General features: G+C 51.4%; 15 protein-coding genes, 2 long non-coding RNA genes and 1 other non-coding gene across 42 annotated transcripts in view; 10 read left to right on the top strand and 8 right to left on the bottom strand.

Moving 5' to 3' along the window:
• LOC132005762 (cytochrome P450 2B11) overlaps positions 1–238 on the bottom strand; it is a 13559-nt gene extending 13321 nt beyond the window's left edge. The window contains exon 1 of the mRNA XM_059383295.1: positions 28–238. Coding sequence (XP_059239278.1) covers positions 28–198 — 171 coding nt within the window. The 5' untranslated portion in view covers positions 199–238. The remainder of the gene's footprint in view (positions 1–27) is intronic.
• LOC132005764 (uncharacterized) overlaps positions 1–21336 on the top strand; it is a 28211-nt gene extending 6875 nt beyond the window's left edge. The window contains exons 3-4 of one of the 2 annotated variants that reach the window (XR_009400907.1): positions 1658–1844; positions 21090–21336. This is a non-coding gene — a long non-coding RNA (uncharacterized LOC132005764). Of the gene's footprint in view, positions 1–1657; positions 1845–2469; positions 2705–21089 lie in introns of those variants that run through there. The other variant, XR_009400906.1, reaches the window with a different exon arrangement.
• Positions 21337–36066: 14730 nt separating this feature from the next.
• LOC132005393 (cytochrome P450 2S1) lies at positions 36067–46408 on the top strand. 2 transcript variants are annotated; one of them, XM_059382470.1, is made up of 9 exons: positions 36074–36594; positions 37764–37929; positions 39839–39988; positions 40316–40476; positions 40580–40759; positions 41624–41765; positions 43050–43237; positions 44859–45000; positions 45093–46408. In XM_059382470.1, exons 1-9 carry the CDS (start codon positions 36424–36426, stop codon positions 45272–45274), a joined length of 1482 nt encoding a protein of 493 aa, XP_059238453.1. In that variant the 5' UTR covers positions 36074–36423; the 3' UTR covers positions 45275–46408. The 2 variants fall into 2 exon arrangements, with proteins under 2 accessions (XP_059238454.1, XP_059238453.1); XM_059382471.1 differs by lacking the exon at positions 39839–39988 and having other exon boundaries at positions 36067–36594.
• On the bottom strand, positions 41783–46331 carry LOC132005394 (uncharacterized). Its single transcript, XR_009400783.1, has 3 exons — positions 46250–46331; positions 42724–42850; positions 41783–41856 (listed from the first exon to the last, which is right to left on the bottom strand). It is a non-coding gene; the product is annotated as an uncharacterized LOC132005394 (long non-coding RNA).
• Positions 46409–50610: 4202 nt separating the features above from the next.
• Positions 50611–56869, bottom strand: LOC132005741 (glyceraldehyde-3-phosphate dehydrogenase-like). The gene is made up of 2 exons (XM_059383254.1): positions 56790–56869; positions 50611–51688 (listed from the first exon to the last, which is right to left on the bottom strand). Exons 1-2 carry the CDS (start codon positions 56852–56854, stop codon positions 50641–50643), a joined length of 1113 nt encoding a protein of 370 aa, XP_059239237.1. The 5' UTR covers positions 56855–56869; the 3' UTR covers positions 50611–50640.
• On the top strand, positions 55755–83500 carry AXL (AXL receptor tyrosine kinase). Of its 3 annotated transcripts, XM_059383251.1 has the most exons (20): positions 55756–56294; positions 57506–57728; positions 58067–58167; positions 58691–58867; positions 63675–63755; positions 63903–64018; positions 67490–67700; positions 68000–68139; positions 68802–68952; positions 69161–69187; positions 70382–70514; positions 70833–70924; positions 73818–73913; positions 74054–74131; positions 75547–75639; positions 76027–76148; positions 76780–76889; positions 80276–80435; positions 80879–81015; positions 81631–83500. In XM_059383251.1, the coding sequence occupies exons 1-20, from the start codon at positions 56231–56233 to the stop codon at positions 81980–81982; spliced, it is 2664 nt and encodes an 887-aa protein (XP_059239234.1). In that variant the 5' UTR covers positions 55756–56230; the 3' UTR covers positions 81983–83500. The 3 variants fall into 3 exon arrangements, with proteins under 3 accessions (XP_059239235.1, XP_059239236.1, XP_059239234.1); XM_059383252.1 differs by lacking the exon at positions 69161–69187 and having other exon boundaries at positions 55755–56294; XM_059383253.1 differs by lacking the exons at positions 57506–57728; positions 58067–58167; positions 58691–58867 and having other exon boundaries at positions 55755–56294.
• Positions 83501–84208: 708 nt separating this feature from the next.
• HNRNPUL1 (heterogeneous nuclear ribonucleoprotein U like 1) lies at positions 84209–121392 on the top strand. Of its 5 annotated transcripts, none has more exons than XM_059383259.1 (15): positions 84209–84272; positions 90135–90257; positions 92029–92185; positions 93937–94010; positions 95433–95572; positions 97398–97497; positions 99201–99313; positions 104258–104524; positions 105679–105801; positions 105907–106035; positions 115682–115850; positions 116443–116727; positions 117836–118125; positions 119656–119847; positions 120421–121392. In XM_059383259.1, the coding sequence occupies exons 2-15, from the start codon at positions 90140–90142 to the stop codon at positions 120535–120537; spliced, it is 2274 nt and encodes a 757-aa protein (XP_059239242.1). In that variant the 5' UTR covers positions 84209–84272; positions 90135–90139; the 3' UTR covers positions 120538–121392. The 5 variants fall into 5 exon arrangements, with proteins under 5 accessions (XP_059239242.1, XP_059239240.1, XP_059239238.1 ...); XM_059383257.1 differs by lacking the exon at positions 84209–84272 and adding an exon at positions 85769–86194 and having other exon boundaries at positions 92032–92185; XM_059383255.1 differs by lacking the exon at positions 84209–84272 and adding an exon at positions 85769–86194.
• On the top strand, positions 114850–114956 carry LOC132006283 (U6 spliceosomal RNA). The gene has a single exon (XR_009401049.1). It is a non-coding gene; the product is annotated as a U6 spliceosomal RNA (small nuclear RNA).
• Positions 121393–123969: 2577 nt separating the features above from the next.
• CCDC97 (coiled-coil domain containing 97) lies at positions 123970–134525 on the top strand. The gene is made up of 5 exons (XM_059381842.1): positions 123970–124148; positions 127932–128387; positions 129835–130113; positions 130568–130697; positions 132340–134525. Exons 1-5 carry the CDS (start codon positions 124103–124105, stop codon positions 132458–132460), a joined length of 1032 nt encoding a protein of 343 aa, XP_059237825.1. The 5' UTR covers positions 123970–124102; the 3' UTR covers positions 132461–134525.
• A 3936-nt stretch (positions 134526–138461) lies between these two features.
• Positions 138462–152746, bottom strand: TGFB1 (transforming growth factor beta 1). 2 transcript variants are annotated; one of them, XM_059381840.1, is made up of 7 exons: positions 152383–152746; positions 149205–149365; positions 147858–147975; positions 146061–146138; positions 145771–145921; positions 140009–140162; positions 138462–139557 (listed from the first exon to the last, which is right to left on the bottom strand). In XM_059381840.1, the coding sequence occupies exons 1-7, from the start codon at positions 152735–152737 to the stop codon at positions 139399–139401; spliced, it is 1176 nt and encodes a 391-aa protein (XP_059237823.1). In that variant the 5' UTR covers positions 152738–152746; the 3' UTR covers positions 138462–139398. The 2 variants fall into 2 exon arrangements, with proteins under 2 accessions (XP_059237823.1, XP_059237824.1); XM_059381841.1 differs by having other exon boundaries at positions 145771–145918.
• A 1501-nt stretch (positions 152747–154247) lies between these two features.
• On the bottom strand, positions 154248–160640 carry B9D2 (B9 domain containing 2). Its single transcript, XM_059381843.1, has 4 exons — positions 160468–160640; positions 159891–159982; positions 157201–157326; positions 154248–154846 (listed from the first exon to the last, which is right to left on the bottom strand). The coding sequence occupies exons 2-4, from the start codon at positions 159976–159978 to the stop codon at positions 154533–154535; spliced, it is 528 nt and encodes a 175-aa protein (XP_059237826.1). The 5' UTR covers positions 159979–159982; positions 160468–160640; the 3' UTR covers positions 154248–154532.
• A 7142-nt stretch (positions 160641–167782) lies between these two features.
• TMEM91 (transmembrane protein 91) lies at positions 167783–172423 on the top strand. Of its 2 annotated transcripts, none has more exons than XM_059382543.1 (4): positions 167783–168125; positions 169052–169290; positions 171471–171620; positions 172297–172423. In XM_059382543.1, the coding sequence occupies exons 1-4, from the start codon at positions 168113–168115 to the stop codon at positions 172345–172347; spliced, it is 453 nt and encodes a 150-aa protein (XP_059238526.1). In that variant the 5' UTR covers positions 167783–168112; the 3' UTR covers positions 172348–172423. The 2 variants fall into 2 exon arrangements, with proteins under 2 accessions (XP_059238526.1, XP_059238525.1); XM_059382542.1 differs by having other exon boundaries at positions 167786–168125; positions 172109–172423.
• Positions 172424–174135: 1712 nt separating this feature from the next.
• EXOSC5 (exosome component 5) lies at positions 174136–182644 on the bottom strand. Its single transcript, XM_059382541.1, has 6 exons — positions 182388–182644; positions 178143–178256; positions 177555–177676; positions 176213–176353; positions 175018–175107; positions 174136–174318 (listed from the first exon to the last, which is right to left on the bottom strand). Exons 1-6 carry the CDS (start codon positions 182521–182523, stop codon positions 174226–174228), a joined length of 696 nt encoding a protein of 231 aa, XP_059238524.1. The 5' UTR covers positions 182524–182644; the 3' UTR covers positions 174136–174225.
• Positions 182645–182997: 353 nt separating this feature from the next.
• BCKDHA (branched chain keto acid dehydrogenase E1 subunit alpha) lies at positions 182998–201959 on the top strand. 4 transcript variants are annotated; one of them, XM_059382535.1, is made up of 9 exons: positions 182999–183142; positions 191270–191452; positions 191556–191642; positions 195264–195372; positions 198226–198387; positions 199926–200132; positions 200347–200488; positions 200719–200890; positions 201445–201959. In XM_059382535.1, the coding sequence occupies exons 1-9, from the start codon at positions 183032–183034 to the stop codon at positions 201613–201615; spliced, it is 1344 nt and encodes a 447-aa protein (XP_059238518.1). In that variant the 5' UTR covers positions 182999–183031; the 3' UTR covers positions 201616–201959. The 4 variants fall into 4 exon arrangements, with proteins under 4 accessions (XP_059238519.1, XP_059238518.1, XP_059238520.1 ...); XM_059382536.1 differs by lacking the exon at positions 198226–198387 and having other exon boundaries at positions 182998–183142; XM_059382537.1 differs by lacking the exon at positions 191270–191452.
• A 389-nt stretch (positions 201960–202348) lies between these two features.
• On the bottom strand, positions 202349–204286 carry B3GNT8 (UDP-GlcNAc:betaGal beta-1,3-N-acetylglucosaminyltransferase 8). Its single transcript, XM_059382539.1, has 2 exons — positions 204162–204286; positions 202349–203779 (listed from the first exon to the last, which is right to left on the bottom strand). Exon 2 carries the CDS (start codon positions 203745–203747, stop codon positions 202554–202556), a length of 1194 nt encoding a protein of 397 aa, XP_059238522.1. The 5' UTR covers positions 203748–203779; positions 204162–204286; the 3' UTR covers positions 202349–202553.
• A 2561-nt stretch (positions 204287–206847) lies between these two features.
• Positions 206848–212689, bottom strand: DMAC2 (distal membrane arm assembly component 2). Of its 8 annotated transcripts, none has more exons than XM_059381675.1 (7): positions 212602–212688; positions 211221–211417; positions 209664–209744; positions 208662–208798; positions 208410–208572; positions 207879–207967; positions 206848–207583 (listed from the first exon to the last, which is right to left on the bottom strand). In XM_059381675.1, exons 1-7 carry the CDS (start codon positions 212617–212619, stop codon positions 207399–207401), a joined length of 870 nt encoding a protein of 289 aa, XP_059237658.1. In that variant the 5' UTR covers positions 212620–212688; the 3' UTR covers positions 206848–207398. The 8 variants fall into 8 exon arrangements, 7 of the variants coding, with proteins under 7 accessions (XP_059237658.1, XP_059237661.1, XP_059237660.1 ...); XM_059381678.1 differs by lacking the exon at positions 212602–212688 and adding an exon at positions 212178–212247; XR_009400697.1 differs by having other exon boundaries at positions 207496–207583; positions 207722–207967; positions 212602–212687.
• Positions 212690–214410: 1721 nt separating this feature from the next.
• On the top strand, positions 214411–216353 carry ERICH4 (glutamate rich 4). The gene is made up of 2 exons (XM_059381737.1): positions 214411–214671; positions 215696–216353. The coding sequence occupies exons 1-2, from the start codon at positions 214498–214500 to the stop codon at positions 215936–215938; spliced, it is 417 nt and encodes a 138-aa protein (XP_059237720.1). The 5' UTR covers positions 214411–214497; the 3' UTR covers positions 215939–216353.
• Positions 216354–256754: 40401 nt separating this feature from the next.
• Positions 256755–272756, top strand: LOC132006032 (carcinoembryonic antigen-related cell adhesion molecule 1-like). 5 transcript variants are annotated; one of them, XM_059383645.1, is made up of 10 exons: positions 256757–256947; positions 257779–258138; positions 261676–261954; positions 262348–262602; positions 263831–264106; positions 268161–268287; positions 269009–269061; positions 269787–269815; positions 270875–270967; positions 272415–272756. In XM_059383645.1, exons 1-10 carry the CDS (start codon positions 256887–256889, stop codon positions 272679–272681), a joined length of 1800 nt encoding a protein of 599 aa, XP_059239628.1. In that variant the 5' UTR covers positions 256757–256886; the 3' UTR covers positions 272682–272756. The 5 variants fall into 5 exon arrangements, with proteins under 5 accessions (XP_059239630.1, XP_059239632.1, XP_059239628.1 ...); XM_059383647.1 differs by having other exon boundaries at positions 256755–256947; positions 270875–272503; XM_059383648.1 differs by lacking the exon at positions 261676–261954 and having other exon boundaries at positions 256759–256947.
• Positions 272757–275155: the final 2399 nt, after the last annotated feature.

The following is a 275155-nucleotide window of genomic DNA, read 5'->3' as shown; positions in this document are numbered from 1 at the left end:
TTGGACCCCATCCAATCTCCATCTCACCCTGAGGAAGGATTTGAGTAAGCCATTCCTGTCCATCTGAAGAACATTCCCCAAGAAGGGCAGAGGACGGGGACCCGGCGGGAGGCGGCCATAGGCCTTCGGGTGGCCCCTGGTCAGCAGAACCAAGAGTCCAGTGAGGAGAGCAAGGAGGAGAAGGACGCTGAGCTCCATGACTGGGTCCAGCTGCCTTCCTCCCGACTGCCGCCCAGAGCGCAGCCTTTTATCTCGAGCCTGCCTCCCCACCACGTTATGTAACTTCATCCCCTCCCCGCCTCTCCTCTCATCACGGCCAAGAACTTGAAAGAAAGAGCGGTACTAACAGACCCATATTTCCTGCTTGGGCAACCCCATGGGTCTGCGGAGATGATGTGGTTGCGATTCCAAAGTTCTCAAGAGTGTGTGTGTGGCCGGCATGTTGTATTTGTCTCACAGGCACGGTGGGCGTGCCCTGTCCCCCTGTGTGCATGCGCCAGCATCACTCCCCCATGCCTCCTTGCACCTGTGGGCATGTGTGATTTTGTATATGAAGCGCTGTTTGCATTGAGGGGAACGTGCTGATGTGTTTCCATGTATGAATCTGCCTGGGGTCGTGGTCATATCTCTGTGTGTGAGTGGGCTTATGTGTATTTATGTGGCTTCATACGTGAGCATGTGTTTACCTTTGGGTGGCGATGGCAGTGTGTGTCCCTGTGTGTGAGTCCGTGTGTACCCACGTGTTTGTGCGTCCCCCCCGTCCCTGTCTCTGGGGGCCTTCCAGGGTTCCGTGTTCACCTGCCACCCTCCATCCTTCACCTTCCCTCGGTGACTGTCACAGATGGGAGCAATGGGGCAACAGGATGGGGGGGGGGGCACAGAACTGGGGAGACTCAGAGGTACAGAGAGACAGAGACTGAGGCCCTGCAGGTGCAAGGTGCAAGGTTCAGAGTCCCCTGCCATCCACCGGCTCTCTAATGGCTCTGAGCAGAGCCAGGCTCTTCTCTTTGGAACCCCGGCTCTGCCTTCACATGGCAGGATGTTTCTCTGACCCTCTCTTTGTGACTGTCTCTCTCTTGCTCTCTCTCTCTCTCTGTCTTGGTGTCTCTGTTTCTACCTTTAGACCCTGAGCTCCAGGAGCACAGAGACTGGTCCATTTTGGTTGACGTTCCCTGAGCTCCTGTCAGTCTCCATCATCATTTTGGATGTCTGGCAGGCTTGGTCCCATATTTGCTCAGTGTGTGAATGAACGTAACCACATCCACTGGTTGTGCCCTAGGCCTGGCTTTCCACTTGTCTCTGTCTCTCTTTTTCAAGAGGAAATGGGGCCGGGGGGACACGTGGGTGGCTCAGTCGGTTAAGCGTCTGACTCTTGATTTCACCTCGGGTCATAATCTCAGGATCTGAGATAGTGCTGTGCTAAGCAGGGGATCTGCATGAGATCTTTCTTTCCCTCTGCCCCTCCCCACTGTGCATGTGCTCTCTCTCAACCTAAAATAAATGAGTAAATCTTCAAAAGGGAATGGGGGGAGATGAGGCAGCAACTGTCTTGCGATGTTGAACCCTTTGCAGGACCCAGGACCCTGACCCTAGCAGTTGACTCATACCCCTCTGACCTAGGAGAAAAGGACTGATAGTCCTGATATCTTGAATTCAGGGGTGGAACCTGAACTTTTCTGACCTGGGAGAGGTGCCACCATGGACTTTCCTGACCCAAGTCCTGCCTCCTGCTGTACCCTGTGGCCTGGTCCTGAGCCTGGGCCTCATTCCAGCTCCAGAGAATACAGACAGGGACCCATGAAGTGCTTTACACCGAGTAACTCACTCACTCCTCACCCTTTGAGGTAAGTACGGCTGTCATCCTTACTTTATAGATGGAGAGAGCAAGGCACAGAGAGGTTTAGAGTGTTACCCAAAGTCACACAGCAGGTTGGAGCTGCATTGCTCAGTATGGTACCCATTTGCCATAGGCAACTATAAAGCACTCAAAATATGCCCAGGAGAAAATGTGAAAAATAATTTTAAGTAGAAACTGGTAGTTCAGTTCTTGGAGAACTTCTAAGTAATTGGGAACAACTTGGGTACGTGAATCCACTTTTTCAGTTACAAATCTCATGAAATCTAAACGCAGATCAAGTATTTCCAAAGAGAAGTCAGAGTCTCAACAAAGACGTCCATAAATGGAAAGTATACATCAGATTACAAAGACTTATAAGGAGAAGAAGGTATGCCAAGAGGCAGAGGCAAGACAGGGAGAAACCAAGAAATAGAGGAGGACGATAACATGGGGTTAGAGGCAGAGAAAGGGAGGGGACAAAAGAGACAGCGAGAGAGCAGAAGAGCGGGAGAGAGGCAGAGATGCAAAGACACAAGGAGAGGGTCTGCAGGGGACGCAAGCAGACCTGGGTAGGTGAAAAGAGCTGGTTTTCATATGTGAAAGTATGCTTACTTTTTTTTCATTTTTAATAGTTTTCCCCAGGTATAATTGACATCCAGTAAGCTACATGTAAAGTACAATTTGGTCTTGAAACATGGCGCACCTGTGAAACCATCATCACAAACGAGATGATGAACTAACAATCACCTGAAAGTTTTCTCACGATCTTTTGCTTTTGTAACGCCTCCCTTCCCATTTTTAATCCCTTCCCCTAGCAACCACTGGTTTGTTGTCACTAGAGATTAGCTTGCACTTCCTCAATTTTATGTGAAGTCATGGGGTATGCACTATTTTTTTTTTTTTTTTTTTTTGCCTGTCTTCTTTCTACTCTGTATCATTATTTTGAAGTTTGGGGTTAGCTGAATAGTGGCCTCCCAAATATGTCCTTGTCCTAATCCCCCTAACCTGTGAATGCTACCTGAATGGTAGAAGGCATTTTGGAGATGGGATTAAAATAAGGACCGGGTTGGGATGCCTGGGTGGCTCAGTTGGTTAAGCAGCTGCCTTCAGCTCAGGTCATGATCCCAGCGTCCTGGGATCCAGTCCCACATTGAGCTCCTTGCTCTGCAGGGAGCCTGCTTCTCCCTCTGACTCTGCCTGCCACTCTATCTGCTTCTGCTCACGCTCGCTCTACCTCTCTCTCTGACAAATAAATAAATAAAAATAAAATCTTTAAAAAAAAAAATAAGGACCGGGTCATATGGGGAGTAGGCCCATGACATCATCCCTTAGCCAGTTACACGGAGGACAAGTACATGAGCTCCCTAGTCATCATCACTCATCATTCACCATCAGGGAAATGCCAGTCAAAACCACAATGACATTATCACCTCACACCTGTTAGGATGGGTGTTATGACAAAGACAAGAAACCGGGGCTCCTGCCCATCTCAGTCGGTGGAGCATGTGACTCTTGATCTCAGGGTTGTGAATCTGAGTCTCACGTTGGGTATAGAAATTACTTAAAAAAAAAAAAAAAAAAGACAAGAAACAACAAGTGCCAGTGAGGATGTGGGGAAAAGGGAATCCTTGTGTACCATTGGTGAGGACGTAAGTTGGTGCAGCCAGCATGGAGAACAGTATGGATGTGCCTCCAATAATTAAAAATAGAACTACCTGGAACAGGAGTTTGCTCTGTCCACCCCACACATTGACCTGGTATTGTAGTACTTCCAGGAATGGTGTGCCTCCTCAGGGGCAATAGTAACGGGGCAAAAAGCAAAAGGAAAAAAAAAGTACTACCATAGGATCCAACTTCTGGGTACTTATTTGAAGAAAATGAAAATATAGGGCTCCCAGGTGGCTCAGTGGGTTGAGCCACTGCCTTCGGCTCAAGTCATGATCTCGGAGTCCTGGGATCGAGTCCCACATCGGGCTCTCTGCTCAGCGGGGAGCCTGCTTCCCCCTCTCTCTCTCTGCCTGCCTCTCTGCCTACTTGTGATCTCTCTCTGTCAAATAAATAAATAAAATCTTTAAAAAAAAAAGAAAATGAAAATATTAACTCCAGATGATATCTAAACACACACACACACACACACACACACACACACACACACACACCATTTATTGCAGCATTATCTACAATAGCCGAAGCATGGACACAATGAGTACTCTGTGGTCGTACATATTTATAGGTGTCCAATAAATGTTACTCAGGTCAAACTGGCTGATAGAGTGCTGTTCACCGCTACTATATCCTGGCTGAGTTTCCACCCACTTGTTCTATATGTTATTAAAAAAGGGGTAACCAACTCTCTGAGAGTAACTGGAATTTATCTATGCCCCCTTGCAGTTTGTTTGTTTTTGCTTAATGTATTTTGAAGCTCAGTTATGAAGTGCATATACCTTTGTGCTTCTGAGTCACCCACATGCACAGGAGCGAGGCAAGATCAATGCTTTATCTGGGTCTGAAAGTCAAAACTGCCAGGGCCAGCTCCGCACGGTATCCCTCTAATCCAGGAGGAGGGGACTGACAATCCTGATACCTTGAATTCAGGGGTGGAGCCTGTACTTTCTTAACCTTGGAGAGGTGCCACCATGAACTTTCCTGACCGGAGGTCCTAGCTCCTGCTGTGCTGTGTGATCTAGCACTGGGCCTGAGATCTCATTTCAGCCCCAGGAGTCATGGATAGGGAGGCGTGAAGTGCTTCACACAGACTAACTCACTGAATCCTCACCACCCTCTCGGGTAGGTTTTGCTGTTATCCCCATTTTATGGATGGGGAGAGTGAAACCCAAGAGGTTAAGACCATGCCCAAGGTAACACAGCACTCTAGAAGTAGCATCAGGTGTCAAATCCCATCTCATTCCAGAACATGCTATCCAACCACTTCCCTCTACTGCCTTTCTGAGAAAGATGCAGAGACACAGAGACACAGAGAGAAATAGCAGACGTGAGAGCCGGAAGACGCATCATCCTCTCCAGGTCTAGGACTCTCATGGACACACTCTAGGAAGCGCTCAGATGATAGAATAAAGCACTAATTTTTAAAGTCAAGCAGACTTAGTCTCAAACCTCAGCTTCCCCCTTACTTGCCATGCCAAAGACACCTAGGCTTAGAGAGAAGTCCCATGCCCAGTCACTAAGCTGGGAAGTGACAGAGCTGGGATTCAGAGACCACAGTCCCCCCACCCTCTCACCACCTGCTGCTCCTCAGGTCAACTAGACCAGGCAGCTTTGGGCCATCAGTGCCAAAGGTACACTTCTGGGGGCTCTCCTGGGTGGGCAGCTGTAAACATCTGGACCAGCCCCTCCCTCAGGGCTCCATGATGTTCCTGCTGCTCCACTCTGCCCTCTGGGATCAGGCCTAGGACTCCCTCCTTTCCCTTCCAGCCCTAGAGGTTCCCAGGCCTAGGGGTGGTGGGGCTGCTGTGTGGCTCCTGGGAAGATACCTTCCCTCTCGTTATCATAAGCAAGTTGTTCGGAAGGCAGATGCTACAGGCCAGGCCCGGTTATGGAAGGCGGATACAACTGTGGATTTTTACCAGTCCTGTGAGAAACATCAAAAAAAAAAAAAAAAACAAAAAACCCACACTTCAAAAGTTTTTCCATTTGCTAAAAACAAAAACTTTTTAAAAAGTAAGCCTAATCCTCCAAGTTCTAGAGAAAACAAATGGCACATTTAATCCAAAATAACAAATAGCTTTCAAATGATCACCTCTATTACAGCTAGCTGAGAAGCTATGAACACACTGGCTAATATTTTTATTTAAATGAGTTTTTAAGTGTTTATAAGGCAAACACCTGCTAAGAAATATATCAAGTAGAGCAAGAACATAAAAGGGAAGGAAAATCCTCCTCCTTGATCCTGTCCTATTCCCTAAATTCCAAGTCCTACAACCTACCAATAAGCACAGTTAATGGCTTCTTGTGTATCCTTCTAGAATTTTCCTAAGCAAATGCAAGCATAAATACAAAAATACATGTGTTTTTGTTTTGTTTAAAGATTTTATTTATTTATTTGACAGACAGAGATCACAAGTAGGAAGAGAGGCAGGCGGGGTTGGGGGGGAACAGGCTCCCATCTGAGCAGAAAGCCTGATGTAGGACTCGATCCCAGGACCCTGAGACCATGACCTGAGCTGAAGGCAGAAGCTCAACCCAGTGAGCCACCCAGGTGCCCTGAAAATACGTGTTTTACAAATATTCATTCAACCACTCATCTTGGACATTGTACCATGGCAGTGCGTAGAGTTCTGACCCATTCTTAACCACTGAAGGCCTTCTACTGTGAATGAACCATAATGTATCCATTCATTTCCCTGGTTATGGGTATGTGATTGTTTCCCATTTCCACCTGGTCCAGTGTACCTCCTTCTGCTTGGGACTTGGGTCACAACTGGGAGTATTACTGAAGGAGCAAAGGCTAGGATATCTGGGTCATACCCCTCAGCTGAAGAAGCCACTGCCTCCTTATACGGACCACTATTGAAAGAAAAAGGTCTCAGACCCAAGTATGATCTAAAGCAGTAGCCGCGAATCCATAGTATCCCATCTGACTTTGTAGCATATTTGAAACGCAACTGAGTCTGTCTGCGGTCTTTGGAAGCCACGGCACTTCAACTGTGATCACTCTTGGAAGACACCGGAAGTGCCACTGGTGGGCTCCTCCTTGGAAGGAGGCATGGCTTCATTTCTCAGACAGAGCTCTCCACCTGCCCTCACAGCTAGACAGGAGAATGTGGCCTCCTGGCTTAGGGGAAACGAAGGTATATGTTCAAGAAGGAAATCGGGAAGGATTTCGCCGAGGGGCGCCCAGGTTGCTCAGTTGGTTAAGCGCCGGACTTTGGGTTTTGGCTCAGGTTGTGATCTCAGGGTCGTGGGATGGAACCCCACCTTGGGCTCCTCACTCCTCATTCAGTGGGAAGCCTGCTTAAGATCCATGCTCTCCCTCCCTCTGCTCTTCTCCCCACAACTCTCTCTCTCAAATAAATAAATCTTTAAAAAAACAGAAGGTCGTATTTTTTATTTATTCATTGACAGAGAGAGAGATCACAAGTAGGCAGAGAGGCAGGCAGAGATGGGGGAAGCAGGCTCCCCGCTGAGCAGACAGCTTGATGCGGGGCTCGATTCCAGGACCCTAAGATCATGACCTGAGCCAAAGGCAGAGGCTTTAACCCACTGAGCCACCCAGGCGCCCCCAGAAGGTTGTATTTTTAAGCAATCTCTACACCCAACATGGGGCTCAAACTCATAACCCCATGGTCATGTTCCACTGACTGAGCGGGGCCAGCTGTCCCCTGGCTTAATTATTAATGATATCTCCTTGGCTCTCAAAACAATCCTGGTGCAGACAATAAATTATATGGCCTCGGATTTAAATGTACTTTGATTTTACAGCCCAGTTATCTGGGGGAAACGTTGCATTTAGGGGCTAGAAGAGTAAATAGTTAACATCATACATAGGTTGAACCATGGGCTTCTTCGAACAACCAAAATAGGGGGCTTTTATTAACCACTTACTCTGGGCCAGGCAGTGTTAATATTTTACAGTTATTAACTCAATCCTTCCACAGCTTCAAGAGGTGAACACTGCTATCTCCATTTTGCAGTTGAGGGAACTGAGGCATAGAGATTACTCTCTGGCAAGTGGGGAAGCCAGGACTTGAAATGCCCTGCTATTCTCTGTCCATCCCGGCTGATCAATAATCAGTGTTGCGGTTGGACTGGCCCTGGTGGGTTTAATTAGGATTGCAAGATGCCTTTCAGCAGTAACCATGAGGAAACTTTGGAAAAAATAAATAAATAAATAAAGGTATTGCTTACAGGACCTGGGAATTACACAGCACACCTGAGGCCATACAGCGAGGTTGCAAGAAGAGGGAATCCATAGGCCTAGGGTTCTGCTTTTATTGGGGATTCTAAGAGTGGTGGCCTAGGGTTTTGTGGGTTCAGTCTTTATTGGATGAATTTAGAGCAGAAAATTAAAGCATAGGAAGAGAAAAAAACCAAGTTGCCCAAATGACCAATTATCACAATCAACCAAGATCTCTAAAACCAGGGTGCCTGAGTAGGGGAAGGTGGCCTAACTCTAGGCATGCAGCTGGCACTGTGCTTATTTGAGAGAGACATTGAAGTGGCTGACTCAGAAATGAAATCTTTTGTCAAGCAGTTGCATTATGAAAAGGAAAAGAGGGCACCTGAGTGGCTCAGTCAATTGGGTGTCTGCCTTCCGCTCAGGTCATGATCCCGGGTTCCTGGAATTAAGTCCCGCATTAGGCTCCCTGCTCAGTGGAGAGGCCTGCTTCTCTCTCTCCTTCGGCCCCTCCCCCACTGATGCTCACTCAGTCTCTCTCTCTCTCTCTTTCTCTCTCCCGTAAATAAATAAATAATTTTAAAAATAAAATAAAAGTCTCTGGAGGCTAAGAAGCCAAGCCAAGGGCTCATCATAACTTGTCTGCAATACCTATCCATTTGGGTGAATTTCTCTCTTCTTGAGATCCCCCAAATATCCTGAAGCTCCTGGGCTGACCAAGAAGTGATCTTCCTTAGGTTCTGGGAACCCTGTAAGCAAAGTACCCGCCTATTTTTCCAAGGGGCTTTGTTGGCTCCTTAGTTCCTTAAGACTGTTTGGTCCTGGGGCGCCTGGGTGGCTCAGGGCGTTAAAGCCTCTGCCTTCAGCTTGGGTCATGATACCAGGGCTCTGGGATCGAGCCCCGAATTGGGCTCTCTGCTCAGCTGGGAGCCTGCTTCTCTTCCTCTCTCTGCTTGCCTCTCTGCCTGCTTGTGATCTCTGTCAAATAAATAAATAAAACCTTAAAAAAAAAAAAAAAAAAAAAAAAGACTGTCTGGTCCTATCTGAGCCTATGCATTTGTGTCTCAAATAGACATTCCAGCAAAGCTTTGGTAATATAACCAATGTTTCCAACTGTGTCCTGTTACAAGAAGAGATTCTTAACTTAGGTAAATTCTTAACTTAGGTAAATAACTATATTGCCATAAAAATAAAATACTCGGGGCACCTGGGTGGATCAGCGGGTTAAGCCTCTGCCTTTGGCTCAGGTCATGATCCCAGGGTCCTGGGATTGAGCCTCGCATCAGGCTTCCTCCTCTCTCTCTGCCTGCCTCTCTGCCTACTTGTGATCTCTCTCTCTGTCAAATAAATAAATAAAATATTTAAAAAATAAAAATAAAATAAAATGCTCACGGAGGGTTTCCAAATTCTGGAGCAAACAGGTAGGCAGAAAAAATAACTATCTCATCTTTGTTCCCAAAAGTATACTTTACCAAATCGCTGAGGTCATAGTTAGCTTAAGAGGAAAAGGGTCCTTAAATCTGGAAAACAAAAGAATAAAGAACCAGCAATTTTTCAAAATGTCATAAAATATTGTAATCATCCTCATCACTCCATCCAGTCCTATAGAGTTAATTCTTTTCTTTTAAAGATCTTATTTATTTATTTGACAGACAGAGATCACAAGTAGGCAGAAAGGCAGGCAGAGAGAGAGGAGGAAGCAGGCTTCCCGCTGAGCAGAGAGCCCGATGTGGGGCTCAGTCCCAGAACCTTGAGATCATGACCTGAGCCAAAGGCAGAGGCTTTAACCCACTGAGCCACCCAGGCACCCGTAATTCTTTTTTTTAAGATTTTATTTATTTATCTGACAGCGAGAGAGGAAACACAAGCAGGGGGAGTGGGAGAGGGAGAAGCAGGGTTTCCACTGAGCAGGGAGCCCAATGTGGGGCTCCATCCCAGGATGCTGGGATTATGACCTAAACTGAAGACAGTTGCCCAACGACAGAGCCACCCAGGCGTCCCTAAACCAACAAACTTAAACTAGCTTTTATTCACTGAAGAATATCCCAGAGTGCATGAACTTGAAAAACATTTAGGTTATTTCTATATTTCTGAGTTTTAGGAATATTTAACTCATAAGTGCTTATCTTTAAGCCAATTAAACAGCACTCTTTTACAAATTAATATTGGCAGGGCACCTGGTTGTCTCAGTTGATTAAGCATTCAACTCTTGATTTCTGCTCAGGTCATGATCCCAGGGTCGTGAGATTAAGCCCTATATCAGATTCTGCACTGGGCATGGAGCCTGCTTCAGAGTCTCACTTTCCCATTCCTTCTGTTCCTCCCCACCCCTCTTTCTTTCACTCCCTCTCCAAAATAATAATAATAATAATAATAATATTGGCAATACCATCAGAGGTAGAGAAAAAACCTTATACACAACATACATCCATACAGATATGTGCAGATAGACACAGAGATTACAGCTTTCATTACAAAATTTCAGCCACAAATCAGGTACAATAGAAAACTCACTAGTTTGTTAATTATAGTTGAATCCACATTGTGTCCAGCAAACAAGAAATTAAGGCTATCCACTTCAATAGGCTAAAGCTTTTTACTAGTATTTGTGTGGAAGACTTTTAAGATTTGCATTTGTTTTTGACAAGCAATCTTAAGGAAGCTGTGGACTAGATTTTGGTCAAGAGTTTTTTTTTTAAGATTTGTTTTTAATTGGGGCGCCTGGATGGCTCAGTGGGTTAAAGTCTCTGCTTTTGGCTCACATCATGATCATGATCCCAGGGTCCTGTGATCGAGCCCCCAATCTGGCTCTCTGCACAGTGGGGAGTCTGCTTCCCCCACCACCACCCCCTGCTGCCTCTCTGCCTACTTGTGATCTCTCTCTGTCAAATAAATAAACAAAATCTTTAAAAAGTAAAATTTGTTTTTAATTAATTTGGGAGAGAGCTCTCGTGCATGAGTAGGGGGTGGGGAGGGGCAGGGGGAGAGGGAGAAGCAGACTCCCCACCGAGCAGGGAGTCTGATCCCAGGACCCTGAGATTATGACCAGAGCCAAAGGCAGATGCTTAACCGACTGAGCCACCCGGGTGTCCCAGTGTAAGAGAGTTTTTACAGCAGTGTGTATTTTAAAAGTCCTCTTTTCCTCTTTTTTTCTTTCCTTCTGCCTCAGGCCCCATTGTGGGCAGAATTTTAGGCACCTCCTAGCATGCTTACATTTCAAAGACTCAGTAAGATGTCAGATCTTCAAGGGAACAAGAGAAAGAATGCACATTTCCTCCTAGGAAATTAGGGCCTTTGGGATGGCTTTGGCGGCCCCCCCCCAAAAAAATGTAGTAGTGCAGCCCTGTAATTAGGGGGAGCCCTCTGTAAAAATAATTCTCTGGACTCAGTGTCAAGTGGTGCCCCTTCAGGGCTAGAAATGAAGAAGTCTCTGGGGTCACTACAGTCATGGGAATGACAGACCCCTAGACCAGGCCCTTTGTTACACCCAGGAGATGGGCCTTGCCTTAATGTTTTCCATTCACTGTGAGCCTTAGCAGTGGTCACTTCCATGGCAGGATAGGCATGGTGCCAGGCAGTGAACTGGGCATGGAGCCTGCTGGGCATGGAGAGGGAGGACCCCAGCACCAATATCAGTGGTTCTGGGAGCCTTTGCCTGCCCTTTCCCCTTTCCTTCTCACTAGAGGCATCTGTAACCTGTCAGCTTTTCCAAGTGGCAGAAATGCCATTTCTTAGTTCTGCCCCATTCAGAGGAAAGCCAAGGGAACTCAGCATGTGTGGAATATCAGAGAAAATGAGCACGTGGCCTGGATGGATCTTTAAAAAAGTTATGGCTTTTTTTTTTTAATGTTATGTTAGTCACTATACAGTACATTATTGTTTGCAATGTAGTGTTCCATGATTAATTGTTTGTGTATAACACCCAGTGCTCCATTGCAATCCGTGCCCTCCTTAATCCCCATCACCAGGCTCACCCAACCGCCCACCCCACCCCCTCGCTTCTGAAACCCTCAATTTGTTTCCCGGAGTCCATAAACTCTCATGGGTCATCTCCCATTCTGATTTCTCCTCCTTCATTTTCCCTTCCCCTAATGTTTTCTATGCTATTCCTTATGTTCCACAAGTAAATGAAGCCATATGATAATTGACTTTCTCTACTTGATTTACTTCATTCAGCACCAGCCCCTCAAGTCCCATCTATGTTGATGCAAAAGCTGGGTATTCATCCTTTCTGATGGCTACGTAATATTCCATTGTGTATATGGACCACATCTTCATTATCCATTCATCTGTTGAAGGGCATCTTGGCTCTTTCCACAATTTAACTATTGTAGACATTGCTGTTATGAAATTGGGGTGCATGTGCCCCTTCTTTCACATCTGTATCTTGTATAAATTCTTATGTGCATTAATTTTGAAGGAGGTACAGTTAACGTTTCAGTTTTACTGATGTCAAAAACTAATGCTCAGGGGCACCTGGGAGGCTCAGTCAGTTAGGCGTCTGCCTTCAGCTCAGGTCTTGATCTCTGGGTCCTGGGATCAAACCCCACATCAGGCTCCCTGCTCAGTAGGGAGTCTGTTTCTCCCTCTGCCCCTCACCCTGCTCCTTCTCTCCTTCATATAAATAAAATCCTTTTTAAAAAAGATTTACTGGGGTGCCTGGGTGGCTCAACGGGTTAAGCCTCTGCCTTTGGCTCAGGTCATGATCTCAGGGTCCTGGGATTGAGCCCCGCATCAGGCTCTCTGCTCGACAGGGATCCTGCTCCCCACCCCCCCTCTGCCTGCCTCTCTGCCTACTTGTGATCTTTCTCTCTGTGTCAAATAAATAAATAAAATCTTTTTTAAAAAGAGTTATTTATTCATTTGAGAGAGAGAGAGAGATAGCACAAGCGGGGGAGGAGAAGAGGGAAGGGTAGAGGGAGAAGCAGACTCCCTGCTGAGCAGGGAGCATTATTGCTTTCCTTTTTCGGGCTGAATCATACTCCCTTGTATGGCTAGACCACACTTTGTTTAATATCCATCCCCGCCATAAGTTTTATTAATTCATTCACTCAACAAATTTACTTGGTACCTACTATGTACCTAGGACAAGAGCTACAAATAAAACTGACAAATTTCCTGCCTTCAAGTGTTTCCAGTCTGGAGTGTTTGGAAACAGATGACAAATAAACAAGCAAAGTATATGGTACATCAGATGGGTGGTAAGTGCTATGGTCAAAAATGAAGTAGGGGTCAAAGGAAGGAGGGGATCAAAGGAAATGCTGGGCAGAAGGGAGGTCTCCTTGAGAAGGGGAGTATTTGCACAAAGACCTGGATGAGGGAGGCTTCTTTCCTCACCTACCTCTCCCCGCTCTTGCTTACTCAAATCCAGCTGCAGGGGCCCCTTTGCTGTTTGAGAACACACCATGCCCAGCTGCCTCAGGGCCTTTGCACTGGCTAGCTCTTCTGCTTGGAATGCTCTCTCTCAGTAGATCCAGCTTAAAGAATAAATAAAAATAAAATAAATCCCAAAGTTGCCATGTACCAGCTGTGTGACTTTCAGAAAGTGACTTTTCTTCACTGACCCTCTCCGATTCTATGAGGGAATCATTACCATATCAATCTCCTGGTGTTACCATGAGAATTCATGGTGTTATTATATACCTTACACCTATGAGCCCTCAAACTGTTAGCTTAATTATCTTAATATTTTCCCGTTGATAGGAGCCACTATCTGGGTTTTTTTTTTTTTTAAGATATTTTATTTATTTATTTGACAGACAGAAAGATCACAAGTAGGCAGAGAGGCAGGGAGAGGGAGAGGGGGAAGCAGGCTCCCTGCTGAGCAGAGAGCCCTACGTGGGGGCTTTCCCAGGATCCCAAGACCCTGGGATCATGACCTGAACCGAAAGTAGAGGCTTAACCCACTGAACCACCCAGGCACCCCAAGAGCCACTATCTGTTCACCAAGCCTTACATTAAATGCTTCCCCTATATCACATTGAGTCTTCATGATATGACTGTGATATGATTCCTCCTTATAAAGGAAACTGAAGGGCAGACTGGTGAGGTCAGGTGGGTTACAGGTAATGGAATGGGAATTCTAACTTAGTCTGATTCACGGGATCTCAAGTCTCAATCATTGTCTCAAGAACACTGGATTTCTAAAAGCTCCCGTCTTCTAGAAAGACCACCACTATCTCATGGCTGGGGAACTAATCTGCAACAGGAATGGAGAAAGTTCTCACCCTCTTTGTAGCCTCTCCAGATTTTCGCAGTGACTTGGACAGGTAGCAGAATCTCCACAAGAAAAACAAGGAACCTGTGCCCAGAGGGAGATCCAGCCCCAGAAACAGGTGTCCAGAAAGAAAGGCACCAGACCCTTCGTCAAGCATTTTACATTATTGTCTTTGAATAATCCTAACAACTTGGAAGTTGATACTACGATTGCCCGCCTTTTATAAATGAATAAAGGCTCAGAGATAGTCAATGCTTAGATCTCAGCTATGAAGTGGCAGAGCAGAATTCAAACTCAAGACTAATAATCATCATTTCCCACCCCCCCACACACACCTCAGGCTATCTCTGGAGCTGGGAGACAGCACTACCAAAGCAGTACTTTTTGTTTTGTTACCACAAAACAAAAAGTACTAGCTAACAACATTAGCCAAGCAGTGTTCTAAATGCTTAATTTAAATTTAAATTAAATTGTTTAACACCTCCTCCTAACCCCAGTTATTGATTACCCAAAGGCAGGCGATTAATAATAATCTCCACCCCTCCCACACACTTACTTTTCTTTTCTTTCTTTGAAAAAAGAAATTTTCATTGTGGAAGATTTCGAGCATATACAAAGGTAGATATAAAATATACCCATCAACTCATTTCAGCAATGATCAACTCATGGCCAATCTCATTCTTGCCACAGCCCCTTCTCCTACACACCCCCAAAACCCGGATTATTTTAAAACAAATTCCAGACATTGTATCAACTCACCTATAAATATTTTTAGTTACGTAGCCTTAGAAGTATCCCCATTTTACTGTTAGGGAAACTGAGGCATCAAAAGGTAACATGACCTGGCCAAGGTCTCTTTGGTGATGGGATGCAGAGGTTGGATCAAACCCCATGGATCTCAGTGAGGAGACCTCACTTTTAATTATGGTGATGCCTCTGGAGTGTGCTATCAGTCAGACAACAATAAAACTCTGTCATTTCTTTTCAAAGTTGTCAAATTGCTTCTCAAATTGCCAAAATTAGAATACAAACAGTAGAGGGAGCCTTGGTGGCTCAGTCAGTTAAGCCTCTGCCTTCAACTCAGGTCATGGTCTGAGGGTCCTGGGATTGAGCCCCGCATCGGGTTCCCTTCTCACTGGGGAGTCTGCTTCTCCTTCTGCCCCACCCCTCATTTGTGCTCTCTTGTTCTCTCACTCTCTCTCAAATAAATAAATAAAATCTTTAAAAAAAAAAAAAAAAAAGAATACAAAGAATGGAGATGAAGGGGTGCCTGGGTGGCTCAGCGGGTTGGGCCTCTGCCTTGGGCTCGGGTCATGATCTCAGGGTCCTGGGATCGAGCCCCACATTGTGCTCTCTGCTCGGCGGGGAGCCTACTTCCTCCTCTCTCTCTGCCTGCCTCTCTGCCTACTTGTGATCTCTGTCTGTCAAATAAATAAATAAAATCTATAAAAACAAAAAGAATAGAGATGAAAGTATTGTATCAATGTTAATTCTACTCAAGTTGGTAACTGTGGCAGCTGTTAGAGAACATCTCTGTTTCTGGGAAACACAACACAGAAGGATTTAGGGGTAAACAGCCATGTTGTGTGTAACTGACCCTAAATGATCCAGAAAAAGTATAAGATGGATGAGAGAGAGACAGGACAAATTATACTGGAAATGGGATAAGATGTTAACCCAAGGTGAGTCTGGGTAAAGAGTATGATGGGTGTTATTTGTACCATACATATTCTTGAAACTTTTCTGAGTGTTTGAAATTACTTCTCAAAAGGTTTAGAATTTTTTTAAAAAAGATTTTATTTATTTATTTGACAGACAGAGATCACAAGTAGGCAGAGAGGCAGGCAGAGAGAGAGGGGGAAGCAGGCTCCCCGCTGAGCAGAGAGCCCGATGCGGGGCTCAATCCCAGGACCCTGGGATCATGACCTGAGCTGAGGGCAGAGGCTTAACCCACTGAGCCACCCAGGCACCCCAGAAGGTTTAGAATTTAGAAAGGAATGCATACTATACATAGTATATGATTCGATAGGTGTGAAGTTTTCAAACAGGCAGAAGTACTCTAGATAACAGAGGTCTGTAAAGAGGTTCCATTTGGTGGGTATCGGTTAGAAACAGGGTGAAACACATTCAGGGTACCCCCCAAATTCTATTATGAATGTGTCTCATTACGCTGTGTGCTTAATTAAAAGCTTTGCATTTGGGGCTCCTGGGTGGCTCAGTCAATTAAGTGGCTGACTCTTGATTTTGGCTCAGGTCATGTTTTTGGGGTCCTGGGATCAAGCCCCACATAGACAGCTGAGGGGCACTGGGATGGCTCAGTCTGTTAAGTGTCTGCCTTTGGCTCAGGCATGATCTCAGGGTCCTGGATTGAGCCCCACGGTGGGATCAGTGCTCAGTGTAGGGTCTGCTTGGGATTCTCTCTCTCTCCCTCTCTCTCTGCCCCTCCCCCACCCCTATTCTCTCTCTCAAATAAATAAATAAATAAAATCTTTAAAAAAATAATTGAGGGGCACCTGGTGGCTCAGTGGGATAAGCCTCTGCCTTTGGCTCAGGTCATGATCTCAGGGTCCTGGGATCGAGCCCCGCTTCAGGCTCTCTGCTCACAGGGAACCTGCTTCCCCCTTTCTCTCTGCCTGCCTCTCTGCCTACTTGTGATCTCTGTCTGTCAAATAAATAAATAAAATCTTTTTTTTAAAAAATTGAGACCCTGAGAAGGGTCTCAGAAGGATTTTGTTGACCTGGAACTCTGAAAGTTAGATGTAGAATTGTGTATTCAGAAACTCCTTACACTTGGCTTAGAAACCACAGTTGCTCCCCAATATCAGAGTGCCTTAGATCTACCAGACAAGGCAGGGGGATGCTTCATTCTTCCCGTCTTAACTTCAAACGGCAACACTTGCAATCATCTATGACTTAAAGGACAAGATTTTCTCAATAAGAAAACAGTAGTCACTCAAGAAGGGGAGTCATTGTGACATTTCCAGTTGCAGGGTGACCTTAGGAGAATACTGTTTCCTGTCAACACTGTAGCTGGCTTTGTCCTGCGGTTACACCAGCCTGCCGCAGAGCCGGGCATATTTTTGCTTTTTTATTAGGAGCTGAATTTTTACTTTCTCTACTGCAAATTCAAATAAAATACTCCGTACTTTGCAGGGATACGTGAAGATTTAGCAAGACATTGCCTCTCTGAGCCTCAATTTCCTTCTTGGTAGGATGGGATGGAGTCATGAGTGTAGTTCCCGTGGGATTTTGTGAGAATTAAACGGGATCCTCTTATTATTGTTACTATCTCTCCCTCCGTGTCTTGCCTTCTACCTCTCCAGCCATTTCTGTCCCCACTTCACCGCCCCCCATGCCTCCACCTTCCCGCCTCAGCCCTACACCTGGAGCCTTCCTTTGTGGGCTTCAGCGCCATCTGGTGGTCCGGAGGGTCTGATCCTTGGGGCAAGTGCAAGAAGCGGTGCGGTTAAACTCGAGGGCGCTGGGCTGCAGAGGGTTATAGGGCCCTGGAACGTTCGTTACCTATTACTGCTGGAAGAAACCACGGTCTGTTTGTGGGACAGAGGGTGTCCCCTGTGCACACTGTGCTGAGTCTCCGTGGGTCGGAGCTCGGTGAACGCGTGGGTGTGTCCCTGTAAGGTAGTATGTGAAAGGCCCTTGAAAAGCCTGAGACCTACCTGAAGGTTTCTGAGTCTGAAAGACAGGTGTATGCAAGTCTCTCAAAGGGGGAGTATTAACGCTGGGTCTGGGCCCCCGCTTCATACCTGTGTTGTTGGGATGCTGTGTGGACCCAGTACTTCCCTGAAAGCAAAAAGAAATGCAAAACATCTTAAGTGGCTTTTATTAATGATATCGTAATAATATTATAATATATAATAATAATAGATACAAATACAGACTATGGGTATGAATATATAATATTAGCATAGGTATATACAGACGGTATTGATATGGATAGATGGTATAGACATATATAGTATAAAGGTGACATAGAATGTACATAAAAGAATAAATTATGTAGATGGAGATGACATAGAGGTAGACAATTTAAATAGAGATGGTGTAAATACAGTACAGACATATGATACTGATGCATAAATGGATACAGGGATACTGAGAACATAAAGCTGGTAACTGCATTAATCCCATTAAGAACCAAAATCTTCAGCTTCAGAGAAAGGGGGTCCTGAAAAAGCCAGAGACACACTTGATTCTTCTATTGCTTTATCAACTTTCAAATAATGAGTTGGTTCCTTGGCACCCTTCAAAAGTGACCTGTGAGGTTCTTTTGAGGATGAGGATGCTAATTCTCTGATACGCTTGATCAGAGTGAGAGTTGTATGGTCATATCTGGAATCTAGGGAGGAAATACAAACAAGTGCTTAGAAAGGTAAGCAAAGGAAAGACAAGGCAGTTATTAACTCTGGGAAAAAAAACAGCCGGTAGGATAAGGAAAATGCAGCTGGAGGTCACAACACAGCCCATCCGTGAACTCTGTTACAGTCATGATAATGTAAACACTGAATATTGATTTAACTAGAGATGGAGATAAATTCAACTGAGGGACTGTGGGGAGGGGAAGGAGTGCTTGCAAAGGCACCCCGGGATTTGATCCCGGAAGGAATTCTGTAGAAGACTGAAGTCCCTGCACCTGCTTTGTCCCAGTGTGGAGGGCTGGTGATATCCGCTCTCGATGCCCACGACCTCATCCCCAAATGTTCTTCCTTACATGGTAAAAGAGACTTTGCAGGTGTGATTAAATTAAGGATCTTGAGATGGGGAGATTATTCTGGATCATCCTGGTGACCCAGTGTAATCAGAAGTGTCCTCACATGAGGGTAGCAGGAAGGTCAGAGTCAGAGGGAAGGGATATAGCCAGGAGCCAAGAAAGGAGAGCAGCCTCCAGATGCTAGGAGAGGCTGGAACAGATTCTCCCTGGAGCCTCCAGAAGGAACCAGCCCTGCTCCTACCTTGGCATTGGCCCTCTAAGACTCATTTTGAAAGACCCCTGCCCTGGAAAGTCCCCTCCCCTAGAAGATAGATAGGATAACTAACCGCTTGTTTGCTTTTCTGTGAACCGCTGGCTTTTAGGCATAGATTAGGTTATTAATTGCGTGATTAATTGCTCTCTTGCCCTTCTGTAACTGCTTGGCTTATAGAAATAATAGGGACGCCATGATGGCATTCCTACCTTCCCCCTTCTTGTTCCCCCTTCCCGCCTCTCTCCTCCCGCCCGCGGGCCCTCAGAACCAATCAGCTTGTTCCCCCTTCCCGCCTCTCTCTTCGCGCGTGCGGGTCCTTAGAGCCAATCAGCAAACTCCACATATGCCTTTTTCAAAAGTTCTAACTGTCAACCAATCAGTTGCGCCCCACCCAAAACTTGTTTGTACCTGTCTATAAAAACCCAGCACCACCCCAGCCGGGTGTGCTCAGCTAGCAGGAGCTGCTGACCACCCGCAGGCGCCTGCGTAACAATAAAGAACCTCTTGCTGATTGCATCCAGTGGCAGTGTTGGATTCTTGGGTAAGGGGATCCGCGGGTCTTTCAATTTCAGAGGTCTGACTTCCAGAACTGTAAGAGAATAACTATTTTAAGACAAGTTCATTGTCATTTGTTACAGCAGCAATAAGAAACTAATACACCCAAGTATCAAATTCTTCTGAAAGGGGATGAAAGAGGAGATCTGAAGGATCCTCAGCCTCAAGCTCCTCCCTTCCATAACCCTACTGTGGGCTTTTGTGGCCACAAAGAGATGGGGAGGCCCTCTGGCTTAAACAGTCTAGTCCCCACATCTGACCGAATATGCCTCACCTCCTGGCCTTTGCCCAGGCTCTCCCCATTCCCTCGTGCCTGGACTGAGGATTCAGTGAAGATCTAGGATTCAGATTCATTCTGAGACCTCGATCAGCAGTTAGTTTGTCCTTGGGGGTCAGGACTCTGCTGACTTTTACCCTCTTGGAATGCCCACTGATGATAAGATTATCCAGCCCCTGCTCATTTAGTCCCTGGAAGAGAAGCCAAGCTATTGCAGTATCTGCTTTGGGCTTCCCCAAAGTCCCCTCAGTCATGCCTTTGCCTCTCAGAGGAATTTCCCAAGAGATTAAGAACTTGTTCAGCCATTGCCATTAAGCATTTATCTTTCAAGCATTTATCTTCAAAAAGAAACTGTGCCAAAGTCCTCGGTATCAGAATGTCAACAGGGTGAGGCTCCCACCCATTCCTCCAGCTCCCACCCCCCAACTCCGGGTATCTTTTAGTGCTTGAGTAGAGAACATTGTGCAAGCCGCCTTCTGACTCTCCTTTGTCCCAGGCTCTCCTTTGCAAAACTAAGGTGATGGGTGAGAGCGTCTCTAATTGGGTTCTAAGATTAAAGTTCCACAGTTGTGAGAACCTTGAGTTCCCCAGGCAGTATGGCATAGGCTTTGGGTTCAGACCATAGCTCCAGCCTTAAGCCTGCCAGTTACTGGTTGGGTGTTCTTGGGAAAGTGACTGCACACTCCTGAGTATCAGTTTCATCTGTAAAATGGGGATTAAAGAAGGCAATGCCTCTTGAGTGCACAACAGGGTACCTGGCACCACACCCTCTTTGTACACTATTGCTATCCTTTGTAATGTTTATTTATAATTAGGTCTGTGCTGGCGCTGCCCAGCAACCTGGGGCTCCATCAGCATACGCAGTCCTGGACACTCTGGGTTGTGATATAGTAAGTGTGGCCAACTCTTTATCAACCCAGGACACACAACAGAGAGAGTGCACAACAGAAAACACTGACTGCTCTTCAAGGTGGAGACCGGTCCTTAATCTGGGCTCCATACACACTTGAGGGTCCCTGAAGCTGTTCCAACCAACAGGCAGACGCAGGGACAAATGAAAGGAAATTAATGCCCAGATCCTCATCTTCCCAATGGACAATGCCCTAAACACATCAGCCTGAGGAAGTCCCTGGTTGTGTAGGACTTAGCCATTTCCTATTTCCATCCTTCATCCACTTTCTTAAAATACAAAAGAAAAAAAGAAGAAAAAAAAAAACCTAACTTTCTTCCCATCCTCGGTTCATGCTCTTGGGGCAGAAAATCCTCTGGTGACCAAAGAAAGAGGTTTAGAATTTACACTGGTGTTGAGAAAGGGAGGAACTCTAATGACTAGATAATGAATCCTTGTGCAAATCTTTGCTTTTCAGGTTTTTACTTCCAACATTTTGCATCCAACAAAATTGGGGGAGGACTGGACAAACTGTCAGCTGAGAAATCATGAAATGACGTTTTGGAGATGGATCAGAACTGATTTCTGGGGGCGCCTGGGTGGCTCAGTGGGTTAAGCAGCTGCCTTCGGCTCAGGTCATGATCTCAGGGTCCTGGGATCGAGTCCCGCATCAGGCTCTCTGCTCAGCGGGGAGCCTGCTTCCTCCTCTCTCTCTGCCTGCCTCTCTGCCTGCTTGTCATCTCTCTTTGTCAAATAAATAAATAAAATCTTTAAAAAAAAAAAAAGAATTGATTTCTGGCATACAGCCTAAAGGTTCAAAGAATTAAGGGCACTGCTTTACTGATACGTGTTGGATTCCCATTTAATGATGTGAACATATTTTCTCCACGCTTGCCTAAAACGGGAGAGAAAGGAGTATATCCATGAGATATACCCATTAATGATCTTCTGTTTGTTTTTCTTCTGTTTTAAAAAAGGGGGGGCATCAGGGTGGCTCAGTGAATTAAGCCTCTGCCTTCAGCTCAGGCCATGATCCCAGGGGTCCTGGGATCGAACCCCGCATCAGGCTCTTCGCTTGGTGGGGAGTCTACTTCCTCCTCTCTCTCTACCTGCCTCTCCACCTACTTGAGATCTCTGTCAACTAAATAAATAAAGTCTTTAAAAAGAGAGAGAGAGAGAGAAAGGAAGAATTTTTTTAAAACAAAAACAAACATAAGAAAGAATACCAGGGCAATCTTAAGGCAAAAGTTTTTCGAAAATAAACTAAGTGGACAAATTCCTGATAAAATAATAATAATAAGGGGTGCCTGGGAGGCACAGTCATAAGAAGCCAACTCTTGATTTCAGCTCAGGTCACGATCTCAGTGTCGGGCTCTTCACTCAGCATGGACTCTGCTTAAGACTCTGGCTCTGTCTGCCCCTCGGCCCCCAAAATAAATAAATAAATCTTTAAATAATAATAATGATACTAGAACTTGCCAAAACTGACATAAGAAAAAATAATAAACATGAATCTATAATTAGACATTTCCCCCTCTAATGTCTCTGAAAGCCTCACTAGTCAATTTTACCAGTTAAGGAAGAAATAATGCCAATCTTATACAAAGACTTCCAGGAAGGGCACCTGGGTGGCTCAATGTGTTAAAGCCTCTGCCTTCAGCTCAGGTCATGATCTCAGGGTCCTGGGATCGAGCCCCGCATCGGGCTCTCTGCTCAGCAGGGAGTCTGCTTCTTCCTCTCTCTGCCTGCCTCTCTGCCTACTTGTGGTCTCTGTCTGTCAAACAAATAAAATAAAATCTTAAAAAAAAAAAAAAATAAAGACTTCCAGGAAATAGAAAAAGAGTAGCTTGGGTGCCTGGGTGGCTCAGTTGGTTAAGCATCTGACTCTTGAGCTCAGCTCAGGTCTTGATTTCAGAGCCATGAGTTCAAGCCCCATGCTGGACTCTACACTGGGCATGGAGCCTGCTTTTAAAAATAAAATAAAATAAAATAAAAAGAGTAGCTTCCGTGCAGTCAGCAGAAACTTGACACCAAAACCTGCCTAAGACAATATAAGACAAGTAATTTACAAGTCAATCTCGCTAATGAACTTAGATATAAAAGTCACAATTAAAATATGAGCAAATAGAATCTAGCAAAATATAAAAGGACAATATATCACAGTTCAATTGCCTTTGTCCCAGAAAGGATGGTTTCGCATTAGATAATCATTTAATGTAATTAACAGGGAAAAGGTTATATGATGATGTCAATGGATCCAAAAAGTATTTGACAAAAAAAAAAAAAAAAATGCAACACCTATTCATGATTTTATTTAAAAAACAAAAAACAAAAACAAAAAAACCTCCTAGCAAACTAAGAATAAATGCCTTAATCTGGTAAAGTTTCTTGTAGCAAACTGCATAACTAATGTTATATAATATAAGTAACATTACAACTGTCCCCTTTGAGATTGGCAGCAAGACAAGGGTACCTCCTCTCACCACTTTTCTTCCACACTGTGCTAAGGCACCTATTCTGTGCAGTAAAACAAATAGAAAAATGAATGGCCTAAGAGTTGGCAAGGAAGAAACAAATGAGCCATTACTTACAGATGATGTATTTTGTACATATAAATTCAAAAATTGATAAGTGAACATAGATTGTTAGATACAAAATCAATATACTTGTTTCTAAATGAAAGCAACAATTAGCAGATGGTTTTTTTTTTTTTTTTAAGATGTATCTATTTGTTTTAGAGCAGGGAGATGTATAGGCATGGTGAGGAGGAGCAGAGGGAGAGAGAGAATCCTGAAGCAAGCTTCTCCCTGAGCAGGGAGCCTGACATAGGGCTCAATCCCAGAACCCTGAGATCATGACCTGAGCTGAAATCAAAAGTTGGCTACTCAGCTGACTGAGCCAGCCAGGTGCCCCAGAGATGGCAATTTAAAATAACATTTAACAGGTGCCTGGCTGGCTCAGTTGGTGGAGCACATGACTCACGATCTCAAGGTTGTAAGTTCGACCCCTATGCTGGGTGTACAGATTATTTAAAATTAAAAGAAAAAAACTTAAAAAAAAAAAGAAAAAAAGAAAAGTCAAGACACTTCTAAATAGGAAGAAGTTGGGAAGATCTATTCTATTTTATTTTAAAATTTAATATGAAGCTATAGTAATTAGGATGGTGGGGCATTGCCACAAGCAGGAACAGAGACCAATGGATGGAAGAGAGTGGGCAGCCCAAAATAGGGACCCACATTTGGATGATGCCAGAGATGGCTTTATGGAGCAATGGGAAAGGTATGGTCTTTTCATTCAGACTGAGACAATAAAGCAATGCAGAAAAAGAAAATTCAATACCTACCTTGCATCACACCAAATATCAACTCTAAGTAGACTGTAGATCTAAATATGAAAGACAAAGCAATAAAGGTTTTAGAAGATAATATTGGAGTAATCAAGGAACAGAGAGCGTTCCAAAATAGGACACAGAAAAGCACTAACAATAATGGAAAAATTGATAACTGAGATAACATTCAAAGATAGTTCACCATGAAAAGAGCAAAAAGACAAGCCATAAGGTAAAGAAGACATTCGCAATAACCAACAAAGAGCTCAGATCCAGAAAGTATAAAGAATTCCTGGGACGCCTGGGTGGCTCAGTTGGTTAAGCGTCTGCCTTCAGCTCAGGTCATGATCCCAGGGTTCTGGAATCGAGTCCCATCAGGCTCACTGCTCAGTGGGGAGCCGGCTTCTCCCTCTGCCTCTGCCCCTCGCCCTGCTTGTGCTCCTTCTCTCTCTCTCTCTCTCTGACAAATAAATAAATAAAATCTTTAAAAAAAAAAATAGAAAGAATTCCTAGAAATCAGTCATAAAGAGACAGACAACCCAAAAGAAAACTGGACAAAATTTACAACAGACATTTACAAAAGAGGAAGTTTAAGTGGTAAATGAACATATCAAAAGATAGTCAACCTCATTAGCCAAAAGGGAAGCCAAATTAAAAACACAATGGAGGGCACCTGGGTGGCTCAGGCAATTAAGGGTCTGCCTTCTGCTCAGATCCTGATCTCCAGGTCTTGGGGTTGAGCCTTGGGGTTGAGCTCCCTGCTCAACAGGGTGTCTGCTTCTCCCTCTCCCTCTGCTCCTCCCCCCGCTCCTTCTCTCTCTTGCTCACGCTCTCAAACAAATAAAAATCTAAACATATATAATATATATATTTATTTATATATATTTTTTAAAAATACAAGTTCAAAGAGAAAAAAGAACATAAAATTAAAGAAAAAAGTGCTTATGTCTTTTTGTAAATGGTTAATAGTAGACCTCATTTCTCAAAGACTTCACTAGCTATATTTTTAAAAAGTGGCACACCTTTTATTTTAAAATATCCATATTTACAATACACCAATGGTAACAATTTAAACTGATGGAGAAAAGTTTTCCATCCACTTGGAAGTGTGAAGATACAAAATTCTAAAAAGAATTCTATGTACTACATAAGCAAAACAGTGAGAAGACTATTGCTTTTCAGGTATCTGAAAAGGAACTCAGGTAAAATTGTGGCATCAAATTCAGGGATTCACAGAGCAGGATCCCCAAAGCTATAGTTTTGAACCAGATTCAACTCTGGTTATAAAATTTACAGTATTGGGACGCCTGGGTGGCTCAGTTGGTTAAGCAGCTGCCTTTGGCTCAGGTCATGATCCCAGAGTCCTGAGATCGAGTCCCACATCGGGCTCCTTGCTCGGCGGGGAGCCTGCTTCTCCCTCTGCCTCTGCCTGCCATTCTGTCTGCCTGTGCTCGCTCTCTCCCCTCTCTCTCTCTGATAAATAAATAAAATCTTTAAAAAAAAAATAAAATTAAAAAAAATAAAATTTACAGTATTGTTTAAAACGTCCTTGAAAATAGTAAATGAAGGTAGAAGCATCTCCAGTGATCTCCAAGGCTGCCACAAAATCCTTAAAAAGATAAATTTGAATGCAAAATAAATATTAGCCACACATCGTTTTTGAAAAATATTATAAAATGTAAATTCTGTTGGGGCGTTGGTTGAGAAGTTTCTCTATCGGTGGCAGCAGGTGGCTGTCCTCTCCCCTAGGCCCTCATCCTTGTTCCTTGAATCCTCCCCTTCCTCCTCTGACCCACCTCCAAAAGCTAGGATCCCTGCGGGCTAGAACCCCCAGTCTCTCTCTCTCCCCTGGTGAGTCTAGCCATTCCTAGACTTCAAATGCCACCTCTGTCCACTAAATGTGGGGCATCCCGACTGCACCAGTGGTGTAGGCAACGAAAGGATTCACCCCAGGCAGAGCAAAGGAGACAGAAGTTTATTGGATACACTGCAAGGAAGCAGCGGGCAGGACAGAAAAAGAGAGACTGTCTGTGTGCCACGTGGCAGTGGTGAGGGGCTATAGTTACAGGGTCCAATGGAGAGTATGGGAAATATGTAGAATTTTTCCCTTTTTTGGTAATCTTAGGAACTGTGCCTGGTTTTAAGTAGCCTGTTGGTCAGTGAGGATTTATAGCTTAATGAGCCTGTTTTCATTAGCTCGGTGGTCACTGTGGGCCCTTTTGCCCTGCTCAAGTGTTCATTGCTCAAGCCTGTTGCCTAAAAGCAGGCTCTACACTAAGGACCCCCAATCCTATGCCTGTTGACCAGAACTGGCATCATCTGGCTCCTGCCTGTTCCCTTCCCACTCCAGCCACAAAGGCCTTGTTGGGCCTCCAGGCTACCTCTCAGGTCTCACGACAGGCTGTTTCCCCATCTGGAATGTTCACTCCCTCTTTCTGTCCAAGCCCTGCCCTCCCTGGAGGCAAGAAACCAACTGTCCCCAACACTCTGTGCTGGAACCACCCTCAACAACCCTGAGCTCCTCTAATCCCCCAGCGCTACCCTCTGAGCCTCCCAATAGGCTGTTCCCTCTGCAGGGAACCCTCCTGCCCATGATCTCCCTCTGCTCATTCTTTGGATTCATTTATGCCCTAATTCCAGGAAGCCCTTCTTGACACTCCCACTTCCCAGGCTAACAGGCACTTACTCTGGGTTCCCGCAGTCCCCTGTGCTCCCCAGTCCCAGTCCTGACCACGCTGGGCAGTAAATGGTAACTGATCTGTCCTCCCACTGCACTGTGGGCCCCATGAAGGCAGGGCTGTGTCTGTCTCCACTGTGATCCCAGCATCACCCCGCCAGACCTGGACACAGGAGCTGGCTGGCATCAAGTCTGGATGTAATGAGCTGAGCCCGGGGTTCTCCGGGTCCTCCAGCAGCTGGCACAGGGGCAGAGGGGCCTTCCTTATCCTCACCTACTCATCACCTCCACTAATTCTGGAAGCTAGAGCAAGTTGAAATAAAACAGGGATTTACGTGCAGATGGAATTTACTGCAGATTTGGAGACAAGGATGCACGGAGGGGAATGTGACTTCCCCAAACACCAGGAGCCAGTAACCTAATGACCCTGGGCTCCACCTTTTGTCAGCTCTCCAAGGGTGGGTCTCACTTTGTGGGGAGGTAGAAAGCAATGAACCAGTCCTGGGTGGTTCCTTCAGGTGAACTGAGACAATCAGTGACGTTAGGAACTCGGGCAGGAAGAGGGAGCCAGGAATTGAAGGGAGAAAAGGACTCCTTTCTCAGTAGTCTTGGAAATTTTTATGAGCCCATAATCTTCTACTACGTGTATAATTGACTACCTATGAAAAATTAGAGGATATAAAGGCACTGCATCCTGGCTGGTTGTCCTGCGGTTTGGCGCGACGCCCGGCTCGCAACAAACACCCAGAGCACGATAGCGGCGGACTGTAGCACCCCGCTAACTGGCTGCCAGGATTGGCCATTAATCAGGGATGCTCTTCATCCTCTCAGGGAGGCACTAACATCTCGTCCCCATCCTACTGGGAACTAGAACGGAGGGAGGTCAAGTCGCCCGCCCAAGGTCATACAGCTTCAGGCCAGCGCGGGAATCCGAACCCAGGTATATCCTGGCCACACAGGGCAAGTCAAGAGGAGGAGCCGGGCAGGGAGCGGTCAGTCCCCGTCAGCTCCTCCGCACCCGCCTCACCTCCAACCCAAAGCAGTGACCCGTGGGGCAGAGGGCGCCCCCTGGTGGAGTGGCTGTGCGGCGACCCATCAGGATACGGAAAGGCCCCCTGGGCTCACTCACTCATTTCTTCATCTCCACCCAGAGCCACAGGTGTCTCTAACCGGCAGACTGGGAGTAGGGATGGAGAGAAACAGTCCTCTCAAAGCCAGGGAGGGGCCAGGGATGGACGGGTAGGAGTGGAGAAACAACCCTCATTTCCTCATCTGAGGTCGGGAATATTTTAGCACCTCCCTCAAAGCAGCCTAGTGAAGATAACAGGATTCGTGCCTTTTGTTGAAGGTGCTCCAAGAGGATTCCTTAACGCAGCGAGGGGTTGGGAGGAGTGAGGAGTCGGGACTTACTATTGACGGAGACTTTAAAGCCTGCCAGTTCAAAGGTGAGCAGAAAACCCAGCCACTACCCTCAGGGGCTTACGAAAAGGTGGGGTGTTGTATTCCGGCTTCAGTGCAGAGTAGCACGCTTATGGCATTGGACGGGTACTACGTCCTTGGGAGGTAGGTGCAGTTATGAGCCCATTAACCAGTGGGGAAAACTGAGAGGTTGACTAACTTGGCGGAAACCACACAGAGACATGGCAGGGGCAGGTCAGAGTTGAATTCAGCTGACTCCGGTTCCAAGAGGTTCCCTCCAAAACTCCCTGTCCTCCTACACCATTCCCCCTCCCCAAACATTTCCTGTTCCTTTTTTTTTTTTTTTTTTTTTAAGTAAGCTCTATGCCCTAGGTAGGACTTGAACTCAGGACCAGATCAAAAGTCACATGCTCTACTGACTGAGCCTGCCAGGAATCCGAAACCTCTAAACTCACTCCCTGGCCACTGGGCTCCAACCAATCAATTCTTAAGACGCTTGTCCTCTGCCCTTCTTCAAACTCTTCCTCCCACAAGGCAGTCCTTGCCCGATGAGAATTCCAAAGCCAGCTGCTGAAACTGGGATGTTTTCATCCCACTTAATGTGTCTTCCCAGTCAGGTGTCACGTCAGGCAGGGCGCCCAGGGATGAAGACACCCCCCACACACACACTTCAAAAAGTGAAGATAAAAGGCCAGTAAAGACACCCAAATATGGTGTGTGGATACACAGATATGTAGTAAAAGACAAAAGCTGAAAAAGTATTTCAGGCATCGTGATATTATTAACAGTAAGAAAGCAGTGCCCTGGGACGCCTGAGTGGCTCAGTGGGTTAAGCCGCTGCCTTTGGCTCAGGTCATGATCTCAGGGTCCTGGGATCGAGTCCCGCATCGGGCTCTCTGCTCAGCAGGGAGTCTGCTTCCCTCTCTCTCTCTCTGCCTGCCTCTCTGTCTACTTGTGATTTCTCTCTGTCAAATAAATAAATAAAATCTTAAAAAAAAAAAAAAGAAAGAAAGCAGTGCCCTGGGGGAGGGTGGGAGGGAGGAATATGACACCTGGGAGGGGACACAAGAGCCCCCCTAACTTGGGAATATTTTATTTCTCTAAATGAATAAATGGTTAAAATGTCACAATATAATAAAAGTGTGTGTGCATATGTGGCTAAGCATTGTTGCACTCAGCTGACAATTCCTCTAAACCTCTCCTGTCCCTGGATTTGAAATAATTATTTTTAGGAGGTGCCTGAGTGGCTCAGTCAGTTAAGCAGCTGCCTTCAGTTCAGGTCATGATCCCAGGATCCTGGAATCGAACCCCACATAGGGTCCTTACTCCGTGGGGAAACTGCTTCTCCCCTGCCTGGCATTCCCCCTGCTTGTGCTCACTCTGTCTTTGTCTCTCTCTCTCCCTCACTCTCTCTGTGTCAAATAAATAAATTTCTTTTTAAAAAAGAGCATTTACTTGAAGTCATTATTTTTATTTTTTAAAAAGATCTCATTTATTCATTTATCAGGGGGAGGGGTGGGGAGCACAAGCAAGCAGGGGGAGCAGCAGGCAGAGGGAGCAGAGAGCCCGAGGCTGGACTCCATCCCAGGACCCTGGTATTGATGAAGTCCCAGAACCTAAGTCAGGTTCGGTGGGGTGAGGAGTTTCGGAGCCGACGACTAAAGAAAGAATTCTTAAGACGTCGTTGATGCAAAATGGTGGTTTATTAAAGCACGGGGACAGGACCCGTGGGCAGGAAGAGCTGCTGCCCCGGGTTGTGAGGGTCGGCATGTTATATACCCCGCGGTTGGGGGGAGGTGGTGAAGGGATGGGAGGTTTCAACAGAGTTCTCACGTGTTAGGGAGGGCCTACAAGGTGCCGGGGGGAGTCCTTGCCCTTATGGCTTGATCAATGTCGTCTTTAGTTTGGTCAGGCATTAACATCAAGATAATTGGGAGATTCTTGGTGGTGTATTATGATCCTGCTGTCATTTACATTCCCTTCTACCTCAGTCTCCTCCAGTTTATGGTGGGAGGGAGACATTAGAGTTTCAGGAACCGAAAGTTATTTGCCTCTGGAAATTTGTGCTATTGATAAGGTAACCTCCCTGTTTAGGTCTCTAGGACATCTTGTAGAGCAAGGGAGATTCCTGTTCTGCAGGATTGCGATCCCTGCAAGTTAACTATTTATCATTTTATGGCGATCAGGGGTGCCTGAGGAATGCTACACATATGGAGGGGAGTGGGTGAAGAGGGGGTGCAAGGCACCAGCTTTTGCTTTGTCCTCAGCCAGCCTCCTGCTCCCTCATCAGTATCACAACCCAAGCTGAAGGCAGACACCCAACCGACTGAGCCACCCAGGCATCCCTTGAAATAATTACTTTTAAAACAGGAGGAAGGCTGGCAGATATGGAGCCCACTGTTAAACAGATACAGATATGGAGGGGAGGGGACAGGGGCCATGACGAAGACCACCAATTTTATTTTGCTTATCTTTTGGCTCCTTCCTGACATGAATTTGTGGGAGCAGTGCCTTATTTTTTTTTTTAACCACCAACACCACCCCATCTTCCCAGAGGCCCTTTGGCTCCCCATGGGCTATGGCACATAAAAGATATGTGAAAACAGAGGGTGGGGTGCTGTGGAGGATGGATGGGATCTGGGGATGAGATGAAGGGATAGCAGTAGCAGACTTGTGAAACAGAAAACCACGGGGGGGGGGGGGGGGGGGGGGGGGGGGGGGAGCCCACCTGGCTGGCTCACATAGGCATAGAGCTTACTAAAACAGACAAACGAAAAGTCTGCAAATGGTGTCACTTAGACCAAGTTCCCAAACCAGGACTTCTACTTAATCTAACTGCAGTTTCAACCTCCCCCAAAAATGTAGACTTAACCGGTCAGTCAGGAATTTTTCAATGAGTGCCATGAGTCTGCCACTTGGACCCTCTCCAGTCCCCAAAGAAAGATGAGGCAATCTGCAAGATTTTTAAGACCCTTGCTTTTCCCAAACAATGTAATGATGCTAATAACTCTCTTGCCCCGCCCTCCTATACAAAGCTTCCATTTTATATTTCCTCAGAGCGCCCCGTATTTGCTAGATGGGATGCTGCCCGATTGGTAAATATTTTTAAAAGGCCAATTGAAGCTTTAAAATTTACTCAGCTGAATTTTTGTTCCTTAACAGATTAATGATATTGCTGCTTTGCTTCCTGTGACATAGTCAATTCCCTGATGTTACTCACAACCAAGGATGCTCTTAGAATCTCGGGAAGCACGAGGGCTGGGGAGCTGGGAAGGAAGCAAGACTCTTCTTTAACTTCTCCTTTCTCTGGCAGTTAGTTCTGTGTGCTGGGTGGGACCCCTTGAGGGAAGGAAGGGCTGGGAGGAGAGAATGTCAAGGGGACGGCACATGGCCAAGTAGGAGGTAGTTCAAGGTTTATCCCCACACAAGTCAAGTTCTAGAACCATAAGGCTTGGGGGTCCCAAGCAAAATAGCCACCCACCCCTGCCAAAGCAGTTTCCAGAACCCACCCACCACTCCACCTGCTGGAAACTCTGGGGATGGCAGCCTGTAGAGTAATCTAAGAAAATGCATGGTAGGAGCTAAATTTAAAGAGGGTCAAGGGCGCCTGCGGGGCTCAGTTGGTTAAGCCACTAGGACTTTCGGCTCAGGTCATGATCCCGGAGGACCAGGATGGAGTCCCGCATCAGGCTCCCAGCTCCTTGGGGAGTCTGCTTCTCCCTACTTTCTCCCCTCTCACACTCTCTCTCTCACTCAAATAAATAAAATTTTTTAAAAAGAAAAAAAAAGAGAGAGATTGAGAGTCAAGCTGCAGCCTCACCAAACCCAGATCAGAGGGTGTCTGATGAGAAGCAGCTGGTAGGGGAGACGGATCAGTTGTCAGCCAGCCAGGGTGAAGAGAGCCCGGAATCCACCAGAAATTATTGTTTCTGTAAAATGTATATTGGGAACCAGACTTCTTTGGTCTTTCGACTCAAGAATTTGGAAACCTTGATGGCCTTTTAATGAATTTGAGAGACTAACAAATTGTATTCATTCATTCAACAAAATATGTATTGCACCTACTGGGGGCCAGACACTGGGAATATACCCGTGAACCAGACAGAAGTCTCTCCCCCTCATAGAACATTCTGATGGGGGAAGGTAGAATAAAATAATATATAACATGGCTTCAGGTAGTGAAACCGGCTATGAAGAAAATTTTTATGTACTTAACAAACACACTCAAAGCTTCCTATATACCAGGCACTATGGTAAGTGCTTTAAAAACGTGTAATATTTATTAAATGCCTTATTTAATGAATTAAAGCAGGGTCTGGGATTGGGAGAGAGAGCTAATTCCATTTGTGTGGTCTGGGAAAGTGTGTTCTGGAGAGAACTGGTCTTCAGCTGGGAAAAGAATATGAGCCAACCTCAATCTATAGGCCAAACATTTCAGGCGGAGAGCTAGTGCAAAGGCCCAGAGGCTGGTTTTGCTGTTCCAGAAACTGAAAAAAGCCAGTGTGAGTAGAGTTTCATGAGCAGAGAACAGAGTGGGCCATGATGATGTCAAAATCAGCTGCCAGGGAACAGATTCTGAAGGACGTTGGAGGCCACCATTTGAGGCTTGAATTTTATTAGCAAGGTAGTGGTTAAAAGTCCTGTCTTGGAGGGGCGCCTGGGTGGCTCAGTGGGTTAAGCCTCTGCCTTCGGCTCAGGTCATGGTCTCAGGGTCCTGGGATCAAGCCCCTGGGATCGATCGCATCGGGCTCTCTGCTCAGCAGGGGGCCTGCTTCCTCCTCTCTCTCTCTGCCTGCCTCTCTGCCTACTTGTGATCTCTGTCTGTCAAATAAATAAATAAAATAAAATAAAAAAATAAAGGATCTAGTGTAAAAAGCGAATAAAGAGAAACCTCATTGAAATGGAGTTGGGAGGTAGGACAGGGAGAACTTGCAAGCCTTACCATTCAAAGTCAACTACAAGCCCAAAAGGAAGAGAAGAACCTGGCCATGGATACTACTTTCTTATATTGGGAGGGAAAAAGGAAGGCTTGCCCACACCCCCCCTGCCCCGCACCTCATTAGCACAGCCAGTGAGAGACAGTCACAACCAGCCAGTGAGAAGCCGTTCTACTTCCAACTCCCAGTTTGCTCCAATGGACTTTTTCTTTAAACACCCTTCCCAAAGCTCTCACCCCACCTCTATAAACAAGTGTATCTCAGCTGGGTTCCCTGGGTGTGCCTATCTATGCTTTTGCGGTAGCCTGTTTTCCCTGTACTGCAGTTAATCGCAGTTTCCAAAGAAATCCATATTTTCCTAGTAAAATAATTGGCAGTTTTATTTTTAAGGTTAACATTTGTAATCAAAGTCATCTTATAACATTAGACTCCTAGAACCTTTGCAGCCTTCTAATTTCTCTCCTAGGCCAGAGTTGTGTCCCTCAAAACATGGCTACAACGTTTCCTACCATCTCCTCTAGTCTTGATTCTAGGCTCCAGCATCCAAAGGGTGTGCCCCGAAACCCAGGAAGAGGAGGTGGGGAGGCTGGTCTACATTTTGTTGCCACAAAGTAGGTGCCAGTTCTTAGTTCCTCCTTTGCCTTGTTCTGGAGAGTTCCGGGAAGTCCCAAAAACAACCAGATGAAGGCTGGTTTGGGGACCTCCCGGTCCCAAAAAACTTTCATCTGGTCCCAACCAACCAACCAATGGGGCTCTAGTCCTGGGACAGCCAACAGGCATCTCAAACTTAATGAAACCAAGTGAGAATTCCTGATTCCCTGACCTCCCACAAAACCTGCTCCATCAGCTTCCCACCTCTGGTTCCCACAGGTTCCCTAATCGCCTTTATGGCCTCTGGAAAAGGCATCACCATCTTTCTTCTTGCCCAGGGCAACAAATCTCGGAGTAGGGGTTTAAAAAAAAAAAATTGTTTCACTAAAAAACATCCTTCTGGGTTACCAGATTCTGGTCTTGTTTCCTGTCTTATGCAATAGTCTCTTCTCTCTCCTGTAATAGTCTCTCCATACCTGACACCAGAACTGCTCGGATTTGACGTTGACCTTGATTCCTTCCTTTGCTGTCACACCCAATTTGTAGCAAATCCGGCAGGCGCTACTTCGTAGACATCCCAAATTTATCCATTTCTTCCTGTCTCCCCACTGCCACCCACCCAGCTCCCAGCCACGGGCATCACTAGCCTGGACCTTGCTTACACTAGGTTCTTGGCTTTTTCTTCATCACTTGCTCTCCAGTTCACATGCTGTCCAGTCATCCACAATTCATTCACCAGAGGGTAGAAAAAAGATGTCTTTAAATGCAGAGAGAAGGGACGCCCGGGTGGCTCAGTCGGAACTTCGGCTCAGTTCATGATCCCAGCGTCCTGGGATCGAGTCCCACTTTGGGCTCCTTGCTTAGTGGGGAGCCTGCTTCCTCCTCTGCCTGCTGCCCCCTCCCCCACACTCGTGCACATTCACTCTTGCTTGCTCGCTCTCTCTCTCTGACAAATAAATAAATAAAATCTTGAAAAAATAATAAATGCAAAGAGAAACCTAATCTGGGAGGGGGCAGGCAGTGATCAGTGCCAGAGACAAGGAGGGGAGGTTTGACTGAGAAGGGGCATGGAGCGGTTTCTGGAAAGATGGTATGCAGTTGTTGAAATGCATCTTTTTTTTTTTTTTTTAGATTTTATTTATTTATTTGATAGGGAGAGACACAGCAAGAGAGGGAACACAAGCAGGGGGAGTGGGAGAGGGAGAAGCAGGCTTCCCGCAGAGCACGGAGCCCGATGTGGGGCTCGATCCCAGGACCCTGGGATCATGACCTGAGCTGAAGGCAGATGCTTAATGACTGAGCCACCCAGGCGCTCCTGCATCTTAAATGTGCCCAAGATGTGTGCATTTCACCGTGTGTAATGGGTGGGGGAAATGCCCTGTAAGTAAATACTGAACTCCAGCAACTGATGGATGTTGTTGTGTTTAGAAGTGAAATGTCCTGGTTTCTGCAAATGTCTAAGATGCATCCAAAATAATAATAAGACGGATGGATGGATGTGGCATGATGAAAGGTATGCAACATAGCAAGGATAGTAACATGGTATTGGTGGCATCTGGGGGGGGGGGGTTAAAATACAGGTGTCTACTGTATGTTTGAAAGTTTTCATGATAAAATGTTTAAGGAAAGTACAAAGGAAACTGAGTAACTATTCTGCTGAAAACTCCCGCACCTGCTTCCTTTTGCAAGAAATAGATGCTGATTGCTTTCCAGGTCACTGCATACCTCCCCGCTGACTTCATCTCTATTCAATCTTCTGATGCATCAAATACTTATTGAGCACCTACTGTGTGCCAGGCACTGCTCTAGACAATGGGGTTACAGCTTTGAAAGGAAAAGCATGGACCTGACATTGTAACTGTCTTCCTCAAGGAGCTCATTGCCCTGGCAAACCTTTCAACAACTTGAAATTATCTTAATTTATGACTTCATTTGCATGTCAGTATGAGCTCTGGGAAGGCAGGGCCCCTTCTCTCTTACTCAGACCTGTGTCTCCAGGTCTAGACAGTCTTGTTTATAGTCGGACTTCAATAACAATTAGTTGAGAGAATATTAGCTAACATATAGCTAATATTAGCTAACATAACATCGTTATCTGTGCACCTGGCCCCGTTTGAAGTTTTTTGCCCATGAACCCATTAATCCTGAAAACAATCCCCTTTTTACAAGAGTTAACGGGCACCCAGAAGCTAGGCCGTGAACTCAAGCAGTCTGGCTTCAGACATCATGTTCCCAACCACTATAGGAAACTGCTAAGTGAAGGAATGATTCAATTAATCATTTCCCGTGGCCAGAGTTCAAATCCCAGCTCTGCCGCTTGTTAGCTGCGTGGCCTGGAACCAACCGATTTATCTTCCCGAACTTCAGATTTAACCTCGTGGTGAAGACGAAGGATGCTGGAGGAAACGGGCTCCAAGACGCGCACACGCACTTGGGAAATCACACCCGGACAACCTGGAGCAGGGAGGTGGGAGCTGGGGAGGGCGGCGTGGGGTCACCGTTCCAGGCACCGGGTGTGGCCTCCTGGAGGCAAAGTCGCTGGCTTCCAGTTTCCTCCAGTGTGCCCACGCCCTACCTGGGGCGCCGGGAGCTGTCTCCGCCCCCCCCCCCCCAACCTGGCTGACCTGGTAGACAGCCTCGCAAGAGCCGGTACCCACAGCCGGCAGCCGGCAGCCGCGGTGGTCTGGAAGAAAGAAATCCGGCGACGGGGGAGAGAATCCCTCCTGTCTTTATCAGGCGAGGCTCAGTGCCCCGCCCCTCTCCGCCAGATTTCGCCCCGAAGGAGCCGCCTGGCTCCCGCCCCCGACCCGCCGGCCGCTTGGAGCGTCTGGGAACCGGCCGGAGGAGCCGACCTGCCGCGATGGAGACGCCCGGCACCTGGGCGCTGCTGCTGGTGCTGCTGCTGCTGGTGCTGCTTACGCTGGCGCTGCCCCGAACCCGAGGCCACCTGCCCCCCGGGCCCACGCCACTGCCGCTGCTGGGGAACCTCCTGCAGCTCCGGCCCGGGGCGCTGTACCCGGGGCTCTTGCGGGTGAGCGTCCGCGGGGACGCCCGGGCTGGGGCAGGGGAGCCAGGGCCAGGAGAGGGGGGTGCGCAAGGAGAGACAGCGGAGCACCAAGGGCAGAGAGGCCCTGGGGTGTCCTAGAGGAGGCAGGCCAAGGGTGAAAGGGCAGAGGGGCTGGGGGGTTCTGGGGTGGGGCAGGAGCAGGGTTCCAGAGCTGAGAAGGTCTAGTGCGGAGGTGGCGGGGGTGCTGGGGAGAAAGGACCTTGGTGTGCTGAACCCCGGCTAGAAGAGGCAGAGACGTCTGCCCGCGGAATCCTGGAGAGGATGAGAGCAGGGGAAGAGGAGGCAGGATCCAGTGGCAGGAGTCCCGGCGAGGGAGTGGCGGGGGCCACAGAATCCTGGGAAGGTGATAGAAGCAGGGAATTCAAGCCAGAGGCAGGAGCCCTTTTGCGACTGGGATGCTGGCAGGTTTATCCCTGGGGAAGAGGCAGCTGGGGAGGGGCAGAGAAGAAAGGGGGGAGGGGTCGCTGGCAGGAGTGGGGAGGCTTGGCTGGAGGGTTCCAGATCTGTGTCTGCTGAGAATCCCGGTTGTGGAGCGCTGAGCTAGGAGGGAGGTGGAAGTCCCTGTGGCGGCAGGGAAGGAGGACAGGAAGGAAGACTGAGGACGTTCTAACCTTTGGGGCAAGGAGGAGGAAGAGGCCAGAGGTTCTCTGTCAAAAGGAGTCTGAGGGACTTCAGAACACGGGAAGGGGGACGGGAGTCTTGGGGAAAAATGGGGCACGTGCCCTACTGGGCACCTCAGCCAGAACTTGAGGGTTTAGCTAAATGATAGAAGAGTGGCTAGTTTGGGGGTGGGGCAGGAGCCAAGGAATGGGGAGAAGCCAGAGTCTCAACTGCCCAATTTTGCTGCTGTGTTTCTGAGTCAGGGGAGAGGGGTGGTTCTGGGTTGTCCCAGGGTCCACACTTGGGGCTCTGTAGGAGGCAAGGGGTTGGGAACTCTATGGGGAGGGGAACTGGGAGCCTGGTACAAAAAGAGAACTGAAATAGCCCCCAAGGGGGCTATTTCTGTCTGGGGCAGGGGAAGGGGTTCCTCTTAGGAGCCTCACCCAGTGACAGGGCCATGATGGGGACACCTCCACCGAAAGAGGCCACAGCTTGCCCCATGGCGCCCAACCCTTTTCCCTCCCTGCCCCCAGCTGAGTAAGAAGTATGGACCCGTGTTCACCGTGTACCTGGGACCCTGGCGGCGTGTGGTGGTCCTGGTGGGGCACAAGGCCGTGCAGGAAGCCCTGGAAGGTCAGACTGAGGCGTTCAGTGGGCGGGGCATGTTGGCGACCCTGGACGGGACCTTTGACGGCCACGGTGAGTCATGAGCAGAGCTGGGGACTGTGGGTTCCCTCAATCAGAGGCTCAGAGCCTGCCACCATTTACCGTGTGACTTTTGAGCATAGCTTGGTGTTTCTGAGCCCATTTTCCTCATCCATCTCCCATCAAATGGGGTGCTAATAGTGCTTATTACATAGGTCATCCTGAGGATTGAATGTGGCCTGGGTGAGATGTTGCAGGGTTCTTACTGCTCCAGGTGAAGCCCCCAGGACTGGGAGGGACCAGGAGAGTGTTCTAGGCACTGGGACCACTTAATGTGTAGAAACTAGTTTCTGCTAAGCCTGAAAGTAGAAGGCTGGTGTTGGGGATGCTGTCAGGACACCGCCGTGACCCTGAGCTTGTTGGCCAGTACGGAGAAGGACCTGTCGCCAGGCTAGGATGGGGAAGGCAGAGGGGTCAGGGCCAGGCTATGGGAAGCCCTGAACTGCGGGGACCAGACTGCGGGGACCAGAGGAGTTGTCTGACCGAGCCTGTTTGGTGGGAGATGTCCAGGAAGTCTTGAAAGACTGGTTGCCTGGGTGCCAACTCCTAGGATGAACAGGAAGGGTGTTCCAGGCAGAAGAGTAAAAAAAAAAAAAAAAAAAAAAAAAAAAAAAAAAAAAAAAAAAAAAACATGGAGGGGAGAGAAGAAGCATTCATTCATTCAGTTGACAAATTTTTATCATGCCTGGCCCCGTAGTTATTACTGTGGACACAGAGGTGACCAAGACAGATGTGGTGTCCTGTCATCCTACATGTAGAAGAGGTGGGCATGTCACGGGACTGGAGGGAGGGAATAGAATTCTAAAATAAGAGGTATAGCTCTAAGATCAGGACACAGGAGAACTGTACTGGCCCAGGTCGGGGGAGGAGAGAGAGACTGGAAGAAATCAAGGAAGGCTTCTTGGAGGAGATGACAACTGCAGTGAGATATGAGGATGAATGCAGTTAGTTCAGTGAGGATGGAGAGGTGAGTGATCCAGGCAGAGGGAACAGAGGGGGCAGAGGCCCTTGAGGGGGGATCCTGACACCACTGAGGAAGTGAGAGAAAACCAATGCAATTGTAGCAGGATGAGAAACAAAGCTGGAGAAGTGGGTCACACAGGGCCTGAGTCACACCAGAGTGCTCAGCTTTGGGATTTTCTGGAGGCTATAGATGGAAGCAGGGAAGATATAAGTCAGAGCTAGAAGGATACTTGGGTAACTGTGCAGGAGCCCAGGCTGGGGACTGTGCTGTTCTGGGGCTGGGGAAGTGGGGAAGGGCTCTGGCTAGGAGCAGGGCAGGGTTGGCGGAGTACGCAGAACAGTGGACTGAGACAGGAACAGGAGAGGTGCTGAGGCCAGTTTGGGAGACAGTGGGAGGGTGGGCTGGGGACACCCTGCAGGAGACTTCCAGGAGGCCCCTAGGGGCTGGCATTATACATATGAGACCCTGAGCTCAGAGAAGCAACGTTTTGTCCAGAGCAGACCCTTAGCTAAAGGAGGAAATTGTCAGTTCCATTCCCCTCTCTCCTGGTTCAGCTTCCAAATGACATGGGGAAGGGAACCCAATAGCGCTCGTAAATGTTGGGAAGGAGAGAGGGAGGGAGAGAGGAGGGCGGGAAGGAAGAAAAGAAAGAAGGGAGAGAGGGAGCGAGGGAGGAAGAAGTCTTCACTCCTCCTGGTTCCTCACGAACCCAGGGAGCCTGGATAATCCCAGTGACCAGCTTCTCAGGAGAATGTCCCTCTGCCCCAAGGTTAGACATTTATGGAGCACCTACTGAGTCCTTAACCCTGGGCTAGGCTGGAATGGACTCAGGACAGGGCCTGCAGCATCCGCCTCCAGACACCTCAGTGGGAGGGAGGGAGCAGTCCTGGGGAATGGGAAGAAGGGCCGGTCCCTCCTTGAGTCTAGCCTTCTGCACAGGGGTGTTCTTTTCTAATGGGGAGCGGTGGCGGCAGCTGCGGAGATGTACCATGCTGGCCCTGCGGGACCTGGGCATGGGGAAGAGAGAAGGCGAGGAGCTGATTCAGGCGGAGGCCCAGTGTCTGGTGGAGGCATTCCAGGGCATGGAAGGTCAGCAGGGTGGGGTGAGCCTGGGGGCCCCTGCAACATGCCTGAGTGGTGGTCGGGGGAGGTCCAGGGCTGGGCTGAGGGCTCTGTTCACTGCCACCTCTGACTCCTCCTCCACCTTCCGGCTCTGTCTCTCTTTCCATGTCTCTCTTTCCATGTCTCTTTCCATGTCTGTTTCTCTGTCTCTCCCTTCTCTCTATCCGTCTGTCTCTTTCCTGTCTGTTTCTCTATCTTTCTTTCCCCATCTGTCTCTCTCGATGCCTGTCTCCTTCTGGTAGAGGCTGGCCTCCTCTCCAGCACAACCCTCCCCAACTACCCTCTCCCCCACAGGACGGCCATTTGACCCCTCCCTACTGCTGGCTCAGGCCACTTCCAACATCATCTGCTCCCTCACCTTCGGCCTCCGCTTCCCCTACGAGGACGAGGACTTCCAGGCCCTGGTCCGGGCAGCTGGTGGCACCGTGCTGGGGGTCAGCTCCCGGTGGGGCCAGGTAAGTGGGTGGGACCCCTCTCCAGCCACCTTTTCCCCCGGAGCACCCCTCCATGCTGGTGCAAGGCCAGGCCCCGTGGGAACAGCTGCCCTTCCCCCTGCAGACCTATGAGATGTTCTCCCGGCTCCTGAAGCGCCTGCCGGGCCCCCACACACAGCTCCTGGGCCACCTGAGCGTCCTGGCCACCTTCGCCGTCCAGCAGGTGCAGCGACACAAGGAGAGCCTGGACAGCTCAGCCCCACCATGCGATGTGGTGGATGCATTCCTGCTAAAGATGGCAAAGGTAGGGGAAGGTCAGGGTCAGGGGCACCTCCTGAACGGGGCTGGTGGCCTGGCCAGCCCCTACTAAGGTATAGCTGGAAATCTATCTGCTGTATAGATGGTCTCCAGAACTTTCTCATCTTCTCAAACTGAAACTCTGACTTGTTAAACAACAGCTCCCTGGGCCTGCTCCCCAGCCCCTAGCAACCACCTTTCCATCTCTGAATTTTCTTATGCTTGGGACCCCACAGAAATGGAATCCCACAGTATTTACCCCTTTTGCAACTGGCTTATTTCACTTGGTGTGTTATCCTGGAGGGCCATCTGTGTCATAGCCCGTGACGGCATCTCCTTCCTTTTTAAGGCTGAATCCTTATTCCCCTGCATGGATAGACCACATTTGGCTTATCTATTCATCAGTGGACTCTTGGGGTGCCTACCCCGTCTGGCTGTTGCGAATAGCACTGCTGGGAACGTGGGTGTACGATACCCCTAAGAGACCTTGCTTCTCGCTTGTTGGGGTATGCGCCCAGAAAGGGAATTGCTAAATCATATAGTAATTCTATTTTAATTTTTTTAAGGGACCTGATACCATTCCCCATAGCAGCTGCGCCCTATGACTGCCCCACTGATGGTGAGAGGGTCCCCGCTTCTCCACATCCTAACCACATGTCATTCTGTTTGTTTTTTTAGAGCAGCCACACTCTTTCATTTTCAAACACAGCACAACCAAAAAGAACTAATATCAAGAGTCCACTTCCCCACTTGCCTAAACATTTATACAAACCCCCCTGACAAAGCTTGAACTTGCTGGCGTGGCTCTGCTGGGCCTCTCTTATTGCCCACAGCCTGAGTTCTCTGAGCCTCTCTGCCTGGTTTCTCCCAGGAGCAGCATGACCCAAGCACAGAACTGACTGACAAGAACTTGCTGATGACAGTCATTTATCTGCTGTTCGCCGGGACGGTCACGGTCAGCACCACGGTCCGCTATACCCTCTTGCTTCTGCTGAAGTACCCTCGGGTCCAAGGTAGGAGGCTTCTGCGCCAGCCAGCCCTGGGGCCGGAAGTGAGGGCTCCAGAGGAAGAACATTCAGGAAAACGGACAGCCTGAGCCGGCACCTAGAAGTGAAAATGAGCCTGGCATCAGGGGTGCCTGAAGGGCGAGAAGCTGGGGAGGCTGCCAGAGGCAGTGAGAGGTGCAGTGAAGTGAGAAATGGGGCAGGAGACCTCTCAGGGCCTTGTCGCCTTGGTGGTACCTTGTATGCCTAATCCTGAGCAATAGGGAGCCATGGAAGGATGCTGAGCAGGGGAGGGCAGGGTCAAATTAGCATTTTAGAAAAATCCTTGGGGCTGAAAGAGGTAAGGTGTGCAAGAGGATGCCAGGAGGACAGGACAGGGACCTGAGCAGGAGAGGACAGTCCTAGGCCAAGCTGTTGGGAGGGAAGAGGGGCCGGGTGGGCAAGTAGAACATGACCTAGGAGGCCCAGGGGACTGGGGGATGGGAGGACCATGGGACTACCCTGAGATGAAGACAGAAGGAATGAGGAACTATTTCAGGAGAGACACTGAGGCAAGTATGGGACAAGCGTGAGGAGCCTGGGGCCACCTGCCAGGAGACATCCAGGAGGCCACAAGACACCTAATTCAGGACTGGAGATAAAAAGCAAACTGGGGTCCTTGCTCTTGGGGTCCTGAGTTCAAGCAGCATGTTGGGTGTAAAGAGTTTTCTTAAAGGTGGGAGGCACCTGGCTGGCTCCGTGGGTAGAGCAGGTGACTCCTGATCTCAGGGTTGTGACTTTGAGCCCCACATTGGGTGTAGAGATTACTTTAAAAAAAAAAAAATGCTGGGGTCATCAGGGCCCAGGCAGGACATGAAGCTGGGATAGTATGGGAGGTACCTGGCCCAGACGTGAGCTCCAGGGAAACCCAGGATTTGGGGGTCAGGCAGCTGCAGTAAAGGCTGTCAAGCCAGTGGGGTGGGCTGACCTGGAAGATGGGGCTTCGGGTCTGGTGGCCTCCAGGGAATGGAGTCTGCTCTGACTTCAGCTCTCTGGGCCTCAGTTTCCTCATCTGGGCGATTGGGACGCATAATGGTACCCCCCTCACAGGATTGCTGTGGGAGTTAAGGAGAGACCCTGTGCTCAGCACACACAGGATGTTAGGGACCTAGTTTCAATGAAGCCTGCGGGCCTCCTCCTCCCTACTGGCCAGCCTCCCCCCACCCGCTGCCACTGTAAGATGGGGATTCCCAGGGTAGAGTCACAGGGCCCAACCCCACCTCTGACCTCCTGTCCCCCTCTTCCTGAGTGCAGAGCGTGTGCGGGAGGAGCTGATCCGGGAGCTGGGGGCCAGCCACGCACCAGGCCTCCGGGACCGAGCCCGCCTCCCCTATACCGATGCCGTTTTGCACGAGGCGCAGCGGCTGCTGGCTCTGGTGCCCATGGGAGTGCCCCGCGCCCTCACAAGGACAACCTGCTTCCGAGGGTACACCCTGCCCCAGGTGGGCCTGCCCCTCGGCCACGCCCCATGTCTGTCTCTGCTGCTGCCTCTCTGTGACTGTGTGTCTGATTATTCTGATTATTGGTCTCCATGTCTCCTCAATGACCATGTTCCTCTTCTCTGCAACTCTGTCCCTCTGTCTTTCTGAGTGCCTTTCTCCCGCTTTTGACTGTCTCTGGGCCTCAGTTTCCCCCATCCCCATCAGCGGATAGCCTACTTCTACCTCCTTCCAAGGTGGCTGGGACAGTCACATGCCAGGGGTGACAGGTGACAGACAGGGAAGCAATTTGAGAACTGAGGGCGGAAGGAGTCTCACAATGAAATGAGCCTCTCCCCTCCTTGCCTCTCGCCTCCCCACCCTCCCTCTACCTGAGCAGCTTCTGCCATCCCTTAGAGAGCAACTCATCACCAGCACCACTAGGGGGCGATGTCCGCTAGGAAACCCCAGGAGCCTTCCCGCTCCCTCCTTGAGTGTGTAGCAGTTAGGATCCTGTCCTGGTGTTTTCTCACTGGGACCTGGAGCAAATCACTTCAGCCCATGAATCTGCCCCTACCCCTCTTCTAAATCAGGAACAGTAATAGTATTAACTTGAGATCTCAAGGAACCTGCGGGATAATGCTTGCAAAACACCAGCTCCACTCTTGGTGCCAGGACCTAGGGGTTCCCCCAGGTGCTCCGTTCCTGGCAGCGGCAGCCACAGCTAACCCAGTGACTATGGCCACTCTTAATCATGATTACGGAACCTCAGGCATCAATGACTGAGCATTTGCTCTCCGCCAGGGATTATTCTAAATGCTTCATGGACTTAGTACCTTGTTGAATCTTTGGAGCAACCCTACACCATTATCATGCCCATTTTACAGATGAGGAAACACCTTGAAGGCTGAGAAGACTTGCCAGGGTCACCCAGCCTACAGTTGTAGTGGCAGAATTTACACCCAGGGCGTCTGCTCTAGCCATAGCTGTCTGCCTTGTTTTAACAGCCGTAGTAGCACGACCCTGTCTTCTCCTGGAGCCCCCCTCCCCTTCCCGGCTCAGCCCCACTAGCCATAGTCCCTGGCAAATGAGGTCCCTCTCCCTCACATCTCCTCCATTGCACAACCCTGGGATCCTAGTCACTCGGGGACCTGCGCTGGGGAGCCCTCACGGACAGCCGTCACCTACCCGCCCTTGGCTTTACCTCTGGAAGAGTCCAGTGGGAAAGAGCTGGACCCAGGCCAGGTGGCTTAGGACAGCCACAGATGAATCACAACACAATTTTAAAACACAGTATAAAAAGAACTAGCTCTCCCATGTCTAGATGCTATGCTGGGCAAGTTGCGTAAGTTCGGGGGACCTCGGTTTTCCGGCCTTTCAAATGGAAATCATGTTAGAAATTACTTTGTAGACTTGTTAAAAAGATTTAGTGAGTTTAAGTGTATGTTTGAGTGTGCGTGTGAGAGAGAGAGCACAAGGTGCACGTAGCTGTTGTGTAAGAGAGAGAGTATATATGAGATACTTAAGAACGTGCCTGGCCGGTAATAAGCCCTTGAAATATTCTCCCCTTGTGCTTTGGGCACTAGAGAATCCTCAAACCTGGGTGGGGAAGGTTATTTGTAATTTGATGATTGCTTCCCCGCAGGGCACTGAGGTCTTCCCCCTTCTTGGCTCTGTCCTGCATGATCCTGAAGTCTTTGAACAGCCAGAGGAATTCAACCCAGACCGATTCCTCGATGCAGATGGACGGTTCCAGAAGCAGGAGGCATTCTTGCCCTTCTCCTTGGGTACGTGCTGGGCTGGTCCCTGCTCCCCTGTCGGTTCCCCATGCCTGGGTGTGAGGAGGGCTGACACAATCCCATCTCCCCGTTCCCTCCAGGTAAGCGTGTCTGCCTCGGGGAGGGCCTGGCACGGGCGGAGCTCTTCCTCCTTTTCACCACCCTCCTGCAGGCCTTCTCCCTGGACAGCCCATGCCCACCGGGGGCCCTGAGCCTCCAGCCAGCTGTCAGCGGCCTTTTCAACATCCCCCCAGCCTTCCAGCTGCAAGTCCGGCCCCACTAACCTCCCAGCACTGTATGGACCAGATGAGGAGGGAGAGAGCTGTGGGAAGTGGGGGCCTCCTCATGCTGGTGGGCGTGAACATGGTTGTGTCTCCAGAGCCACAAGTCTACACCCCAGGCAGACACACACATACACCTATAGGTGTTCTAGAGTCTGCCACGTGGGTACTCAGCCTACAAATCCTCAGGACTCCGCTTGCTCGCTCGGCCCAGGTGGCTAATGAGACACGCAGCCACAAGGGCCACGAGGGCCACAGGGCAACTCTGCCACACAGGCTTTCTATAGACATAGATTTAGTTCGTCTGGAATCATGATCACCGTCCCAGGTAACACACCCTCTCGTCCAAACACAGCCCCCCCTGGGTTCACAGCCCAGGTGCAGGGTTCAGCCCCTCCCCTCACAAGGCACCGAAACAGCCATGGTGTTCAGGGCCCACAAGCCCTCTTCACCCCGCCTCCTGGCAATTCTGGGAGCCTGGTACAGAGGTGAACATCTCCCTTCCTGGATCATGTCCGTGCACAGAGAGACCGTCCCTGTCTTCAGCTCCAACGTGCCCTCTCTCGTGCACGCATGCCATGATCCAGGCACGTGACCATCGCCATCCACATGCCCCCAACCACTGAACCACACAGCCAGCACACATATGACACCAGACACACCATTACCGGGAAGGGGGGAGGGCACAGCCCCAGCTTCTTCCAGGCCTTCAGCTCTCAAAGACACCCCTTTCCAAGCACCTTGATCCTCAAATCCTCCCAAATATAACTACACACTCAGCGTGCATTTGCGCACATAGCCCTGGGAAACAAGTAAACTTGGACACATGCACACACACACACACACACAAGACCCTCCAATCAGAGAAACACCTCCCCCTCCCGCTTATGTAACTTTGTTAAAGGCGTCCCCAACCTGACCCCCACACACACACACAGTACCCTGGCCCACCTCCCGTCCCCAAGTCCCAGTTAGACCTGGTGGAAGTGACTAGATGACCAAGGAGGGGCCAGATTCCAGCTCCCTGTGTTGGGCCAGAGGCCAGCTCTGACGTCCTTGTGACTTGAAGGTCCCCATTTTGCAATAAAAGTTCATTTCTGGCCCCTGGTCTGGCCCATGGCAGGGTCTGGTGTGCCTGTGACAGTGTCTGTCATTGTAAGGGGTGGGGATGGGGGGGTCCGCCCCTCCCTCGAGGCTGGGCGGGAGCTAAAAAACAGGGCCCCCGCCCGCCCTGGCTGTTGACATCAGTTACCAGATGTGGAGGTGGGGGGAGGGGGGTCTGTCTTGGGCCTTACTTCCCGTGAGGCTGATCTGGAGAAGGGGGTGTAGGCAGGGAGAAGGCAGCTGGTAGGTAGTCGGCAGAGCTGGGGGTTTGGGGTGTGCTGAGGGGGCGGGGGTTTGCAGCTAGGGAAAGCCTGCAGGTGATGCTCCTGATCCAGGCCCTGGGAACTCCCCCAGTCTGAAAGAAGCTGGAGCACGATTCCTAACCCAGCTCTGCCTCTTCCATAGGCTCTTTTCCTCCTGCCTTCCCTCCACAAGGCAAGCAGACACACTTTTTTATTTGTTAATTACCGAGTAAGGAAGTTTTCAAGTGCACAAAAGTAGAGAGCGAAGTCCCATGCCATCCCCTGTCCTCATTCAATAGCCATCAACATTCTGCTAGTTTTATTTCTAACACTCTCTTAGAACTGTTCTGTTTTTGTTTTATTGTTTTTTTAAGATTTTATTTATTAATTTATCTGACAGAGAGAGAGACAGCCAGAGAGGGAACACAAGCAGGGGGAGTGGGAGAGGGAGAAGTAGGCTTTCCACTGAGCGGAGAGCCTGATGCGGGGTTTGATCCCAGAACCCTGGGATTATGACCTGACCCCAAGGCAGATGCTTAACAAGTGAGCCACCCAGGTGCCCCATTATTTTATTTTTTTTAAGATTTTTTTTTTTAGCTTTTATTTTTAAGTTAACTTTACACCTAACATGGGGATCAAACTCAAAACCCCAAGATCAAGGGCCACAGGCTCCACAGACTGAGCCAGCCAGGTACCCCTGTTATTAATGTTATTCATTTATTTATTTAAAAGATTTTTATTTATTTATTTATTTGACAGAGCGAGAGAGAGAGAGAGAGAGAGACAGTGAGAGAGGGAATACAAGCAGGGGGAGTGGGAGAGAGAGAGGAGCAGCCAGCCCGATGTGGGACTCAATCCCAGGACCCTGGCATCATGACCTGAGCTGAAGGTAGACACTTAAGGACTGAGCCACCCAGGTGCCCCCCACCGTTATTATTTTAAAGCAAATCCCAGGGGCACCTCAGTGGTTGAGTCCGTTAAGGGTCGACTCTCAGCTTTGGGTCAGGTTATGATCTCAGGGACTTGAGATAGAGCCCCCCACATCGGACTCCAAGGTCAGCCGGGAGTCTGCTTGTCCCACTCCCTCTTTCTCTCCCCCCACTCAGGGGCTCTCTAAAAATAAATAATTTTTTTTTAAAACACCAAATTCCAGAAAAATCATTGAATATGCCTTTCTAATAGTGAAGGACATTTCCCCCAGGCCCCAACATCTTCTGACAGTTTTCCAGCAAGCTTGAGGGAATGAAACAGGGATACCGCGTGGTGCAGCCCCTGGGCTCTCCCACGGGCAGTCTGACCCGCCACTGAGCACGCTGCCATCCCCCTGTCCATCCAGCACTGTCTAGGTGTTTTAAAGTGAACGGCAGACGTTGGTTCATCTTCCCTGGGTATTTCAGCAAAGCATTTGTCATTAGCTGCAAGTTTCCTTGTTTATTTATTTTTAAAGATTTTATTTATTTATTTGACACAGAGAGACAGAGATCACAAGTAGGCAGGGGCGGGGGGGATGCAGGCTCCCCACTGAGCAGAGAGCCCGATGTGGGGCTCGATCCCAGGACCCTGAGATCATGACCTGAGCCAAAGGCAGAGGCTTAACCACTTATCCACTGAGCCACCCAGGTGCCCGAGTTTCCTTGTTTAAAGTTTTTCATGCGGGGCCCCTGGCTGGCTCAGTCAGTGGAGGGTAAGACTCTTGATCTTGGGGTTGTGAGTTGGAGCCCCATGCTGGCCGTAGAGATTGCTATTAATCAATCAATTAATTTATTTATTGAAATTCACACGGAGGGAAGTCTGGAACGAGAAATACCATCAGACTCCCTCAGGGAGGGATGGACCGTGTGCTGCATTGGTATGAAAGCTGGCATTGAGTCAGGATCGTTTCAGTAGCAAGGAAAAGAAAAACCTAAACTCAGGAGGGCTTCATAGGAATTTTGGAACCCGAAAAGGAAAATGTAGAATGAGTGTGGTCTTCAGTTCTGTGTGTGTGCACTAAGATGCATGTAACTATCGTTTTAACCATACCTAAGTGTGTAAGCCATGGCGTTAAACACACGAATCTGTGTGACCATCACCATTTTCCTCAAAGATGGTTATTATCCCCCCAAAAAGACTCTTCACTTATTAAGCAGTAATTCCCCCTCTCAATTTTTTAAAAATTTTTATTTTTATTTTTTTTAAGATTTTATTTATTTAGGGGCGCCTGGGTGGCTCAGTGGATTAAGCCGCTGCCTTCGGCTCAGGTCATGATCTCAGTGTCCTGGGATCGAGCCCCGCATCGGGCTCTCTGCTCAGCAGGGAGCCTGCTTCCCTCTCTGTCTCTGCCTGCCTCTCTGCCTACTTGTGATCTCTCTCTCTGTCAAATAAAATAAATAAAATCTTTAAAAAAAAAAAGATTTTATTTATTTATTCATCCGAGAGAGAGAGAAGAAGCAGAAGCAGAGGGGGAAGCAGACTCCCCACTAAGCAGGGAGCCCGGTGAGGAGCTCGATCCCAGGACCTAGGATCATGACCTGAGCCGAAGGCAGACTCTCAGCAGACTGAGCCACACAGACGCCCCTCAATTTTTTTAAAAAAGATTTTATTTATTTATTTGACAGAGAGAGAGAGAGATCACAAGTAGGCAGAGTGGGGGGAGTAAGCTCCCTGCTGAGCAGTCCGATATGGGGCTCCATCCTAGGACCCTGAGATCATGACCCGAGTCAAAGGCAGAGGCTTAATCTGTTGAGCCACCCAGGCCCCCCCCCTCAGATTTTTTTTAAAAGGTTTATTTAGGGACGCCTGGGTGGCTCAGTTGGTTGGACGACTGCCTTCGGCTCAGGTCATGATCCCGGAGTCCCGGGATCGAGTCCCACATCAGGCTCCCAGCTCCATGGGGAGTCTGCTTCGCTCTCTGACCTTCTCCTCGCTCATGCTCTCTCTCACTGTCTCTCTCTCAAATAAATAAATAAAATCTTAATAAATAAATAAATAAATAAAATAAAAGGTTTATTTATTTGAGGGGCTCCTGGGCAGCTCAGTGGGCTAAACGGCTGCCTTCGGCTCAGGTCATGATCCCAGTGTCCTAGAATCAAGCCCCACATCAGGCTCCTTGCTCAGCAGAGAGCCTGCTTCTCCCTTTTCCTCTGCCTGCTGCCCCTGCTGATTCTCTCTTTCTCTGTCAAATAAATAAATAAAATACTTTTTAAAAGATTTTATTTATTTGACAGAGAGAGAAAGATCATAGGTAGGCAGAGAGGCCGGCAGAGAGAAAGAGGAGAGCAGTTTCTCTGCCAAGCAGAGAGCCCGATGAGGGGCTTGATCCTAGGACCCTGAGATCATGACCTGAGCTGAAGGCAGAGGCTTGACCCACTGAACCACTCAGGCGCCCCATTAAATAAAATATTTTAAAAAATATTTTTAAAGATTTTATTTATTTATTTGATAGACAGAGATGACAAGCAGGCAGAGAGGCAGGCAGAGAGAGAGGGGGGAGCAGGTTCTCTGCCAAGCAGAGAGCCCAATGCGGGGCTCGATCCCAGAACCCTGAGATCATGACCTGAGCCAAAGGCAGAGGCTTTAACCCACTGAGCCACCCAGGTACCCCAAATAAAATATTTTTTAAGAAAGATTTATTTATTTGAGAGAGAGCACAAGAGCATGGGATGGGTGGGGCAGGGGGAGAGGGAGAGAACTCTCTGGCAGTCCCATCACCATGTTCCCCGGTGGATCCTGAGACCATGACCCGAGCCTAGATCAAAAGTGGGACGTTTAAGGGACTGAGCCACCCAGGCGCCACTCCCCCTTTCAATTTTTTTTTTTTTTTTTTTTTTTTTTTTTTGCTGGGTACAGTATACTTTATTGATGGTACATGACAAGGTAGGGCTCCCCAAGCCCCTTCCCTTCTTCAGGGGGTTTGTGATAGAAACAGTGGAGGTTGAGAGATTCTCAGTGTTTTAGGGGATAAGTTGCGGTAGGGATTCCCCAGCAGCTGAGGGCCTCTTTCTTCCTTTTGTTCTGGCTGGGGCTGGTGGTTCAGGGGGCTCTTATTCCTTGGAGGCCATGTGGACCATAAGGTCCACCACCCGGTTGCTGTAGCCAAATTCATTGTCATACCAGGAAATGAGCTTGACAAAGTGGTCATTGAGAGCAATGCCTGCCCCAGCATCGAAGGTAGAGGAGTGGGTGTCACTGTTGAAGTCACAGGAGACAACCTGGTCCTCAGTATACCCCAGGATGCCTTTAAGGGGGCCCTCTGATGCCTGCTTCACCACCTTCTTGATGTCATCATATTTGGCAGCTTTCTCCAGGTGGCAGGTCAGATCCAAAACAGATACGTTGGGGGTGGGGACACGGAAGGCCATGCCAGTGAGCTTCCCATTCAGCTCAGGGATGACCTTGCCTACTGCCTTGGCCGCACCAGTGGAAGCAGGGATGATGTTCTGGGCAGCCCCTCGGCCGTCACGCCACAGCTTCCCAGAGGGGCCGTCCACAGTCTTCTGGGTGGCAGTGATGGCATGGACGGTGGTCATGAGTCCCTCCACAATGCCGAAGTTGTCATGGATGACCTTGGCCAGAGGAGCCAAGCAGTTGGTGGTACAGGAGGCATTGCTGACAATCTTGAGGGAGTTGTCATACTTCTCATGGTTCACAGCCATCACGAACATGGGGGCATCAGCAGAAGGAGCAGAGATGATGACCCTCTTGGCCCCGCCCTTCAAGTGAGCCCCAGCCTTCTCCATGGTGGTGAAGACCCCAGTGGACTCCACAACATACTCAGCACCAGCATCGCCCCATTTGATGTTGGCAGGATCTCGCTCCTGGAAGATGGAGATGGACTTCCCATTGATGACAAGCTTCCCGTTCTTAGCCTTGACTGTGCCGTGGAATTTACCATGGGTAGAATCATACTGGAACATGTAGACCATGTAGTTGAGATCAATGAAAGGGTCATTGATGGCGACAATATCCACTTTACCAGAGTTAAAAGCAGCCCTGGTGACCAGGCGCCCAATACAGCCAAATCCATTCACTCTGACCTTCACCATCGTGTCTCGGGCACGCGGCTGGCACTGCACCTGAAGATGCGGCTGTCTGTCGAACGGGGAAGAGCAGAGAGCCCCCCTTTCAATTTTTTAAAAGGCCCAATGAACACGTGTTTCACCCCACTCACTATTACCGAATCTGTGGTCTCCATATTCACGTTTCCCTAACAATCTTAAAAGTATACTTGGTAGTTGGGTTTGTTCTAACAAGGAGCCCAAAATTCACCACAGGATGCTTTCCCGTGAACTTCTCGGGTCTCTGAAATCTGTAGCCATTCCTCAACTTGTGTACACCACTTGTTTCTTAAGAAACTAGGTCACTTTGCCCTGTACAAATTTTCACATCCTGGCTTTGGCTGACACCATCTCTGTGGTGCCATTCAAGATGTCTTTCCATTCCAGGAATACCCCGTAAAGTGAGAATTAGGGACACCTGGGTGGCTCTGCCATTTAATCGTGTGCCTTCAGCTCAGGTCATGATCCTGGGGACCTGGAATCGAGTTCCACATGGGGCTCCTTGCTCAGCCGGAAGCCTGCTTCTCCCTCTGCCTGCAGCTCCCCCTGCTTTGCTCTCTCTTTCTCTCTCTCTGATAAATAAATAAATAAATAAATAAAATCTTTAGAAAAGAAATAATAAAGTGGGAATTAGATCAGATTCGGACTCAGAGTGGCAAGAGGTACACACTGGGAGTGCTAGGTCTCTTCCTGGGCCATCATGTGGCAGTAAACTATGGCCAGGTCCTGATCTCTCTGTTGGAAAGTTTCCCGTCAACCTTTCACTTATTGGTCTTAGCGGGGTCTTCTGAAACCAAATCCAACCAGGTCTCTCCCCTGCTCAAAGACTCCCTGCCCCGCAGCAGGAACTCTCCCACACTTTTGGTGGGAAGATAAATTGGTATAGCAATAATGGAAAAAAGTGTGGAAGTTTCTCAAAAAAATTAAAAATAGAACTACCTTTTGACCCAGAAATCCTCTTTCTGGGTATGTATCCAAAGGAAACAAAATCAGTGTATCAAAGAGAGATCTGCACTCCCGTATTCACGGCAGCATTCTTCCCAGTAGCCAAAACAGAAACAACCCCTGTGGCTATCAACAGATAAATGGATAAGGAGAATGTGATACACACACACACACACACACACACACACACACACGTGTAAATGACAAAGTATTATTCTGCCATGAAAAAGAAGATCCCACCATTTCCAACAGCTTGGATGGACCTTGACAGCAACACGCTAAGTAAAGTAAGTCAGACAAGACAAATACTGTATGATCTCACTTAGGTTTGGAATCTAAAAAAAACCAAACTCGTGGAAACAGAGATGTAATATACAGCATAGAGCCTAAAGTTAACACTACTGTGGGGGCCCCTGGCTGGCTCAGTCGGTAGGGCATGTGACTCTTGATCATGGGGTCCTGAGTTTGAGCTTTAAGTCGGGGAGTAGAGTTTACTTAAAAAAAAAAAAAAAATACCATATTGCATATTTGAAATTTGCTAAGAGAGTTGGTCTTAGAAGTTCTCATCATGGGGCACCTGGCTGGCTCACTTGGAAGAACGTGCATCTCTTGATCTTGGGGTTATAATTTCGAGCCCCATGCTGGGTGCAGAGATTGCTTAAAAATATAAGTCTTTTTTTAAAAAGAACTTCTCGGGCCCCTAGATGGCTCAGTGGGTTAAAGCCTCTGTCTTCAGCTCAAGTCATGATCCCTGGGTCCTGGGGTCAGCCCCATATCACATCACATCTCACATCAGGCCCTCTGCTCAGCAGGGAGCCTGCTTCCTCCTCTCCCTCTTCCTGCTTCTCTACCTACATGTCAAATAAATAAATCTTTAAAAATAAATAAATAAATAAAATCTGTCAAATAAATAAAATCTTTTAAAAAATTAAAAATAAAAATAAAAAAGAACTTCTCACCACAAAATAAGAAAACTTCTGTATCTGTGTGGTGGCAGACGTTAACTGGGCTCATTGTGGTAATCATTTGGAAATAGATACAAATATCGTATCGCTATGCTGTGCACCCGAAACTAATGTTCTGTGTCTTCCTTGCTGGGCCAACGCCCTCCCTAACCTTACCCATTTCAGACACCCATCTCCTTGAAGTCCTTCACATGCCTGCCTCTGGACCTTCCTACTAGAGATTCCTTCTGCCTAGAATGCCCTTTCCCCCATGATTCACTTGCTAATTTGCTTCAGATCTTTTTTTTTTTTTTTTTTTTTTTTTAATTTATTCGGCAGAGAGAGAGAGGGAGGGCACAAGTAGGCAGAGAGGCAGGCAGAGGGAGAGGGAGAAGCAGGGGCTCCATCCCAGGACCTTGGGATCATGACCTGAGCAGATCGCAGACGCTTAATGACTGAACCACCCAGGCAGCCCTGATTTACTTCGAATCTTAATCACAGCCTCAGAGGGGTCTTCCCTGACCACCCCATTTATAATGGCAATCTCACCCTTTTGCTGTTCCCTCTCCTGCTTTGTTTCCCTGCACTGTGCATATTACGCCCTCATAAATGTTTTACCTGGTCTTGATGATCTCTCCCCCTTCCCTTTGGAATATGAGCTCCATGAGGCAGACGCTCACCTTGCCCACTGGGGAATCCCCAGCCCCCCTCACGGAAACATTTCTGTCCACCTGTCCCTCTCATTGTTCTAAATGCACTTGGAAGTCGATTGCAAGCACGTAGCAGGTGCTCAGCTAATTGTTCCTGAGTGGGCAAACACAGATTCCACTTGGCAAGGCACACAGCCACAAGGCTGCCGGAGGATGTGAGATGGGAGAGAAGCCTGGGGACAGGAAAGGGAGGCACAAGGGTACAGGGACAGCAGAGGGCCTGAGGGTAGCCGTTTGAGATTTTTATCTTGGAAGGTTTGGGGCAAAGGAGGGGAAAGGTCCCATCTGAGGTTGAGAAACATTTGTCTTGCTGGTGACAGGTTAGAGGGAGGGAGCGCCATGGTGGCTGGGAGACCAGGGAGGAGGACAGGCTGGGACAGTGTGAGGTCAGAGGGAGGAGAGATGGCTGTGAAGCTGGGTCCTCCACAGGGACTTAGTAACTAACTGCTGGAAGGGGGATGTCCAAGAGGACCTTGAGGACAGCTGAGGCTATCCCTGAAATGGGACAGCCATGAGACAGCTCAGGGAAGACCTTGAGAGCCAGGCTGAGGGGCTGGGAGCTCAGCCCCAGCACATGGGGAGTCATGGTTAAGCAGGAGAGGGACAAATGTGAGTTTCAGAAACATCCCTGTGGCCGAGTGGAGGCGTTGAGGCCAGGCCAGTAGCGTTGAGGGGAAGGATGGGGCTGGACAACAGGGGTAGGGAGGAGCATACCAGTAAACAAACAGAATGGCCCAGAGCACAGAAGCCCACGCTTGCAGAGATCCCCCACCACCACATGTAAACCAACACAGGGCACCAAATCTATCTGCAAGGACTAGGCCGCACAGTCCCACCAGAGGGAGACAGCCATGTGAGACACACAGATGAGGGACAGACAGACCAGGCGCAAAAACTCAAGGGTTCCTCGTCAGCTGTGTTACCCTGTTCGAAGAACTGCATGTTCCCTGACCTAAGACATCCTCCCTCTGGCCTACTGAATGGGTTCTATTCATATTCCCATCTTAGAGATGGGCAAACTGAGGCTCAGGGAGGCCAGTCACTTGCAAGATCACGCTGTTGGAGGTAGAGCTAGGCTTCCAACCCAGGTCTTGGGACACCCCTGTGAGTGTCCAAACCTTGGTGTCCTGTTTCTTTGCCCACGTGGGTCGTTTTTGTTATGAGGACCCACGTCTGCAGGCGTCTATCCGCCCCCCACCTCCGGGATGCCCACCCAGTTGGGTCCTCCCCTTTCTGGTTTCTGACTTTCTGCAGGAATGGCGCTCCTGATCCGGCTTGTCGAGTGGGTCCGTGGGCCAGAAGCGTGCCTCTGCATGCCTCCTGTGGTCCCAGCCTCTGTGCGTGGATGACATCTGAGTGTGTGTGTGTCCTCGTCAGAGGAGCTGGGAGTGTGAGGGGGAGTGCCTGGCTGGGGCTGGGCTGGGGGGTGGAGGCAGGGGAGGGGGCTGTCGCAAGGGCTGAGAGGGGAGTGGAGTTCTGGAGGAATGTTTACCAGACACGGAGAGAGCCCAGAGGGACAGCGCCCAGAGCTGGGAGAGAGAGCCGCACAGCCTCCCTGCCTCGCTGGCCCCAGGATTTGGGGTGCAGTCCTTAGAGCGCCTTCCCCCTCCTCAGCCTCCCTCCGGGGCCCCTTTAAGACAGGGCTGGTCCTCTCCTCCCAGAGTTAACCCCTCCAAGCCCAGGTGGCCCCCTGGGCTCCCGCTGGTGGGCGGAGGCAGAGGGGGAGCCAGGGGCGGGGAAAGCGTTGCCCGAAGTCTGAAGTCTGGGAGAGAGAGTAGGAGGCTGGGGAGCAAGGAAGGCGGCGGCCGCTGAGGAGAGCCGGTGCGGGGGCCCAGCCGTGGCAGGCGGGCAGTGCCAAGTCCAGGGAGCCTGGAGCTGGGGGGGAGGGCTGGGGACAGCCCGGCCCTGCCCCCTCCCCCGCAGGGTGCCCAGCAACTTCTGAGGAAAGTTTGGCATCGTTTGCGTGGTGCCCCGAGGATGGGCAGGGTCCTGCTGGCCTGGTGCTTGGCGCTGTGCTTCTGGGGATGCGTGGCCCCCAAGGGTGAGTGATGGGGCCCTGCTGGGGGTGGGGGTGGGGGGACGACCCGGGGCTGGGCTGAAGCAGGAAGGAGTGGAATGAGGGGTGGATGGCAGGTGTTGAGGGGAGTCTGGGCTGGCCCAAGGATTGTCTTTGGGACAACAGAGGGGGAGACAAGGAGACACCGAGTTAAATGAGTTAAATGGGGAGAGAGGAGAGAGGCCGGGGAGAGAAAGGGGCTCAGAGAGGAACAGGACTAGAAACAGAAACTGGGAGGGTCAGAGATGGAAAGAAGTGAACACAGAGCGAGACAGAGAGACGGAGAACCTGGGGGCTGGAGTGGGGCTGGACTTGACTCGCGGGGGGTGGGGGGCGCTTAGGGAGAGGGGCTGAGCTGGGGGCTGCCCCGGAAGGAATCTTCCAGAAAGGAGCACGAAGTTAGGCAGTGGGATGAGGAGGACTTCAGAGCTCTAGGGGGGAACGCTTGTCACTGTCACCCTTCCACACACTTGTCCTTACCCCATCACTGTCTGTCTGCTCCATTTCTGGGATGGGGGTCTCCGGCTCTGGCTGTAGATCGCCATCTCTGTGGAGCTTCATTTCTCTGTCCCAGTCTCTGGTTTCTGTCTTCCTACTTTCTAGGTGTCTCTATAATGTCTCTGTCTCTTTGTCTGTTTGCCTCTGTGTCTCTCCCCCAACTTTGTCCTCCTCTCAGGGGTGTCTCTCCCTCACTTATCATCCTCTGTGTCTCTCTGGTCTCTGTCCCTCAGCTGTCTCTGAGTCCTCAAGCTTGACTCTGTCTGGCTTCTCTCTGTCTCTCCTTCCCTGTTTCTCTTCTCTCTCTCTCCTCTCCCTCCCTCCTTTTTTCCTTCCGCACCGCACCATCTACCAGCACCCATCTACCACCAGCAGTCCACCACCAGCCGATCTGTCAAGTCTCTAGAGACCCTAAGGAAGGGCAACAGGGGCGGGAACAGGGCCCGGCCCTGCTGGGCAGTCGGGAGCGTGGGAGGCTGCCAGATCCCCGGCCTACTTCCCAACAGACCAAGGATGAGGCCCCTAGGAAGGACGGAGGCTGGACCCCAGTCCCCTGGGAAGGCTCCCATCCTCCCCCAAAGCCTCCACCCTCCACCCCCCCCCCTGAGGTCACTTTACAACTATGTGGGCCTAAGGGCCTGGCAGGCTGGGAGGAAATCAGGGGTTCCTAAGCTAACTCTTTCCCCATCTCCCCACAGGAGCACAGGCTGAGACAGACCCTTTTGTGGGGAGTCCAAGGAACGTCACAGGTGCCCGGGGACTCATGGGGACCCTTCGGTGCGAACTCCAGGTTCAGGGGGAGCCCCCTGAAGTGACCTGGCTTCGGGATGGACAGGTGCTAGAGCTGGCAGACAGTACCCAGACCCAGGTGCCCCTGGGTGAAGATGGGCAGGATGACTGGAAAGTGGTCAGCCAACTCAGGTGCCCAGCCTCCCCCTGACCAGCCGCATCCCTCCTGATCCCTGTCCCCACCCCACTCCTCAGCCCCCAACCTCCATCACATGATGGGTAAAAAATTATGGGCAGGAGCCCCACCTGGGCTGGAACCCCAGTGTGGCCACTCGCTAGCTGTGTGGCTTGGAGAATGTGATGTAACCCCGGGTTTCACTTTCCTCTTCTGTAAAACGAGTTAATAATAGTACTCACTCCTTAGCTCTGACGAGTTTCTAGTCCTGACCCCCTTCCTGCAGTTCTGATGACCCCTACCCAGAGTCCAGCACTGACCCCGAACCTTTCTGTCTTTCCTCTTGTTCTGTTAGAATCTCCTCCCTGCAGCTCTCAGACGCGGGGTGGTACCAGTGTGCGGTGGTCCTGGGAGGAAAAACCTTCGTGTCCCAGCCTGGCTACGTTGGGCTGGAGGGTGAGCCCTGGGCACAGAGGTCGTGGGCGGACAGGAAATCTGAGTGGTCAGAGGGTGCTGGAAAATTTAGGGGATATGCAGCCTGGGTGTGTCAAAGATATTTAGGGGGTCGGGAAGCTGGGGAGTCTGGGAATTACTGGGGGCAGGCCTGGGGGGGATTTTATGTCCTGGGGGAGAAGATATCTTGGCTTGGTTGTGACATGTCCTAGGGGCAGACATGGTTGGGGTAGGACATTCTGGGGATCGGGTAAGGAGTCAGAGGTACAATTTAAGCCTCTCCCCCGCCCCTCAGGGTCTCACTTTTCTCACTGAGACTCAGATGTCCCAGGGGTCAGATGCTGGTGGGGAAGTACCCAGGGGTACTGGGATCTTGTGTTCTGGGGGTAAAGGCCTGACAGGTTGGACATCTGAAGGACGTTCGGATGTCCTGAGGAATCAGATACAGAGGTCAAAGAATTTGCAGTGAGTCAGACACCTGGGGAGCTCAGAGGGACCTTGGCAACTACCATGCCCCCCACCCCAGGCCTGCCTTACTTCCTGGAGGAGCCTGAGGACAGGACTGTGGCCGCCAACACCCCCTTCAATCTGAGCTGCCGGGCACAGGGGCCCCCAGAGCCTGTGGACCTTCTCTGGCTCCAGGATGCGGTCCCCCTGACTCTGGCCATGAGCCATGGCCCCCAGCAAACGCTTAGAGTTCCAGGTAAGTCTGGGGAGTAGCCAGCTCTGCCTAGAGGGCCAGACAGGATGGGAGCAGGGAGCAAAGGAGTCTTTTGTGCTCCTGTGTGAGTGCCTGACCCTCTGTCCTTCATTGTCTCTTTCTGTCTCTGTCTCTGTTTTCTCTCTTTGTCTGAGTCTCACTGTCTCAGCATCTCTATCCATATCTACCCCTCGTCTCTCTCCCTCTGCTTTCTCTGTCCCTTTTTGTCTCTCTGTCCTCTGTTTCTCTGTCTCTTTCTGCTTCTCTGTGTGTGTCTGTCTCCCTGTCCCTCTGTCTCTCTTTATTCCCCCCAGCTTGTCTGAATAGAATTCTTTGTCCCGGGTTTCCTCTGAGCTGTCCCATGGCCCAAATGTGTGTGTGGGCCTGATGTCCCTTTGTCAGCCCCTGACCCCAAGCCTGGCACCGGAAGCACCAGGCTGTTTTCTCCTCCACCTCCTCCACCTGCCCACCTCTGTATCAGAAGAGCTGAAAGCGGAGAAAGAGGAGAAAGTGGGAGAAGGAAGGACAGTTCCAGGGAGAGAGAGAGATCAAGAGACATGGGAAGGGACAGACCACAGAGGTAGCTTAAGATGCAGAGTGACAGGACAGGGAGGTCTGAGTGACAGCAGAAAATCTCCTAGCTTCAGAGTGACCATCCATTTCCGCACCACAGAGATGGGGCAGGACCTAGCTTGGGATCACAGCGCGGTCAGAGGTAGTGTGAGGGTCCCTGCACTTAGCCGTTTCTCCCTCACCGAGGAAGGAGAGTTGGAGGAACACAGCCGGGTGAGGATCAGTCTGAGGGAGGCAGCTGGACCCTGGAGCTTCCGGCACCCCAACCTGCTGCCTCTGTCTGCTGGGATGGGGCGGGGTGGGGGGCTCCTGCCTGAGGGTCTCTTGGGCTAGAGGGAGGTGTCCACATTCTCAACATTCCGGGGACTCTGAGTGTGCAAGGAAGAGGTGGTGAGCATGCCAGCCCCCAGAGGGGTGACTCAGGCCCGTGGCTCTGGGGTCTGAGTCAGCCTGGCAGGACCCTGGAGATAGGAAAGGAGAGGGGGATGGGCCACCCATGCCATCCCAGGAAGGAGAAATGGGGCAGCCCCCCCACCCACAGACATGAGAGGGCCCGTGTGTGTATCAGTGTGTGGTAAAGCTGTAGGGGGAGGGTGTCTGTGGGTGTGTGTCTCAGTGTGTGTGTGAGGTCCTGTCTGTATGTATCCGTGTCCCTCTAGATCTGTGTCTCAGTGTGTATGAGGCCGTGTTGTGTGTGTGTGTGTGTATGTGTCTAAGAATACCTGTGTCAGCCTGGCCTCTGTCCTCCTTTGCACTTGCGTGTTCACAGCTGTGACTCGCTGTGTGAAGGTGGCGTGTGTATGTGTGTGTTTTGGGGGAGAGATGGCAGAATGAGGGGAGGGAGTGTTTTGTGGCTATTTTGCATCTAGCTCCCTGTAGAAAAGTGACATTGTCACGTCACAGGTGTGCATCTGTGGGTGTGAGTGTGTCGTGGTGTGGACACCTGTTTCCTTGTGGAGACAGAATGTTGTCAGTGGACAGTTTAGTCTTCCTTGGTGTGTTTTCACTCACTGTGGCTGTCCACGCATTTGTCTGTGTCCACACATGTCTCTGGGGTTCCCTTGCATAGGTCCTGAGGGGGGTGTGTTGGTTTGTGACTCTGACATGGACCCCGATCTGTGTGTGTGTGGGTGGGTTGGTGGGTGAGAGAGAGAGAGAGAGAGAGAGATCTACAGCAGGCGGTAACAACTCCCTTCTTCTTCTGTCCGGTCTCCCTATGTATCAGCCCCAGCCCTGATTGTCTCTTGGTAGATAAACTTGCCAGCCTGTGTGTGTATGTATGTCTGTGTCACCTCTAGGCACATGGCAACTATGTGTCTGCCTCACTGTTTATGCAAGTGAGTTTCTGTATAGTCTGCCTCTCGGTAAATGTGTCCAAAGCGACCTGAGTGTCCAGCTGTGTTTGAAGGACTGGCTTTGTTTGCTTGCAAGCAAGTCAGCATTAACCTTATTCATGTCCTGGTGCGTATCTGTTGGACCACTCCAACCTCAAGGTCTGTGTGTGATTCCCTGTGTGTATTTCCACAGGCAGGTGTGTGTGTTTGTCAGTTTTGGGGGGGGGGCAGGATATTGCTTTGCTAGGTGTTGACTGTGTGTTTATGTTTGTGATATATGTGTTTGTGTATGTGCGCCAACGTCAGACCCTGTGTAGATACGTGCAAGTCACTGGCTGGATACTGGTGTCGCTGCGTGTTTGCAACCCCATCAGCTCCTAATGCAGCTTAGCCAGTGCCCGGTTTTCTGTTTCTGTGCCAGTAACGGCCCCTGTGTGTTAAGTGTGATTCATTGTGTGAGTGTGAGGGTGGGGGGAGGTGCCGTGTCAAGGAATTTTGTCCGTTTATGTGTGTCTGTCCCTCGATCTGACTCAGGGCGTGCCCTCTCTCCTTCCATCTCTCTGATTCCCTCGGAAAAAGCGCGGGCGTGGGAGGAGGAGGAGCGGGAGGGGAGAGGGAGAGGGACTGTGCATCTGGGAAGCACATCTGGAGTGGGCCGGCTCCAGTGGCGGAGGGAGAGCCCGCTGGAGGGGAAGGGTCCCAGGGCCCTCCATTCCTGCTCTCCTCGTCCTCAAGGTGCCCTCTGAAGCCGAGGAAGGGGGGATCCTGCGCCGCGCGCCCCCCAGCCGCCACCGGAAGTGCCGGAGCGGGAGGGGGCACCCCGGTGACTCACGCGGGGGCAGGAATGCTGCGGTCGGAACAGGACCCGGCTCCAGAACTCCCTCGCGCCCCGAGGCTCTTTGGACCGGCAGCACCAGCCCCTGCGCGGTGACCCTGGCGGGCCCCCACGTGCCAGGTGGCTGGACCGGACCCAGGCTCCCCGCCCCCTCCGGCAGCCGACCGGGGGCTGTCCTGCCCCTCCCCCGCCGGCGGGGGCTGCGGCCGGGCTGGGCACCTGACCTTGGCTGCGGGCTGCTGCCTGGACAGCAGCGCTGGGGAGCTTCCCTGCCCACCCCCTTCCGGCCTCGGCCGACTTTCCCTCATTCCGCTCCCTCTGCCGACTGAGAAAAGGAAACTTTGTGTCTGCGGGTTGATGGTGGTGGTGGTGGGAACCGGAGAGAGCGCGCGCGCTCACACACACATACACTTTCACACGCAGACCGAGCAGGAGGCACACACAAGCCTGCAACATCCATAGGCAAACGCAGTCTACCCGCAGACACCCAGAAACACAAGGTACATATTGGAGCGCCTGGCTGACTCAGTCCGCTAAGCATCTGCCTTCCTCTCAGGTCATGATCCCAGGGTCCGGGGATCAACCCCCACCTGGGGCTCCCTGCTCCACGGGAAACCTGCTTTTCCCTCTCCCCCTGCTCATTCTCTCTCTCAAATACATAAATAAAATCTTTAAAAAAGAGAGACATATTGGGGCGCCTGGGTGGCTCAGTGGGTTAAGCCTCTGCCTTCTGCTCAGGTCATGATCTCAGGGTCCTGGGATCAAGCCCCACATGGGGCTCTCTGCTCGGCAGGGAGCCTGCTTCCTCCTCTGTCTATGTCTGCCTCTCTGCCTACTTGTGATCTCTCTCTCTCTGTCAAATAAATAAAATATATTAAAAAAAGAGAGAGAGAGACATATTAAGTCACTTACCCATAGAATTACACAGGCTCATATTTCTACATACATACCCAGAAACACTCAGGTACACAAAGGCATACACGTAAAGTCATTCACTTGTTCAACAAGCATTTATGTAACACCTACTGTGTGCAGGGCTATTGTGGACCTGTATGAACCTTGGCATACAGCAGGGGACTGAATAGACAGAAACCCCCGCCCTCCTATAGCAGGGTTGACAGACAGTGAGCAAGACATACAGGTAATGGGCAAAGTATGTTGTGATGAGAAGAGCCAAAGAAGAAAAGTAAAGCTGGGGAGAGGCTAGATATGGCCATGGGGTCCTGGCTCTGAACAGGGCGGCCAGGGACAGAGTGACAGAAAAGGTGGGGTCTGAGTCCCAAATGTGATTGAGTGTGGGCGAGAGCCCTGTGCACTTCTGTGGGAAGATAGAACAGAGATGCAAAGTTCCCGAGATGGGAATGTGTCTGATATCTGAGTTCCCAGTGAAGTGGGGGAGGGGGACGGGAGTTGGTAGGAGCTGAGCTTAGAGCATATAAATGAGCGAACACCTCTGGCTTTACATACAGCCATCAGGGCCTTTTTCTTAAGTGTGTGTCTGCTAGGGATATATGCCTCCATGTGTGTCTGTTTGGCTCAGTGTGATCGTGTCTGTGTTTGTGCAAGTATGTGATTGTGTGAATGCGTATGTCTGTGTGCGTGTTGGTGTGTGTGTCTAGGTATGAGTATGGGTACTTTTGTATGTGTGTGTGTAACTATGTGTTGGTGTATGTGCCTGGTGTGTCTGTGTGTAACTATCTCTGTGTACACATATGAGTATGTGTGTTTCGGTGTGTGTGTTTTTGAGTGTTGTTTGTGTGAGCATATATGTGTGTCTCTGTGTATGAATGTGTGTGTGTGTGTATGTGTGTCTCTGTGTGTGTGCCCGTGTGTGACTGCGTGTATATGTGTCTACAAAGTGGGGTACTAAGACTGAGGCCACCAGCCTGTCCTTCTGTCTGGGGACAGAGGCCTGTGCTCCCAGATCAACCCCCACCTCCCTTCCAGCAGGAGCCCATGTGGGCTGCACTGACTGTCGGGCAGGGCATGGTAGGTGGTGGCTCAGCATGGCCTGGGAAACCATCCTTCCCCTCTCTGACACTGGGCCTCTCCTTTTATGACTCCCCAGGTTTGAACAAGACATCTTCTTTCTCCTGTGAAGCCCATAACGCCAAGGGGGTCACCACGTCCCGCACGGCCACCATCACAGGTGAAGGAAAGGGAGCTGGGGATTTGGGTGTCAGAGGATGTGTGGTCTGGCCCAAAGGTCAGAGCTGGGGTAGAGGGAAGGGGGGTCTAGAGGGGAGCTTCGGGCAAAGACCCCCCAGGGTCAGCCCTGCCCCTCATGTCTCCACAGTGCTCCCCCAGCGGCCCCGTGACCTCCACCTGGTTTCCCGCCAGCCCACAGAGCTGGAGGTGGCTTGGACCCCAGGCCTGAGCGGCATCTACCCCCTCACGCACTGCACCCTACAGGTGAGACCTTAGACTTGGCTCAGCCCTCCTCCTTCCACCACACATAAGCCCCCTGCCCCTCCCTGGGAAACCAGCTCTTCCCAGCCATGCATGTGCTGAGAGGCAGTAGAGCCTCCAGTTGAGTCAACACTAGATGTCTTGGCTTCAGATCCTCCCTCCACCACCAGCAGCTGCAGGAGATGGGACCTTGTGACTTAACCTCACTGGACTTCAGTCTTATCTGTAAAATGGGCAGATAGGCTTGTTGTAAGAATTCAATGAGTGAATACAAGGACCAAACTTAAAATAGTATCTGGAACATAGGTAATGCCTAATAAACTATTAGCTGTTTTAACTTTTTTTTTTTTAGTATTAGTAATACTGACTCTGGCCAGAGTGGGAATCCTAAGACAGCATGGGTCAGAACCTTCTCTGTCACCAGCAGGTGACCACAGCCCTGTGCTTCTCCCATCCCAGCCCTGATCACTCTGGGTTGCCGCTGTCTGAGGGGTGAGTCTCTCTCCCCACTGGACCGGGATCTTTGGGAGGACCAGTCCTGGCCTGTCTCAGTCACCACTAGGTCCTCACGATTGCCCAGTGCAGGTTCCAACTAGAGTAGGACACATTTGCTAGAAGAGTCCCTGACCTGAAGTGTTCTAGACCCAGCCTTCAGCACCAGAGTTGTTCTTAGTCTGCGCTAAGAAAAACAAACGCAGATCTCTGAATACAAGACCCAATTCTGGCCTGAAGTTCTTTGAGATCTGGAAGTTGGAGTGAGGGCAGGACAGTGTCTGCCCCGACAGATGATAATAATTAGTAATGCCCAGTGTTTATGGAGTGTCATCTCTATGGTGGGCCTTATGTTATGACTTTATGTGTTTATGTGTGTTTGTGGGGGCAGGGTCTGTGGAGACACCCACTTTCCAGATGTAGAAGCTAAGGTTCAGAGTAGTTAAGCAACCTGTCAAGGATCACAGCCAGGAAGTGGCCGAGGTGGGATTTGAACCCTCACCTCCCCAAACCCAAACAGCCCCCTTCACCCTCTTGGAGACCATTCAGAGCCAACACTTGATCAAATAAGAGCTGTCTTTCTTGTAATTACGTGCCCTAACCCTAGAAAGTAATCTGCTAATCTTCCCATTTTCAAGGGAAGGAACTGAGGCCTGGAGAGGGGAAGTGATCTGCCCTCCCCATGGGCTTTAAAGGATAAAACTGATTCAATCTTCAAGCGTGGGCCCACTTGGGAGATCTCAAATGCTAGGTCAGGCATCAGCTGTACCCCCCAACCCACATGCGTCCAGTGTCAAAGAAAAGCAGAAGTGTGTCCTCTTCCTTCTCCAGGGCTCACTTCCTGCTGTGCCTGGCCTAGGGCAGGAGGGTTCGAATGGGAGGGCTGCAGGGAAAAGAGAAGTGGGAGTGGGCACCAGGAGGCTGACTGTCTGGACCTATGTCCCTGTGTCCCCTTTGTCCCAGCAGAGGTTCCCCTTCTCATCTGTCACTGCAGGTCAGAGAGCGGGCATGGGACAGCTTCCATCCCCCACCCCCATCATATTACCCACCCTCCCAGACCTCATGGTGGGATCCTTCCCCACAGCCGTCTGTGGGACTCTGGGCAAGTTGCTGAACCTCTCTGGGCCTCTGTTTCCTCATCTGTAAAATGGGAATGAAAAAAGAAACTGACCTCAGAGGGTGGTGGCAAAAAGACCAGGAGTTCAACCAGGATTGCGCCTGCTGGGGTGCTTGATACAGAGTCTACACTGGGGAAACGTTAACCATCGATAGGATGCACAAACCGACTTCTGTGCTGTGTGTCATCGAGCCTCATACCTTGCCAGGTAGGGACTCTTACATGCCCATTTTCCAGAGATAGGAACGGAGACTCAGAGAAATAAAGACACCCATTCTAGGTCACACAGCAAATGATACCCAAGCCAGGACTTGGATATCCAAGATTCTTTGGGTCCACACCAGTAAGCGGTAAACTTCCCTCTGAGAACACTCAGTGTGACAGTGTGGTTGGGTCTCCTGGTTGCTCCCCCGGTGTTGAGGGGAGGTGGCAGCATCCTTGTGGTGTGTGGCTGTAGAGGTTGTGGTTATGTGTGGCAGGGCTGTACAAATGTCTATACCTGCTGTGGTCCCTGCCATGCTGATCGTGTTATTGCTGGGGATCAGGCGAGTGTCCCAGCTGGGGACGCTATGTAGGGCATGCAAAGTTTGCTACTTGTAGCCGGGCAACTTCTGTCTTGCGCATGCACACACACACACACAATAATAGCAATAGACACTCACCGTGCACGGCCTTCTCTAAATGCTTGCAAGCATCAGCTCACTCAACCCTGCAAGTTAGGGAGACATTGTTGTTATCCCATTTTACAAATGAGGAAACTAAGGCACAGTGCTAGGGGCTAGTAGAGGCGGGATCTGAACCCCAGATCCAGCGTCTCTGCTCAGCACCAAGTTCTGCTGCCTCTCTGAACAGAGGAGAAGTATTGTTACTATCACCAATGTTCTTATTTCTTTTTAAAGATTTTTATTTATTTGAGAGTGAGAGAGCTAGAGAGAGCACAGCAGGGGGAGAGGGTAGAGGGAGAGGGAGAAGCAGGCTTCCCGCTGAGTGCGGAACCCTATGTGGGGCTTGATCCCAGGACCCCGGGATCATGACCTGAGCTGAGGGCAGACACAACGGCCTGAGCCACCCAGGCGCCCCAAGGCAAAAGTTTTGAAGACAGGTTGGGGTTTAGTTCCCAGCTTCATCAGTGACAATCTGGTAATCTTGGGCAAAGTGATTCTATCTCTCTGAGACTCACTGTCCTCATCTGTAAGTGGGGATGCCCATGGTACCCAAACACAGAGCTGAGGGTCAGATGAGCTCAGATGTGTAAAGGGCTTTGCTTTTTTATTCAGATATGCATAACGTGCATAATCTTCAGTGTGCACCTAGATTGTTAAACACAAATGTTCATCCATGTCACCACCCTCCAGATCACCACCCACCAGCTCCCCACCCACAAGGATCCCTGAGCCCCCAGCGATGCCCACTCTTCTGATTTCTCTTGTAGGATGTTGCTTTTGTCTGTGGTTGAATGTCATTGTCATTTTATTGATGCTGATCACCTGCCCTGCTCCGCACAGCTTGTCCTACCTTCAGCCTTTAGGTAGCCCTGGAAGGCATTTGTTCTCTAAGTGCCCATGTTCCAGATGAGGAAACTGAGGCTCGGAGAGGGCAAGTCTTGCCAGAGGTGGCTTTTACAAGTGATGACGGAGCCACATCATGCATCTAGGAGGTCTTCTCGCTTTGCAGCTGCATGTGCCCCTGTTACACCAGCACAGAGCACTCTCTCGCGCGCGCGCACTCTCTCTCTCTCTCTCTCACACACACACTCACCCTTGCAAAGTTGTGCCATCACCCCAGGACCACCCCTACCAACTTGTGTGAGCCCCGTCTTGAGATCTCCTGGCCGTCCCATCCTCAAGCCCCTTCCCTCTCCCCAGGCCGTGCTGTCAGATGATGGGGTGGGCGTCTGGCTGGGAGAGCCAGACCCTCCAGAGGAGCCTGTCACCTTGCAAGCGTCTGTTCCCCCTCACCGCCTTCGACTGGGCAGCCTCCGTCCTCACACTCCTTACCACATCCGGGTCGCCTGTACCAGTAGCCAGGGCCCCTCACCCTGGACCCACTGGCTTCCTGTGGAGACACCGGAGGGAGGTAAGAAGGGGCTGGTGTGACGCAGACGTCACTCACCGCGGCTCACATCTATGCCACCCCAGGCATCTCCTGTCACCCATTAACCCCAAGTGGCCTCAGTCCCTCCCACCCAGCCCCGGACTCCCCAGCATGGCCCACTGGCATCTCTCCCAGACCTCTCCCCTGTGCTTCCGCTCATGGCAGGCCTGCACGAGGTGCCCACGTGCGTTCCCTTTGCACTCTGCCCCTGCTTCCTGGGAACAGGGGAGGGGGTCAGGAAGAGGTGGGGGTGCCAGCTTCCCCTCTTCCCTGTCCTCCAGTGCCCCTGGGCCCCCCCGAGAATGTCAGCGCCATGAGGAATGGGAGCCAAGCCCTGGTGCACTGGCAGGAGCCAAGGGCGCCCCTGCAGGGCACCCTATTGGGGTACCGGTTGGCCTACCGAGGCCAGGACACCCCCGAGGTGGGTGCTGCTGGCAGGGCTGGGGCGGAGTGGCTGGGAGGAGGGAGATGGGGAGGAAATGTCAGGGTGGACAGGACAGTGGTGTGGGTCGGGGTAGTACAAGATCATACGGCACCTAGGAGAACACGTTCTGGGGAGGTTTAAGGGGTCTGGGGAAGGGGTAGGGAATGGCTATTTAAAAGCACTGTACAAAGCGTTTCAATAGACTTCCAGATGTCCTGTGACGCTTTTATAGCAGATAATCCTAGAACACCTTGAAGAAGGGGTGATGTTTCCTATTGGGCACGGAGGTGATGTTGGAGCAACAGCACCCTGGGTTGGACAGATGGGGTGGGAGATTGGGTGGGAGATCAGGAGGGCATAGAGGAACGTGGGTGGAAAGATGGGGATGGGGGTTCAGTCCCCCCTTGCTAGCACTTGACAAGGGGCAGTTAATGAGGCAAAGGGCCGATGCTCGTGGAGCTGATGGTGGAGTGGGCGTGGGGATGGAGAATGGAGGTAGGGGTGGTGGCGAGGAATGAAGGGTGGGAGGAGGTAGGGAGGAGGGGTTGGGGGCAGGAGGGGGCTTTTGGAAAGATGGAGATTTGAGGCTGAGGGTGAAGTTTTAAGAGTTAAGGGCAGATAGGGGGCACTCTACCCTGACACTCCATCCGACATCCTAGGTGCTCATGGACATAGGGCTAAAAAGAGAGGTGATCCTGGAGCTGCGGGGGGACGGGACTGTCCCCAACCTGACAGTGTGTGTGGCAGCCTACACTGCCGCTGGGGATGGACCCTGGAGCCTCCCTGTGCCCCTGGAGCCCTGGCGTCCAGGTAAGTCCCAGTCCTGCTCAGCCCCCTTCAACCCATTCTCAAGGACCCTGTCTTGCCCTGATGCCCCTGACTTTCTCCCTGTACCTTTCAGTGTTACTTACCCCAATCTAGGCTCTTTTCCCACCCGAAGCTTAATGAGAGTCTCGTCCATGTCACACCAGCCTTACCCTCTCTGAGCATGTCCTGCCTCTGTCCTTTCTCCTCACAGGACAAGGACAACCAGTCCACCAGCTGGGTAAGGCTTCCCACCCTCTCTCCTCCCTCCTTTCTCTCAACACCCCCTGAGGATCCCATCGCCATAAACATACCTGTTGCCATTGCTTTCATGTTTCCCAAACTCATCACTCTAATCTTCTACTTCTGGGGTTTGTGTGGTCCTTGATGGAGTCGCCTGGAATGGCCCTGCACATTATAGGTACTCAGTGAATTGTGGTTGGATGGATGGGCAGACAGATGAGTTATCCCCCCTCAAATCCATCCCTCTCAATATTTCTCCAGCAATTCTCGAACATTCCTCCTACAGCCATTGTACCCTCCTAGCCCTGTTCCAGATCATCTCTTGTAACCCAAACTACTAGCCTTAAGTATTCCTTACGTGCCTTCCTACATTTCTTTCCATACCCTTCTCACACTAATCCCAGCTTCCTTTCCCAGTCATCCTATTACAGTCCTTGGTTCCTCACCCATGCCTCCCAAACACAGGACATATCCACACTTCTCATTCACAAACTGCACATTTTTCACACCTTCACCACATATCCCACATACATCCATATATCCTGGAAAACTTTGGGTCCACGCTATCCCACACTCTTCAGGTCCCCGTGCACACCCATTGACACTCCTCACCCCTCGCCAGTCCTAATCCATTCCCGCTCTGCACACACCCACCACACCAAACTCCTGGAACACTCAGCACGTACCCATTCCCACGTTTTTACACACTATGTCAGCTCATCCCATGCCCACGCTCCTTTCACACCAGAGTTAAATCCTTACAAATCACTGCTCACTACTTGTATCCAAAACTCCTTTACTACTCCTCGTTCACATACCCCAAACTCCTCCAATACTCCTCTGACATTCTGTGCACCGTCCTTTGCATACTTACTTCTCTCCCATCCTTTGCTTTATGGAAACCCCTCCATCGTCAGCGCGCACTCCTCAAGACCATTCCTTGGCCATTTGTCCATAAGCCTCCTTCTCCTTGCACACGCCCCACACACCCATCCTACACTCCATGCATTCTCTCCCCCCGCTCCCCTGCTTTCCAGACCCAAGTCCATCTCCTCGGAGAAGTGAATGCCTCTACCTACCCCATGCCTCATTAGATATTTCCACATCTGTTTCCCTCCAATGTCACATCTTTGGGGTCCAGGGAGTGGGATCCAGGGCTTCCCCCATGACCTGTGTGCCATACCCCTGACAGTGAGTGAGCCCCCCGCCCCTGCCTTCTCATGGCCCTGGTGGTACGTACTGCTGGGAGCCGTTGTGGCCGCTGGTTGTGTCCTCATCTTGGCTCTGTTCCTCGTCCACCGCCGGAGGAAGGAGACCCGCTATGGGTAAGTTGGAACTACGTGAGTAGGGAGGCTTGTGTGGACTGGGATGGAGAGGCTGGGGCCAGGGAGACCATGAGGAAGCTTGTGTGGGACAAGAGATTACCGATTAAGATTCCGATTAAGAATCGGAATGAGATCCAGGGTCCGGGTGATGAATGGAAGGCGGGGGGGTGGGGGGTAGAAGTCTCAGACATGCTTAGCAAATGCTGGCGGGGTGGGGGGTGGCTTGGGCTTAGGGTGGTGTTCACTTTCACTGTTCTCAGAAGGAGGGGTTTGCACTTGGTTCTGCCCTGTCCTCACCTCCTGCCCATTCTCCCCAAGAGAGGTGTTTGAACCAACAGTTGAAAGGGGTGAGCTGGTGGTCAGATACCGTGTTCGCAAGTCCTACAGTCGCCGGACCACTGAAGCCACCTGTAAGTGAACCCCCACACCTCCCCGCCCTGGTTGGGGGCTGACGAGCATAGAGACTGGGGCCCGCTGGGCTTCTGTTGATGCCCGAACCAAAAGTTCCTGAAGACCTTGGAATGATAGGACATTAGAACCACAGACTCTGACAACAACAGAACTGTGAAATCACACAGACCCTTAGAATAATAGGGTCTTAGACAAAAAAAATCATAGGAAGACCAAACCTTAGAGCTACAGGATCCTAGAACAATGTGATGATGATGGCGATGAAGAGGACGAGGATGGTAGGATGATGGTGAAGCCAGGGGTGACAGCCAACCCCAGCAGTCCCTATGTGACAGGTGCTACACATGTCATTTAATTGAATCCTCACGACAACCCAGTGAGGCAGGTACGTCTTCCCTCCCCACCACCCCCACTGCACGGATGAGGAAGCAGTGGCACAAGAGTGTTTAAGTGACCTCCTCAAGGCCACGCAGCTTGCACGTTGGATAGCTGGGCTTTGAAATGAGATCATTTTGCTCTGAAAGTCCATCCCCCTGAGCTTCCTCTAGGAATTAAAGAATGTTAGAGAGGTAGAATCAAGCTTGGCTGAAATAATTCCAGGATCAATACCATAGACCCTTAAGATCTTGAAAACCAGAGGGTCTTAGAACTCTAGACTCTCCATGAGACTGTGGAATTAAGGAGGGTCCCAGCCATGAAGGGACCTCAGAGGCCACATCGTCAAATTCCTTCCTCTTTCCAGCTGGGGCAACTTAAATCCAGGAAGGAAAGGGACAGAGCGATGTCTTTCCCCAGCACACTGTGAGAAGGCTGGCGGGGCCCCAGGGAGATATTGGAAGAGGCTGGGAAAGACATTAAATTCAAGAGGAGCAAGGATAGGAAGCAAGGAGGTCATGGTGCTCTAGTAGGGTAACGTGCAGCAGCGATTCTCAGAGTGTGATCCTGGTCCCTGGGGGTCCCTGAGACCACTGCAGGGGATCCATGAGGTCAAAACTATTTTCGTAATAATCCCGAGATGTTATTTGCCCTTTAGCACCCTCGTTCTCTCACACGTGTTCTGTGGAATTTTCCAGAAGCTCTCTAATACATGATGATGTCATCACTCTTTCTGTTGACAAACATCTGCTTCTTTATTCTTGTGTTTGAAAACTCCATCCATTTTAATTTTTTAAAAGATTTTATTTATTTATTTGACATACACAGAGAGATCACAAGTAGGCAGAGAGGCAGGTGATGGGGGGGCAGGCTCCCCGCCAAGCAGAAAGCCCCATGCGGGGCTCGATCCCAGGACCCAGGACCATGACCTGAGCTGAAGGCAGAGGCTTAACCCACTGAGCCACCCAGGTGCTCCCATTCATTTTAATTTTAAAAATACAATAAGTGTTGATCTGTGTCAGCCCCCTGAATGAAAGCTCTTTGCCATCCACAGTAATTTGAAGACTGTGAAGGGGTCCTGAGGCCAATAAGTTTGAGAACGGTTGCTATAGAGCTACGAAAATAAATCACAACTATGTGTGAGAGCTACATTATGGCTGTATCATAGACACCGTGTTGAGTGAAAGAAACCAGAGACAAAAAAGAACACAGTATATGATTCCACATTGATAATATCCCCAAACAGAGAAGGCCAGTATATGGTAAGAGAAATCAGGAAGGTGGCTGCTCTTGAGAGGGCGGGTCATGGTCTGTTCTTGACCTGGGTGCTAGTTACACTGTTGTGTTTGCTTTGTAGAAATCCGCTGAGCTGGGGGACCTGGGTGTCTCGGTCAGTTGAGCACCCAACTCTTGGTTTCAGCTCAGGTCATGACCTCGTGGGTCCTGAGATTGAGCCCCGGGTGGGGATCCCCGCTCAGCGGGAAGTCTGCTTGAAGATTTTCTCCCCGTGCCCCTCCCCACCCCGCTGGCGGGCGTGTTCTCTGTAGAATAAGTAGATCTTTTTTTTTTTTTTTTTTTTTTTTTGACACAGTGAGAGAAAGAGACAGTGAGAGAGGGAACATAAGCAGCAGGATGGGAGAGAGAGAAGCAGGCTTCCTGCTCAGCAGGGAGCCCAATGGGGGCTTGATCCCAGGATCCTGAAATCATGACCTGAGCCAAAGGCAAATGCCTAATGACTGAGCCACCCAGGCGCCCCTAAAGAAATCTGTTGGTTAAGCAGCCAACTCTTGATTTCAGCTCAAGTCGTGATCTCAGAATTGTGAGGTTGAGCCCCATGTCCGGCTCCTCACTCAGCAGGGAGTCTGCTTGGGATTCTCTCTCTGCCTCTCTTTGGGCTCCTCCTCCCCATCTCACACCTGGGAGCGTGTGCTTTCTCTCTCTCTCTCTCAGAAAGAAATCACTGAGCTGCTCCCTTGTGATTTATGCAGATTGTAACTCAATAAAAAGTTAAGAAATATTTTTAGCAACTGCTGTGGCATACCACTGACCTATCAGGGTGCCCAGTGGTACAAGATTATGTGACAGGCTCTAACCCTTTTGCTGCTGGTTTGGGAAAAGATTTGGGGGGTCTAGGGGAGGAGCTAGGGCAGGAGGTGTGCTCAGGGCAGTAGCTGTTTGTTTGTTTGTTTTTTAAGATTTTATTTATTTATTTGATAGAAATCACCAAGTAGGTGAAACCAAGTAGGCAGAGAGGCAGACAGAGAGAGAGAGGAGGAAGCAGGCTCTCTGCTGAGCAGAGAGCCCAATGCGGGGCTCGATCCCAAGACCCTGGATCACGACCCGAGCTGAAGGCAGAGGCTTTAACCCAGTGAGCCACCCAGGCGTCCCCAGTAGCTGTTTTTGAATGAATGCTGAAGTATTTCAGTATTTTAACAATGGTACATCCCTCTTGACATCCAAATGTCTCCTGAGTGTCAGCCCTGCTCCATGGCTCTGTCCACCCTTGCCCCCATACAGTGAACAGCCTGGGCATCAGTGAAGAGCTGAAAGAGAAGCTTCGGGACGTGATGGTAGACCGACATAAGGTAGCCCTGGGCAAGACGCTGGGAGAAGGTGAGCCCCCGGCCCCCCCTCACCCCCAGCACACACACACATTCCCCTGAACCACGAAGTCCTTCACTTCCCCACCCATACCCTGTCACAGTCCCCCCAAGCACCCACTGATGTCAGTGTCTCCCTCTTGTCCCCCACAGGAGAATTTGGAGCCGTGATGGAGGGCCAGCTCAACCAGGATGACTCCATCCTCAAGGTGGCTGTGAAAACAATGAAGAGTGAGTCTGAGCTTGCATGTCTACATGGATGGGACCCCTGACCCCTCACCCGAAGGCTTTTCCCTATGGCCCTAATGAGGCCAAAGAGCAGAAGAGTGAGTCGAAAACCAGCCTTGCCACAGAATCTCAGGGTTTCCAGATAGGAAGTGGAGTCCGTACTAGGTGCTTTAATGGATGGGATTTAGTATGGGGAGACTTATTACAAAGGCACTGGAATGATGGGGAGCAGTGAGGCTGGAGATTAGTGACAGTCATACTTCCATCCTAAGACCTAAGGCCAGAGTGAAGAAGTGGTGTCACCATAGCCACCGCCAGGGATGCCTGGTGGGATTTGGGATTGCAGATTTAGAGGCTGCCTTGTGCAAGCTTGAAATACACAGCCACCATCAAGGCAATGCTGGAAGCGGTAAGGGACAGAGTGAAATACCCTGACTTCTCCCTCTCCACCTACCCACCTGCCAGTCTTCCCATTGGCAAACTCCAACAGGAAAACAGGAAACAGTATGAACAGTACAAAGAGGAGCCTGGGAAATGTAGTTTTGGTGGGGGCCAGCCCCCTTGGTGGGGGAAGGTCTGGAATGTAGCTTCATCATTTATCAGCTGTGTGATCTCAGGCAAGTGACTTTCCCTCTTTGAGCTGCGTTTCTTCATTTGGGAAAAAAGATCATAATATCCTTGCCTCCTAGGGTGAGCCAAAGCACTTAATGCTGGGGTGGTAAGTGGTCTGTGCAAGGAATGTGGACTACGACTATATTATTTACAGGGTCAGAGAGGGTGGGAGCCACTCCAGGGTCACACAGCCCAGGAGTCCAGGGCCAAGTCTTTTCCATACGGGGAGGGCCAGGCTGCTGCTGATGGTGAAGGAGGGGAATCCTTTCTCAATCAGTGGAGCTAAAAGCTTGGGTTATGGAGCCATCAGTGTCTTCCCATTCATTCATTATTGAACACTTTTTATGTACCAGGTTACGTTCTCCACCTAGGTTTGAGTCCCAGCTGTGTGACCTTGGGTGAGTGGCTTTGCCTCTCTGAGCCAGTGTCCTGAGTTGTAAAAAGGGAGTAATGGGATGAATCCCCAGGGAAGCAGCCTAGCATGGTGTGTGCACCTGGATCTCAGAGCCGGCCCACCTGGCCTTCACTTCTGCCTCTTCCACTTGCAAGCTCTGTGTGCCCTTAGGCAGATTTCCTTAACCATTCCGTGCCTTAGTTTCCCCATTGTTAAAACAGAGAGAATAATGGTCTCTCCTCAGAGGGTTAAATAAGTTCACATATATACATACACACACACACACACACACACACACACACATATAGCTGAGTGCAGCACCAGGCACAGATGACAATGATGATGAAGGAGAGGAGGAAGGAGTCCTCCCTCCCCTCTCCTCTTCCTTATCCACCTTCCTCTCTCCCCCAAGTTGCTATCTGTACGAGGTCGGAGCTGGAGGATTTCCTGAGTGAAGCCGTCTGCATGAAGGAATTTGACCACCCCAACGTCATGAGGCTCATTGGTGAGGGAGGGGCAGGTTTGAGGGTGCCCAGGACTCCATGGAGGCCATCCAGGAGGAAGACCCCTCCCTCCGGCACTGGGAAGATCAAACCTCCAGGCTCCCTGCTCCTCCTACCCTCAAGCTCCCTCCTCCTTCTTTCCCTCAGCTTGGAATGTGACCTCTGACCTTTCCCAGAAATAGCTGAGGTCCCCAGGAGGGCTCTGGAAACTTCCCTGGGAACTGTGCTGGAAATGGCTTCTCTTAAGCTTGGTCCTTGCCACCCACCACCCACCCCACCCCCAACAGTTTGGAACTTAGATTTGAAGGGGAGGGAGAGAGAGAACTGAGGGAGGGGATGGCTTCCCCTCCTGGCCAACTGGAGTGACAGGGCTGCCTGGGGGTCCTCAGGCGTCTGTTTCCAGGGTTATGAACGAGAGGGCTTCCCAGCACCCGTGGTCATCTTACCTTTCATGAAACATGGAGACCTGCACAGTTTCCTTCTCTATTCCCGGCTTGGGGACCAGCCAGTGGTGAGGGATATTTACTTGTCTGGTTCCCAGATATCCACTGAGCACCTGTCAGGTACCCAGCACCACTCAGACACTGGGAACACCACAGTGCCCAAGAGCTTGCTCTCGTGGAGCTGTCTGCCAGTGAGAGCACCAGGCAATAAAGAAGTTAACCAATAAATAAGCAAGAGAAATTTAACTGCTAGGAAATGAAGAAAGTCAAGTGAACAACAGAGAGGCCAGGCAGGTAGTTTGGGTGGACTGAGAAGGTCTTACAGAGGAGGTGACCTTGAAGGAAGAGCCAACTGGCGGCGGGAGGTGGGGAAATCTGGGGGGAAGCAGTCCTGGCAGAGGACATAGCACAGAGGAAAAGGCTTAGAGGCAGGAACAGGCATAGTTCGTCTAAAAACCAGAAAGGAGGCCCCTGGCTGGAAAAGTGGTCGCACGTCCAGGTCAAGGGCAATAGGAGATCAACTTGAATGGGAGGGCAGGAGGCGATTATATAGAGCCTTGTTGGAAAGAGGTTGGATTTAATTCTTAGAACCATGGGAAACCACTGCAAGGCACACACAGGAAGGGAAAGAAGGAGGGAGGGAGGAGGGATGGATCTCAGGGACTCCGCTGACCTCCACTCCTTCCTACGTTGCCCCAGTTCCTGCCCACTCAGATGCTGGTGAAGTTCATGGCAGACATCGCCAGTGGCATGGAGTATCTGAGTACCAAGAGATTCATACACCGAGACCTGGCTGCCAGGAACTGCATGTGAGTGCTAAGCCTTCCATAGCTACTCTCACCCCCACCCCACCGTCCCCTCCTCAGGGGAGCTGCATCCCTCCTTCTAGGAGGGAAGAAGGGTCTAGACACACATACCCCTCAGGCAGGCCAGAACTCAGTACTGCAAGGGGATTGGAGAAGACTTCGTGGAGGAGGGGAGCCTGGAACTGAGATTCTGGAGGGGTATTTGAATGTGGAGAGAGTAGAGGCAAGAGGGTGGGCTCAGTGAGTGGCATGACGTGAGCAAAGGGGCAGAGATGACCAATGACAGTGGGGACATTGAAGCCTCATCTCTGTATCCCTCCATGCTGACTATCTTGCCTGGGGCTGCCCTTAGCAAGGGGCCATATTGAATAAGGGGACCAGACACCCTCCTTTCCCCCACCAACAGACATCCCAGAAAATAGGCCAGAATTAAACTAAGGTCAGGATGGAACATGTATATACAAACACAGGCTTCGACTATTAGTTTCATTACAATATTGGACTCAGAAACCGGAGCTGGAGAATTGGAATCTTCTTCAAGATGGGTAAACGTTTGCAACTCTCGGGAACATGAACATCTCTTTCTTTCCCCCCAAATTCTTTCTGTGGAGAAAGTCCAATCTCACAGAAAAGTTGGAAGACTTGTCCAGTGGATGCCCGTACACTATCCTGGGGGCAATTATGCCATATTTCTCCTCTCTTCTCTGCCGTTCTCTCTTTCCTCAACCGCTTCAAAGCAAGTTGCCTAAATCTTCAATAGGTTATCTCCTAAGAATGAGCATTTACATGTAAATTATAGTTCTGTTGTCACACCTGAGAATAGTAACCATAATTCTGCAACATAACTTCATATCCATCCAATCCATATTCAGATTCTTCAGTTGTCCTCCAGAATGTCTTTTAGGGTTGTTTTTTGTTTGTTTGTTTGTTTTATTTTGCTTTGTTTTTTGTTTTTCTTGCCCCCAATCAGGATCTATTCAAGGTCCCCCACACACACATTTAGTTAAATCTGGAATAGCCTCCCCCCCCACCATATTTTTTTAAATATTTTATTTATTCATGGAGAGAAAGAGTGTGAGTTCATGCCAAGGGGAGGGACAGAGGGGGAAGCAAGAGGGATAAGCAGACTCTGTACTGAGTGTAGAGATTTACAAAGGGCTCAAGGCAGGGCTTGATCTCACCACCCTGAGATCATGACCTGAGCCAAACCAAGAGTCTGATGCTTAGTGGACTGCGGCACCCAGGTGCCTCCCTCCCCTGCCTTTTATATTGTTACAGCATATTCTTTTCTTTTTTTTTTTTTTTTCAAAGATTTTATTTATTCATTTGACAGACAGAGATCACAAGTAGGCAGAGAGAGAGGAGGAAGCAGGCTCCTTCTGAGCAGAGAGCCCGATGCTGGGCTCGATCCCAGGACTCTGGGATCATGACCCGAGCCGAAGGCAGAGGCTTCAACCCGCTGAGCCACCCAGGTGCCCCTGTTACAGCATATTCTTTTGGAAGAGACCAGGCCCGTTGTCTTACAGGATATGACATATATGTGTCTGTTTCTTTGTGTTGGCATTTGCCTTGTTCCTCTGTTCCCTGTATTTCATGTTAATTGGAAAACGTATGTAAAGTCTTCAATAGACTCAGTCAAAAGGGAACTTCCTTTCCTTCTGCAACTTGGGCTGATCCTGAGCAAGCCCCCTTTGAAATAATGACACTGAAAATGGAAGCAGACAACCCATTGTTATGCACCTGTTTTTTTGTTGTTGTTAAAATATCAAGGGGTGCCTGGCTGGGTCAGTCAGTGGAATGTGTGACTCTTGGTCTCCAGGTTGTGGTTTTGAGCCCCATGTTGAGAGTAGAGATTACTTTTAAAAAAATCTTAAGGGGTGCTTGGCTAGCTCAGGGAGTAGGGCATGCAGCTCTTGATCTCAGGTCGTGCGTTCAAGCTGCACATTGAGCATGGAACCTACTTTAAAAATAAATAAATAGGGGCGCCTGGGTGGCTCAGTGGGTGAAAGCCTCTGCCTTCAGCTCAGGTCATGATCCCAGGGTCCTGGGATCGAGTCCCGCATTGGGCTCTCCGCTCAGCAGGAAGCCTGCTTCTCTCTCTCCCTCTGCCTGCCTCTCTGCCTACTCGTGAACTCTGTCAAATAAATAAATAAAATCTTTTAAATATATATATAAATATATATATAAATAAAAATATAAAATAAAAATATATAGATGTATAAATATATAATATAAATATATTTATATATAAATATAAATATATTATATATATATATATATATATATATTTTTTTTTTTTTTTAAAGAAAGTTCCTGGGGGCACATGGGTGGCTCAGTCATTAAGCATCCAACTCAGCTCAAGTTATGATCTCAGGGTCTCGAGATGGAGTCCCATGTTGGGCTCTGTGCCGGGCATGGAGCTTGTTTAAGATTCTCTCTCCGCCGGGCGCCTGGGTGGCTCCGTGGGTAAACCTCTGCCTTCAGCTTAGGTCATGATCTCAGGGTCCTGGGATCGAGCCCCATGTCAGGTTGTCTGCTCAGTAGGGAGCCTGCTTCTCCTCTCTCTCTCTCTCTCTGCCTGCCTCTGCCTACTTGTGATTTCTGTCTGTCAAAAAGAAATAAACTCTTTAAAAAAAAAATTCTCTCTCCCACTGCCCCTCCCCCACCTCCTAAAAAATAAACGAAAAGAAAGTTCTTTGCGGAAAAAAAGAAAGGAAGATTGTGGCTTCCCTTGGAGAGGTAGGAAGGACTGATAATGTAATGTGTTTCCTTCTTTCTTATACTTGAAAAAAAAATGTTTATTTTATATACACTGAAACACCCACATCCTACGTGTGCAGCTCAATGAATGTTTACTTGTCATGTAAACAACCAGCACTGGATGAAGATAAAAAAAACAACAACATTTCTAGGCCCTGGCGGTCTCCCTAATGGACTTCCCAGTCACTGCCCCAAGGGAAAACCCTTATTCTGGACTTGAGTCACCTGTTCTTAAATGTCACATAAATGTCACATAAATGTCACTCGTGCAGTTTGTACTCGTTTGTGTCTGGTTTCTTTCACTCAGCATGATGTTTTTGTGGTTAGCCCATGTCTCTGTACGTATTGGTTAGTTCCTTCTTTTTCTTTGCTCTGTGGTATTCCTTGTCTAGATGATGTCCCATGATGTTCTGTTTCTTCATCTGGGTGCTGGTTACATGGGTGCGCTTACGAAACTTCATATGGACCGAACAAGATGGGACACATTTCCCTTCAGTCTGGGTTGACGGATCCTCAACCCCAAGGAGGGACAGCCAGAGTGGCAGATGGAGACGTGTCTGAGAGTGAGGGCAGGCTTTCCAGTGGAGGGGGCAGTACAGTCACCCCGTTCCTCTTCCCAATCTGGACAGGCTGAATGAGAACATGTCTGTGTGTGTGGCGGACTTCGGGCTGTCCAAGAAGATCTACAATGGGGACTACTACCGCCAGGGACGCATTGCCAAGATGCCCGTCAAGTGGATCGCCATCGAGAGCCTGGCTGACCGTGTCTACACCAGCAAGAGCGATGTGGTAGGTGTGGAGATTCCCCACAGGAGTGGGGAGTCAGTGGTTTGTTCATTTCACAGCACAGGGGCCTGGTGGTAAGGGTTAGGCATGTCTGGGGTTGTGCTGGGTGTCTCTGAATGGTGGTGTGGACATGCTGGGGACATGTACAGGTTCAGGAGGTGGCAGGTTCATATAGGAGATGTGTGGACAGTGTAGGCTGGGAGAGGTGGCGATAAGTATGTGTATGTGTGTAGACGTGTGCATGGATGGGCACGTCTGTATGTGCACAAAAGTGACCTCTGTGAGCCTGTCCCTGCGCCGGTGTTGCAGTGAAGAGGAATGTGTACCCGCTAAGATAGCGATGGACACGTGCGCACAAAAATGTGGGTGTACCCATGAACCCATGTATTTGGGGGTGTCTATGTGCAGGACAGACCCTCTAATTCTCTCCCCTCTGCCCCCCACAGTGGTCCTTTGGGGTGACGATGTGGGAGATTGCCACGCGGGGCCAGACCCCATATCCCGGAGTGGAGAACAGCGAGATTTACGACTACCTGTGCCAGGGAAACAGGCTGAAGCAGCCTGTGGGCTGTCTGGACGGACTGTGAGGATCCTCAGGACCCCGCCCACCCCCTCCCCCATCCCAGATTTCACTCCCAAGACCCTGAGCACCCCCACATGGCCCCAACCCTCTGCAACCTGCACAGAACCCCTCAGACTGTTGAGGAACTCATGTGAGCACCCCCCCTGCCCCCAAATCCTAATTCACCCCAGACTCCTGAGCTCTTGCCCTTCCCCCAATCCTCTTAAATACCCAGGACCCTCCACCAGCCCCCCAGTTTGCTGTCCCGAGCTTCTCCAAACTCAAGGGTCTCCTCAGAGATATCCTCAGGATCCTTCAGGACAGAGCTTATCAAACTTTGCTGTCTCACAGCACGTAGAGGAGAGCAGAACATTGATCCAGCGCTTTCAGGGACAAAATCTGCTCTAGCAGATCCTCACTAGAATACCACTCAATACCCAGAGAGCTTCCCCAAGACCCTTTCCAGCTCCCAAGTTTCCCAGGACCCCCTTTGGAAACTCTTGAGAATTCCCAAATCCCATCAGAAGCCCCCAAACTGCTCACGGTTCCTTCCAGTTCCATGAAATGCTTCCAAACTCTCAGAATGCTCCCCTTCTGAGCTCCTGCTATCTCTCACCCCTCACTTTGCTGCCCCAGGTATGCCCTAATGTCCCGGTGCTGGGAGCTAAACCCCCGGGACCGGCCGAGTTTCTCAGAGCTTCGGGAAGATCTGGAGAAGACGCTGAAGGCCCTGCCCCCTGCCCAGGAGCCAGACGAGATCCTCTATGTCAACATGGATGAGGGCGGGGGTCATCCTGAACCACTTGGAGCTGCTGGAGGAGCTGACCCCCCAACCCAGCCTGACCCTAAGGATTCCTGCAGTTGCCTCACTGCGGCTGAGGTCCATCCCGCTGGACGCTACGTCCTCTGCCCTTCTACAGCCCCTGGCCCCACCCTGCCCACCGACAGGAGCTCCCCACCTCCCCCAGGGCAGGAGGATGGAGCCTGAGACAACGCTCTACCTGGGAATCCCTCTCAGGACCCAAGCTAGGCACTGCCACTGGGGGAGCCTCCCCACAACTCTCCCCACTCCAGGCCTCACCCCCGACTACAGCCTCCTCTTCCCACCTATTCTACTTCTACCCCCAGACAAATTCTCCCTCTTCTCCATGCCTCAGTGTCCCCGTGTGTAAAAGGAAGGGGTTGGGCTGCGATTCCTAGGGGTCCTCCCGCGTCTAACATTCCAAGATTCTAGATTCTAAGGTTGAAAGAGTCTAGAAGAAAGGTTCGAGGTTTCAAAGATGCTCTTAGTCTTTGGCTCTAAGAACCTAAAATCCCAAAGTTTCTGATTCTAAAGTGCTAAGGTTCCAGACATGAAGTTTCAAGGCCTATATTTTAAGGCCCTCAGAGTCTGTGGCTTGAGATTTTTCTGGTTCTAGAATTCTTGATACAGCCCACCAAGATTTTAGGTTCTGAAGCTCTAAGATTCTAGTTCTAGAATCCATGGCTCTATCATTCTAGATTTTGTTATTTGAGGGTTCTAAGTCCTTAGGATATAAGATTCTAGATTCTACAATTCTAGACACGGAGGTTTTTTGAAGCCTAATGTTCTAAAATTTGAAGTTTTAAGCCTCTTAGACTGTAAATCCTCAGCCTCTAAGACTCTACATCATTAGTCTTCAAGATTTTATCTTCTCAAGTCCTAAGATTCTAATAATGGTTAATTCTAAGTTCTAAGGCTTTATGATCCTTGAAACTCTTTATTATGAGATTCTGGATCCTAAAGATCGAAGAGTCTAGAATCTGCAATTCAAAAATTCCAAGAGTGTAAAGATAGAGGTTGAAAGGTCTAATGTTTTAAGATGGGATGTTCTAAGACTTAGTCTAAGAACCTAGATTCTTTGTCTAAGATTCTAGACCATACACTTCAAGATTCTAGATTATTAAACTCTAAGATTCTAATGTTGTTCTGTTCTATGTTCCAAGACACGTTAGACTCTATTAGGCCAAGATTCTGGATCCTTAGCATCTAAGGTATAAGACTACAGTTAGCTGTGACTAGCTAGATACCAAAGTTCTAATCAATTCTAATGCTGGACACATTTAGGTTCTATGCTGCATTCCACCTTTCTAGGATTTTAGTTAAGGGCCCAAGAATCCACAGTTTTAAGTCTTAAGATCTGAGGCACTGTAGTTCTACGATTCAAATGTTGTTAGATTCTAAAGATCTACAGCTCTTGAATTCCAAGGTATGATGCCGAGGTTCTAATTTTAGAGTATTCTTCTGGGTGACTCTCCCCTTCTGAGCCACCTCTGCTTCCTCCTCCCCTCCTGTGGGGGTATGTCTCCCCTCAAGCCTGTGCAAGAATGCACTGGGGATGCCTCCTTTCCCCAGGAGGCAGTTTCCCTCCTTTTGGGCCATGCTGCCCCCCCTGAGCCAATCCCTCAAGCCCCCCATTATGGAGAGGTGTGGACAGACTCTGGCACCTCCAGAGGGACTCAGATCATATAAAACTTTATAACCACCCTTCTGTCTCCTCTTGTTTCCACTCAGCTGTCATGTAGCCCCTCTCCCTGGGCGGCTCCCTTTCCCATCAGTAAAAAGAAGGGTTTGGTGGGGTCTAGGAGTTCTCGATTTACAAAGAGGGTAGAAATGAGCATACGCATAGACAGGAAGACATGAAACAAAGAAACAGACTCTCCAAAATCCCTAGTGAGGAACGGGCACTTACTCAAGTGTCAGAGACACTCTCATCCCCACCCCAGAGTAACAGACCCATTAGGACACACTGAGGCACACTTGGACACAAATAACACTGAAATTCGGACACACAGAGTAACAGATGCAAAAAATTATACAGCTACAAACATATTTACAAACATAGGAAAGGCAGATATTCACCAGGCATAGGAAGAAACTAGAGTAACACAGATTACAGAGTAAACACAGACACACCGAGTACGACAGGTACTCACAAACTCAAATGTTCAGATTCACATGGACACACGGGCACAGAACACCTCCAATCATCACGGGCTCAGAAAGAGATTCCTGTCAAGACAACCCCACTGTGCTTTGCAGGCCATCCAGGGCCCCGGTTCCTGGGTGTATCCCGCAGCACATGGAGAAACCCTTGGCAGCGCCTGGACGCCCCCCGGTGGCGCCTCCTGAGAACCGGGGACAGTTCAATCCGGGCCACAAACTTTTTTAGACCAAATCCTTGTGGGAAGCTGGGAGGAGAGAGGAAGTCGGACGTGGGTGAGGGGCGGAGTGTCTGGACTGGAACCTCCGGGCCCACGTGAGTGTCTGCCCCGTTTCTGAGTGGGTGCTGTGTGTCGGGGCCGCCGTGTCAGCTTGTAGCGTTGCTGTTCTTTGTCTTTATCATTTGATGCCTCCCGCCTGTGCGGACCGTAGTGGCCACATCGACACTGTAGTCTGGGGTATTATCCCCTTAAGGGATGCATCTGAACCGACCCACGGCCATTTGCTTATCTGTGTCGTGCGTGTTTTTGTCGAAGGAGAGGCGGTGTGCGGTTTTTTGTGCGTTTACGGCATGGCTCAGAGGGATCGGGCGTCTGTCTCGCGTATCTCGATTGTGTATCTTAGAGGTTTTTTGTGTGTGTTTGGAGTCCGAGGCGACAGGTGGTGCAGCGGCAGAGACTGCGACACTCTGTGGCTTCAGCGTTCGTAGCGTGCGGCTGAACTACGAGCCCTGTGTGTTTGAACTTGGGCGTACCGACGCCAAAGAGCCAGAGCTACTGCAGAGCGGTTCAGAGGCTCCGGTGGAGAGATCCGCGCACTTGCGGAGGTCGTCCCGGAGGGGGGAGGCTCTATGGTCGCGTGCAGAGCGCCAGTTCCACGTAAGATACCAACCATAGAGAAAGACGGCGGCGAAGCTGTGATCGTGGGCAGAGGCACCCCTTGAGGTGAACTCTCAAAGGGAAGAGTATGCGATTTTCTTTACAGCTTCTCTCCCGTTGACAGCTTAGCCTCGGTCTCCAAACTTTCGGTACTCTCTGAAGTCCAAAGGTTCCTTTCCACAAAGGCAACTGAGTTTCTTCCAGATTAGGGATAATTTATCTACTTTTATCTCGTCGGCCTCCCCCTACGGCGACGCTTGGGAGGCCGTCCACTGAAGAACGGCCAATCTGGTTAGCTTTTCCTGAAGCGATCCGACTCTACTAGCTGTAGTGAGATAAAACAATAATTGCGATTGGTGGGCAGATTGTTTTGAAACCGCCCTAACGGCAAGGGGCGGGTCCTGCGCGAATTTATCTTTCCGGTTTCTTAAAGGCAACAGGGAAAGAAGGCGGGGGAGTTGGTTGGCCGAACCTCCATTTGATTGGTTCTAGGGGTTTTACCCGCTCGGACTCCTCTAGGGGCGGGAGATCTAGACCAATCAGGATATGTGTTACAGGAGACCCCAGTTTGATGAAAGGGCCGCGCTGGAAAAGCCGAGAGTGGTTTTCATTCTGAGATCCCATCGCTGATTGGGCCAAGTCTTTACTCCTTTATCTTCATTTGGCCCTACGGGAGCGGGCGCGCGGGCACTACCCAATCACTGCGTGCTCCGCCTCCCGCCTTTTCCCGCCCTCCGCCCCGGCGGCGGCAGCGACGTAGGCCAACGCTTCCTCCCTGGCTGCTCCTGAGCCCTTTCATTGCAGTTCTTTTGAAAGCTGTGCTCTGATTGGCTGGGTGTCCAGGCCCGCGCCCGTTGCTTCACGCGGTGGCCAATTGGCACCCGTGTTGCATCGCATGGGGCCACGGAGGAGGGGGAGGCGGCGGCGGCGGCCATTTTGAGCCGCCGCCGCCATTGGAGCGGGCCCCCCCCCTTTCCCCCTTCGCCTCCTGACAGGAAAGGTTTAAGGGGGACAGAGCCCTGGGAGGCCGGGCCGGGCTCGGGGGCCGCCCCGGGGGCCCGGGCCATGGATGTGCGCCGTCTGAAGGTGAACGAACTTCGCGAGGAGCTGCAGCGCCGCGGCCTGGACACTCGCGGCCTCAAGGCCGAGCTTGCTGAGCGGCTGCAGGCGGCGCTGGAGGCCGAGGAGCCCGACGACGAGCGGGAGCTCGAAGCCGACAACGAACCGGGGCGACCCGGGCACAACAACGAGGAGGTCGAGACCGAGGGGGGCTCCGAGCTGGAGGGGACCACGCAGCCACCGCCGTCCGGGCTGCAGCCGCACCCGGAGCCTGGCGGCTACTCGGGGCCGGACGGACATTGTGAGAGTGCGCGGGGCGGGGGTCGGGGAGCCGGAGTCCGGGCCGAGGAAGGGCTGTGGGACGCGAAGTCCGGCGCCTGAGATCGGGGAGATGGCCAGAGGATTGGGGGATCCCGCTACCCGCCGCTGAAAAGGATGTAGGGCAGTGGGCCTCGGGACGACTGGAGGGTGGACCCTGGCATTAGGGGCAGGGGAGATACTGGAGTGGGGGCTCAGGGTTTCGGAGATGAGGAAGGTCTGGGGGGTGTAGAGGATTCCGGAGTCTAGTGCTCGGAGACCAGAAGCCATGGTTTCTGGAGCCGAAGAGTCGGAAGAACAGGCGGCTTTCTAATCGGTGATTGAGGAGGGTCTTGGAAATGACGGTTTCAGAGGTTTGAAGCTGGGTGGGCTTGAGGACTCTGCCAAGCCCGGCGTTTAGGCTGGGTGTCGGGAGCCCTATTTTTAGGGCTGGGAGAGTTTTGAAAATAGAGGATCTTGGAATTTGCTGCTGGGTGAGGTATGGGGAATTCTGTTTCGTACTGGGATGGGCAGGTAAGGTGGAGGTGCTGGTGTCTGGCCGAGGAGGGGGGGTGGCATCTGATGGACTGAGTACTCTGGTATTTGGTTAGTGAGCATTTAGGGAATGTGGGAGACTGCCATGTGTTTGGACTCGGAGGGACCCGCCTCTGAAGATGGCCCCAGAGACTCTGAGATCCAAGACTGTAGGGCCCACTTGGGCATTTGGTGCTGGAAATACTAGGGACTTTCAGATTGGCTTCGAGAGAAGGTTTAGGGAACTCTGGTCACTGGAGGCAGGCAGGGGACAGAAGGATGCTACGCTGGGTAGGGAACCTAGAGGTGTTGAGCCCGGTAGGTTCTGAGGACAGGTAATCCAGTGGCGAGTGTGGAATCGTTTTGGATTAACAGTATGGAGTGTTTGGAGAACAGAGATAGTTGTGGGTGGGGTGGGGCAGATAGCAAATTGGTGGAGTTTGAAGTTGATGGAGTATCTGGGGGATAGAGGATCCTTGTGTCCCGTACAGGAGTGCATATATGGGTCTAGCAAATATGGGAGAGGGGAGGGTATAGAAGGGAGAGAGAAGGAAAACCTGTTGACTTGGCTTGGGGCCTCAGGATGGAGTGAGGGGAGTGTTTCTGAGGCTGAGTGTCTCCTCCACAAGAAGGTTCCTTGGTTCCCCAGAAACAGTTATACTTTTGTGCCCGGGGAATGCAGGTCTCAGGGTGTAGTAGGGAACCGCTGCAAGAACCAGAAGGTATGATTCAGAACAAGAGGTTATAGGGTAGATATATGATTGTCTGAAGAGAGAAGACTCTGGTATGGAAGGGAGGAAATTTAGAGTTAGAAAAGCATGGTTTTCTAGCCACACTGTGGAGTGGGGATTGGAGAAGTTTAGAAGTAAGTAGAAAAGACTCTGGCCTCCAGCCACTGTGGTATTTCTCTGAAAAGAGGGTGCCGTGGGGTTAAGAGAATGAGGAGAGCAAGTGGGAGAGAGAAGAGACAAGAAATTGAATTGGCACTGGGTGTTTACTGGTTCTCGAGAGGTGGGATGTCCTTTGTATAGATTTGCAGTGGGGGCAGCCTGGGGATTGCCCGGGGTCCATGTGTCTATGCAGGAAAGAATACTTCCCCTTGCAGAGACCTGTGAAGGGAGGAGTGGCCCAGTGTGCATGTCTAGGGTAGGAGAGGCCCTGGCAGGAATGCCTAGGAGGAAGGCCCAGTGGCCAGAGGTGCCTCAGAAGAGGGCATGTTAGACTCCGATGGACTTTGTTTTAAAGATGGTTCTATGACTTCGGCAGGTCAGTGTACCTCCAACTGGTTTCCTTGTGTGCACAACAGGGATACTAATAGTGTCCCCCAGGGTTGGTATGAATGAGGTCACATGTGTAGGACTCTTAGCACCGGGCCTGCCTGTTATTAGGAGGTGGATATGTTAGAGAGTGGAGAAAGACCCCAGAATCCTGGCTTATCCGGGTGAGGCTTCCTCTGTGGGCACAGGACAAGTTCTTGAGAAGAGACATGTGAATATTTGTGAGAAGAAGAACACTGTGCTTGGAGCCTAGAAGAAACGGAATGCTTTGGAAAACCGTCCCCGTGTTCCAATTAAGGAGATACTTTTTCATTCTTTTTCCTTTTATCCTGACAACAAAATCCTTTGAGCCCTGTTCTTGCCCCGCTGCAACCCTTCCTTCAAGCTCTGGTAAACAGGGCTGTAGCAAGCCACGTGATCTGTTACTTTCCTTCCTTTGGGCTGCACCTGGTTTGTGCCCAAATGTATTTGTCCTCTGAGAAAGGATCCAGTCAGTTAGCAAGTGGCAGGAGAGTCTCTCCTTCCCTGTGGTTCTACCGGTCCTGGCACAGCCACCAGTAGGGCCCTAGAGGCACCTAGCAGAGCTTGCCCCTGGGGCGGAAAGCCTGCTTGCTGCTCATCCTGGGTTTCCAAACTTCTCTTTGGCTTTGGCTGCAAGGGTCTTCTTGAGTTTGCTATACTCTGGTTTTAGTCTCACCTCTGAGCTTTCACATGTTATTCCAACCCCACGAATGTTTTGTTTTCTCTTTTCTCATCCCTGAGCTTTCACCTATGTATCCTTTAAGGCAAGCCTTCTCTGTTACTTTCTGGGTCCCTGTCTTAATTTCTTCATAGATGTGAACACAATTAGAATTTGCTTTTTGTGTTTTAAGTATTTGTTTAATGTATGTCCGTTTCACTAACCTGAAGGCTTCAGTGAGTTGAGCTTATTCTTAGCTGTACCCCAGGGTCTGGTGTGTAGTGGGCACTCTATGGATAGTTAATATTATTCTAATAAAAATAAGCTTCTATTCTTAGTCTTATTCCGTAGGACACCTCGGGGTGCCTGGGTGGCTCAGTCAGTTAAGCATCAGCCTTCAGCTCAGGTCTTATCCCAGGGTCTTGGGATCAGAGCCCTGTATGGGGCTCCTTGCTCAGTGGGGGACCTGCTTCTCCCTCTCCCTCTGCCTGCTCCCCCCCCCCATTTGTGCTCTCTCTCAAATAAATAAATAAAATCTTTATTTTAAAAAAAAAAAAAAAGGACACCTTCTTAGGATCCTTCCCACCCAGCTCCAGATATTTCAGGACTTATTCCCTAATGAGTCTAAAGGCCACTGTTAGGACTCCTGTTTTCTTAACAGTTCCTTTCCTCCCCACCTTCCATTTCCCCTTCAACTGGGTTGGCTACCCTTTATCTTTTTTTTTAAGATTTTATTTATTTATTTGACACAGAGTGAGCACAAGCAGGGGTAGTGACGAGCAGAGGGAGAAGCAAAGCAGGCTCCCTGTTGAGCAAGGAGCCTGATGTGGGACTCAGTCCCAGAACCCTGGGATCATGACCAGAGCCGAAGGCAGAAGCTCAACCAACTGAACCACCCAGCGCCCCTGGGTACCTTTGTCTTTGTAGCTTTTGTGGAGTGGAAGAGATTCATAAAGAGGGTTGACTGTGCAGATGGGAGTGAATTGGGCCTGACAAAGCATTAATTTGTGCTCTGAGCAGTTTTTAAGATTGTGCCCTAAAGCCTCCCTACACGTCAGAGGATAGCTAGATTGGATTTTAAACTGCTGCATGGAGTACCAGGTGTCTGTAGAGTTGCCCCAGCCCTGGAGTGCAGACTTACGGGTAAGGCCAAGTTGGATACCTTCTTTGACCCTGCCATCTCCTCACTTTAACCCGAGCAGTTGTACTTCCATTGGCTTTGTTTGTTGGGATTCTGTACAACCCAGTCACAGATGCATCACCATTTGAGGGACAAGAGGGCATGTCCTCAGCAGCTGGGGCCACTGATTGCCCAGATAGCTATCCATCTGAAGGTGGTATCATACCTTTTAGCCTTTGGCTACTATATGTAGTAGGGATGACATCATACAGCACTTAAAAGCCACCTCCGGTCCCAAGAAGCACCCTTCTAACTGGCCATTTTTTGTTTTAAGATGTCATGGACAATATTACCAGGCAAAACCAATTCTATGAGAGCCAGGTCATCAAGCAAGAGAACGAGTCTGGCTACGAAAGGAGACCACTGGAAATGGAGCAGCAGCAGGCCTATCGCCCAGGTGGGAAGGCATATCTTTTGAGGGAAATAGAATCTGTATGTGGCCTGTACCCTCTGCCTAAAGCCTGTCTTCCTCTTGGGCAGTCCATTTGGGCTCTGTCACTCTGGCAAGGTTCTTCTGAAGGAGAGAACTTAATCCTGCTCCCAGGTGTTGAGAGAGGGGAGTCTGTGGTATCTGTTTTCAGATGTTAGTATCAGTACCCTGGAGAGTTTAGACTCAGAGGCCATATTTGAGTCTTATTTAAAATCTTAGAATGTAGAATCCAGGAAAGACCTTCTAAATCTAGTCCAGTTGTTCCCATGTTCTGAAGAATGTTGTTCCAGGAGATATCATTAGGGACTTGCCAGGAAAGAGTTCCCTGGCCAGAATACATCTGGAAAATGAAGCACGTGCTATCCCACCCCTGGGAGAATCATTGTACTCAAAGCATTAAAGGCCCTGAAAAGTCCTGAACTGGGAAAAAAACACACACACACACACACACACACAAACCTGTGTCATATTGTTTAAACCCAGGGTTTCCCAAATAAGTTTTTGTAGAACAAGGTTCCCTGTAGTGTCAGTTTGGGACTTGGTAACTGAGTTACCAGATGTAACTCAGTTCTAGCCTCCCATTTTACAGACCGGGGAGATGGCTTGTCTGATGGCAGAGCTGGGGTTAGAACCTGGGAAACTAGTGCCTGGGCCACTGCTATTGGTAATGAGGAGCAGTCCCAACCATTTGTGTCCTATTTTTGGAAAGCACGGTCCCACTGTTGAGTAATGGCAGAGCCAGGACCGCCTCCCAGTCTTGTGTTCCTTTCACTGTGTTGTGGCCCCGGTGCCTTTTCTCAGTGAATCTAGTTGATCGTATCTACTTCCTTTCCCGGCTCATCCGCAAAGTGAAATCCCCAGGCATTTCTTGAGGGTGGCTCAGAATTTTAATTTTAATGTAGGTTAAACTGCAGATTTGTGTCAGGCTCTGTGAGACTTGTAGGATCATTTGGCCCAAGGAGAGTATTTTCTGTGCTGGGACCACGAAGGCTCTCTAAAGATGGGTGAGTGCAGTCCCTGTCCTGGAGGCCCAGGGGCCTTCTCTGTATGTGCCAAAGCTGGGGAGTGATCCCAGGTGGTCTGGGGTTGAGTGCTGCGATGGGGAGATGTGAGAGATCCACAGCATCAGCCATGGGTACTACGTCCAGTTTGCTCTCAAGTAGGTTCTTGGATTTTTACTTCTGAGTCTTGAAGTCTGCCCAAGACTGGGCCTTTCCCATGGTTTACAGTGTGTTATCCCATCCTGACTTTCTGTTTGTGGTGTGACTTAATAAGGCCATCACACCTGTAGGCTTGCTTAAGTGTAGACCCTCTGCACCTGGAGTGATTGAGTCTGGGCTTTGTGGTAGAGTGACTGAAGCCAGTGGAGTTAGCTGTGGGACCACAGTGTCCTGTTCAATTAAGCCTTTAAGAGAGCTTGATTTTATTCAGTACTGAAGTCCTCTATCCCTCCCCCTGAAGCCTGAGAGTTACCTGACTGACGTCTGTCACCTCATCAACTGCCGGTGCTAATGGGCCTAGCTGGCTATCTCTGGCCTCCCTTTACCCTGGCCCCGTTCTCCAGTACAGCCTTCTTGGCTCCTTTGGCGGGCTTCCATTGAACCCAGCAAGCTGCCTGTGCCCAGCCCATCGTCACTGCAGTCAGGATCCTGCCAACATCTGCTGAGGTGAAAGGGACCAGAAAAGCGATAGCTAGGCAGTTCCCAAGTGTCTTGACCATCTGGATTTGTCCTGACAGTAGAAGTGAAGACAGAGATGAAACAAGAAGCACCCTCCAGCTTCCTCCCGCCCGAAGCATCTCAACTCAAGCCAGACAGACAACAATTCCAGAGTCGCAAGAGGCCTTATGAAGAAAACCGGGGACGGGGGTACTTCGAGCACCGAGAGGATAGGAGGTGGGTGTGTGAGGCGATAGTCACCCCTTTTTCAGTAGGTTTTGTGTCCGTAGCCTCGTGCCCACTGAGACCTTTGTACTAATGAATGGGGCAGAGCGCGCCCTGCCCTTACGCCCTCACTCAGCCCTCCCTGCACTCACTGCCAGATTTAGCTTTGCTAAACTTTTGCTCCTTCCCTCAGCTCCTCCCTTCTCATTACCTGCAGGATAAAGTCCAAACGCTTTGCCTTTCACACGTGAGGTGCCAGCCTGCCGTTTCAGTCCTTTGCCTCACCGCCCAGTTACCCTGCACTGTGTCTGTTCTCCATGGCTGCTTAATATCCCTTGTTGGAAAGATTTGTTTCCTGACCCTTCTCCTAAGCACACCCTTCCATCCCTCTGCTCGTTTGTTCATTGTCGCACTCGTGCCCCTTTTGTAAGATGCTTACTCTTGGGCTGGACACTGCGGACATGGAGGATTTGGACAGTGGGTTTTGCCCTCTTTTGTCCCAGTGTAGGGCCTAAGATAGACACATAAGTATGCCACACCCTGTGGGGCCAGTAGGCAGGGTGCACAGGGTGCCTGTGAGTGTCAGATTAGAGGAGGGAGTGGCCACTCTACCCTGGTCATTTTCCTTTCCTGACAAGCTCTCTCCACCCCTCTGCTTAGCCCCAGTCCTCCCCTCCCCTCCTTTGACTTCTGCATGAAGAGTTTTCTGATCACAGAAACTAGGAATGACCATTTCTTCTCTACTCGTCTAGACGGTTGTCTGACACATTTTATTTCCTACTTGTTGGAGTCCATCCTCTCTGGCTTGTGACTCTGAGACAGGGCCTGGGTCTCTTGGCTGTGACTAAAGGAAGGATTTGGAAGTACCTCTTAAGAGCTTCTCCTAGTGCCTCCTGCAGTGCAGAGGTCTAGACTGCCTGCCTGTGGAGAGCAAAGAAGGAATACTTGCTCTGATTTGAGGCTGGCAGGGAAAGCTTTCTAGGATGAAACTTAATCTGTGATGCAGTCCTTCTTTGTCCAGGGCTCTGTGCTTGCCCTAGACTGGCAGGGCTGGAAGGGCACTCACCAGAGGGAAGCCTCCCAGGTAAGCCTTGGGTACTTGATCTGGGCACATGGTGGACAAGGGTCCAGTGTCCCATGCAGGACCCTGGGCATTGGGCCCCATCCTTCTAGTCTCTTTTTATTCTTAAAAGTGGTATTTTAAACATTAGTCCATTTTGGTGTTTTGGTAGGAGAGGAGTCTCATTCATAATTCAGGACACTTGACAGAAAGAGACTGAAAAAAATGGGTCATTTCAAACACTTGCGGATGCAGAGTCTTAGGAAGATGTAGACAGATTGTGATGACTGGGGCTGATCTGAGCCCTTGCATAGTCCCCTTTATGGTCCAGTCCCTTCTGGACTACTGTGTCCTCCAGTTGGTAACTGAGGCCAGTATGGCGGCACATCTCAGCTGGCACAGGGTGTGGCTCAGAATCTGTGTAAGAGGAGAGCCATTGAACAAGCTAGCTAAATGCTTCTGCTGGCCCTTTTGAGCAGAGGGCGCCCTCTCTAGTCCCCATGCCCACTCAAGGAGTCAACAGTCATTGCTCTTGTGGCAAGGGTGTAGGGTGGCTTAGTGCTTTTGCTAACTAATCTCTGTGGGAAGAAACAAATCCAGGAAGCCATTTGGAGGCCACTTGTAAATTCCAACAGAACTTTCATTTCCCTTCCTCTGTGCTCATCCAACCATTCTCATGAGACTTAATGCCTTTCCCCGACAGGGGCCGCTCTCCGCAACCTCCAGCCGAAGAGGATGAAGATGACTTTGATGACACCCTTGTTGCCATCGACACATGTGAGTCCTTGGGGTGCCTATCTGATTCTGCTTTGCAGTCAGTATTGGGAAACTGGGATGTGAGAAACCGGGCTCTAGAGTGAGGGTGCTGGTTTGGGGGCCGAAGATCTCCCAGCTCTACCTGGGATTCTGGGCAGGTCTCACCTTCCCTTCAGGAAGGTATAATCCTGCCCTAATACCTCAGAGAACTTTCAGTAACACTCCTCAGAATGGGTACGAGGGCAGTTTGGAAAACCCCAAACTCCCAGGGAGTTGTCACCTAATAAAGAAGGGAACCTGAGTGCAGCTGGGGAAACTTAACTCTTTGACGACCAGTCCCCAGTTTCCATCTACTGCTCACGTTCCTGGTGAAACTAATGCCACCTTGTCTTCTGAGGCATTAGCCTGGCCCGCCCTACTCTCCGTCCTCCAGTTTCTTTCCACTGGATAAGTGGCTTCCCCTTGACAGTACATCTGAACCCTTGGGGTGGCACTTATAAAAGGCCCTGCCCCTCCTCAGACAAGATCTCAGTGGTAGAACCTGGGAATCTGACTTTAAATGAAGCCAGATTAAGTCTGAACACAGTACTTTTCAACAGAGCAGAACCTTAATGGCAACTCACGTGTTTCTTTACTTAGCTCATATTTATAGAGTAGTGGCTGCAAACTTCGGAAGAGAGACAGACACCTCGTACACAGTCCCTTCTGTCACAGGATCTCAAAGCCCGTATACCCAGAGTAAAGCTAAACTTTTTATTTAAAGTATAGGGTGGCAGTGGTCAGTGAAGCAGTGGCTGATCACATGCCAGATGTACAGATCACAACTCTCAGACTTTATAGAAAAGATGGGGTAGTCAGGAAAGGCTTTCTTGGAGGCCTGACAGGCTCCTTGAAGAGTGGGAAGAGTTGGAGCTCCAGCAGTTGAATGGGAGCCTGCGGTACACCTGGACAGTGGTGCCTGGGAGGCAAGCGTGGGTCCGGTTCAGAGGCTAGTGCAGCTGTTGGCAGCAGAGTCTTGCTCAGGGAAATGGTTAAAATTGTATAGTGTGTGGGATTAGCCTTTTTGTAAAATGCTAAGTCCCTTGAACATAATGAGATACGGTCCTTTCCCTGTTAAATGTATGTTCCCGTAAAGTGCATTTGTGTATGATTTCTGGGGGTTCCTCTGACTGCCATCCTTGGACCCCAGCCACGTGGAGAACTCAGTTCCTGTGCGTGGTGGCTGCATTGGTCCAATGTGGGCCAGCTTGCAATAGTCCAGAGCCTTGCTACCAAATGGGAGAATGGCTAGTCAGTGTGGCTGGTTTCTCATGAACCTGCCCTCATGATGTGTCTGCCTGTGTATTCTTGGTTAACACTCTTAGAGGACTGACCTTTGTCTGTGCCTGCCCTTCTCTTGGATCTTTAAAATATCAGCTAAACTCCCCACTTTTTCCTCCACAGATAACTGCGATCTCCACTTCAAGGTGGCCCGAGACCGGAGTAGTGGCTACCCTCTCACAATTGAGGGCTTTGCCTACCTGTGGTCAGGAGCCCGTGCCAGCTACGGAGTCAGAAGGGGCCGTGTATGCTTCGAGATGAAGGTGAGTGGGAGCAACTGAGGGGTTAGGAACAAAAAACAGGTCCATCTTTTGGGATGAGCCTTTCATCAGCTACTTTGCTCAGAGCCACGATTGCGAAAGAGATTGAGCTTAGACTATGTATTTTCAAGCAAGAGAAGCGTGTTGGACTCTAGAGAACCATGCCATTGCCAAGCACCATATCGGGAGAGCAAGCCAGCCATACATTGCCTCATCAAGCTGATTTTTTCCTTGGTGGGATATTTTTTTTTTCCCTCAGTGGGATTTGACCCAGGTATTATACAGCCAACCTCACTAGGGATAACATGTTTGTTAGAACTGGGAAAAGGAGTTGTTTGGAAGAAAAATGAGCTAGAAAGAATGGAAGTGGACCGTGCCAGTTAAAGTGAGGCCAGAAGGAGAGCTGGACAAAGAGCGTCCTGCCACCAGGTAGAGGCCATCCTCTACCATCGTCTCCCCACAATTCATGTCAGGTTATGTTTAGGGAAACAACACATTCTCATGTTCAACGAAAATTCAGACAGCACAAAAGAGCGTAGGCTTAAAAAAAGAAGTTAGACTCAAACCCTCATAGTCCCTATTCTCTCCAGAAATAACACATGTTAACAGTTTCTTGCATGTCCCTTATAAATCCAAACATGTTTTTTTTCCTTAAACTTGTTTATGACCGTTAGTATTTGCAGAACCGTTAGTATTTGCAGAACAACTAGATACAGTGCCAGGCTCTTTACATGGACATCTCCATTTATCCCTGCCATACATCATGAAATAGGCACTGGTCTCCCCATTTCTTAGAGGGGCGAGCTGACCGAGGGTTATCATATTTGATTAAGTCTGTTGTGATTCACGCATCGTTTTGTGTGCCTGTCAGAGAGAAATACTCGGTTAAACTTCCATAGTGCTTTCTTACCACATCATTTGTAATATTTACCCTGATTGGGACACAGAAAATGTAGAAAATGTGCATCCAGAAGTCCACAGAATAAGTTAACTTTAGAGAAGCCTCCAACTAATATAGCTGTGTATGGTTGTTAGGCAGTCTAAGCTGTAAGGTAAGTCAGAAGGTGCGGTTCATTCTCTCTGCTCCCTGTACTTAGTACTGTGTCTCGATTGACAAGTCCTGTCCCTGCGCCACAGCCGTGCTTCACTGTCCTGCTGCTTCATCTTTTCCGTGGTGCAGACGTGCCATAACATGGCATGCCTTGTTTATTTTTGTTTTTGGCAGCGCCTTACTGATGGGTGGGTGGGGAGAGCTGTTTTTAATACAAACACTGTCACACTGAATATCCTTGTGCGTGTGTCGTGTGGTCACATGTGTACCTATGGGTGCATCTGTAGAGTAAACTAGAAGTTAAATTGCTGGGTTACAGAGCACAACTTTTGCAGTTTTGACAGAGGTTGCTAAATTGCTCTCCAAAGACATGGTGCTAGTTTATCCTTTTACACAAAATATGAGAGTCTCCATTTCCCCTGCAGCATGTTAAAAGTGTCCTGGGATTGAGCCTCGAGTTGGGCTCCTCACTTAATGGGGAGTCTGCTTCTCCCTCTCCCTCTGCCTGCTGCTCCCCCTGCTTGTGTTCTCTGTCTTTCTCTATCAAATAATTAAATACTTATTTTTAAAAAAACCTATATTTTAAAGTGCCTGTCTCTGTGGCCATGTACTTTCCTGAGCCCTTCCACAGGCCCTTCCGAGCGGCCTCAACACCTTTTCCCCACCAGCAAGAGCCACTGCTGATTTTTTAATGCCTTCGTGCTGTCCTCTTGTATTGCCTTATAATCCACGAGCCTCCAAGCATCAGTTCTGAGCCCTCTTATTCTTTGTCCCCAGATCAATGAGGAAATCTCCGTGAAGCACCTTCCTTCTACAGAGCCCGACCCACACGTTGTCCGAATCGGCTGGTCCCTGGACTCCTGCAGCACGCAGCTGGGTAAGGGGAGGGCAGCCTAGCAGTCTGGGTACTAGAACAGGTGCCTCTGTCCCTGGATTCTCAAGCTTCCTAAGCTTCTCTTTCCAGCATGGGACTCGGAGCACAGCTAGCCCAGGGTGGTGCACCTGTCTGTCTTCAGGTGTACAAGACTGTACGGACCACAGTCAGCTGGAAGGACCGCAGTCTTCTTAACTTTTCTATGAAAAATTGCTTCTTCATCTTTTAGGGAAGGGTCCACAGTTCTCTTTAGAAGTTGACCCCCTTCTTTAAAAAATCAGTTGTCTTCTGTCCTCAAACCATGCTGAAAATAAGTTCTTCAAGCCCTGTACATTTGTGTCTGGGGTTTTTTGTCCAGACCCAGAGTAGAAGGGGAAGCCAGGAGCAGGGGGCTGGTTGGCAGAGAGAGGCAGGGGCTGCCAACTGAGGGGTTTTGAATGAAGTTCAGCAGGCCTGAAGTGACACCTCGGTCCAAATGACCGATTTCGATGACCCATGCTGAGACCTTTTGCTTTGGTCATATAAAATTCTGATTATGAAAATAATATGTACTCTTTGTAACAGTTCATGCCATTTGGAGAGGAGGGAATGAAAATCCTCCCAAACCTGTGAGATAAGCGGCGTTAACATTTTTATCTACAGTCTTCTGGACAGTTCTTTTGTTCTTTGTATATCTCAGACTGTGTCACACTATGTGTACTATCTTGTAGCTTGGTTTCTTTTTCCTACTTGATAGATGCTGAGCATATTTTTGTAAGTAGAGCTGTTTGACCACTGCATAATTTTCCATTTTATAGTAGTGTCACTTACTTGTAAATGTTTTGTGGATCATGTAAGTTGATTGCAACTTTTGCAGTTTAACTCTTAAGCTATCCTTGTGTGTAATGATCTGACTGTTCACTTAAGACTGACTGATCCTTAAAAGTAGAAATGCTAAGTCAGGAGTGTGCAGTTTCATTGGGGTACATATTCACACTTTTTAATTCAGGTGCCCATGTCTTCTCGAGTCCTCCCTGTCTCAGTTTTTGGATGTAAGTGGTGGGTAGTTGATACCGGTAAAGGTTCAAAGCCCAGAGCAGTGAGATGTAGCTAGTGTGTAGAAGCACTGGGTCTGGAATTCATGCCTGTTAGAGCCTGCCTTTCTGGTCAAGGCTCTCCATACACCCCTGGTGTCACACAGGGCCCTCGGGATCTCACTCCTCCTCCCATTGCTTCAGTCCCCAGTTCTGTGGGGTGCCTTCCCACAGAAATCCGGCGCCTTCCCTAGCGTGTAAACCTCACGATCTCCAGAAGCAGAACCCAGGCCCTTGCCTGATTTCTGCCCAGAACCCACTGGCACCAAAAATGATGTCATTGGTAGACTCGGCTAAATGTTGAGTGTCATGAGGAAGGTTGTGCCCTTGCATGCATCCCGCCTTTGTCCTAGTTCCTCTCCCTTCCTCCCTCTCTTTCCAGGTTCTCCTTCTGTTTGTGCAGTGGTTCAGGTCAGCTCCCATTCCCAACTTCACACCTAAACCTCCCAAGCCTCCTGAGGGGCTTCCTTTCAGCAGGACCTTCCTCACTTTCCCACCCACCCATCCACCCAAAAGCATCTAATTAGTAAAATGAGTAAAGAAGCTAATTTTTTCTTCAAAAGTTTGTGGCAGCCATAAAGGCTGTTGGGACCATGGCAGGTTTAACCGGCTTTTGCCTGTTTCTTCCATCAGGTGAAGAGCCTTTCTCCTATGGCTATGGAGGCACTGGGAAGAAGTCCACCAATAGCCGGTTTGAGAACTACGGAGACAAGTTTGCAGAGAATGACGTGATTGGCTGCTTTGCAGTGAGTGCCAGCAGCCTGTGGGAGTTGGCGGAACCAGACGTTTGTCCTATCAGCTGGACCTGCAGGCTTCTTTCTCAGAAAACCTCTGTCCGTTATCTGCCCTGTGTCCAGCAGCTTTTGTCACAGCTCTTTGTCTCTTTATCAGATGGAAATGTTGGCTCTCATTTTGGGCAAGATTCTGCCATTCTACCCTTTTTGGTCTTTTGTGCGAAGTTATCACATGGCACCTTGGAAAGGTTTGGGATTGTCATGTGTGTGCAGCCTTTCTCCAGTCTTAGATACCAGAGGGATATTTTCTAAACACACCCAGGAATTTCTTTCCTCCTTGCTTGGAATAGCCTTTCTGCTCTCTTTAAGACAATGCTGTTGGCTCTCGTCCCACTGTGGCACTTCTCTTCCCAAAACATCTCCCTTCCTTCACATCACACTTCTTGAGCCAGGCTTCCTACAGTGCAGTGTCTTCTAGAAGGGCAGGGGTGGATGCTGAACAGAACAAGATAAAGGATGGCTGTCTGTGGTGCAACTTCAGTCCCTGAGAACAATGACTGATACTTGACACAATGGCTGTGGCTCTGGGGCCAGACTCCCTGGACCCAGCTCCTGCTTGTCCACTCACAGCACTGGGCAGCCCCCCTCCCGCACCCCCCACCCCTGTATTTCAGCATGTTCTCTATGAGAGTCTGCTGAGTTGGGTGTTGGGCCATTAAGCCAGTTCATAAGAACACTTCTAACAATGCCTGGAGCAGAGTAAGTGCTCAGTAAATACTACTTAACGCTGTTACGGTTAGGAGCTCTAGATGTTGTCAGGTGTGCCTTGAGACCTCAGGTGAGGTGGCTACCCGGGTGCTTCCTCTTGGTCTTGTTCTCCTCCCCCACCCTTGTTTGTACCCATGGACTCTTTTTTTCCCTTTCACTCTCACAGGAAGATGATTTCAAACTCAAAATCCTTAAGAAACCTCAGTCTTGCCCAGATTCTAACATTCACCAATTTGCTTTTATCATTTCTCAAACATAGAGGTGTCTGTATCTGATTGGTATCTGGTCCACTGGAGAGTAGGGTGCCTACGTCATGTTTTTGGTTTTTAGTCCTTTAGCCTGCATTTTGTAAGAATAAAACTGCAGTCTTAACCACAGCACAGTTATCGAATTTAACATTGATATAATACTATTATCTCCTCCACAGTCACATTTAAATTTTGTCAGTTGTCCCAGCAGTATCCTTTAGAGCAATTTTGTTATGGTCCAGGGTTATGGATTGCATTCTCTTGTCAGGGCTCTTTTTAAGATTTTATTTATTTTTTAACAGACAGAGATCACAAAGAGGCAGAGAGACAGGCAGAGAGAGGAGGAAGCAGGCTTCCTGCTGAGCAGAGAGCTTGATACGGGGCTTGATCGCAGGATCCTGGGATCATGACCTGAGCCGAAGGCAGAGGCTTTAACCCACTGAGCCACCCAGGCGCCCTCTTGTCAGGGCTCTTTAGTGTGAAATAAGTTTCCCAGCCTTCTCTGGTTTTTCCTGACCTTCTTATCTTTTTAATAAGAAACATGTTTTCTTGGGGCGCCTGGGTGGCTCAGTGGGTTAAAGCCTCTGCCTTCAGCTCAGGTCATGATCCCAGGGTCCTGGGATCGAGTCCCGCATCAGGCTCTCTGCTCATCAGGGAGCCTGCTTCCTCTCTCTCTGCCTGCCTCTCTGCCAAATAAATAAAATCTTAAAAAATAAAATGTTTTCTTAATCAAAAATTCATCACATTTATGCTCTACGAACTGCTCTAAACTTTATATTTTAATTTCCCATTTAACAGTTAATCTTGGCTGTCTTTTCTTCTTCACACAAATAATGTAGATTTAGCTCAGTTAAAAACATTTCTGAATAGTTAAGGAATTCATCTGGTTTCCAAAGATATCAAGAGAGATAATATCAGAAGATGCGCAGTGCAAAGTCTCCTGTAGGCCTTCCCCCTCCACTCGTGGTCACATATGCTCCCAGCACACAGGAATCCCCGGTCCTCGGGATTTCTTCATCCAAATACAAGAAAGATGATGATCATGTCCCTTTTACAGAAGAGGTAGCAACAGCACCCGTGTTGTTTCATGTTGGTTTTTGTTTAATTATTTATCTTAGAGATTTTTGCTGTCATTACCTAGAGTTTTGGTTCTTGCACATAGTCTGCAGTCGTGTGCACCTGCCGTGTTCATATGTTCAGTTCTCTGTTAGTGGACATTTGCTTAGTGTGTCCCCTTTTCATCTGGTGGCTGCCTCGTACTCTGATGCAGGCATCAGTTTACCTGGCTGTTCATTTAGCCGATCTCCTGTCGATGGCTCAGGAAGCGGTCTGCTGGGGTAGTCGATGCTGCAGTGATGGCTTGTCCTGTCCCCATGTACCACAGTATCTTGGGGTTATTTTTGTGTTTCCACACTTGGATCTCCTGGGTCTCCCACTTCCCCAGTGGAGCACAGTTGGCAGTGCTGGGCTAAGTGATTGGCACCACATCCATCTCTGCATTCTTGTGAGAATCTACATGTAGTGTTTTTTCCTGAAAGTGCAATTTCTAGGTCTGAGATGGGGTTTTTGTTTGTTTGTTTGTTTTGGTTTTTTAAGATTTTATTTATTTATTTGACAGAGACAAAGCAAGAGAGGGAACACAGGCAGGGGGAGTGGGAGAAGGAAAGTGGGGCTTCCCGCAGAGCGGGGAGCCTGATGTGGGACTTGATCTCAGGACCCTGGGATCATGACCTGAATTGAAGGCAGCCGCTTAACGACTGAGCCACCCAGACACCATCAGAGGTGCATTTTAAAGTTTCCGTTGCTGCCACCAAGACCGCGCTCCAGAGAGGCTGTGGCACCTTAACACATCCTCAGTGTATGGCAGCATCCCCTGGATTCTATCCCATTGGAGCATGAGGCTCTGTGAGCGTGTGCTAGGGCATAACTACAGGCCTTGACTCCTGCTGCAACTAGATCATTCAGCCAGGAACCCCATTCCTTCTGTTTTTAAGATCCCATTCACAGTTTCCTTTTTTCAAAGGGTGCCATAACTTTTTAGAAGGCTTGGGGTGATGGATTGGAGGAGATGTGAAGACTAGGAGCCCGAGGGAAGCTTGGGGGAGCCCGTTTGTGTTAGATCCCAAGTTCTCAACATTCACAGAAGAGGATACAATGGCTGTCAGGCAGCGAGAACCATAGAACCCATTTCAGTAGACCATAAGGAATATTGTGCTTGGAGCCTTACAGAAGACTGATGATAACACCGGGCATGATGAATTTGGGATTCGAGACCCTGGACCGGCACCAGGGTGCTTTAGCAGGACTGACAGGACCACCTTTGCCTCTTGGACAGATGACCCCATGGGTGGTGGATTTGTCAGTTGAGGGTGCTGGTTTCTGTACAATATAGTAAGCTCCCCGAGTGAGGCCGTTGGTCGTAAGGAAGACTGACCCCCGGGATGCTCATCTCCATGTGAGAGAGTAAAGGTGACCTCGGCCACTCTTGTTCACATGAGCAGGGATTGGGCAGGAGTCCCTTTGCCAGATGTTTGGGTATCTGCCCTGCATGATCTTGACCTCTGCGGGCATTTAGAGATGAACAGATAACGACCATATTGAGCTTTGTCCTGTGAGTGCTGAGGACACTGGTGAGGAAGCTACTTAGAGAAAGGGATTCTCGTCACTTCTTAAAGGACAGGTTCCAAGGTGTTCTCCCCACTCCAGAGGAAAAGAATACGAGGTTTTGTACTTTTATCAGGAACCTCACCTTGTGCTTTGCTTCAGGCTGCCATCTGATCCCACATTTTGAGTCTCCCTTAAATGTAAACCTTTGCTTTGCACCCAGAATGATCTGAAGTGGCTTTGACCAAGCCCTTCCCCTGTTTGAAACAAGTCAGGGGCTCTGCTCTGCCATCAGCATGGAGTCCAAACTCCCCAGGTGACAGAGAGCCCCTCACAACACAGGACAGGGACCATGTCTCCCCACGGTGCTTGGCATCTCGGACTCATCATTCCCATTAACCCACTTAGTCCGGTTTGCAGCATAGTCTTGTCATGGCCCCCCTTGTGTGATAAGGAAACTGTAGATGAACTTCAAGGTCACACGGTTAGTAAATAGCAGAGTTGAAGCAGTCTGCCTTCCCAGACGGTCTTAACCACTGAGCTCCAGCTGGTCCATAGGAATGGGGTTTGAATAGGGTTTGAATGGACAAGCACGCCTGGCTCTCCCGCCGCACCTGAAGTTCCTTCTTCCTCATCTTGTGTGCTTCAGCCAGACTGACCCTTTGTTCTCTCCCCATTGGATTTGTACACAAACAACACTGCTCTGTAGGACTCTTTCCTCCCCCCGAAGACCTGGCTTGTTTCCATGTATTGTTCAGGACTTGGCTTGCAGGTCCCCTCCTCAGAGAATCTTGCTCCTGGGTAGGTACTCTTACTAAATTAGGATAGTGTCCTTGTCTGATGCCTCACCAGGCCCCGTGCTCCAACAGGCCTGGATCACTGACAGATCTATGCCCCAGCAAGAGCAGGAGCTGCTGAACACGTGTTAAACGAATGAAAGCATTTGTAGAGCTGGGCTTCACTCGAGAATCCCTGCTGTGGCTTTCCTTCCATCTGTTCTCTTTGCAGACTACTCTTGCTAGGCTTGAGGACAGACAGAATCGCCTTTTCTGTCAACATTTGTCTTAGGCACAAGACTTGGAGCTTCCTAAAATGACACGTGTCACATCCCCCAGCTTTGGGATTTGGGGACAAGAAGGGCTTTGGCCGCACCTTCTCAGCTGTTCCCTGGCGCCTTCTCCTGTATCTGCTGGCGGGTGGTGTGGGGGGACACTTAAATGTGGGAAGGCGGCTGTATTTCCACTCCCCATATCTGCTTCCTCCTAGCTTTGCTCTTCCTAGTGTTATGTCTGAAGCTAAGCATTGGCAGTTATCTTCCTTTGGCTCTTTCTCCTAGGACTTTGAATGTGGAAATGATGTGGAACTCTCTTTCACCAAGAATGGGAAGTGGATGGGCATTGCCTTCCGGATCCAGAAGGAAGCCTTGGGCGGTCAGGCTCTCTACCCTCATGTCCTGGTGAAGAATTGTGCGGTGGAGTTCAACTTCGGGCAGCGGGCAGAGCCCTACTGTTCCGTCCTCCCAGGCTTTACCTTTATCCAGCACCTTCCCCTGAGTGAGCGGACCCGGGGCACCGTTGGACCAAAGAGCAAGGCAGAGTGTGAGGTGAGTGGGCCTGGAAGACCGCAATGGAGGCTACCTCTCCAGAGCCACGTTGGTGCCAAGGCAGAGGGGAGACACTGCAGCCAGGTGGTGAGAGCATAACTCAGGAAGGGAGTAACCTTGGGGTTGGGTGGGGGACTACTTCCTCTAGGCTTCCCAGGGCTGGGAGAGAGAGGAGAGGGGAGCCATGGTGTGGCTTGCACGGAGGAGGGAGAGGCTGAGGTGAGAGACCTAAGTCTTGGAAAGGTTCCCAAAGAAAGTGTTATGTGGCTTCTTCCACATGGCTCCTTCAGGGAGGGTAAGACCGTCTGATGAACAAAAATGACAAGAGATCTTGGGGGTGATTTGGCTGCAGAAGCTCTACCAGGGAGCTTTGCTCTCAAAATGATGGTTTTTCAGATACAAAAGTGATTTTTATGCTTATTCCTAAAAAACTGAACACGAAAGTTAATTTCTCATAATTCCACTATCTGCAAGTAAGTTCACCAGTAAAGTTTTTGAGCTTAGGCTGTCTATCTTTTTTGCTGTGCTGGGTGCCTGTTTTGTACACACAAACTTATAATTTGAGATGATAAAGTATAAGCATTTTGATATCTACCCTTTTCATTCAACATTATTTTGTGAGCTTTAGCCAACTACATGAAACCCTATTTTTAAACCCATTTTTAATGGCCTGACAAACGAACTGCTCCCCTCTTGGTGTAGGTATTTAGGTTGTATCTAGTGTTTGCCAGATTCTGAATGTACTAAAATATCGTGTTTGTCCTCATGCGTATAGTCTGCCCCCTTCTCGGCCTCCAGGAGGGTTGTACCACTTCTCCTGGCCGCTATGTGCACCATTCTCAGTGCGTGACCCTGTCCGGGGTTTTCCCTGTCAGAAGCCACTTAATCCTGCCTGAACCAAAGTGTAAATATTCACAAGAACAGCACTTGATTTTGTGCTCACCCCATGCAAGGCCATCTGTTAAGACTCTGACAGCCCTCATGTCTTTGAATCTCAACAACAGCACTGTGTAGATGCAGTTACTGCTGCTGTTTTCTGGAGGCAGCCATGAGGTTGGGTTACCCTTGAGGTTACCAGTGAGTGAGGGTGGTGCCAGGCCTCCATGCCACCTACTGCTACTACTTCAGTGTCCCTCTTTGTCCCATTCTTATAGATTTTGATGATGGTGGGCCTGCCTGCTGCCGGTAAGACCACGTGGGCCATCAAACATGCAGCTTCCAACCCCTCCAAGAAGTACAACATTCTGGGTACCAATGCCATCATGGATAAAATGCGGGTAAGGATGGCCCCTGGTCACTACATATATACCCCTTCCCACCCCCCGTTCCAGTGCTGCCCTGCAGCCAGGACCACCCACCCCTTCACCACCCTCTGCCCACAGGTGATGGGCCTACGCCGGCAGCGAAACTATGCCGGCCGCTGGGATGTCCTCATCCAGCAGGCCACCCAGTGCCTCAACCGCCTCATCCAGATCGCCGCCCGCAAGAAACGCAACTATATCCTAGATCAGGTACTTGCTGGTGACTGTCCTGCCCCAGGAAAGGAAAGGGGCCTGTTGGGTGCCTGGTACTTTTATTTTTTTCCCCAGAATACTTGACTGCAGTGCTGATCATCATGTATGGTCCCAGACTCTTGGCATAGTTCTTTGAGTCCAGTCGGTGGGTGGGGTCTGGGGCATGATCCAGATGTAACTCAGGCTCTCAGCAGCCCAAAAGAACATCATCAGGTGATAGCTATTTAGTGAGATGGGAGGGACATGGATTTCTGAGCTGGACAAACCTGGGCTTGAGTCCGAGCTCTGCCACTTCCTAGCTGCATGCCTGTGGGCAGGTGACCTCATCCTCCAAATCTTGGTCTCCTGGTGTGTAAGAGGGAGATTGTAATGGTGCCCTCATAGCACACGGTCTGGTGTATCGTAGCTGGAGATTGTTAATTACTCTACGAAACAGGTACGTCCCAGCTTCTTTTAGCATGTTTTTATGACTGTCCACTACATACCTAGTCACATATTGTGTGCCAGTTAAGAGGAAGGCTGTTAGCATCAGGTGATCTGGGAACCTTTGAAATTAACCAGAATTTTGTATGCAGGCACAGATACGTCCTTTAAAAAAAAACAAAAACCAAGCCACTGGACAGTTTTGAGTTAGGATAGGAAGATCATCCGTCGTTTTCAGTATTCTCAAAAGGATGAATGAGCCAAACATGGTTAAGGATGGATTCCTGTCTCAGAGTAACAAGTTCCTCATGTTTACCGCCTGTGAGACATCATTCTGGACATTGTCCTGAAGGCTTTCTCATGTAGCTGACCCCATAATGGTGGATCTGTGAATAAGTCTCTGCTGCCCTTAGCCTTGCCCTTGTGCTCTCTTAAAAATCTGAGTGCAGATGTGTGAGCTGTGGCACCCCTCTCCTGGAAGCCTTACCAGCATGTCTTCCATGTGCATAGCCCACGGATCCCTTGAGTTCAGAGTTCCGTGAGGGCAGAGCTGGTGGTGGTGGCAGGCTTGTCAGAAAAGTGGTTGGAAACCAGGGAACCAAGTTGGCTTCGCATAGGAGTGAGCATTTTATACAAAACAATTGAGGGATGCCTGGGTGGCTCAGTTGGTTAGGCGGCTGCCTTTGGCTCAGGTCATGATCCCAGCATCCCACATCAGGCTCCTTGCTCGACAGAGAGCTTGCTTCTCCCTCTGCCTCTGCTGCCACTCTGCCTGCCTGTGCTCGCTCGCTCGCTCGCTCTCTCTCTGGCAAATAAATAAATAAAATCTTTTTAAAAAAAAAACAACAATTGAGTAGGAGCTCCCAGACTGGTGGACAGTGGAGGTTGGGGAAGAGTGGTGTGCTCAGAGAGCACAGGATCTCTGTGCCCTTCTGTATATGTTGCCCGAAGCTGCTTTTCCATGTGGCTGTTCTGGAGTTATATCCTTTTCATAATAAACCAGTAAGCTGCTGTTTATAGTGGAACAAATGAGGCCTCATAGTCAACATTTAAAAGAGTGCATAAGATGGCACTAGTTCTTTTTTTTTTTTTTTTTAAGATTTTATTTATTTATTTGCAGAGACAGCGAGAGAGGGAACACAAATGGGGAGTGGGAAAGGGAGAAGAAGGCCTCCCACCAAGCAGGGAACCTGACACGGGACTTGATCCCAGGACTATGGGATCATGACCCAAGCCGAAGGCAGACGCCTAACAACTGAGCCACCCAGGCGCTCCTAGTTCTTTCCTTTCTTAATGATTTTTTTTTTTTAGTTTTTTTTTATTTCTTACAGAGAGAGGAGGCACACGAGTTGGGGGAGGGGTAGAGGGAGGAAGAGAGAGAGAAGCCGACTCCCCTCTGGGTGCCGAGCACAATGCAATGTGGGGATTGATCTCATGACTCTGAGATCATGAACTGAACTGATGTCAAGTCAAATGCTAAACGAACCAAGCCACCCAGGTGCCCTAAGAAGAAATTAGTCCTTAAAGACAAAAAGAAAAAAAGCTATTTGCTGTTGATAGTTTTATGATGGACAAATTAAAGGATCTTGCCAAGCAGTTAAGTGTTGAGAGTGGAAATGTGTGGCCTGTTGATGAAACAGCATGCTACGAAAACTAAATATTGGCCGAGGCTGTGCCATGCTTTTGGTGTCCTTACGTAATGACAGAGATGTGAGATGGGCTGGTGGACCTGAAAAGGTGTATTTTCATCCAGTGAGCAATGCTGCAGTCATAGGATTGAGCCCTGAAGACTCGAATTTGTAAAGAATACAGGACATGATCTCATAATACTAAACTTTGATAAGATAACTCACTGAGGGGCGCCTGGGTGGCTCAGTGGATTAAAGCCTCTGCCTTCAGCTCGGGTCATGATCTCGGGGTCCTGGGATCGAGGCCCCCATCGGGCTCTCTGCTCAGCGGGGAACCTGCTTTCCCCTCTCTCTGCCTGCTTGTGATCGCTTTTTGTCAAATAAATAAACTAACTCTTAAAAAAAAAGATAACTCACTGAACTAATTAAAAAGGAAAAAAAAAACCCACAGTTGAGAACAAGATAGTCTAAGAGCCACCCAGAGTTATTGCCACAGCACAGCCCCATTCATGATGCATACAGCCAACCTCCCCCTTTAAAAAACTTTTTAAAATTTTTCTTTCTTCCTTCCTTTTTTTTTTTTTTTTTTTTTTTTTTTAAGATTTTATTCTTGGGCACCTGGGTGGCTCAGTCAATTAAGCATCTGCCTTCAGCTTATGTCATGATCCTAGGGTTCTGGGATCAAGTTCCACATCAGGTTCTGCTCAGGTGGGAGCCTGCTTCTTTCTACCTCTCCCACTGTGCCTCCTACTTATATGTGTGTGCATGTGTGCTTTCTCTCTCTCCAATAAATAAAATCTTAAAAAAAAAATAAAGATTATATTATTAATCTTTGTATCCAGTGTGGGGTCAGACTTCTAACCCCATGATCGAGAATCGTGTGGTCTACCAACTGAGCCAGCCAGGCATCCCAAAGACTTTATCTTTTAAATAAGCTTCACTTTGCCCCATTCTTCTTGTCAGGGCATTTTGAAATTAGAGTCTGACTTGGTCTCAATGGGACTCTGGGTCCTGAAAAGTAGAGAGCAGTAGTGTTTTCATACCCTGAGGTTTCCTTGCTTAGATACCAAGATACTGTAGATACTTAGACACTTAGATAACTTAAATACTTAGATACCTAGATATCTGCCTTCTCTGCCCCCAGTTTGCTGGTTAAATGATCTGTAAAACCCATTTCAAATATGTGGCCCAGTGAAGAAGAATTATAGTCCTAGGGATAAATGGTCTTGACATCTGTGTTCAGCATCTCTGAGTGGGCTATCCCTAGAAGTCAGGCCCCCAACCTGTGAGCCAGGCACAGAACAGCTGAGCTCTGTGAAGACTCACTTGTGGCCTTCTCAGCTTGTGCTGGCTTATTCAGGGACAGGGTCCAGGGCTGTACTAGGTATACCTGTGTTCTTTAGGGCTGCTGGTCTCCTAGTAGAGGGACCTGCTTGTCAGGCCCAGTGACCCAAGCCAACAGGGAGGCAAATAACTTAAACTCTGAAGGAGGGGGTGGGGAGGGTTCTCACATTAACCACAGATTGGAGGATTGACTTGGAGCCTGAAGCTATAGGTTATTCAGGCCCAGGACAAGGTCTAAGGCCAGTGGTTTGACCTCTTTTGTGTTAAGCCCCAAAAGTGGGTTCCAGAAAAGCCTGGAAGTAGGATATAAGATTCAGAGCAGACCCCTGACTAGATGCGGGCACTTTCCACTCCACCAGCTTTAACAGTGATAAGGGGTAAGTTGATGCATAGCTGTCTCCTGAGCTAGATAGAACTCCCAAAGCAGAAACAGTGCGTCAGGCAAAGATCCTGCAGTCCCAGGGTCTCAGCTCAGGTCTCTGCTCCCTTTTTCCTTTGATTTTTCCTGAGTGGTCAGACTTCCCTGCATTTGGCTCTCCTGTGTAGGTTGGCCTCAGAAATGCTCATCTTTGAGTGGGAAGGAAAAAGAGGCTATATGAGCCAGGATTCTGCCTTCATCCAGGATCCCGGCTTCTCTCCCAGAATGTGTTTCATTAAGCACACGCTCTTAGGTGTGTAGGGACCTGGACTACATTTAGTGATGACTTGAGTCCTCTTGAGATCATGGGGGTGTTACAGCTGTGGGACATCTGAGGAAGGCAAGGAGCAAAGTGGACCAGAGGGGAAGCTGAGGCCTCATTTGGGAAAGGAACCTATTTGAAGTTTGCAGTTGCTTTATTGGTAGAACAGGCCTCTGCTGACTTCCCAGAAAGTCACAGCCAAGAATGGTGGGGGCCATGGTGGAAAATTAGGAAAACTTTCTGGAGGTGGGGTGCCTGGCCAGAACATGGACAATGATAAAAGGAATTGAGACTTTGTCCTGAGGGCGGTGGTGAACCATGGTCATGTTTTCATCAGGGAGGAACAGGGCTCACTTCGCCTGGCTGGTGAAAGGTTGAAGAGAAAGGGGAACAGAGGTTGCATCACTTCAAGTGCTCTTTGGGATTCTTGCTTATCTGTGGAAAGCCTCTGGAATGAGGTGCTGCTTGGCCTGCCCCTGGCCTACGACAGGCTTCGAGACAGGACAGGAGCAGGATCTGTCCTGGAGGCCTTGAGAAGGCCTCTGCAGGGCCCTCTGTGAGGCCCCCAAACCACCCCCAGAGTCGGGACTGCAGGCTAGGAGTTCCCCTTCGGGCTCTAACAACCCAGAGCAGGCCAGGCAGTAATGATAAGCAGGGCTGGATGTGACAGTGTTGCCAACCGCGCCTCAGTCTGCAGAACGTGTGGTGATTGTCCTGCTTTGGGTACCTGTTGACGAGTGCCCTGCCTTTGCATGAGTCAGAAACCTAGAGCCAAGAGTAGAGGCACAGAGTAAACCGCCTCTTGTTGGCAGGCGGTGGAGGGGGAGGTGTTTCTCTTCTCCACCTTCCCCACCCTCAGAGCCTCGGCCTGTCCCGCTGTTAACACTCCAGCTAGTTCTCTTGCCGCATGTGTGGTTCCTTCCACTGGGTTTACCTCGCTCCTCGTCCAGAGTGTGCTCTTTTGTCATTGGCTTTAAATGTGCTCCTCTGGGGTCCAGCCAGGTTTCTCTCCCCACCAGCTTGACCCTGATGAGCTCTGGGCAGGGGACAGTGGGACTCTCAGAGAACTCAGGCTGGGAGCAGCCTACTGTTTTACTCCCTCAGTCCCACGGACCATCACACACCAGAACTACCCACATAGCTTCTTGGAGAAACCTAACTCCTGTCCTTTGGTGCACATTGCTAGGGACTGGGGATAGCCAGGAAGCCAAGGAACACAGACAACCCCAGACCTTCTTAGAGTCAGCATCTTCAAGCAGGGTGGGACTGGGAGAAGCAGGAGCAGGGCAGAGGGATCCCACACAGCTGGAAAAGCTGACCTAGCTGTTGTGCTGGTCTCCTAGCAACAGCTGCCAGCAGCCCCCAGTGACCAGAGCAATGCTGGGCCGACCTAAGGGCTCTGACCTCACTGTGTTTGCTGTAGCAACAACCTCGAGCAGTGAACTCCCTTTTCTCCAGGAAGCCAAGCATTTGCATTTCTGCTGGCCTGGTTCACTCTTCTTCCTTTCCCCCAGCCCAGGAATAAGGGGAGGGAAAGGCAGTCTTAAAAACACTAGCCAAGTGTGTTCTCAGCACCTCCATTCCAGAGTGTCTGAAGAGCCATCCCTCAGAGTCTAGCCACTTCCCAGGACAGAGGCTGCCTATTACTGGAGCCCAGGCTGCTCCGCCCCGTCTCCCACCACCCCATGAAGCTGCAGGGACTAGCATTCTTGAAAGCATTGCTTCTGTCTGCCCCCTCCTTTGTACCTTGACAGGGCAGGTCTGCCCCTTGGAAAGCCTCTAGGAGGTGTTTATCCCTGTCCTTGGGGTTCAAGGCAGTGAAAAGAAAAGAGGATCACTTCTTCCAGGCGAGAACCATGGAATAGGTTGTCCACAGACTGGTTTAGGGCCACAGTCACTCTGGCTTTTGTGCCAGGAGAAAACCTCATTATTTAGCGAGAGGAGGCCAAATTCTATCTTGCTATGATCAGATGCCACCTTCTGCTTTGCTTTCAGGAATGAGTCCAGGAAGAGCAGTGGGGAGAGGGACTTTTCCTCCGTAACCTGATGTGCCTCTTAACCATTTGTAGTCCAAGGCCTCTCTATTGGGCCAGTCCTCACGGCATGGATGTGTGCTTGCAGCACACACGGTCCTCCTTCCTGTCCCTGGAGGATGGGACATTTTCCTCGGGGAACAGGGAAGGAACATCCCCACCTGGTGTGTGTCAGAACCAGAGGTCTGATTGGTTTAGAGAACAGCTACACCCACCACCCAGATCTTCCAGCAGATGTACACCAGGGTCCCTGGCCTCTGGCTGACCCACAGCCCAGCTTCCTGTTCCGTGTTTTGGGAGAGGATCTCTTGTGTCTTGTCTTTTCTTCGAATTTAACTTTCCTTTATCCTTTCCATTGGGAAGTCTCTCCTGGGACAGTGTCAGTCCTGTTGGCCCTATTTTCAGATCCACCCTGTGCGTGTTGACTTGGAACTTTCCCTGCCTCCTCCTTGCCACATGCCAGACATTTTCACATCTGCAAATCCTCACCAGAGCCAAAAAGTGGGTGATCTGATCCTTGTCTTTCAGATGAAGAAATTTGAGGCGTGGGCTAATTAGGTGACTTGTCTGCAGTCTCACAAGTAGTTGAAGGCACCGCTGGGATTTCAGCCCCAAGCTTCCTCCCCAGAGCCCGTATTTGCTCTACCCTGTCTCATTGTCCCTGCTTTCTTCTTCCTTTTTTTGAAGATTTTATTTATTTATTTATTGTGTGAGCAGGAGGAGAGAGAGGGAGAGAGAGACTCTTAGAGGGACTCCAGGCTGAGCTCTGAGCCTGACTTGGGGCTAAATCTTAAAACCCTAAGATCACGACCTCAGCCAAAACCAAGAGTCAGATGCTCAACCAACAGAACTACCCAGGCACCCCCGTCCCCTTCTGATGGGAACTCGCTATGGCTTGGTCTTCCCCAGGTGTGGATTTCTTCATATCTACTTTACAGTGAGGCTAACCACGGCACACGTCCCTCCCCGTCCCTCCCCGGTAACGGCCATAACAACAGTGGCTCCCAGTTGTTGACTGCTGGCTGTGAGCCAGGCCCTGGGCTAACCAAGGGCCTTTACACACATGAACTCCTGCTGTCTTAATGGTGAGCATCTGACATTCATACTGTTCTCCCTTTTAAGGGCTTGAGACTCATTAAATGCACAGTACGTTGATTTTACGGACAAGTAGGCTGAGTGGCACTGTTCACCCAGGACCACATGGGTGGGACCTGAGCAAGTCAGATTAGAGCTGGGTGTGCCAAGCCACCCCTAAACACACACACACTGCCTTCAAGCTGGAGTGTGCCAGGCAACCCCTACACACACACGCATTGCCTGTGTCAGGGTGGCTCCTGTGCTGGAGGCCGTCTAAGAACCCCTGCTCAAGGACTTTTCACGCGGGGACTGTTGCTCTGCATCCTTTTCCGCCCCTTCCTCACAGCCCTGGCAGGGAGGCTCTTCATCTCTGTTTGCCAAGTGAAGCAACTATAAGGACTGGCCAGAGTGATTTATCGGCCACACTAGGACTTGACCTGGGGCTTTGCATCCTGCCAAGCCGTTGCTTCAACATGTGGTATATTCTCATGTGCACGCCCCTTTACAGGCTGTTCCCCGCTGTGGCTTCTCCCTCAGTCCGTCAGAGCCTCTCAGAGTTGTTCAAAGGCACATATTCCTCTTCACTCCAGTTGTGTTGAGTGTCTAAGTTTAAATAGGTCAGATACCCATAGAGGTGGCTGGGTCCTACCTCCAGAGACAGGTTTGGGAATTCCGAGTGGCATTAGGGCTGCTCTCTTTATCAGTAGCATCCAGGTGGTTTGGGTGTATAGGCTGATTCTGGGGTCCTGCGGGTCCAGGCCCCAGTTCCAGAGGGCCCGGCATATAGGAGGTACTCCGTAAATGGAAGCTGTTGTTAACTGCTGCTCTTGGTCCTGTGTGTTCTAGAGCGCCGCTTTGTGCTGCCACCAGCCCAGCACACACCTGCGCATCACCAAGAGGAAGGGAAACATTAGCAGCAAAACTTAACTTACAAAATGCATGGGCTCTTGCCTTACCCAGCTCCTGGTTAAAAGTCTGTGGTGAGGCTGATGCTTTAGAGAAGGACTGAGTGAATAAAGGAACCACAGTGTTGACGACAAGAGTCCATACAAGTGTCAGAAAGGGCCAGTTAGTTATGGCAACCATTCTGTAAATATGTAGCCATTAAAAGAGAACACTGGCAACGTTAATTAGAGAAACATTAAGTGAAAAAGCCTTCATGGGGTGCCTGGGTGGCTCAGTGGGTTAAAGCCTCTGCCTTTGACTTGGGTCATGATCCCGGGCTCCTGGGATCGAGGCCCGCATTGGGCTTTCTGCTTAGCAGGGAGCCTGCTTCCCCTCCTCTCTGCCTTCCTCTCTGCCTACTTGTGGTCTCTGTCTGTCAAGTAAATAAATAAAATCTTTAAAAAAAAATTAAAAGGCCTTCAGGACAGTACCTAGCCTGATTCCACTTGTGTTATTTTTTGTTTGTTTTTTTTTAAAGATTTTATTTATTTGAGAGAGAGAATGCAAGCAGGAGAGGGCAGGTAGGGGCAAAGGGAGAGGGAGAAGCAGACTCCCTGCTGAGCAGAGAGCCTGATGGGGCTCCACCCCAGGACCCTGGGACTATGACCTAAGCCGAAGGCAGACACAGCTGACTGAGTCACCCGGGCACCCCTGCAGTTGTGCTAAAAATCACACAGATCTGTGCTGGCTTTAGCAACACATATACTAAAATAGGAACGATACAGAGAAGATTAGCGTGGCCCCTGCGTGAGGATGACCCATGGGTTCATGAAGCATTCCATATTTTAACATGAGCACTTTCCATGTGTACCTCTAAGACTTTCCCATCATGTCTCAAAGTAAGTGTTTTTAAAAAGAAAAAAAAAAGTTACACAGATCTTTTTAGAAGTACGTGAATTCAGTACAAGTCGTTTTGGGGAAGGAGGACTGGCAGGAAGTGGATGAAGGGGTTCTTACTCTACATTCTTACTCTGCCTTGTACTCTAAAGTATTTATCACATGAGCCTGTGTTACTTTTAGAATGGGGGGGATATTGTAAGGTGGCATACCACTAATAAATAGGAGTTTAAAGTGCAGGGATGCCTGGGTGGCTCAGTTGGTTAAGCAGCTGCCTTCGGCTCAGGTCATGATCCCAGCGTCCTGGGATCGAGTCCCACATTGGGCTCCTTGCCCCGCAGGGAGCCTGCCTCTCCCTCTGACTCTGCCTGTGCTCTCTCTCTCTCTGACAAATAAATAAATAAAATCTTAAAAAAAAAAAAAAAAAAGATCATTAAAGTGCAACCGCAGGGAACCCCTTGTCCTGTGACTGTCAGCAGCCACTTTCCCAAGTCAGTTTTCTGAGGATGGGCTCAAGAATCTTAAAAGAGTGGTTTTCTGAGTTTCCGAGTTTTCTGAGTTTCTTTACTTTGGAGAACTAGCATACTTTTCTCTTCTTGGCCTACATAATGCCTGACAGAGAAAAAAACCCAATTTGTAATGTGCCATTTCTTGCCTCTTCTGTTACCTACCCTAGACAAATGTTTATGGGTCAGCCCAGAGACGAAAAATGAGACCGTTTGAAGGCTTCCAGCGCAAAGCCATTGTAATTTGTCCCACTGATGAAGACCTAAAAGACCGGACAATAAAGCGAACCGACGAGGAGGGGAAGGATGTCCCAGATCACGCGGTCCTTGAAATGAAAGGTAGGAGATGAGCGGTTCCGGGGGGATAGCACAGCGCAGTCCTCTTGAGAAAAGCACCTTCCACAGCCCCTTTCCCAGCTCCTGGCTTATTCCTTTGTTGATCTTGTCCGTTCTTTCCTACCTCCTGTCTGGTGCAGCTGTGAATGGAAGAGCTGCCAGAAATCTCTCAGGGCATGGGTTTCAGACTCAGTGGGGCTGGGCCAGGATGAGAGAGAGGATATGTGGGAGCAGACACTGAAAAACCCGACAGGCGCTGCCTCTGGCACCCACCGGTGCCGTACTGAGCTGGCTTCTGTCTCCTGCTCTGTAGAAACAAGGATGCTAATCCCACCTGCCTGGCCCACTCCCTGGGGAGGCTGGAGGGTGTATTTATATTTGGTGGCACTTAGGTCATTTCCTCAGAAGAGAGACAGGAGAGTCTTTGTTAACCCTGAACACTGTTAGGTTGAGACCCTTTTTTGCTTCTGTCACTCACTACTCATCCCCTCTGCCATCTCCCTTCTGGCACGCCAGTGTCCCAGGGGTGTCGGAACCAGACGGGGGAAGGTACTGACCTCTCCCTGTTCCCTCTGGGGCCCTGCCTTCTTCCCAGCCAACTTCACATTGCCGGATGTCGGGGACTTCCTGGATGAGGTGCTGTTCGTTGAGCTGCAGCGGGAAGAGGCCGACAAGCTGGTGAGGCAGTACAACGAGGAAGGTCGCAAGGCCGGGCCACCCCCTGAAAAGCGCTTTGACAACCGAGGTGGTGGCGGCTTCCGGGGCCGCGGAGGTGGTGGTGGCTTCCAGCGCTATGACAACAGAGGCCCACCAGGGGGTAACCGAGGAGGCTTCCAGAACCGAGGGGGCGGCAGCGGTGGAGGAGGCAACTACCGAGGAGGTGAGCCATCTCAAACAGTGCTCTTTCAGCTCTTGGCTCCTGGGGCAGGGTTGGGGTTTGTGACCTAGGGTTGGGCGTTGTGTCAGCAGGTGAATTTGCCTAGCACCCGCTATGGACTGTGGGCTGTGGGCTGAATTCTGGCGGAGAACTGTGGTGAGTTAAACCGTAGGCCCTCAGGGGAACTCCCCCACTGTCCTGCTTTCCCTGGGCGTTGCTCCTGAAGCCCATGCCCCTTTGCAGCTTACTCTAGTGTCATTTTCGCAAATCTTCTCTGCCATCTGACCGTAAGCTGCTTAAGAGTGGCCAGAACAAGTTTACTACCGGTCTTAGTTTCCAGCTCAGGACCTAGCACAAGACAAAAGTTAAGACTGTTTTTGGTGTTTGGTATTAAAACAAGTAGAGAAGTGGGCTGAGAGAAGTTAATTTAACCAAGATTTGCCTGACTAAATCCAGAGCTAGAGTTAGCACCAAGTGGCCTGTTATTAAGTTCTGCTGTTTCTGAAGCAAAGTGTATGATCATGATTTAGCTAGCATGCCTCACTTAGCTTCAGTGTTGAGCTGGATGGTTCTGGGGACACCGCCATGACCCAGACAGACACATCACCCTGTAGTGGCTGTCCAGAAGGCTTCTGGGCTGAGTGGCAAAGCCCTGGGTTAGCGTGAGCTTGGTGACACCTGATCCAGGCTGGGAGGGAGCAGACTAAGGAAAGGCCTCCCGAGACACCAGTGTCTAGGCTGAGGTCCAGAGACCAGTGGGAGTTGGCAGGGGGCAGGGTTCTGGGCCCAGCCATAGCTGCTCAAGGGCTCAGGGGGAACTGACCCATTTGACCAAGCATGAAGAGGACTATCCTGCCCTCTTCCTAACCACCTCTTCCAATTTGTTCAGCAGCTGTTGGGATGCTGGGGACACAGTAGGAACCAAGCAGCCCTGGTCCCAAGCTCACAGTCCCGTGGGCAAGACAAGCCTGTCAGCAGACAGTGATGACTGAGTTATCAGGGCCGCACAGGGGATGAGCCTGGGGATCTGGGGAGACCAAGAGTAGAGCCCTGCTTCTGAGGGTCACCAATTCAGAGTGACAGGGCCTCTCCCCTGGCTTATCCGGCGCAGGCTTCAACCGCAGTGGAGGTGGTGGCTACACCCAGAACCGCTGGGGTAACAACAGCCGGGATAACAACAACTCCAACAACCGAGGCAGCTACAACCGGGTTCCTCAGCAGCAGCCGCCACCCCAGCAGCCGCCGCCGCCACAGCCTCCGCCCCAGCAGCCGCCACCACCACCCAGCTACAGCCCTGCTCGGAACCCTCCGGGGACCAGCAGCTACAGCAAGAATAGCAACATCCCCGGTTCGAGCGCCAATACCAGCACCCCCACTGTCAGCAGCTACAGCCCTCCACAGGTGAGAGAAGGAGCGTGTGCGTCCACAGGCCAGAGGAGGTGGGCTGGGGGAATGGGCAGTGGGCGTCCTGGCCACACCTCTCTACTCTTTCCTCCAACTCTGCCCTTTTTCATGGCAGTGCTTTTGACTGCAGTGGACCCTAGTTGTTCCTTCCAGACCCAGATAAATCAGGAACCTACCTGTTCTCCCACCCCCTCACAGTCATGTGTTGTGAGTGTTTATTGCTTAAGTCGCTGTCGCTGGGCTCTCCTGAATCCCCGAGAAAGCACCTAATTGGAGTTCCTTTTGCCTAGACTGGCAGCATTTGGAGCCATGCCCTGAGCTTGGGAGGTCTTGCCCTGTGTCCTGAGAGCTTCACTCTGGAGCAGCTCCTGGCTCAGTTCCAGTTCTCCAAAAGCCAGTGCTTGGGCTCTGGAATGCACAGGCGCTGTTAGCCAGAGTAGTCCACAGCCGTTTCCTAAGTGCCTTCCACATGCCAGGCCTGGGGACAGTTGCCAAGAGACAGATGAATGACTCCCAGTCCTGGTCTAACCAGAATGTTTCCTAGAACAGGATGGGTAGGCACAGATTCAAACCCCAACCCCACAATGTCTGGGTTCTATAACCTTGCACAAACAGTGGCACCTCTCTGTACCTCGTTTTCTTTATAAAAGACTATGGAGTTGTTGGTAGAACTCATTTGCAAGGTTTGCTGTGAGGGATGGGTGGTATTCTAGCTTTGTGGGTAAGACTCTGGAACTAGACAGACCAGAGGTCAAGTCCTAGCTCCACCACTTTTTACTGTGTGACTTGGGTCCACTAATTTCACCTCTCTGAGCTTCAGATTCCTGCTCTATAAAATGAGGCTAGTGGAACCTGCCTCACAGGGTTGATGGGGGAATTAGAGGGATTAATGATCCAGTCTGCATGTGGAAGCACTTGGGAAATTGCTACTACTGTTCTCAGCAGACCTTCCCAAAACAACTACCACCATTTAGGGAGTTCCTGGTGGCTTGTGCGCTCAAGCTTCCCGAAGATGCAGGGCCATCAGAAGGGCTAGTTCTGTTGTAACTCTCATCTTTTTTTTTTTTTTTTTTTTTAAGATTTTATTTATTTATTTGACAGAGAGAAATCACAAGTACACTGAGAGGCAGGCAGAGAGAGAGAGAGAAGGAAGCAGGCTCCCTGCTGAGCAGAGAGCCCGATGCGGGACTCGATCCCAGGACCCTGAGATCATGACCTGAGCCGAAGGCAGCGGCTTAACCCACTGAGCCACCCAGGCGCCCCTGTAACTCTCATCTTACGGGAGGGAAAAAAGCAGTAGAATTTGAAGAGAGGCTGTGTCTCTTGCTCCTCCAGAATCTTAGAGCTGGGAGTAGAGTCCAGAACAAACACAACCCTGCCTCCTTCCCTGTCCCACCATGTCACAGAGCTGACCCATTTCCTCAGCCCGCAAACAACCTCCCCCAGGGAAGTTCCTTTGTGGTGCACAGCTTATGAAGGCCCTTCCTTCATCCCAGCTGAACCCTGGTTTTTTCCCCCACTTTACAGCCGAGTTACAGCCAGCCACCCTACAACCAAGGAGGTTACAGCCAGGGCTACACAGCCCCACCGCCGCCGCCACCACCACCGCCTGCCTACAACTATGGGAGCTATGGCGGCTACAACCCAGCTCCCTACACCCCACCGCCGCCTCCCACTGCACAGACCTACCCTCAGCCCAGCTATAACCAGTATCAGCAGGTAGGTGCCAGACTCAGGGTGGGGCAGCGGAGGGAGGGTACACATAAAGAGACTTCCAGGGGACCTGCATGGATGTATATTCTGAGACTGGGGTCCCTCGTTATTCATACTACAGAGATGGGCTGATCTCAGGCTGGCAATCACCTGATATAGCCATTCCATTTAGTGAACGTTCTGCACTGGTATCTGAGCCTCTTTTCTCCATTGAAGCCAACAAATGGCATAGCAGGGGCCTCTGAATCCTGCTTCAGCACCATGGCCAGTGTCCATGCCCCTTGGCTGGTGCTAGGCCCTCCCACCTGTTGTTCAGTGTTTTGAATATGGTATCTGCCTATACCTGAAAGGACATTAGTTTGGCAAGCCAGGAGGTCTGGGCTTCAGTCCCTGACTCCCCAACCATGGGACATCAGGTCAGTCACTTACCCTCCCAGGGGACCTTGATCTCTCCAGGGGACTCATGTGTTGGCTATTGTCAGTGCATTCATCTCTCCCCTGGGTGAGAGGAGGTTCGAGACAGGAGCCAAATGTGGGTCTGGGTAAGGATAACATGGTGCTCTTGGTTTCTCTCTCCAGTATGCCCAGCAGTGGAACCAGTACTATCAGAACCAGGGCCAGTGGCCACCATACTACGGGAACTACGACTACGGGAGCTACTCCGGGAACACACAGGGAGGCACAAGCACACAGTAGCCAGTGTGCTCTGGAGGCCCCTGCCGGCTTCCTCCACCAGCGCCCACCTCGGCCCCCTCGTCTACCCACACTGGGTCCTGTGGTGCTGGGGGACGGGTCATCCCAGGGCTGCCTCCTTTCAGCCCACTGCCTCCCCTCTGAGGGGCTTCTTCCCCAACACAGGGCCGGGCATTTTTTTCTGGATTCAAACAAGCAACAATGATCTTTTATTTTCTGTTTGTCCCCTTACCTTCTTCCTCCTCCTCTTCCTCTTCTTTCTCCTTCCTGCCTCCTTTTTGACTAAAGACCTCTCCCCTGCCCCTTGGTCATACAGTGAGGCTACAGTGGCTGAGGGAGGGCCCCTTTTGCCCACCTCTCCCAGCCCTGCTCCAGCCCCTCAGCTTCCCAGACCCTCTTGCAGTTGGTTGTACATTCTTCCAGGAGCTGTTTTACTGTCTACTTTTCAGGATTTAAAAAAAAAAAAAAAAAAAAATCAAAAACTTAAAAAAAAAAACAACAACACAAAACCCCACAAATTTAAAAAGTAAAATGCGGAGGGAGGAAGTAGTGACAGATATTTTTTGGTAATTATGCTTTTTTTTTTTTTTTTTAATTTTTAGAATTTATCTGTTTTTACTGTGGCTATTGATATTTCATCAGGATAACCATTTCTTTTCTGAGTTCAGGTGACAGAGGAAGAGCCACAGCCTCAAAACAAAACACACACAAAACAGAACCACAGAATCATCTTTAACCTAACTTTTTATACGATGTCTCAGTTTCCCCTAACCTTGCACACAAGCTTCTGTGTTGAGTTGAATTGTAACTGCTTTTTGTATTTGGAGAGAGTGTGACTATTGAACTTGAAACCTTTTATTCCAGGCGTCTTGGTAGTTTCTGGTGGGATTAAGCGGACGAGAGGGAAGAAGGGGAGGTTGGGGGTGCTCTTTCCCTTCAGAACATGAGATTTCTCCCACCGCCTCCTCTCCAGAGGTCTTCCAGGTGCCAGACCTAAAGGTTTTTCCTACAATGATCCTCTGATTATTTTTACTCCCCCCTGACCCATATGTTTTAACAGGATTTTAACAAACTGCACTTACTAAGAAATGTGTTTGCTTTGTTTTGTTTTCTTTCAATAAATGACATGGCACCTCCTAGCAGGAAGGAAGCAGGGTTGAAACCCTGAAGTGTTACTGCAGTTGGCCTTTAATTGGGGTGGGACCTTTTCAAAGGGGACGTTATTTACTCATCCATTAAACACTTACTGAGGGTTTTGTGTTGCCTGGCCCTGTTTTTGGTGCTGGGGATGCCCCCCTTAAACCTGGGGCTCTCAGTATAAAATCCACTAGTTCATTTTAAAGTAGTTCTCTGGTCCCTGCTCTTTCTGGTCCACTCACAGCCCCAAATCTCCAGGAATTTGCAACTAAAGGCATAGCAGGTCCCTAGGCAGAGGGTGAGATAGGCTTGATGGGATGGAGACCAGGGCTGGACTGTTGGGGGTCATCATGGGGACCATCTACCTTGGTCCTGGTTTTGGGTGTTGGCCTTAGGACGGGTCCTTCCTGCACTCCTGGATCCAGGCTAGTGGGGATTCCAGGAACTTCTTAATCCAGCCACTATGGGGTACGTACTTGTTCTGTGCCTCACTCACTCTCTCGACAGTGCTGGGGATCCAGCATGGTCAGGACAGGCCGGAGCTCTGCTCTCATGGGTCTCCCAGTCCAGAGGTAACATGGACTTGTCCTCGGATGGTGACACCACATGGTCAGCTATGAAAGTCTGAGGGTAGGGACTGTGGTAAGGGGAGGTCTTCCTGGAGAAGGGAACAATTTTTTAAGTAGCCAAGTTAAAAGACTTTGTGTCTGCATCTCCTAATAGCCTAGTGTCCTCTCCCCCATATGTGGTGGGGGGATATGTGGTGTTCCTCGCCCCTTGTAAAGGATAATGCTGGGGCACAGGAGTGCCAGTTGAGCCCCATCCCTTACAGGAAGTACCTCAGAGCCTTATGAATGGAACACAGGCTGCAAGAGGAGGAGGAAGTCCGACTAGTTTTGAGATCAGGAATGAGGCATCTGAATGTGAGATGGAACCAAAATTGGTGGCTAGTTAGGCTAAATGGGACCCTGGAGTGCCTCCCTCTGCACTCAGAGCACAGGGGAAGGCCCTCCATCTCTCTGGAAAGTCCCCTTGCTGGTGCACGTGTTGGGCAACAGCACCCTCTGCTGGCCTCTCTGAGTAATCTGTCTTGAATGTAGTTAGCACCTATGGGCTGTGGCAAATAGGCCTCTAGGTCCCTTATTCCAGCAATGCAAATGGGAAGTTATTTCTCTGCTCCGGTCCACAGTGTCTGGATCATTGCACCAGATCCTCACAGATCTCCGTTACTTCCGGCCCCTTACTCTCATGCTTTCCCCACTCCCACCTGCTACCCGAAGGATAAAGGAACTCAAGCTACTTTGTGTGGCTTATGAGGCCCTGTGTGCCTGACCACTGGCGACCGCTCTGGCTTCATCTTCTGCTGCTCCCTCTTTGAACTTCAGATCGGTGGCTTGTTCTGGGGGAGTCACAAATCTCAATCCAAATGCCATCAACTCTGCTTCAGAAAGTGCACATGCACATGGAATTTTGCATTAATATTCAAAAGGTTCTCAAATCCTTTGCAGCCCAACAGTGGCCTTCCAAGTTAGAACACTTTTATTCCCTGACCACACCAAAGTCCTTGCAGTAGCCAGAAATATCCATGCCTGCCTTCCCCTCTGGGTCTTTGCCTTGCCCTGCTGCCTGAAACCTTCCTCTTTAATTCCTGCTCATCTTTTAGGTCTCAGCTTGGGTGTCCTCTCCTCTTAAAAGGAAACCTTCCCTGACCTAGGCTGGGGTGGACAGACAACCCCGTCAGAGTCGAGGCCACTCAGGGTGGTCACTTGTGGTATGTCTGTCCACTTTGTTGGTAACACCTGAGTGAGTCACTACCCATCACCTAGAGCGGATCGGTACCAGGTTGTCACTCTCCACATCTGCAAATTCTTCTGGTCCTAGAACACAGTGGGGAATTCTGTCTTATCTCACCACCCATCTCATGCTAGCTGGGGATTGGCTTTGATCACAGCAGCAAGAACCAAAGCTTAGTAGGTACTCTTTGAGGTGGTTAAGGAAAAGGGAATGGATTGGAGCCTAAACCAGAACACAAATCCTCAAAAGGCTCTGGACGGAGCCCATCAACCATTCAACTGTCCATCCCAGAGGTAAGCACGCCAGACTCTCAGTCCCAGCAGTGAACAGGTTGAACAATGGTTCAGATCCTCCTGGGAGTTCAATTTCTTGGCAGGTCATATGGGGGCGGGGTGGGGGGCGTGGAAGAGCCTCTGACCCCGACGCCCTTTCCGTTCGCGGCGGCGGCGAGGGGGCGGGACCTGAGGAGGACACGCATGCGCATGGGAAGGTCCGCCTTCACCCCGGAACTGTTGTTTCGGGTTTGGCGGAACACGGGGTCCCACAGAGTCTGCCCAGCCGGAAGTGGCCGCTGAGGGCCTGGGGCTGGGGTCAGCGTGCGGAGCCTACCGCGGGGGCTAACTAATTAGGAATCAGGATGGAGGCCGTGGCGACCGCAGCGGCGGCCAGGGAACCCGATGAAGGTGAGGTCCTGGCCTCGTGGAGGCGGCGGGAGGGTGGGGCTGCGGAGTCTTTGGAAAGTGATTCCCCGTGGGCGCGCAGGAGGACTCCTTACAAGGGGACACAGCAGCCCTCGTGTTTACCAGCTCACTTTGCCACTTTGTGGAGATCAATACCTCTCCTGTTGCGAACTGCAGTCCTTTACCCCGTCTCCTCGCCCGAAATTAAGCCCCTCCAAGTTCCAGGCCAGCCTTTACCCCGTGCCAGGCTAACTCTCGGGTCACCAGAAACCTGCTCCCTATCCCGTCTGAGTCTCAGTCACCCCTGCTTCTCAGTTACCCCCCCCTTGCATGGCACTTGACCCTTCCCTTGCCCAAGGCTGACCTTCCTCCTGACCCACGCAAACTCTGCCTAGTCCAGATTTACAGCTCCCCCATTCACAGCTCCCCTCATTCTCATTCCCCTTTCCCCAAAGACCACAGTGCCATCGGCGTCCTCGAGTCCTTAATCCGTTTCTGTGCTCCCTCCATCTCTCTCCTTTGCAATTTCAGTCTCTTTATTTCTCCCGATGCCTTCCCGTCAGTATCTAAAACGCTATCATTTTAGCTTCTCTTGAGATTTCATCCTGCTGCTTCAGAGTCGTCCCAGGAGGGGCGAGGTGTGGTTGGGAGGCTGGCTGAAACGTCCCTGGCCAAGAATTGGTCATTGTTGAAGCTGAATGGTGGTATAGGGGATGGGGTGGGCATTTCATCCTGTTCTCTCAATCTCTGCATGTTGGAAATTTTCCATTTAAAAAAATGTTTTAATCTAAAAAAAACCTGGGGCGCTTGGGTGGCTCAGTGGGTTAAGCCTCTGCCCTCGGCTCAGGTCATGATCTCAGGGTTCTGGGATCAAGCCCCACATCGGGCTCTCTGCTCAGCAGGGAGCCTGCTTTCCTTCCTCTCTCTTCCTACCTCTGTGCCTGCTTGTGATATCTGCCTGTCAAATGAATAAATAAAATCTTTTTTAAAATAAGGTAAAATTAAATAAAAAGAAAATCTGTCTCTTGGTTCCATGTCAGGTATCTTCTCCAAAGTGTCATGCACACCTGCCTCCCTTTCTTCACCTCCCACCCATTTGCAGTCCAGCTTTTACCTCCAGAAACTTCTCTGATCAAAGTTGCCAGTGGCCTCTTCCCCCCTGTAGTTAAATGGAGTCACCCCATTCAGCTTTTCTCTTACTAGGCTGCTTGAAGAATTCGATGCCATTGACCCCTCCAACCTTCTTGAAAGTTGTCCCTTACCTTCTTTTTTCTTTTTCTTTTTTTTAAGATTTATTTGTTTTAGAGAGAAAGGAGGAGAGAGTGAGGGAAGGAACAGAGGGAGAGAATTTTCAAGCAGACCCACCATTGATAAAGGAGCCCATAACCCGACTCCAGGCTCCATTCCAAGTGCCATGAGTTCATGACCTGAGCTGAAACCAGGAGTGGGACGCTCAACCTACTGAGCCACCCAGGCGCCTCCCCCCCCTTGATTTCTGTGACACCACTCTTCCCTTTCTCTTCCTCTCAGGCTCCTCCCGCTCAGTCTCTGTCAGTTTTCTATGGCTGCTGCAGCAGATGACAACAAGCTGGAGGGCTTAAAACGAGACATTTATTCTCTCACAGTTTTAAAGGCCTGAGGTCTGAAATTGGTACCACAAGTCTGAAATCAGGGTGGTAGCAGGACCATGGAGGCTCCCTCAGAGGCTCTTCCATCTTCTGGTGGCTCCTGACGTTCTTGGCTTGTGGCCACATCACTCCCATGGCCTTCTCTTCTGTGTATGTCCAGTCTCCCTCGGACTCTCTGTTATGGACACTCATTGTGACCCACCTGGACAATCCAAGATAATCCCCCTATCCCAAGATCCCTAACTTCACATCTGCAGAGACACATTTTTTGGCCGTCAGCAACCACACAGGCTCCAGGAATTAAAGCATGGCTGTCTTTCAGTGGCCGATTTTGTATCGTGGCCTCCGTCATAGGCTTCTCCCCATCCAGTTCGGGCTCTTTCCTAGCCTACTCTTCTCATCCCTCACATACTTGCCTTGCCCCGCTAAGACCTCTCATTTACTTCGGCTTTGGTTCCTGTCTTGGCAATGCCGACTCTGTAGCTCTGTCCCCAGCCCTACACTTTCCTTCCGAGAAGTCTCCAGCCCCACAGACCTGGAGTCTTTTAGATGCTCCCTGTGGATATGCCCTGGGCCCAACCTACCTTCCATGTCCCAAACTGGCCTCAGCATTTCCCCCCACCCCCAGATCTGCTCCTTTTCCATGACTGTCTCAAGGATAATCTCACTAGACCCCAGACCTGAACTGGATGCATCCCTTGTCTCCCACCCCAAAGCCCCATGGCTTGTCTCCTCAGCCTCCTGAACATCGTTCTAACCACCACCCCTTCCTGTGCCCTCCTGCACAGCCCCTGCCCTGGTCCAACTCAGTCTTCTCTGGTCTCAGTGATTACAACCCTCTGACACCCACTACCCTTGTAACCCCCACCTCCTCCCTCTTCCCTGTCCCAGCCAAGCTGCCCAAAGGACTTGCCTGTACTTTCTGTCTTCTATTTCCTGCCTGCTCAGCCTCGCTCCACTTACCACACCTTTTGAGAGACAGCTCTCAACAAGGTTTGCCTGGCACGCAGCTTGCCTGTTACTACCTCCCGTGTTGTCTTTGACTGTCCTGGCTCCCCCATCACCCTGGGCTGCCTCGCTTGCTCCCGTGGATCCTCAGTGCAGCCCAGCTGGGGCCTCGCACACATTTAGAGTTGCTGAAGAATGGTTGGGTGAGTGTGTGAATGAGATAGAAAGAGAGGGAATGAACAGTTTAGTGGATGTGTTAGTGATTTTGTGAACAAATGAAAAGGCAAAGGATTGTGTGAGTCAGTGAATGAGGTAAAGAACCAAGTAAATATACCAAGCATGCTCCTGCCTCAGGGCCTTTGCACTGGCTATTCCCTTTTCCATAGAACTCTTTTCCCCAAAAAATGTCACGGCTCAGTCCCTCACTACCTCAGGTCTCTACCGAAATGTCACTTCTTTGGCAAGGTCTTCTCTGACTGTCCCATTTAAAATTGCAGCCTGGGGGGCGCCTGGGTTGCTCAGTTGGTTAAGCAACTGCCTTCAGCTCAGGTCACGGTTCCGGAGTCCCGGGATCGAGTCCCACATCAGGCTCCCAGCTCCATGGGGAGTCTGCTTCTCCCTCTGACCTTCTCGCTTCTCATGCTCTCTCTCACTGTCTCTCTCTCAAATAAATAAACAAAAATTTTTTTAAAAAAATAAATAAATAAAATTGCAGCCTGGGGCACCTAAGTGACTGTCAGTTAAGCGTCTGACTCTTGATTTCAGCTTATGTCATGATCTTGTGATTATGGGATCAAACCCCATATCTGGCTTGTGCTCTGCACCGAGTCTCCAGATTCTTTCTCCCTGTCTCCCTCCCCATTTGCCCCTCATCGCTTTATTTCAAATAAATAAATTTAATTAAATTGCAGCCTGCCCCCCAATGACCCCATTCTCACCTCCTTCCCTCTTCATTTTTCTACAAAACTCTTGGAACCACCCACCAGACTGTGCATTTGCTAACACATTGTGTGTTTTCAATAATTATGTTTTTCATGGTCTGTGTCCCTCACTAAAATGTCAACTTTGTGATTAGTCTGGTATCTTTGGGACCTAGAACAGTGCCCAGAACATAGTAGGTGCTCAGTAAATCTAAGACAAGTCTTTTCCACCTACTCCACCTTCCTCACACTCCCATCCCAGGACTGACACATCTCTCCTACCCCCACAGACTGCACACAGCCCGGTTCTGGGCATTGGGGAGAACCGAGCTGGATGCCGGTCCCACCCAAACCCCAGGACAAGGTGGAAGCGACAGAGGGACCACCAAGGGCCCCGGATGATGACCCCCCCGGGCCTGAGAATGTGGCAGTGAGTGCCATGCTGCGTGCTGTGGCCGCCAGCCGCCTACCAGTGTGCAGCCAGCAGCAGGGCGAGCCTGACCTCACCGAGCGGGAGAAGGTGGCCATCCTGGGCCAGCTATACCATGAGAAGCCGCTGGTGTTCCTGGAGCGCTTCCGCACGGGCCTCCGCGAGGAGCACCTGGCCTGCTTTGGCCACTTGCGCGGCGACCATCGTGCAGACTTCTACTGTGCCGAGGTGGCCCGGCAGGGCAGTGCCCGACCTCGCACCCTGCGTACCCGCCTGCGTAACCGGCGCTACGCTGCCCTGCGTGAGCTCATCCAAGGTGTGGGGACAAGAGGGCTGGGCGGGCAGGGAGACTGAGGCAGAGGAAGTAAGGAACTAAGATGCAAGAGTGGAGACATGGACAGAGGTCTTGAGATGAGTTTTGAGACAGGGATACAGGGAGGTTGAAACAAATGTGAAGCCATGAGGCAAGATAGGTCGAGACAGACAGGATCCCAGGGAAGAGAATGGGACCAGTAGTGAGAAGGGTCAGAATTCAGTAGATGACACAAGTGCAATTTCAGGTCAGTGGGCCACAGACTGTGGTCAGTGGTTACCCCTCAGGAAAATGAGATTCCCTTTCTCACACCATACATAGAGGCACTGAGGAAATCCAGGGGAGTCTTTCTCTGACCCTGGGGACACAAAGGCCCTCTGAAACAAGGCACGCCTGTGAAAGGCACAATACCTTCTTGACCACAGTATCGTTATAAGCATCTTTGTGACCAAAGACACTAGAACTAAAGTGGAAGGATGAGAGCAAATGAGGCAGAGAGGGAGTGAAGTTCTGGTTACCGTGAAGATGTAGGCCCTAGAGCCAGGGAGATGAAGAGGGTGGGGCGCAGTGACAGGGAGTGAAGGAGGTGGGAGGGAGGAGGGATGAATGAATGGGGGGTGAGGTGACAGATATGGAACCCAGGAGGGACAGGTGGGTGGAGGCAGAGCGATAGAAACAGAACCAGGGAAACAGGGAGAGGAACAGCATATGGTGGGAAATACCAGAAACAGAGAGATGGGTAAGAGAGGGGGCAGGACAGGATGGCCACAGACCCCAGTGCTGCAGAGGCTGGGATTCTGGGCAGATTCTCACCCTGGGCTCTGAAGGCGGGGCTGGGGCCAGTGTGTGGGAGGGACTGGGCAGGCTTAATGATTTTCTGAGGAACAGAGCCACCTGCAGGAACAGGCAGCTGGAGGAGATGGGAAGCAGGTGGGGGGGAAACCAAGCCCACCCAAGGGATGGCTACAGGGGAGAGCACTCTGGGGAGAGGTGAGATGTGGGGTCTGGAAGGCTACCAGGGGCCCCCTGATCTGGCACATGCACCTGTGTACACAGACAGCCACACGTCATCTGCATCTTGGCTCTGGTGTGCAGGACCCCTGCACGCTGACTTGGAGACACTCCTAGACACACGCAGGAGGGTGTGCACACCTGTGTAACCAGGCACGACAATAGGGCCAGGGTGGCCACAGCTGAGTATGCACACACAGAGGAGCACACGTGCAGATCCGGGGCTGATAACCCACACACGCTCAGATGCACGCGTGCATACTCGGGACCACGTGACCTCAGGTCCCTGCGTGCTTTCTCACCTGTCTCACTGTGCATGCCACGCTTGCCCTTGTGCGTGCATGGCTTCCTACAAGCATGGTTGTGGACATGCATCTGCCCAGACAGGCTCAGCCCACACCCAGACCCCTGAGCCCGGGCACACCCTTTCTCCATGCAGGCGGCGAGTACTTCAGTGACGAGCAGATGCGGTTCCGGGCCCCGCTGCTGTACGAGCAGTACATTGGGCAGTACCTAACCCAGGAGGAGCTCAGTGCCCGTGCCCCGGCCCACCAGGCGCCCAAGCCCGGCACCCTTGGCACCCCTGCCTGCCCGCTCTCTGACCTCCTGCTCCAGTCCTACCAGGAGCGGGAGCTGCAGCAGCGGCTGCTCCAGCAGCAGGAGGAGGAGGAGGCTGGCCTGGAGGAGGAGGAAGAGGAGGAGGACAGTGATGAGGAAGGTGAGGGCTGGTACCAGGGGGCTCCCAGCTGGCCCCCGACCTGTAAGAGCAGACCTCACATCCCTCCCCTGCCTGCCCTGAGTGCCCAGGCTCTTCCCAGTCCTTCTAGCATATCTGTCCCCCACTCCTCGAAGGCATGCAGCAGTCGCTTCCTGCAGGCCCCTGCTCATGCCATTCTCTTTGTCAAGAATGCCTTCCCTTCGCCACCACCTGATACCCTCCAGGTATCAGCTCCTGACCCTGTTCTCCAACCTCCAGAGCACTGTATTGTCATTGCGTGTTTGGCATGTGGCCCGGAGCGCAGGACCAGGGTTGTCTTGGTCACCACTGTGTTCGCAGTGCCACCAGCACAGAGGAGGCAACTCTCTGTGGCCGTGTGTTCAGCCCCTCCCCGAGTGTACCACTCACACTTACCCCCTCACCCCCGACCCCACTGTGGTGTCCGCCCCTACAGACCAAAGCCCCAGCAAAGACTCGGAGTCCTGGGTACCTGACTCAGAAGAGAGGCTGATCCTGCGGGAAGAGTTCACCAGCCGGATGCACCAGCGCTTCCTGGACGGCAAGGACGGGGACTTTGACTACAGGTGACCCAGGCCCTGCCCTGCCCCCAGCCCAGCACCCCACGGCCCTCAGCCCAGCTCAGATGGCGTAAGGGAACCTGAGATGAGTGTGTGTCCTTGGACTAGCTTTGTCCATCTGTGAGTATCAGTCCTCTCACCTGAAGAAGGGACTGAGCAGAGCTGATGGTCGGTACTCAAAAAAAAAAAAAAAAAACAAAAAAAAAAACATATTTCTATTCAGGTGAGTGGTGGTGGCCTGTTAGGATGCCACCGCCCCAAGCCCTCCAGGTTTCCCCAGGCACGCCAGCTGCTTCCTCACACCCCCGCACCTCCTCGCTGCAGTAGGTAACCACTGGCAGGGTTGATGCCTAGCATGGAGGGGCCTATGGTGGCCGCGTAGTAGTGACCCGCCACCGTGACCCCAGGGCGAGACACAGCCACTGCTCTGGGAAGGCAAGAACACAGAAGAATGAAGTATCGGAATCAGAGATAAAAGGCCAAGGCAGTCTGGCCTGGTAGGTGTGCAAGCCAAGGGCCTGGCTTCAGACCCAGCCCCAGCGACGCACGAACAAACCAACCCTCACCAGTTGAGTGGGGGGGTACCGCCTGCCTGAGCTAGGGCCACCCGGCTCCGGAGGCGAGTCTGGCTATCCACCTTCCAGCTGGCTTTGCAACTTTCAAAGCAGGGTGCAGAATCCCTGGGCCATGGGGAGCCCCCAGAAAGCCAGGTGCCCATAAGGAAATTGGGCCTAGGGTGAAGATTAGGGTTGCAGAGGGACCAAAGCCCATCCCCCCTGGAGGGCAGCTGCTGGGCAGAGGGGCCAGTGGGTCCCTCCTCTGTATTCAGCCACCATGTGCCAGGCACCTGCTGTGTCCAGACTCTGGGGACAAAGCAGTGACCAAAGCCAATGAAAGGTTCCCTGCCCTGATGGGAGTTCCACTCTAATGAGGAAGCAAGAGAAGTATGTAGCATCTGGTGCTGACGGGCCATAAAATTAAGGCAGGGTCTAGGGGTGGGGGGGTTGGGATGAATTGGCCAGGGAAGGCTCTTGAGCAGGTGACTTCTCAGCATAGACATGCAGAGTGTTGGAGGGTGGGGCGGACAGCATGAATATCTGGGCTCAGAGTGTTCCCAGCAGGGGGAACACCAGTTGCAAGTGTCCTCCCACAGTTTAGGATCACTTGTCACCTCAGGGCAGACACTTCTCGACACTGCTGACGTTTCGGGCCCGATCGTTCTTTGTGTGGAGCGTTGACCTGTGCGTGGTAGTAGAGGCATCCCTGGTGTTGAGCCACTCGGTGCCAGTAGGAGACCCCACTTGAGACACCCAAAACATCTCTAGTTGTCCCCACATGTCCCCTGAGGGCCAGGATCTTCCTGTTTGAGAACCACTTTTTGGGGAATGAGGGTCTTCCCATCCCCCCATCTTCCAGCTTTTTCAGAGAAACCTTAAGTTTTTGTGTAAAATCTCTGCTTTGGAAAATGTTGCCCTTTGTCTGAAGCCCTGAGAGGTTCCATGCCTGGCCCTCTCCGCCGGGGGGCAGCTCCCACTGACAGCTGCCAGCATGTGGCCTTTGACCTGGGGAGCCCCAGCTCCTCTGAAGGGTGAGAAGCAGCGAGGCCGGGCCCACAGAACCAGCCCCTGACAGCCCCCTCCCCCCGCAGCACCGTGGACAACAACCCCGACTTCGACAACCTGGACATCGTGGCGCGGGATGAGGAGGAGAGGTACTTTGATGAGGAGGAGCCCGAGGATGCGCCCAGCCCAGAGCTGGATGGGGACTGATGGCTGTGGCCGCCCACCCCACCCGTGACTCCGTCTAGGGGACAGCCTTGCTGGCTCTGGTGCCATCTCTGCCAACTCCCTGCCCCCTCTGCGTGCGGGGTTCCCTACCTTGCCCCCCGCCCAGCTCCACCTCGGTCTCTCGCTGTCTCTCTGGCTCACTCGCTTTTTCTCCCTGCCTTTCTGTCTCTTGCTTTCTACATCCCTCTCCCTCTTTCTGCACCTCACCATCTTTCCTCTCTGTCTCTCTCCATCCCCTTCCCTGTCCCTGTGCCTTTGTCCCCACGACAGGGCCCAAGCTGAACACCTCCCCTTGACTGAGGCCAGCAGGCCCTTTGTAGCTGGTGCCCACCAAGTGGACATCAATGCCTAGTGGGGTCCAGGTGAGCCCCTGGCTTCACCCTGGCCTCTTCCCGTTTCTCCCCCTCTGTGCTGACGCAGCTCATGCCTCCTTGCTCCCGGTTCATTCCTGTCTCCTTCAGCCCCCACTCCAGGCCTCTGGTTTTTCCCACCTGTCCGCTCCCATTTCGGCCTCCATGCTGCCTCTGGCTCTCTGTCTACCCCTCAGCCTTTTTTTCTCTGGTCTCTGTGTCATCCCCCCACCCCACCGGCCTCGCTGCCGAGGAAGGCGGCCTTGCTGCCAAGGAAGGCGGCCTCGCTGGGCTGGCTACCAGCTGTCACCTCTCCCTCAGGACCCAGACTTGGGAGGGGGGCACAGGGGCAGCACCAGGGCCATGAGCCTGCTGGCTTGGGTGTGGCCGGAGGGGGCATGGGAAGGGGGGCTCTCCCCTCTCAGCCCCACCGGCCCCTCTCTTTCCCCCAGCCACAACGTTCCTTCCTTCCCTTCTTCCGCCTTCTTCTCCCTCTCCTGTTTATACTCCCCAAATATGCACAGGCTGTTATCATGGGTCCTGAGTCATCCCACACACAGCCTGCCCCAGCGTCCCTGCCCCCCAGCTGGCCACACGGCCCGCCCCACAGAGCCCCCTGCCGCCCCAGGCTAATGGGAGCCAGATGGCCTCCCAGTGACTCAGCCACTGGCCTGTGGGAACCCAGGCGTCCCGCCTTCCCATGCCCCCACACCCGGCTCCTGCTCCCCTAGTAGACAAGCATACAGAGAAAGGCTCAGCTGCTTGGGGAGGGCTGTGGGTCACAGGTCAGAGAGTGGGACCTGGGGACCCCTCACTCCTGGGAGACAAAATGATGGCACCCCACCATAGCCAAGCCTGAAGGATCCTCAAAACCACTTCCTCAGGCACACGGCCCAGAATAAGAGGGAGATCCTGGGGCCACAGCTTTTGACCCCTGGACCTCAGCTCTGCCCTCTGGGTCAGAGAGGACTAGAGCAGACACAAAGTGAGATCTGGCCTGGAGGATGAGGGACATTTCACACCGAGAGACTGTTCAATATGGGAGCTTCCAGTTCCTGAGCAGTCCTGTCCTTTGCCAGGCCTGATGCCACACAGAATCCTCCAGACAACCCAGAGAACTGGGGACTTGCCTCCACTCCGTAGGTGAGTCAGGGGAGGCCAGAAGGGAGATGTGAGTTGCTCCAGGCTGCATGGCCAGTGAAAATGAAACTCAGGTCTAGAACCTCACAGGTCCTATAGACCCTCCTCCTGGGCTGCATGTCAGCCATCAGGTCAGGGCCACCTGGAGCAGACAGATGCACAAACTTCCTCAGGAAGACCGAGGAAAAGGCAGCTGTCAAGGGTGATACCAGCAACTAAGCTCCAGGGGGAGCTTCTCCCTGCACATGGGCTTGGAACCGTGTCAGGGGCATGGAAGTCGGCACCTGGACCAGAACCATTGCTCCTGTGTAGCTCGTGCCACCCGCACTGCTGCCCTGGCTCCTGGGGAAGCCCAGGACCGTGCCCTCAGCCAGGGGATGAAGGGTGTTTGCCCCGGGTCTGTGTGCGCCCCCACAGGCCCAGAGAGCTCTTCCAAGGCAGGGATCCCCCCTGCATGCTGTGCGCCACTCTCTTCGGGCTGCCACTGGATCCTCAATGTTGTTTATGATATATTTTGTGGGACGTAGATTTGTTACATAATAAAGTGATGAGAGACAGCAGCAGCTGAGTCAGAATTAGGGTTAGTCAGATGGCAGAGACGGGAGCCTCTGCGCGGAGACAGAGGTGGGGCCAGTCAAGAGGGACTGTGGGAGACACACACACACACCCCCCCCGCCGACAGCCCCCATGGCTACGACCTGGAGGTGCCCTGGGGTGGGGTGAGGGGGGGTGCCTGGCCCAAGGCGGGTCAGGGCTGACGGAGAGGCTGAGTCAGGGAGGGAGGGCCTGCTGGGGGAGAGCCCCTTCGTGGGCATCCGGCCCCCACCCCGTCTCTCCTCCTGACCAGCCCTGCTGGCTGCCACCCACACCCCATCTGACCCCCCTGCATCTCCTGTCCCTCTCTTTCTCTCCCTCCTCTGCTTTGCCTCTTGTGCCTCTGTGCCTCTAGCTGCCTGAATCTTCCATCACTTCCCACCTCCCTTCTCAGCCCTCCACTCTTCCCCCAGCAGCCCTGCACAGGAACTCAGCCACCCCTCTTGCTTGCCTCCTGCTCATCCCAACACACGGGGTCTCTGAGCAGTGGTGACCATTCCTGTGCCTTCCTCCCAGAGTCTCCACCCCATCTCCCTCCCTGCTGCCCCTGGCCTGCCCCTCACCCCATTGGCTAGCCCCTCTTCTCTGTCTCCCAGATCCTGGGAAGCCCAGTGAGGATGTCCAGGTCAGAGGGTCACTGGTGGCCCCTGGAGCCCAGGAGGAGGGGTCGCCGCCACAATCCCATCCAGAAAGGGGGCAGGAAGGGGTATTGAGGCTGTGGCCTGTCTGGCCAGAAGGAAGTGTCTGTGCTGTGGCCTGGTCACCCCCACCCCCAGGACCTGCCGGGCCGCCACCACCGCCCCCGGGCTGGGGCCGAGTAAACACAGCCGCCGGCAGCTGGGATATTTATACTGAGGTCCGGGCGCAGGTCCAGTGCCCACCACAGCCCCTGCCCTGCCCGCCTGCCACAGCCAGCCCCGAGCCAGCGTGGCACCAGCCGGCAAGGGGACACACCGCAGACGCAGCCTCCACTCAGCACAGAGGCCACTGGGCGTGTCGCTTGGGATGCCGGTGGTTTCCCTGGGGACACACCATGCCCCTCCTGCCCTGGAAACACTAGCACAAAATGCAGACCTGCAGGACACACTGCCACCCGGCTGAAAACTCAAAACACCTCAAAGATCTCATGATGCCAAAAAGAGAGACCCACACAACAGCTCACACCGAAGTCACCAACCCACATGTGGGGAGACGAAAATGCAAACACCATCTGCTCCTAGAACTGAGGACACCAGTCTCTGAATGGACACACACACAAACACACGAGGAGGATGACAGCAAACGTGTTTCAGACACACCCCACAGGCACAACGTGCTCAGAATACCAGCGAGGCATACACCACTCACAAGCCTTCCCCAGAAACAAGTCGCCCACAGACACAGAAACCCCAGGAACTGCCCCCTGCCACGCACTGAAAACACAGCTCAGCTAGCAAACCGAGCACAACAGCTCCCAGAAACACACCTCCCTCACAGACATGCACAGAAAACATCCACGCTTCGAGTCACGCTTTACCGAAGAAGGCACCAATTTACACAGAGAACAGTAGCAAAGAGGCTGAGAAAATAATTAGACACACCATGCGTCCCAGGGTTACAACTCCTACACACAGACTCATGTCGCAGAGCCCAGAGAGCACAGCAGCTTCTGGTCAGACACAGACACACCATGGGGACACATGCCAGGGGCACACACTTGGACAGAACCTGTCCATACTCAGCATAGCCGGCGGCCACCCGCTGGTGTGTTAGAAACCTTTCATGCTGGACACACAAAATTCACTGCACAAAACCTACACACACACACACACACACACACACACACACACACACACACGTGTCCTGAACCTGTTCAACTTTACATAAACACAAAAGACACCTATAATGAGGTTGAGGGCAGAAGGACCTTTCTCTCTCATCCCCCCTCCCCCTCCCTTGCTCTTCCCACTCCTTCCAGCTGACCCAGCTCCCAGGCCTCTCTGGGGGAGGGGGCAGGAAGGCCTGAGCTGGCCTCCCCAGCCCTGCTTCCTGCCCCATGGGGGCTGGACGGGAAGCTGGGGCTCCAGCCGGAACCCAGGCTCCCCCCACGACTTCCCTCCCCTCCCGGGGCAGCCCGCAGGAGTGGGGGAGGGGAGCGGGTCTCCCTGAACCCCAGGGTCCTGCCTCAGCGCTGGTTGCTTGGCCAGGGCCAGGACTGCCTCCCCCCCACCCCCCGGACTGGCCCCACCCTGTGGGGCTGGGGGTGCTGGGTAGTAGGGCAGGGGCCGCCTGCAGGCAGTAGAGGAAGGTGCTGAGCCCGCAAGTTTCCCTTCCTGGGCGGCCTCAGCGCCAACTCAGCCAGGCGGGCAGGTGGGCGGGGTGTGTCACGAGGGCGTGGCAAGGGCGACCGCGGGGTGTGCAACCCGGGTGTGCGGGCCAGGACTTGTCCTCAGGCCAAGGCACGGGCTGGGCGTGTGAGGGCCCCGACCCTGGGGGTGTGTCTGGGTGTGTGGGATGGCTCTGTCTGGGACCCGGGGTGTGACAGCGTGTCTGGGTATGACGGGGCCAGCTGCTGTCTGTGGGGCCTCGTGGGACTCCCCAGGCCTCAGCGTGTGGGGCCACAAGATGTCAGACTGAGTGGGCACGACCGGCCCACAGTCTGCGCGATCGTGACGTGTGTCTCCATGTGTGGCGTGTGTCTGGGTGGAACTGGGACATGTCCAGTTGTGTGTGAGTGCACTATGCCTGTTTGTGAGCATGTCCTCACGGAGGCTGTTTGTGTGACTGTTGGTGGGTCCCGGCAGGAGTCTCTGTGTTACTTCCTGATGGGGCTCTGAGCCTGGGAGGTGTATGTCTGTGCGGAGCACTCTCTTGAAATCTGTACCTGGTTTGCAGTAGCCGTGTTCGTGTGACTATGTTCTGCCACATCTGGTAGAAGTTCTGAGGCCAGGCTGTGTATAGGTAATGCGGTGGCATGTGTGGACTATGACTAGTGTCGCAAGTTTCTGTGTAGCCACTGTGGCTCTGAAAGGTGAACATGTCTGCAAGACTGTGCAACGTGGTCCATATTTGAACCTCTGTCATGAGTGTGAACATGTGCATAGCTGTGTGTAGCTGTGCCGCGTTTTCATGGGGCTGCAGGGACAACGGTCTGTGTCACCGTGTGCCTGCGAGTCTGCACACAGGAGGCTGGTGAAAATGGCAGCATGTCCTTACACAGTGACCCCACCTAGGGCCATCCCTGGGCCAGGAGGTCAGGGCCCAGCCCTGGGAAGGGCAAGAGAGCATAGAGGGGTAGGGGGCACCAAAACCTGGGACAAAGAGGAGAAACAGGAGGGGCCGAGAAGGAGGAAGCAGGGGAGAGTTCATGGGAAAGACCAGAGCAGATGGGAAGAAAGAGGGCAGCCAACAGGGAGCTACCCTGGCTCAAGCCCCTAGCATTGCTCACTTGGACAAATGGTCTCCCTATGGCTCTCCCCTCACCCTCTTTCAGTGTACTCAACCATCAGCCAGAGGGACCCTCTGAGCAATGAAGTCGACTCACACTCCTCTTCTGCTCCAAACCCTGACAGGGCTCCCATCACCCTAAGAGTACAAGTTCCCACAGATTCCCACAGGCCCTATGTGGACCCGGAAGCAGTGCCCGTGCCGAGGTTATGTGCCTAGATCCTCAACTCTAGCTGATTGGACTCGAATCCCAGCTCTGTCATGTGCTAGCTGTGTGACCTTAATTGTGCCTCAGTCTTCCCATCCGTAAAGGGGGGGGGGGGGGTACAAAGGATCTCTATAGCAGGAGCTGGCCAACTGTTTCTATAAAGGGCTAGATAGTAACTATTTGTGACTCTGCATTACAGTTTCTACTCAGCCATGCCCTTGTAGCACCGAAACAGCCCCAGGTGACCACAAAGGAATGAGCATGGTGGCTGTGCTCCAATAAAACTTTATTTTACAGACACAGGCAGCAGGCCAGATTTGGCCTGCGGGTGGTAATTTGCCAACCCCTGCTCTGCTGGGCTGCGGGGAGAATGCGGCGAGCTCCTACAGCCATACCTGGCAGGGGAAGTACCATTACTCTCTGGCCCATGAGCCTTAATCAACTGAGTCAGCTCCCAGTCCCCTTCCCCTGTCCCTCCCTTCCAACCACATTGGCCTTTTCTGTGTCACTCACTCCAACTTCATCCTCATAGCTAGGCTATGCCTAGGTCTTCCTACCGGGAACACTCTTCCCCAGGGCTCCCCCAGACTGCCTTCTTAACTTCCTTCAAGTCCCAGATGCTGCCTCTTCCAAGGAGCCTTCCCTCTTCCCCTAAACCATCTCTCACTCTATCCTGCTTTCCTTTCTTAGCGTCACTTCCCACATCTGTCTCCTCCCCAGAAAGTAGGCTCCTGGTGGGCAGGAACTATTCCCTTAACCTCTCTGGGCTCTGGCTTCCTCAACTTTAAAGTAAGTGTCATCTCAGATGACACTGTATCTCAGAGTTTTGTTACGGTGAGTACATGAGTTAGTCAATATAAGGCATTTGGAACAGGGCACAAAGTGCTCAATAAATAAATCTAGTCTTGCGGGGAGTACTTGGAACTAAAGGAGGTCTCCGCAGGTGTTTGTGGGAGGAAATGAATGGTGGAGAGAGCGAAAGAGGGGGCAGATGCGGTGGGAATCCGGGAACGTTGGCAGTGTTGGGAGGGAGACCCCAGTCAGGGACTCAACGACACGCACAGAGACCCCAGTCCTCTCTCCACCTTTAATGGCTCCCAGGGGGGCCTAGGGAATGGTGTCCTTAAATACAGCCCGGCGCAGCGGGCAGGGGCGGGGCCGGGCCTGCCGGGCGGGCGGGGCCTGTCGTTCGGGGCGGGGCCTCAGCTGCACTTGCAGGAGCGCACAATCATGTTGGACAGCTGCTCCACCTTGGGCTTGCGGCCCACGTAGTACACGATGGGTAGGGGCTCCAGGGCTTGTGGGACGCAGCACGGCGCCGCCGATGCGCCAGGATTGTGCTGGTTGTACAGGGCCAGGACCTGCGGGCGGTTGGGGGGGTCGGGGTCAGGGTCGGGGGTGGGGGGTGTGGGCAGGGTGCCCCCACCCTCGCCCACCTCTCCCGCCTCCCTCTCTCACATCTCGGTCTGTTGTATTCTCAGTATCAGTCTCTTGCCTTGTCTTCATTCTCCATCTCGGTGGCGGTCTGTGGACTCTGGCCTTTTTCTCCGCATACTGACTCTCCCCTCCTCCCGTGCTGCCCAGTCCCTATGTCTCCCTGGGTCTCCCCCTGTGCCCAGTCTCTCTACCAGCTCTGACCCAGTCTTCTCCCATTTCTGCACCGCCCCCTCTGATCTCCCCCTGTCTCTACTTCTCAGCTGGCCCATTCCTCTCTGATTTTACCTGTTCATCTCCCTCCACTCCCTTGGTCCCTTTTCCCCCAGCCCATCCCCCGTCGTCCCCACCCCCACCCCCCACCCCCGCCAGACGCACCTTGCTGTACTGCGTGTCCAGGCTCCAAATGTAGGGGCAGGGCCCCAGGCAGAAATTGGCGTGGTAACCCTTGGGCTCGTGGATCCACTTCCAGCCCAGATCCTTACGGAAGTCAATATAGAGCTGCCGCACGCAGCAGTTCTTCTCCGTGGAGCTGCAGGTGGGAGGGAGGAGGCGGGGTCAGGGGCAGCGGCTGCAAGGGCCAAGGGGGGCAGGTTGCAGGGTGGAGGGCGGGGGACACCCTGGTGGCCCCCAGCACAGTCCCCATCTCAGTGTCCCTTGCATCGCCTGTGACAGTAAAAGCAATAGCTGTGATAGCAACCATAGGCACTAACACCGATAAAGCACTCCAGCTAGTCAAGCCCTGTGCTAAGGACATCACAGTAAACCTTATCTCATGCAAGAAGCCAAATGACCATCCACATGCACTAAGTTCTATGTGTGCACCACATGTTTGTTTAGCCTCTACCCTGTGCTTGGCTGGGATGTACTAGGGACTCAGTATGAATGACACAGACAAAAATCTCTGCCTTCTGGGGCCACATGCTAGAGATTGTCGTGTTGCTCCTCGACTCCGAACATGGCTCAAACATCACTAGGGGCAAATGCCCAACTCCTCACCAGGAACCCCAAGATGCTGCCTGGCCAGCTGATTGCAACTTCCTCCCCACTATCCCTGACTCCAGCCACACTAGCATCCTCCCTGTTCCTCAAACACACTCCTGTCCCAGGACTTTTGCACTTGGTCTTCCCTCTTCCTGACTTGCTATTCTCACAGATACCCACTCTGGCTCGGTCCTTCACTTCATTTAAATGTATGCTCAGGGGCACCTGGGTGGCTCCGTGGGTTAAAGCCTCTGCTTTCGGCTCGGGTCATGGTCCCAGGGTCCTGGGATCGAGCCCTGCATCGGGCTCTCTGCTCGGCGGGGAGCCTGCTTCCCTTCCTCTCTCTGCCTGCCTCTCTGCCTACTTATGATCTGTCAAATAAATAAATAAAATCTTTAAAAAAATAAATAAATAAATAAATAAATAAATGTATGCTCAGATGTCCTTCAGGCAGGGGCCTTACCTCCTAGGACACTGGCTGACATGCAGCAAGTGCTCAATTGATACCCAAAACACCTATCCAAATGATCACGAATTCCACTCAGTGTAATAATAATTACATTTCAGGGCGCCTGGGTGGCTCAGTGGTTAAGCCGCTGCCTTCGGCTCGGGTCATGATCTCAAGGTCCTGGGATCGAGTCCCGCATCGGGCTCTCTGCTCAGCAGGGAGCCTGCTTCCTCCTCTCTCTCTCTCTGCCTGCCTCTCTGCCTACTTGTGATTTCTCTCTGTCAAATAAATAAATAAAATCTTTAAAAAAAAAATAAAAAAAAAATAAAAAAATAATAATTACATTTCAGTTATGCAGGAAAATATGGCAATGTCTATATTTGAAGTGGGGCAAATTTTTTAAAAACAGATTTTATTTTTAAGTAATCTCCACCCAACGTGGGGCCCAAACTCATAACCCCGAGATCAAGAGTCGCACGCTGTCCTGGCTGAGCAGCCAAGGTGTGCCAAGTGGGAGAAATCTTAATACTTGTTGAAGCTGGGTGAGAATTCATGGGGCTTCTTTATACTATATCTTTGTTGCTTTTGTCCACATTTCAAATTTTCCATAATAGAAGAAAATTTTAACCAGAATAGGAAGAATAGTCTCCAATATCTAGTTTTTTGTTTTTTTTTTTTTCCCTCTCCTCTTCCTCTGATTTATTTTCCTTCTTAAAACTTATTGCCACATGGGGTGCCTGGCTGGTTCAGTCAGGAGAGCATACAACTCATGATCTTGGGGTTGTGAGTTCAAGCCCCCACTGGGTCTAGAGATTAAAATAAATATATGTTTATATGTATGTGTATGTTAGGTTTTTAAAAAGCACATTGGAGAGTAGTGATGTATAATACTGTACAGCTCTGGGTTCATAATCTCTGTCCCAGGCTCAGAAAGCAAAAGCCAACCCTTCCTAGCTGGGGGCCCAGGCTCCTGCTTATCTGGAAGGAACTGGGACATTTTATGTGCTGGCTTCTGGGGCCATGTCTGAGCTGGGCAAGGACCTTGGCTAAAATGCTTGATTCATCTGCAGCCGAGAACGCTTTATATTCCAGGTTCATAACCTATGAAAGAAACACTAGGCAAAGCTACAAGGACGGTATGATCCAAATTCTGTTTTTGTGTGAAAGGACTGGAAGGAACTATATTCAAATATTGACTTTTTTATATGTGGTGATTGATGGGTGAAACCTTTCTGTATTTTCCAAATTTTTTTTTTTAATTTTCCAAATTCTTGACAGTGGGTGAGTTTTACTTTTCGAATAAGGAAGGGAGGGAAGAAGGAAGGAAGGAAAAGACAGGAGGAGAGAGAGGGAGGGAGGAAGAAGTCTCCAGCATTCTCTCCACATCCCCCCCGCCAGAGGATTCTACAATTTGGGCAAAATAAAAAATATATGGAAGGATGGCTGGATGGCTCAGATGGTTAAGCATCTGCCTTCGGTTCGGGTCATGTTCCCAGAGTCCTGGGATTGAGCCTGCTTCTCCCTGTCCCTCTGTCTGCCACTCCCCCTGCTTGTGCTCTCTCTCTCTCTCCCTCTCTCTCTGCCAAATAGATAAGTAAAATCTGTTTAAAAAAATATAGGGTTATGTGTAAGTGTTTCAAAGGCTGTCTCTAGAAGGAGACACAAAGACAATAAAGCCAGCTGCCTCGTCCTCAGAGAGGGACGGGGGTCAGAGCTGGAGGGTCTCGGAGTATTCTATCTGGGTTTGGTCCACATGCAGGTATTTACCTAGTCAGAAATTAATCAACAGGGATGCCTGGGTGGCTCAGTGGGTTAAAGCCTCTGCCTTCGGCTCAGGTCATGATCCCAGGGTCCTGGGATGGAGCCCCACACCGGGCTCTCTGCTCAGCAGGAAGCCTGCTTCCCTTGTCTCTCTCTGCTTGCCTCTCTGCCTACTTGTGATCTCTGTCTGTCAAATAAATAAATAAAATCTTTACCAAAAAAAAAAAAAAAAGAAATTAATCAACAGGGAACGAGTTCATCTCAAAACACTGGGAAGCAGGCCTTATTACTATTCCCATTGGAAGGGTGAAGAAACTGAAGCACAGCGGGTAAGTGATGGAGCTTGGGGCCTGCTTCCCAGCCAGCTCTGCACCACCCAGGAGCCTGAGCACGGCCATGTCAGCTCAGACAGAGCAGGAAGAGGAGATGATACAGCATTTCGCTGAGGCAAGACAAATCCTCTCCAAAAGCCACAGAACCCTGAGAAGGGAGCCAGGAATCTGAAATCCCTATGAGTTCAGCCCAGTTCCTCCCCAGTCTGGTGGGGCCTCAGTTTCCCCATCTGTCCAAAGACCCAGGGGATGTTGGAGCAAATAAGGTGTTGTTAAGGGCCAAGGAGGCATCATGAAGTCCTTGTGTGGGTTCAGCGAGAGGCCTGAGCTCCTGAAACCACGGGCACATGTGTGTGCATTTATAGACTTATTTCTGGGCAGACTGCCTGGCTTTCCACTTTTCGAGGGGGTCCTAAACTCACAAAAGGGAAAGAACCCCTGTCCAGAATAATTTTTCACTTCTGGTTCAACTCTGACCAAAGGTTCTGAGGTCCTAAGATTTGAATAGTCTGTGACTCTTAACACCCACCTGGGACGTTCTCCACATGCGGTCCCCACAGCAGCAGATGGAGCATCTGTGAACTTGTGCAAAATGCAAATCCCCCCCCCCCAACCAACCTACTGAGTCTGAAACAGGGTTGGCTTGGGGTGGGGAACAGCAGGCCATATTTAACAAGCCTGCAGATGATTCAGGCACTATGTAACCCATGTGTTCAGTAAGAGTTGAACTCTCACTGAACACAGAAAGCTTTTAAGTGCAATCTATGCTCAGTGTGGGTTTGAACCCACAACCCGGAGATCAAGAGTCACATGCTCTACTGACTGGGCCAGCCAGGTGCCCCTCTTGCTAACCTCCTGCAGATTCCCTCTGCCGTCCAGTCAGGGCCTGAGAAGTAAAAGAAACCCACTTGGGGCCCCAGGACAGGCCAAAGGGCCTCACATCGACCTTGGATGCTGGGGAAGCATTCAGGGAGGCTAGCTTCCGCAATCCCACATCATGGCCAAGTTCACTGCATCTCTGCCCCCTCTCACTTCCTCTCCCCCACTGGATGATTTCATAGCCCATGCCATCCACCATGACATCTCTTCCACAGAAGTCTCCACACATATCTCCAAGAAACTCAGGACTATTTTAAAACATCACCACAATACCACATAAGAAAGATTCACGATGATTCCCTCATATCAAGTGTGTAGTCAGAGTTCATACTTCCCTGACTGTCTCACAAATGTCTTTTGTTTTTACTCCTCTGCATTAGGATCCAAATAAGTTCTACCCATTGCAATTGGTTGATCTACCTCTTCAAATTCTTTTAGAAATCTACAGAATCATCTCTCTCCTTCCCCCTGCTCTGCCTTGTGTTTGCTGAAGAAAGCGGGTCAGGTTTCCCACCTTCTAACTGTGGCTGATTTGCAAGCGCATGGTATGGTTTAAACTGTTTTCCTATCCCTGGGTTTCTGGAAAATTGGCAGTTGGATCCACCATCTCGATCAGTTACACATTCAGTTTTTTTGCCCAGCTTCCTAGGTGACACTGTGTCCCTCCCTACAGAGCCTCACATGGCTGGCTGCCTCCCTTCATAAGATTATTAATGTTAGTAGCACTCAATTCGTGCATTCATTCACAGGGTTCCTGGGTTGACTCTCCAGCAGGGAAACGACGTAAAAAGAAAGAGCAGATGTACCATCAGAATATTAAGCAGGGGAGGGACAAGGTCAGGTTATCATTCTAACTCTGCAACATCCAACTCTGAATGTCCACATTCTAAGGAATTCAACTTTTTGACTTTCTTAGACTGTAGTACTTGAGCATCTCAAGGTTCTCACACTCCACTGGCATTTCCAACTTGCTGGGATTGCTACATTCCTGCTTTCTGGGGTCCTGCCATTCATGGGTTCCACCATTTCGATATAGCATCAAAGCATCCCACAATCCGGAGCCCATCACTCAAGAGGTCCAAGCTGCCACTTCCTAAGATCCCAGCCTTGCCAGATTCTACCATGCCAACACTGAGCCACAACACTCTAGGATCCACTCTGGCTTTCTCCAACCCCAACATCTGTGGATGCTGGTATTTTAACACAGGCTTCCCCCATCGTGATCCCAATATTCAAGGACTCCAGTCTGCCATGGCATAAGGAATCCAATATGCACCTTCCTCCAATTCTGAATTCCCAAATTCTAGGAACCCAACATTCCTGGAGCCCAGCGTTCTCAGATGTCATTCACACGGAATCCTAGTGTCCTAGACTCAACCTTCTAGATCCGCAACCTGCCACCACTGAATTCCCACACGCTCGTGTCCCTCATTTCAACAGCCTGATTCCAGCACACCATCAAGAAGACAAAGTGACCTCAACATTCTAGGGGTCCCAGGGCACCCATCCCAGCATTCGAGCACTACCAGTGCTTGCTTGTCTTTTGAGCCTCCCAGGTGGGAGGAGAGGCCAGGCCACACGTAGCCAAGTGCCCAACAGAGAGCACCTGGTCAGTAGCCAACCATCATGTCCCCCAGCCTAGGAGCCCCTGGCTCCTAGAGAGATGATTCTGTGGATTTCTAAAACAATTTGAAGAGGTAGATCAACCAATTGCAATGGGTAGGCAGAAAGGTCACCTGAAGCAGTAGTTGGTGTCCAGGGCCCTGCGGTGCCGGGAGGTGTGTAGGTGTTGGGCCCTCTCCAGTGGTGTGGCCATGAGGAGTAGGAAGGGCCGGTTCATGCCATGAATGGTGGCCAGGTCACCTCGGCGGCTGGAACTGAGCCCTGCTTTGGTTTGGAGGGGTGGGGGTTGGGGGAAGCAGAAACACACACTCTCAGATGGATGAACCGCAGCAGGGGGCGGGGGAGGAGACGCACGCACGTATGCACGCACACACACACTCCGGGCCAGGGAGATGGGCCTCACCGTTGATGTCCACTTGGAGTGTGTTATCTTTGCTGTCACAGGAACAGTGGGCACTGAGGCGAAAGCCCTCTACTTCCTCTGTGGGAGTGGAGAGAGGGAAGGCAGTGTGAGGTATGGCTCACCCTGAAGCTGCAGGGGGCTGGAGCAACGCTGGTTGATGAGGGTGGGGGCTCCTGCCTGCCTTCCTCTTCCCCGTCTACCCTCTCCCTGCATCCTCTTGCTTCCTCCTCCTCCTCTTTCAGGCCTCAGCTCAGTGGTCACCTCCTCCAAGAGGCTCTCCAGGACACAGGCCCCTCCCCTACAGTGACATCACTTTATTTTCTCCATAGTGCTTACCCTCCCTGACATTTGTGTTTGGCTGTTTATCTCCCCCATTGTTCCCTCAGTGGAAAGCAGGATACAAGGGGCAGGGATGCCTGTTTTCTCCTTCCCCGCTGGGCCTAGCCCACAGTCATAAAAACATCTACTGAGGGGCCCTGTTCTAAACACTCTGTGAGCATGGGAGCATTATATCCTTCAACCCTCACCAAAGCTCCCCATTTTGCAGACATGGAGGCTGAGCCCCACGGAGGGGAGAGGACTTGCCCCAAGTGGGAAAATGTAGGGCTGAAAGGCAAACCCACAGGACTGCTGTGGGAAAAAGTTTTCTTGAATGAATGGGTGATTTTCTAAGCTCCTCCTGGGTGCTCGGCCCCACGCTGGGTGTTCTAGATTCGGCAGTGACTGAGGCTGGCCTTTGTCCAGCTGCACAGGACATTACTCCCAGCTCCCACCTGCTCTTGAACCCCCATCTTTCAACACCTGGCCGAACCACCACTTATCCCACAAGTCTCAACACTATCACTTTCCCCCAGGAAGCCCTCCCAGAGCCCTCAGATGGGTCCAGGTGCCTGAGCACCTCCCGGCCCCCACACTACTCCTTCCAGTTATCACTGCCTTCTCCGGCTTTGGCAAGGCTTTCTAGATGTCTGGCAATGACTGTGGGCCCCTCGAGGGCAGGATCGAGAAGTGGTCTTAGTTGCCACTGTGTCCCCAGCATCAAGAGGGAGATTAGGAAAAGGGACGTGGGCACCATGGACTCCAATGGGCAGGACCGACACAGTCCTCTGACCAGTCCTCTTACAGACAGATCAGATGTGTCAGGCACTCCCTGGACTCAGGGACTGCCTCGAACGCTCTTGCCCCTCCTTCTTTCCCTGGCTGATTCCACTCATCCCTCAAATATCAGCTCCGGGGACGCCTGGGTGGCTCAGTGGGTTAAGCCACTGTCTTCAGCTCGGGTCATGATCCCAGGGTTCTGGGATCGAGCCCCAAATCAGGCTCTCTGCTCAGCAGGGAGCCTGCTTCCTCCTCTCTCTCTGCCTGCCTCTCTGCCTGCTTGTCATCTCTCTCTGTCAAATAAATAAATAAAATCTTTAAAAAAAAAAAATATCAGCTCCAATGTCCCCTCCTCCAGGAAGCCCTCCTTGACCCGAGGCTGAGTCAGATATCTCTTCTGGGCTCCCCAGGCCAGCCCTACCCAGTTTTCAGGTCTTTCTTCCCTTCTCCCACCCCAACAATGGACCAAGGGCTCTGGGAGGGTAAGGATGGGGCTCTTTGGGTCACTGCTGCATCCCCAGCATCCCCCAGCGTTAGGCAGGTGGTCAGAAAATGGATTAAGGGGGAATCACTCAGGTTTTTGAGGGTCTGGGAGGAAGGCCAGGTCTTGGCTCTCTGGCACTAACATGGGGCAGCAGCTGGTAGGCAATGAGATGGCTCCCATTACAAAATGGGGTGGGGCAAAGAAGCCGTCCTCACCTCCATGGCTCAGCCACTGCCGTACGACTCCAGTGACATCAAAGGACAGCCATTCTGGTGTGTCGCTGGGCGCCAGCAGCCGGTTGCTGAGGTAGCGCCAGGAATCGTTACTGTATTTCTAGGAGATGATGAACGTGGGGGGAGGATGACAGTGAGTAGATAGTTCTCCGCACCCCCCAAATGCACTGACTGTACCCCCACTCCTTCTGCTCCGCCAAACAGGCCTCCAGAGAGTCCCTCAGATGGTCCCCTCTCAGACAGCCACACTGTGGGGCCCTGCAGGAACCACCACCTGCAGAGCAGACCTGGGAGGAGAATGGGGAGACCCTGGGGCCAGGGAGGGCGCAAGGCACTTGGATGGCTCAGCCTCTGCCCTCAGCCCAGGCCTGAGTTCTCTCACTGGTGAAATGCCAGGCCCCCTTCAACTTGTACAACCCACCACGCTAAGATCATCCGAAGACCCTGAGGTCCACAGAGCAAGCTACAATTCTGCAAAGCTGATGCCCTGACTTCTGAGAGGCTGCAACTTTCTAGGGGCTTCTGTTAGAAGTCATTCCAGAACTTCAGTGCTCGGGAGCACCCCTAGAATTACAAACTCAATGAGCCTGAGAAGTCCGAGGACACCGAACTCCTACATGCCCAGGAGTCTGACACACCCCAAACCCAGATGCTGCTGACGCCTCCCAGACCCTCTGGGGGGATCCTCTGGCAGCGGGGCAGAACACTCCAGGCTCTGGCTTTACAAAGCCGGATTCTCCAGACTCCAAGAAGTTTTGACAATACACCACATTCCTTTGTTATAAGAGTCTACTGCCCACTGTTAAACCTCATGTTCCATAAGACGTGGATTCTAGATCATGTAACTTTCTGGAGACTCCAGCCCTTCCAGGGGCCCCAATCTTCCCAGAGACTCGAAATCTTCTAAAACAGAGCTATTCAAGGGAACTTTCTCTGACGATGGAAATATTCTTTATCTGTGGCATCCAAAATAGCAGCCGCTAACCACATGTGACTATGGAGTACTTGAAATATGGCCAGTGAGCCTGACGAATTGAATTTTTTTCTTTTATTTCATTTTAGTCAACTTAAATGGCCATGTGTGGCTAGTGGCTACCCTATTGGACAGAACCGGCCCAGAGCCTGCGACCTTTCAAACTCCCAGCCTTCTGGGTGTTTAATACCCTAGAGATGCTAGGAATCTGCGAGTTTCCAAGAGCCCTACGATTCCACTGGGCGTGTGCCTTGGTTCTCCGAAAGTTTGTCTCTGTGGACCTGGCAGCCACTAGCCACCCGGACGCCCACCTTGGCCCCAGCGCGCAGGCGCGGTCTGGCCCCACTGCCCCGCACCTGGTACAGCTCCACGTGCTGCTCCGCTTTTAACTTGAGCCTCAGCAGGCGCAACTCTGCCCGGGAAAGCAGGACCGGCTCCGGCACCGCTTCTCGGAGCTCCGATGTGTTGAAGAGCATATATATGCTGTGCGGGCTTTTCTTGATTTTGTCATAGATTCCTAGGCAGGAGGAGCAGAGGTGGGGGGATAGGGATGTCAGGGGTTTGGCGAGGAGCCGGCAGGCACACCCCAAGTCTAAGAGCTCTCCAGAGCTGACAACCGTGGCTGGGAACCCGACTGTGACACTTTTGGGCTGTGGGGCTTGGGCAAATGGCTTGCCCTCTCTGGGTTTGTCTCCTTACTCTGTAAAACGGGGCCTGACCCCTTCTCACCCATCGTGGGTAAAGTGTCCCCTCAGTATGTGGCAGTAGGGGGCCCCTGTGCTTGCTCAGTCCTCCTCTACTTGGAGCCTCAGGTGCAAATTAGGATCAAGAGCATTTGGAACAAGCTCTGTGATTTTGGGCAAGTCCCATTCCTTCCCGGAGCCTCACTTCCCTGCTATTGTTTAGGAACCAGCAACCACATGGAACACCCTAACTCCCAACCAGGCTCTCCTCATGGAAGGCTGTGTAACTTTGGGCCAGAGAATTGCACCCTCTGAGCCAGACCCTTATCTGCAGAACGCCTGACCACAGGGTTATCATGTGAGGTAAGTGAGACAGCACAGTTAAGGCATGCAGCAGAGTCCGCTTGTTGGGGGGGGGGGGGGCATGCATATGTTAAAGAGCACTCACTATTTGCCAGGTGCTATTCACAACCCTTCACAAGGGTTAAGATGTTTAAACCTCACAACCACTCCATGAGGAAAAGACAATTATTATACCATTTTGGAGCTGGGAAGCAGGTCATTTGTCCCAGGCTGACAGAAGTAGGGAGCTACAGAGCTGGGATTCAAATTTGAGCGGTCTGGTCCCAAAAACTGCGCTCTTAACCCTGGGCTATGCTGCCTCCCTGCTATTTTGACATTATTATTACTATTATTATTATTATTAATTCCTTCCTCTCTTCTCTCCCTCCCTCAGCTGGTTAGATAACACAAAGTTCATTCTAGGTAGGAATGACTTTGGGCAGGGAGGAAGAAAGTTAGAAAGAGTGTTTTGTAGTCTCAGAAAAGTCTAGGATGAGTAGGCAGGCTGTGACCTTCTGGATGGACTGGGGCACATGCTTTAGGCCCCTGCAGTAGGGGTGCAGAAATGGTGGAGACAGGATCTGATGAGAAAGGGCAGAGGAAGCTCCTTCCATGGGCCCCTGCCTCTACTCCTCCCTATTCTAGCTAGGCCAGCCCCTGTCCTCCAGGAAGAAGCCCTATCTTGACCCAAGGGTTACTCAGCAAACCCCAAAGGAAGGGTAGTGCAGGAGCATTGAAGGGGATGGGGGGGGCAGATAGGGAGGAAGAAGAAAGGAGGGGCAGGACTGGTCAGAAAGAGAGATGGAGAGACTGCAGAGATGGAGACAGGAGGAGCAGGGCGTGGAGGAAAGAGGGAGAAAGAGGAAGGAAACAGAAACGGGGAGACCCATGCATGGGGATGTGGGAGAGGTGGAAGGCAGAGATGGGGTAGACACACACGGGAAGAGGAACATAGGGTTTGGGGGCGAGATGGAGGCTGACTGGGAGGGGAGACGAGGATGGAAGGTGCGGTGTTCAAGAAATCTCCACAAGGGGGGCGAAGCGACCACGGAAAAGGTGAGGCCGAGGGGTGGGTGGGGAGAGGCGTCATCCAGCTGAAGCTGCCAACTAGGCGCGCGCAAGGCCCGGGGACCCACAGGTGCACCACCCAAGACCGAAAGGGCAAACCGAGCGGACCCCGCGTGGGCGCCCAAGGGGGGTCGGTGGGCGGACCCAGCGGCAGCCCCGCCCCGAGCTGAAGAGGGCGAGAGGCGCCACTGCCGCGAGGGCGGGGACCCGACCTGCCCCGTCTCGCCCCAGGCTCCGCGCGCCATCCCCGCCCCCCCGGGCACGGGAAGGAAAGGGAAGGGAGGGCGAGGCGGCCGGACGCTGGGGTTTCCCCAGCCTCTGCGAGAGGAACTGGGACTCTGGAGTCCAGACTCTTCCCCCTTCAACTCTGCAGGGTCCTCCTCCCCGCGCTTCCGAAAGGACAGGCTCCTCCCTTCGCGCGTGGCACCCACGTGGGGCTCCCTTACGCTTACCCCGACCCAGTCAGTTTTCTCACCCCGATCTTGCAGAGTCGCACCCACCCTTGGGTTGACTAGGGCTTGACTCCTCACTCAGCCCACTTCCTTCCCTCCCGCGACATGGGGGGCTCGCTGCTCCCGGGACGGCACTGTTTATAGCTCTCTATACTCCCTATCGGTCCCCCTTTTCTCGTGCTTGTCTCCCCCCTCTCTAAACCCCTTCTAAAACCCAGTACTCTAGATGTTTTGGGGGTTCGCTTCCCCCGCTGAGCCTGTCCTGTCACGTCCCTATGTCAAATACTTGGGGCACCTCGCGCATATCCCCGGCGTCCCCGAAGGGTCTCCGCTGCTCTACCGTTCTCACCTCCCCCCACCCCACGACCTCGGGTCCACTTATTCCCCGCATTCATCAGCCCCCTGCCGCCTCTCTGCGGGCCCTCCCCCAACCCCGCCTGTTCGCGCAAGCTGCAAGCGGCGCCACACTCCACTTTCCCGGCACCTTCGGGATTCGCTTCACTTAGTTTTTCTGTTCTTGAATTTTCTCGCCTCGTGACCCCTGAGCTCTGGGTCAGCTTTCTCCACTGCCTCTCCTTTCTCAAATGTTGGGCTCTTCGCTTCTCCCAAAGCGGGCTCCCTCCCTGTAGCCCTCACCCCACGAGCCCCCACACTCTAGTGCGGGGTAGAGAGGGAAGTCTTTCTACCCTTCCACCCCCCAATCGCTTCTACCCCTTAGGGGACTGCCTCCACGATCCCGCATGTTCCCATGATCTCTTCTAGAAGCGGTCCCCTTCGCTCACTATCTCCTCGTCTTCAAGGCCGGATACCTGGGAGCTAGAGAGCTCAGTCCTATCCTCTTTGAGACCCCCCGCCCGCGTTCCCGGCAACCCCGGGGGTCCTCTTCCTCTAGCCAGTTTCCTTTGCCAGTAATTTCCTCCCCCGTGACCCCTGCACTCCGGCGCCCCCTGGGGGCTCCCCTCCAGGGTCCCCGGCCCCTCTGAGCTCACTGTTGGTGGTTTCCACCATTAGCACGCGGGTGACCTCCTTGGCGTAGTAGTCCGCCTCAGGCTCGGGCTCCGGCTCGGCGCTCTCCCCGGCCACCCGGTCGCGAGTACTGTTGTACAGGGCCAGCACAGCCTCGGGCAGCGGACCGGGCGGAACCTCCCCCTGGCTTGGGGGGCTGGCGAGTCGCAGCTTGGACAGGATCTGGCCGCGGATGGCCTCGATGCGCTTCCGCTTCACCAGTTCCATGTCGATGGTCTTGCAGGTGGACAGTCCCGCAGCCGGTCGGCCAGGCGTCAGCACTAGTAGCCACAGCAGTGGCAGCAGCAGGGGCAGCAGCCGCAGCCCGGAGGGCGGCATGGGGGAGGCAGCGCCCCCGGCACTGCCGAGAGCGTGAGCCGGGCTGGGGTGGGAAAAGGAAGGCCCCGCCCCTACAGGGGCTGGAGGGTCTCCCGAAGAAAGGTAGGAGGGTCGGGGTGGGGTGGGGGGCTTGATGCCCTCAGAGAGAACGGAGCGGAGGTGGAGGGGAGGCTCTGATGGGTGGTTTCTCGGTATCCCAAGGAAAAAACCGAGATGGGCGAGATCTGGTACCAGAGGTGGGTGGTCTTGAGGAGGGGAGTTGAGGCAGGTCTGAGAGATATCCCGTCTCCCGGATCCCGGAGGAGAAGGGTCCGTGGATGCGCGGGGGCTCAGGAGAGAGGCTGGGGGTGGGGCGCGGCGTGCAGGGGGGTGCGCCCTAGGTCTGGGGTCAAGTCTTCGCGGGAGTCCGGGCTGGCGGCTCCTGAGGGCTGGTCCGGAATGGGGGAGCCTGGGGAACGACGTGGAGGGGGCAGGGGGGAGCAAGCGTCCGAGGCGTTGGTGGGGGCGGTCTGGGGTCCCCGAGTCCTGCCTCCTGGCAGGGCAGCGCCGCGCCAATCGGTCCCCGCGCCTCTGGCTCCCAGCGGCAGCGGAAAAGTCTCAAAACTTTTTTTCCTCTTCTCCCAACCAGCTCGTCCCTCCTCCCGCTCCTCCTCCCCCTCCTCCCCGCAGTGGCGGCGGCGGCGGCGGCGGGGGCGGCGGCGGCTCGTCTCAGACTCTGGGGCCTCGGGCTGCTCCTCGGCGGCTCCTTTCTCCGCTCCCGGCCGAGGCCAGCCCGCGGGCGGCTCCGAGCCGGGGGGGTGCCCCGGAGGGGGCGTCCCCCCTGCCCCCGGCCGGGGGCCTCGCTGTCTCACGGATCCGCGGCGGGAGGAGGGGGTGGGACGGCCCGGGGCGCGAAGGGCGGCGGCGGCGGCGGCAGCGGCGGGGACCGGCTGGAACGGCGGGGGGTTTTGAAGCCGCCCCGGCCCCACCCAGGAAGCGCGCGGGGCGGGGGCGGCCCCCAAGGGGAGGACATGGGGGGGCCGGGCCACCGTCCTCATCTCGCGTGGGCGGGCTCCGAGGGGGGTCCCTTAAGCCCCGGGGGGAGGGGGCGGGCACCCCGGCTCCGCCCCGCGAACGGGGTGCTGCCTCCTGGCGGCGGAGGGCGACCAAAGCGGGCAGATTGGTTGCGTGTGGCTCTGAGGGCTACGCGGGTCACGGAGAGAATGAAAACCTGGCAGGGAGGGCTCACTCAGAGGTTGGGGACACCGGGTCGGGGGGATCAGAGGGCAGGATACCAGCGGACAGAGAGCGGGAAGCTGAGGAAGAGGGCCAGCCAGAAGATGGGGTCCCAGTGGGGAGAGGGGCACAAGAGAGAGAAGCCCCAAGGAGAGGGGCACCCAGAGTGGGGAGGGGGCAGAGGATGAGGGAAGTGGGTGTGTCAGGAGGTGAAGGCCTGAAGGAGGATGTCAGTGGGAAGATAGAGCACAGGACATCTGACCGATGAAGGAAGTCAGAAAAGCACCCACACCTGTAAGAACTGCTCTCCTTTATTGAGCACTTCCATGGGCAAAACAGCCTTTCTTCACCCAGCACCCTGAGACCCCATAAGCTTACTGCCCCCCTTTTACAGATGGGGAAACTGGACCTGAAGGGGCAGCCATGGGGCCTGAGGTGCTCACCAAGACAGAAGCCATGCCAGCTGTTGGCTGGGGTCAGATCCGACAGTGTCCAGAGCCCGCGCTTCTGGGCACTGGGCCATCCCGGCCCTGGGCAGGTCAGCAAGGGTGGGGGTACCAGCCTGTCCTTGGAGGCACCATCAGCACTCCACGCCGTAGCGGTCGAAGTGGCGCAGCAGCAGTCCCAGCTCCAGGCGCACGATGCCACCCGCCGCTGTGTGCAGGCGGTAGCGGTCAGCCCCGCTGTAGATGGCGTCCCCGTGCAGCAGCTGAGGGCCGCCACCCACGAAGGCCCGCGCCAGCTGCTCCCTCCAGCTGCCCAGGGGCCGCCATGTGGGGCAGTCCAGCTGGTGGGTGCCTGGACTGCTGGGCACGTGGCAAAAGCCATAGCCTGCAAGCTGACAGCGGCCGAAGCTGTCCTGCGACCACACCTGGAGATGGAGCCGGGGCCAGCCTGCAGGATGGGGGCGGTGGGGCGGAAAGGAGCGATGGTGTAGATGGTCTCCCTGGCCCTGATCCCCACCTCCTTGATCTCCACAGGTCCAGCCCCCTTCCCACTGGCTGTCTGCACCAGCCTTCTCTCTGGGAGCCCATTCACAAGGCAGCCAAAGGGATCCTTCTGAATCTGTGTTCTTCCCCTGCTAAAAACCCTTTTGTGGCTCCCCAGTGCCCTCAGCATAAGTCCAACCTCAACATTCTGAATCTGGCCTCAGCTGACATCCTCTCTGTAGCCTCCTCTTCTGTGTCCCCCAATCAGGGCAGTGCAGTCCCCAGCTGAGCACTTTGGGCCTAGCCCTGGACACCTCCCTCTTCCTTCACCATGTCCCACTCTGTGTGCTCTGGGCCCAGGACCAGCCTTCTTTCACCTTCCATCTGGGGGTTGGAAGCATTGTTCTCCCACTTCCCTGGGTTTCTCAATATCCTTAGAACATGAGGTTCAGCTCATCAACCTGGTAGGCAAAGCCCTTGGAGATCTGGCCCCATTTCACCCTCCTTCCTGTGCCTCTCTGGGCTAGGCCCTATTCTGGAAGCTGGGGACACAGTGGTGAACAGAGCAGACAAAAATTCCTGACATCCTAGACAACGAATGTAGTAAATAAGCAAATTATAGGGTATGTCAGATGGTGATCACCGCTCTGGAGAAAAATAAAGCTGTGTATGGTGGGGGTAGGGACGCAGTTTTAGAAAGGGGTGAGCAAGGGAAGCTTCACTGAGAAGGTGACATGTGGGCGAATGCCTAAAGGAGGGAAGGGAGTGGGCCAAGTAGATGGATATCTAGAGAAGAACGCCCCAGGAGAAGGAATAGCCAGTGCAAAGGCCCTGAGGTGGGAGCTGTCTGATGGGGGCAGCATGGCTGGAGCGGTCTGAGAGAGGGAGAGGAGAGGCGGGGGCACACCAGATTGAGCAGGGCCTTAAGAATTCACAATAAGGCTTTGGCTTTTACCCTCAGTAAGATGGGGACCATAGAGGGTTCTGCATAAAGAAGGAATGGGACCCAACTTGGGTGTTCATAGAGAGACCCATTCTGGGGGCAGGATGGGAGCACAGAGAAGAGGTGGCTATCATTGTCCAAGAGAGAGGTAAGAGGTGAGGCTGGGAAGACTAGGGGGCCCAGGGAGAGAAGTGGAGGGATTTAGGATACATTTCAAAGGTAAAACCAAAGGATTTCCCGATGGGCAGAATGGGGGTTGAGGAAAGAGGAGGCAAGAATGGGGCCCCCACTAGAGGAAGTGGGGTCTGTAGAGCTGGAGGACAGGCTACCTGTCTCATACTCCAGTCCGTCCCCCACAGACAGCCAGAAGAATCTTTTAAAATTGAGATCTGACTCGTGAGTCACGTGTTGTGGCTCCCTGGTGCCTTCAGGACATGGCCTCAGCCCTATGGCCTGTCTCCTGTACCCTGCCACCTCACCCCTGGCCCTCCTGTCTACCCCTGATCCTCCAAATGCCCCCGGCTCAATCTCCCCTTTGGGCCTTTCACACACAGCTCTCTGCCCACTTCTACCCCTCCAACTTATCAGCTCCTACTAGCCCTTTATGGCAAAGCTCAAATATCCCCTCTTCCAGGAAGCTCTCCCTCAACTCCCTGGCAGTCAGGCATCTCCTCTGGGGCTTCCCTACCCTCTAGGATCCGCACCCCCCCCACCCCAGACCTGCCCACTCTGGGCTGCCCTGTCCAGGGACAGCTCTGTCTCTCCCAAGGAGATGGTGAACCACGTGAGGACAGGGCTGGGGGTGTGTGTGTGCTGTCTCAATCACCAACATTTCCCCCTCATCACCCAACACAGGTGGGGCACAGGGCAGACACTCAGTCAATATTATTTATATTGTTGAAATACATGTCATGTTTACCTGGGCTATTTCCTAGAATCCACTCCTCTCCAGTGATCTAAATTTTCCACAAGAAAAGGTTTTCTGATACCCTTCCTCCCCCGCATACTCATTTCCCCTGCGAGCAGCTGAGCAGAGACTGCAAAACAGAAGGGTTGCAGGCCCTGCCTCTCTCCCTCCCAGCCCCCTCCCAGCCTCCTACTGATTGAAGACTCCTGTTTGTCTCTTTGAAAGCCACCTCCCTTCTCTCCCTGGTCCCCACCTTCCCCCCTCTCCCCCTGCAGCCCTGGCCTCTGGCCTAGTCCTACATACTCCAGAGCCAGCCTGCAGAGGCCCCAGCTGAGCCTCTCCAGGGCCAGGTCTGGCCAGGGAAGGGACCCAAAGGGCCTAGGGAACAGGGATGGGGCTTGGTGTGCCCAGGTGCAGCAGCTAGCCCCCCTCCCCTCAGTTTGCTCCAGGGCTCATGCTGGGAACCCACCTTGGAGGCCTTTGGTGGCGAAGTGCAGGTCGATGGGGTGGGACCAGTAGGCCATGTCCCCTACTTGGGGTGTGTCCACCTGCGTTTGGCCCTCCCTCACACCTGACAGGAGCTTCCATGCCGCTCCTGCAGGGAGGGGTGGGAAGCAGACATCAGGAAGGGGAGGCCACTGGGGCTGGGGACCCTGGCTCTCCCTGGCAGTGGGGAGATCTGGGGTTACAAAGTATGGACTCGAGAGCCAAATGTCTGGGTTCAGATTCTGGTACTATTTTGTCCCGCCTGTGCAACCTTGGGCGAGTTACCTGTCTCCGCCTTGGTCTCCCCTTCTGTAAAATGGGTGCATAAGAACACATCCCTCTTGTGAAAAGATTGAATGAGCCAATATACAGAACGCCCTTGGGACAGGGAGTGCTGGTTAAGTGCTGGATAGCATTTTGTGGCTCTTCTCAGCCCATGTTAGGCCTCGTCCGAGGACTAAGATGAGGCCGAGGGTGTCCTTCAAGAGCTCAAGCACATGGTGAAAGGTATATAATAATAGCAATAGACGGGGGCTGATAATAACAGTGACAGAGAGCCAGATGCTGTGCTCCTGGTTTAGCCATGAATTCATTTCATCTGCCCTCTGGGATTTTTATTCCCCCCTCCTCCCCACTTTAGACTCCCTTCAGGATCCTTACAAGGCCCTGCATGGCCTGGCCTGGCCTGTGCCCCAGTCCTCAACTCACCTCCCACCACTCTCTCCATCCCACACCACCCTGGAGCCTCACTGGCCCGATTTCTACTCCCCTCCTCAGAGCCTTTGCACTGGCTTTGGCCTCTGCCCAGAAAGCTCTGCTCCTGGATGTGCCCGTGCCTGGTTTTTTCTCATCCTTCAGGGATGAGCTCAAGTGTGCTGCCTCTCACAGATGGGTGCTCCCTCATCCTCTTATCTGAACGCTAGTCCCTGGCATGTCATCTCTCCTTTCTTCCTGTAGTGACCACTGTCAGTGATCCCTGTGCTCATTTCCTTACCTGCTTTTTAAAAAATTTCTGTCCCTCTACTTGGGAGCCCCAGGAGACCACGCCTCTTACACACTGCTGAGTCCCCAAGACCTCAAACTTTGATCTCAGTACACAAAAGGTGCTCAATAAATGTTTGCTGGACAAGTAAGTGCTCATAGGATGTGGGTGCTAATATAATCCCCATTTTACAGATAAAGAAACGGACTCTGAGAAGGGAAGTCACTTGGCCATTTATTCCATTAACATTTACTGAACACCTGCTGTGTGCCAAGCACAGTTGCCCACGCTGGGCACAGCAGGAACATGGCTGACTACTGTCCCACGGTGGCACTGGACTCAAACTGTGCTCTCTGACTACAGTGCCCAAGCCCTTGATCTGGCTGCTCCTGAGCTCTCTGTTGGAATAACTGTTCCCCTACCAAGGGGCCCCTGAACTACTAACAGTCATGTTAGTTACTGCTCCCTCCTGGGCCAGGTAAGGAAAGTACCAGGCCCTGAGTCAGGCTCTTCACGTACAAGATTTGTCAGTACCCCTCTGAAAGACAAATATTCCCACTTTACAGATGAGAAAAAATGAGACTCCAAGAGGGGACAGCACCCGGCCAGGGTCTCAGAGCAGGTGAGTGGTAGGGTCCAGATTGGAAACTAAGTTTGACTAGAGCCTGCCTCTTATCAGACCACCCTCCCCCTTCCCCAGAGATCTCAGCCTCCATCCTACCCTCCACTGAAATCGCAAAGGACTCAGGATCTCCAGAGATGACAGATGTGAGCGTTTTCTCTCTGTGGGACAGCACACGCAAGGCTTCACTAATGAACCCCATCTAGTTCCTACAAGCCAGGCAAACATTGCACCAGGCCCTCTTCTCAGTGCTGTTGATACTCATTTAGTCCTCAAGACAAGCCCATGAACCAAGCACTGTTATTATTCCCATTGTGCAGACAGGGAAATCAAGGCAAAGATGAGGGCCAGAGGCCACATAACTAATGTGGTTTTGAACACAGGCAGTCTGCTCTTAACCTCAACATTCTGCTGCCTCTTAGTTGCTGTTAGCTTCATTTTTAGACAAGGAAACACAAAGGTCAAGTCCAAAAGCCATCAATCACTAGGTGAGAAAGTTAGTATTTGAGCCCAGAGCTGGTGGCCTATGGTCCTACCCGTTACACTGGTTGCTATGCTGCCTCTGATGGGGAAACATGAAAATTGGGGTCTCTGCAGTCCCTCCCAGTCTGTGTGGATGAACATGGATGACTGATCGGAAGGGGTTCCTCCATTCTCATAGAGAATTAAAAATACAGGAGGGTGGCCTCTCCTCTGTAAATCTGGGATGGAAACGCATTTCACAGTCAGAACTCAATAAAGCAAAGAATGAAGATAGGGGAGGGACCCTGGGCACCACTAAATTCAGTGGGGTTAGGCTGGCTAGTGTTTTGAGGATTGGGAATATTTGTGGGGGGAGGTGTCTAACCCCATATCTTTGGGGACTGTGTTCAGAGAGGAGCCAGAGTACTCAGAGAGATGGGATGGGAAGAACAATGCCCGATTCACATTGTCAGAGTGTGGCCATGACTGGGGGCCCTGGGAGCCAATGGAAGATGAGGATCAGGAACTAGGCCAGGGGGTGAAAGAAGGAGGGTAGAAACTCTGGTCTGGGGGTATGGGTGGGGAAATGAACCAGGCCCCGGAATACCTGTGTGGACGCCCCACTTGCAGAAGAGGCTACTTTCCGAGAAACCGGTGGCCCCCATGATCTGCCCGATCACGTGCACCTCAGCCATGGCCCTAAGGGAAAAATGTAATCAGAGCCCTAGGAAGTCAGTGTACTGTTACCTCCAACTTGACAGATGGGGAAAGTGAGGCCTACCAAGTCAAGGGGCAGTACTAGCATTCCCAGCTAGTTTCGTCAAACTACTGAGGTTGCAGTCTTAAACGCGATCCTGACCGCCTCCCCATGAGAGCCCCGGAAAAATAAGTGGGGAGAGGTGAGAGCTGGGTGAGGAGCTGTTGACTAACCACCCACCACGAAAACGTCTTCTTTCTGCTCAGCTCGGAGGAAAACCCCGCCCCAAGGCTCCGTGGCCCCACCCACAAGCATAAAGCTCCGCCTCTTCGCGTCCGACCGCCGAGTGGCAACGAGCGCATGCGTCTTCAGTCCAGGGCGGCTTTAGCCCCGCCTCTAAACCCGCGCATGCGTTACTCCTACCTCAGAGCACCTAACGGTTAGGTGGGGCGAAGAGGTAGCGGGGATTGCAGTTCATGGGCCTGACCTGTCCCTGTCTCCACGGACGCCGACTTCCTAGGCTCGGCTCGCGCGTCTCCCAGGATCTTCCTGGCAGCGAGAGACCCGAGGCGCGGACCCTTCCGAGGCTGCGCCCGCCTTCGAGCGCCCAGGTTGTTGCTGGGGAAACAGCAACCTCCTCTCCTACTCTGGCACCCGCCCTGCCATCCGCTAATTGGCCCTAGCGGCTGGCGGGGGCGGGGCCAATATGTGATGGACGTTTTCTCTCCCCTCTCCATTTTGGGAAAAGCGTCTTTCCCAGCCAGACTCGTGGTTCCGCCATTTGGGGCGTGGTCGGGCAGCTGCCATCTTGAGTGTGGCTGAAGAAATTTGCGCGCCAACTGTTCTCCAGGACGCCTTTCTCACAAAATACGCGGAGCCCTCCACGCTGCGAGCCTCCTGAAACTCTCTTCCACCCGGGACCACAAATCAGAGATTTGAGCCAGGACCAAGGGAGAAGCTCCCTATGGTCACTGCGTGCATCCCGAGGTCTTATCATGAGAAAAAAACCCTTCCTCCTTCAGAGAGAGTCAAGTTTGGGAGGGGGTTTTCCTTCCTTTTTTCAGTTTCCCGTGGCTCCTCAAGTGATGATAAATGCAACTTCCTTCTCCTTACTGCCCAGTTCACTATTAGTACGATTCTGAGCGTGGGGAAAGGGGTATGAGAAATGAGGAACTGAGGCCCCTTTATCTGAAGAAAATCTGGTTGTTGAAGGCTGGGCCCTGCCAGTAACTTGTCCTGTGACCCTGCAGGGCATCTCTGTAATGGGTGCAAGTAGCAACTGACTCAGGCGCTGCCTGTGATTTCTTGAGCACTGCGCCTTCCCCACCTTCTAAAACCACTTAAACGCTAGTCTGTTTTTTCCACATTTTCCTATTTTTTTAGCAAAGTAGGAAAAAAATGTTCAAAATTACAAAGAGGGGACATTTAAATAGGATAGTATTTATATAAATAATTCAATAGGATTACATTTCACTGAGAGATCTATTTGTAAGCTACCATTTAGCGAGTATTTTTTTGTGCCAGACCCCGTAAACTGATCGTTTTTGCATGATTTTGTTTAATCCTCAGACATCCCACAGAGTGGTTAATTTTATCAGCTTTCTTTGAGATGAAGAAATTAGGGCAAAATCATTTACTTTAAACCAAATTAACTATAGTTTTGTCTAACTCTATCCCTAAACCTTGTATACTTTTCTTTTTCTTTTTCTTTTTTAAGATTTTATTTATTTGACAGATAGAGATCACAAGGGGGGGGGGTGGAAGCAGGCTCCCCGCTGAGCAGAGAGCCTGATATTGGGCTCCACCCCAGGACCCTGAGACCATGACCTGAGCTGAAGGCAGAGGCTTAACCTACTGAGCCACCCAGGCACTCCCTTGTATAATTTTTTAAAAATATTTTATTTATCTGACAGCGAAAGAGAGACAAGCATAAGTAGGGGGAGCAGCAGACAGGGCGAGAAGCAGGTTCCCCATTGAACAAGGTTCCCATTGTAGAACTCAATCCCAGGACCCTGAGATCATGACGGAGCTAAAGGCAAGATGCTTAACCGACTGGGCCACCCAGGTGTCCCTAAACCATACGTTCTTAACCTCTCTGCTGTCCTTCCTTTCTTGGATGTATGTCTTTCAGTATTTAAAGGAATATGGAGGTTGTGCCTGGGTGTCATCCTAGACTCCCATCACTTACTACATCTAAACAGTCAAGTCCTGTCAATGCTCCTTCATTTTTTTTTTAAGATTTATTTATTTTATTTTTAAAGATTTTATTTATTTATTTGATCGACAGAGATCACAGAGAAGCAGGAAGAGAGAGAGAAGGAAGCAGGGTCCCTACTGAGCAGAGAGCCTGATGCAGGGCTTGATCCCAGGACCCTGAGATCATGACCTGAGCCGAAGGCAGAGGCTTTAACCCACTGAGCCACCCAGGCATCCCAAGGTTTATTTATTTTAGAGAGAGGGAGAGAGAGAGAAAGTGACTGGGAGAGGGACACAGAGAGAGAGAGTATCCCAGGCCAGTTTCATTCTGAGTGAGGAGCCAGAGGACCCTGAGATCATGACCTGAGTCATGAGTCAGACCCAAGAGCCGAAGGCTTAACCTACTTGCCACCCAGGCAACCGCACCCCCCCCCCCCCCCCCCCGCCCCCCTTTTTTTTTTTTTTTTTTAAGATTTTATTTATTTATTTGACAGAGAGAGATCACAAGTAGGCAGAGAGGCAGGCAGAGAGAGAGGAGGAAGCAGGCTCCCTGCCGAGCAGAGAGCCCAATGTGGGGCTCGATCCCAGGACCCTGAGATCATGACCTGAGCCAAAGGCAGCGGCTTAACCCACTGAGCCACCAAGGCGCCCCCGCAGTGCTCCTTCTTAAATATTTTCTCTTTAATTGGTTTTCTCCCTACTGATTGATATTAATGATTACAAAAATGGTTCCCAGGTCAACTACCTGGATTCAAGCCTTGGCTCAGCCCCTTTTGTGTGACCAATAACCTCTTTGCACTTTGGTTTTCTTTTCTGTAACGTGAGGACAAATGATAGGACCCACCTTATTGGACTGTTGTCAAGATTGGATGATTTAATATCATCTAAGCTGTTTTAAACTATGCCAGCAGATTCGATTCTTTTCTTTCTTTTTTTTTTTTAAGTAAGTGCTGTGCCCAACTGTGGGGCTCAGACTCATGACCTGGAGATCAAGAGTGGCATGCCCTTGAGGTGCCTGGTTGGCTCAGTGGGTTAAAGCCTCTGCTTTCAGGTCAGGTCAAGATCCCGGGGTCCTGGGATAGAGCCCCACATCTGGCTCTCTGCTCAGCGGGAAGCCTGCCCCCCCCCCCCTTGTGATCTCTCTCCCCCTCCCCCCCTCTCTGTCAAAAAAAAAAAAAAAAGAGTGGCATGCCCTTCCGACTGAGCCCGCCAGGCACCCCTGTCCACAGGTACTTTGATATGCCTTTTATTATTTTTTAAAATTACTCTTATTATTATTTTAGTTTTTATTTCTTTAATCTCCACACCCAAGGTGGGGCCTGAACTCAGTCCTGAGATCAAGAATCTCATGCTCCAGGGGGCGCCTGGGTGGCTCAGTGGGTTAATCCTCTGCTTTCGGCTCAGATCATGATCTCATTTTGTTGGTGGTGTTGTTACTGAAATGGAATATTTCACATCTCTTTTTAAAAAAAAAAAAAAACAAAACAAGGATATTTTACATTTTTTTTCAAGAAGCAAACTGAAGGGACGCCTGGGTGGCTCAGTTGGTTAAGCGGCTGCCTTCGGCTCAGGTCATGATCCCAGCGTCCTGGGATCGAGGCTCCTTGCTCAGCAGGAAGCCTGCTTCTTCCTCTGCCTGCCACTCTGTCTGCCTGTGCTCACTCTCTCTGACAAAAGAAAAAAAAAGTTAAAAAAAAAAAAAGAAGCAAACTGAATATTTAACTACTTGGTATTTTTAAATTTTAAAAGAACTGTGGTAAAAGATATATAATGTAGGTGTTATGTTTTAGCCATTTTTAAGTGTACAGATCAGTGACATTAAGTCCATTTACATAAATATGCAACCAATCTCTAGAACTCTTTTCATCTTGCAAAACTGAAACTCTGTACCCATGAAAGAAAAACGTCCCTGGGGCCCCCCGGGTGGCTCAGATGGTTAAGCATCCGACTCTTGGTTTCAGCTCAGGTCACGATCTCAGGGGCATGAGATGGAGCGCTGTACTGGGCTCCACACTAGGATTTTCTGTCTCCCTCTTCCTCTGCCCCTCCCACCCCTCACTTCAGCTCCCTCTCTCCCTGTCTAAAGATAAATAAACAAATAAGTAAAAATAAAAAACAACATCTCAAGATGATGCTTTCTGATGGTTGCTAGAGGGAAGGGGAGAGGGGATGGGCAAGCTGAGTGAAGGGAAGTGGGAGGAGGAGGCTTTCAGCTGTAGCACGAAGGAGTCGGAGATGGAACGTGCAGAATAGGGAGTATGGTCAGTGATATTGTAATGGCACCTGTAGTGACACCTGTAGTGAGTATAGCATAAGGTTTAGGGCACTTGGGTCACTATGTTAATACCTGAAACTAATGTAACACTGTGCGTCAACTATACTTAAAAAACAAAAAATAAACACTAAACTAAAAACAAACAGGGGTGCCTGGCTGTCTCAGTGGAGCTTGTGACCTTCGATCTCAGCATCATGTCTTGAAGCTCCACATTGGGCTTACTTAAAAATAAAATAACGTAACATAAAAATAAATAAAAACAAACACACAAGCTATAAACAAAAACCAACACCCCACCCTCGTCTTTCCAGTCCTGGCAACAGCCATTCTACTTTCTGTCTCTATTCCTAGAACTGTCTGGATGCCTCGCAGGGGTAGAATGGTTCAGCTGTCCTTTTATAATGTCCTCAGGTAGTCCATATTGTCGCGTGCATCACAATCTTCTCCTTCTTTGTTTTTTTAATTATTTATTTTTAAATATTTTATTTATTTATTTGACAGAGGGAGAGAGATCACAAGTAGGCAGAGCATCAGGCAGAGAAAGGAGGGGAAGCAGGTTCCCCGCAGAGCAGAAAGCCGGATGTGGGGCTCCATCCCAGGACCCTGAGATCATGACCTGGGCCGAAGGCAGAGGCTTAACCCACTGAGCCACCCAGGCACCCCTATTTAATTAATGTTTTTAAAGGAGTTTCCATGCCCATCATGGGGCTTGACCTCACAACCCTGAGATCAAGAGTCGCTCACTTTATTGACTGAGCTGGCCAGGCACCCCTGAACTTTCTTCCTCCTTTTTTTTTTTTCCCCAAAGATTTTATTTATTTATTTGACAGAGAGAGAGATCACAAGTAGGCATAGAGGCAGGCAGCGAGAGAGAGAGAGAGAGAGAGAGAGCGAGCTCGGGAAGCAGGCTCCCTGCTGAGCAGAGAGCCCGATGCGGGGCTTGATCCCAGGGTCCTGGGATCACGACCTGAGCCGAGAGCAGAGGCTTTAACCCACTAAGCCACCCAGGCACCCCTTCTTGCTCTTTTTAAAGGCTGAATTATAAATAGATACCCCATTTGCTTCATCCAGACACCTGCTGATGAACCCTAGGATTGCTTCCATCTTTTTGGCTATGGTGAACAACGTTGCTATGAACATGGACCACTTCAAGACCCTGCTTTCAGTTCTTCAGGGTAAGTACCCAGAAGTAGAACTGCTGGCTCATATGGTAACTCTGTTTCTAATTTTCAGAGGAACTGCCATACCATTTTCCATAGCAACTGTAGGTATTGTTTTAGATCTTGCTTTTTTCCCCTCAGTGATACATCTTCGAAAGTTCCCCAGGTCAGTCTGTAGAGACTCACTTGTTGTTTTTTTTTAAACTGTTTTGAAGTATAATCTCGATACAGAAAAGGGACATAAATCATAAGTGAACAATGGGATTAAATTCCAGAAACTGAACACACCTGATAATCACAAGTGAGCTCAAGAGAAGAATATGATGACCTTTCCCCAGAGTGCCCCAAAGGCCCGAGGGTAACTACTCACTGGGCCTCTACCAACACGGCTTAATTTTGCCTGCTTTTGAATTTTATATAAATGAAATCACACTGTTTAAGTATTGTTTTGTGTCTCCCATCTTTTGCTCAGCATTTCAGTTGTGTGCCTCATCCACACTGTTGCACGTGGCTGTAGATCTTTCCTTTTCTTTGCTGCGTAGTTTCCTTGGTGTGAAGATGCTACAACTTATTTACCCGCAGGAAATCTTATTTATTTATCGCAGGAAATCTGCTTTGTGGTGGACATACATTCACGTCTGGTTGGAGTGGAATTTCTGGGCCGTAGGATATGCCAAGTGATAGTAGAAAGTGCTCCAAGATTTGGTGGAAAACAGGCTGGTGGGAATTCACGCTCCCCCACCCTCATTTCCTACAAATATGTATTGAAGGGCGACTTTGTGCCAGGCACTGTTCTAGGCCCTGAGGCACAGCAGCGAACAAAGGCGATCAGATCAAATCCCAGCCCTCCTGAAGCTGATACTGATGGGGGAGAGGATTCATACTACCAGCGACAGAAATATGGAATATGTTTCATAGTGATAAGCTGTATGAAAAAAAGAACCAGAGCCAAGTTAAGGAGCTAGTGACAGGTTATCTCTCCCAGATAAAGCAACCTGGCTCCAGGTCCCTCTCATCTGCCCTCCGGTGGGTCTCCCCGCCTGTCGTCTGCCAGAAACCCTGGCTGAGCCAAGTGCACTTGCAGACACCATCTGTTCTCCCTAGGAGTGGGGCCCGTGCCAACTCCAGCGTCTGGACTCTTGGCACAGAGCCCTGGAGCCCTGGAGTCCCGGAGCAAGGGAACCCTGGCCAGCCCCACATCAGGAGGGGAATCCTCCAGTTTGGCTGACTGGGATGGGTGAGATGGAGGGCTTCTGGGAGGGAGAAGCCTGTGCAAGCCTGATGGGCTCCCTGAGGGAGAGGGTGAGGAAGGTCCCTATTCAGACTGATGGAGCCAGCAGTGAATAATGATATTCACAAACATCATCACATATATTTCAGCCGCCTGCCTTGCCAGGCTTTAGGGAATGTGGAACATTGGTTATTGCTCTGTGTATGTGATCACATCTACATCCAAGAGGAAGGGAGCGTGGCGCCCATTTGACAGATGAAAGAGGGTTCAGAGAGGTGATGCCATTATCCAGAGGTAGGGCCTGTGTGGGTCCCAACACTGACTGATGACCAGGGCTCGTACCACCTGTACCCAGCACATCACCCTATCCCCGGTCCACTCCCTCCTGGCCTCCGAAGCTCCCACCCTGCCTTCTGCCCCCGCCCCTTCCCCCACTCCTGCCTCCTCCCCTTCCCTCCGGCCAGCAACGAATGCAGCCCCGGGGTGCAATCTGCCGGTCTTAGCACCAGTCGTTTACCTCGGGCAAGCGAGCACACGCCTCTGAACCTCACTTTATCTGTGAAACAGAGACAGAAAGAGAGCTGCCGAGAAGAATCGATGCGATGGTGACTTTAGAGCGTCTCAGGCAGCGGCCAGGGTCGGGGCTTAGTCCGCGCTTAGTGAACCGGCGGCGTGCGCCCCGGCAAGTCCCCGGCCTCTCTGCGCCTGTTCCCCAGCTGCGAGCCACACAGGACAGTGCATGACGGGGCCTCTTCGGCAGTGCTGAGGAATCGTGTGCGTGCCCATGCACAGCGCTCAGACCACTGCACCCAGTTAGCCGCGGTTGCTGTTATTAGTATTGGCCAAGCAGAGTGGCGGGTGTGGAGGCGGGGCCGAGCCAGGAAGGCCCTGGAGAATCGGGGGCGCCCCCTCCTCCGCCCCGCTGCTCTTGGGCCTGGGCTGGGGTGGGGGGACGGTCAGGGTCCGCAGTCCTCGGAGCCCCACGCTGGCTCCCGCACACTTGGGGTAGCAGGGTTTCAGCGCTGGGCACTGACGTCGGCCTTCAAGGCCCCCACCCGGGCCGCGGCGGAGGGCGGAGCCGGGAGCCCGCCGCCCCGCCCCCATCCCCGCCCCCGCGCGCTGCGGGCCTGGGGCGTGGAGAGGGGAGCTCAGCGGAAAACGCAGACCCTGCGCCCCCAGGCCCGGGGTCCCGGGGAGCGGAGTTCCGTGTCACCTGCGGGCCGCAGGGTCGGGGCGGGTGTCGGTGCAGGGTCCCAGGAAGTCCCGACATATGGCCGTGGGCGGTGAGTGAGGGGCACAGGTGGGCGGCACGGCCCCTCCACTGGCTCCTAGTATTGGGGATGGGGAGGCAAACCCTTGGTGAGGAGATCGGCTCCAGCCAGGTTTGGAATGAGGCTTGGGAGGCCCTACGGGAAGGGGGGGATCGTAGGGTGGCAACATTCCTTGTGTCTGAGCATGTGTGAGTGTGGTGGGTTGGGACTGTTATGGGGGAATGGTGCAGAGGTGGGTTCTGGTAAAGCAGGAGGCGTAGGGGAGCAGGTGGGGGTGCAGGCAGTTGTGTACCCGGGGTGCATCTGGGTGGGGTAGGGGAGGGATGCGTAGACCGGGTGTTTGGGGCAGGTATGCAAGGAAAGTAAGTGATGGGAACAAGGGAGAGTGGAGTGCATGCATGGGAAGCCTGTTCTTATGTGTGCAAATAGGGGATCTGATGCTAGGAGGATTCGGGGTGTGCAAGGAGTCATTCAGAGTGAGTGTGTAATAAGGTTGGGGGCTCCAGAGGGAGCTGATGTTGTTCAAGGCAAGTTTGCAAGGAGCCCTTTGGGAAATGAGTGCCTGGAGGTGGGGTTTGGGCTTGCCTGGTTGAGTATGTGCAGCCGTGGACGTGGGTATTCAGGGTGCAGACTTGACACAGGGTATGTGTAGTTCATGGGGCAAGTAAGTGTGCAAGGTGTGGTTTGGAATAAGTGTGCTACAGGTATGTGGTTTTGCCTCAGGAGACAGAATCCCAGAATTGAATGTCTAGACCCCGCAAATTCTCTTCACAGCTTGGCCCTCTTTTATTCTGTGGGCCTCAGTTTTAGTCTCTGGCAAACGAGTCTGAGGGTCAGTGAACTAACTAGCATCTTCCAGCAATCTCTCTAGAGTCAGGAGTCAGGGGAAAGATGGTGAGACTTTTAGAACACGTCTTTTTTCTTTCCTCTACCTCCAGGAAACCCGTCTGGGAGCCTTTCCCCAGCCATGGACAGCCCCAGTCTTCGAGAGCTCCAACAGCCTCTGCTGGCGGGCGTGGGCTGTGTGTCCCCCATCCAGAAGCCTGGGGAACCTCAGATGGGGCCTCCCTTTCGAGAGACAGCCTTTGCGGAGTCACTGGGGGGTTGGCACTTCCTACCGTCACCTCTTCCTTCTGTGAGCGCTGGTCTTGGGGAGCTGGGAACCCCTGACCTGGAGGTAGGAGCAGCAGGCCTTAGTGGGATCTGGGGGAAGGGGCTGGAGGTGAGTGAACGGGGCTCTGGTGAACCCCAGGTAGGTTGGAGGCTGGGGTATCTACCTTCGGCCTGGAGTCTCACTTCCCAACTGTGTGGGGACTTCCTAGATGTCCAGTGGTGGTTTTGCCTGTTCTGTGCCTCTCCTGGTTTCTTCCCTCTTTTCTCTCCAGATTTGTCACTCATCTTTCTTCCCGCACCTTTGGCTTCCTGTCTTCCCTCTGATTTCTGGCTCCTCTGTTCTCTGTCTTTCCACCTCTCTCTGTGTTGCTCCTGCTTTTTTTTTCTTCCAAATTATTGTGTTAACTTTGATAATTTCTTATTCCTTGTATACACTGTGAAGTTTGTCATAATTATGTATTTATTTTTAAAAAAGATTCTGAGTAATCTCTACACCCAGCGTGGGGCTCAAACTCACGGCCCCGAGATCACGAGTTGCACGCTCCATGGACTGAGGCAGCCAGACTCCCCCCACTCGTCTTTTATTTCTTACACGTGGTTTTCCGGTTACTATTGCTGCACAAAAAATCACCCCAAAACTCAGTTGCTTAAAACAGCAACAATCATTATGGCTCATGGTTTCCATGGGGCAGGAATATGGGAGGGCCTGGTTTGGGTGGTTCTGCCTCAGGGTCTTTCATGAGGCTGCGGTCAGCCGGTGGCTGGAGCTGGAACAGTCGGGGGGCTGAAGGAGCTGGGGCCTGGGTAGGTGTCTCTCTCTTAATTTAGTCTTGGGGCTTCTGCCTGAGGCTCCCCTCATGGGCTAGTTTGGGCCTCCTCACAACATGGCAGATGCAGCATGGTCCACATCCTTCTGTCCCTCCAGCCTCCAGCACGAGTGCTTTGGCGAGGCAGAAACTGCCTCACCTTTTCTGACTTCTGCTTGGAAGTCATGTGGCATTACTTCCACCACATTCTACCAATTATGAGTGAGTCAGCCTGCCCAGACTCAGGGAGAGGGGACACAGACCTCACCCCTTGGTGGCAAGAGTATATCAGTCACACTGTGAGAGGAGCGTGTGGGATGAGAGATGGTCGTGGCCATTTTTGGAAACACCGTCTGCCATAGCGAGACATTTAGGGTCACCTTGACATCGTTCTGTGTCTGATAATTCCATTCTTTGTTGATTCGGAGGGAGGGCCTTATTATTTCTGGTCTTTTAGGGTTTCTTGTGTGCCTGGTTATTTTTGGACCGTATGCTGGTCATCACAGTTGAAAAGCTATTTGTAGGAAAAATTGTTGTGAGGCCTAGACTGAAGGTACGTACCTTTCTCTGAGAGGAGTTGGTTTGCTTGCCAGCTGCCTGTGGGCACTACCAGTAGTTAGAGATTACTTTTCATCTTGTTCACGGTTGGGTTGAGAGGTTATTTTTCTGGGATTGGCAGTTGGCTTCAGGGCAAAAGAGGCCTTTTCTGTTTGTTTGACCTCTCTGCTAACTTGGATTTTAATTGCAGTTTGGGCCTTATAAGAATTGATTAAAATCCTATGAGCTGTTTAATGCAAGATTTAAAATTTTTTTTAAAAATCTAGAATTAGTTTTGAGCTGGTAGGTTTTTCCTAGAAACGTAGACACCCAGAGCCATCTCTCTTGGACTCCAACTTTTTGCCAGTTCCTGTCCCTGTTGGTGTCTGCCTCCACTCTTTTTTTTTTTTTTTTTTTTTAAGATTTTATTCATTTATTTGACAGAGAGAAAGATCACAAGTAGGCAGAGAGGCAGGCAGAGAGAGGAGGGGAAGCAGGCCCTCTGCCAAGCAGAGAGCCCGATGCGGAATTCGATCCCAGGATCCTGAGATCATGACCTGAGGTGAAGGCAGAGGCTCAACCCACTGAGCCACCCAGGCATCCCATCTCCCTCCACTCGTAACTCTGAAATTGTACTACCATGATGGGACCTGTGGAGTCTTTGAAATTGAACACAAAACTCTGGGTGTGGGTGGGGGTTCTTCTCTGGAGAGAGGATATACAGCTTCCCCTCAAGGGGATCCAGGCTGTAAAAGTTAAGAGCCTATCTTCTGGAATGTTTTCTTCTTTTTTGGTGCTTCTGGGGAGGCCCTGGTATTGGTCTTTGGGGGTAATGGGGAGCAGAGTGGTGGGGCAGGGAAGGTGGGTGGAGAAGCCCACTCAGGCCCTTTCCCACCCACAGGACCCATCATCCAGCGACAGCGACTCTGACTGGGACAGGGGCAGCCTTCTCTCCCCGCTCCTACCCCACGACCACCTCGGGCTGGCTGTCTTCTCCATGCTCTGCTGTTTCTGGCCTGTGGGCATTGCAGCCTTCTGCCTGGCCCAGAAGGTCAGTCTGTGGGTAGGGCTGGATCTAAGGGGAAAGGGTATTCAGAACAAAACAGAAGTGCTATGCGTTGGTGGGGGGCAAAAGTGGAGAGAAGGACCTGCATAGAAACATGGAAAGGTAAAACTGGTGTTTCAGAGTGGAAGCCCAGAGCGGTGGTTAGGAACTTGGGCTCAAATTCCTAGGCCTGCCACACTCCGTTAATACTTTTGGGCAAGCCACTTAACCTCCCTGGGCCTCATTTTCCTTACCTGTAAAACGGGAATAATTCCTACCACTGGGTCATCGTGAGGTTCAGATGAGCTCAAATGGTGGCACTGAGTGAGAGGTCTATTTTTATTAGCCACTTGGGCACCCCTGTGCGTGGCCCACAGTGGCTGCTCCCTATTTTTGGAATCTCTGAATGAGCTGGTGGGGGCGGGTCCAGGGCAAGGGTCTGGGGCTGCGGGCTGCAGGGATGCCTGAGTCACCGCTGCCCAACACCTCCACAGACCAACAAGGCTTGGGCCAAGGGTGACGTCCAGGGGGCAGGGGCTGCCTCCCGCCGAGCCTTCCTGCTGGGGGTCCTCGCTGTCGGGTTGGGCGTGTGCACATATGCAGCTGCCTTGGTGACCCTGGCCGCCTACCTGGCCTCCCGAGAGCCGCCCTAGTTGCCCCTGCAGCCCCCACTGTCAATCAGGGGCCGGGACCCGGGAGCGCCGCTGGCAACGTGGAGAATCCGGGTGGATGAGGCGGCAGCAGCGGCAGAACCCTCCTTCCTGGCCACCGCAGCGTGAGATTAAACTCCAGACGCTCTCGAAGCCAAACCTCTGTGTGTGTGTATTGGGGGGGGGGGGGGGGGGGGGGGGGGGAGCTCGGGGAAGACCAGGAAGGGACACGCGACCAGTGACAACAGGATATCCCCAGCGAACTTGGAGCTGGAAAAGGGTGAATCCGTGGGGCAGAGGGTTCCCAAATTGCAGAAAGTTCTCCTTGCACTGTGGCCTGTGGAGAATTACCCCAGGTTCCAAGAGTTTACTTCTCCTTAGCTCTGCAACCTTGGCCCAAGTGACTTCTCTTTGAGCCTGTTTTCCCTTCTCCAAAATGGTCCACCCCTGGAGAGGATCAGATAGGTGACACCTGTGAAGGGCAGTATCCCTCTGAACTCTTCCCACAGCTGGCGGCAGAAACCGGACTTGGGCTCAGATGAAATGAGCAGTCTGGTCTCTCCATCTCTTGCCCGCTTTTCCTGTTGGCCTCATTCTGTGCAGGCTTCTGGGAGAGAAAGATGGCCCCAGGAGAATCAGACGGCTGGCTGGAGACCAGAAAGGCTGGAGCTTATAGGTATTGGGGTGCTAGCCCCCGACAGACAGACCCTGAGAGCTCCCCAGAGGCACAGGAGTGCTTACAGAGCGGGCCTGAGAGATGACCAAGTAATGGCGTGACAGACAGGTGGCTTAGCTGTTTAATGCCACTCTGGTGGATCTTAACTAGAAGAAAACACTTTCTCATCGGGTGTTCTCCTGAGTCTCACGGAGCAGTTTTGAGCTAAAGACTCTGATGCTTCTCCTTCTTGGTTACTGGGGACAAAAATGACACAGGCTCCAAGGGGCAATTGTGGGAACTGTATGAACTAGTTCAAGCATGTGAAGCACGCAGCAGAGGGCCCGCCAGACATATAATTTTCACCGTAAACCCCCAAATGTTAGTGCCACACAAAATCTGGCGACCACGTGGCCCAGCTATAGGACAGTTACTCCTCAGGCGATGTGCTCATGTGTTTGGCTCCTTCCCGCTAAATACAAGGGTGGGGGAACCCAGTGGTCAAAGGGCAACTAACCCCCGCCCCCATATTTCCATACACCCTGGAAGGTGCTACCACCCACTGAGAAGAAATAGGCCTCAGCCACTTCTGGTTACAAGTGGGGAACCGCAGTCAGGATCATGCTGGTGTCTCCCCAGACTCCAGGGTTGAGGCTACCCTGCCCCATTACGGACTAGCTGGTGACATGGAGCAGCTCACTGGCTGCTGAGCTGGTTTCTTCAGGTTAGGACAGGGATGCCAAGACCCACAAGGCCTCACCACTGTGCCTGTTCTGTCCCTGACCCATCTCGCTGCTCCAGCCGCCATCACGGGAGCCCCAGGGGAGCCTTGCTGGTGTTGCACGTCCTGTAGGCCTTCTCCCAGGACTTCCCTTAGATGCACCCCCACCTCACCCCACCCCACCCCCAGCAGACGTCCTCCCCAAACCCATCCTCCCTGCTTTTTGCCTCCTTCTTAGCGTTCACCACCACCGGACCAACACAGATTTTCTTTCCCCTTCACCCTACTGCTCCTTGAACCTGGGACCTTGGGGGGGGGCCGTCATTCACCCTGGAGTCTTGCACCCAGCAAGACTGCACACAGCAGGTGCCCCACAGGTATCTGTTGGACTGCCAGGTGGGGAAGGGAGGAGTTCCCAGGTCAGAAATGCTTTCCTGGGGGGCCAGGGTGGGTCTGTGCCCCAAGGCCCACAAGCTTATCCAGGCATACAGGGACTGAGAGGCGAGGCCGGCTGCTGGTTTATTTTCCATGGAGGTAGTGGGTGGTAGCAGTGGTGGCGGGAAGGGTGCCCTGCCCTGGCTTGTCTCAGCTCTTGGAGTAACGCCTCTGTAGCGATTCCCGGTAGAAGCGGAAGACGTGTTGCGAGGCAGCCTGGGCCGCAGCCAGGCACTGCTGGAGCTGGAGGAGGGGAGAGAGCTGGTGGTACTGGGGCCTCCCTGCTCCCGCACCACCCGCCTCCACCAACCCCACAGCCTGCCCTGACCCTGGCTGTTTCCCGAAGCCCCCAGACCTCCTGCTTCCCCTGCAGTGAGGCAAGTGGCCAGGAGATTGTTTCCAAGGCCTGCCTTTCTTCCCCACTTGGTGGGCTCTTTCTGAGGCAGATCTGAGAAAAAGGGGAGGACTTCAAGGGTCGAATTCTGGTAGCTCTGGGAGCGTGGACAGGTGGGATCAGGCAACTTGACCCCTGCGAGAGGCCTCAGCCTGGCCCAGCTCCAGCTGGAGATACAGAATTTTTGAGCCACCAGCCCTTTGATGCCAGATCATCTTGGAAGCTGTGGAATCTGGGACGCACCACATATTCCTAGGCTCACGGGAGAAACAGGTCAAAGTGGTCTGGGGGAGCAGAGCACCGGGATTCTGGGAACGCCCAGCTGAGCAGGAGATGCCTCACCTCCCGATCTCAACCTGAGCGCTCTCCTGCTCTGCTCTCGCAACTGGGGCTTCCCTTTCAAATTCCCACAAGGGTTTCTGTGCCTACAACATTTGAAAACGCCTTCTACACACAGAAGGGATATAAGGAAGGGGCTCTCCTTCCACCTCCCAGGGTCCCGACAAGACCACACAACCAGGAGGGAGGGATCTGGTCACCCCCAGTACCTCAGCATCGGAGTAGAGCCCCTTGGTGGTGGACATAAGCAGCTTCCGTTCCACGCTGTCGAGCGCCAAGGTCAGGACGGCCCGGGCCTCCTAGGGATGAGGGGTAGGATGCCTAGACTCTTGCATGGGGCAGTCTCAGCGGGTCCCAAGGAGGGGACCTGCCCCTCCCCCAGCCTGCAGTCTCTAGGGTATCAGATGTAGGTGTTTCGTCTGTGCATCACCTGCTTCCTGGGGCAGTGCCCTTAGGCCTTCCTTCAGTGGAACTGCTTCCCACCCCCGGATGTCACCTGCATGTTTCCAACAGGGGCTTTCAACGGGGGACAGCTGCACAGCCAGTCACCAGCGGGTACTTCTTGGCTCCCCGCTCCCCTTCCCACCTCTGTCCTATCAGGGCTGAAAGCTGGAAGACTGTTTCCCACACTCCCTGCTCTCCTGGTTAGGTGTCCCCGATAATCTGGGGGAGAGGCCGAGGAAGGGAGGGCTGCATCCCGTTCTCAGTCTTGACAGAAGCAGGGGTTATGGCAGTTCCCGCCATGGAGGGGAGGAGGCTGGAGGGGAGGGGAGGAGGTTGTCTCCAGACTTCCACTGCCAGAGCCAAGCCAGGACGCCTTGTGAGTGCCCAGACCCAACTGTTGACAGCATCTCCCAACAGCGCAGAGGGCGAGGGCCCTATGGGCCGCTAGCCTCTGAGTATGGCCCTCTTTCCTGTTTGCTCCTTTGGCTCTTCCAACAAGATTCTGACCCATTTCCTGCAGGAAATTCTGTCTGAAATACTTCAGGCATGTTCAGCTTTCCTGATGGGACTCACCCATCACAGTACAGGGTCAGTATCTGGGAAGAGCCAGAGCCCTGGGTGCTGTGAACTTGAGCTTGCGAGGAAAGCATGGAGTTCTAGGGGCTGGTCCCAGCCTCAGGCAAGATGCTGGCTAGCGAATGGAACTGAACAGAACCAAAACGCATAAGACTGCAGAGAATGAAAAGCCAGATGAGGAAACCCCTGGCTCCAGCTGGACCTCTGTTATATTCCCTTTCCACTTAAGTGGTTCTGAGCTGGGGTTCTAGCATCTGTGCTGATGAACAGACCAGGGCTTGCCAACCGGGACCGACATGATAGGAGCCAAGTGCTTCAGGGAAGTGAGGCCGAGAGGAGGAGTGTCTGCTCACAGCCATTAACTGCCCCAGCCTTCAGACCTACCTTCTCTTGTTTGGCCGTGGGATCCAGCACAAGGGTCCCGTCCGCGTTCAAAGCGCAGGTGACGCCACAGAATAGGGCCCGCATGGGCACCCCCGCGTCCACCAATGCCATGCAGGCGGCGTTCAAGCAACAGGCCAGCAGCTGGATGCCACAGGGCAGGGTTAAGAAGCATTCCCTCGATGGGGGTGGCCTGCAGAGCACCCTATCAGTGCTTGTGGCTGAGTCCATTGACTGATCACAGGGAGGCAGCAGGGCACAGTGCTTCTAAGGGGTTTTGGGACCAAGTAGCCTTGGGCTCCTGACCTGCTCTTGGCACCTCTCAGCTGTGTGAGCTTGAGCAAGTGACTTACTCTCTCTGAGCCTCAACCAGGGGTCCTAATGATACTCAACAGATTTGTCCTAAAGCACATGCCAAGCACCATTAGGATACTGAGGGCAGGAGGGGAGGAACCTCCCACAATCACATGGGGAGGTAGTGGAAGGGCCAGGCCTGAAGCCTGGGGACCTGGAGGTAGCCACCACCAGGTGACAGAGAAAGGAGCAGTCATCTTCAGTGGAGAGGAGTGGCTGTAGCGTGGCAGGGGCAAGCCGGGGCCAGGAGCCAGGAGCCAGCCAGCCAGTCCTGCCTCAGTTTCCTCTAGTCTCTGTCCCCAGCCCCATGACAGTGGCTAAGGGTCCAGCTTCAGGGTCAGTCAGTCCCAGCTCTGCCACTGTCCTTCTATTACTTCCCTTCTGGGAAGCCCCTCTAGAAATGCCCAATTCTGGTTCTTGGCCCCAACCTCTCACCAAACCACAGGGATCTTTCTAGGCCAGGCTGCTGACCTAACTACTCTGCCTGTTCAGGACGGCCCTAGCATCGCCCCAGGTCAGAGTGGAGGCCATTGGCACAGGCTCTGCAGGCAGTCAGGCCTGGGCTGCAGTTCTGCCAATGCTGCCTTCCAGCTGTGTGACCCTGGGCAAGCAACGTTTCCTCTCAGGGCCTGCTTCCTCACCTCCAACATGGGAGCACAAGAACACCTATCTGCCAGGAGCCTTTGGGCTCTGGGAGCAGATGGCTTGGGCTCAAAGGAATTGACCTAGCTGTGCCTTAGTTTCCCCATTTGGAACATGGGGATTATAGTGGCACCTGTTTGTTGTGCTGTGTGGATTTAAGTGAGTTAATACAAGTCAGGCACTCAGAGCAGTGCCCAACACGGGGTAAGCGCTCAAGTTGTGTCTGCTGTTCTTCAACAAGTGGGTGACTGTCAAGTGCTTTGAGACCTTATGGGTAACAGAGTGAGGGAGGCCATCAATGAGCTTCTGAAGGACTTCCTGGAGGCGGCAGCCCCGGGGGAAAGGATACAGAGCCAGCATCGCTGACAACCTGCAGCACCACAGTGATGGAGGTGCGGGGGTGCAGTGTTCCCAAGACCACGGCTTCACACGTGTTCCTGATCAGCCGCTCCCGGCTCTTCTCGGCGACGCCTGGGGAAATCAGGGGTGGGGTGGGGTGGGGCTGTCAGCCTCTTCCCTTCCACCTGGCTCACCTTCCTCCATGTGCCCCACCTAAGCCCTCTGGAAAGGGCCTGCCTGTGTCGGCCGGGGTTGGTGCAGGACCCTGCATGGATGACAGAGGATCCCCAGTGGGAAGGGGGCAGGGCCTGACTGATACCCACTTCATCCCTTCCCCCTCTGGCATCCAGCAAGGGAGCCTCTTGGGGGAGGAAAACTCCAGAGTTCCCGTGTCCCCCTGCTGCTGCCCAGCCCCAGGAGTGAGGGGGCAAGTAACCTGGTGGAACAACAGGTTAGTGGAAAGGAGGGGAGACGGAGCCAGGAAAGAGGAGGAAGGACAGACAAAGGTTGGGGGGAGACACCAAGATCTGGGTTTGGGAGAGAGGACACCGGGGACAGTGGCGAGGAAGAAGCTAGAGATCCTGCTGGGCTTGATTACCAGGCAGCCCGATCTTCGGTCTCAGGATCACCTCCAAGGTGGCCTTGTTGAAGATCTCTTTGCTGACCTTCACTTCAGCTGGTCCGTACACGCCCGCCAGGACCGATGTATCCCCTGGGGAAACAGCAGAGGAGGCCTCAGGCACATCGTGCTTTCCTTGAGGGGTTCCAGTGAAGTGCCAAGCCCCTGTCACTCCCAGTCCAGTCCACCACTTGCTGGCAGTGATTCTCTGAGCATTTTCTGTGCTTCCTTACGTGAAATGAGGATGATAATGGTGCCTCCCTCATGGCATTGTGAGGATTAGGTGAGGTAATCCACGTAAGCCACTGTGGACATTGGCATATGCCCAGCGCATGACCTACTTTAGCTATTGCTGACTTGATCAGGAAGTTATTCCCATGAGCTAACCTTTTTCCCCCTTACTGCACTGGTCTCAACTCCTTCCAAAGCTTCCTCCAACCTGTCTTCCCTCAGGCTCACATCCCCCAGTTCTGCAGCAGTCGGGACCTCTGAGAAAGTGAGACATAACCTGGGAGTGGTCCTGAGTGGCATGAACAGCAGCCAGGGAGGTAAGACCTGGGAGTAAAGGCCTAGCTTCTGGGACGCCTGGGGGGCCCAGTTGGCCTTCGGCTCAGGTCATGGTCTCAGAGTCCTGGGATCGAGTCCCGCATTGGGCTCCCTGCTCATCGGGGAGTCTGCTTCTCCCCCTCCCTCTGCCTAGTGCTCCCCCTGCTTGTGCTCTTTCTCTCTCTCTGTGTGTCAAATAAATAAAATCTCAAAAAAAAAAAAAAAAAAAAAAGCAGCCTGGCTTCTAGTCCTGTCTGCCTCCTGCTGGCCCTGTAAACTTGGCTGATGGTGCTTACTTCTCCAGGCCTCCATTTTGCCATCTGCAAAATGAAGAGGCTGGACTACACCCGTGGCTTCCAAACCTTTCTCGCCGTAAGTCCCAAGATAAAAATACATTTCATGGGCACCACTCCAAACTCATGCAAACATCTGTATGTGTAAACAGAACAAAGGCCTCACTAAACAACTCTTACCGTTGCTGCTGACACATTCTGACGCTTTCTACTTTATTCGACGTAATTTACTTTTTACTTAATTACTTTTAAAAATTTTCTTTAAATGATCTCCACACCCCACGTGAGGCTCGAATTCACCACCCTGGAATAAAGTCGCACGCACCTCGGACTGACAGAGCCAGCCCGGCGCCCTACTCTATTCCATTAAAAAAGAAAACAGTACAGAACACAGCAGTGGTTCTCAACTCGGGCCGCACACTGGAATCACAGGGGAGAGTGAGAAGATCCTGACACCCAGCCCTTCCCCCAGGGATCCTAACTCAACTGTTGGGGTGGGGCACGGGCACTGGGAGCATCCAAGCTCCACGGGTCATTCCAGCGTGCAGCTGGGCCCACAGTCTGCAGTGGGCAACACAGAGTGGGAGCACAGGCTTCTAAACACAGAACACGGAATCCCCACAGTGGTTACAAATGCCTGGGGCGGGCGGGGGCGGGGTGGCGGGGAGACACGTGATGACAGCCTTGGCAGGTGCAAGGTGCATTCTGGGACTCTACCTATTTAACAACCCGTGGAGGACATAAGTGGGTGGGACACACTCTCCACAGTCTGCACGGGTCCTGGGGGTTTGGGAGTTTTAGAGCACGGGAGGGGCTACCCTCCTCAATAATTCTGATGTGGAAGAAACTCCAGGCATGTGAATCGAGCAGCAGAGCTAAGTCTCAGGGAGGACCTGGGAAAGTCCCCAGCATCAGGGCACGTTTCCTGGGTTGGGGAGGAGGAGGAGGGTGCAGGGCTTCTCTTTAGCTCCTGGGGAATCTGCCCTCAGAGAGGAACTTAACCACACAGAACGAGATCCACTTGGTGGTCTTTGTTCTTGTTACTCTGGAGGACCTGCCTGTGGCCCCCATGTACCTAGGCAGACCCTCCCTGTCATGTTCTCACGGACGTGGCTCCTGCAATTCTCTCTTCTCTGGACCCACATCCATCTTCAACTCATCCCCCATGTACAGCAAAGCTCCTAAAGACACATCTCTAACTTGCTTTTTCTTCTCCACCCCCACCGGAGCAGCTCTTGACAGCGTCAGGGATGACATACGTCCAGACCATCCAGCCACAGCTCTGGAGGACAGATGCAGCTGGTGGGCCCTTACAACACTTCTCCAGGCCCCAGGTCAGTGGCCTCTCTTGGTTTTCCTACCTTCCTGACCTCTCCTCTCTCTTCTCCTAGCTTCTCACAGGTTAGAGGACCAAGGTCGAGTCCTGTGACTTCTCTTTTCCTTCTACGCTCATTTTCTTGTTTTCATCAAGTGATTTCATCCAATGAAATACCATCTACAGTCGGAAAATTCCAAATTGTATGTCCAGATGGGGTCTCTCTTCTGAATTGCAGACTTGTAGGTCCTACTGCCCTTTCCATATGGTCGCTGTGATGTCTACCAAGCCCTGCAAACTTACTGTTCCAAAATAAACTCCTCAGAGTCTCTCAGTACAGCTGACTGGGGAAGAAACACCTTGGTGTTATCCCTCTCCTTCCCACATGCCAACACTGAACCATCTGCAGATTTTTATCAGTTTTACTTTCTTTTCTTTTTTTTTTTTAAAGGTTTTATTTATTTATTTGACAGAGATCACAAGTAGGCAGAGAAGCAGGCAGAGAGAGAGGAGGAAGCAGGCTCCCTGCTGAGCAGAAAGCCTGATGCAGGGCCAAAGGCAGAGGCTTTAACCCACCGAGCCACCAAGGCACCCCATATCAGTTTTACTTTCAATATACACCCCTAATCTCACCATCTCCACTGCTTCTACTCTGGTCTGAGCTACCACCATCTCCCCTTCTTTCTCCTACCTCTGTAGTCAACACCGCAGCCAGAGAGAGTCTTTTAAAATATATTCAGATCATGCCACCACTCTGAGCAAAACTTGGGAGCAGTGGCTCATAGCTCATTCACCAGGCCTCAAATGACATGCCATCCCCATTGGTTCTCCCCAGCCTCCTCATCGCTCCAGCCACACTGTCTCCAGGCTATCCCTCAAACACACCAGGAGGGTCCTTCCTTCAGGGCCTTTGTCCTCGCTGTTCTCCATCTTGGTATGTTTTTTCCTCCTGGAATCTTCAGGTTGCTCCCTTACCTTTACCATCTCATCAAGGCTTTTCCTGACCATCCTGCTGATGGTCAACCCTCTCTGGCAGGTCCTATTTCCCTTCCCTACTATATTTTTCTCCATAGCGATTTCCTGTATATTTTACTTAGTTATCTTTGGTCTGTCTCCCTGACCAAAACATAAAATGTTAGGTCAGAAATTAAAATATATATATATATATATTTTTTTTTTTTTTTTTTTTTTTAAGATTTTATTTATTCATCAGAGAGAGAGGGAGAGAGAGTGAGCACAGGCAGACAGAATGGCAGGCAGAGGCAGAGGGAGAAGCAGGCTCCCTGCTGAGCAAGGAGCCCGATGTGGGACTCGATCCCAGGACACTGGGATCATGACCTGAGCTGAAGGCAGCTGCTTAACCAACTGAGCCACCCAGGCGTCCCTAAAATATATATATATATTTTTATCAATGTATTCCCAGTGCCCAGAACAGTACTTAGCACAAATACATGTGTGTTCAATGTAGAAACGAATGAAAACAGGTTTTGTATCTGGGTAGAAGATAATACTCCTAGTGAGGAAACTGAAGCATTTACGGGGGCAAGCATTAGGCCTATCTCCAGAGGAATACTTACCTGGGTCAGGGAGTTGAGTCTAATTTGAGATGTATATGGCTAGGGGAAGGGGATATTTACCCAGCAGGTAAGACCTGCCCCAAACTCCATATGAGAGGCTCATAGGGAGAGATGTGTATCACAGTCAAAGTGATATTTACCCCACTGGTCGGGAGGAAGGGGGACATCACTTTCAATTCTGAAAGTATTTACTTGGGAAGAAGACATCCTACCGTCCAGAGAATAATGAGGCCGGTAGTGGTGATCTGCCCCTCTTCCAACCAAGTATTTGCGAGGGTGGGGATATCGACTGTCTCTCCTGTAGTCGGGAGGAAGAGAGAACATTATTCTGGCATATCCGGTAGTATCTCCCGGGGTAAAAGAAACTGTACCAGTCTAGAAGGGACATTTATCAGCTGGTGGCATTCCTTTCCATGATGCACTGTGACCTTTTAGAACAAATACAACGTGGCGAACCTGGCCCGGGCAGTATTTACCTAGGTTAAGTTCTTACCTTGCAGGAAAGAGGCAGAGCCATCAGGCCGAGACAGAAGGTTCTGTTCACAAGCAAAATGCCGGAGGCTGCAGCTCGGGCCCCGTGGGCCGGACTCTGTCGCGGACTCGGTGCGGATCTTGGCGTCAGCCTGCATCGCCGCCTCCACCGCCCCAGAGCCCACGTGCAGCCGGGGACTCCCGCTTCCGCCCTAAAGCGCGCCTTTGCGTACAGGCTGCGTATCCATTGCGCACGCGCCGCTCCGGTTGCCAGGACCCGCGCGCGCACGTGGCTCCGCGTTTACTAACAATCTGGCTCCTCCCACTCCCGCCCCGCAAGTCCAGGGATGCCATTGGAGAGTAAAGAAGAGGGGGCGGGCATTGGCGTGGGCTCATCCTACCCGAGGCCCCGGGACCTAAAGCCCTGGGGCTCCAGTCAGGTTGTCCTCCTCTTTGCCTGTTCTAGTAACAACTAAGATGAGGCGGTCAGAGTGATTTTGGAAAGCTAGATTGTTTGGCCCTCCCATACCTGTGCTGCAGAGACCTCAGGATTAGCACCTTGTGGTTTTTGGCAGGGCGGTGCTAGCAGTTGAATCAGGTTCATAAAGGGGCAGCCCCCAGCCTAGCTGAGGAGAGGGGCGGAGCGCTGTGGGGTTGTTAGCCAAAATGGCGGTGGCGGTGGCGGCTGCGGCGGCGAGAATCTGGGGCTCAAGTCGAGGCTTGGGCCAGGCTGGCCTCCTCCTGCGGCGGTCTGGGGCTCGCGGCCTGGCTAGATCTGTGAGTACCTGGGGAAGTTTTCTCTGAGGGAAAATAGGGATGTCAACACCGTCTTCCCATGTGGGGGTCTGTGCAGGGAGTGAAGAGGGGACCGTCACAGAAGGGACAGGGGCTGAGAGAACTACTCGGAGAGGACACTCGGGAAGGACTTCCACTTCCTCAGGAGAGAAGTGAGGCAGCTCCTTCGTGGGCCCGGAGGGAGGGAGACAATTTGGGGAGAGGGAGGGGATTCCTTTTTAGTTGCTGCTCATCCCCGCGGGAGGCCGCGTGGACCCGGGACACGGGAGGAAGGCGAAACATTTCCTCGGAGGCATTGGAGAGTGAAACTGCCCAAGGGAGAGACTTTCTTCTTGGTAAAGATTCCCTCTCCCCCTTCAAAAAGGAGAAAAAAAGAGAAAGGGTTTTCCGGCGCGGGCTTTTAAAGTGTCCTGCTTTTCTTTGTTCCTTTACTGCTGTTCTGATTTTAAAATGAATTGCGTAACAAAGTCGTTTGATCTTGTGTCCCGGATCGAATGTCAGAAAAAGGACCTGTCTGTTTCGGTCATTCAGCAGAGGAGATAACGTATAAAAATTTGTTGAGGAAAAGAGCTAGAGAGGTCCAGGCGGAGCAGCACCCTGTCGACATTTCTGAGTAACATTTGAGAAATGCCTAGTTCTTTTTTTTTTTTTTTTTTTTTTAAAGATTTTATTTATTTGAGAGCGAGCGAGATAGGGAGGTTGGGAGAGCATGAGCTGTGTTGAGTGGCAGAGAGAGAGAGAGAGAGAGAGAGAAGCAGACTCCCTGCTGAGCAAAGAGCCGGGTTTGGGGCTTGATTCTAGGACTCCGGCAAGACCTGATTGGAAGGCAGCTGCTTAAGGGAAGGCAGATGTTTAACCGAATGAGCCACCCAGGTGCCCCCAAGAAATGCTTAATTCTTATCAAAAGGGTCGGAATCCTCTTGGGTTGATGCTGCTAACTGTAAGTTCACACAGCAGAAGTCTAGCTGGAAGTTTGATTAGAGGGAGAGAGGCACTGGGCTGTGGAAGAGCCATGAACTTAAATTTCACACACCAGAGAGAATGGTATTTCGGAAGGTGAGTTCATATCCCTGCTGCTTTCCAGCTATGTGGTCTTGGGCAAAGGACTGCTCCTCTGGACCTCTACAGAGGGGTGCATTTTCCTCTTTTTAAAATGCTAACTGACTACCTTGTAGGGTTGTAGTAAAATTAAAGAAATGTAAAGTGAGAACTGGACCTGATATTTGATAAGGGCAATAGGAATGTTGGTCACTGTTGAAAGTAAGGGTGGAGGGAAGGGACAGAAACTGACCTTGGAGATCAGAAGAAAAAAGGAGGTGACCTTGGCAGGACCTGGATTGGTGAAGGCCCTTGAAAGGAAAACTGTCCAGATCTTCTGGGGTTGAGTCTGGCCCTCCGATCCCTAATCCTTTAGGAGAGTAAGGTAGACTCTGTAGGAGGACACTCTATATAAGGAGAGAAGCAGGGGAGGAGAGTGAAGAGGGTGGGCCTGGCATAAGGAGAGCGGACATAGATAGGAAAAGGAGACACTTGAAGCAGGTAATTCTGGAAAGATTTCTGGAGGAGGCTGGGGGTGGGGCAGCTTCCTGTGTTTGGGCTGTTCTTTGTGGCTGTTTTTGGAGCAAGCAGATCCTGATCCTAGTCCCAAGAGTCCATTGGCTGGGCCTGTGGGGCGGGAGGTGGGTAAGGCAGAAAGCAGGGAAAGGTCATTTATGGCAGATTAAATCTGCTTCATTCCAGGCTCAGACTCCCTGCTGCTTTTCCCTCTTGACTCTCCTTCATTTTTTTGGTGGGTGATGTGAATGAAAGGGAGATTTTTTTGGAGGGAGTCTTTCATAGTACTTATGTTTTATTTGTGCATTTAAAATTTTATTTATTTATTTATTTGACAGAGAGAGGACACAAGCAGAGGAAGCAGCAGGCAGAGGGAGAGGGAGAAACAGGCTCTCCACAGAGCAGGGAGCCTGATGCAGTCCCAGGACCCTGGGACCATAACCTGAGCCAAAGGCAGCTTCTCTCTCTCCCTCTCTCTCTCTCTTTTTTAAAAGATTTAATTAATTAATTTATTTGACAGAGATCACAAGCAGGCAGAGATAGAGGAGGAAGCAGGTTCCCTGGTGAGCAGGGAGCCCGATTCGGGGCTGGATCCCAGAACCCTGGGATTATGACCCAAGTCGAAGGCAGAGGCTTTAACCCACTGAGCCACTCAGGGGCCCCCTGAAGGCAGCTTCTTAATCAACTGAGCAGCTCAGGAGTCCCTATTTGTGTATTTTTAAGTTTATATATTTGTATAGTCCTTGCTTGCTTTTCCCCACTTTTATTACTCTCACTTATTTTTATTTTTTTATTTTTTCAATTTTTAAAGTAATCTCTATACCCAATGTGGCTCTCGAGCTCACAACCCAGAAATCATGAGTTGAATGCTCTACCCACTAAACAGCCTGGAGTCCCTCTCCCACTTGTATTTTCTAAGATTAAAAAGGAGACCATTTTTGAGAGAAGGGAAAGAGTAGTGGGATTTAGTCAAACAATATTTTTTTTTTTTTAAGATTTTATTTATTTATTTGACAGAGAGAAATCACAAGTAGATGGAGAGGCAGGCAGAGAGAGAGAGAGAGAGGGAAGCAGGCTCCCTGCCGAGCAGAGAGCCCGATGCGGGACTCGATCCCAGGATCCTGAGATCATGACCTGAGCCGAAGGCAGCGGCTTAACCCACTGAGCCACCCAGGCGCCCCATAGTCAAACAATATTTTAAACAATTTTTTTGTTGTTGTTTATTTGCCAGAGAGAGAGACACAGAGAGAAGGAGCACAAGCAGAGGGAGTGGGAAAGGGAGAAGTAGGCTTCCCCCTGAGCAGGGAGCCTGACTGGGGGCTTGATCCCAGGACCCTGGGATCATGACCTGAGCTGGAGGCAGACAATTGATTGAGCCACCCAGGCGCCTTCTAGTCAAAGAAGATTGCAGACTAGGATCTGTCCGCTAGAACATTCTGCAGTAGTGATGGTGTGTTTTTGTGCTAGGTGTGTGCTGCCCAGTATAGTAGCTACTTGACTACACTTGGGTACTGAGCTCTCAGTGTGATCAGTATGGCCCAGGAACTGAAGTTTTCATTTTATTTAATTTTAATCAGTTTAAATAGCCGCAGGTGGCTGGTGGCTGCCATATTGGATGGTGGTGCAGGGCCAAGTGCAGAGATCCTGCTTTGGGGGAGGGTGGAGGGGCTGTGTTGCACCTGACAGGTGGGTGGTTGGGGGAAAGGCTCGGGCTGCCTGACTTCATCTCTGCCTGCTTGCCTCTCTTTTCCACGTTCCTGTTGCTCAGGAGGTGTTCGTCTGATTCCCCTGCTTCCGGGCAGGTGATAGCAGACATTTCAGTGCTCAGGGAGAAGAGGAGAAAGGAAACTTAATTGTCAGGGAGTCCTGAGCTGGTTTCTCAGCCAACACTCCAAGAACCAAGAGGGATCCCAGCCAAGTCACTTTACTTCTGTGAGCCTAGCAGGTGGGGTGACTTGAGTCCCTCCTCTGGGAGGGAGGAAACACCTAGAGCTCGCTCTTTGTGGATCATCAGTGATGTTGTTTCTCTGACTGTCGGGAGCTGAGTCCTCTGTATCGTGAAGGCCACAGAACACAGGGGCTCTGGCAAGCATGATGCGGCCCGGGGCACTGCTAGCGGGAAGTCCCAGCGCCCCATGTGCCATCTCCAGGCGGCGGTGCCCAGTGTGCGTGGAGGCACGAATGGAGATGGGCATCGCTTATCTCCTCACTGTATGGGTCCATTGCCCTCTTGACGGGTGGCTTGAGGTCCAAGGCCTCATTTTTCACATCAGGAAACACTTAGGAGTTACGTCACCAACTCAGTCCGTCATTCCGTCTAATACAGCCACACTGCAAGGTACTGGCAGTTTTCTTCTGTCATGAGTGGGGAAACTGAGGCCTGGGGAGGTGAGGTCTGAACTTGGCCTTCTGGACCGTAAAGCCCAGTGTCTCTCCATAGTACCAGGCTGCTAGGAGAAGCAATAGGGCTTCAGTTCAAGTCTTGCAACATCGTCCTTGGTCTGGTCTTGGGGGTCTGGTCTCGGCGTGTAACAGCAGCTTCTGCTTGGGGCCTTAGGGGCTGATGAGAAACTAGTGGGGGGCACCCCAGCCCCCATCACGCCCTTCCCTCCCTGCCCTTCAGCCCCTTGGGCCCCTTTGCCCTCCCTTGAATGAGCTCCTTCTACCTGGAGGCCTTTGTGGGAATATGATACTTTAGGTGTCAGCTGACCAGCCGCTTCCTGGGAGAAGCGTTCCTGACCAGTGTCCATCTGTAAAACGGGGACATCGGCGGCACTTCTCTCAGAGAGACATGAAGATGAAAGCAAATGGTTCTTAGGAGGCACTTGTCCTGAGTACTCGGTAGGATCTCAAGAAGTGGGGAGGCTACAGTTTTTCTCCAGGGACAGTAAGTCTGGGGCTGTCAGAAAGGGTGTCCTCCCTCGGGACTTCCCGCTAGCAGTGCCCCGGGCCACATCATGCTTGCCAGAGCCCCTGTGTTCTGTGGCCTTCACGGTACAGAGGACTCAGCCCGCTGGCAGCATCCACAGAACTGTCCACGGCCAGACCCCCCTTTCTCTCTAGCGCTCCTTGGGCAGCTCTGTACACCACGTTGTCATGATCTCCCTGCCCTGGGGCAAATCACTCCCCTCCCCAACCAGCCCCCAGACCTGAAGTGAGAGGATCCTGCCATCTCCATGGGTTCAGAGAAGGTGGGGAAGTGCATGGTATCAGCTCTCCTTCCTAATGTGTTGCAGCCTCATTCATTCTCTGCTCTCTCCACTCACCTTGGCCTTGCTGGTTGCTGGGGACTGGTGCCTTCCTCCCCCAGCTTCTGCCTGCCTCGCCCCTGCTGGTTCAGCAGGCCTCGGTGTAACTCCCCCTTCTCCAGAAAGCTTTCCCTCATGTTCCCTCTGATGCTGGTCACAGAAGATCCCCCTAGAGCCATCTTCCCCTGCACGTGTGGAGTAGCAGTTCTCGTCCTTTCCACAAGGGGACACTGGTTCAGGGAGACCTGATGGCGTTGCTGGATAGAACAGAGCCCCGACCAAGCCTTTTAGCACTGGAGTCCCTTCTCCTCCCCCTCCTAGTGGGCGTCCACCTGGCACCTGCTGCAGCCTGTAACCCTCGTGTTGGGTGTTGGTCACCTGGCCACCCCTCTCCTCTTCAACCAGTTTAGGGCCCAGTGGGGTGCCATTCAGTAGCTTCGGGCTGCGGGGAGTCTTAATTAACCTTGGGGAGTGGCTCCACAGGGGGCCTGGCACCGAGTACCTGCTGGGCCATGCAACCCTCCAGGGCAGGCCTCTGTTTCCTGTGTGGCTGGAGCCAGGCTTTGTGCGGCCATTGTAAGCTGCCGGCCACCACCTCGGCAAACTATCCCCTCCTCCCCACAGTCAGAAGAAAAAGAGGGTGGAGTCGCATCCTTCCTTAGGCCATTCTACACTCCTCCCCCGGGGGGACATTTCCTCTGGGCTGGCCACTCACCCAGTCAGCACAGTAGCCTTGGGGTCTGCACCCCAGTGTCACAGGCCCAGGAAGGAAGTTCTCCCCCTCCGCCCCGCAAGGCAAGGCCAGTGTGGGGTGTGCCAGGGTGCCCCGGTGGCCGCTGCTCAGCCACCAGAGGCAGGCAGAGCCCTGTCCTGACAGCCCAGTCTGTTCTCAGCCCTGTAACCTCGTCCTCTGCCCCCTGCCAGCCCCGAACCCCCAGCCGGCCTGTTCCACCACCTGCTGTTACTGTCCAGGGTGCCCTGCTGCCAGACCTTCTCCCCAGCTTTTCCTTGTCCTCTTCCCGAAGGGCCAGCCATTTTCTGTTTCCCATTTCATACCCTTCCGAGGTTTTGGGGTGGTTTTCCTTTCTACCAAGTTTTGAGCTCATGAATGCATCCCATCCATGTGCTTTGTGTCCCTCATGTCAGGAACTTTCTGTTTCAGCCCTGTGTAGCCGTTCTACACATGAGGAAATTCGTGGGCACAGGGCGTTTTGCAAAGAGCCACGTGGTGAGATCAGATTCTGGCACCCACATCAGTCGGGCTCCAAGGCCAGCAACCCCACACACTCATCCCTCTGTCCCTTTGGTAATGGCCTGCCGAGTGCCTGCTGTGAGAATCGAGCCCAACACGCTCCCTGCCCTCCCTGAGCTTGTGATCTGTGTGGGAGGTAGACACAGACTGCCGATCCTGGGGGTGGGGGGGACAGAAAGTTCTGGCCAGTGTGGGTGCTCAGGAGGGGGGTGTGGGGGTGGCCGGAGTTCAGTGGCTTCCCTCACAAGCAGGGGAAGTCTGCTGCTGTGGTTACGCCTGGACCTGCCCTGCCGTGGGGAGTGTCGTTTCCTTTATTTCCTCACAGCCATAGACGCAGATAAAAGCCCCCGTGCTCACGCTTCCCCCTGGATCCTTGGCTGCTCTGCCAGGCAATTCAAGGAGGGGGAGTGGGGTGCACACCTGAGCACTTGAGGGGTGTTGGGGAGCCAGCCAGTTGCTTGTTGAGTTCCTCCCGGAGGCAAAGCCGTGATCCCCATAGATGGGCAGGCAGAAGCTGGGTCAGCCATGGCAGCTGGGGGGACGAGCAGGGCTTTGGGGTCTGCTTCTCAGCCCGGCCTGCTTTGGAAGCTGACTGACCTGTTTGTAGCTGTGGTGCAGGTGATGTTACCCCCAGTATCTCTGCTTCCTCCCTCCTCAGGCCAGAGCAGGCAGGCTGAGGACCCAGTGATATTGTGGGTGCAGAGCTCCACTGGCAGCTGGCCAGGCTTGCTTAAGGCGAGCACTGGCAGTGCTGAGACCAGGTCAAGGCTGAGAAATGGGGTTGGCACCCAGAGGCTGCCCAGTGGACTTTTCCTGGGTTTTCTCTGCCAGCAGAGGGGGTGCCATGCCCGCCAACCCCCAGGGCTTCTCTAGCCATCCAACTTCTTCCAGTTTTCACAAGTGACATTCCATCCTTCGCTTTCTGTCTTTGGCATGTTCTGTGACCCCGGCCTCCGGGGCTCCTTCCCTGACCCCCAGCTTCCCTCTCACTCTCAGGTTGCTTCCTTAGGAAGCCTGGCTCCTTCCCACTCTCCCATGCTTAAGGCTTCTCTTGGGCAAGAATGGATCAGCCCCAGCCTCAGTTGCACTTGCTTGGCCGCCAGCTTCCTCCCTGGGCAGCAGTGACAGATGTCTTACTTCTCTTAGGTCCCCAGAACCCGGCTCAGGGCTTGGAACAAAGCAGGTGCTCAAATATTTGTTGAAGGAGTCCATCTGGGCCTAGAGGGGTGGGGGTTGGGACAGGAGCATAGAGACCATCGAAGCATGGAAGCTTGCTGGGGGAAGAGGGGAACAGACGTTCAATAAAGAGATGGATGCAGCCGTGTGGTGGTGGCAGAAGTGACCGTTGACATTTCCTGAGCGTTTGCCCTATGACTTCCAAGTACTCTGTTAACCAGTTTTGTGTGCAGGATGTTGTTCAAGCCTCACGACCCTTCCATGAGGTGGTTTCCCTTTTACAGATGAGAAAGGGGCCCCTGGCAGAGGGGAAGTCACTCTCCTCTGATCACCTAGTAAGGGATTTGAACCCAGGCAGGCTGACACCTAAAACCCCAGAGACTTCCTCGATCCTGGGTGTCCACCCTGGTTGTGTGGGGGCAGTGAAGAGCCCATCCGGCCGGCTGGAGGGTACTGAGGGTGGGTGAGCCTGCGGTGGCAGTGGGTGACGGTGAATGGGGGTATCTGGTCAGACTGGAGAGGCTTTGAATGCCAGGGTGAGGCATCGGGGCTTCAGACAGAGCAACTCCTGGTTCTTGAGCCGACTGACTGCTGCTCTGCAGGTGTTTAATCTTTACAGCCGCCTTTTGCAATAGATGGTATCTGCCCCTCAGTTTTACAGATGAGGAGACACAGAGGAGTTCTGGTGACTTGCCCAAGGTCACACATCAAGAAAGCGGTGGAGCTGCGATCCGTACTCAGTGTGTCAGGCCACAGGGCCCACTGGGGTCCAGGGGCTTAACTACCAGGCCATACTGCCTGCTGCCCTGAGGTCAAGCCAGGAAAGCCTCTGCTTCTCCTGACATGAGCACCCCCGCCCCCACCCTCCTGTCTCCCCAGCTCCCCCAGAGACAGGAGCAGCAGCACTTCCCGTCCCTGGATGACAAGCCCCAGTTCCCGGGGGCCTCGGCGGAGTTCATAGACAAGCTAGAATTCATCCAGCCCAATGTCATCTCTGGGATCCCCGTCTACCGTGTCATGGACCGGCAGGGCCAGATTATCAACCCCAGCGAGGATCCCCACGTGAGAGGCCCTCTCCTTCCCCTACTGTGTCTCCCATGCCTGGGCTCCTTGTCTGTCTCCTCTCTGGTCCCAACTGCCCCGTGTCTGTCTGCTCCGCCCGCAGCTGCCCCAGGAGAAGGTGCTCAAGCTGTACAGGAGCATGACTCTGCTCAATACCATGGACCGCATCCTCTACGAGTCCCAGCGCCAGGTGCGTGCGCTGGGCCTGGGGAGGGGGGTTCCTTAGGTCGCCCTCCCTGTGTTCGAGCCAGAAGATGACTCCCAAGGTGGGGGGGTTGGAGGTCCTTTGTCTTGGTGTCCTCAGAGTCCTTGAGGTTCTCAAGGATAGAGAACATTGGAGGAGAAGTATGGGACGGGTGCTGCCTGAGGGCGGAAGCATGGATCAGATCCTCCCGTGTTCCTGGCTGGGGGCGTGTCTGTGCTGGGGATGATCCGGCAGGAAGACCTGACAGGCTTTCCCTTGGGGAGCTCCCAGTCCTGAGAAACCAGGGTGCCACTCTGTGCTTCTGGGCGCCTGCGTCACACAGACTGTGAGCCTCAGCTGTGTTTGTGGTCGTGGACAGAGACCTCGTCAGAGCAGTGTCAACAAAGAGGCAATTTATGGACTCAGGTAACTTCACTTTCAGAGGGTCCTGTTTCAGATGTGGCCGGATCCCAGGAGCTCAGTGTAATCAGACTTGTTTCTCTCACCGGGTGTCTTTTCCATGCTCTCAGCTTCCTGCATCTGGCAGGTCTAGGCTCAAGGACAAGTGGCGGAGAGAGGATCAGGGCACAGGCTCCAGGGCAGGACTTTACAACCCAAGTCTTCATTCTGCCATTTTGTAGCTGTGCCCTGGGGGAGTCACTTCATTTGTCAGGTCTTCCCGTTGCCTTAAGGACTGCCAGTGGCATATGTTGTGGCCTTAGGAAGAACGACATTGGTGTTTAGCCAGCATGCTGTAAATACTAGCTATCATAATCCTGCCAAGCTCACAACCTTTTTGCTTAGCAGCGGAAAGAGAATGTTTGTTTCCTGAGGTTCCAACAAAGGCCAGGGCTAATGCTCGTGGTCTGAACTTTGGTCACAGACCCTGCCTTCAGCCAGCCCTTGGCCAGGAGAACCATGTGCCATCCCTAGGATCCAAGAGAGCAGAATCCATCCCTAGAATCCATTCCTCCCAGGGCCCAGGGTTCCTGTGGGAAAGGTGGGATGAATGTTGGGCAGTGGGCCCTTGGGTGCCTGCGGCACCTGCTGGGACAGGAGTAGGGATGGGCCTGAGAATCAAGCCCCCAGGCCATCCTGTGGACTAAAGCATGAAACTCCCTGGCCTATGAGACAGGACACTACCTCTGGGTTTTCCAACTTAGGGTTGTACTTCCACCCCAAAACTTGCCCAGAAACTTCCCTTGGCTCCTGTACCCCACAGGGGCAGGCCTGGCCTTTCCTCTTCCCCTATCCCCCATTCCCCTGTGGCCTGGGCTCTCTGGGCTCTCTGCAGCCTTACCGCCAAGGCTGGGCCACCCCTCCCCCGCTCTCAACATGCCTGGGCTCCTCCCTGCCTGAGTTGGCTGTGCAGACGGGAGCTTTGGAATCTGAGAGATGCGAGTCTGGTCACAGCGGGGACTTTGGGCAGCGATTTTGCCTGCCTTTGCCTCAGTTTCTTCGGTATGCTAAAAAGTGGGGATAGCAAGGTAGGGGTAGGAATTCTGTGAGGCCCAGCGCACAAAGCGCCTTGTCCCCTGGCTGAGGAGGCCAGTAGGATCAGAGCAGACCTCAGTAAGATCCACTCCTGTGTCAAGGCTCAGCTTATATTAGCCAGGCTTCTGCTCAGCTGTAAGTAACAGACCTCCCCCAGGTGCCCCCCAAATCCTAACAGAAACCAATGCAGTCGCTTAAACAGACAGATTAGGAGGGCTTTTAATCTTGCATAGAGGAAATCTGAAAATGGGGTGGGGCCAGTATGGTGGCCTCACGATGTCACTGGATACCCAGCTTCGGCTTCTAGCCTCGAGGGTCCTTCATGAGCCAAATGGCCACCGGAGCTACCTTCATCATGCCGCATTCCAGGCAGTAAGTGGAAGGAAGGTGGCAGGTCAGACATGGCATGTCCCAGCTATCTCCTCATGCCCACTGTTCTAGAGCTTTGCAGGCAATCCCACCCAGTAGCGTCTGAGACACTGCATGTGGTGCTCCCAGCTGCAAGGAGGCTGAAATGTGGTCTTTCCTTGTGGGCAGCTGGTGCCTGTGGAATGCAATCTCGGTTAGCAAGCACAAAGAGGGGTAGGATACTGGGTAGGTGACCAGTGACCTCTGCCTTGAGCTCGGTCCGGTTTCCTGGGTAGGAGGCCTCTCCAGCTCCTCCCCACACCACCCTTGACAGCCCTCCCAGGCCTCTAGCACCCAGCATCAGCCCATGTGGCTGTGGGAGGTCAATTAACTTTTAATTGGCTCCCAACTTAGAGGAAAGCTTTATTCATCTAGTTCTCCCACCATGACAGCCTGAGCTGCAGAACACATGAGGACTGGGCAGGGGGCATCCCTCAGATACTGACCGGAGCTCTCTCACTTTACATGTGGTGCCGGGGAGCTTAGTTCTGGCTGTGTGCCAGGGGTGCCGCAGATACCCGGCCAGACTTCACATCTTAACCCCAGATCTACTTGGCTTCTTGCCTTGGCTGTCCCACACCAAGTTTAGCCTGTCCAGACTTGACCTCGGCATCTTCCTCTCTCGGGCTATTTCTCAGTGGAGGGTGCCACCATTCACCCATCTGCCCAAGCTGGAGACCTGCATCTCCTCCCTGTCTCCATTCTCCCCCTCGCATCACTTTCTCCTATCTACTTTACTTTGTCCCTCCCTGTTTAGTTAAAAATCGATTCTGCTGCTCAGCACCACGTCAGGAGCCTAGATTTCCTGCATTTCTGCTTCACCATCGTGGGCGAGTTGGCTTTCATCCCACAGGTGTTGCCTCATTTTCGCAAGATGGCTGCCACAGGTCCAGCCTCCCAGCAGTGTGCCAGGCAGAAGAAGGGCTGGGGCCAGCAACACTCATCTCTTTTATCAGGAAAGCCAGAGAAGTCTCTGGCTGGAACTGTGTCTGTGGCCACCTCTGGCTATAAGGGAGATTTGGAGAATGTTTGGCTTTTCCAGGCTCTAGAGTTGGGGGGCTCAGAAGAAGGGAGTCGGCCAGGGTGTCAGTGTGGGCAGGGTCTGCCGCTCCTTGGCACTTTGACTCTGCTTAAGCCTCTCCCCTCCACTTCTCTGCCTGCCTCCTGCCGTGACCAGGCCCAGCTACCACCCCTCTTGCCTGGTGGGCTGCACTCAGTCCTGCCACCACCATCCATTTCCCACATGATAGCCAGAGAGCTGTTCCTGAACTGTTGCTCTGGGAAGAGCTGTGGGCGCAGTTCTCAAGGTAAAGTCCTGTTGTGTCATTCACGGCCTTACTGGGCACTGCCTCTCCGCCTGGTCTGTCCCCACCCCTCCCACTTTCTGTCCCAGCCATTCTGGCCTCGTGGCCTTAACTGTTATTTCTCCTTGGAAACCTGCATCTCCCCCAGCTTTGCCCGGCTCAGGCATTTCTCCCTGCTGCCCCTCTGTGGTGGGCTGCACACACACGTCGGCCTCCTGCAGAGCCCCGGCAGAGTCCCGGCGCTCTGCCTCTCACCAATCTGGCAGTTCCTCTGGGAAGGTGGGAACCCCAGCCTGGCCTGGCCCAGGAAGTGTGTCTGGGGATGAATGAAGTCTCCAGAAGCTGGGCAGTTATCTGGATGGTTGCCTGTCATTGCCCAGCATAATGGAGCCTGGGCCCCCGGGCCCTCCTGCACCCCCAGGGCCGGATCTCCTTCTACATGACCAACTATGGCGAGGAGGGGACGCATGTGGGGAGTGCAGCGGCGCTAGACAACACGGATCTGGTGTTTGGCCAGTACCGGGAGGCAGGTACGTCTGCCGTGTTGGTGGCCTGCGTCTGTGGTCCCCATGGAGACAGGTCAGGCCCTGTCCCTCTGGGTGGTTAGGGGAGGCCCGTGTTAGCTACCCTGGCTGCTCTTCTAGGAGCAGCTTGATGTCAGGGAGGATTAAAGGACTGCAGGGAGAGCTTTCTGAGCAAAAAAGGGCCAAGCCAGGTCCAGGGGTGTGTGGCGGCAGGCTTCCTCCGTCTGGAGGCCAGGCAGGGAGGCTTATAGAGAAGAGCCTATGCTTGGGCCTCTCTGTGCTCTGCCGGCTGCCACTGTCAAGTTCGGGTCAAATTGCTTCCCTTCTGTGAGCCTCTGCTCTGTGATCTCCAACACAGAACTGCTGATGGCACTGTGACCCCTGCCTGGCGAGTGCTGGCAGCATGCAGTCAGGGCAGGCCTGGCCTCAGGGGCCCCACATGGGGACCCCCGTCCAGAGTGTAGGGCTCCCCTGGCCTCTCTGGGCTCTGTGTCCTTCAGGGAGCAGAGCAAACAGGAGGCCCTGGCAGTGGCAACCCAGACTGGCCCCTTCTGAGTGAGGGAGTGACAGAACGAGAGGTGTGAAGCAGGTCGATGAGCATGGAGGAGTGACTGGGTAAGGGCTGTGGAGGGGAGTCACGGGGCAGGGGACACAAAGCCCGCAGCACAGGGTCTGGCACCGGTGGGGGTGGGGGACTCTCACCTGGGACAGCTCTTCAGCAGCGGGCAGGCTGGCTGGGCAGGCAGTGTGGCATTCCCATCTGCTCCTGTCCCTGTCCCCCACGCTCTCCAGGTACAGAAGTCCTGTGTATTGGGTATCCCCAGACACTGAGCTGTGGGCCCCCGCCAGATTTGCTGAGCACCTCCCACCTCCCGCTTGTTTTTGCTGAAGGGGCCTCTCTGGTGAGGGCTCCAGGTGGGATGAGCAAGGGGCTTGGAGCTGTGGGCAGCCACTGGGCTCTCCACACATGGGATGGGGGGCTGGCCCTGGGTGCCCTGCAGGAAGGAGCCCTACCGCGCCGAAGCCCCCCGCAGAAGGCAGCCTGTGTCTGGGCAGCCGCGAGGGGTGGGAGTCACGGAGACCTGTGGCCGGCCTCGCTGGGGCGGCTGCTCCCCTCTCTCAGTCCCCGTCTTTGGGGTGCGGAGAACAAGGGTGCTCGGAGCAGTAGCCAGACCCCCTCCCAGCTGAGCCCTTCCAGGCCCCGGTGCTGTGCTAAGTGCTGGACCTGCTTTTGCCTGCCCTGATCCATGGGAAGGAGCCTCTCAACAGCTACGTTTCCTGTCTGAGCCAGGCGGCAGGCAGCCCAGAAGGTTCTGGCCCAGTGTGCAGGCCACGAGCCTCCTGAGGGGTGGAGCCCTCTGTGGTGCTGCCCACGCAGGGCGGTTCGGTGTAAACCAAGGATGTAAGTGGCCTGCTGGCCGTAGCACTGGCAGGAAGGGACCCTCATCAGGGAGCTCACGGGCAGCACGTTCCCACCTAGAGCAGTTGTTGCCGTGGGGCCTGTGGTTTTCCGGGGCGTCGCAGGCCCACCTGGCCCCAGGATTCCTGGCTCTGCCCGTGGCTTCTCGCGCTGTGAAGAAGGCCCCTGACATGGCCCTCAATCCCACACTGACCCGGACACCCCATCTTTGGTCTGTGTTATGTACCACGTGGCCACCCTGTGAGTATGTGTGGGTGACAGGAAACCCCACGTCTAGTTCTATGGAAGGCGAAGGCTGCCGTCCCGCCCAGCACCCCCACCCCGACTGCCACTTCAGGTGTGTGCTTGGGACCTGACTGTCTGGGCAGTGCTCACAGTGGGCGGGGTGTCTTGGCCGTGGCACCCTGTTAGCTGGTAAACACCCCCCCAGCCCCGCTGCAGCCCCAGTCATGAAGGGTGAGCTCTGTGTGGCCCCCCACACCCCACCCACTGCCTTACGGTGTGACCTCGAGCCGGCTCTGGGAGCTCTCCTACCTCAGTTTCCCTATCTGTAAATGGGGAGAATAATGCTCCCTCAGGGGTCGTGAGGATTAAGTTAATCTCTGGAAGGTGCTCCGAAGAAAGGTGCCCGGCCCCAAGCGTTGTATCCATATTGCAGTCCTTCAGGGAGCGTGGGCACAGCCGGCACAAAATGTGGCTGGTGTGCAGTGGGACCCTGATTACATCATCACGTGAAGGAATAGTTCCCCAGTGAAGGAAGAGGTCTGGAAATGCCTGCACCAGCCAGCTGCTGCCCTACAGTGCTCAGGTTCTGGGTGCTTCCGCGCATGTCCTTGAACCCCCAGCGTGGCCCCTCGGCTGTGGGTGTGACGATCGTCCTCCAACGAGAGCGGGTCATTGCTCATTCCAGGACCACCTTGACCTCGTCCTGTCCAACTCAGCAGGCCAGGCGCCCTTCACCCAGAGTGCTTCCATGTGGTGGAGAGGTTTGGTTGGAAGAGAGGATAGTACAGCCGTGAACACATTCAAATATCATCTCTCTAGTTCAGAAATTGTGGGCTAGCGGCCTGTACTTTTACTTGGTTCATGTAATGATTTTGGAAGTAAGGTATGAGTTGAAACATCAATAGTTTCTCATTTAAAAAAAAAAAAAAGATTTTGCCTTCTTTTGAAAAGCCAAGCCATGAGCCATCGGGCGTCTCGGAGCAGCTGGGATGTTTGGAACAAGGCCTCCCTTTCGGGATAGGCCCGAGCTCTGTGGTCTGCCCCACCCCCTCTGAGCCTCTGAATCTGCCTCCCCTTCCCTACTCCAATTCCCTTCTGGACCCACTGGAACGTGGAACCCAGGTGGCAGGGGCCTTGCCCTGGGACGGCCAGGGGTCGCTCTGACTCCGCGCCAGCGGCAGGCTCACGCGCACCCCGCCTCCCCTGGCCTGCAGGTGTGCTCATGTACCGAGACTACCCCCTGGAGCTTTTCATGGCCCAGTGCTACGGCAACGTGAGCGACCTGGGCAAGGGCCGCCAGATGCCCGTGCACTATGGCTGCAGGGAGCGCCACTTCGTCACCATCTCGTCTCCGCTGGCCACACAGATCCCGCAGGGTGAGGACTCGTCCCGGGCTTGGGGCTCGAACACCAGTGTCCTCCCCGGTGTGGCCCAGCCCTTCTCCTTCCCTGCCCTTCTGGGGGCTCCCGGGGAAAGGGGTGCCAGTCTCGAGACTTTCCAAGCACAGACCCTTCTCATCTGGGAGTCTCCAAAGGAGGGCTCTGGTTTGGCAGGCTGGGGCTGGAATGACCATGCTCTCGTTTCCTGACCTGCCGGTCCCATCGGTCCGCTCACCGACATGGCGACTGCGCGCGACTGAGCGAGAACCAGCTTTTTGCAAAGGGTACCTGGGCAGAGCTGAGTTCCTGCCCCCAACCCTGCTCTCCCTCAGTCCTCGGAGTCTGAATCTACTGAAGCTTACTCTGGCCAGCCCAGTCCCTAGAGCAGCGAGAGTCACTTTGCTCAAAAGTGACCGCTTAGGGAGCAGAGCCCTTGGGCCAGGCCCACACCCACATGGCATAGAGACCCCGGAACCTGCCCTCCCTCCCTGCCTGTGGTTCAGTCATGGGCCAGCTGGGCTCCGGCTGTCTCTGACTCCGGGTGGCTGAGAGACATGTGTTGCTATGTCCATGGGGCTGAGCGGTGGGATGGTCGCTGGCCCATCCGTGTGCCTTAGCTCACTTAGCTCCAGGTGCCTGGAATAAGGCACCGTTGGCACCTCTGAGGTGGGAGGCGGGCGGCGGGCAGGGCAGCTTTGTGAGAGGAGGTGGCATGTTCCCTGAGGGTAGGTGGGATTTCCAGAAGGCTGGGCCCTGGCCCCTTACCCTCCGTTTGAGTGACTGTTAGGCCTCTTGGCTGGCAGACATTGGAATCCCTGCTATGTGGGCACTGTGCTGGGCGCAGTGAGCAAGAGACAGACGCCTCAGTCCTCCGTGTGGGGGACACAGGCAGGAAGCACGCAGGGGGAGCACGGGGAGCAGATGGGGTGGGAGCAGTCCTGCAGGGATGGAGAGGGAGTTTCAGTGATGGAGGAAGGTAGGGGGTTGTGTCACAGGTGACATTTCTTACAGACCAGAAGGAGCTAGGGAGGGTGCCATGTGGGGTTGAGGCAAGTGCGTGCTAGATGGCTTGAGGGTTGGGAGCCCGTGGCAGGTGTGGAACCAGGGCGGGAAGCCAGGAGGGGCTCGGTGGTGGCGGGGGAAGGCTGTGGATCCAGGGGAGGCTGAGAGCAGTGGGAGCCTTGGGGGAGAGAGGTGCCAGGCCGGAATGGCAGCCTGGTTCACATTTTAACCATTTTAACTGGCCTCTGGCTGTCCCCGGGCAACGGGTGGGGGCGGGAGGAACAGGAGGCCAGTGAGGAGGCTGCTGGGAGCTCCGGCAAGGTGACCGGGTGAGCAGACAGACGGGAAGGAGGCCTGGAGACACGGGGTCAGATTCTGGCAGAGTTTTGAGGGTGGAAGAGGTGAGGGGAGCAGCTGGAGTTAGGGGAGTCACCATTGGCCGGGGGGGGGGCAAGAGCGGGGCGGGGGCGCTGGAGTGAGAGGACAGAGCGGTGGGGGACTGCTCCTGCTCACTGCCTCCCCCGCCCCTGCAGCGGTGGGGGCAGCCTATGCGGCCAAGCGGGCCAACGCCAACAGGGTTGTCATCTGCTACTTCGGGGAAGGGGCTGCCAGCGAGGGGGACGCACACGCCGGCTTCAACTTTGCCGCTACCCTCGAGTGCCCCATCATCTTCTTCTGCCGGAACAATGGCTATGCCATCTCCACGCCTACCTCAGAGCAGTACCGCGGGGACGGCATTGGTAGGGGCCCAGTGGGCTGCTCCCCAGTCTGCGTGCTTGCCCTTCAACCCCCGCAGTCCTTTCCCTGCCCTGTCTGCAGCAGGGGGTCGCAGGAACACTGCCTTGCCTGCTCCCTCTCCCTCCTCCCTCTTCTCTGCTCATTGTCCTCATCTGCGCCCCCCCCCCCCCATGCCCAACCTGCCTCTGTCCCTGACCTGCCTTTCTGTCCCCACAGCTGCTCGAGGCCCGGGCTACGGCATCTTATCCATACGCGTGGATGGCAATGATGTATTTGCTGTATACAATGCCACCAAGGAGGCCCGGCGGCGGGCTGTGGCCGAGAACCAGCCCTTCCTCATTGAGGCCATGACCTACAGGTGCCTGCCTCCCCCATTCCCCCTGTGGCCTTGACCCCATCTTCCCTGCATGGGTCACTGTCCCCAGAATATGACCCCAGAATAGGACCCCATCCCTTTTATTGGATACTCACGTTGGATCCCCTTTGTGGCCTCTATTCCATTGCTACTCCTTCTCCCCTAGTCTTTGCCCTCCCTCCTAACCCACTGCAGGGGGCTCCTGCCTGACTCTGGGCCCCCTCTGCCTGCAGGATCGGGCACCACAGCACTAGTGATGACAGCTCAGCCTACCGCTCGGTGGACGAGGTCAACTACTGGGACAAGCAGGACCACCCCATCTCCCGGCTGCGCCACTACCTACAGAGCCGGGGCTGGTGGGATGACGAGCAGGAGAAGGCCTGGAGGAAGCAGTCCCGTAAGAAGGTGGGGGCCTCAGGGGGCGTGGTCCCGCACAGTGTGTGGTGGAAAAGCCTGGAAGGACTGGGGGCACACGGAGCTGGGAGACCTGGGCATAGCCCAGCAGGGTCTCACTGCCGCCTGCAGTGCCAGGCTGCCTGGGCACGCGCCTTTGCCGGGTCCTAGCTGCGTCTTCGGCAGGGACATGCAGAGATCCTCGTCGGGGGCTGTGCGAGTGGTAGTTGCCTTAATCTATGTGCAGTGAGTGTCCCACTCCTCAGCCTGGAGCTGGGGCAGTGCACCCTGTGGGAAGAGCTGTCCTGGGCTCGGGCCCTCCTTCTGGGCCTCAGTTTCCTCACATCTGAATGGCTGCTGCCTGGTCCCACCCCACCAATCCCTGCATTTAATGCAGTGCCAGACCGCGCGGGGCACGATGGGCCTGGCTGGAGGTGCTGACGACGTGGATCCTCTCACCCCTGCCCATCCTCTTTTCTGTGCCCAGATGGGAACCCCGGCTGGGGTCCCACGGGTGCGGGGTTGGGGACCAGCTGCGTGCCTACTGTCCCCCCCCCCTCCCCCAGGTGATGGAGGCCTTCGAGCAGGCTGAGCGGAAGCTGAAGCCCAGCCCTAGCCTGCTCTTCTCCGACGTGTACCAGGAGATGCCCACCCAGCTCCGCAAGCAGCAGGAGGCCCTGGCCCGGCACCTCCAGACCTATGGGGAGCACTACCCTCTGGACCACTTTGAGAAGTGAGGCCTGCTCATCCCCGACCCCCACCTCAACCACCCTGAGGGGCAGCCCCACTCTGGGAGGCCCAGGGAGCAGCAGGGTACCATCCTCCTCCTGCAGTCTGCTCCCTCCACACTACTGGGGCCAGGCTCCAGCCCCCATCCCCCACTCCTCTAGGCTGTTACCTGGTGGGGCTCAGAACCCCTCCTCTCCTGTTACAGTGCCTTCTCCCGGGGGGCTGGGCTGGGCCGGCCGGGGAGCCTTTAGGACTAGAAGCCCCTTGGGGTGGGCTTGGTGGGTCAGCCTGTGAAGTTACTTCCTCAATGAGAAGGCGTCAGCAGGTGGCCAATAAACTCTCTTGGCTCGTACCCCTTGCTGGTCTGTTTCCTGGACGTTGGGAGGTGGGAGGAGAGCCTGGACTGGCTGGTTTTGGATCACCCGTCGTTTCACAGACCCCCCCCCCCCCACCCAGATAAAGAAGTCCAGGCCGTTGAGACATGTACTTCCCCCGGAAACTCTAGCAAGCTGGAGGATGGTGGCAGGGCTGGCGGGGGGGGGGGTGGTCCTCCCAAGTCAGTCTCCTGTTCTCCCTTAGGTGGGACAAGGCTGCTGTTCAGCAAAGTGACTAGGAGGTCACCAGAGCTGGCCCTACCCAGTAAGTGGGGGGAGGGTGTCCACTGTGAAGGCGGGTGCAGCTGCACTCACTCTGTCAACTCCTCCGGGGCCCCACGGGCGGGCACAAAGATGACTCCAGGTCTCAGAGTGGGGGGTGGGGGTGCATATTTTTCAAAAATAAGAAGTAATAAAAACAGTCTATCACCTCCTGCTGCCCAGCCCCCTTGCCTGGGAGGATCAAGGAGGGACTCAGGTAGTCACAATTCTAGGGTTTCTCTCTCCCACGGAGGCCCGGGAGAGGTGATGTCCAGGTCCGCCCTCCTCCCTCTCCCCAGCACCCCCACAGCTCAGCACTGGAACTGGGGGTCCTGTAGCTGCTTCCAGAGCCGAATGCTGTTTTGGGGGCTGAGGGGCTGCACCAACAGCAAGTCCCGGAAGGTGCAGGGGTCGGCTGTTTGGTCTGCTGGCCAGGCTGTGCGGAAGCCTTTGTGATCCCTGGGGGCCAGGCCCAGGGCACGGAAGCACAGGCCTGTGTAGACGTCATCGAAGGGGAAGGGGGCCACACGGGCCGCCGCCTGCAGCAGCCAGGGGGCCAGGCGCCCGGCGATGACATAGCCACCCCCACTTGCATAGGCTGGGTAGTGACCTTTAAAGAAGGATTGGGGCACATAGAAGGGCCCTCTAGGCTTCCGGAGGGGCTTGGCCTGGGTGAAGACCTCCCCCAGGTAGAGGCCTTGGGCCCAGCTGGGCGGCAGGCCCCGCAGGTGCTCCAGGAGGGCGGGTGTGCGCACAAAGGCGTCATCTGAAGCCTGTAGCACGAAGCTGACGCCCGGGCAGTGCTCGCCCAGCCAGGCCAGCAGCAGCAAGTCTTTGAGTGTCCGATTGAAGGGGACGTCGAGGAAGTCCCAGAGCAGCAGGTCACTGTAGCGGTGGTTCTCCCAGGCCACCAGTGAGCTCAGGTCAGGCCCCCCTTCACCCTCGGGAGACCCCAGCAGGAAGAGCAGCCGGACTCCTGGAGCCGGGCCGCCCCACGTCTCCCTCACGGCCTGCCGTTCCGCAAAGCGCCCCGGTTCCGACTTCACAGCCAGCAGCAGGTAGGGGACATCGGTGCCTGAGCAGCTGGCCACTTGGCCACTGCCACTCCCAGGCCGCCAGGGTGGGAAGCTCCGGCAGGCTGCCGACAGCAGGAAGCGGCGGAGGCTCTTAGGGTAGGACTTGAAGTCTGGGATTTCGGCAGCCGCGGCGGCCCCCCAAGCCTGGCAGCCCCCTGCCTCTGCACTGTCCCCACCGGGCAGGGACCCCAACCGCCACTGCTGCTGGTTCCAGTAAGCCGAGGGCAGCGGGCCAGTGTGGCCCAGACGGGCAGAGAGGTTAGCCGGCAGGGTGGGCTCAGGGCTGGCAGGTGTGGGGCCTGGTCGGGTGTCTTGGGGTCCCTGGTAGGCTTTGCTGAGCCGAGACTCGGATGTCCACTCGATGTACACCTTGAGGCCCAGGAGCGTGAGCAGCGCTGACAGGCAGAGAAGGCACTTGGGGCAGCGCATGACCCAGCCCAGGGAAGGGGTGGCCACGGGAGCTGCAAAGGAGCCACAGAGGCCTTTGGGGTGCAGGGATGGGCGCCAGCAGTCCCTGCCGGCGCCTGTAACCGCTTCTCTCAGCCCCAGCCCCTAAACTGGCTCCCTGCCCAGGACCCAGCTCTTCCCTATTCCTGGAGCTCGGAACACTGTTCAGTTCTTCCGACTTGCTGCTTCTTCTGCCCGGCCCAGCCCATTCCACGGACCTATTCCGCAGCCCCACCCCAGGGACCAGGGCCTTGGCCATTCCAGCCCCCCTTCATCTCCTCACCGAGAGTCAGAATCGTAGGGTCCATCCTTTCACCTTCTAGAGCCCAGCTTCCCTCCTCCCAACAATCCTCACCCCAGGGAAAGGGGGCCAGAGACCTGCTCCCTCCTCTTTACCTCTGGGTTCAGCTCCCGCCCGCGCGCGGCGTCTGGGGGCCTCCGGTCAGGCCCTCCCTCGCTCGCTCCCTTCTGCCCCTGCCGAGCGGCGGTGCTGTAGTCGGAGCCCAGCCCAGCCAGTCCGGAGGGGCGGGGAGGGGCGGGGAGGGAGGCTGCCAGGGCCCCAGGGGCCGGGAGGGGCTGGGGCGGGGCCGAGGGAGGAGGGACGGGAGGGGGTGGGAGAGGAGGCCAGGAGGCCGACCTGAGGGATGGGGCTCTGGCGTGTTGGGGCTGGTTTTTTGGTGAGACAGCGGAAAGGTGCAGGGGTGGCCAGAGACACAGACAGGGGACCCAGTGAAGCGTGGCAGGGAGAGCCAGGGGCCTGGGAGAGTCTGAGGGAGGGTAAGGCTGAGGGGCCAGGCCCGATTCTGGGGTGGGCAGTATGGTGAGGTGGCCCAGGGACAGGCAGAGTCCTAAAGTGGCAGAGCTGGGCGGGGAGGTTGGGGGGGCGGGAGGGGGAGCCGGGCTGGCGCCACGCTGAGGAGGCGGTGGTGAATGTGCTGAGGGGATGGGTGGGCAGTGCCAGAGCTGGTCGTGGCCGTGGCAGTCAGGGTGGGGGTGGGGAAGGGGCTGGTGGAGAGGAGAGATGGATGGGGTTGGGGGAGACCTCTGGGGCAGGCAGGGGAAGGGAGAGGAGGGACGGAGGGTGAAGAGAGGGCTGCAGGGAGAGAGGGAGAGGAGTGGTGTGGAGTTGGGGCAATGCCCGTGCCTGTGCCCGTGCCCCTTCCCGGAGGAGAGAGAAGTTAGAGGCAGATGGGGGACCTGTGGAGCCAGAGCCAGGGTAGAGCAGGAAGGGACAAGATGGAAGGGGTGGGGGAGGGCGGTGCCAAGCTGGAGGCTAGTGGAGGGAGGCCTCAAGCTGAACTGACCTCCCCACCCCCTCTGCCCCCTTTGGTGCCTGGTGTTTGCTTGGGGGTGGGGATCCATCCCTTCCCCGGCCTCCCCCAACCCCAGCCCATCTAGGCCTCTGGGACAGGAGAGGATGTCAGAGAGGGTGTCGTCAGGTATCTGCATCCCTGCCCCCATCCTGCTGGGGTGGTATCAGCTGTTTGGGGAGGTGGGCAGGCGGTACCTCCTTATCCCCGACCTCTTGGTATCTTGGGGTGGGACCAGGGGCCCCACTGAGCCGGGCCTGACCCCCTTCGCTCCATCCTGGGTTGGGAGGACTGTCTGGACCATCTCATCCTTGGTACCTTGTCTGTCAGCAGCAGCTGATTTATCTGTCCAGAGCTGACTTCCAACCCCCGAGTCTGAGTGATGGAGCCCATGGGAGCAGCTGGAGGAAGAGCGTGCAGTGTGTGTGTTGGGTGTTAATGCACCAGAAGTGAGGGGGCAGAGCCGGCTAGGGGCCCGGGGTGGGACCCTCAGCACCCGGGAGGGGTCTCCCACCCTCCCCCTCCTGCTTCCACCCTGGAGCTCACCTGGCTCCTCTCACTTCTCCCAGGGGTGCCAACACTGCTCCTCTGGGGGGTGGTTGGAAATCTCAGGGTACAGGTTGGGTTGCTACGGGCATCAGCCTGGGTCCAATCAGGAGGTGAAACCACCGGGCAACTGGAACAGGGACAGCCCATCATCGCGAAGGACCCGAGAGGTGCCTTCTTGTGGAACAGTTGGGGGTGGAAGTGCATCTCCCTCGGGAGCCACTCAGTCCATCACTGACCTTGCTGAGCTCTGGGTGCCCCCTCTGGATTCTGCCAGGGTGGCTCCGCTCCTTGTCTCAGGAGCTGGAAGCCACGCTTGAGTCCACGTTGTAGTCAGCAACCTGAAAAAGCCACTAGAGCCGTCCAGCTGCACTGGCTAACTCCCTCATTCCCTCTCGTAAGTACCCTGGACTGTGAACTCGGCCCTCACTGGTCTAAATCCCTTAGAGTGGAGCTCCCCCACCACCCTGGGGTTCTGACTGTTTGCCATTGCTCTGGTGTAGAGGCTGGCCCCTCTGGGTCCTTGCGGGGTGGCTGTGCCCCGGAGCCTGCAGAGATGGAAGCCGGGGCCTCCGGGGGTCTGGTGAGAGCAGGGGTGCTTGTGGTGAGTCTGAGGAAGGGCATCGGCCCAGGGGAGGGGAGCACAGCGTTCCCAGCACAGGCAGGCTCCTGCTCTCCTCAGCCACTGGGCACAGACACTGGAGTGACTAGGGGGTCCAAGATCATGTTTCCACAAGGTCCAACCAGGGGACCCCATCACAAATTTCAGGGACCCTCTGTACTAGGCGGCACCCTCACCTGCACATGAGAAACTTATCAAGACTGCAGATTCAACCACTGCCACTCAGCAATCTGCAAACTTAAATGCCGCGTTTTTAGTGCTTCAAGGGATCTTGGGGGCAGCACAGAAGCTCTCCCACTCGAAGAAGGCAGCCTGAGCTGAGCCAACAGCCCTGACCCTGTCCTTGTCTGTGGGTGCTCAAGGGCACTCTGCGGAAGCTTCCAGCACCTATCTTTAGAACTGGCGTTACTGGCACAGCAATCAGGTGCAGCAGCCACAGGGTTCCCAGGCACGTGCCTCAGTGGGCACCCCGGCCAACGGCCAACCCCTGGCCAGAGCTAGACCGACCCCAATCCTGTCTTTGTGAGTCTGTCTCCTGGAACACTCCAGAGGCCAGTGCTGGATCCGTGTGAATCGCGTCAGGAGAGAAAAACCGCACAGTAACTCGAACAGGTCAAGTTTAATGTCAAGAATTTGTTGACGTTTAACAGTGAACTAAAATCAGGGACTCACAGATAAGGTGTCTCAGCATTTCCTGGAAGTCCCTGTTCTGGGTTGCAGGGAGATCCCTTCGCAGGGAGGTGCCTCAGTGGCGGGGGCGCTCTAAGACTGCTGTGGGTGGCATCTCAGGAACCACCTGCTGGGGAGGCTTGAGAGCTCAGCCAGGAGCACGCAGAGCTCCCACATGAAAGCAAAGGCTTTTCTCCTGTCCTCTCTCAGGCGCCCTCTACCGACAAACTTCAGCACGTCACTCGGCCTAGGAAAATGGTTTCAAAGGCCCATGGTCTGTTTTCACGGAGCAAACAGGAAAGCTGGATTTGGAGCGGAGTCAGTGAGTGGGTAAGTGGCAACACTGGAGGCCGTGGGGCATGCCAGGCGTCAGCAAGTGGAGTCCAGGGATGGCGAGCTGGCGGAGAGCTGAGCGGTGTCCCACAGGGAACTGGGCTGGTGGCGCCCCTGTGTCAGAGGGGGTCCTGGCAAGGAGCAGTAACATCTTCAAACAAGGCTACGCTGAGAAGACGCTTGGGACAAGTCAAGAGCAGGGTTTCCCGACATGGCAGGAACTGGGTGTGGGGAAGTCACAGGGCCGGAGGAGGCATAGAGTGTGGCTCCCCTAGGGCTGCTCATCTCCCCTGGGCCTGGGAGGCTGCTGGAACCCAAAGTGAAGCCTGTGGAAAGAGCTGCCAAAAGGATGACAGGAGCTGTGACCTTTCAGCCCAGGGTGCAGCGAGCCAGAGTCCCTGAGATGGGAAGTAAGTACGCCCGCAGCACGCTCTCCCCTGACCTGGCAGAGCCAGTCCCCCCAGCCCGCACCCCACCTCTGAGAACTGTCAGCCCCTCCACGGAGCCCCACTGATGCCCAGCTTGACGGGGGGCAGGCCGAGGGCTAGGCAGGGATGGGGCTGGCTGTGTCCCGAGACTGCTCCTCTGGCCCCAACCTGAGGCCCTGGGTCCAGTCAGCCCCCAGAACCTCACAGTTGGGCAACATCTCTTCCACCAGGATCTGCGTGAGGCCCGGGTTGGACACGGCAGGGAGGTCGGAGATGTCCAGCCTGCGGAGGTTCCTGAGAGGAGGCAGCAAGGGGTGAGGCCTCTGTGAGGAGGGTGGGCCTCTGCAGGGGGAAGGGCATGGAGTGGGGTGCACCAGCCCTGGCCTCAGCCCTGGAGCCTGAGCTCTTTAAAATCAGAGTCCTTAGCTACCCAGATGTTAGAGAGAGCTGGCCAAGTACAGACCTCCCCCATGGGAATTAGACCACACTCTGGTTCCCCCTGTTCGCAACAGTGTCAGCGTCATTGCGTTTTCATTAAAAAGAAAAACCAGGAGTGCTTCCCCCCACCATGCCCCAGATTCACCGTGATGACTCCTGTGTGTGGACCCCACACTCGCTCCAGGCTGCTTGTGGAGGCAGGGCTACAGGGACCGCCCGCTCCCCGCTCTCCGGATCTGTGTCAGGTGCTTCCCCCCCTGCCCCCCAGCTTGGGGCCCAGCCTGAGCTGAGGTCTCACTGGAGGTGGTGGAGGCAGGCAAGGCCCCGTTCAGAGATTCGGGGACAACCGGCCAGCGAGAGTTCCTGCAATGAGTTGGCCAGCGAGTGGAGGCGGCTGAGACACCAGTCATCCACGTGGGGGCAGTGCCGCAGCCACAGGGACTGGAGCTCCTTCAGGGCCACTGCAAAGCAGGGGAGGCCACTGAGATCCTTTCTGGAGCCCTGCACGGAAGGGCAAACGCACAAGCCCGCCCATCTCCGGCCCACTCACGGAGGTTGTCCAGGCCGTAGTAGTTGATGGCACTGCCGCTGGCATCGACTGCCTCTACAGGCACCTCTGGGAACTTCAGGAAGTCAAGAGAGAAGCGGCCGTGGGTGTTTGGCCGGATCCATTCCTTGCCCTGAAACCTGGAAGGAGATGGGCAGTGACCAGGGCACCCTGCCTCCCCAGGCCTCCAGCTTCTGGAGGATGCTCCCAGCCCCATGTGAGGACCTGGTCACACGGGGTCTGGTGCACTCGCTGCACAGCAGGCCCTGCACTAAAGGCCTTCCATGTCGGGTCTCCCTGGGCCCCGGATATTCCCATGAGAGATGCAATGTTTGGCCTCCCCCTCCCCCACTTTTCTAAGTAGGCACTGCGTGTAGTATGGAGCCTGACACGTGGCCTGAATTCACAACCCTGAGGTTAAGAGTTGAACGCTCAATGACTGAGCCACCCAGCCACCCCCGTTTGGCCATTTTTAGTGTGGGTCAGAAAAACTCGGTTAACATCAGAGAAAAAGGCAAGAATGCTAGAATCTTCACTGACTGCCAGAAGTTGAGACCCACTCGGATGTGTGCACCGTTTCTGAGGAACATGCCGGAGGAAGGTGCTCAGACCAGGAGAACATTTTAACTGGAGCCAAGCGAGGGGTAGGTGGGTGCATGAGCTACATTTTCCAGAGAAGAGGAAAAAGGGGAGGAAAAAACAGAGGAGGAGGGAGGGAAGGAGGAGAAAGGAAGGAAAAGGAACAGCGATGTTTACTGAACTCCTACGCTGTATCGGGTCTGTGCCACACACTTCATGGCAGTAAGTCTCTTGAGTCTTTCCAGCAAACCTTGCAGGTTCATACAACCACCGCCCTGTTTTACAAGTGACAGAGCAAGAGCTCAGGAACAAGGTCTGAGCGGAGCCAGCAGGGACAGAGCCCAGGGTTCATGAAAAGTCCCAAGGGCCTCTGGCTCAGTGCTCCACAGCCTCCCCCACCCCACGCTGACGCTTTAGCCCTCATACTTGACTGCGCCGCCCTGCTTCAGGATGAAATAGGCACCCGCGGCGTGGGGACCAAAGCGTTCCTTGATGTGGGTGAAGGGCCTGTAGAGAGAACGGTGGCTGAGGTTGAGCACTGCACCCCGGTGTCATGCTGTCATGCCCCCACCCCCCGCGAGGGTCAGAGTTCACAGCACAAGGAGCGAGCCAGACAGACTGACCCACCGAGACAGACTGCAGATATTTACTGAGTGTCCGTTAAGGACCCGCATCAAGGCAGACAGCGGTCCACGCTCTGTGTGGTTAAAGTTACGAAAGGAATCGGGTGGCCCACCCGGAAGTTAAGAGCAAACTGCAGCAGCAGCTCCTTGCTGGAAGTAACAGAGGGACTGACTGGGGAGTGGCTTGGGGCAAGGGTGGGGATGGAGAAGGCTACTTCAGTTTGGGTATTAAGAAATACCTTCTTGGGGTGCCTGGGTGGCTCAGTCAAGCACCTGCCTTAGGCTCAGGTCATGACTCTGGGATCGAGCCTCTGCCTGCCCCTCTGCCTACTTGTGCTCTTTCTGTTGAATAAATAAAACATTAAAAAAAATAGTAGCTTCTTGCAGGAGGTGACATCTGAGCAGAGCTTTGGTGGGAAGAAATTCAAAGCTCACGGCAGGAGCCTGCCAGGCCAAGGGAAGAGCTGGTGGATACACTCAGAGGCTCAACTTAGAACGGCAGGACAAACAGCACTGAGGATGCCATGCTGGTGGGGGTAAGGGGAATCCCTGGTAGGCATCTCAAAGCTCAGCTTTTAGGCTTTAGAGTCTGGCTTTTATTCTAGCAACCAAATGGCTGCAATGGGAAACCATTTGAGGGTTTTAAGCAAAGTGGTGTTTTTCTATTTTAGTGGTTTAAAAAAATTTTTTTTTTTTTTTTTAGATTTTATGTATTCATTTGATGGAGCGAGAGCGCAAGTAAGGGGAGTAGCAGGCAGAGGGAGAGGGAGAAGCAGGCTCCCCACTTAGCAAGGAGCTAAGGAGCTGGACATGGGACTCAATCCCAGGATCCTGGGATTCTGACCTGAGCTGGAGGCAGACACTTAACTGACCGAGCCACCCAGGCACCCCGGCAAAAGGTGACCAGTTCAGATTACTGCGCTCAACCAACCATAAAATGAAGGGGCTCAGAACAGGCTACAGACAGGAGGTAACAACTGGCACATCTGGGATGGTCTGGTGTTAATGGACTGGATGTGGAAGATAGAAAAGAAGAATCAGGGAAGGCTCCTTAGAATTTGGCTTGAGTAACTGGGGACAGTGCTGCTGTTTCCTGGGATGGGGAAGACTCGGGGGTGAGCAGACTTTCTCAGGAGGAAAGCAAGGCTTTGTCATTAGCCATTAGCCATGTTAGGTTTGAGGTACCAGAGTGCCCTCTAAGGTGGTGGACAGCGGGCTACTTATGAGCTGGAGCCCCTGGGAAGGGCGTGGCTGGAGAGGATGCAACTCCGAGGGCCTGGTATAGAGACTGCAGGCGCAGGATCTGAGCTCTGCCTGGTAAGGCCCCAGCAGCAGGGTCTTGCCCACCAAGAGTTCTCACCGATTTTTCTGGTGCACCTTCAATACCTGCTTTCGGAGCAGGTACTCCCTGAGGGCCTGCACGTCATAGAAGTGGTCAGCCAGGAACTGGAGCAGGGACCTCCCCTTCCTCTGACTGTCCTCCGGGGCCACAGCCTTGCTTAGGCCATGGATGCCCCTGGTACCCTGGTTCCATACTGGCGCCATCAGGTGCAGGGGCTGGGGAGAACAGGAAAGGAGAGGCTGAGCCTGGAGCCTGCTGTGAGGGTCAGAGCCAGATCCCCCTGTTCCTGGTTCATGAACCTCCCCTCCTCCCCACTGCTTCTTCCTGGCTGACAAAATTCTTTCTGGATTTCCAAATTCTGCTTTTGAGATCCCCCAAATTTTCCCAAGTTCCTTCCCTAATGAACCCTAAATTCTCTCTTTGCTTTGGCCAAACATTCTTGGTCTTCCCAATTCTCCTCTGATCTTTTCTCAAACCCTTATTTTTAATACCTCTATTACCTGACCTCCTAATTTCCCACAAGCTACCCCCTTAATTTTGTCCAAGTTTCCCTGGAGTCTTCCTGAATGACTCATGTCTTAACCCCCAAATATCTTAATTTATCTCCAAATCAGCCTTAATTTATCTCCAAATCAGTTAAAGCCCCCAAATGCTTCCTTCAGTCTCCCTTCAGTCTTCTCTTAGCCTGCTCCAATTTCTTTTTCTGCTTCAACCAAATTTTCTCAGTAATTTGCCCAAATCCTTACTTTCTCCTCAAAATTGCCCAAGTTCTCACCCTAACTTCCCCTAAATCTATTCCTTGACTTTAGGTCTTTCCTCCTAAATTCTCTCCACGAATACCACAAATTCTGCCCTTAACTTCCCCTAGGTCTTTACCTTGGAACTCTCATATTCATCTTTTGGTTCCTGTCCCTCACTTCCAACTTCCCTTTGGTTTCCATAAAAATGAATAATTTTCCCATGAGCTCCTCTCACCTATATCCTTGGTCTCCTACCCTTGGACCTCAAATTCCAGCTTCTCCACTAAACTCACCCAAGACCCTCTTCCCCTGCAGATTCTGTTTCACGCCCCGCCCCCCACTCCCAGCGCCCCCTCAATTGGGTCCCTCCTTCTGATTGGCTGGGTGCGTCATCTTCGGAACCCGCACTCTGCTTCCCCATTGGTTTCGCTCTGCCAAGTCCCCACCCCGCGTCCGCTCTAAAGCGCCCAGGCCGTCTGCGACCTGCCCCAATCGGTCTCGACTGCCAAGGTCGCATGTCAGTGTTCCCAGCATGAGCTGACAGGGGAGGCCTCCTGCTCCCTTTTGCCCCTTGCTCCCTGGGTCTTAACAGAAGCTCTGAAGGCGGAGGCAGCAGAGCAGACTTTAATTTTGGGGCTCTAGGAGCTCCGGTCACTTACCGCCCTGGGTGCCGCCATCTTGCTAGAATTACAAAACCGGAAGGGGCCGGTTTTTGTAGTCCACCCACTCGGTTCACTTCGAGAGTTCTTTCCCTGTGGCCACGCCCCGTCCGTTTTCCAACTCTCCTCTTAAAGGCACCCGCACTGTTTATTAGTTGAGCGATTGCTCCGAGCGTCATTCCCAGTGAGACTCTGCAGCCTTTCCCTGGGAGAGTAGTCAGCCCTTCCTGTTAGAGTACCCTCCCTCCCACTATATTCCCGACCCTGAGACTATGATCTGAAGAGTCAGGGAATTAACAAAATGAGCCACCCAGGCGCCTCTGATTTATGTTTTTTTTTTTTTAAAACAATTTTGGGGCGCCTGGGTGGCTCAGTTAAGTGTCTACCTTTGTCTCAGGTTACGATCCCAGTGTCCTGGGTTTGAGCCCAGCATCGGGCTCTCTGCTGGGTTGGGAGCCTGTTTTTCCCTCTCCCTCTGCTTGTGCGCTCTGTCTCTCTCTCTGTCAATTAAATAAAATCTTTTCTTTAAAAGATTATTAGAGAGAGAGAGAGCATGAGAGGGGATAGGTCAGAGCAGCAGCCAGATGCGGGACTGGATCCTGGGACTCCAGGATCATGACCCAAGCCAAAGGCCACCGCCCAACCAACTGAGCCACCCAGGTGACCAATTCAGTAATATCTTAAAAAAAAAAAAAAAAATCATTTCTGCCAGGTGGAGAACAGACCTTAGGAAGCAAGGTGGAAGTGGGGACCAGCAAAGAGGCTACTGCAGCAGTCCAGGCAAGAGATGAATGGAGACAGGAGCAGAGATGGGGTAATAGGAACTGGGGAGAAGTGCTCAAGTTGAGTCTACTTTGAAGGTTGAGCCAATAACTCCACAAACTAAAAGGATGGGGATGCCACTTAGGAGACAGGGAGACTAGGGAGACAGGGAGACTAGGAAAGTGATAGGTTTGAAAAGCAGGTGTGGTGGATTGAATAGTGGATCACCCCCACCCCCAACACACACAAAATTCATGCCCTAATCCTTGGAACTTGTGAATTTGTTCCTCTATATGGGAAAAGGAAGAGTGATACAGGGAAGGGGCAATAAGTCAAGGCCTGAGGCAATGGTGGCTTCTGGATGTGGAGGGAGGCCGACAACCCAGTCTTTTCTGTGGCAGGGCCTGCGCTGACAGTGATGGTATGTGTGAGCAGGTCAGGACTCCGCAAAAATGGCTGTTCAACTGTGTGTATCAGTAGCTGGACCATGAGGTACCACAGCTGAGGGATCGTGGCTCCTCGGGTGCACTAATCAGGAAGCTTTTGGGTGGCCCAAGTACAGAAGACAAGGTCTAAGTTGGGCCAGCTGTGGGGCGCTTGGGTGGCTCAGATGGTTAAGTGTCTGCCTTCAGCTCAGGTCATGATCTCCCAAATCCTGGGGTCAAGCCCCACATAGGCTCCTAGCTCAGCAGGGAGTCTGGTTCTCCCTCTCCTGCTCCCCCTGCTTGTGCTCTTTTTCTCAAATGAATTAAAAAAACAAAGTTTAAGCTGGGGCCAGCTAGAGTGCAGAGGAAGGAAGAATGGAGGCTGAGGAGGGGGTGCGGGGGGGCCCAGGAGAGGGCGGGACACATGAGGCCAGGCATCCACAGACACCCAGTCTCCTCGAGGGGTTAGGCCTGAGAATGGTCAAGGGAGGGGCCATGGCTAGACTCTTGTGAGCAGAGTTGAAGTTAGACTTTAGAAGGAAGAAAATCCTCATGAGGCTGTCAGTTCTCACCAGAGAATGGACTTTGAAATGCTGATCCATGCACCCCGTCATGCCCTTTGCTCCCCACTTCCCTCACAGGCTCCTCAGGGACTGGGTCATTCTGGATCTTGCCATTTTCTGCTCCTGGCAGCCACTGTTCAGAGAATATGGAGCTGTGGGGGCAACTGAGGCAGGCGGGACTGGTGCCCCCGGGGCTGGGCCCCCCTCCCCGGGTCCTGAGGGAGGTCCCCCCGGTGGGGAGAGCTGGCCAGACCCTCCTGTCCCCAGGGGCAGACACTGCAGGTGCCAGGGAGTGTGTGCTGTGGATCTGGGAGGAGCTGGTGAGTAAGGGGTTCAGATGGGCAGGAGATGGGGCACAGGTGGGGTGGGGGGAGAGAATGGGAACGTATGGAATTGCAAAGGGCCAGAGACTGAAGGACATCAATTCAGAGACAAGAAAAGAGAAACAAGCAGAGAGAGACAGAGACATAGATCCAAGAGTAAGAGCAAGGAGTAGAGAGACAGGGACAGAGACACACAGAGGGGAGACAGAGATAGAAAGAGGTTGAGAGTAACACCAGAGACTGATTAAATCTGAGACCGAGAGAGACAGTCAAAGGCAGGGGCAGAGAAATAGTGGCAGAAGGGGATATGGAAAGACAGAGACAGAGAAGGAGAGACAGACAAGGCAGGGCAGAGAGAGAACGTAAGGGAGGCACAGAGACGCAGAGCCAGTGAGGGACTAGAAAGGGAGAGACCAAGTCAGGGAGAGACAGGCAGAGATAGAGAACATCTGGGAGAAGCTGGGGGCAGTCAAGGTCTGGCAGGCCCGGATTATTAAAGAGAAACTTACTTATGGCACCTAGCTAGTGACACTGTAGGTGTAAGGGCCACTGCAGCGGGGTCGGGGGGGTGGTGCAGAGAAATGGGCTCAGCTCTGAGCACAGCAGGGGCAAGTGGGGATTTCTATGGAAGAAGATGGCAGGGGTCAGCAGATGGGAAATCACTAAGCAGGGCATCTGGCTTAACGGACGCTCAGGGCTCTTGCTGGAGGCAGGCCAGGGACATGAGGTGGGGCCTGGTCAGGGATGGGGCCGGGGTGGGGGGTGGAGGGTGGTGAGGAAACAGATCAGATATCAGGGGTGATCAGACATGGAGGATGGAAGATTGTTGGTAAAATGGGATTTTACAAGGAAGTGCACAGATGGGCCCAGGAGAAGGTTTAGGAGCTTAGCTGAAGTTTGGTCAAGCAAAGAATCTTGGCCAGAACTTGAGCGTGTTGGGAGTGGGGGGCACCCTGACGCCATGCGCCACCCCCGCCCCCTGCGGGGTGGGATGCCCATGACTCCACCTTCCCATGGGCAGGAGCGCCTCCGCCAAGTGGACCTCCAGCTGCTGGGCCAGCTGTGCAGTCTGGGGCTGGAGATGGGGGCGCTTCGGGAGGAACTCTTCACCTTCCTGGAGGAGGAGAGCCTCATCGAGGAAGAAGAGGAGGAGGAGGAAGAGGAGGAGGAGGAAGAGCCTGAGGGGAAGCAGGAGGAGGGACACCTGGGGGCCTTCGGCTCAGCCCTGCACCACCAGCCCCCTGACTTCGAGATGACCATCTGAGGCCCTGCTTCTGAGTGACACATGAATGAGATGCAAATTTATGCAAAGGACAGAGCATTTGCAGTTAGATCTACCTGACCTGCCAGGGGGCTCAGGAATCAACCAGAGCAGATGCACCCTGGGAAGCTGTCTGTCCCCATCCTGACGGAGGGGCTGGCTGGTGAGCTCTCTACAGGTGTACTGCAAGGAACTGCAAGTGAGTTGCAGGGGACCTGTGGGTCTTTGCAGAGAGGGTCACCTATAGGTGACCAAGGCCACCCAGCATGGTGGCCGCTGCCTCGGGTAGAACCACAGAGCCCATTCCAAAGGCTTAGTGTGATAAAAAGAATATAGAACAGTTTGATAATCTAAAACTTTTGTTGGAATGCTAGTATTTCCTGCATAATGGGATAAATAAAAATATTACTAAAATGAATTTCACCTGAGTATCTGAAAATTTTTTAACATGGTAAAATATATATAATAAAATTTGCCATTTTTGCCATTTATAAGTGTACAGTTCAGTGGTATTAGACTCATCCACACTGTGCACAACCATCACCACCATCCATCTCTGGAACTCTTCATCTTATAAGCCTGAAGCTGGACCCATTAAACAACTCCCCAGTCCCCCTTCTTAGAGAGAGAAAGAGAGAGAGAGAGCGCGAGCGGGAGTGAGTGAAGGAGAGCAAGGGGGGGTGGGGTGGGAGGCAGAGGGGGAGTCTTAGGTGCAGCTCAATCCCAGGACCCGGAGACCATGATCAGAGCCAAAATCAAAAGTCAGACACTTAACCAACTGAGCTGGCCAGGTGCCCCTTTTTCCATTTTTAAATAGGACTGCTAGAAAATTTTAAATTACGTTAGGCTCTTCCGCTGTATTTCTGCACAGCACTATTTGAGAGGTTTGAAAATGGAATGTGGGTGTGAGCAGAGGGGTGGTGGGGGTTCCCAGCTGTTCCCAGATGTGTTGCAAATGTGTCGTATCTGAGGATGGTGGCCGAGGAGAAGCCTGCTGCACCTGCAACCATTCCCGGGGTCTATGTTTGCAGAAAAGAGGCCCACATCAGCAGGCGGAGGGCGCCAGCCTGAGGGGAGACATCTCTTCAGGGCAGACATTTGGACATTCGTGGAATTATTACTCCCCGGGAAGACAAACACACGCTTACATGTTTGCCATTCGTCATGAAAGCTTTTTTATTTAAAATTTTATTTACTTATTTGACAGAGAGATACAGCAAGGGAAGGAACACAGGGAGAGTGGGAGAGGGAGAGGCAGACCCCCCCCCCACCCCAGCAGGGAGCCTGATGCGGGGCTTGATCCCAGGACCCTGGGATCAAAAGTGTTTTTTTAAAAAAAGTGTTTTTTTAAAAACAAACACTTTTTAGTTGGGGGAAAAAAAAAAGGATGTGGAGGTGATCTGGCTGCGACATCTGTCACCCCCATTGATCACCAGAGTTGATTCGGCTGAGCTGGTTGGCTACACAGGTGTCCCCTTCCTCCCTTACTGCTCTGTGTGCCTCCTTCCCGAAGCTTCGCACTCCGGCCCAAGAAGATGACCTTCCCCAAAAGAAGAGGACTATTCTACAGTCAAGGGTATACAGGAGTAGCTGTGTTCCCCCCTACAAACAAGCTCTCAAGGTCCATGAAAAAAAAAACAACCAAACAAAAAAACCCCACACACGAAAAAAAACACTTTCTTGTTGGGAATGAGGGTGTTCCCAGAGATAGGAGATGTTGGTGGAAGAGGTGCTGAGTCCCTATCTGTGAGCATTTCCTCCTTAAGGGAGCCTGGGTGGCTCAGTGGGTTAAGCCTCTGCCTTTGGCTCGGGTCATGATCCCAGAGTCCTGGGATGGAGCCCCACATAGGGCTCTGCTCCGTGGGGAGCCTGCTTCCTTCTCTCTCTCTGCCTGCCTCTTTGCCTACTTGTGATCTCTGTCAAATAAATAAATAAAATCTTAAAAAAAAACACAACAACAACAAAAAACAACCTGCTGCTTTCTGTCCAGGGGAGTTTTGTAAGACTAGGGGAGGGATGCAGGGGAATTAAGGGGTTCAGGCTCCATCCCAAACTGGCCTTCCTCTGCCAACTTCTGCCAGGTCTGCAGCTCCTGGGAGATCCGCTGTGGGGGTGCGGGAGGGTGTTGGAAGTCACCCCAGCACCCAGGGAAGGAGAAAGACACCGCAGGAGCGTGCAGAGGCAGAGTCCCTCTCCCTCTGGGTATACTCTGGGCTCTCTCTGCAGCTGTGTCCAGGCTGAGGGCGCCATGAGGGCTGTGGGGGGGACACAATGAGGGCTGAGGGGATGGCTTCATTGCTACAGGGTCTGGGTTGTTCTTGGGCGGAAAGGGATGGGAGACACTGAGGGGAGACTGGCGGGGGCACTAGGGAGAGAACGCTCACTCTGCGAGAGCGGCATGACAGGGTCAGTAAGATTCTCCTTCGTTAATAGGACATAATTGGAAACATCGGTGAGATCATCAGGGCTCTGATTCCAATGTCCCAGTTGAGACTGATGCCCATTGGATCACATGTGGCCCAAGGTCAACTGGGTCAACTGAGCTAAGGTCAACTGGATGGGTATTTTGGGGACCAGGAGAAAAGAGTTATAGAGATGCAGACAAAATTTGAGGGGAGAGGCTTTTTAAAGGGAAGAGGCTATTAGCGTCCCTAAGAAAACCTGCTCCAGAGCAATCTATGTCGGGGGGTATGCGGCCCTTCCATACCTGCATAAATAATCAGGCCCAAGCAAGTAAGACCAGCCATACTTTAGGATCAAGAATAGTTTTGCCCCGGGGCAAGGTGTGGGGGCGCTCCCGGAAGGGCTCAGTTGGGTAAGGGTCTGACTCTTGATTTCAGCTCAGGTCATGATCTCAGGGTCCTGGGATCAAGCCCCACAAGGTTGGGCTCCACGCTCAGTGGGGAGTGGGGAGTCTGCTGGAAGTTCTCTCTCCTTCTTCCTGTGCACCCGCACCCCCACCCTCCTCTCCCTCTCTCAAATAAATAGATAAATCTTAAAACAAACAAACAAACAAACAAAAGAACAGTCTGCCTTGGGGGTGAGCTTTGAGCAAAGAGAAGTGACTGTAGAGAGAAACTGTGTCTCCATGGAAAACGCCAGCAAGCACAGTGTTCTGAGAGGCTCTGGCCACTGGCCGTCTCTTACCTGTTGTGCAGGTCTTCAACTGCGGGGAGACCGGGGAGACTGTGGGGAAGCAAAGCAAACCGGGTCTTTATCAGAGAGGGAGCTGAGTTTCCCTCCTGCTGTGCAGAAAGCAGTTTCAAGTGGTTACAAGCTAGAGGCCACCCAGCACCCCCCAGCCCCCAGAATTACCATTTCTAATTGCAGATTCTTTCTCTGTCCCTTTTGAGATGTTTCCCTTTTCTGAAAAGGGGCGCCTGAGTGGTTCCGTCCCTTAAGCAGCTGCCCTCAGCCCAGGTCATGAACCTGGGGTCCTGGCATGGAGCCCCAAGTTGAGCTCCCTGCTCAACAGGGAGTCTGTTGCTCCCTCTCCCTCAGCCCCTCCCCCCATGCTCTCTCTCTCTCAAATAAATAAAATCTTTAAAAATTCTTTTAAAAAGCCTCCTGTCAGTCTTAGGATCCGGGGAATGCCTCTGGAGTTCATCCCTGCAAAATGTAATCCTCCTGCAGACAGCACCCTTACCTCCCAGGCTCTGAAGGAAAGCAGGAGCCTAACCTCCGAGGGTCACCTTTCAAGCGGAGACATAAAAGCTCTTTCAAGTGAAGCTGATCAGCCAGCAGATGGCCTCTAAGTCCCTCTCCTTAATTAAAAATCTCTCCAGCTGTGCTTTAGGAGGGCTGAGTTCAGTCGTCCTCACCTGTTGCATTGACTTTGAATCAAAGTTCTCCTCGCCTCTTTGCTTTTTCGGTACAGATTTTACTGAGATGACCTGCCTGTTAGTAGCTGAGCTATCATCTTGCATGCGCTGTCCATCTTGGCCATCATTTTTTTTTTTTTTTTAAGATTTTATTTATTTGACAGAGATCACAAGACAGACAGGCAAGCAGAGAGAGAGGAAGTAGAGAGCCCGATGCGGGGCTCAATCCCAGGACCCTGGGATCATGACCTGAGCCGAAGGCAGAGGCTTCAATCCACTGAGCCACCCAGGCGCCCCTTGGCCATCTTTTCAAATCTTCCAATCTCTTCCCCTATCTGGCTCCATCCTCCAAACACATGTTTCCAATTTGCGTCCCTCCTGAGTTGGTGTCCACAGCAGGAGGGGGCCTGATGGCCCAGACCCTTCAGATGGCCTCAGGTGGCCTTGTAGCTGGCCTTTGTCCCCAGGATATGAGAAGCAGCGTGAACTAAGGCACAGGACTTCCTAGAGACCTGGAGGAACGCCAGCCCCAGTGGCTCCAACTCCAACAGTTTGCAAATGCACAGATGTTTTCACTTCACCCTCAACGAGGGAAATCACACTGACTTCAGGAGACATTCTGTCGTAAAACACAAGAGGCCGGGGCAACTGCCTGGGGAAGGGGCCATTGCCAGGCGGGGCGTGGATCTCAGCAGTCAGGGCCTCAGGTACTCTGGCTCTTGGAGAGCTTACATTTCATGAGCTAGGAGTTTGGCATCTGATACCCCCAGAGTTTTTTCCTTTGGCCCTGTGTGGAGCCCAGTGTAGGGCTTGAACTAATGACCCTGAGCTGGAGACCTGAGCTGAGATGAAGTGTGGATGCTCAATGGACAGAGCTACCCAGGCGCCCTCCCCAGAGTTTACTTAAATTGGGAATTCCCATTCAATCTGTTTTCCTCTCTCAATAGGATATAGACATACATTTGCCTGATGTCACTGTTTACTGAGGGGAAAATATTTATCTTAATTTTGAAAAACGTGTAACATACAAACAGAAAGAAAATCAGTCACATAACCACACAGAGATAAAACTGTCATCATTTTTGGGTCTTATTTGTCATCTCTCTGTCTCCATCCATCTATCATCTATTAGTTTTTTTCTGGAACATTTACAACTTAATTACAGACGTCACCACACTTTGCCCTGAATGCTCCCAGCTGCCTCTTTTCGAAGATGAGCAGTCCCCCTCATGCCACTGGCGACACCTGACAGAATCATAATTTCCTAACATCAAATACCCTGTCCATGTTCAAACTTCCCCACAAGTCTGTGGTCATTGGTAATAGAGCGATAGGGATATGCCCCAGACTTGCTGAAAGGGTATGTTTAAAATATATAACGTTTTATTCTTATGTTTTAAAAGATTTTATTTATTTATTTGACAGACAGAGATCACAAGTAGGCAGAGATACAGGCCGAGAGAGAGAGGAGGAAGCAGGCTCCCTGCTGAGCAGAGCCCTATGTAAGGCTCGATCCCAGGACCCTGGGATCATGACCTGAGCCGAAGGCAGAGGCTTTAACCCACTGTGTCACCCAGGTGCCCCTCCTTTGCTGATTTTTATTTTTATATTTTTATTTTATTTTATTTTTTTAAAGATTTTTTTATTTATTTGACAGATAGAGATCACAAGTAGACAGAGAGGCAGGCAGAGAGAGAGAGAGAGAGAAGCAGGCTCCCTGCTGAGCAGAGAGGCTGATGCGGAACTTAATCCCAGGACCCTGAGATCATGACCTGAGCCGAAGGCAGCGGCTTAACCCACTGAGCCACCCAGGTGCCCCCTTTGCTGATTTTTAATATGAAAAAAATTTTTAATTGAGTTGTGTATGTCTTTGTGTATTGTAGATATGAGTCCCATATCTGATACATGGTTGGCAAAATTTTTTCACCTGTTCGGCGGGTTTTTTCACTTTAGTGACAAAGTCCTCTGAAGCACAAAAGTGTTCACTTTGGGGTGTTTGTGTGGTTTAGTGAGTTAAAGCCTCTGCCTTTGGCTCAGGTCATGATCCCAGGGTCCTGGGACTGAGCTCTGCACTGGGCTGTCTGCTCAGCGGGGAGCCTGCTTCCTCCTCTCTCTCGGCCTGTATCTCTGCCGACTTGTGATCTCTGCCAAATAAATAAAATCTTTAAAAAAAAAAAGTGTTCATTTTGGATGACTCAAAGTTTATGATTTTTACTTTTCTTGCTTGACCCCAGGAATATTTCATGTCATTTTTCTCTGGTCAGAATTTACACAAGGGTCCCACATTGCATGTGATATTTAGAAAGTCCTTCTTTTTCTAAAAGCTTGACTTTATGTGGGGTGGCTGGTGGTCTTTGGGGGTCCATGTGTGAGACTGTCTGGCCGATTTCTCCGGGGACCTCCCTCTTGCCTCTCCAACTCCCCCCCTGTACTTTAGACTGCAGGGGAAGCCTAGACTCAGGGGGACTCATTGCAGTTTAGGGGAAGCCCCATGTGTGCAGCTCTGAACAGCACCCCTACTCCCATCTGGGATTGGACCAAGAGGGTCAGGCTGGCTGTAGTGGATTGAATGCTGACCCCTGCCGCCCCCCAAAAGATATGTTCATGTCCTAAACCCCAGAACCCATGAATGCGACCGTATTTGGAAAAAGTTTCTTTGATGATACAACGAATCTTGGGATGAAATCATCCCGGGGTATCTGTGTGAGTCCTCAATTGGATAAGAAGTGTCCTTATAAGAAACGGAAGAGAAGACACACAAAGGGCACACAGAGGAAAAGGCCACGTGAAGACAGAGGCAGAGTTTGGAGTGACTCAGCTACAAGCCAAGGAATGCCGTCCGCCACCAAATGCCGGAAGAGGAAAGGAACAGAATCTCTCCCAGAGTCTCTGGAGGGAATGTGGTCCTGCCGATACTTTATTTTGGATTTCTGGCTGCCAGAACGGTGGTAGAACAAACTTCTTCTTGTATTAAGCTACCCAGGGTATGGTAATTTCTTATGGCAGCCACAAGAAACTGATGCACGGTCCCCCTCGAGGGCGAGAAAACAATCCTCCCAGGAACGGGGAGATCTGTCTTCTCATCATTATCTCCCTAATCTCTCTGATTCTGCGGGGCCCTGAGGGGACACCTAATGCCTGTGCATGTCACTTTCCCCAGACCCCTGCCCCCATACCCCCTACACCAATCCTACATCCTGTTCTTGGCCTGAGCCCACGGTGCACAAGAACAGTCACTAACTGTGATCCCTCCTGGGTTCAGACACAGGCACCTTCTGTGCAAAGGGGCTTCCCTCATCCCTGGACCCTGGTCTCTGCTGGAAGGACAGGACTCAGGCTTTCAGGGTGAAGAGTTGCTTCTTGACACCTCTAGTGTGGGACAGGTTAGAGGATGGTTTTTGCACTCCCTTTTTTTAAAGATTTAAAAAATTTATCTGACAGAGAGAGACACAGCGAGAGAGGGAATACAAGCAGGGGGAGTGGGAGAGGGAGAAGCAGGCATCCCATCCGCTGGGCAGAGAGCCCGATGTGGGGCTCAATCCCAGGACCCTGGGATCATGACCTGAGCTGAAGGCAGAGGCTTAACAACTGAGCTACCCTTGCTCCCTCTTTTCTGAGGGTACTTATAGATATTCATATAATAATGTGTTTCACTGATTTTTTCATCTCCAATTTGGTCATTGATTTGGCCAGAGCAAAATACCAGGAGAAATTTTTGAAAAGAAAGAAAACTCTCCCGCTGTAGAATTAAAGGCACTCAAGGCTCAACATTTCTGTAGGTTTTTGGTGGCTTGAGCTGGTGTGGAATTCACATGGAGGACGAACATAGCCATCTGCCCTGTGGGGCAGGGCTGGCTTCCTGGGCTGGCGATCTGTGCAACCACTCAAAGCACTAACAAGGGCCTGTGGCCGTGTGTAATGCTGTGCTTTTACCACCCTGAAATTCTTAACGATTTTTGAGCAAGGAGCGCTGCATTTTCGCTTTACGTGGGGTCCTGCTGTTGATGTAGCTGGTTGCCCCAGCAGTGACAGTGGACTGGTAAGTCTCCTCTTGGAAAAAGAAAGGTTATGAGGCCACTTAGGGGATGCAATGCACACTTCAGCCACCAGAAGGCGGCACCACCGCAGGGTAGCCTGGAGGGTTGGCCGAAGAGCACCAGCAGTTTGGCTCACCTCTTGGGTCCTCAAAGGTCTCTCTCTCCACCCCTTCCCTTCCCTCTCTCCAGCTTACAGAGGGAACATTCTCAGCCCTGATGTACTTCGGTGATACCCATTTTTTGGGGGGGGAGGGATACACATTTTTGACTCCACAATCCAAGGTCGGGGGCCAGGTGTTCACAATTATTTAGCTCAAATACGAACGGCATTAAATAGACATAATAAAGTCTACACATAATATTGGTCTCAGGAAAATCCTGCAGAGGCAGGGATTGGGAGATGTAGTGGGGAGGGGAGATCCGTCTGAGTACCCGTTTTCCAAGAGGGAAGACTTAGCGCTTAAAGGTGAAACTTCACTAAGGAGCCTCAAAGCCTGTGGAGCAGAGATGATCCGGGCTCGAACCAAGGGCGCTGGTGCTGCCCCCCGCAGACCTCCCCAGTGTGGCCCCCAACGGAGAAGCTGGGGCTTTCCTGGGATCATCTGAGACACAACACACAGCAACGTCCAGTGTGGTCACCAATATAAGAAAGGGAACATCAGATGGGAGTGAGCCAGACCGGTTTTGCTCACAGTGTGAGTACCGGGACTGGAGTACATTTCACTGCTGGACCTGCAGTCGGGCTGTGTGACCACGAGGGTACATCTCCCTGGGGTGGTGAGTGATCCCCATCAGAATGAGATGTCTGCTCTGGGCCAGCCTTGTATACCTGATTAAGATTCGTTCAAGAAGCCCAAACTTCTTCAGTCTTTGTCCGCGGGACATATGATGGGGGCTGACTTCTCTCTCTGTCTCTATCTTGCCATCAGAAGGTCGGAATTAAAAACTCATACCCTTTGGTTGATTCAGGACGCAGGATCATCACCAGTCTGCAAATGGCCTGTCCTCCTTTTTTTTTTTTTTTTTTAAGAAAAATATTGCTTCTTTAACTGAATTTTTTATTTTTTACTTATGTAATTGGACACAGGCTCAAGTTGTAGCTTTCAGAATGACCAAGGTGGGATTGGAGAGACGGCTTGGTAAGAAAGCTGTCACTACTTCCTGGAGGGGAAACACTAGGAAATCAAGACACTGTGTTGGCTTTGTGCCACAGACCTCTGTAGCCTCTTGGTAGCAACAAGGTTGGGATCCACTGGCTCCATGGCCTTGAGTGCCCGGGAGGCATAACCAGCATGTCATAGATCCACACTCCATATGTGCGACTCGGTGGTTAGTGAGCCCAGAAACTGCTGTGTGTGGCTTGTCAGCATGTACTTTCCAAGGGGATTGGAGGAGAATGAGTTAAGGCAAGCTGGGGCATCTCTCCTAGACCTCATCAGGGAATCTCCACAGCCGAGACCTTTATTCCTACCACCTCCCAACCTGATGCTCCCTGAGTCTGCCTCTTCTCACCTAGAGAGTCAAGTGCATCCCACGGGGCCTCAGTCCAGGAAACTTGGCATTATCTGGGAGGCTTCTTCTCCATCAACAAACACTGCAAGTTGCCTTCGACCTATAAATAGAGTGCAAACCCTCTTCCAAACCGCCATCACTCCTAAATGAGGGTATTGTGACAGTCTCCTGAGTGGTCTCCCAACTGCCTCCTTGTCCCCACCTGCCCGTACGACAGTCTCCTCACTGTAAGATCTCAGATCCTCAGAAAGCAGTTCCTCTCAAACCCAAGGTCATTCTTCTTCTGCTCAAAACCCTCCCGTTTACTCACGTCTCAGTCACACCCCAATCCAAAGTCCTCCCCACAGCCCACAGGCCCTACGCTGGGGCTACTGGGGGTGCCATTTATTTGTTTGTTTATTTATTTTTAAGAGGGAGAGAACACATGAGTAGGGAGGAGGGACAAGGGAAAGAGGGTGAGAGAGAATCCCAAGCACTATGCTCAGTGCAGAGCCCAACATGGGGTTCAATCCCATGACCCCAAGATCATGACCCTGAGCCAAAATCAAGAGTCAGATGACCAACTGACTGCGCCATCCAAGCAAACCCCCCTCCCAGGTGCCCTGCTTTCTATATTTTGGATATCAATCTCTTATTAGACAGATGATTTAAAATTTTTCTCCCATTGGGTAGGTTGCCTTTTCATTCTGCTCACGGTTTCCTTCTCTGTGCAGAAGGTTTTTAGTTTGATGTTGTCCCACTTGTTGATTTTTTACTTTTATTGCTTTTACTTTTCTTGTGACATCCAAAAAATCATCACTGTGTCTGATGTCAAGGAACTCACTGCTTGTGCTTTCTTCTGATAGTGTTGTAGTTTCAGATCTTACATTCCAGCCTTGAATTCCGTGTGAGTGAATGAATATGGTGCAAAATAGTGGTCCAGTTTCATTCTCTTGCATATGGTTGTCTGGTTTTCCTAATACCGCCTATTGGAGAGACCTGCCCTTTCTCCACTGTATATTCTTGGCTCCTTGCCTGTCAGTTATTTGGCCATTGATCTGTGGGTTTATTTCTGGTGGCCACTCCAGAGGATGAGGGAGAAACTCCGAGAAGGGTCACCTCTCCGAGCGTCAGACCTGTTCCCATACAGTGTTCCTTCCTTATCTGCTAAGCACTCTCAGAGTGTGTGTGCTATTTCAAACACTAAACCAGACTTGCCATTGAGGGCCTATGTCTCCCGGCGTCAGTGGGTTTGATGTGAAACTACTCAGATTCAGAATCTGTATGAAGTGGATGTGCTCACAGTAGTGCGGTTGTACAGGCTTTTCACCTTCAACAGCAGCCTCCTGTTACAACTACCTGTCAAAGTGTCAGCCAAATGGGAGCAGTAGATTCAAGAGAGCAAAAGCGCCCTCAGGACCGCATCCATGTCTTTTGTGTGAAAGTATCAGGGCTTCTTGTAGCTGTAAAAGATGCTGATGGTTAAATACACTGTTTAGAATGATGAGGCAAAAGAGCCAGAACATGGCGGGCTGTGTATTTCCAGGGAGCCCCAGGAGAGATGTCTCTCCCCACCGGGTGCTTATTCCTTTCCCCTCCACAGTCTCTCTCAAGCCAGGATCCTTCCTCTGGGTCTTCAGTTTCATCACGTGCCTTCATCCTAGCCCATGTGTACCCAGGAGGGCAGCCCCTGCAGGGAAGCTCTCTCAGGCCACTGGCAGGCAGGGAGGTTGGGGGTTCATGGTCCCAAGCTGCAAAGGCTCCTAGATAAAGGGAAGGTCCATTCAACAAGCCCAGGGCTCACCAGTGTGGCTACTATGGCGTGGGAGTCAATAAACCATGGTAAGAAATCCCGTCTCTTAACATGAAGCCCAGTGGTACTCCTGAGTGCAGAATGAGGACAGGCCCCAGGGCACCATCTGGCTCTCTTGGGTGAGGATGATTGATATTCCAAGAAGCAGTGGCTCTGGTTCCTTTCCCATGACATGGCAGCTCTACCCACTTGGAGGGGTTCTCTCAATGCCTATCCTGGAGCTCGTGAGTGGGAGGAACGTCATCAAGAGACACATTTTCTTTTGCAAAGTGTCCTCTATGCCCTAACCATCTGTCAACACCATGAGTGAATCTTCTCCTCTCTCCTCTTCGCTGCCTGCTAGACACTTCACCTGTAGGGTGCTAATTCCATTTAGTGTCTTCAGAAAGGCTAATATTTTCTTGAACACAAGGGAGCTTCAAAGGCCAAATAGCAGCTGACTCAGGAGCTTCCCAACCTGCTCACCTAAGGTTTCTCCCTTCTCACCAACCTCTGTTAATTTGTATTTTATTTTTAATTAAAAACATTTTAAAGTAGGCTCCATGCCCAGTGTGGAGCAGGATATGGGGCTCAAACACACAACCTGAAGGTCAAGACCTAAGCTGAGATCAAGAGTTGGACCCTCAACCAACTGAGCCAACCAGGAAATCTGCCTCCCTTTTTCTTGTGAAGAAAGGTCTATGTGGGGATTGAACCCATTGCACGGACACAAGAGTCTCATGTTCTATGGACAGAGTTCACCAGGCACCCCTTTTATCCTTTTCTTTCTTTCTTTTTATTTTTGAATATGACATCTTGGACTCCTCAGCTCTCTGAATCCTTTCATTTGCCCCTTCCACAATGTTCCCTCCTCTACCCCCGTTTCCATTCCTGCCTGCCCCTTCCCCTCCCGCATCTCCCGATTATCACTGGAGTTTGAGCCTCCTCCCCACTGTGGGCTTTTGAGGGGCTCAGAGACCCAACAAAAAACCATCAGCGGTAAAATGCGCTGACTGGGAACAAGAAACAAACCTCACTGACCAACACAGTGTATCTGTCACACCCCGAGCTTCCTCTTTGAGGCAGGAAGGTTTCAAAGGTCCCAAGATCGTTCACCACAATTTCTCCCGTCAAGATATCCGTTAAAAATTATATTAAAACACAAGTACATTACATTTACTAATTTTAAACCGTCAGCCACTGTATAGTTCACGAGTGTACATATTCTCCTTGTCGTACAATGCATTGTAACATATTCATTTGGTGAACGAAAATCGGTACCCACAGCTCCGTGTTCCCTCCTCCTCGCCCCCACTGGCTCCACAGTTCTTTCTGTTTCTGTCGATCTGACTACTTTAGATACCACGCAGAAGTGGATCACAGGATCGTAGTCTGTGACTTGCTCATTTCACTTTGCAGAAAGTCCAGAATGACCTTCCTTTCTAGGATGGAATAGCGTCCCATTGTATGTAGATGCCAGGCGTTCTTTCTCCATTCCTCCGTGTGTGGACATGTGGGTGCTTCTACCTCTTGAGTCTGGAGAAGAACCCCGCAGTGAACGGGGATGTGCGAGTAGCCCTTCGCTGCCTCCTAGACTTCACCTGTAGGGTGCTAATTCCATTTAGTGTCTTCAGGAGTGCGATGGCTGCGTCGCGTGGTAAGTCTGTTTCCTCATTGGGAGGAAACTCTGCACTGTGTTCCAGGGCAGATGGGCCATTTCACATCTTCACCTAGACCGTGCCAGGGTTCCAGTTCCTCCAGGTCCTCGGCAACACAAGCTGTCGTAAGGTGTGTGGCTTTGGGTTCTTTGGGCTACTGTTGTTGCTAGCGGCCATCCTCACAGGTACCCCATGTTATGTCTTTGTCATTTGATTTGTTTTCTGTAATGAGTACTGGTGCTGAGCATGTTCTCAGAAGCTTGGTGGCCTTTGTCTGTCGTTGGAGAAATGTCTTTTCAAGTCTCCTCTCCACTGTCTAATTGTCTAGTTAGTTTTTCTTGTTGTTGTGCCTTTTAGATTTTTTTACGTCTTCTGGATATGAATCCCTTAAGAGACATCGGAAGTGCGAATCGTTTTCCCCATCCGGTAGGCTCCCTTTTCACTCGGTTGACTGTTTCTTCGGAGGGCCACCAGTTTGTAAGGTCGAAATGGCCCCGTTTTTCTAGTTGGCTTTTGCTGCCTGTGTTTCTTGGTGTCATGTCCTAGACCTCATTGCCAAATCCAAGGTCATGAAGTTTTGCTCCTGTTTCCCTCTCTCAGCTTCATGATCTTAGGTCCTCTGTGGAGATGCCTTCTCTATTTTCAATTAATCTTTGCGTGCTTTAGAAAGGAAGGGTCCGGTTTCCTTCTTTGCATATGGATACCCTGTCTTCCCAAGCCTTTTCATTAAAGAGACTGTCCTTTCTCATTCTAGTGGGAACGGCACCCTGCAGAAGATCATTTGGCCATGTGTGGAAAGTTTTATCTGAGGGCTCTCTGTTCTGTTCCTTCTATGTTTGTGTCTCTGTGTCGATGCTGGTAGCTCACTCTATTGTTTCCTGTGGCTCAGTAACATGTTTTGAAATCGGGATGTGCAAGCCGCCTACTTTGTCCATTTCTAGATTGCTCGGGCTCCTTGGGGTCTGTTGAGATACGGTATGATCTGAAGGATGAATGTTTTCTAATTCCTGCCCAAAATGCCATTAGGATTTTAAGGTGGATTGCATGGAATGTGTACATCACTTTGGGGGTACGAACTGTTCTTTCTTTCTTTCTTCTTCTTCTTCTTTTTTTCCTTTTTTTCATTTGACGTATTTATATGTGTGTGAGAGATGCGGCAGGTACAAGTTGTGGAAGGGGCAGAGGGAGAGGGAGAAGTAGACTCCATGCTGAGCAGGGAGCCTGATGCAGGCAGGCTCCACATTTCCAGGCCAGCCCCAGGACCTTCAGGGTTCCCCAGGGAGGGTTGTTCCACTCACACCCTCTCTCCCTCCACAGGGTCTCTCCTGACCCACGGGCGGCATTTTTGTGAGCCTTCCGGGTTTCACCCCCCCCCCCACATCCCAACGTTGGTCCCCTGGAACATGAGTTTTCGGAGCCCTATTCCTTGCTCAGCTCAGTCCTTTACACAGCTGTCTCTACCTGAGCCACATTTGGGATACATGCCCACGACTCCTTTAACCAGTTCATGGTTTGCCCTTCTCTCACCGTGAACTTCTCCTGGGGAGAGGAGACATCTTCAAATCTCCCCTCCTCCGCTCCCACCCCCCCACCAAGACTGAGCCCCCGGATATCAGCCTCAGAAAGCAGTCCCCCAACCCCATCCACCACGCAGCAAATCTCAACTGGGCCAGTGACCCATTCTTCACAGCCCACCCCACCCCATGGCATGGAGCGCTCATGCTCATCGCCATGGGGTTTTCCTATTCCTCCTCGGATCCTGGCCACAGACCCTGAACCACACAGGAGAAAGAAGTCAGCCTAGAATGGGGCAATAAGACTCCAAGACACTCCATTTGTTGAAACTAGGTTTATTTGTTCCTTTGTGTTCCAAAACAAGAAATTGCGGCTGCAAAGCAAAACAGAACTTTTTTGAAGTCTGGGAGACACAGATTCAAGAGGAACGGGAAATGGGCTCTGGGGGAGGGGTGGGGTGGCAGGGGAGGAGAAAGGGGATGAAGGTAAAACCACAGGCTCCTGTAAGTTCTTGGGACAGAATGATGACTGGCGCAGCACAAATAGTCGGCTGTACTATATATAGATAGATGGTAGGCGCTGGGGGGGAAGTTCAGCAGAATGAGCTTCCTTCAGAGAACCAGGCCAGAACGGAGCCGTTGGTGGTAGGCACAGGCTGGAAGTTCATGGGACGTCCAGAGGTGGGCGCGGACTCTGGGCGCCATGTTAGGACTGCTTAACATTAGTGATTCAAATTCAGTGTTTCCCTTTCCTTGTGAGCTAGTCTTCTTGGTGAGTTTGGTACATGGGGCCAGCCTCAGGGAGAGCCGAGCACACACACAAGCCTCCTCTGGCCGTAGAGAAGCGAGGAAAGTACTTTCTTTTCGTCCCGGTGCTAAGTACTCCCCAGAGCACCCAGATGGCTTAGACGGAAGAGTAGCTAAACCACAACCACGGCTGCGGCTTTAGAAAACGTCTTCTTGTGTCGAAAACGATATGGCATATTTATGACGACTTCTCCGACAATCCGTTTGTGTATAACGGAAGTAAGATGGCGCAGGACATAAAAAAAGGTCTTCCCCAACAGAAACCGGCACGCTGTTTTTAACCAATCTGTGAAGTCCCATGGGTTCTCCGGTAATGTCATGAACAATGCAGGAAAAGAAATTCTTACTTTACCCAGGACATAGGTAGCGACAATTTCCACCGGTAATTCCAGGAGCCAGTGTGTGATTATTGAACATAGTTGAATTGTTCTAGAACAGGAGCGTGTGCCGTTTGTCTGACTCATTCGCAAAAAAGATTATCTAGCGGAGACCTGGCCTTTTATAACCCCCGCAGTGAGTCATGCAGCGTCATCAGTAGGAAGGGCTCCTGGCCAACCAGCTTGTTGCACGTGTCCCAGCAGCCCGCTGACCTGGAGGCAGTATAGGGGAAGTCCAGTCTTGTTTCTCACAAGGCAAGTGGGGAAGGGCAAGGCTTATCTGGGTGACAATGCTGGGGAACTGAAAGCCCCACGTTTGGCTCTGTTTCTCTCTCTATGTACACTTATGTTTTAATGCGTCGTCTTTAAAAACAAATCACATACCTTTCCTCCTTTAAAACATGAATGCTGCAAATTACACTGAGTTCCTTCTGTTTAACTCTATTCCTGGAATAAGCCCGATATTCAGTGATTACCTCTAAAGATGGACCAGACTGAGTCAAAAAGGAAGAAACACACGAAGTGGCCATACGAGCCAACAAACAAGCTGAATTAGTATTTTGGAACCTAGATCCATTGGCAGGAGAGATGTTTAAACAAGAAACATGAAACATTCTAATCTTACTCCTACTCCTACAGAAGAGAGAGAGAACATAGCCGCAGCTCTTACCGAGGGGCTAAAAAAACCTTGACCCCCAAACCGGGAAAAATACAGAAGGGAAAAGAGCAGGCGAAAGTCAGCAGATACGAACATCCGACACGAATAGGAGGCACGATGCAGCAATAAATGGAAAAGATAATGTGCATGATATGTAGGGTTTACTCCAGGAAGAGAGTTGGTTTAACACGGGAAAGTCAATGTAATTCACAACATTAATGGCTTGAAGAAGGAAAGCCTTATGTGTTTTTTTTTTTCCCCAAAAAGATGCATTAAGTGAAAAGAAGGGCCATCTGTACCCCAATGTTTATAGCAGCAATGGCCACGGTCGCCAAACTATGGAAAGAACCACGATGTCCTTCAACGGACGAATGGATAAGGAAAATGTGGTCCATATACACTATGGAGTATTACGCCTCCGTCAGAAAGGATGAATACCCAACTTTTGTAGCAACATGGACGGGACTGGAAGAGATTACGCTGAGTGAAATAGGTCAAGCAGAGAGAGTCAATTATCATCTGGTTTCACCTATTTGTGCAGCATAACACACAGCATGGAGGACACGGGGAGTTAGAGAGGAGAAGGGAGTTGGGGGAAATTGGAAGGGGAGGTGAATCATGAGAGACTATGGACTCTGAAAAACAATCTGAGGCGTTTGAAGTGGCGGGGGGGTGGTGGGAGGTTCGGGTACCAGGTGGTGGGTATTATAGAGGGCAAGGATTGCATGGAGCACTGGGTGTGGTGAAAAAATAATGAATGCTGTTATGCTGAAAATAAATAAATTTAATAAAAAAAACAAAAACAAACAGAAAAACAAACACAAGAAAACCAACTCTACCTAACTTCAGCCTCACGTTCCTGGTAAAAACTCAGTCAACCAAAAATAAAAAGGAACTTCCTTAATCTAATAAAGAGTATCTCCAAAATGCTACAGCCAACATGATATTTAGATCAGGGGCAAGGCTCGCTGGGGTGGCTAGTGTCACTAGGCAGGGGATGTAGGGCGTCCTTGCCATGCAGCAAGACAGAAACATACAAGGAAGGAAAAATGCAGAAACGACGTCCCCGTTCCCAGTTCATAGTATTATTGCCTGGATAGAAAACTCAAAAGAATCCGACACATTTTTACAATCGATACTGTAGTTTACCAAGAGCGCCTGATATGAGCATCTTTTTTTTTTTCTTTTTAAAGATTTTATTTATTTACTTGACAGAGAGAGATCACAAGTAGGCAGAAAGAGAAGAGGAAGCAGGCTCCCTGCTGAGCAGACAGCCCGAAGTGGGGCTCGATCCCAAGACCCTGAGATCGTGACCTGAGCCGAAGGCAGAGACTTTAACCCACTGAGCCACCAGGGCGCCCCTGATATGAGCATCTTTATGGGAAGCTCCGTGGAATGGGTGTATAAGAGCACAGGTGGTTTTTTGTTTTGTTTTGTTTTGATCCTTATAACGTTTTATTTTCTTGTGGTGTGAACTTTTGAGATCTCCTCTTAGCAACTTTCAAGTGTGCAGTACAACAGGATGAACTACAGTCGCCATGCTCTCCATTACTTCCCCATGATTATTTACTTCCTAGCTGGATACTGTTATGCTGAAAGATGTGGGAAAGACAAATAACAACAGTTAACATTTACCGAGTTCTTAGGACAAGCCAGATATTTTTCTTGAAGCATTTTTTGCTTTAAAATTTAAAATCAATTAGTTAATGTCTTATTGGTTATAGAGGTACCGGTCTGTGATTCATCGGTGTTTTATACTACCCAGTGCTCATTACATCCTGTGTCCTCCTTAATGCCAATCACCCAGCTAGCCCTCCCCCCCAGCCCTCTCCCTTCCAGAAACCCTCAGTTTGTTTCTTATGACTAACAGTCTTTTATGCCTCCCTCTCTGGTTTGATCCTGTCCTGTTGTTTCCTCTCTTCCCCTGGGATCGGTTGTTTTGCTTATTGAATTCCACATTTGAGTGAGAGCCTATGATACTTGTCTTACTCTGACTGATTTGTCTCACTTGGCATGATCCTAGTTCATCCACCTCGGTGCAAATGGCAAGATTTCTTCTTTTGATGGCTGCATAATATTCCATGGCGTATATACACTGCTTCTTCTTTATCCATTCATCTGTCAAGGGACATTTGGGCTCTTTGCACAGCTTGCCTATTGCCGACATTGCTGCTGTAAACACTGGGATACAGGTGCCCCCTTCATGTCACTATTTGTATCTTTGGGGTAAATACCCAGTACGGCAATTGCTGGGTTGTAGGGTAGTTCAATTTTCCACTTTTTGAGGAGCCTCCAAATAGCTTTGCACAGTGGATGCGCCAGCTTGCATTCCCATCAACAGCGTAGGAGGGTTCCCCCTTCCCTGCATCCTTGCCAACACCTGCCGTTTCCTGACTTGTGAGTTTTAGTCATGCTGACTGGTGCGAGGTGGTATCTCATCGAGGTTTTGATTTGTATGTCCCTGATGTTGAGTGATGTGGAGCAGTTTTTCATATGTCTGTTATCCATTTTTATTCCTTGTAGACACACTGGCATCAGCATGGGAGCACCTACTTGATCACCACGACAAGCCGAGTTAACTGTTCCCACACGTCACAAAATTAATTTTTCTTGTGATGAGAAGTATTAAGATCTACTCTCTCAGCAACTTTCAAATATGCAATACAGTGTTGTTAACTATAGTCCCCTTGCTGTTCATTCTACCCCCATGACTTATCTATATTATAATTGGTATTTTATACCTTTTGAACACTTTCTCCCTTTATTAGGATTCCCATCCCATTCTGCTTTGGCAACCACCAGTCTATTCTTTGCATCTGTGAATTTGGTTTTTTAAATTTGGTTCTTGCGACCCATGTATAAGTGAGAGCATTTGGTATCTGTCTTTCTCACATTTACTTCATTTATCATGTTGCTCTGAAGGTCTGTCCATGGTGTCACAAATGGCGAGATTTCCTTCTTTAGAAAAAATAAAAGATTTTATTTATTTATTTAGAGAAAGCATGTGAGTAAGGGGAGGGGCCCAGGTGAGAGAGAAAAAGAATCTCAAGCAGACCCTGAGCTCAGCACAGAGCCCAATGTGGAGCTCCATTTCAAGATCCCAAGATCACAACCTGAGCAGAAATCAAGAGTTGGATGCTTAACCAACTGAGCCATGCAGGTGTCCCCACATTTCTCTCTTTTTAAGAGCTGAATAACATCCCGGGCACCTGGGGGGCTCAGTCGTTAAGCATCTGCTTTCTGTTCAGGTCATGATCCTGGGGTCCTGGGATGGAGGCCCGCATTGGGCTCCCTGCTCAGCAGGGAGTCTCCTTCTGTTTCTCCCTGCCACTCCCCCTGCTTGTGCTCTCTCTCCCAAATAAATAAATAATAAAATAATTAAAAAAAAAAACAGATGAATAACACTCCATTTTACATTCATACCACATTTTCTTTACCCATTCATCCATGGATGGACACTTAGGTTGTTTTGCTTTAGCTTTGTAGATTAGGATAAGGAGGACTGATCTGCAAATCTTCTATAAAACAACATGACAGTGATATGCCCTCTTGGCGGAATCTGTAGAATTTTACTATTTTGGGTAAAGTTCTCCAATCCTCAGTGCTTTTGAGAATGACACAGGGTGGTTTTTGAGAATGGAGATTCCTTTGGGTGCCTGGGTGGCTCAGTCAGTTAGGTGTCTGCCTTCAGCTCAGGTCATAATCCCAGGGTCCTGGGACTGAGTCCCACACCAGGCTCCCTGCTCAGTGGGGAGCCAGCTTCTTCCTCTGCCTGCCACTCCCTTGCTTGTCCTTTCTTTCTGACAAATAAATAAGTAAAATCTTAAAAAGAAAGGAGAAAGAGAATGGAGATTCCTGGTGTGTATATTCCTATGGCCAAGTCTGAGACAAACACCCTCCTTTCGGTGGGAGGAGCTGCAAGAGGTGCGCAGAAGGTGTGGATGGGTCACTCTAGCACTTGGCAGGCAGGAAGATTAAGAAGAGGGATTCAATACAACATGAACCCTTGCTTATTTGATATGGTGTCCTAATTATGAATTCTTGAACGCAAAATAAGTATATATTGAACGAATCTCAAATTCCCTCAACTTCAGATTTTGCATGTGTGCAAGGGCTTATCACACAGACACAGACACACACCTACACCTCAAGAAACCTACAGGATCCTGGACAGCTCCAGACAGGCAGCAGCAGTGTGGGAATGACCCACATAATGTCCCTGGGGAAGAAGTTTCTGAGGGGTGGGGGCCCGCAGTGGGGAGGGCAGGCACCATAGAGCTGGGCACTGTGGAGCTGGGTGCTGATACTCAGGGAGGAACAGCACATCTCTGCAGCAGCTGTGCACGGAGGGTGCCCTGAGCCAGGCTGCCAGTGTCTTGGCCCCAGTACCAAACTAGCACTAGGGTGTGGAATTTTCAGTCTGTTCCCCAGATGGGTGGGGTTGAGGTTGACGGTGACAACCAAGGGAAATTCATCATCCCAAATTCAAAAGCCTGTGACTAGAAAATAAGAAAATACTCATGCATTCCCAGTGGATTTCCCAGGGACACACTGTCCAAGCTGAAATGAGCATGAAGTTCTGTCATTTTTCTGGTTCCTCTCCCAGAGATGGACTTGCAGGCTTCCAGAGTGGCTAAAATTGTCCCTGTATCCTCTCCTTTGTGGGGCAGCTGCCCCCTCCTGGCAGATGATTGGTGATCAGGACAGAGAGCCTGAGGTGCAGTGATTGTTCTGAGGACCCAAGAGGCCAGGACAGCTGGGCTGCCCAGGTGTGATGGGGACAACGGAGCTGATGTATGACAATCTTGTTGAACAGGAATGGGGCACATCAACTAGCAGCACCTAGGTGGAAGTTGAGCAAATGTTTGCAGGGAAAAGGCTGCACTCTCCAGAGGAAACCCTCTCAGTGATTCAGTGGCAGCAGCAAATGGGCTGCCTCCCACATGTGTGCCCATCCCCTAGCCACTCCTACCTCCAGAAATGAAGGTCTTTCCTCAACCCCCTTCTCTGAATTCACCTGTGTTCCTTCACTGTCCAAGTCTGAGGGGACTTTGGGGTCTCATTCCTGCACTTCAGTCACAGGGTGGGGAGGCTGAGTTCACCAGAGCCCAGCAATAGTGTCCTGCAGAGCCAGGCCAGGCAAGACCTCAACTCCGCCAAAATCTTGCAGCCTGACGTGGAGTTGGGAGGGAAGCCTGGACACTACCTCCTCCCTCAGGCCCGGAGAGATCCTGTGCCATGGTGAATGACATATCTCTCCTGGCTCTTCCAGCTAAGGAATATCCAGGAGGCCTAGTCTGGAAGGTTCCACAGAAGCCCCGTCAAGCCCCCCCTGCACAGATCCTAAGTGACAGGGCCTTTGGGGCCCCAGGCTCACAGTCATTTTACTCAGGGCCTACACGTGGGGCTGGGGCATCTGGACCCAGAGCATCCAGCCTATGTTGCCCACTGTCCCGGCACCATCCCCTCTTCAATGCCTTGGACCTGGGGTTGGCTCCAGGTCCCCAGTCCGTTCTGCCACATCTCCTCCAATGTGAGGTTCTTCTCTGGGGACCCCGATTTCTGCCCCTGGAACTTCACCTTGAGCAAATCTAGAGAATATTTGAGGGTTGGGGGTTGTGGCAGTGAAAACACTTATATTTGTCTCAGGATGTGGGAAAGGTGGATCTGGATTGGGGAGGAGTGTGAGTACCCTCTAGTGGATTGCTCCTGCTGGGGGAAGAGCAAAGGGCCTGGAGAAGAGACAGTAGGGATCAGCCGGGGCAAAGGGCATGGTCAGGTTCCGAAGGAGGTATATTTAAGGGAGATTAATTTATGGGTGCCTGTGGCTCACAAGCTGGATGACTGGTTTTGCAAAGAGTGTAACTACAAATCAGAAGGACACCCACTGGGTTATACTGCCAAGTCGGCTGAAGGAACACTAGACATCAGGATGCAAAAATATAACATGAGCACAAATCTATCCGCAATGTCATTAGACCATGTTCTCTGATGTTCTCACCATTTGAGAGGCATCTTAGTAGAGTCACACTATCATTTGGAAGGAATAACAAGAACATCAGGGGCACCTGGGTGCCTTCCGTGGTTAAGGGGCGGACTCTTGATTTCCACTCAGGTCATGATCTCAGGGGTGAGACTAAGCCTCCAGTGAGCTCCACGATGGGCATGGAGCTTGCTTAAGATTCTCTCTCTCCCTCTGACTCTCCCCCTTCCCTCACATCCCAGGTGTACTCTCTCTCTCAAAAAAAAGTACATTATATCATAGGAGTGTCTCTTTATCTTCAGAGTCATATACCTTCGCATCATTTCTTAAGTATTAATCTACACCCCACAAAATGGACTTTAGTCAGGGACTGGCCAGTGTGGGTCTGGTTCCCAGCACCCGTGCACTGACAGCGCCCTACCCTCCAACCTGGGCCGATCTCTGAACCACAGGAGCCTCTGCTGCTCCATAATTTAAGGGAGCGATCTTTTCAACGTCTTCACCAAATACCCGTCTACCTCTGGACTCTGTGGGCGTACGGGCACAGGTTATCCCTGCGAGTGTGTGGGCCCTGATTGGCAGGACTCCCGGGTGGGGCCCTGGTTGGTGGGGCGCCCGGGGGCTGCTTTGTGGTTCAATTTGCATTAACACTGCAACCTCAAGCTCCTGGTTGTGGGCTGGGTCCACCAACATAGATCGAGAAGTTCTGGAAACTGAATCTCTTCCAGAAAGCACCAACCCACATTCAGCTCTCAGGGGAGCTCCAGAACACAGCCCGCGCCGGTTCTGCCCAGACCTGTGACCACCCATCAAGATGCGGCCGGATGGGACATGGGAGTCCCAGCACATGGGGTCACCTCGGTGTGGAGGCGCTTTCCCAGGAGGCTACCCTGATCCTATACTGGACCCTTCCCTCCCAAAGTTTATGTGAAGCACAGGGTTCAGTCAGCTGGAGGCACCTGAGAGGGCCCGATCCCTGTGCCAGGGAGGCTGTGCTAAGGCAATGGGAAGGCAAGGTGTGTCAAGGTACCAGACAGGAGAGTAGCACTCGGAGGTGGGGCACAGGTGATCCACAGCAAAGCCCCTGATGAGAAATGGGGAGGTCCCCTCCTCATGCCTGTATTCTGAACAGACACTGCTCCAGCGACAATGTCTTGGAGGATGAGAAGGCAGCCAGGTCGGATACCCAGGCGTCCCTATCTGCACCCAGCAAAAGAAGCTCCATAAACACACGTGAAAATAGATAAGGAAAACCACACCATAGAAGCATGTCACCCACATGTAACACCGGCGGTCAGAGTCTGTTCCCTGTAGACACACTGGCATCAGCATGGGAGTAGGTCAGCATGTGCCTGAGGCTGTCCCAGGGACGGATCTTTACCCCTCCTATATTCAGGAGGGAGGGGACAGAGGCCTAACAGTGAGCATCGGATAGCCACTCTTTCCCAGACACAGACATCCCCCACTCCGTCTCTACCTTGTGAGTTGCTTCTTCTCTCCCCGGGGATCCTAGGTGGGCAGCCTGTGTCTTCCCTCTTCTCTCTGAGATCTGACCTAGAGCAAACTCTCGATCTTGACTCCAGGTGGAGTTACCATCAGGTGAGGTCAGGGTCCCACTCTGACCCTAAAGGAAGTCAGGAGGTGACTCCTCATCCCTAGGGTCTCCAGTCTGTGGGGATACTTGGCTATGATCCCCTGAAGATATCTTACCACCCCAGGAGTCCTGGGGAATGAGGGAAACTTCCCACGCAGGATGGGACAGGAGAACCCAGTATCTGAATTTGTTTCTATCTCAGAGGGGCTGAGGGTTGTCCCATTGTGGCCAGACTCCCTGGTTGAGTCTCCAGGTAGAGCTGCTCCAGCTCCTGGGTCCAATAGGGAGGCCTAGAGCAAGGAGAGGACACCTATGACTTGAATGCAACAGGTCCCAGTGTTGTGATGGGGGAACAGGGCATTCTGACGTGCCCTCTCCCAAAAGCCAAAAGAGACCCTTCATTGGCCCTTCCTGGAAACAGAGAGCACCACCAGAGGCAACACATCCCCCAGGGTAGACAGTTCTCCTGAAGTTGGATCACGAATCTTCTGGACAACAACTGTCCTTTCCTGGGGCTTACCCTGCAACTGGGATGAGGTCAAGAAGCCTGGGACCCACAAAGACCAGGATCAGGGTTGACCAGCCCCTTAGCCTCCAGGTCAGCCCATCTCTGCCCAGGGCTCAGGGCCCCTCATTTCCTTTAGAGCCTGGTCAGCATCCCTGGTGCAGCCCCTGACATCACCTCCAGGGGGCGAAATTGGGACGTGCAGGCAACATGGGAAATTCACGTATGAAGCTGGTTTTAACTGAGGAGGCGGGAACAGGAGCCTGACCTTTATCCTCTGTTCCAAAAGACACTTATGGGTCCCTACCATGAGCCTGTTCTGTCCTGTGTGTTCCTTCCTGAGGCTTCTAAGGTCTCTGCTCTGTCAAATGTCCCTGTGCAGCTCCCCACTCCATGCCTGGCACCACCCATGGGCAAAGACAAGTGACCACAGGAAAGTCCCCCCCGGCAGAGGACAGAGGCTGCCCAGGATGGTCAGAAGCCTGAATGATAGTCTATTCTGTTTATCCATTAATTCGGTTGTTTATTGTGTTTATCCATTAATTGGGTTGTTTCTGCATTTTGGCTATCATGAATAGGGTGAATAGGGTGAAGATGGGTGTATAAATATCTCTTTCAGTTCCTGCTTTCGTTTTTTTAGCGTATATACCCAGAAGTGAAATTACCAGACAATATGGCATTTTTATGTACAGTATTTGGAAAATCACAGTACTGTTTTCCATTATGGCTGTTTTACTGTCCTGTCAAACATGCACAAGGTTCCAGCTTCTCCACATGCTCTCTAGTAGTTGTTTCCTGGGCTCCTTTGATACTAGCCATTTTAACTGGTGTGAGGGGTAGCTCAGGGTAGTTTTAATTTGCTTCTCCCCGATGCCTGGTGATGTTGAGCTGCTTTTTATGCGGTTTTTGGCCATTTGTATATCTTCTTTGGAGAAATGTCTATTCAAGAGCTTTGCCCATTTTATTTATTTATTTATTTTTAAAAGATTTTATTTATTTACTTGACAGGAAGAGATATCACAAGCAGGCAGAGAGGCAGGCAGAGAGAGAGGGGGAAGCAGGCTCCCTGCTGAACAGAGAGCCCGATGTGGGGCTCGATCCCAGGACCCTGAGACCATGAGCTGAACCGAAGGCACAGTCTTAACCCACTGAGCCACCCAGGTGTCCCAGCTTTACCCATTTTAAAATCAGGTTTTAATTCGGTTTTGTTGTTGCTGAATAGTAGGAGTTCTTTGTATATTCTGGTCATTAACCCTTTGTCTGATACATGATTTGCAAGTTATTTTCTTTCATTCTGTTACTGGTGGGAGGTAAGTGCTATGTGACTGGAGGTCTGGGTTCTTGGATTCCCCACAAAAGGTTTACAGGAGGACCTGTGCTTGAATAAAGATGGACCGAAGGAAGGAAGCAGGCACAAAGCAGTTTATCAAGGACAGGACACTCACGAGATGGGAGAGTGGGCAGGCCCAGAAGTGGCAAGTTCCCCAGGCTCAGGGGTGTCTCTTTATGTTTGTATAGGTTATAGGTCATAGCTAGGGTTGTTCCCCATCACCTAAGAGACTCCCTCCACCAGTTGGGAGGAGGAGTTTTTGGCCTACAAGATTCTTGCAGGAACTGTCATGGCCACGGGGCTGGGTTGGGGTGGGGGGGAATGGGTGTCCAAACGACAGTGTAAATATATTATAATGAAGTTACAGGTTATTGTAGGACACAGACTGGACAGGAGAGCGCATGCTGTGCACCTGCTGCTCTTGGCCCCGGGAGGTGGGGAAACCATGAAACCACTGTTTACACCATCCTGGCCTCCAGTTCACATCTAGCTAACTGCCTGTTCTAGCAAGTCCATAGGTTGCCTTCCACTCTGTTAATTGTGTCCTTTGATGAATGGGCTTTTTTCTTTAATGTTGATGCAAATTTGGCTTATCTATTTTTTTTTCTTTTTTTGCCCATGTTCTCAGCGTTCTATTCAAGAAATCACTGCCAAATCCAATGTCATATAGGCTTTCCCCTACCTTTCCTTTCAAGAGTCTTATAGTTTTAGGTCTTACCTTTAGAATTTGATCCATTTTGAGTTAATTTCTGTAGGTGGTGTGAGGCAGTGGCCCACCTTCATTCTTTTGCATCTGGATATCTAGCTTCCCAACACTCTGTTGAAAAGATGGTCCTTTGTCCATTGAAAGACTTGGAACTCTTGTCTAAAATCATTTCATCAAATAATTAGGGCTTTCACCTGGGCTTTTTATTGTATTCCATGGTATCTGGAATACATATGTCTGTCTTTATCCCAGCACCATACTATTTTGATTCCTTGAGCTTTGTAGTAAGTTTTGAAATTGGGAAGCATGAGATCTCCAATTTTGTTCTTTTTTTAAAGATTGTCTTAATTATTTGAGATTCTATATGAATTTTAGGATGGATTTTCCTATTTATGCAAAAAAATCACTGGCATTTTTCATGGGAATTGTACCAAATATGTATATAGTTTGGGGTAACGTTGACATCTTAATATTAACCCTTTCAATCCATGAGCATGGATGTCTTTCTACTTATTTGAGTCTTCTTTAATTTCTTTATTTTTTTAATAAACTTTTAAAAATTAACATATTATGTACTAATGAAATTTTTTTAAAAAGATTTTATTTATTTATTTGAGAGAGAGAGCATAAGAACGGAGAGGGTCAGAGGGAGAAGCAGTCTCTGCCGAGCAGGGAGCTGGATACAGGACTTGATCCCAGAACTCCAGAATCATGACCTGAGCCAAAGGCAGTTGCTTAACCAGCTGAGCCACCCAGGTGCCCCTTTAATTTCTTCTGAACACCTGGTATCTTTCAGTGTATACATCTTTCACCTACTTGGTTAAGTTTATTTCTAAACATTTCAGTCTTTTTGATGTTATTATAGATGGAATAAGCTCCACCCCTCCATTGTCAACTCAGTTCCCCAGAGAAGCCTGGGGACAAGACCTGGGTCCAAGAAATATACAGGATCAAAGAAAGGGGAAAGGGAGGTTAGGGGGAAAGGGATTAAATGGGGTCCATCTGGGCCCTGCAGGTTCTCCCTCCCAAAGGTATTCCTGGGGACACTATCCAAAAGGAGGTGCCTTTGCCCAGCCTGCCCTGCTCAGGCCACTCACTATATCCTTCTCATCCCTGGCATGGCTGGACCCCCTAAGGATGTAAATTTGGAGGAGCCAAGTCCTTTGGATGTTTGTCTAAGAAACACATCAGAAAATACTTCTTATCTCCAGGACAGGGAAAGGAGGGCTCTCCCATGTCTTACAGGAGGTGCTGACCCTGGTTTGCCATGACTACTGCCAAGTGTCCATCTGCCAAGGGTCCCATCCTAGTCACTCTGGAGACCCTGGGGGCTCAGGCCCTGCAAGGCCAGCGCACCCTGCAAGGGCAGCGCTCCTCTGTGCATGGGAGACTGTGCCACACAGCTCATATTTGGTACTTGGTTAAAAATATACTTCTAGCAAAACTTAAGGGACACAGCTAAAGTGGTGCTCCAAAGGGAATTCATTACCATAAATGCTGATACTGGAAAAGGTTGATTACAAATGAATCCATCATTCAGCTAAAGGAGATGGGGAAGAACAAAGGGAAAGAGGAAAGTGAACATAAACTTGAGAGGAAAAAATAATAAACTAGAGGACATACACAGAATCAAGAAGATCCACACATCCCAAAATTCCTTTCTTGGAAAAGCTTATCAGTTTTTAACACCTCTGGAAAAATGCATCAGCAAAACAACAGAGGAAGCACAAACCAGCTACAATAGCCACAGGGAATCGTGGCTATTGCTAAAGCTTCAGTGGAGATTGAAGAGTTGAAAACATCTTCACAACCATAAACTAATAATTTTGACAGAACTGACAACATTTCTAGTAAAATCACAAATCATATAAACTAACTCATGAAGAAATAGGAAATCTGACCTGTACTATAACTATTTTTTAAAGATTTTATTTATTTATTTGACAGACAGAGATCACAAGTAGGCCAGAGAGGCAGGTGGAGGGGGGGTGGCGCTGAGCAGAGAGCCTGATGTGGGGCTCCATCCCAGGACCCTGGGATCATGACCTGAGGCAAAGGCAGAGGCTTAACCAACTGAGCTACCCAGGTGCCCCTGTACTATAACTATTAAAGGAAATTTAGTTAATAGTTAAAATGGTTTTACACACACACATACACACTCATGCACACACACATACATGTAGGTGCCACATGTGTGCACACTCACAGAAAACACAGATGGCTTTAAAATGAATATGAGGGGGCACCTGGGTGGCTCATTTGGTAAAGTTTCTATCTTCAGCTCAGGTCATGATCCCAGGGACCTGGGGTCTAGCCCTGCATCCAGCTCCTTACTCAGAGGGAAGTCTGCTTTTCCCTCTGCCTGCTGCTCCTCCTGCTTGTGTTCATCTCTCTCTCTCTGACAAATAAATAAATAAAATATTTAAAAACAATAAAATAAAATGAATATGACTATCTCTATGGAGGAAAAATAGGCCCCTAACTCACACAATACAATCTCTTAGAAACTGATTTAAATTTATTAAAATTAGAATTTCTGGCCTTCAAAGACACCCAGTTCTTTCTCCCTCTGTCTTTCATATGTAAATAAGTTACATAGAGGTGTGTGTGTATCTATATGATGATGAAGCCATGTCCGAAGGATCACAAAATCTTCCAAAAGCAATGAGAAAAAGACTGACAGTCCAGTTTTTGGATGGCTTATAACTCTAAGAGACACTAAACAGTAGAACATGGGAAAACAGCCAGCAAGCATATGAAGAGCTGCATTTGCTTTATTGTTTATCTGGGAAGCACACAGTAGAACCAGTGGGAACTATCCTGTCAGCCACATGAGAAGAGCTGAAATGAAAAGGACAGACAATGCAAAGAACTGGAACATTGGAATGTGTAAACACTGCTGGTGGGGCTAAAGATTGGTTCAACTATTCGGCAGGAGGATCTAAAATTTCTATATATTTTAGAAGATGTTCCAGCGAATATCGTGGTACCTGCCCCCAAGGAAATGAGTTAGACACACATGCATAAGAATATTCCTATCAGTATTATTCAGAAGAGCCAAAGAGTAGAGGAATCCAAATGCCCAACAGTACAATGGGCAAATACTGTGATGTATTCAAACAAAAGAATAATTAAGCGACATGAAAACGGAGTGAATCGAGACTACAACACAACGTGGATAAATCCCACAACACAGTGTTGAAGGAGAGCAGTCAAATGCAGAAGGGAACAAATTGATTCTACTTGTGTAAAATTTCCGAAGAGGCAAAACCAGTCTTTGGCAGTAGAGGTCAGTAATGGAGGTGATGGTGAAGGTCCTAATGGCATGAGAGCATTTCCTGGTGTGGGGAACATTCTCTACTTTGAGCTGGGCAGTGCTTTCATAGGCACACACCCCTGCAGAAATTCACAACAATGTTCATGTTATTTAACAAAAAAAGAAGTATAAAATCTCTTCAGGTCACACAAAAAAGCAACCTCCACAAAACAATCAAAGATCAGCTCATTCCAACTTTCAACTGTTTTTCCAGAGAACAGGTCAAAGAAGGGATATTCACAAACTCATTTTATGTGGCAGTAAAACCTTCATGTCAAAACCAGACCAGGAAAGAATGAGGAAGTAAAGGTGTAGGCCTTTCTCATGACCAGGGATGAAAAATCCCCAAATAAAATGCTAGCAAAATGGATCAGGAATTACCAAGCTGAATTTCCTGCCCAAAATATTATAGATAGATAGATAGATAGATAGATAGATAGATAGAAGAATACTATTCAGCCACAAAAAAGAAAGAAATCTTGCCATTTGCACCAACGTCCAGTGCTCATTACATCACATGTCCCCCTTACAGACCATCACCCAGTTACCCCATCCCCCCACCTCCCTCCCCTTCAACAACCCTCAGTTTGTTTCCTATGATTAATAGTCTCCTATGGATGGTCTCCCTCTCTGGTTTTGTCTTGCTTTTTTTCCTTTCTAAAAACACATATCTTAATGAAAGAAAAAACAAGTAAAGTAAAGAAAAGAGGGACACCTGGGTGGCTCAGTCGGTTAAGCATCTGCCTTCGGCCCAGGTCATGATCCTGGGGTCCTGGGATCAGCCAGAGTCAGGCTCCTTGCTCAGCAGGGAGTCTGCTTCTCCCTCGCCCTCTGCCCTTCCTCCTGACTTGTGTGTGTTCTCTTTCTCTCTCAAATAAATTGAAAAAATCTTAAAAAAGAAAAGAAAAAGAAAGTCAATTGATTTACTTCTCTTGAGGAGATATTGGCATTTGGTTGGGAAAGTCTTTGTTATGTGGGACAGACCTGAGCCTCTTACCACCTTTATTACTTCTTTGTCTCCACTCTCTAATTCCCAAAAGGCCAGCCAAGTCACTGATGGAGCTAACATACCATTCCCAATACACACTTCCAAATGCTCTGAGTGGGGGGCGGTGCCATTCTCTGCTGAGAAAAAACTTCTAAATCTTTAACAGATCTGTGACCCACTGTGGATCACCTGGAAAGGATCTGAATAAAGAGAGCTCTTCCCTTCATTTGTTGTTTTTCTGCTTGTGGAGATTTTCTCTTTGCAGAAATTCACCTCAAACTCTGCTCTTTCCTTGGGCAAACAGGGAAAATATTATGTTTAAATTATCCTCTCTGCACCTCCCTATCCCTGTCTCCTAGGAGAGGGGAGTTGTGGTGGTGGGATGTTTTGGGGGACAATATCAAGAGGAAAGAAGGAGATTCGCAAGAGCCCCTACCCAGTCAGAAGAGCACTTGGCTGGCCTCACAGTGACTCAGAGACAGAGGGACCACAGACAGCTCCCAGCCTTTTTCCCTTTGCAAGCAGCAGTTGGGACACAAGAAGATAGAAAATGGGGCCAGCTGATATGAGCAGAGAAGCAGATACATTGAGGGTGTATCTTCTCTCAGCCACCTCTCCCAGTGTCCTGAGCCCTCCTGTCTCCCCCCACCTCAGGCTCTGGTGGAAAGACCCAGAAAACACACCAACTCTTCAGATAGGCTTCTCTTTTGTCTCACCTTCTCCCATCACCGGCTCCTTGTCATCCCACCTGTACATATACAGCCCCCTCATAATTCTTGGTCCACCAAGACTTGTTCTTGCCTCTCTGTATTTGTCCACATGGTCCCTGACTGGGGTGCCCTCTCCCCCTTTCTTTATGAATCTGCTCCTTCTATATAGCCAACTTCATTGGCCATCTGGCCACAAGGTCATCCCAACCTCCACAGGTAGACACAGTGAACCCCCTCAGAATTCCCACCTCTGACTCTGTTGTGCTAACACGTTTGGGGGCAGCTACCTATGCTCACATCATGTGTCCTACAGATCCCCGAGTTCCCAAGACAGGGACAGGATAAGCCTTGGTGTATTTCTCAAAGGTCCCATCACAGGAAAATGGGTATCAGTGTTCAGAGAATGAATAAGGGAAGAAAGATAGATAAACAGGGGGACACCCGCTTCTACTCTCACATAATCACTATGGGCGTGCTGAGCATATGAAGAAATGGACATTCACATGCACTCCCAGTGGTGTGCTGGTGCCAGCTTTATACAAGGTGATATGTAGGTTTCTTTCCCAGCTTTTTGTTTGAGATAAAATTCACACAACATAAAATTCAGTATTTTTATGATTTTAAAGTGTGGGGCCAGGAGACTGTGGCCCATCCAGTCCCACCAGAGTTCTGTGTTGCAGGATAGACCCAGGGTGGCTGGAGACCTGCACTGACTGTCCTTGTAGGTGAGAGGTGAGAGCCCATCTCTGCTGAGGGGTCAGCGTCCAAGGCACTGATCTGAACCCTGGTCAGGTGCCTGGTGTTAAGCCTGATGAGGGTATACAAATCCCCTCATGTCCACCACAGGACAACATCAGGACACATGAAGGTGTCTGCCTGTCTGCTCTCTTTCATGCACACACACAGGAACTGTTGGGCTCACTTGAACCACAAATGTTCTCAAGTACCCTGGGCATGGATGGAGTCAAGGTTTTGGGAGGAAAATGACCACCATCCCTAGATAAAATGATAGACATGCTTTTGCCAGAAAGAAGATCCCGTGCCCAGGAAAAGTGACATCACATCCCAGATGCACCTCCCAGGGAGAGCTATGCTGGGGAGACATGTGTCCTGCCTGAATGAAGTAGGGGCGGGTCTTCAGTTAGTGCAAACACTGTAGATTTCATTCTCCCCGTTCTTTCCCCACAGATGGACCCACCTCAGAAATCTCAGCACCTTTCTCCCCGATGGATCCATCATGGGCATCGTGGTGGGGCCCAAGCTGAGCTGACTCTGACCTGGAACCCTTGGATATCTTCTGTTTCTAGAAAACTGGGGTGATGGGGCCCTTCAGATCAGGCTCCTCCTCTGCTGGGAGGAGACAGAGGGCCTCCCCTCATCTACAGATGAGTCTCCCTTCCCATCCTTATTTCTCATCCCCCATTCCATGACATTCTCTTGCCCTCAGCTAAAAAGGATGACTTTTCAATGGGCCTTTGACCAAGGCAACCCCAGATACCCAGAATTTCCCCTAATTCTGTCATGTGAGCCCTGGGAGCAGCTGGGGATAAGGGCTCCAAGGACACCCACATCCTCCATAACCTACTTCCTTGCACGGACTTCTCAGTCACCTGGGCCTGAGTTCCCTTCAAATCAAAAGCTTCAGCACAAAGGACCTCACACTCCCCAAAGCACAGAACCTTCCTAAGGAAAAGAGACACCCCAAGAGAGGAGACCATCCAGACTGACCATATCAGGCCTGACCAGAGGGTGCATGTCCATGGGTATTTCCTCACCTGGCTCACTTCCCTCAGCCACCCCAGGAAAATCGGAGACTCTGTGTGGAATATTCTTTCCCTCCACCGGTGTTCCGTGGACAGAGACACCTCTCTGAGAGAAATATCTTCAGACCCTTCCCCACTCAGCTCACTAGGTCACTGCTCAGTTCTGCGTCTGTATCTGTTTATCCTAACAGACCCATGAGTTCTCTGCATCAGAGAACAGCCCTGAGACTCAGAGGCAGAGGAATAGATCCAAAGGCTAAGGAGATTGGAGTGGGGTGTGGACTTGTCATTTAAGACCTGCTTGCCCACACTTTGGAGGATCCAGAAGACACATTTTTCTCTTTCATGACTGTGAAGTATACATTTATAAGGGAGTCTCAGCACACCTGAAGAGCTCTGCGACTGCTCTTCTCTGTAGGTCAGAAAGTACAGTGGGAGCTGCTGCCACTGAACAGGGAAACCTAAATTCAATGGAGGTAACTGGATCCTGGAGTAGCAGGGACAAGAGGCCACACTTAATCATCAAAAGCAAGCTGGGCCATGGTCACCCTCATGAACAGCAGATCCAAAGCAGCCATCTGAATAGTCTGATTCTTGGAGACCAATGACAATGGCAAGGCATTGGCTAGCTAATCATGGTGTTCGTAGAAATGAAATAGACAGGAAGCTACTATATTCTTACTTGGTCTGTATAAGTAGAAGAGTTCTAGGTCAAGTGAACAAAAGTCTATCTTGAATCATAGCAACCAAGTTTTATGGCTTCTCAGTCAATTCCCAGACTTGAGGCAGTTTAAGGAGCCAGAATCCCTTGAATAAATGAGAAGCCAGGTCCCCTTGAGGAAGGACCCAGTACACTGCTAAAAATTTATACTCTTAACTTTTCTCCAAGCCTTCCCAGAGGGACCTGTGACCTTTACCAAGTTGACAGTCGCTGGGGAAAAGCAAATAGCTCTTTGGGGCACCACTAGACAGGGGCTCTAAACTAGGGACCAAAATGTCACAGTGTCCCACCAATTAGAGGAGGAGTTTATGGAGCTCAGGTGGCCAATGGACTCTGAGCTCAGGTCCATCTCACAGTGAGCCTGGGCAGGCAGGGAGGGGCGGTATCCCTGAACAAATCCTATGGTTATCTCCCCGTTTGGTGTAAGTGGAATAGTCATACTCAACAGCTAGCAGAATCCCTACATTGGTTCCCTGCCCTATAGACCAAGGACTATTACTTGGGAAAGGCCAAGTGGGAAACACTAGAACTGCCTCTACTTAGTAAAACGGTAAACTGAGCAATACCACATTCCTGGAGGGACCAGAGAGATTAGTGCAGCATCAAGGACTTGAAGGATACAGGGGTCTTGGAGAGTGACAATGGATTATCCCAAGCTTAACCAGGTGGTGACTCTAATTGCAGCTGGTATGTGTTGTACCAGATGTGGTTTCCTTGCTTGAGCAAATTATCACCTCCCATGGCGCCTGGTATGAATCTATCCATCTGGCAAATACTTCTTCCTCCATACCTGATAGTAAAGACCCACTGGAGTCAGTTTACTTTCAGCTGGCAAGGCCAGGAATGCACCTTCACCGTCCCGTCCCAGGGGCACAACAACTTCCCAGCCCTGAGTCATAATTTAGTTCATAGGGATCTTGATTGCCTTTTCCTCTCACAAGCCATCACTCCGGCCTATTGCATTGATGACATTATACTAACTGCGCCCAGTGAGCAAAGAAGTAGCGGTGACCCTAGACTTCCAGGTAAGGCATTTCTATGCCAATACAAGGGAAATAAACAAAAATTCAGGGGCTGTCTACCTCCATGAAATTTCTAGGGGTCCAGGGGTGAGGGGCATATCGATCTCTTCTAAAGTGAAGGATCAGTTGCTGCATCCTGCCCTTCAAACCACCCAAAACCAAAGCAACACCAAGTGAGCCTCTTTGGATTTCAAGACAATGTGCTCCCTGTTTAGGTAGGTGTGCTACTCTGGCTCATTTACCAAGTGACCCAAAAAGCTGCTAGTTTTGAGTGGTGCCAAGAAAAAAAGAAGGCTTTGCTGCAGGTCACCCTCTGTGCAAATTGCTCTGCCATTTGGGCTAGAGAGCCCAGCAGGTCCAGCGGTGCTGGAGGTGGTGGGGGTGGCCAGGTTTGGTGTCTGGAGCCCTTAGCAGGCCCACAGAACTGAGTCACAGGGCAGGCCCTTAGGATTGTGATGCAAAATCTTGCTGTACTTTTGGGAGACAGCTTTTGGCTTGCCACTGGCCACCCAGTTGCCATGTGATCTGGGTGGCCTATGTGCTGGGGCAAAGGAAATATACACAGGCCCTTTGGACGCTGCTAGACATAAGCTCTGCACTGACCCTAATTCCATCATGGACTGGGAGACACACCAGGCCCTACAGCCAGGCATACAGAGCAGCACTCCATCATCAAATGGAAGTGGGAAATGAGATGATCAAGCTTGGCCGGGATCTGAAGGCACATAGTATGTGAAGACATGGCCCAGATGCCCACACTCCCCACTCCTGCAACACTGCCTTCTCTCTCCCAGCCACATCTGTGGCCTCATGGCGAGCCATCTATGATCAGTTGATGGAGGAAGAGAAACCTCAGGCCTGGTTTACAGATGGTTCTGCATGCCAGGCAGACACCACTCCAAAGTGGACAGCTCCAGCATGGCAGCCCCTTTCTGGAACATTCCTGATGGTCAGGGTGAAGGGAAATCCTCTCGGTGGGGAGAGCTTCAGGAAGTGCACCTGTTGTTCATTGTGCTTGGAAGGAGACATGGCCTGGGTATGGTTGTGTACCGACTCACGGCTGTGGCTGATGATCTGGTTGCATGGTCAGACACTTGGAAGGAACATGGTTGGAAAATCGGTGACAAGGAGGTCTGGGGAGAAGGTATGTGGATAGACCTTTCTGAATGCTCACCATGCACTTCAGCATGGGAAGATTTTAATACTTAAGTGGATTGGTGGTCTGTTCTGTGGCTATCAATCAGTCAGCCTCTTTCCCTAGCCAACCTGTTATTCCCTGGGTGGCTCATGAACAAAGTGGCCACAGTGGGGGTGGTTTATGCACTGGCTTAGCATTATGAACTTCAGCTCACCAAGGCCAACCTAGCTATGGCCACCACTGAGTGCTCCATCTGCCAGCTCAGAGACCAATGCTGGGTCCCTGGTATGGCCCCATTCCCCAGGGTGACCAGACAGCTGTCTGCTGGCAGGTTGATGACAGACCATTTCCAGGATGGAAGGAGCACTGTTTTGTTCTTACTGGATGGATACTCACTCTGGATACAGATTTGCCTTCCCTACACACAAAGCTCCTGACGAAAAGACCATCCATGGGTTCACAGAATGCTTTCTCAATTGCCACAGCATTCCACACAGCACTGCTTCTGATCAAGGGACTCACTTCAGAGCAAATAAAATACAGCAGTGTGTGCACGCATTCATCATAATCCTGAAGCAGCTGTCTTGAGGGAAAAGTGGGGCTGGCCTTTTGGACACTCAGTGACAGCACCAGCTAGTGTTGGAGGGAAGGACTCCAGGAGGCTCTACATGCTCTGAGTCTACATCGAGTCTGTGTGGTTTCTCCCACAGCCAGGATTCTCATGTCTAAGAATTGAGGGCTAGAAATAAGAGTGGTACCGCTCACTATACCTCTCGTGATCCACCGGCAAAATGTCGTTTCCCATCCCTGTGGCATTATGTGCTGCTGACCTTGAAGTTAGTTCCAAAGGGAGGAATATTTCTACCAGGAGATACAATGATTCTATTGACACATCACTCCAGGCCATCCAGAGAGTGCAGTGCCTAGCAGAATGGTGATCTCAGCTTCACCTCTCTCCGCCCACACATGATGGCTAGTGAGCCCAGAGACTGTGAGGCCCCAACGACCTCAGGAGCAGCTGCCTTGAGCAGGAGTAGATGGGGCCACTGGCTGAGGCCAGCCACAGAGGACCAGAGAGAAGGTGGTGCAGGACAGAAATCCCAGGGATGGGGAGGGGGAAGGGGGAGAGAGGAACACAGGCCTTAAGGTGGGGGTACTCCTAGGTGCTGGGTGAGACTGTGAGTGTAAAGTCATTTCAGTATTGTGAGGCCCAGGAGGCTCACAATGATGAATAGGAGAGAAGGAGTTCCCACCTCACCGGGTGCGGGGACACAGAGAGGTGTGGTGCTGTGTGTTCCCAGGTCGAGGACCCTGTGCTGATTCCAGGTCCTGGGAGTGAGAAGGAAAGTTAACTTACCCATCTTCCTCCCTCTGCCCTCTTGACACAAACCTTCCCTTCCTGATGCACCCAGCATCCTGCTCCTCCTCCTTCTCCCCACAGACCCACCACCCAGCATCCCAGCCACACAAATCACTGCCGCTCAGGGACACACACAGTATAACTTAACTGGAGACAACACACATTGATACACGTTCCTGGACATCAGAGTTTGGTGACAATTTACTGAGGGAAGAGGCAGGGACAATGTACTTACAACAGCAGACACTGGGACTCACAGAGCTGGAATATGATGGAGTATTAACACGATATGTGATCCATATGAAATATCCACAGATGGATGTTGAATAAACATGAAGAATGGGGGCGCCTGGGTGGCTCAGTGGCTTAAAGCCTCTGCCTTCGGCTCGGGTCATGATCCCAGGGTCCTGGGATCAAGCCCCACATCGGGTTCTCTGCTCGGCGGGGAGCCTGCTTCCTCCTCTCTCTCTGCCTGCCTCTCTGCCTACTTGTGATCTCTGTCTGTCAAATAAATAAATTTTTAAAAAAACAACAAAAACATGAAGAATGGCTTGGCACCCTGACTTGGTCTTCTACGTTTTCCTCTTTGTCCACCAGATGGCGGTAGAGTTGCGCCGCCGCCAGGAGCCTTCCTCAGCCTGCCCACACCCAGCAGGGTCTGACCCTCCCCAGGCTCACTCACTCACAGTCCTCCTGGCTCCCCAGGCTCCCCACACTGGACTCTGTCAGCACCTCTGGCCAACCAGGCATCTGCCCACTGTGGACAGCTCGTCCCTCCACACCCTCTGTCTTTCAAGGGGCGAAGGTCCACTCATGCTTCCAGTCTCAGCCAAAAGGTCACTTTCTCAGGAATGCTCCATGGGACCCCCCCATCAGCTAAGACCCCCTGACATGTTCCAGATGCGCCAGATACTTTCCCTTCCTGGCCCTTCTCTTTTTGATAATTGACCCCTCAGTGCCATGATTTTCTAGTGCTGCTGGCCCTGGTACAGGGTAAACCCCATGAGTCCAGGGCCCACATTTGTCCTGTTTTCTGTGGAGTTCCCCGGATCCAGCCCAGGCCTGACACATCACAGATGCTTAGTAAGTACTCGTTGAAGGCATGAGGGAAAGTACACAATGTCCCCCCATGTGAACCTGGGGTTAGAGCCTCTTCCCTGCAGACTGAGGCCACTGGCATCAGCATGGGAGGAGGCCAGCACGTGCCTGAAGCTGCCCCTGTAAGCTGCCGGGCCTTTACCCCTCCTAGATTCAGGAAGAAGGACAGGGGCCTCCTACAGTTAGAGGTCAGACCCCCATTCATTCCCACAACATGGACACCCCCTCCCATCTGGATCTTGTGAATGACTTCTCCCTTGGAAGGCCTGGCTGGGCAGCCTGTGTCCTTCCTCTTCTCTCAGAGATCTGACCTCGCACAAATTCTGGATCACAAACCCAGATGTGGTTACTACCAGGGGAGTTCAGAGTCCCACCCTGACCTCCAAAGACATCAGGAGTTGACTCCTCCTCACCCCTGGTCTGTGGGGACACCTGCTATGACTCCCTGAAGATTTCTCAGTAGCTCAAGTTGTCCTGGGGAACAAGGGGGAACTTCCCAGGCAGGTGAGACAGGAGAACCCAGCATTTGCCCGCTTTTCCCCCCAGGGCTGAGTCTCTGGGTAGGGGCACCCCAGCTCCTAGTTCCTGTGGAGAGACCTAGAGCAGAGGAGAGACAGGGACACAGATGGCTCCCCTCCCTGTTGTGATGGGGAGACAGGACATTGTGGGGTCCAGCCCCCAGGCTGGCACCTTTTCCCCAAAGGCTCAAGAGACCCCTACGAGGTCATTCCTTGAAATCTCGAGGACAGAGAGCTCCTGCTGAGGGAGAAAATCCCTCTGGGTGGACAATTCTCCTGACACAAGAGCAGGAATCTTCTAGACTGTGTCTGTATTCTCCCTGGACTCATGCTGCCCTGGGATGGAGTCAGACAGTCTAGGACCCACAGGGACCAGGACCCGGCCCGACAGTCACTCACCTCTGCCCAGAGCTCAGGGACCCTCATCCTTTGGAGCCTGGTCAGCAGCCCTCATGCTGCCCCCAGACTTGCGTCCAGGGAACAACATAGAGACATGCAGGCAACACACAGGACATTAAACCCTGAAGCTGGTTTTGGCTGAGGGGGAGGAGGAGCCTGGTTTCCATCTCTTTCTCCCACAGACCCTCTGGGTCCCTCCCACATGCCCGTTCTGTACTGACCACTCCTTCTAGGGCCCTAGGAGCACCCTGATCTGTCAGGGGTCCCTGTGCAGCTCCTATTCCCTGCTTGGCACCACCCATGGGGGAAGCAGGGTGACCACAGGAAGGTTCCCAGACAGAGGACACAGACTGCCCAGGACGCTCAAGATTACACGGACTGTCTCTGGGCCACAGTTCAGCCAATGGACACAGAGAGGGAGGGTCTCCTCGAAACATTTCCAGGAGCCCCAGCTGCCTGACCTCCCACCATCTCTTCTCTTCCCAGGACACACAGGAAACCCCTTCGCACCTGGGAATGGAGCTCCTGAGACACCTGGTCCTGGGTCTCTGTCCCTGGAAGCAGAAACCAGACTGTAGACAACCAAGGATGGACCATGGGTCCCTCACCTGTCATCATCCAGCCTGTCCCTTTCTCCCCCAGAGTCATCTCTGAAACCTGGCTGCCAGGAGTCAGTCCAACCTCCCCAGAGTCTGTGAGAGCACTGGTGAGACCAGTGCCCAGCTGGCCTTCTCTGTTACGAAGGAAAATAATCCTCGGTATCTGGGGACCCTGGGGCTCTGTGTGTGGTACCAACAGACTCAAGGCCAGGACACAGCAGGGGAGTGGAGAAAAGGGCCATCCTCTAAGAGAACTGGGTCCCCCTCAGTCTTGCTATTCAGAGTGTGTTTCCCAGGCCAGGTTGGTCAGCATCACCTGGGAGCTTGGTAGAGGCAGACTCTGGGGTTCACTCCACACCCGCTGAGTCAGACTCTGCATTTTCACAGGATCTGCAGACCCTTCATGGGCAGGAAGGGGCAGAGGCGGCTGCACCCCCCACATCATGGGGTCTCAGCCTGGCTGGGCATCTGCTGAAGCAGCATTTCTAGGTGTCCCGTGGGCATTCACAGTCTTGATACAGTTCCACAGGTGATTCTAGTGCACAGTGTGGGTGACATCCCAGTGACAGGAGTTCCTGAGGCAGCCCCCAGGCTTCTGCTCCAAAGGGGAAAGCCGCAAGGGGAGGACAGAGGGCTGTGGGGGTACTGTCCCTGTACCTTAACCCCAAGCTGTGTGGGTCACTGGACCCCAACGCGACAGGCTTGTGCTTGTCCAAACAAGGGCATGTGGGCGTTCTCCCATATGCTGGGAAATCACAGCTGAAGAGGGAGAGGCCTCAGCCGTTCCCAGGGAACTCCTAAAAGTAGACAGAAATGAAAGGGGAAGAAGGGGACAAGGGAGTGGGGAAGGAGGTGAGGGGAGGGGATCTAGCAGTTACCCCGCCCTGGCTCACGTGACCCGGCCCTGTGTCCCTGCCCCCCAGAGGAAGATCAGCTCAGAAGCAGGAAGGACGGCAGAGCTGACACGTTGGGACAGCAGTGCTCCAAGCATTTCTGAAGCAGAGGCTCTTCTCACAGAGGGAGGGACAGAGTGGGCAGCAGGTACCATGAAGCCCACTTCAGCCCCTCCCCAAGGACGGGTTCCCTGGCAGGACCTCCTGCTGGCAGGTGAGAGGGTCAATTCCCTGGGAGGGGGCAGCAGGCTAAGAGAGAGAGGCTGGCTGGGGTCTCCAGGGAGGACAGGACGCTGAGAGGGGACAGAGGAGCAGGGCAGGACTTGGGGAGCCGCTCAGCGATAGGACTGTCTCATGATCTGGAAGTGGTGAGCCAAGGGCTGTTTCCCAAGTACTGAGGACTGAAGTTTGAAAACGTATGATAACAACAACCCTACTGGGGTCCCTATTAGGGACCCTAAGAGCTGTCCCTTCCTACCAACCTGAGATCTTGACAAATGCCAGACTTGGAGGGCCCTGGGGACACATTCATTCAGCCCCGGGTATTTGCCGCCTGCCCTACCACCAGGGTATAGCACAGATCAGACGAGTCTCTGCCCTCCCCGAGCTCACTTCTGTGGGGACGAAGACAGACACCCAGAGACGTCTAGAATGTGAGGTCAGGTACTGACAAGTGTCATGACGGGAACAGAACAGGGAAAGGTCAGGATGTAGAGACAGAGGGTCTTCAGAGGAGGCAGTCAGGGCAGGCCTCTCCTGAGGAACCCCTGAGCCGTGAGCAGGTATCTGAGGGCATTGAGGGAGTGAGCAACAGACATGGGAGGAAATTGTTCCAAACAGAGGAATTAAGTTCAGAGGTGAAGCAGTGCAGTCATGCCGCTGACCTTGACCAGCAGAGACACATACAGACACACAGATACCCGTGCACGCTCACTCACACACACCCCGAGGCTGGGGGATGAGGACCTCCTCTGTCTGCAGGGCCCCAGCTTTCCCTCCGACACCTAGGTCCAGACCCTGATCCGTCTGCTCCCTTCCTTCCTAGTCTCGCTCTTAACCCTCTGGAACCCGCCCACCACTGCCCAAGTCACTGTGGAGTCCGTGCCGCCCAGTGCTACTGAAGGGAAGGACGTCCTTCTGCAAGTCCACAATCTGCCTAGGGATACTGGACGCTTCAACTGGTACAAAGGGGCCACAACTGAGGAGAACCTTCGTATTGTATCATATATATTAGATTCACAAAAAACTGTTATAGGACCTGCACACAGCGGCAGAGAGACAGTGTACCCCAATGGATCCCTGCTGTTCCAGAACATCACCCTGAATGACACAGGAGTCTACACCCTACAAATCATAAATAGAACTTATGAAACGGTACAAGTAACTGGACAGCTCCATGTATCTGGTGAGTAATTCCCTCTCACCTCTGGTGCTGAGTGGGGTGAATTCTACTTCACACATAGGATGACAGGCCGGGACTGGGCCTCCATCCCCCTCTCATTATGTCCCATGTTGGGAGGAGGGTTCCAGCATTTAGTGCAGGACACACAGTGGAGACTAACTTCCTAAGACTGGAATTCCTTTCCTGGAATCCAGACTCTGGAATCATCCGAGAAAGAACCTGCAGGGTTCAGCCAGGGCCAACCTGAGGGGCCCCCTGGGATCGTCACTAGAGCTCGGCCCAGAATTCCCCTGCCCAGACTCCTGTCTCAGGGCTCCTGACTCCAGTGACTATGGGGGTTCCGTGACAGGCTTGGGTTTTGCCTTCCTGGCATGGCTGACTGGGAGCAATGATTTCCCAGCTGCCCGAGCCGGTCACCATCGAGGGCTCGGTACCAAGAGCCGCATCTGGGGAGCGGCAGAGCCTGGTCCTTCACCTGTGAGTTGGGGTGGAAAACAGATAGCGAAGGTCCCTGGGCTTATTGTATGATGGCCCTGGCGGGATAGGAGACCCCAGAGGAAGGTCAGTGCCCCCAGGGAGGAACAGAGGAGAGAAGGTGCTCCTGGCAGCAACTCCCATACCAGGGATCAGGCCCAGGGAGCTGTCTCTCATGCAGGCAAGTAACAGCTGTTTATGGGGCAGCTCCTCTCTACCAAGCCTTAGGTGAGGTAATTGTGAAAGGTTAATAACAGACGACATGGCAACCCTGAGACCACTTACTTGATTTTATTGAGGGGAAACTGAGGCATGGGGCAATGCAGACAACTGAATCAGAGTCACACAGGCAGATCACAATACTACAAGGTCTGTCTGTAGCCACAGCCCTTCTCCACCCAGGTGGCCTTAGTAAGCATCTATGGACCCTAAGACCAGCTATTGGATCAGACGTTTCTTCTTAGGGATCCACAGCTCAAGGTAGATTTTCTGGTCTGGGAAGTGAGAGCAAGCAGAGAATTAATGTTTTTAGTCAAGAACTAAATTACCTTCAAAAACAAAAAAAACAAAACAAAAAAAATAATAAATAAATAAATAAATAAAATTTTTTAAAAAGGAAAAAAAAAAAAAAAGAACTAAATTACCTTCAACAATGATCAGAGTCAGTGCGGGGAACGCCCAGGCCTCCCCTTAGGTGGCCAATCCACAGCTCTCTGCATTGGACTTGGAATCACTTACTTTTTCCTGATGTGCTGATATTATCCCACTGGAGTATAAGGGAAAGGACTCTGCCTGCTCCTCCCAACTGTGTACCCCTAACCGGCACAGGGCCCAACAAATCAACTGCTCTTTAATGAAGGAGGAAAGGAATGGATGAATGATTCATAATCTCTTCAGAGTCTGGTCCCTGGATGCAGAATTCTAGGAGGTTCTAGACATACCTGCTCCCTGTCCCTCCCTCCCTCATGTTCTGTGAGACCCATGTTCTCTGACCACCAGCCCCTCAGGCCACTCCCAGAGAGTCTCATGATGACTCTGGTGTTGCTCAGCCATGGGAGGATCCCGTCCCTGGGTCAGCTGTGGGCTCTCAATGCCTGGAGTCTTTGGAGTCACTTGTAACCCTCACTGCTCACAGCCTGGAACATTTCTGGCGCTCTGCTCTATCCATGTTCCTAATCTTCCTCCTCCTCCTCCCCAGCTGGGACTACCCCTGCTCTGCACACTCTTCTTTACCCCCTTCCCTGGATTCTTCTACTAACACCTGTGGCTAGGCCTACCCTCCCAGGCAATAGTAAAGGTCACAGAAATCAGTCAGAGCAGCAGGCTCTGCTGGGCTCCATCTGAAGCCAGTTTCCCCAGTTCACCAAGAGAGTGAGCTTTCGCTGTGCCCTCATCCAGGGCTCTTTCCCTCCATGACGGCAACAAGTGGGACATACCACATAACAGGGACCTGTGACCCCTTGATCTACTCTCTACATGACTCCACCAGAGCATCAAAGGCAGAAGGGGCAGGTCTGCACTCCCCAAAACTCATGGGCTCATTTCATGTCTTTACTCCTGATTCATATCCTCATCCTGACAAGACTCTCGTTCTTCCCAGTGGCTCCCCAGACCCTCCCACAGTGGGACTGGCCAAACACTGCTCCATCTGACTAGTCCATTGCCTTTTACACACACACACACACACACACACACACACACACACATACACACACACACATACACACACACACACACACAGGTGCTCCTGAGAACACCTCTACCGCAGGGTGGGGTCCTCTCACATGGTTAGATCTACCAGTCACTGTCCTTTCACTTAGATGCTGCCCAATTTGGATAAATTTGATCAAACTTGTGTTTCCTGAGATCAAAAGAAAGCCACATACAGGCATTGGGTTTCTTCCCATTTTGACTGTAGAAATTAGTGACAAGGACTTTCTTTCCTAAATTTACTAACATAACGCGTATCATTTCTACTAATTTGGTATCATTCCTCCCTTTATATAACAGAGGCACCTCAGATCCTTCCTGGATCAATTCTGTTCCTTAACAGGACTCATGTGTCTTTCTCTACCCAGGGAGTTACTGATTTCAAACCCACTATAACATCTTCCTTTGCTCAAAATGTGATCCTGGTGGGACCACAGAACTTGGTCTACAACATACATCTGTCTCATAACTGTGTTTGTAAATGGTCCATGAAGGCCAGATATCCTTACCCCCACCCCCACCTCACCTCCCACCATTCACCCCTTCTGCATTTGAAAATAGCCGCTTGTATTTCAGGAAAGATGAGCATCGTCCTCACTGGCCTCTGCAGTGAGAAAAGAGACTTTAAAGACCAAGGGCAGAGCACACAGTTCTCTGCCAAAGCCAGTCAGGCCCCGCTTGTCCCCCTGACTCTTTTCTGGATCATTTCTAGTCTTGACTCTGCTCCACCAGCGTCTCAGGTCAGTCACTGTGGAACACCTGGGGAGACCTGCCCTACTTCGTGGCCCTGCAGCCTGGGTGCTGACCTGCCCTCTGAGCTTGCCCCTGGTGTCCCCAGGTATTACTTCTGCTGAAATACTCCCTTCCAGGCCATGCTGCCCAGTGTTCTCCGGGCTTATGAGCTCTGGGAAGGCCCATCATGACCCATCTCTAGGACAACCCTGGAAAACAAGGCCTCAGGGGAAAAACACGTGTAGGCTGACTGGTGGAGGTCTATGCCGTAGAAAGGGCCTCAGCACCTGCACTTTCCAGGTGAGGCATCTGAGGCTGGTCAGTCAGGGAAGAGCCAGGAGAGGTCCAGGGTGCTCTCTGACTTCCTGTCCTGTGTCTTTCACAACCAAACTCTGATGCTTCTTTAACCTGAGAGAGCCTGTGCTTGCTCTTGGACAAACAGCAGGCGGCCTGTGTTCTCTGAGGCTCAGATCCTCATGTATTTGTCTTGAGAAACACAGACCTGCCTTATCTTTGAAGGACTCCAGTTGGCTAAGAGGTGAGAGATGCCAACTCTGATTCAAGATGCCTGTGGAGGAATCACAGGTACCACCCAGGGCAATGTTCTTTCTGTTGTCTGCGCAGCGGAGTTACCCAAACCCCACATCACAAGCAACAACTCCAACCCCGTGGAGAATGTGGATTCTGTGCTATTAACCTGTGAACCTCAGACTCAGAACACGAGCTACCTGTGGTCAGTAAGCAATAAGAGCCTCCCGGCCAGCACCAGGCTGGAGCTGTCTCTGGACAACAGGACTCTCACTATACATGGTGTCACAAGGGATGACACAGGACCCTATGTGTGTGCAACTTGGAACCCAGTGAGTGACGGTTGTAGTGACCCATTCACCCTGAATGTTCTCTGTGAGTAGCTTCCGTTCCTCCCAAACCCAGGCTGCCAACCCAAATCCACACAGCTAGGGGCCAGGCCACATCCATCCTTCTGGGGTCCAAGTCCATGACTCTCAGCTGGACCCCTAGGCTGGCCACGGCTTCTTGTCCCAGGCAAACCTGGGCAGGCCCAGCCTAAGCCAAGACTAGGAGGGGAGAGGCTGCTCCTCCCTGAGAGGGTCACCAGCCTGTGAGGGGAAACAGGTGAATGTCTCAGACCCAGGCTGAACACAGGGGGTTTCTGGTTGGGACTTTATAAAATGAGATTGGGACCCAGCTCAGAGGGACACTGTGGCCCTTGTACAGACCAGGAGCTTCCCCTTCCCTTGGATTGCATCAATTGTGGCTTTATTCTGTTTGCTCCAGATGGCCCGGACGCTCCCACCATTTCCCCCTCAGACTCCTATTACCATCCAGGGGCCAACCTCAATCTCTCCTGCCATGCAGCCTCTAACCCGCCTGCACAGTATTCTTGGCTTATCAATGGGAGGCCCCAGACAAACACACAGGAGCTCTTTATCCCCAACATCACTGCGAATGATAGTGGATCCTATACCTGCCTCGCCTCTAACTCTGACACTCGCCTCAATAAGACCACAGTCAAGATTATCACAGTCTCTGGTAAGTGGGTCCCTGGAGCATCTGCATGGATCGTTGTGGTGAAGGTCTGTCTGGCTTCCAGAAAAGAGCCTAGAAGTTATTTCCCATTTGCTTATGTCACAAGCAAATACCAAATCTGTCCCTGAACTCTGCAGACGCTTCCTCCCCTTGCTCTCTGATTTCTCAAGGCAGACCTTGGGTCCAGCCTGGAATGTGGAAATTGGGTTCTCTCGGCCCCAGAAAGCCCCATGTGGTGGAGAGGGCTTACAGAGGGAAAAGGAAGGTCCTTTTGCTCCTGGTTCATCCTGTGACTGACTCTGCTCTGATGTCATCTGTGGTGGGACAGGAGCATATGGAGAAGGTATAGGAGAAGCCTGTCTTCAATCTGGCCAAATTGTGCTACCAGTTGTGCCAGAGTCTCCCTCATGTGAGGCCGCCAAGAAATGGGCAAAGCAAGCCTTGAGGCAGACCCTCTGACTATATCAGGCTCCGAAGTCTACCAGTTCTAGAACCCTCCGTGAAACCAGCATGTCTGATACACCAAACGAGAGCAATGAGTAATGGTAGATTCCCCAACAGAGTCCCTTTGCGGGACAGAAGGAGCAGTGCCAAAATTATATATTTATACCTACAGCTAAGAATACCAGCCTTCTGTTAAAACTATGACCATTACTCTAAAGATTTCCTTTCTGTAATATTCAATCCACAGGCCAGGAAGTAAAAGTCAGATTCAGATTGAGAAACCCTTTAGATTGGAACTTCTCCAGGTCCTAAGCTCACAAAGACTGACTGGGCCATTCTCATTTTCTAATAAATTATTTAACAAAAGGGAAATGCCTTCCCTTTCTATGTAAAGCTACCATACTAGAGAGGGGGCCTGATCTTTTCAGAAAGCTCTAGAAAAGGGTCATGAGAAAGCCACTGTGTAAAAAATTCCACCTGATGATGAGGATGCTGGACACATGGGCTTAGAAGAGGTTCCTGGTGCTGATACCACAGTGATGTCTGGGCGGAGCAGACACATGACTAAGGGCGAGAGGGAACCTGAGGGTCAGAGGGCGAGGGACAGCCCTCTCCTTACAGATCATCACCTGAACAGAGACACTCATCCTTCTGCAGACAGCAGGGCCATCCTCTGGGGCACAGAGCTCACTGGGGCCCTCCAACTGGCTGGCATCTCAGAGGAAGGAGTGTGGCTCCACGCCCCAGGGGCCCATTCTCATCAGCCCCCTCCTGTGTTTCCCTGCAGAGCCCTTGGCCCAGCCCTCTCTCCATGCCAGCAACACCACACTCACAGAAGACGACTCTGTGTTCCTGACCTGCTCCACAAATAACACTGGGGTCTCTATCAGGTGGCTCTTCGATGGCCAGAGTCTAAAGCTCACAGAGAGGATGACGCTGTCCCAGGACAACAGCACCCTCACCATACACCCTGTCAGGAAGGAGGATGCCGGGAATTACCAATGTGAGGTCTCCAACCCAGGCGATTCCAGTAAAAGTGACCCTGTCAGGCTGGTTGTGAAAGGTAACTGACACCTTTCCCAGTGATACATCCTGGGACAATCACTCTACCAATGATGTGCAAAATGGATAGAAGTCACAGGGGGCAGAAGAGCAGAATAGAATCAAGAGACCATTTCAGTAAACAGGATGGCAGAGTGGTTAAGAGCTAAGTCTCTGAATCAGATATACTGTTTCTTATCCCAGGTCTGGCATTTACTGTGTGACCTTACACAAGATTCCTTTTTTCCTCTGTTACCATTTTTTTTTTTTTTGTGCCGTATAATACACATAAGGTTTATCATTTTAACCATTTTCAGTTTACAGTTCAGTGGCAATAGTACACCTGTATTGTTGTGTAGCTGTCACCACCATCCATTAAACAGTCACTTCCTACTCCCAACTTGAACCCCATAACCACCATCCTACTTGCTGTCTCTAGAATGTGACTATTCTAAGATTACGTGGAATCATAATGACATTTTTTTGTGTGTGTGTCTGGATTTTTTCACTTAGCATATCGTCTTCAGGGTTCATCCATGTTGTAGCGTGTCAGAATTTCATTCCTTTTTTAAAGCTGAATAATATTCCCTCGTGTGTATCACATTTTGTTTATCATTTATCTGTCTATGAACTTTTAAGGTTTTTTTTCACCTCATGGGTATACAAATATCTACTAAAATCCCTGCTTTCAATTTATTGGGGCATAGACCCAGAAGTGGAATTACTGCATCAAATGGTAATTCTTTGTTCAATTTTTTGACAAACTCCCACACCATTTCCACAGTGACTGCACCACTTACAGTCCCACCAGCAAATGCAGTGAAGTTTCAACTTTTCCACATCCTCGCCAACACTTGTTTTCTCTTTTTTTGTTTCATTTTGTTTTGCTTTGAATGACATCCATCCTCATGGATATGAGGTGATATCTAATTGTGATTTTTACCTGCATTTCCCTGATTGTGAATGATGTTGAGCCTCTTTCCGTGTGCCTGTTTGCCATCTGCTTGTCTTCTTTGTAGAAATCTCTGTTTAAGTCCTCTGCCACCCCCCCCCTTTTTTTTAAAGATTTTATTTATCTGACAGAGAGCCGGTGAGAGAGGGAACACAAGCAGGGGGAGTGGGAGAAGGAGAAGAAGAAGAAGGCTTCCCACTGAGATGGGAGCCTGATGCAGGGCTCCATCCCAGGACCCTGGGATCATGACCTGAGCTGAAGGCAGATGCTTAATGACTCAGCCATCCAGGCATCCCTCATTTTTTCTATTAGGTTTTTTTTGTTGCTGAGGTGTAGTTCTCTATTATGGATATTAACCCCTTATGGGATATGTGATTTGTAAATATTTTCTCCCACTCTGTGGATTGTTTTTTCATTTTGTGGATAGTGTCCTTTGATGTACAAAAGCTTATAATTTTAATTGAAGCCCAATTTATCTAGTTTTTTTTATTGCCTATGCTTTTAGTTTCATATCCAAGAAATTGTTGCCAAACCCAAAGTCATAAAGTTTCACCCTGTGTTTTCTTCTAAGAGGTTTTATAATTCTAACTCTTATATTTAGGTCTCTAATCCACTTTGAGTTAATTTTTCATATGTGGTGTTAAGTAAGCATTCAGTTTTTTTGCATGGATGTCTAGTTTTCCCAACACCCATTTGCTGAAAAAGCTATCTTTTCTCCATTGAATAGTCTTGGCACCCCTGTCAAAAATGGTGTGACTGTGTATGTATAGTTTTATTTCTGGGATCTCTATTCTGTTTCATTGGTCTATTTGCTTGTCTTTATGCTAGTACCGCACTGTTTCGATTACTGTAGCTTTGTAGTAAATTTTGAAATCGGGAAAAGTGAGCCCTCTAACTTTGTTCTTTGTTTTGGATATTTGGGGTCCCTTGAAGTTACATATGAATTTTAGGATAGATGTCTCTATTTTTGAAAAAAAAAAAAAAGTCATTGTTATTTGACCAAGATTTCACTGAATCTGCAGATCACTTTGGGTAGTACTGTCTTCTTAAGTCTTCCAAACGATGAACATGGAATGTCTTCACATTTATTTAGGTCTTTAATTTCTTTCAGCAGTGCTGTATAGTTTTCAGTGTATAAGTCTTTCACCTCCTTGGTTAAATAAGTTCCTAAGTATTCTATTCTTTTTGATGCTGTGGTAAATAGAATTTTCTTAATTTCCTTTTTGGATTATTCATTGTTAATATATAGAAATATAACTGATTTCTGTGTGTTGATTTAGTATCTTGCAACTTTGCTGTATTTATTAGTTATAACAGATTTTGTGGACTCTTTAGTGTTTTCTATGTGTAAGTTCATGTCCTCTGTGAACAAAGATCATTTTATACTTCTTTTTTCCAATTTGGATACCTTTGCCTAATTATTGCCCTAGCTAGAACTTCCAGTGCTATTTTGGATAAAAGTGACAAAAACAGGCATCCCTGTCTTGTTCCTGATCTTAGAGGAAAAACTTTGAGTCTTTCAACATTGAGTTAGATGTTGGCAGTGAGTTTTTCATCTGTGGCCATTATTATATTGAGGCAGTTTCCTTCTATCACTACTTTTAGGGTTTTTATCATGAAAGTATATTGAATTTTGTTGGATGCCCTTACTGATTCAATCTCCTTACTGGTTACAGGTTTTTTCATATTTTCTATTTCTTCATGATTCCATCTTGGTTGGTTTTGTGTTTCTAAGAATTTGTCCATTTCATTAGGGTTATCCAATTTGTTTGCAATTATTCATAGTACTTCTAAAATATTTATTATTTCTATAAAATTAATAGTGATTTCCCCCACTTCCAATTCTGATTTTAGTAATTTTAATCTTTTTTTAAATTAAAGTTTTGTCAATTTTATTCATCTTTTTTAAGACTCAGTTTTTGGTTTCATAGATTTTCTCTGTTGTTTTTCTACTTATTATTTTATTTATCCCCACTCTAATCCTTATTATTCTCTTCCTTCTGCTAGCTTTGGGTTTAGTTTGTTCTTCCTTTTTCAGTTTCTTATAAAGTTAGGTTATTGTAAAGTGGAAATATTGTAAAGTGGAAAGGGTTATTATATGGATCAAATGAGATATATGTATTCACCAGAGCCTGGTACCTACTAAGTATGCCATAGTAGTAGCTAAACATTAATATTAATACATCAGGCTTGAGCTGGTGAAGAAAACAGAAATTAAAAAAAAAAAAGAAATTAGGAAAACAGAATTTTTTTAAAAAACAGAAATTTATAAAAAGATGCAAATGTATTATTTATGGCTGTAGAAGGCATTAGGCAAAAAGCCAGTGGGACATAGTTCCTGACTGAACACAGGAGAGGATAAAAAGGAGTCAAATGCAAAGTTTCAAGCCTACTATGTTAGTTTTATCCCCTGAGATGTGATCAAACTGGGACTGCTTATTTATTTATATTTATTGGGAAAATATTTATTTATTTATTGGGGAAAATGCCCGTGAGGGAAAGACAGGAGTGGGAGGAGCCTGGGAGGTTGCTCAGACCATCGTGTAAATTGTGACAGAATGAAGTTCTGTAAAGGTGCCTGTCTGCAAGACTGATGTAAGGAGGGGCCCTCGAACTCAAGTCACCCTTCAGAGGAAAATGGTTTCTCACAGAATTGGGCTTATTTCACATCCTTTCCCCTTACTGTCAGAAGTATGGGCTCTGTGCAAAGGAGATGGGTGAATTCAGAATGCACTCCCCAGGCCTTCCATCACTTAAGTCCTCACCACAAGAAACCTGAGGGGCACATACTTGTGGCTGCCACAGCTGGCACATGAAAAGGTGGGAAGTTATAGAAAAATAGCAATCAGTCTTTCTCACATTTCCAAAGCCTTCAAAAATATCTGAGCACAGACAGGCCAGGATGGAACTGAGGTAAGTCTGATCACAAGCCCAAAAATACAGTGAGAGAAAAAAAATCGAAGGATGAAGTCAGCTAATCACTGCACAGCAACTTTCCACAGAAAATGTATTCCTTGAAGGAACAGAAAGTAGAGACTACTACACATTGAGAGTTGTCCCCCAGGGGACCCCACTGTGAAATAATGTCACTTTCATTCATTCTTCTCTCTTCTTTCCATGATAGGTGCTTTAACGCAGTTGAATCCTGGCCTCGCACCTGGGGTTATTGCTGGCATCGTGATTGGAGTCCTGGCTGGGGTTGCTGTGATAGTAACCCTGGTGTACTTTCTGTTTATCAGAAAGACTGGCGGGTATGATGACCTTTCCTCTTGTTCCTCTTTCTCCAAGTCTAACTGCCATGCTTGGGAGAGGGAAGAAGACTTTGCCCCTGTCTCTGCACCTGGATCTGTTCCTCCCTTCTTTCTAAACCCTTGCTTCCTGGCACTAATTCCTGTGGATCTCTTCTTCATGCTTCCCGGACCCCACTCTCTCTTGGACACAGTTATTCCCATCTACATCTGGCTTAGAGGGGGAAGATCCCCCTATGTTTTTATCTCCCAGTCAGGGAAGACAAGGTCCCAGGAGGAAACAAATGAGGAAATGAAAGGAGAAGCAGGAGAAAGTGAGTCGCGTGCTCTTTTGACAGTTGTAGGAGGGAGGGATAGGACAGGAAGAGAACCTAAGAAAAGGCAAAAACAACCAAAGGCCTCTTGGACAATAAGTAAAGTGAGAAAAAAGCTACCATCTACCTAAAGAAGGGGAAAGGTGTCGGAGTACAAGTAGGCTCCGATACAAGGGACCCACATGTGGGACCCACATGTGGACACCCAGCAAACAGGAAAGGAACAAATCCTAGAGGGGATCGTGGATAGACTGAAGGAGGAGGCCCTAAGAGGAAAGGCAGTACCAACCACTGTATAAATGAACACTGAGGAACTCCAAGGAATTACTTGCTGACCATGTCCTTCCTAATTCAAGAAGCAAAGGCCCTATGCTTGGGAATGGCAGTCACAGTGTCTGATATTTATTTAGGGCAAATGACCTGCGTGATGTCACAGAGCACAAACCCTCAGCCTCCAATCACAGTAAGTAAAGCCACTCACCCAGTGAGACCTGGTGTGTTCCACCATGTGCCCTGCCATAGCAGGGAATCCTGGATTCCCAAACTACTTCTGACCTGAACTTTTGGAAGGGGATGTCCATTTCCTAACCTTAGGTTGGCATAGGTCCTCACACCCTTCTAGCCACAAAAGATTCCCCTGAGACACAGCCCTGGGAGAAATATTCACTCTGCCTGGGCGAAGCAGGCCTGAGCAAGATGGACCCATTTCCAGGAGTCATTTCCTTGCCCGCACTCCTCCCCTCCTGCCTCTACAACGGATGTGGGCATTCTCCTTTGGTGAAGCTTTCCCTGTCTTATGGTGCTCTGGGTACTGTGGGCCTCAATGTCCCTCCTTGCCACTAAAGCCTGTTGCTGAGAAATACATCCGGGTGAAAATTAAGACCCTGTGAACTGGAAGAAATTGTCAGAAGTGGGCTGGGGCCTCCTGTGGCTCTACTCTTGGCCCTCCTCTGGTACCAGTGCCCTGGGTCTGGACTACAGACTCTGAGGAAAGTGAATTCCTCAGGTGTTCATAGGCCACTTCCTTACCCTGCCCTCCTGCCAGCTGCCACCTCCTTCAGTTAGAAATCACAACAGCTTAGGACCCACCTCCCCACTCTCTCGCTCTCACCCCCTAATCCCCCATTCTACGGCCGTAAATGATCTTTGCATTTTCATGGATTGAGAACTCATCTTCTGTTTCCCCAGGTCAGGACCACTCTGACAATTTGTCTAAGGTAAGCACAGCCAGTTTCAATGCCTCATGGAAATATCTCTGTGTAGAATGAGTTATTCTTGAAGATTCAAATGTGAGATCAAATTTGGGTCAAAATTCCTCAATGCAGCAACAAACAAAGGATTACTGGTTAATGTCTCCCTGGAGTCTACCTCATTACAAGAATGTGGACTTTAGAATTAACCCCATCCTGTATTTAATCCTGGCTGTGACTCTCAGTAGCTCTGTGACCTTGGACAAGTAACTTAAGCTCTTTGAGCCATGGTTTTGCCATCTGTAAAATGGGCATGCTGTCTACTTCAAAGAGAAGTTAAAGGAATCAAACGAGATGACCACTGGAAAACACCCAGCATAGCGCCCAGCATAAGGCACGAGATGGTTCTCCCTCCTCTACCCTCACTGACCCTGCTTTCACCAACAAAGGATGATATCCATTCTAATGGTTCTGAGGTCTTGGTTCCTTTACTTTACAATAATTTAACCAAATTTTTCTCAACCTTTCAGTAGAATACATACATATACCAAAAAGTACTTAAATCCTAAATATATTTTAACAATGTATAAATTTTCATGAGTTGACCACAAAAGTCACCCAGGTCACGAAATAAAACATGTCATCCTCCCTTTCCCCTGCCAAAAAAACCCTCCAGTTATTTCCTTCCAAAGAGTAACCACTACCCTGGCTTTCAGTGCACTAGATTACTTTTGTCTGTTTATGCTCTTACAAAATGGGATATACAGTACATCCTTGTATGTGTCTAGCTTCTCTCATTCAAAATTGTTTTGTGAGATTCATGCATGTCCTTGTATGCATTTATAGACTGTCCATTCTCTGTTGCTATATCACTGCATTCCAGTATGAGTAAATACTGTAATCTATCTCTTATAATGATCACTCAACCAGATGTTAGCAAGCAGAGTAATCTTGGCTAATTAAAGCCCTTCTCCAAAGCTAAGAAGTTTCAAAATGGTGATAGCACATGGTGCTGAATCACAGCACACAAGGTGAGGGTCTGACCTATGCTCTGATTTAACTGACCACACTGCTCTTGCCTTTCAGAGTGAAGAAGTTGCATATTCTTCCCTGAACTTCAGTGCCCATGAACCAAAGAAAACAACTTCAGCCTCCCCATCCCCAGCAGACACAGAAACGGTATATACAGAAGTACAAAAGAAGTAACATGACCTGTCCTGCTCGCTGTGCTGACTCTTTCCAACCTTTCATTCCCATCATGAGGAGACCCTTTTACCCTCAGGGAAAAGGGGAAGAAGCCTCTTTCCCCACCTTATTCCCTAACAAGCTCCTCCAGGCTGCCTTGTCACAGTCCCTCCCTTCAGTGTCAATACATGAGAAGGTACATCCGGGATTCCTAGGAAACCCAACCTTCCTTGTCATTGAAATTTGGCAAAGGGGACCTTGGGAAGTTGCCACAACCTCTGCCCCTCCTCCTTTCTTTTTTAAAACTTCCCTATTCAGAGCACAGTCATTCCTTCCAGCCCCAGTCCTGTCCTATTGGAGTCTAACTTGAATTTGCCATAACCTTGAGAGTCCTCTCCTGATCCAATGAAATGCATGTGCCAGGAAAGAAGAGAGAGAAGAATTAAAAGCAAAAGTTTCTATCTCTCCAAAGCCCCCTGCAAACCCCACCCTGCACAGGAAAACAAATATGCTAACCTGGGAAATTCTATACCTTTGTCTATTGTCAAAGTTGTCTACCAGGGCCTAAACACCTTAATGCTTAACTAGAAAGCCACCTAAGCCCTTTGACAAGCCTGTCTTCAGAGAACCCACTAGAAACAATTAGGAAAATTAATCACCGAGGTCAACAGGTGATTCCTAATGGAAAATGCAAAAAAAAAAAGTATGTTTCATAATTTTCTTCTTCAAGGAAATGTCTACAGAAGGAGGGCTTATAAAGCTTCAGGGAGCAGTCAAGTCTTAGTAGAGATAATCAACTGGGAGTTTGGGAAAGGAGTCAGAGAGCTACCCTTCGGAGATGATTTAAATAATTATTAAAGAATGCACTGTTTGGTATGTTGGGTTTTTTTCCCCTGAGATATTCTGCCATTGCAGTTTTTGCAAGTGCTTGTTCATGTGAAAGGTGCTATTTCTACTTAGCTATATAAGCTGAACTGACTGCCTTCAGCCAAAGAAGCCACCATAACCCCTCAAGTCCCCTTGGCCAGGAGTTCCTCAAGGTCCTCATGTTGGGGGCTCCAAAAAAGAAGAGCAGCAGCAGCAGTTTTCCTCTTTTGTGGCTAGAATGGGTCTAACTCAGTTTCCCGGCATCCTAGGCCAGTCTTCAACCACCACCACTTTCCATGTCTCTGCTGTGCGTGGTGTCTGCCCCACTCAATTTTCGGGAGACCTGGCTTCTGCTAAGGTGTGACTGGTCCTTGAGAAGTGGAGTGCCCTGAAGGGAACACACTCACACCCCTGTTGGCACTGCTAACCCCCGAGAAAGCTGCCCTGGTGTAGATTCTCCTGGGAAGCAGGGATGAGAAGGGTATTAGGACAGGGGAGGGGGATAACTGGTTCAGAGGCCCCATGAACAGCCTCTGAAATGTTGTTTTTTTTTTTTTTCCCCATGGGCATCTAGAAGTCCCAGCATGCAGAACAGAAAGGAAGGACAGGGGAAGGAGAGGCAACGTATTTCCCAACCAGCCTCCTTCTAGACACAGTCTCTTTGTGGCTGTTGAGAAAAGGATTTCATTCGATATTACTTGATATCATGCTGTGTCTAAGAGGCCCCTCAAAGAGGGCAAGTTGGGAATTCTGTGCACTCAGGTACCTCTTTCAAGGGTTTTCTAACTCTGACACAGTCTGTATATACTTCCCCTCATCCATGCTATTCTGTGTTATTTAATTTTGTCTGGCTAGGGCCACATCTGAATTATTTGTAAAATCTGCTTTATATTTATAATAAAAATTATAAAGTCAACATGAAGATGTTGCCTCTTGATTAATACTACTTTAGACAATATCTTCTTTACAGGCAGAAGAAAGAGAACTTGCTGAACTGCGAGTCAGAGTAAGCCTAAGTTTGCAGGTATTTGATCCAGTGACCAGAAAATCAGCTAAAGTCATTTGCATGCTTGCTGATAAAGTGAGTCTATCTAGAAATGACAGGCTATAGCTTCAACCTGCTTGGGAGAAATTGCCTATTTTCTTCTGAGAGAGAGGATTTCAGGAGTAAAACATCTCCGGGCCTCATTAGTAGGGATAAGCAACACTTCCTGCACGGGTGGCCCTGGTGAATGAGACGCAGCAGTACAGCTCGGGCTCGGAGCCTCCACAGGTCCAGTCACACAGACACCTCTCTAGGGTATTCTACCCGGAATAACCTTCATTTATTAATCCCACTAAGTATTAGCCTGTTCTCTCATCTCCTTCACTTCCAAGCTGTGGAAGCATGTGTGCTGCGTCCCCTGTCCTTGTCACCTGCTTTCTCCTGTCCCCTGTGCACCCCGAGACCACTAGATGCAGCAGAAAGTCAGTATCTGTCCTTAGCCCAGTTCAAAGGTATTTTCACCATTGTCTGCTTTTCCAATGTCTAAGACCATGGACAACTTTTCCTTCTTGGACAATCTCCTCCTTCCGTCCCCTGACCTTTGCATCACACCCCACACCAGATTTAGCAGTGAGACCTGGACTGGATACTTCCACCACCACCCTCTTCCACAGCTTCGATGACCTCTTTGCAGGTGGCTCCTGCATCTGTATCTCCAGCCCCTATGACTCCCCAGAACTCCTGATACTCACATCCAAACACCTTCTGAAATTCCTCCTCATTTAAGTTGCAATCCCCACCCCTACAGCTCCACCCAGGGAGCTCACTCCTCTCCTTCCACATCTTTCCACACCACCACTATTTCCTGTGTTGCTCTTTGGTTTCCCAGATTTGATACATCACAAAGCCTAATGGTTCTTTAATACCTCTCAGTACACTGTTCTGTCGATTCCCGTGACCCTATACAACCCAGGCCCTCAACAACTCTGCTGGAAGTACAGCCTGACTCCTTGTTTCTGGTCTCTCTATTAAATAATCTTTCTTGTTCACTCTTGCCTCACCACCTTCCTAAAGACTGGTTCACTCTCGTGCTCAAGGGTCTATAGTGGCCTACACTGCACTATCGGGTAAGCTCAAATTTCTTCCTCTTTACTAGTATTTCTCACTTTCTTTACCACAACTCTAGTATAACTCCCCCATTGTAATTAGGTCTGTCTCCTTACCTGACCCTGCTCCTCTACCCCATAGACACATATAATTCTTATTCCCAGTGATATGCCTAAAAACAAATACCAAACAGGCGAAGGTTCTGTTATCTCACAGAGGAGTTAACACAACTCCGACCCGAGGGAGGACAAGGACTCTGAGACTCAGAATGCAACCTACCTGTGACTGCCATCTCTTCCTGATGACCAACTCATGTGTTCGTGAAATGCTTATTGAGCACCTACTGTGCTACAGGTGTAGGTGTCAGACCCCATGAAAGACATAGAAATGAGAAAGGCTAGGAACATAATGCCTAAGACAGGAGATAAGACATGAAAAGTATTATAATATAAAAATAAAAAAATATATATGTATTATAATAAATAAGTATTATAATATAAAAATAAAAATATATAAATGCTACAAGAGAAGACAGAAAGAAATCCAATGGGAAATGTGATTGCATATTGGAATGACAGGGAAATTTAAAAAAAAAACAACAATTGACACTCGGGCCCCACCCCCAGATTCCAACTCCATTGGCGTGGTCTGGAACTTTGGAACTAGTGAATGTTGAAAACTCCCCAGATCCTGTTGATGTGTAGGCAAGATGAAGAGCCTCTGTTATCACAGGTAGGACTTGAGCTTCGAAGCAGTGGTTTTTAGCTAGGAATATAAATCGGAATGACCTGGAGAACTTTTCCAACATACACATTGAGCTCATGAACAATCCCTGAGAAAGCTACTGGTACAGTGTGACTGCAGGGAGACCTGGGAGACTCTAGGTGATTCTCACTTATATTCCATGTCAAAAAACACGGACCTAAAACATAGGTAAAATTGAAAAACTGAGGACTCAGGAGTATAGTCCACATAAGGGGCATAAAATGAATAATCTCTTCTGCAAGGCACAGAGAAGTACTCAAAATAAAATTATCAGCAAGTAGCTAAACTTTAAGAGACTGCTGATACTTGTTGTGAGGATGGGAAACAGCTAGTATTCTTCATATTGCTGGTGGAAGTATAAAATGACACAACCACTCTGGAAAAGAGTCTGACATTTTCTTATAGACTTAAATACATAGTCCAGCAATCCCATGTCTGGGTTTCTACCCAAGAGAAAC

The sequence above is a fragment of the Mustela nigripes genome, chromosome 17 (assembly GCF_022355385.1).
Source record: "Mustela nigripes isolate SB6536 chromosome 17, MUSNIG.SB6536, whole genome shotgun sequence".
In the NCBI taxonomy this organism is placed as follows: domain Eukaryota; kingdom Metazoa; phylum Chordata; class Mammalia; order Carnivora; family Mustelidae; genus Mustela; species Mustela nigripes.
Note: the sequence above shows the minus strand (reverse complement) of the source record. Positions and strands in the feature narration are given on the sequence as shown.

What these genes read in the sequence shown, in the direction of transcription:
- LOC132005393 (XM_059382470.1), top strand. Translation starts at nt 36,424, where the DNA reads ATGGAGACGCCCGGCACCTGGGCGCTGCTGCTGGTGCTGCTGCTGCTG. An exon ending in TCAGCTCCCGGTGGGGCCAG is followed by an intron (nt 40,477 to 40,579) that starts GTAAGTGGGTGG and finishes TTCCCCCTGCAG; the next exon opens with ACCTATGAGATGTTCTCCCG. An exon ending in ATTCTTGCCCTTCTCCTTGG is followed by an intron (nt 45,001 to 45,092) that starts GTACGTGCTGGG and finishes CGTTCCCTCCAG; the next exon opens with GTAAGCGTGTCTGCCTCGGG.
- AXL (XM_059383251.1), top strand. Translation starts at nt 56,231, where the DNA reads ATGGGCAGGGTCCTGCTGGCCTGGTGCTTGGCGCTGTGCTTCTGGGGA. An exon ending in GGGATGCGTGGCCCCCAAGG is followed by an intron (nt 56,295 to 57,505) that starts GTGAGTGATGGG and finishes ATCTCCCCACAG; the next exon opens with GAGCACAGGCTGAGACAGAC. An exon ending in TGGCTACGTTGGGCTGGAGG is followed by an intron (nt 58,168 to 58,690) that starts GTGAGCCCTGGG and finishes CCCCCACCCCAG; the next exon opens with GCCTGCCTTACTTCCTGGAG.
- LOC132005741 (XM_059383254.1), bottom strand. Translation starts at nt 56,854, where the DNA reads ATGGCGATCTACAGCCAGAGCCGGAGACCCCCATCCCAGAAATGGAGC. An exon ending in AGCAGACAGACAGTGATGGG is followed by an intron (nt 51,689 to 56,789) that starts GTAAGGACAAGT and finishes CCCGTTCGACAG; the next exon opens with ACAGCCGCATCTTCAGGTGC.
- HNRNPUL1 (XM_059383255.1), top strand. Translation starts at nt 85,900, where the DNA reads ATGGATGTGCGCCGTCTGAAGGTGAACGAACTTCGCGAGGAGCTGCAG. An exon ending in CTCGGGGCCGGACGGACATT is followed by an intron (nt 86,195 to 90,134) that starts GTGAGAGTGCGC and finishes TTTTGTTTTAAG; the next exon opens with ATGTCATGGACAATATTACC. An exon ending in GCTATAACCAGTATCAGCAG is followed by an intron (nt 119,848 to 120,420) that starts GTAGGTGCCAGA and finishes TTCTCTCTCCAG; the next exon opens with TATGCCCAGCAGTGGAACCA.
- CCDC97 (XM_059381842.1), top strand. Translation starts at nt 124,103, where the DNA reads ATGGAGGCCGTGGCGACCGCAGCGGCGGCCAGGGAACCCGATGAAG. An exon ending in GGAGGACAGTGATGAGGAAG is followed by an intron (nt 130,114 to 130,567) that starts GTGAGGGCTGGT and finishes CCGCCCCTACAG; the next exon opens with ACCAAAGCCCCAGCAAAGAC. An exon ending in GACGGGGACTTTGACTACAG is followed by an intron (nt 130,698 to 132,339) that starts GTGACCCAGGCC and finishes CTCCCCCCGCAG; the next exon opens with CACCGTGGACAACAACCCCG.
- TGFB1 (XM_059381840.1), bottom strand. Translation starts at nt 152,737, where the DNA reads ATGCCGCCCTCCGGGCTGCGGCTGCTGCCCCTGCTGCTGCCACTGCTG. An exon ending in AATGGTGGAAACCACCAACA is followed by an intron (nt 149,366 to 152,382) that starts GTGAGCTCAGAG and finishes CCTCCTGCCTAG; the next exon opens with GAATCTATGACAAAATCAAG. An exon ending in AGCACGTGGAGCTGTACCAG is followed by an intron (nt 147,976 to 149,204) that starts GTGCGGGGCAGT and finishes ATCATCTCCTAG; the next exon opens with AAATACAGTAACGATTCCTG.
- B9D2 (XM_059381843.1), bottom strand. Translation starts at nt 159,978, where the DNA reads ATGGCTGAGGTGCACGTGATCGGGCAGATCATGGGGGCCACCGGTTTC. An exon ending in CAAGTGGGGCGTCCACACAG is followed by an intron (nt 157,327 to 159,890) that starts GTATTCCGGGGC and finishes CCCTCCCTGCAG; the next exon opens with GAGCGGCATGGAAGCTCCTG. An exon ending in CGCCACCAAAGGCCTCCAAG is followed by an intron (nt 154,847 to 157,200) that starts GTGGGTTCCCAG and finishes CCCATCCTGCAG; the next exon opens with GCTGGCCCCGGCTCCATCTC.
- TMEM91 (XM_059382542.1), top strand. An exon ending in TGGGAACCCCTGACCTGGAG is followed by an intron (nt 169,291 to 171,470) that starts GTAGGAGCAGCA and finishes TCCCACCCACAG; the next exon opens with GACCCATCATCCAGCGACAG. An exon ending in CCTTCTGCCTGGCCCAGAAG is followed by an intron (nt 171,621 to 172,108) that starts GTCAGTCTGTGG and finishes ACACCTCCACAG; the next exon opens with ACCAACAAGGCTTGGGCCAA.
- EXOSC5 (XM_059382541.1), bottom strand. Translation starts at nt 182,523, where the DNA reads ATGCAGGCTGACGCCAAGATCCGCACCGAGTCCGCGACAGAGTCCGGC. An exon ending in TTGTCAGCGATGCTGGCTCT is followed by an intron (nt 176,354 to 177,554) that starts GTATCCTTTCCC and finishes TGTGGCATCCAG; the next exon opens with CTGCTGGCCTGTTGCTTGAA. An exon ending in GGCTCTACTCCGATGCTGAG is followed by an intron (nt 174,319 to 175,017) that starts GTACTGGGGGTG and finishes CCCCTCCTCCAG; the next exon opens with CTCCAGCAGTGCCTGGCTGC.
- BCKDHA (XM_059382535.1), top strand. Translation starts at nt 183,032, where the DNA reads ATGGCGGTGGCGGTGGCGGCTGCGGCGGCGAGAATCTGGGGCTCAAGT. An exon ending in TGGCCAGTACCGGGAGGCAG is followed by an intron (nt 195,373 to 198,225) that starts GTACGTCTGCCG and finishes CCTGGCCTGCAG; the next exon opens with GTGTGCTCATGTACCGAGAC. An exon ending in GGAAGCAGTCCCGTAAGAAG is followed by an intron (nt 200,891 to 201,444) that starts GTGGGGGCCTCA and finishes CCCCTCCCCCAG; the next exon opens with GTGATGGAGGCCTTCGAGCA.
- B3GNT8 (XM_059382539.1), bottom strand. Translation starts at nt 203,747, where the DNA reads ATGCGCTGCCCCAAGTGCCTTCTCTGCCTGTCAGCGCTGCTCACGCTC.
- DMAC2 (XM_059381675.1), bottom strand. An exon ending in AAGCAGGGCGGCGCAGTCAA is followed by an intron (nt 208,799 to 209,663) that starts GTATGAGGGCTA and finishes ATCTCCTTCCAG; the next exon opens with GTTTCAGGGCAAGGAATGGA. An exon ending in GCCTGCCTCCACCACCTCCA is followed by an intron (nt 207,968 to 208,409) that starts GTGAGACCTCAG and finishes GCCTCCTCTCAG; the next exon opens with GAACCTCCGCAGGCTGGACA.
- ERICH4 (XM_059381737.1), top strand. Translation starts at nt 214,498, where the DNA reads ATGGAGCTGTGGGGGCAACTGAGGCAGGCGGGACTGGTGCCCCCGGGG. An exon ending in TGTGGATCTGGGAGGAGCTG is followed by an intron (nt 214,672 to 215,695) that starts GTGAGTAAGGGG and finishes TCCCATGGGCAG; the next exon opens with GAGCGCCTCCGCCAAGTGGA.
- LOC132006032 (XM_059383645.1), top strand. Translation starts at nt 256,887, where the DNA reads ATGAAGCCCACTTCAGCCCCTCCCCAAGGACGGGTTCCCTGGCAGGAC. An exon ending in GCAGGACCTCCTGCTGGCAG is followed by an intron (nt 256,948 to 257,778) that starts GTGAGAGGGTCA and finishes CTTCCTTCCTAG; the next exon opens with TCTCGCTCTTAACCCTCTGG. An exon ending in ACTCTGACAATTTGTCTAAG is followed by an intron (nt 269,816 to 270,874) that starts GTAAGCACAGCC and finishes CTTGCCTTTCAG; the next exon opens with AGTGAAGAAGTTGCATATTC.